We start from the raw sequence: 277,476 nt of genomic DNA on the forward strand, positions 1-277,476 counted from the left end.
CTTGGCCAGACCTGGCCCTTCTGAGGAAAGGAGTTTTCCCACAGCCACCCTCGACAAACCTGGAGGCCTGATCCTGCTCGCAGGAATGTCAGTGCAAATCCAGAGTGGCTCTGCTGACTGCTGGGGGGGGGTTATAGCAGCCGAATGGGGCTTTCCTTGGGGAAAGGCTCCTGGTTTCCCGCCTGGAGAAGGAGCAGAGCTCGCAGCAGAGCAGCCTGGGAGCACACTCGGGATTCAAAGGCAATGAACAGCGGAAGGATCCAGCTCCCAGTTTGCTGAGCCATGCTCTGGAAGCACGAGCCCTGTTTTGCTGTGAGCTCTGTGGAATGAAGCAGCTGCATCCCTTGGCTGGGTGGCTCTTCCAGGGGTGCCAGATGTTCTGCTTAGGACACGTCACAAGTGTCTTGCTTGAGGTTCAGACTTTCTCTCCTCTGGAGCTGCCCACTGGAGCTTTAGGGGGATTTTTATATCCACCCTCCACCAGCTATTCCCAGGGAAGCTATAGGGATTGGGAGCAAACTGGGAAAGGTCTGGGTTTATCCCAGCCCCTGCTTGTATAAATAATCTGCAAGGAGAAAGCTGGATTGATGAGCAAAACACTTGTGCTGCCTTCTCACTGGCATAAAGGGTCTGGTGTGTAAACGTGCCCCAGTGAAGAGGGCACCCCAATGGATTTGGGTTCAGAGCCCACAAATGACACAGCCCCAGCTCCCACATGGGAGTTTTAGCTTCCAAACCAGCCATGGGTATTGGGAAAACCTTCCTCTGGCTGTGCTGAACGACACACCAGTGAGCAGCAAAGTGCGGAGCCAGATCCCAGCCACCAAACCTGGGTGCACGAGGCCACGCAGCTCACTGGGGGGCTGGAAAGATGCTCAACACCCAGGACAGCATCTCTGGGCCGCAAGGGGCAGGCAAGGTGATCTGGGAGCATCTCTGGAGTGCAGCTGAGATGTGAGGCAAAGCAGGGCAGGGGCACTCAGGTGCCTTATGGCCAGGTCAAAGGCTTTACTGCAGGGCCATGTGTCACTGAAAGAGGGGGTTTGGGGAGAAGGAAGGAGGAGGGGGAAAGCTGAGAGGGGGGGAAGAGAAGGAAGAATTTAGTGAAGGAAGAGGGGCACCTCTCCTGGCTCTGGAGCGCCTGCGAAGTGCCCGGTGGTGGGGCAGAAGGACCCTGCCCTGCAAACAACCTGCTTTTGTTGTGTCCCGAACGGGCCTGAACTCAGTTGCACAGGAGGAGGGCAGGTTCACACACAGTGGGGCCAAACCTGGGCTCGGCTGTGGCCTGGCAGACCCGGAGAGCTCCAGTCTCACCCGGGAGAGGCGCGAACCTGCACGAGGCAGGAGGTGCTGCAGGCCACGAGCAGCCCTGTGGATCCCGATGCCTTCCCAAAGCAGCTTCCTCCCAGGAGCACCCAGCTCAATCCATTTCCAAAGCCTAAAGGCCGCCAGAGCGCTGCTTCACCCGCTGGGACCAGCAGAACCTCCCACTCCATTCCCGGGCATCTCCCCATCCATGCTGCCTGCCCGGGCACGCTGTGCCAGCATGGAAAACAAGCCAGCTTCTAAACAGTTAACGCTGCCAAACCCAGCCCGCTGGAGTTCCCACCTTCCCCAACCGCTCCTGGCTTAATTCACCCCCCCAAAATGAAATGAAATTATCCGCCTCCTCTGCCCTCACCAGCATCCTCCCTCCTTCCCTCCTTCCCATCCTTCCTCTTCCTCCTTCCACCCTTCCCGTGCCGCCACGGTGCGCTGGCACGGCCGGAGCACACGTGTGCCGGGCTGCTCCGTGCTCCCAGCACGTTAGCGGCGGCTGCCATGTTGAATTGCAAATCCGACATGATTCGACACATTTTCTGCCCCCCTCGGCCGGTGGAGAACGAAAGCAGCACCCACACGGCACGCACCCAGCCCCGGCTGGCTCCTGGGGGCATCCCGGGTGGCGGCGCGAGGGCAGGGACGGAAACCACCCTGCGGTCCTGCTCCGAACACTGCCCGTAGGGACCTGCCTATCTGCTGTACATCCCTCTCTATAGGAGACCGACTGTAAAGTCGGCCGGTTTAGCACCACGGGCCTCGATGGGAAGGGGGTTTTTTGGGGGGAGGAGGCAGGTTACAGCAACAACAAAGCCACTGAGCAACTGGAGGAGCGAGAAAACGCTATTTCAAATCAAAGGCAAAAAAAGTAAAATACATAAAAAACCCAACCGCATGGACAAAAAAAACCCTAAAAAGGCAAAATTAAAAGTGAGGTTCGAGTTCGTACCAAAGAGACGCACCGTGGAAGAGAGCGGGTTTGTTGTGGAGTGGTGGCTGGATTTAGCTCCGCTTTCTCCGGACAATCACCGGGGAAGGATCCTTTTCCGAGAAAGGCCAGTTTGAGTGAGACAGCTTTTTTTTTCCCTTCTCTCGCTCTGCTCTCTCCCCTTTTCCTTCTCCTCGCAGCTCAACGCCAAGAAATGGGCGGTGCCTGGATGCCAGGCTCCATCCGAACGAGACACCCAAGGCCAACGGAGGCTGGCACAAAGGCGAGCTGGCAGGAATTCCTGCACTGGGAGCCGCGCGCCCTCGGGATGAGCCCCGACACCTCCCAGAAAACCAACCTCCGACACTGCCTGTTCCGGAAGGTTGCCCCGTTCGGCTCGATAACGCCCTGCCAGGGTCCAACACAGAGGGGAAAGCAAGGATAAGGGAGGGAACACCCCCCAGACCTTCCTTTGCATCGACGCAGGTTAAACAAAAGGCCTGGGGAGGTGAATTATTTTCTCCCACCCCCCCGGCCTCCTTTTCCCGCCCGTCCGTCCCTCTCCTCCCTCCTCGCGCCTCCATCGCCGCTCCCAACATCCAGGCAGAAACGAGCCCTGGGCTCCCTCCTTCCTGGTTTTAGCACGACAGGAGGCGGCGGGTGCTTGAATAGGAGCACGCACACCCAGCGCGAGAGGGATCCGATGGCGGGGAGGAAATCCAAAAGGGACAAAAAAGCCCCGCACGCAAACAACAACCCACCCGCCATGGAGGGCGGTTGGAGCAGCCACCACCCAGGGTGGGTGTTGGGGGTGCTTTGGGTGCCAGGGGGGTGGCTTTGGCCTTATTCCTTCTCTGCCCTGGCACCTGGGTCGTGGCCATTGTACGAGGGGAGCCGCAGCGGGCTGGGGCAGGCACGAGGAGGGGGGCAGCTGCGGTTGGCAGCGCTGCTGGGGAGATGCCAGAAGCCCCAAACAAAACACGTCTTCATCTTGCCTGCACCAGCCTGGGCGCGGGCGAGCGCGGGAGGAGAGGGAGGGAGAGGGAAGCGCGCGCCGGGAGCGAGCCACCGCGCTCCGGCATGGGCCTGCGGCCACGTCCCTCTGCTTCCCGCTCCCTCGGCCCCCTTCTCCCTGCCCACCCGGCTGCTGCTGCCAAGTCCGAGTTGGCACCGCTCCCCCGGCTGCACCGAACAAAGCCGTCACCCAGCCCCGAGCCAGCGCTGACAGTAAGCAAAGTGACAGGCGCATCTTCCGCATGTTAATCCAACCAGCGAGGAGGCGATCGAGCAGCAGAGGCCCCCCCTTTTTATACCATGCACCCCCCCCCCCTCCGCTGCCACCGCCGCCCCATGCATCCATCCCACCCTTGGCACCCGCCGGCCTCGTGCGGCCATGGCGAAGGCCCCCACCGGCGGCAGCACCGAAGCCTCCGCGTCGGCGAGGTTTAAACGGAGCCAAAGCCGCGCTCAGCGGGCAAACGAGGCCACTCGGCATCTGCTGTACCTGTTCCCGCTGCCTTCATCTCGCCTTGGACGCGTGACAAGAGCGCACTCGCCTCTGGTGGGCTCTCCGAGCCGCGGGTCTGTAACCCTTTGCAGGAAGTTGGCACCGATCCCAGGTAGGACTTTACTCCCCGGCTCCCGCTTTCCCCCCCCACCTCCGCCTCCTGCTCCCTCCCCTCCGCTCCCCCACCCATCCTGTCCCTTGGGCCCCCAAAAACACCACCCAGGCCCCTGCTCCCCCTTCATCGGCCAAGGGGCAACACGGAGGGCGGCTGCTGACGGCTGCTGGGCGCCCACCGAGCCCCTTCGCCCGCCGCCGTGCCACACGTACCCTTTCAGGATGACCTGGGCAAGACACACAACAACAACTTCCTGCTCCGGCTCCCTAAAACGCCTGTTTCCACGCAGGGGTTAGGCGGCGCGGCGAGACGGGGGGAGCTGGGAGGAGGTTTGGGGGTTTGTCGTCATTGAACCATGCTTGCCTTTTTTTTTCATATGCCTTTTTTTCCCCTTTTTTTTAACATAGATATTATTTTTTTCTGCCCAGCAGCCCCAACCCAACACGAAGGAGAAAAGGGGGGGAAAAAGCGAAATCAAATGGGAAGAGAATGGCTCCAAGTCGCCAGGACAATGCATGGGGAACGGGGAGATTAGCGTAGCTCTGGAAATGCATCGCGCCCGCCCCGTTTCTGCCCCGTTCACCCCCGCGCCTCGTCTCTTTTAATTCTCCCAGCTCCTGAATTATTCCAGTCCACGAGCAGGAGGGGAAACGCGCAGTCCGGAGTCCCTCGGAGCTGCCAAGAGCATTGCAACAGGAAAGAAAGGAAAGCGCGAGAGGGTGAGAGCCCGGCAGAGCCCTCACAATCAAGCAGCGAGAAGAGCAAGGAGAAATTAACATCCAATTAGTGCCGTGTTTAACGAGGGAGACAGAGGCGGCTGTTGTTTTATTGCCCTGTTCTTTTCAGGCGCAGCTGACAGGCAGCGTTAAGGCACCCCAGCTCCAAGTGACGTCATCAGATTTGGTTTCTTTAATCATTTCTCTTCCCCCCCCCTTTTTTACCTTCCCCCCCCCTTTTCCTCCTCCAAGTTTCACAGCGACAGTCCCAGCAACTCGGCCAAGGAAATTTGGTACTTTCTCGGTTCCCCCCCCCTTCCACCTCTGGCCTCTTTCCTCCCCCCTTCCCCATCCACCGACACCAACCCCGGAAAAACAACCGCGCCAAACCCACCCCAAAGGCTTTGTTCTTCCAAAAAAACACCACCAAAAAAACAAGGAAAAGAGAAGGAAAATCAGCATCAGCATCATCAGAGCCGCTGGGATCCGAGCCGGAGGGAGCCCGGAGGAGGTCTCTCCGCGTGCGCGTCCGGGTGCGTGCGTGCGGCTGTCCCCTCTCCCGTCCCTCTCCCCTTGTAAAACTTGGCGGCCTGTGACGCTGCTCCGGCCTCCGCTGGCAGCCTGACAAGAGCCGCCCGGCGCAGGCGGCTCTTAAGGGAGAAAACTCCATTCCTAAAGATCAGAGAATAAACACGTTTGCAGCAGGGGAAACCTCGGGCACCGGCGGCCGCAGCCGCGGTGCGGATCTCACTGTGTCAGCAGGGAGCATGGGGAGAGGAGATGGAGCAAAACTGGATCAGAACCAGGGAGGCTTTTCCCCCCTTTCACAAATCCCTGGGCCTCCAACTTCTCCCCCGGGATGGGGGCCCAGTGCTGTGCAAGTGCCAAGGGAGGCATGCAGGGACCGTGGTGGCTGCAGGGAAAAGGCATCTCGGCTGACCCTGGCCGGCCTCTGCTGCCTCCTCTTTCCCCAAGCCTGGGATTGCCTCAGGGAGGGATAAAACGCTGCTTGCTTCCCCCCCCAACAGCACTGCAAGGGCAGGAAGTGATGGGACAGCTCAGCCTGGGGAGGACTGGAGGGAGTTACCCCCCATAAAAGGCCCACAACAGCCAAGGGTGAGCATGGACAGCAGTGTCCCCATGCTCTTTCCCTCCTCGTCCAAGCTGCCGGTGACGCCAGCGTGGCAGGGCAGGGCACCGTGCTGAGCTCTCCCGCCAGGCCCTTTGTGCCCTTGCTTTCAGCCGGGATTTCCCCTGGGGAGAAAATCCAGGGGGAGGAATCCAGCAGGACCCTGCTCCTCCGCAACCTCCCGCTCCCGGTGAACAGGACCATCCTGCTCCCACAGGGGATGGGGACAGGGCCACCTTCCTGCTGGCGCCTGGGTCTGGTACAAGCACCCACCCTGAGCAATTCCCAGTCCCACCTTCCCGGCAGCAGGATCTCCTCCCCGAGGGTTAGTATTCTATAGATATTTGTAAGGAATTCTCTGCTAAGAGCTCAGTGCTGTGGGAGAGCAGCACAAGCAAACAGCCTGCTCGGGGGCAGCCGCAGGGGCACTTCCTCATGCGCAGCCGCAAGCCGGGGCCCCTCCATTGCCGCTGGGGCTGGTGAGGGCTTGGCAAGGGGAGCTGGCAGCTCCTGGCCTTTGTGCTGACCAGACACCAGGGTGATGGGCACCGTGCAGTCACTACGAGAGCTTTGCTGGGCTGCTTTTCCACCTGGCTCTGCAGCAGGAAGGGCAGCGCGGCCGGGTGGGGGTTTGGGTTTAACTGAAGGCTCTTTAGCAGGACGATGCAATCGCTCCGAACTCAGCTGCGCTTTTCCTGGGCACAAAGGCTTCGCCAGCACCTAAATCCCATCAGATCCAAGTGTCCAGGCCTGGCACAGGGACAGGGAAGCCTTGACCTGAGTTTCCCTCTCCCGGCTGCCTCCCTTCTCCGCCAGCGGCTGGGAGCAGATGAGGCCAAAGCCCCGGCAATCTCTGTTTTGCACTGCAGGCTGACAAAACCCCAGGGGCCCCGGCCGGCAGCGACCTCCACCCAGCCCGCCTCTGTGCAGCAGAAAGTCAGTATCTGAACCCAGCTCTGCTTCCTGGGCTCATCAGGGAGCACTGGGGCTATCGCTGGGAGAAATCCCTGGCTCCATCCCAGGCGCCGGCCCCAAACCTCCTCCCACAGCCCTTGGTTTGCTCTCCTGGCCACAAGTTTCAGCCTAGATCTCATCTCCCACGGGAGCAGAGCCCCATCAGCTACATGAGAACCAGCACCCAGGGCCAGGCAGCAATTTAACGGAGGAGGGTGCCCAGCCAGGGTTTGGGTTGTCCCAGACTTGCCCGGCTCCTGGTGTGGACACTGTCCCCATGGTGGAACACTTCAAAGGAAGCATGGGATGAGAACGAGGGATAGAAATGGGAGGAGGTAAGGGAATATTTAATCTTCCTCTAAATGGCAGCCCTTACTTCAAGGTAAGACAGTGCCCTGAAAGCTTTGAAACGTGGCCTTCATTTAAAGTGACCAAAACCTCTATTCAAGTGATGTGTTTCCAGCAAAGTTTGTGGATCCCAGTGCACTGGGCAGAAATTGCTGGCAGGGTGCTTGCTCTGGTGCAGATTTAGTTAAATCCCTGAAGTGAATTCCTCAAAGGAAAAGAAATTGCCCTTTTCATCACAGTGGCAGCAGCCAGGCTGTGCATGGCGTGTAGGAGGTTTTACAGGCGTGTGACCAGCAGAAGGTGGCCTTAACTTTGAGGATAAAGGCTCATGTATGTTCCAGAGGAGGTGTTGGGTGATCTGGGAGATGCAATGCCCAGTGTTGGGGTGGACAAGACAAAAGGTCCCGGGGTGAGGATGCAGGGAGGTGTGCAGGGGAGGACAGAGCAGCTGAGCCCATCCAAGGGGGTCTCCATCAGCCCTCGCATAAGAGCTCACAGCTTCCCTGTGGGGGTGCTGAGGCGCTGACCCAGGGTGCCCAGAGAAGCTGTGGCTGCCCCATCCCTGGCAGTGTTCAAGGCCAGGTTGGACACAGGGGCTTGGAGCAAGCTGCTCCAGTGGAAGGGGTCCCTGCCTGTGGCAGAGGATGGAGCTGGAGGAGCTTTAAGGTCCCTTCCAACACAAACCAGGCTGGGGTTCTATGATTCTAAACTCCAAATACCTACTTTCATGTGTGCGTGCACCCAGTGCCATTTGCTCAGCCTAAACCCACCAACTTCCATGGAGCTGTGGAAGCTCAGAGGGAACCTGAGTTTGCAACAGTCTGGATCAGCCCCTGCTAGGGGAAGAAACTGAAGGAAGTGCCCGTCTCAAACTGAAACCTTCCCTGAGGGAGGGCGCCTGCCGTGCAGAAAAAAATACCACTTTTAATAAAAAGAAACACCCAAGTTAGTTGTTTTATAGCTGTATTTTGGAGCATAGTTAAATCCTCTTTGAAATCATCTCTGGTGTTAGGGAACAGGACCATGCATTATTTAACTTCTGTTACTGTAACACAAATCGTTTGGGAGGAAGGGAAGAAAGTCAGGACCCACTTCACAACACCGAACGGAGCTGGGTTGGGGCTGCTGGTCCCAGCACGTACCAGCACTGTCCCGAAAGCCCTGGCTGGGAGGTGTGGATCGAACCCTCTGATGCAGGAAAAGCCCTGTGCCATGGCAGGTTGGGGTCCCAGAGGACCAGGAGATGTGACCCCACACAAGAACCTGCTCAAGGACCCCAAAGCCTCCTGACAGGGAATGCAGCAACACCTCTGTGCAAAAGACTGCTTTGTGGGGGAACCAAACGGGGGAATTGGCCTGGCTGCTGTGGCAGCACAGACCGGTGCAAATAAACCTCCTGTCTGGAGAGCTGAGGGTAAATCCCTCCCTGCTGTCACCAGTGAGCTGCTATGCAAGAGCCAAACGTGCACAAGGAGCTCTGGATCCCAGTGCCTTGCAAGCCTCTGGACAGCTCAAGGTTTGTTCCTCCATTCCAGCCCTGGACCAAGCGCTGCTCCTCTGATGCTGGGGCTCAGGAGGAGCCCCGTGGGGCTCCTGGTGCTGCTGACAGGGAGATGCTCCAGTGGTGCCACTGTGCCAGTGCAATCAGGCCCCACGTCCCCTGGGAAACAGACACCCAGGATACACCCAGCAGCTCTGTGGGATGTATCCTACCTACTTCAGCCCATCCCGCTACAAAAAGCTTTCCCAAAGCAGTTGCCATCACAGCACCCAGCCCTTCCTGAGCGCTCTCTCCATGTCCAAGACCCAACACCACTCCTGAGCTGAGCTGTGCCTCTCCCTTTGGGACTGTGCTGTTTTTCATAGTGGGATGTGTTTCCCTTTTCTGTTTTGGGTATTCCAGTTTCCCTCTCACACCTTGGGAGGTGCTGAGCTTCCAACTGCTCAGGTACCCTCAAAACCTCAAATACAGGTCGCAGGGTTGATCTCGCTCGGGATGAGCCATGCCAACGTTTGCCCTCTCCAGAGGAGAAAGGCAGGAAGCTGGTCAGCTGCTGTAGCCTTCCCAGCAAGGAGACCCTGGATCTCCTGCTGCTCCCCAGCTCAGGCAGAATGAAGCAGTCTTTTGTCCCTCATTTAGTATCTGGGCATTTTCTGGTTTCCCAGACTTCCAGAGCCATAAACTGGACCAAAGAGGCAAGTCAACGCTCTTCTGCTCTCTGCTGCATATCCTGGTTGAAACAGCCATGAGGATGGAGCTTTGGTCCAGCTGGAGCCTGAAGCAAGATGTCCAGAAGCCAACTTGGTGCTGGTCTTACTGGAGAGGAGGTGTCTTATTCTGGCACCACGGAATTTGGATCAAAAACTAAAACTCTACAAATATCAAATCAAGCTCAGGGTTTCTTGAGGACTTCATTCAAGTTCATCACCTCTCCCTGCCCAGGAGTCAGTCAATGGGGAAGCGGGCGGCTGGGATGGGAGCTCTGCGGAAGAGCAGGCTGGAGCCACGGAACAGCTGCCCCTGGGGAGGAGGAGGAAGAGAAGAAGAAGAGAAAGTGCAGGGTCAGGGCAGCCACACTGGGACCCAGCCAGAGAACTGCAGCTGGTTTAGCAGGGGCTGACACATGCCCACTGCAAGGCCTGAGCACCCCGCGGTGCTACAGAGAAAGTGGGGTTTCAGCTCCACGCGTGCTGGAGTTGGGCCTTTCCCCCATTGATAAGGAATAGAGAAGGGCAGAGCCACCTTCCTTTGCTGCATGCAATGCATTGGCTAAAAGTCTGCAGGCTGCCAGCTCAGGGCACTTAACAGGCAGAGCAGTGCTGCCATGCTGGGTACCAGTGCCACAGCTGGAGGGTGAAAACAGGTTACAGCACATGAAGGACGTGGCTCAGGAACCTCAGGAAGGAGCACTGGGAGCCCCAAGCCTTGCGTGTGCCCCTCACCTGGGCACTGAGATGCCTCCAGCAGTGGATCCAGGATGTGAATGCAGGAGCGTAGGGAGGGAGGCCAGCGCACAACCTGCACGGCAACAAGGAATAGCTGAGGCGGTCTGTGGAGGTGTCACATTATCCCACAGGTAACACAAGAGCAGCCGCCAGTGTAAGTGAGGACACAGAACAGTGTCTGCACTGGGCTGAAGGCCAAATGACCAGCTCATTATTTACAATGCAACAGATCATGTGATTTAATTACCCCTGGAGTGCTACCTGGATGCATTAATCCAGGACTATGCACTGTATCTACACCTTCAACAGCCAGCAGATACTTGGAAACCACCACACCAGCACCTTGGATCCAGTCCCCTTCCCACAAGCATGAATGCAGAAGATGTCTTGCAGCAAGGGATTGAGAAAGCCAGCTTGGTCCTGCCCCTGTCTGCACCCACTGCTGTGTGCAGCTTTGCTTTCCCTTGTGCTGCTCCCCAACACAATCCCTTTGATCCCTCCTGACTCCAGTCTACTTCAGACCGGGCCACACCACCACGACTCCCCCTGTTTCTCTTCACTTGAGCTTTTGTGCTGCTCTTGTCTGTGTCCTCTGATCTAAAATTATAAGCAACCTGGGACAGGAAAGGAGATGGCTCTGCGAGGTGCCATCGAGTTTATGGCTCTGTATGAAAGCTTTATGATCGTTAGCAGTGGATTCAGCCAACAAGGGGCTAGAAGAAAGGAAGAGAAAGCCTTAGATCTCAGTGTGATGGACATACCCACAGTTATTCACTGCCATGAGATCTCCCACGAGAAGGAATGGGTATGTCAGCATGCTCACAGCGATCTGAAAGCACAGAAAACCAGGAGCCTCACTAACGTTCACTGTGTCAGAAAACCTATTTCCAGCTTCGGCATGTCAGCAAAGTTATCTTCATTTGGATATAAAGGACAGACCAGCCTTCGCCCCAGATCATGAGCTCTCACCCCACAGATGGCAGGAAGAGGAGAAATGACACAGCCATTTCCTACGTACCCCTATCACGAACTTGGTGTAGCTCCGGATCACCGATGCCTGGCTGAACTGCAAAGAGAAACCAAAGGGATTGTGGAGGAGCTGGGTGACACCAGGCTGTCACTGCCACTAGGTGACATCCCTCTGGGCCTCAAACACAGGGCATGCAGCAGGGGAACAAGGTGGAAAGCCACAGTAATCACACTACACCCCAGCTGGGAATCAGGGAAGACATTTGCTATCAAAGCTGATTCCCCCCCAAAGTGCAGCTGAAACAGCCCTGAGCAGACGCAGCATCTCAGCACTTTCACAGGGCTGTATTCAAAGCCCAGCATCTGTATTCAATGACCCCCCACTTCCTGTTAACTCCTTCCAAGTGCAGGTGCTTGGGACAGGCCCCCCAACCCCTCCACTGGGCACTTGCACTCACGTTATCATCCACAGCGTAGGTGTTGATGAAGTGAGCCAGGAGGTTGCAGCACCAGAGGAAGATGACGTCCCCCAGGATGTGGGGAACTAAACCCCTGCAAGGTGAAAAGAGGGGGGTCAGGTGCAGAAGGGTCCCAAGTGCTGCCTTCTGAGGTGCTCAGCCCTCCCTCCACCAGCACAGAGGAACCCCACTCCCCCAGAATGCATCTTTACTTTGGGAGGAAGTGAAAGGGAGAAGGGAAGAGCCCTCCCAGCCTTCAAACGTGGTTCTACACGTGCTGCAGCTGCTCCAGCCAGGGGATGCTCTGGAGTACGAAGGTTGGGATCTGTCATTCAGACACAACTCAGCCAAGTCACCTTTTTCTACCCCAAATCTCTCCTTGGCCAGCTCCTGCTCTGAAACCCAAGTGAGACACAGATGAAGTGGATCTATCAAGCTCGTTTTACAGATGCTCTTCTGGATGCAGAATGAGAAGTTCATCTCTGGCCTCTTCCTCCTTTTAGAAATTAAAATGAGGGGGGTTGTTCCTGCAAAACCCACTACCGCAATGTGGGATTCACAGGGGGCAGCACTCCAGTCCCTCTGATTTCCCCCCCGTTCCCTGCTGCCCTCTGGAAGCATGGCTAAAACATTAACAGAGCAGTTCAAAGGGTTTCTCCAGGTCAGCCCTTCTCCAGCATCTGCTGCACCACTGCAGGCATCGAGCACAGAGCCTCCTGCTTTGGCTGCGCGGTTGTTGCATTGCAAAAGGATCCTGGTGTGCATTAAAGCTGTGTTTCACCAGCAGATGTGTGCAGTTCTGAAAATGAGCCTGTTGAGTCACCTGAGTGTTTGCTGGGCTGCAAAGAGCACACAAATCCAAGTCATTCCTTTCTTCCCAAACCTGATGCTGCCCATTTGGAGCAGGAGACCAGTTTTGTTTCCTGCTGCAGCAGCAGCAGCACAGTCAGAACCACACGCTCTGCTCCAGGCTGCTGCTTGCTTAGGATTGAGATTTATGCTTTTTGGAGATGCTGCCCAGGTCTCGGGGGCTGGACGCAGCAGAAGTCTTTAATAGAAGAGATGTGATAGATGAGAGCAGCAGCCAGGACAAGGAAATCAAAGCTCTCTGGTCCCAAGGAGAAGGTCTGCTTTGTGTTTAGCTTTCAGCCTTTGAGGAAAAAAAATCCTTTCTCTCACTCAGCCTGAAGACTGAAGCACACTCCTGAGCTGCTGCAGATACAACAGGGGCTTAATAAAGTCCAGAAACAGAGGCTGGGCCGTGGCAGCCACATAAGGAAAACCCTACCCATCTGTTGATAGAGAATCACATCATTTGTTCCATGTGCAGTAAGGATCCATCCCTCTTTCTCCTCCATCATCAAAGTAACAATGGATGCTGGGCCCAAGCTTATGGGGTGACTGGAGACCAGGGCTCTGAGAGCTGCAGAAAGGGGCTTAAAAACCCAAATTCATTTGTGCTACATCTCAAGCCTGGTGAGATGCCCAAGGAAATCCGGACTAGGAATATTTGTAAAAGAGAAGTCATTAAAAGCCAGAACAGGAGCAGGCAGATGAGGAAGGCTGTGATGTACAGTGCTGTGACCCAGCAGAAGAAACCCCAGTGCCAGGGACTGGGAGCAGCCATCTTCAAGCTGGCCATGCACAGCAGTTTTGGAGCCCAGGGAACATCCTTCTGGCCTGCTGGCAGGCAGGAGACTGCTGCAGATATGAGGGGAAGGAGATATGTCCATCCCCTGAAAGTGCTTCTCTCCAGCCATGCACACATCCAGAGCGTGCCACCGTTGGTGCTGCACAGAGGTTGTAAGGCCACCAGAAACAAGCGATTTTAATGGTTTTAATGGAGCAATGATTTTTAAGGGAGAGGATGTGTTTGGATTGCTGGGAGCAGGGAAGCAGCAGTTTGGTCCTAGAGATGCAGCTTGTGCCCCCCTCCCCAGCAGTGTGATTTCCTAGCGGGGCTATAGAGCACGTATAACTTCAGAGCCCTCCTGAGACATTTTGGGTTGTGTTAAAGCTTTTCCTGTGAACTATTAAGTTTAATTAGGCTGCCAACAGTGTTTATTTTATGGGGATAGAAGGAAATGCGGCAGCTCCTGTCACGTTTATTCCTCGGGAGGTGAAGGGGAAGGAGGATTGCAGCCTGCTCTGGCCGTGCCCCACACACAGGGGCCATCCCAGAGGAACCTGTATTTAATGGAGATCTGGGGCTGCACAGCCCAGCAGAGAAGCTGTGGGCTGCAAAAGGAAGATGTAGGGACACTGAAATTGATGGGAGCTCTGCAGACCTCAGGCCCTTTTCCCTTCAGGAGAAGCGGATCATAGGTGATACCCCCTCCGACTGCTTGCCTCTCCCTGATGCGTTCAGGTTTTATCTGGAGGCCCAGATTTTGTGATTGCAGAGCCAACGGCATCAGGCCTGAAATCCCCTCCAGAAATGTCAGAGCTGCCTTTACTATTGTTGACACACTAAAGTGAGTTATCTCCCCACTGGGAGCAGAGGCAGCACGTGGTTCTGCTTTTATGTAAATTGGGGGAAAAAAAGGCAAAAAGCATTAAATAAGGGCTCAAGCAAAAAGGTGTCCAATAGAATTCCACTTCAGTGATGCCACCAATTCACCACCACGCCTCATAAGCAGCTGGAAGCACCTTTCAGCTCCTTTTGGGCCAGTCAGCAATGCCACTGAGCATTGAGCACTGGGCAGCATCGTGTTCCTGCCATACAGGCAAACAGGGTCACTGCAAGCACCCACGGTGCTCCTCAAGGAATGTGCTTCTTACCCAGCCCCTGGCTTTTATTTCAACAAGGGGTCTCATTGTTGCACTTGATCTTGGTGCCTGTTGCACAAACAAGTGCTTTAAATGGCCCTTCACTGAAACACAAGGAAGCATCAAGGGAAAAAGAGAAAGGTATGAAAAAACTACTGGGTTTGTCTGGGCTCTGAAGGTTTGAGTGAAGATAAGATCTGAGCCAAACTTAATGGCCAAGCTGGAATGCTGTCAAAGCCACAGATTTAATCTGTGCTCATGGGAATGATGTGAGAGTCCCAGGGTCAGGCAAGGTTCTGGAGCTCAGCACCACTCTAACTGAGGTTGGCAGAGCAACCAGGAGAGCCACCAGTTCCCTTGGACTACAGGAGAAGGTACTGAAACAACTCACGTACACAAAGAATCCCAGGATCCCTTCTTCCTTAAGTATCCTGCCAATGGCACTGAACACACCACTGCCAAGGAAGGAAAAGAGCTGTAAGCATCAGGGGTTGCTCCATCTCTGCCCTGTGCAGCTTCACACGCGTTCTGCAGCCACCAGGCACAGCAGTGTCACCCCAGCCATTGCGCCTGCACTGCAGTGTGGCTCTGCAGCTCTGTTCTTGCTGCTTCTCCTCAACTCATGAAAGAGGGTCAGGTCTGCCCAGGAGAACACTCAACTTGCTGACAACCATTCAAATGCTGAAGCTAGAAGAACTCTGCTTGGCTTTGCGTGAGTGGATACACGTGCTGCAACCACAGCACATCACGAGCTCTGATTCAGCTAATTCTCAGCCCAAGAACCCTGTGCTGTCCCTGGGAGCTCGTGCTGGCTGTCATGGGTTAGCATGCTTTCATGTGGCTGCACGGGTAGTGCAGAGGGACAGGCTTGGAAAAATCTTGCAGGGCTGCAGCAATGTTTTGTGTTTCCTGCTCTGCCTCCCTGCTGGCTTCTCTTTCTATTAACACCTGAAGTAAAACGGCAGGAGACGCACTGTGTGATGACAGGTGTGTTACAGCCACCGAAACCCCCATGGGCACAAGGCAGAACCAAGGCACCCTGGGTACAGAGCCCAGCCTTCCCCTGTACCTTCACCCTGCAGTCACCCACCCTCTAAGCACAGCTCAGATTCACTTTCTGGCCACTCAAACCTCCTGGGTTGCCAAATCCCCCACTGCCCCTGGCACTGCTGACTCCCAGACTCATGCTTCTGTGTGCCCAAACCCTTCAGAGCTGCAGCCACTCACCTGTACTTGACTTCCCGGCCTATGAACTGGACCATGCAGCGCATAGAGATCACTAGGAGGAGAGAAACACAGGGCTGGCAAAGAAACAAATCCTGTTTGGGTTGCAATGGATGTGAAGGAAAACACAGCCTGACCCTTCTGCCCGTCCTTCCCTCAAGTTGTGTCACCTCCAGCTCCTCTCAGTGGTCCTCATTAGAAACTGGTGACCTCCTTGATACTGTAAGTGATGGGAGGGATTTCTGGCCCTAACCCAAATGGGATCTATAGGACGAGCTCTTGGATGAATGAATGGAGCACCTTACTGCTTTGCTGGGTTGGTTCTTGAAGGCCCTTGAAGTGTCAGCCTCCCTAAGAGGCTCAGACCTGCATCTGCTCTGATTTCATATAAAGTCATTTATGATAGGGAAGCACATGAAGTAATCAGGGTTTTGGGGTGACCCCCAGTCCAGAGAGAGCTGCCAGGCAGCAGGACAGGACTCACCGTGCAGCGGATGTGAGACAACGCGGGACATGCACTGCATCATCATCTCATGGGAGGTCTGGGAAGAAACAAACCCACACCAGTGTGAAAAGCTGCTCTGCTCCACCTGCACAGCTCAGGCCTTTCCCTCAGCACAGGGAAACCTATTTCAAGTCCCCTTTTGAAACCTGTTGCTCATGGCAGACCTCTATTCCTACGAAATATTCCACAGGTGGACACAGAGTGGCTACTAAATCCCACAGCCTTCTCACCCAGAGGCTCTCTCCAAGTAATTCCACCCACAGCCCACAGTTTAAGCTTCCTCTGCTCTCCGGGCACATCACTGCGATCTCCTTGATCACCCATGAAGATGCAACATCCCCTTCTCACCTCTTTCACCACTTTCCTAAGGGAGGTCTTTACATCATCCTTGTTAGAAACGTGCTCCATGTCTTCCAGCGGAAAGGCCTGAGTGGAGAGAGAAGAAACATGGTCAAAACTGAAGGAGACACTGACCCAAAACCCTCAATGTCTGAGGACAGGAGGGAACCAAGAGCAATTGTGCTCTTGACAGGAAGAGAAAAACAGGCAAGAGGGAAACAGGAGAAGGAAGTAAGGGAAATAAAACAAGGGAAAAGAGGGGTTGTTTGAATTAAAAGAAAAACAGGTTTAAAAAGAAGTTTGGGGGATATGGGCACTGTTCTCCTCCTGTCCTGGAGGAGTACTCTGAACCCTTAGGAAAGATTTGGGCTCTTTAGTCCTCCACGTGCAGTCGTGGTTGGGGGCAGGCACATGCAGGCTCTCTGCAGTAGCACCAGCCACCCCTGCAAGCTGATTAATGGAGACAGAAGCTGACCTTTACCTTCTTCACACTCCCCCTGGTGATGGTTGACAAAGTGCTTGAGATGAGGCGAGGAGTAAGACCACGGAAGAGGCCTCTCTTCCCATCCACTTCCACAATGTGTCTGGCTGGGTAAGAAAACACCAGGCTGCTGTCAGCTGGGAGCCAGAGCACTCCAAAGACCTCCAGCCAAAACCACACTGTAGTGATTTAGTGTAACAGCCCTGAACTTCATATAGGATGCACAGAATCCTTAAGTATTCCCTGTCATCTATCTAACCTGGAAGGACAGCTCCAGTATTTTGGGCTACTCCTCATCTTTTGACTCTTTTGCTCATCTGGAAGGGCTACAAGGCAGGTTGACTGGAGCGGGACAGGGAGAGATCATCTCGTGCTGTGTGGTGTCACCTCCTCCCTCCTCCATCCTGGGGATTAACATGGATTTCACAAACCCACCTTCAGTTCCTGCCCCACCACCTTCTCCCAGGCAAACTTCCTTAGGTCTCCAGCCAAAACAATGGATCCCAATTTCCCTTTGACATAACAAGGCGGAACACAACTCGCTACATGCCTGTGAGTACTGCTCTTGCCCCCCATCCTTTGCTGTCCCAAGCTAAGATCTGTACATCTCCATCACCCACCCGTTTGGAAAATGCATATTCCAAATGGCAGCATCAGAGGGTTTCCAGCTCTGGGTGGCTCAGGATGGGTTTGGGATCAGCCCAACCTGGCTTTCAGGACCGTGTGCTCCCCTTCCCCACAGCAAACCCACTGGGAAAGCAACCCCCAAGGTCACAGAGCATCCACCCGCCTCTCCCCTGCTGCTCCAGCAGCAACGAGAGAAAAAAGTCACTTTTTTTCCTTCTAAACATATTACCTTCCCCTTTTCTTGGGATTTCTGTCCGTTTAGGGCTCCATCTACAACACAAACGAGGAGGGCAGGGGGGCGAGTTATTGCAGGGCTGTTTGGTAGCAAAGGCAGGCGCTTTGCTGTCTCTAACACACATCAAACCCTCCACCAACAAACCTGCCCCACCTAAACCCCCACCAACCCCTCTGCTATGGTGTAAGCTCAGAGCAACATGCCACGGGAAGGAGATGAAGCACCAACACCGGGGCCACCACCTCCCTGTCCCCACCAACAGGTAGGTACGTCTTTGCCTTACAACCAGCTGTTGGGTTTTATGTCTCTCTGCAGCCTCAGGATGATCCCAGTGGGGATGCGGGAGGGCTGCTGGGGGTCAGCAGCTCCCAGCCCTGGTTTTAGGCAGGACCTTGATTGAGCTGGCAGCAAGGGATGTTCGCTCACCATAGGTGAAGAAGCCAGGCAGGTAAAGGACTTTTCTTCCCAGCACGTTTCTTCCAATGGTTGGAGGTAGTGGCTCGTGCCCGACCTGCAAGAGAAACCCTATGAGCAGGCTCCTGTCTGGCATTCCCAAAGCTCCTGAAGCCATGCAGCCTCTATCCTGGTATCCGTGAGCTGCCAAAGGGCCCTGTTCTCCCTGTTACCCTCAGATAAATGGGGATCCCATGGTACTGGCAGTCCCTTTCCCACTGCAGGGCACACGGGGTCCTCAAACCTCCCATTCTGGGGGGGTCCCTATTACAGAACGTCTCAGGACACCGTTTACAGAGGCATTTCCCACCCCTCCTTACACAGGAGCCCCCAGTGCAGAAGGGATCCCCATTCCCCGCCCCCCCTTTTTTATAGGCGTCCCCACTGGACACGGTGTCCCAATCCCATCATATGGGGGGTCCCAACCCCCTGCTGTAAGGGTGTCCCCTCCACACAGGGCTCCCTATTCCCTGTTACAGACGGGGCTGCCGTTGTCGCAGGTCTCTCTATCACCCAGGCTCCCCCGTTTCACAGCTGCCCTCATCCCCTGGTTACACAGAGGCCCCCGTCCCACACGGGAACCCCATCCGCGGACCCCCCATGTACAGGTGCCCCATTTCACAGGGGTCACCTGTTACGAAGGGGGGGCCGTTCACACAGCGCTCTCTACAGGGGCACCACAGAGGAGCCCACACCCCCCACGCTGGGGTCCCGGTCCCCCCCCGGTGCCCCCGTCCCCCGCGGCAGCCCCGGACCTGCACGAGCAGCTTCACGTAGAGCAGCGGGTGGCTGGCGGCGGCGAGCCCCGCGCCCAGCGCCACCAGCAGCGCCTCGCTGCCCTCGGGGGGCCCCGCGGGACCGCCAGGGGGCGCCGGCGCCGCCGCGGGCAGCGGAGATGCCACCGCCGCCATGGCCCCGCCGCCACTGCGCCTGCGCTGCCCGCTCCACCGGTGCGTCCTGCGTCACCGCGCCGGGCGCAGGGATGGGACCATGGCGCACAAGGAGGGGGGGAAGCGCGGGGGGAACCATTGCGGGGGGGGGGGAAGATGGAGGCGCAGTTGAAGGGAAGGGACAAGGAATCATGGAATGGTTGGAAAAGCCCTTTCAGCTCATCCAGTCCAGCCCTTACCCCAGCACTGCCAAGGCCACCCCTAACCCATGGCACTGAGGCCTCGTCTCCACGGGCTGTGAACACTTGCAGGGACGGTGACTGCAGCCCTGCCCTGGGCAGCCTGTTCCAATGCCTGAGCACCCTCTGGGGCAGGAATTGTTCCTCAGCTCCATCTAAACCTGCCCTGGTGCAGCTTGAGGCCGGTTCCTCTTGTCCCATCCCTTGTTCCTTGGGAGCAGAGCCCAGCCCCTCCTGGCTCCATCCTCCTCTCAGGCACTTGTAGGGAGCCATCAGGTCCCCCCTGAGCCTTCTCTTCTCCAGACTGAACCCCCCAGGTCCCTCAGCCCTTCCCCATCACACTGTGCTCCAGGCCCTGCACCAGCTCCAGTGCCCTTCTCTGGCCCCGCTCCAGCCCCTCAATGTCTCTCTTGGAGTGAGGGGCCCAGAGCTGAACACAGGATTCGAGGTGCGGCCTCACCAGTGCCCAGTGCAGGGGCACAATCCCTGCCCTGGCCCTGCTGCCGCACTGGTGCTGATCCAGGCCAGGATGCTGGGGGCTTCCTGACTGCCTGGGCACAAGCTGCTCATGCTCAGCTCCATCAATCAGGACCCCCAGCTCCTTTTCCAGCCGCTCTTCCCCAAGCCTGGAGCGCTGCAGGGGGTTGTGGCTCAAGTGCAGGACCTGGCACTTGCCCTTGTTGAGCCTCATCCCATTGGCCACAGCCCATGGATCCAGCCTGGCCAGATCCCTCTGCAGAGCCTCCTGCCCTCCAGCAGCTCAACACTGCCACCCAAGGGGTGTGGGGCAGCCGCTCCTAGTGAGGGGTACCCCAGTGTGGGGCACAGCCCACCCCATTGCTGGGGGCTCCCTGCAGGCAGCCATCAGGCCTCCTGCGCTTGCCCCAGCCCCACTGCTGCTCTGGGCATGGTTCTGCCCAGCTTGGGGCACACCCGGTGAGGTTCTCCCAAACTGAACAAATTCCCGGTGTTTTCTCAACGTTTCTCCTACTTGTGCTGTGCTTCCTCTTTCCTTTCCCTTTTGAGGCCAGCGCAGAGACAAGCTCTCCCCCCACAGAAAGAAGGGCAGCAGATGGTCTTTGCCTTGTGCAAATCCTCATCCCAAAACAACATCCTAGGTCCCAGAAACACCTCGAGAAGAAGGGATCATCTGCACCCACCCTGCAGCCCCTTGACACCCGCTCCCAGCCGGCGCAGGCAGTGCCATGGAGGAAGAGGCTGATAACCAACAGAGGGTGCTGAACCTGGTGGCTGTGTTTGAAGAGCGCTGGTAAGGAGCCAGGGTCCTGGGTGCTGTGGGTGCATTTGGGCTCTGTGTAGCGTGGATTTTGGAAAGAAGGAACCCAGCACGGAGGTGGTTTGGAGGCTGTGGAGGAGCTGACGAGGTGATTTGCTGCTCTTTAGCACTCAGATCTGCCCCAGTGTCTTCCTCCTGTGCACAGAAGGCTGAAAACCTCAGTGGGATGTGGCTGTGCTGGAGATGTCAGTGCCTGGCTCAGGGTTAGGTTGTGCCACGTTGCCTCTGTGCTCAGCACCCTTGCATCAGCCTGGCCGGTGAATGCTTTTTCTCCTGCTTCTTGGGAAAAAGGGTTTTGATTTGCAAATGTATGGGCAAGGGCTTTCACTGGGAATTAACTGCTTGAAAGCCTGGGAGGATCCAACCTCAGGCATCAGTCTCAGACTATCCAGCTGTTTGCAGCGATGGGACTCCTTGGAAAGGGAAGAGAAAGCATCGAGTTAAAGGGAAGAGCAAGTTCCTTTTGGGCAGCACAGGAGACCCATGAAACAGCACCTTCACTGGGAGTGAAGCGAGTTGGGACCCTCAGACAGCGTGACCCAGGGTTGGAGCGAGGGGATCTGCCTTGCCCCTGGTGTGGAAGTGATTCTGAGGCTTGGGGTGAGTCATTGTTGTGGTCTGTGCCTCAGATTCCCCATCTGTTGAACCAGGAGACCAAATCCTGCCTTCCCTTGTGTCCTCTCAGAGAGCCTCGGTGAGGCCGTGTGGTTGGGCCAATGGGTTCTGCAGTAGAGGTGGTCAGGCAGAAGATTTCCTTCTGCTCCGGGAATGTCACCTCCATCTCTGCTGCCTTGTCCCCAGCTTTCTGCTCTGGATGGCTCCAAAGCAGTGGTTCTCCCCGTGGTCCCACAGCTGAAGTTTGCCCTTGTGATGTTGTGGTGTTGGAAGCATTTGTGGCATTTGATGTGCCTCCGTTTCACTGCTGCAGAGTGTTTGTTGTTCATCATGAAGCGTGAGTTGGATTTAGGGGAAATAGAAGTAACTTTGACTTTCAGGGGAAGCTGAGGAGCCTGGAAACAAGTTTTCTGGAACAGAAAATGGCTTAGGCCAGGTCAGCACAAATAGAAAGAGAGAAGTTCCCAGTTGGATCCTGGGGGTGGGGTTAGGCTGGCACAGTCTGGGAGGCACCAGGAGATGAAGCCTCCCTGTCACATGAAGGGTTATGCCATCCCCATAGACAGGAGGGGATGTGAGCATGGCTGTGGATGCACTACCGAGCTCACAGACGTGCTGATCAGTGTGAGAACAGACCCATCATCTGTTTCACAGGAATGTCTGCCCCTCAAGTCATCTGCTATCCTCAGATTTGCAGTTCTGTGTCCAGTTTCATCCCAGTTGTCCCCTCCTCCTTATCCCACTCCTGTATGCAGGCCACCAGCAAATGTCTTTCTAGTTTCTGTCCAGGGCAGTTCACCACAGGGGCCAGCTCTCAGGTGACAGACATGAACACTGTCATGTTCACAGCCTCTGCCCTGTGTGGCTTCTCCCCCTTGCCTGCTCTGGACCTGTTTTCCTTGTCTTTGCTGGAAACGGGAAGAGAGAAAACCACCAAAGAGCTACCCCTCTGCACAACCACCTACACAAGCCTCCTCTTGGCTGACACCTCTTGGCTCTTTGGCTTTTAAAGCCTCGTGCCTGAGGCTGCTACTCCCCACTTTGGCTCTGTGGTGGCAGCAGGCAGAGGGCCAGAGCTGTGCCAACACCGCAGTGGTCAGGGTTATCCTTTGGGAAAGAAATGGCTGTGGGTGGGATAAACAGCAGTTGTGTTCTTCTAGAGCAGGACAGGGCCTGATCGCATCAGCAGGAGGCACTGGAAAAGAGAGGCTGGATCCTTGGAGGATGTATGGGCTCTCAGACCCTGGTTTGGAGAGCAAAGCAGCATCAGCTGCTTTGTGTCTTATGACCTTTACTTGAGGATGGTGGCTTTAACCTGGGAGCTGGTTGGGCCACATCATGGGGGAATGGGTGAGCTGATCACACCAATTCTATCATGGCAGGGCCTGGAGGGACAAGCAGGCTCCACACATCCAGCCCACTCCTGCAAGCAGCCAGTCCCAGCAGCTTCCAGCACCTCCAGCCAGCCAGAGCCTCTCCCAGATGGATGCCCAGCACCAAGCAGAGCAAGGGAACAATGAGCAGCAGCAGCAGGGGCACCGCGGGCTCAGCTTCAAATGCCTCAGTTCCTTCCGGCACAAGATCAGAGAGGACAACTGGAGGAGGCAGCAGGATCCCGGGCTCAAACTGGGCAGCAAGGTGAGCTCCGGGGTTGGGTTGGATTGGATTGGAGCTGAGGCCTCTGCAGGCCCTCAGCAGGCCCCTGCCCTGCAAGGGCTGTGGTGTGGGGTGACAGAAGTGGCCCCTTTCCTGGTGCTTCAGGCACCAAGTCCCCATAGTCAGGTCCAAGCAGACCTTGTCTCTTCCAGCTCTGATATAACTGCACCAAGGGGGTCAGATCATAAAATCCCAGACTGGTTTGGGTTGGAAGGGACCTTAAAGCACATCCGGCTCCAACCTCCTGCCATGGGCAGGGACACCTTCCACTAGAGCAGCTTGCTCCAAGCCCTGTCCAACCTGGCCTTGAGCACTGCCAGGGATGTGCAGGGATGTGCAGGTGAGCCCAGCCAGGTCCATCTCAGGGCATCGCCAGGGCTGTGCTGCCCTTTGCTGACTGCAAGCATGTTTCTGCAGGACTTCATTCAATTCCTAGGTGCATCTGTAGGTTGATCCACCCCACGCTGCCCCACTCCTCAGGATCACTAACCCTGTATTGCTCTGGGGGAAATAGGCACAGAGAAGGGGGTGACCCAGGAGGACATGAGCCAGGCTTCTGAACAGCCACCAGGCAGCTTTGTTTTCACCCTTGTTTTCACTGCATGCTTTGTAGAGCTCCTTCCCTTGATGGGAAGGTCCAGTTTGATGCTGGACTGTGGTCTCTAAACACTGGGAAATGGAGCTGAATCCTCCAGACTGGTGGGGGTCATGTCTCTGCCCATGAGATTGATCCTTTCTCCCCATGCAGGAACCAGAGGAGAAGAAGATCGCTCTGGAGCTGCTGGAGACAGAGCAGGCGTATGTCAACCGCCTTTACCTTCTTGATCAGGTGAGCTGGGAGCAGAGGGACCCACACAGGGAAGCAAAAGCCATGCTCCCATCTGCCCCACTAGCACAGCTCGGCTGCCCCATGCTGATAAACCCCGCAGGGCCAGGGCACAGCTCCACACTCCCCAGGTTTCATGTACCCCCTCAGCAGGGCTTGGGCCCTATGGCAGTGCCCAGGCTCAGTTCAGGGTGTGCACAGACCAGGGACTGCTTAATGGAGATTTTGGGGAGAATGAAGCTATACAGATGTGAGCCACGCTGAGCTCTTGGTCTTCGTGACCAGAGAATGGGTCTGGCCCTTCGTGGCGCACCTTTGTCCCAGCAAAGCTTTCCATTCCCCACACTTCTCTCTTGGGGCTTGGGATTTCCCTCCTGCACAGTCATGCCCTTTCACTGGGTAATGTGCCACTCTCAGAGAGGAATTCTCAAGCATCTTCCTGACCCATTTGATTTACCCCTTCTTTCTTCCAGATATTCTATACAGAGCTGATGAAAGAAGCCAAAAATGGGAAGACAGTCCCAGAGGAAGTGGTGAAAATGGTCTTCTCCAACATCTCCTCCATCTACCAGTTCCACTCCAAGTTCTTCCTGCCAGAGCTGCAGAAGCGCATGGAGGAGTGGTGAGCTGCACTCAGGATACCTGGCTTGCTTTGCCAGAATGGGGGAGCAGGGACGAATTTGGGTTTCCATCAGGACCAGAGCTCAGCCTGGTTTACTCCAAATATCTTTGTGCTCTAAAGCTCTTCCTTAAAACACCAGCCCACATCAGGGTATATCTGAAAAGCGGGGGGGGGGGGGGCATGACATCTCAAGTGGTTTAAGCTGGCTGCAAGCTGGGGACCATCCCATTCTGGAAAGCATGAAGTTGTTTGGGGACACAGCAGGTCACAGCGGTTAAAACCTCTGTTCTCCACCATGCACAAGCCACTGCTTTGATTTACTCTTCACTGTCTGTCCCATTGCACTGTGGTCTCTGGTTCCTTCCTGCAGGAGCCGCAACCCACGGATCGGGGATGTGATCCAGAAGCTTGCACCATTCCTTAAGATGTATGGTGAATATGTCAAGAACTTTGACAAGGCCGTGGAGCTCGTCACTGTCTGGTCAGAGAAATCACTGCCCTTCCAGGAGCTCATTGCTGATATCCAGGTACTGGGAGACGGCAGCAGCACTCCCCAAAATCTCCTTGCAAGGGGCAGCAGCAGAGGGTAGGAGCTGCCTTGGTCTCTGTTCCTGATCACTGTTTCTGTCTCCATGCCTGGTGTCTCTCCCCAGAAGAGGAAGGTCTGTGCTAACCTAACACTGCAACACCACATGTTGGAGCCTGTGCAGAGGATCCCACGCTACGAACTCCTCCTGAAGGATTATGTCCAAAAACTACCTCCTGAGTCCCCAGACTGGGATGATGCAGAGAGTAAGGGCTCCCTCTGGCTCTTCCCACTGTGGGGAGCAGCAGGGTGGGTTTGTAGGAGAATAACACCCCCTGATGTTGTTTGTGCATGGGCATCAGGATACCTGGATTCTCTTGGATAAACCTCTTGCCCTTGGATAAACCTCTCAGTCTGACCCTTTCCTAGCAGGGAGAGAAATAAATCTGCCCTTGCAGAGTCTGTGGAGTCAGCAGGGACGGTGGGTGGTGGTTCAGGATAAGGATAGTCCCTCCAGAGCATCCCCCAGGGAGACCTGCAGTGGCCAGGGGAGTTTTCTATCCCTGCGGATACCAGCAGTTCCCACTCCTGCTGGGATGGAAGAAAGAAGCCGCTGGCTGTCCCCAGGGCCGTGCAGGCTGTGCCCAGAGGAGGGCAGCAGCCACCACACACGCGGTGGGAGGGAGAGACCCTGGACTTTTCTTTAACCTCCATCCTTTCTCTCCTGGTTACAGAGGCCCTGCAGATGATTTTTATGGTGGCCAAGCACTCAAACGCAGCTATCGCTGAGATGGTGAGTGCCTGTCCCAGCTGGAAGTGCTTTGCTGCTCATGGCACAGTGACTTGCCAGCTTCCTTCATGACCTCGTTGCTGTGCCATGCCCTGAATAGGGCAGGAGCACTGTGGGTTCAGCAGAGGAGGTTAGACCCTGCTCTTGATGCCTGACCCCATCACCCTGAGCCTGAAGAAGTCATATCTGCAACATAAGCTGTGATGTTCAAGGCTGGGAGATGCGTCTGGGGTCAAAGAGCTGTGCCATCCCTCACAGAGCTCGTCTGCTGGCCTGGGGATGGAGAGGACCAGGAGCGACAAGGTTGTGGCTGCTCAGCTCCACACAATGTCCTCTGCCTCCCTCAGGAGCGGCTGCAGAACCTCTGGGTGGTCTATCGGCGGCTGGGCCTTGAAGATGACATTGTGGATCCCTCCAATGAGCTGATCAAGGAGGGGCCAATCCAGAAGATCTCCACCCGCAACAACAGCACATCGGAGAAGTACCTGTTCCTGGTGGGAGCCGGGATGCCCAGGGGAAGGGCAGGGAGCAGATAAGTTGGGAATGGGGAGACGGGCGGCACCACCTCACTGGGGTGTTGCTGGGTCATCTCTACACAGAGGGGGTGAATTCATAGCTGGGGGGCCTTGACCTGTACAAGGCACCCTGCACAGGAGATGGTTGGGAACCTGTGGAGCCCTGAATGCTCCCAGACCAATTCACCTTTGCAGGGTGGGAGAGGGCTGGGACAGGAACAGTCACTTTTTGGGCTGGATGCTTCCCAAGGACCAGCTCAAGCCTCAGGGTGTAAACGGCTCTAGATCCCAGGGAAGCCCTCAGCTCTGAGCAGGCTGGTGCTGGGCTCCAACCAAGCCCATTCCCCCTTCCTGCCCAGTTCAACAACATGCTGCTGTACTGCGTGCCCAGAGTTATCCAGATGGGAGCTGAGTTCCAGGTCCACCTCCGCATCAACGTGGACAGCATGAAGGTCAGACAGCACCTTGTCTTTGGGCTTCTTCCCAACCCTGGGCTCCACTTTGGGGTGTAATGTGGCTTTTGCTCCATGCTTCCTTAGGAAGGAGGGAGGAGCTGGAGCCAGGGGTGGCTGTGTGGGTGAGGAGAGCTGGTTGATATGCCCAGATCCTCTGAAACAGCAGTGAAATCTGGTCCATGTAGGACCTGAGGGGCTGAAGGGCTTGTCCCAGAGGAGAGAAGTCCCTGTCCCTCACATCATGGGGGAAGGTCTCTGTGCTGGAGGTGGGTTCAGCTGCTCCACATCCTTCCTCTGGTCTCTCTCAGGTGCGGGAGCTGAACGATGCGCAGTTCCCAAACACATTCCTGGTCTCAGGAAAGCAGCGGACGCTGGAACTGCAGGCCAGGTAAGGGGAAGGGTGATGGTCCCGCAGACCCTCAGGGAGGAGGGACAGTGGCTTATGCAGCTCCCTTTTTGTACCCAGGTCTGAGGAGGAGAAGAATGCCTGGATCAAGGTACTGCTGAGTGCTGGAGGAGGTGGCACATCCCACTCATGCTGGATGCCCTGTGTGGTGGGAATCCTCTCTGACCACCCCTCCATGCCCTCCCTCCCCTCTAGGCCTTCCAAGATGCCATCGACAGGAAGGAGAAGAGGAGTGAGACCTTTAAGACAGCAGTGCATGGGCTGGAGATGGGCACCCCTGCACTGAAGGTAATCCTCCTGCTCTACCCATGCCTTACCTGCCTCCAGCACTCCCCTGCACCACACCCACTGTGCTGTGCCTCAGTTTCCCTCGATAACCGAGCTGTGGGGAGGCTGCAGATGGGGAGAAGGGCTGAGGAGGGGAAGAGGTGAGATCAGAGGGGCTGGGAGCACCAGATCATGGCTCACCAGCCCCATTGATGCAGTCTCCCACCCCAGACAGAGGAGCTGGGCCGCCGTGCTCCACGGTGGGTGCGGGACAACCTGGTGACCATGTGCATGCGCTGCAGGGAGCCCTTCAATGCCATCGTGCGCCGCAGGCACCACTGTCGAGCTTGTGGATATGTGAGTCTCCCTGTGCTCCTGTCCTCCCTCCCAGCCTGTGCACGTGGCTGCTAGGGCTGGAGCACACCACTCCTACAACTTACACTCTTTTCCCTGGGATCAGTGCTGCTCCTGCCCTTCAGGTGCTCATGGAGCTGTCCCTGGGATTCCCCTGCACTGCCCCAGTCTCACCAGTGTCCCGCTCTGGTGGCTGCAGGTGGTGTGTGCTCGCTGCTCTGACTACAGGGCCGAGCTACAGTACGATGGGAACCGCCTGAACCGTGTGTGCCAGGAGTGTTACGTGTTCCTCATGGGCCACGTGGTGCTCGAGGACTGGGAGGGGAAGCATAAAGGCATCTTGGAGGTGAGCTCTGCCCCTCTGCCCCACTTCCTCTGAGCTCTGCCACACACCCTGGTCCCTCAGTGCCGCAGCCTGGCAGCCAGGACCAGCCCTTGCCTGCCCCTGGGCTGGAGGGAGCTGTGGAGCGGGCAGGGAATTCCCTAGGAAATGGCCATCGCTCAGTGCCCTTTCTGCCTCCTGCACTGGTGTTCAGGGATGTGGTTGGGTTGTTTTTCGGCAGAAGGAAGCTGCAGAGGTTTCAGGCCAGAGTTTGCTCTGCAGTTCCCTGCAGATGCTGGACAAGAATGGCAAAGGAGGCACCCGGGGCTGGTTTGTGATCCCACGGGATGATCCCCTCGTGCTGTACATCTACGCAGCCCCCCAGGTAAGACCAGGCTCAGCTCCACCTCCAAGGGCCTTCCCGCTATGCCCATCCCCTGCCTCCCACCATGCTTCTGCTCTTGGCAGGATGTCCGAGCCCACACTTCCATCCCGCTGCTGGGATACAGGGTGAGGGACCTGCCGCAGGAGAATTCCCGGCACCTTTTCCAGCTGGTGCAGTCTGGGCAGGTCCACACCTTCCTGGCTGACACTGAGGAGCTGAAGCAGCGCTGGATGAGGGTCATGGCGCGCTGCGCCACGGGGATCACACACCCTGAGGACGAAGAGGAGGATGCAGAGTCCTGCAATGAAGCAGAATAAGGCCCAGCTCCAGGTGGGTCAAACCTCCCCATTCCCATCCTGCTCATCCTGCTATCAGGCAGATCCCAACCTCTCTGCGTTTTGGTTTTCCAGCACAAAAAGGACAAGGTGGAGGCACGTTTGTCACCGCACGGACGAGCTGCATCCTCCTTCCCCTCTCTCCGCGCTGGACAGGGACGATGGAGATACCCGAGCCCGGCTTGGCGGAGCCTCAGCCCGCTCTGCCGCCGGCTGCCGCCCGAGGGCAGCAGCGCCTCAGCCTTCCTCCCCGGCTGAGGATGGTGCAGGGGGATGCCCGGTTGTGTGAAAGCGTCTGTGGAATTGAGCCCGCTGTGATAAACCCGACCTGCAACCCCCGGTGCAGCCCAACGAGCCTTTTTGGGAGTGGATTTTCCAGAGTGTCCGGTGGGATTGTCACCGCAGCCGCACCGCCTGATCTGTGACCAGCCCTGGTCTGTCACCCTGCAGAGACCCAGCTTGTTCCTCACCCCTGCCTGGCCCAGGGGTGCTGGATTTAGGATATCCTGCTCCTGTCCTGGGATTGCAGCAGTCCCACAGCCTGATCAGCACTCCCTGATCCAGCCTGTGCTCCTGCCCATCCCAGCCTTCCCCTGTGTGCCATCCTGCCTGCCAGCACCTTCCACTCTTGTGCCTCTCTCAGTCACTCATTTCCTGGGGGGGGAATACTCTGGGCCAAGGCCAGGTCCATGCAGCTGCTGGTGCAGGGCAGTGATGCTGGGGCTCATGGGGATATCCTCCCTCCATCACCAGTCAGCAAAAGGAGCACCGCTGGTCATTCACGAAGTGCTGCAGGCTCCAGCCCCATGTATTTCCTCTCCACATCCTTTTTAGCTTCCCCAGAGATGTTGCCCAGGCAGAAGTCACCACTTGTGAGCCTGCCAGGGGCTAAATTGGGGTGTGGGAACCCCATGCAGGGAGCTGGGGTGCCCACTGACCATGTCAGCAGCAATAGCTGCCTGTGCCTGGATCCCACAGCAACCTCTGGCAGAGCTCAGGGGTGTCATGGGCTAAATGAATCCATGGGGAGCAGGAACTGAAGTGAATTGGGGCTGGATACTACAAATAGGGATAATACTTGGGGAAAGGATGAGGAGCAAAGATGAACCCCAGCCATTGCCACTCTGGGGGTGGGCACTAGGGAGCCAGGTAGAAGCTGTGAGCATCATCCTCCTTCCTCGGGCTGCTCAGCTCACCCCAGCAAAGGGCAAGCCAACCTTGGTGGCTTTATCTCCTCCAGCTTAAGAGATATCATCAAGGAAGGGGAAAAGGAGCTTGTTGGGGGGGGGAAGAGCTCTGCCAAAGCAACTGCCCCCCGGGGTGCCACCCAGCACGGGGGTTTCCAGAGACACCCCAAAACCACCCTCACCTCCCAGCACCACCTCGTGTGATGGGAAACCCCATGGGGTGCGGGGTGCTGCGGGGGGAAGGTCCCAGCAAGGGGACGCCCATGGGGCTGGAAGGTTCTGCCTCGGTGTCTCCTCTGGGGCAGGCAGGAACGAAGCAAACCCTGAGCAAGAGCAGGAGCTGCCTCAGCTCATGAATGGGCCTAAGAATAGATTTCCTGTTTACCCAGCAAGAAGTGGCTCCTGGGGCAGAGGGCACCTGGGTGCTATTTTTACCAGCTCCTGCCTGATGCATTCCCAGCCCCCAGCAGCCCTCAGGGACCAACAGAGCATCCATAGAATCGAGGAATCCCAGCCTGGTTTGTGTTGAAGGGACCTTAAAGCTCCTCCAGCTCCAACCCCTGCCACGGGCAGGGACCCCTTCCACTGGAGCAGCTTGCTCCAAGCCCCTGTGTCCAACCTGGCTTGAACACAGCCAGGGATGAGGTATCCATGTGTGCCGTAGGAAAGGGGCTGCCAGGTAAGAGGGATGGCCAAGGGATGAAGAGGATGAGGGGATACAGGTTGCTCCCACAGCCTTGGCATCACCCTATTCCCGAAGAGGGCTGGCTGAGGGGCAGCATCACTTGGGTGTCATGAGCATCCCTAGCACAGGCTCATGGGGAAGGGGAGCGATTCTTGTCGCCAGGACACGCAGCAGACACACTGATGGATCGCCTCAGTCACAGCCATGGTCAAGATCTGGCCTCTCTCCTCCGCACGCAGAAAGCGAAACCCTGTGGAGAAGTCGCTCGGTTTCCTATTCTCAAGAATGAGGAAGGCTCCGAGGCCGGTTACGGGAACCCCCTCACCGCAGCCCCCCCCTGCCACTTCTTGTAAGCACAGACCAAAATACATTGTGAAACCCACACGGCAGAGCTCAGCTGGGGCCGGGCCACCCCTCATTGAGGAAACCCAGCCTGCAGCGAGGGGAACGGCCGCCGGCGCGGAGCCTCCGCTGCCCCGTGCTCATCCCAAACCCGGCCGGGTCCCCTGCTCCCCAGGAAGGTGCTCAGCAGGTCCCAGGGCTGGTTCCCTCTTGTGCCCCCCGGCTGTGGGATCGGGACCGTGCGGAGGGTTGAAGCTGAGCAGTTTTAAGGTCCCTTCCAACCCAAACCACTCTGGGATTCTATGATATTCTCTTATTGCCAGTTGCGGGTCCCTAGAGGTGCTGTGCTCTGCTATGTGAGGTGGGGTTTCCCGCCCTACAGAGGCTGTTCTGTAGGGGATGGCACCGCTGAGCAGTATCCTGCTGTGTAATGCCTGGAGTTGGGTTGTGTGGAGCTGCGCTCAGTAGGGGCCAGGCCATTGCAGCAAGGGCTCCTCTCCCACACCCTGCCCTACAGGTGCTGTGCCATGTCCTATAGGTGCTGTACTGTGCCCTGGCTGCAGCATGTCCCGTAGGGGCTGTGCCATGTCCTATAGGTGCTGTACTGTGCCCTGGAGAGGCTGCAGCATGTCCCGTAGGGGCTGTGCCATGTCCTATAGGTGCTGTACTGTGCCCTGGAGAGGCTGTGCCCCATCGCGGCTCCGCTGGACGCTGCAGCCCCCGGTCCCTTCCTCACATGGCCCTCGCCACAGCGGCGCTGGGGCTGCCTGGCCGGAGCTGCAGCAGCACCACGGGCTCCCCCCGCAGACTGTGCAGCGCCGAGCGCTTGGAATAACCGGTAATGCCGAGGCCGAAGGCAGTGGAGCCTGTCCCGGAGCATCACGGCTCCGTGCCGGGACTGCGGGACACGGGGACCCCAAACCTCCCCTGAGCCTGGGGGCACCCCCTGGGCAGGGGGAGGTAAGGGCAGGAGATGATGCTCAATGATGCAAAATATCTGTGATGCCCCCCCCCAGAGAAAAGAGCCTTGAACAGCCTCAGGACTGGGGCACCCTCACCCTGCTCTGCACCCCAACCCCCCCCCGGAGCAATGGAAGCAGGAGGGGGACCCCGCATCCACCCAGCTGCACCCCCCTTTGCATGGCACTGCAGGATCTCGCTGTGAGGTGTCCCCAGGCTCGGGGCAGCTTTGAGGGGGGCTGCAGCCTCCACCGCCTTCGCCCGCAGGCTGCTGCAAAGGGCGCTTGGCGCTATTGAGACCCGGGTCGTGCATCTCCCGTCTGGCGAGGCGGGAGGTGATTCCCGGTGGCGCAGGAATCTGCTGTTTGCGCCTGTGTCGGAGGCGGCCGGGGGAGGGAAGGGGGGGCCTGGCAGTTGTTATCATTTGATTTTCTTTTCCTGCCTCCATCCAGGAATCTCTGCAATGTGCCGGCTGCTCCCCGCGCTGCCGTGAGTCACTGCTGCCGCTGGAACGTGACTCAGTCCTGCTGCTCCCCCGGCAGGACATGACCAGACTGCCAAAGCCTCGGAGAAGCCCCAGCGCCGTCTCCTGCCCACGCCACCGCGTGAGGATGCACCAATTCCCTCCGGAGAGCTCGGCCCCTCGATTCCCACAGGGATATCACCCCCTGCCGTGGGGCAGAGCTCAGAATGGGCTCCTTTAGTTATCCTCATTTTATTTATCCTCTCCTTTTGGTTTTTTCCCAGCCAGGGAAACCCTCCCCATGTGCTCTGGCTCACCCAGCCGTGGGTCGCTGTGGGGCTGTGGGTGCGTCCCCAGGGTTTTGCTGCTTCTCCTTTCAGACCAGGCTCTCTGTGAGCAGGGAAAGCTCCTGGCGCTGCTCCTGCCCCAGTTCCCGTGCCTCAGTTTCCTCATCCCGTGGGGATGCGGCAGCAGGACCGGGGTTACTTCAGGTTGTGTTTTGAGGTCGGTGAAGAGCAGCTGCGGGGGGGGTATTATTAATATTAATAACCAGGCTGGGTCAGGGCTCAGGTGCTGGGGAGGGACGGGAGGAGGACGTGAAGCAGCCCTGAGTCACAGGGCAGGAGCAGCCCTGCGCTGAGCCCTGACACACTCACTGCACCCCAGGCTGCCCTGCTCATCCCACCCGGGGCTGGAACCTTCCTCATCCTCATGGGTGGGGAAACAGGCTCCAGGGTTTGGGAGAGCAGCAGCCGTGGGGCAGAGCTGAGCACTGGGCTGCTCATCACACCCCAGGCCCTGCGTGGCCACAGCTGCCTCTGTGAGCAGTGATTGAGAGCCCAGCCCGGCTCCCTGCGAGCTTCTTAATTAAGAACTACATTTAATTAGCAGCGCCCCAGCTGTGACTCAGCCGATGGTCGTGATCCAAGCAAAAGCCCGGCTCCAGCTCAAGCCTCCCCCAAGCTGTGACCCCCCCGGCTCCGCAGTGGGACCTCATCACCCCCCAGGCACCACCCGGTGCCCCCTGCGGGTTTTGGGGTGAGTTTTCCCCTATGCTGGTGGCAGGTTGGGGCCGGGACCATCCTCACACACACACACACACAGGGTGTCATCCTCACCCGGGGCAATTACCCATTGCCCCACTGTGAATAATCATATTAATAACCTATTTACTGGGCTATAAATAGCCTCGATAATAACAGCCTGGGCTTTCCAGGAATAGAGCACCAAAAATGCAGGGAAAGCCATTCCCCTCTGCCTGGGATGCAGTGGGGAAACTGAGGCACGGCTGGTTCGGGGCACGACCCAGCCGTCTGCCAGGCAGCTGTGGAATTTGCTCCCGACTAAACCGTCATGTAAATGAGCCCTTATGTATATTTATAGGTGCCATCCTGCCAGCTGGAATCTCAGAGGGGAGAAAATAAACTGGGAAAGCGCCTGGAACAGGAGGGAGGTGCTTCACACCTCAGCCCCCAGTGCTGGGTGTCTGTCCCTGGTCCTGGGTGCCCAGACCTGCACCCCGGGGTGCTCAGCTCTGGTCCTGGGCGCCACATCCCTGAATGCCCCCATCCTGGGTGCGCTGAGGCTGCTGCAGGCTGCAATGGGCTTTCGGGTTGGGATAATTTGGGGATGCTGCCAGCACTGGGTATAGTGGGGTCACAGTGAGCAATGCTGCAGCACCTTTGGTATCCCTGTGCAGAATGGACTGGCACAAGGGGTCCCCCCGCAGTTATCAGGGTGGCACCTCCCTCCCCAGAGCTGATGAGTGCCCCTTGCTTGCTGTGCACACATGTGTGCATGCATACATGTACATACATGTGTGTGGCTGTGCGTGCATGTGGCTGTGCTGATTGCAGAGCACCCACCCTGCGGGCAGCCGGGGCAGGGAGCAAGGCAGCAGCACCCATAGCGGGGGAGCAGAGCACCCAGGGGTGCCGTCACCCGGCTTTCCCTCAGCCTCCATCCGCAGCGGCGCTGGGCAGGGAGCGTGCAGCGGGAGCGAGGATCATTAGGGATGCAGACAGCGCTGTGTGCTAATGTTTCCTGTCTCGAGAAGGCAGCAGCAGCCTGCGGCCTGCCCACCACCTCAGCACCGGCCTCCCCTCCACACCCTGCGCCTACCCCATGCCAGGGTGCAGCCCCACTGCCTGCTTTCCAGAGCAGCGGTTGCCGTGGTCCCAGCAGGGCGTTGGGGGATGCGATGATGCCAAGGCCCAGTGTGATCCTGCGCCATCCCAGGGCGCGGCTCCTCCCTGGAAAGGGAGGCAGCAAGGGTTTGGGAGCAGGGATGCTGATGGGGCTTTGTGCTGCAGCATCTTCCTCCCCAGCCCCCCGCTGCTCCCGAGCACTCGCCACCGTGATTCCCTGCAGTGGGCTAAAAATATCCCCAGGAGCTGCCGCCGGGCGCCGGCACTGGGAGGGGATGTAAATAACTGGGAGGGGAAAGCTCACACTCGTCCCACGTTGCTCCCTCCGGCCCTTCCCGGCTGCGGGAGGAGGTCAGAGCCCCCGTCCTGCTGGAGGGGCAGTTGGACAGATGGGGATGTGCAGGGAAACGGGGATGGAGCAGCCTCTGCCCCTCGGCTGTGTGGGGAAACTGAGACACAAGTGGTGTCCTTCTGGGGTGAGGGGAGGTGATGGGTCCGTTTCAGAGCTGCCAGGGCAGAGGGGACCAGTCCCGTGCTGATGGCAGGGCTGGGGGTGACACAAACTGTCTGTGTCAGATGCATCCCTCTGCATCAAACCTGTCCCTTTGCAGCAGCTCCAGCCCCCTGCAGCAGAACCAGGCTCCTGCAGCTGATCCATTCATCTGTGATGGATCTGTCCCTTTGCACCAGCTCCATTCTTCTGCGTTGGCTCCTTCCCTTTCCACTGGATCCACCCTGCTGCCTCAGATCCATCCTGCTACCATGGATCCATCTCACTGCCTCAGATCCATCCTGCTTCATCAGAGCATCCCCAGACCAGAATTGCCTTTCTTTTCCCACAACACTCTCCTCGGGGTGGGGGCTGAGCCCTGGGGACCCGCTCAGGAAATCTGCCCCCTTCCCTCCCACCACTCCATCCCAAGGGACCACACTCCCACCTCTGATCCATGCATCAAGCTGGGGCAGTTCTCATGCCCATGCACTTCAGGCCAGCTGCCTCCAAGGCCACAGGGAATGAGCTGCAAGGATGGGGGGGGGTCCTGATTCGGTCCCACCATCCCACTGGGGCTGAGCATCCATGAGGACATCCCCCCTTCCCACCATCCCTCCCTCCTCTCTCCCGTTCTCGCCGCATCCCCGCCTGCCCCAGCAGAGCTGCCAAAGCACAGGGCAAACGGGGACAACCCGGCAGAGAGAGGGATTTTTGGAGGCGTTTATTTCCCTCCATCAAAATCCACCAGGCGGAGAAAGCAGAGGGGGAGAGGATGGGGAAACCCATCACAGGGAACGCCGCCCACCCCCACGCTGGTGCTGTATTTATCCCCCCCCCGTACCACATTTCATGTCGGCCCGGTAATGAAGCCGGGTGATAAACAGCAGCGTGCCGGTAAGCGCTGAATCCCCGCCCGCTCCCGGAGCTCACACGCTGCCTCCGCGGCGCACCGTGGCTGTGTCCCCAGCCCTGTCCCCGCCCCGGCCTTACACCGCAGCCAGGCCGCCACCACCGGGCAGTTTCGGCCACGCACAGACACGTTTGGCCGCATTCCCCTGGCTCCAACCCCAGCCAGTGCTGGGAATCGGCTCCAAAAGCCGTGTTTTGTGGGAGAGCACCCGCTGGGCAGTGACATTTCACCAGCTGATGGAGGCTGCGGGAGAGCGCGGGGATGCTCCTGCCTCCCTGCTCTGGATGCTCGGGTGGCCACACAGTGGGTCACCACTGCCTTGTCCCCAGGGTGCCTAACTGGTTCCAGTGGGTTCATCCGACCCAGGAGCAGATGCCCCGTTTTCCAGCCCCCAAACCCCATCGCGACACCCCTAACCCCCTCCCTGCATCCTGCCGCCTCCCTGCACTCATCCTGCACCCTCTGGCCTCAGGTCCCTGGGGGGGTGCAGGAGGACCCAAACTCGGCTGTGGTTTCCCTCCCCAGCAGGTCAGTGTGTCCTCAGAGAGCCAAAGTGACACATTTGTAAGTGCAGCCGCTGGTGGGATGCTCTGGGCTCCTTCCCAGCACCAAACCCCCTCCAAAGCAGCTCCCGAAACCCACTCCAGGCCCTCAGCCCAGCCTGGAACCCACAGATGCTGATACATCTGGAAGGCACATCTGGGGCCGTGCACTTCCGAGGCTCGGTGTCACCCTCGGTGGGGAGGGACAAGGCCCATCCCAAGTGCCACGGAAGTCCCCATGGTCTCCAGGAGCTGGAGTTCAAAGTCCCCCCCCTCCGTGCTGCTGATCCCCTCCACAAGTTACAGAAGGTGCTTGGACCTGGCGAGCAGCTGGTGTGAAGCTGTAATTACCGTAATTAGCTCAGGGATCGCGTTCCCTCCCCAGGCTAATTTCGTTTCTACAGTAACCAGCCCGAGAGGTGTGTGTGTGCTCGGAGCCAGCCGGAGACAGGAGCCCTGGCAGCCAAACCAGCACCCCGAAACCAGCCCGAAACTCGGGGCCACCCCCAAATCCACGCACCCTAGGGCTCAGCAGAGCTTCAAGTGTTTCCCATCATCCCAACGGGGTCATTTGCTGCCAGCAGCATCCATCCGGCTCCTGGAAGAGACCGGCTGACAGTGCCCAAATGCAATGGTGGGTTTAGAAGCAGGCAGAGCCTAGGCTTGTTCTTGCTGCTGGTATTTTCTGTAACCCAATATCCCCCTGATGGAAGAGCCATTTGGGAGGAAACCATAAAAGCTTCAGGAAATGGGTATTAATTCACCCCGTGGCAATAAAAGGGAAGGAGGGCTCTAGGCAGCGCGTCCGCCTCGGGGCTGGGGAGCACAACCTCTGCCCATCTTGGGGCAGATCCCCCCATCACAGGGAATTAACCCCCCCCCCCCGAGTGTTTCTGGATGGAAAAGGGATGCTGCAGCGCAGGAGCTCTGAGGTCTCACCCAAATGAAGCATCACCAGCCCCTCGAGTTGAGTGTCTGGAGATGGAGTGTGGTTGGGGCGACTTTCTCACCCTGGGATTTTGGAGCAGATCCAGCTCCAAACGCCAAACCCTTCTCTGACCACATCCCTCCCTGATGCCAACCAGCCTTGGCATGGAGACGGCAATCCTGCAGCACGGGCAGAGGCTGGGGCTGCACCTGATCCATAGACTGAGCAGGGAGGAAGAAGAATGAGGGAACACCGTGCTCTCACCCTGCACAAGGACAAGGGCTGGGCAATACCACTGCAGTGCTGCTCCAGTCCCTGTACCATGGCAATCACTGCAGTAGCATCATCCTGCCAGGGAAAAGGGCCCTGGGCTGAGCAGGATCCATCCCGCTGCTTGTAGATGGAGCAGGGTGATGCTCTGGGGAGCCCCAGGGGATGCAAGTGCAGTGCCCTGGGCTCACCGCTCACATGGGGCTATGAATAGTGCTGGAAAGCAGGTTGTGATGCTCCCATCACTCCGTGGAGGATTCAGCAGCCCGAAAAGCCAGCAGGGTGCAGGGAGGGGACTGGGGGGGGTGCGGAGCAGGGACCACCACACTCCTGTCCTCTGCTCCAGGCACCGCCGAGCAGCGTTTCCCGGGCAGCAGCAGCAGGACCGGGACGGAGGTGAATTTTGCTGAGTGGTTGCTTTTAAAAATAACTCTGCCTTTGTCAGCAGGTCAGGGCTGCTCCACATGGAATAATCGCAGCCGCCCAGCCCTGCCCTGCTCCCGGCGCTCGCTGCCAGCCCCAGCCGGGATGCAGCGGGAGGGTGATGGACCACAGCGCCTCCGTTGGCATTGTGGTCCCCAGGGGGTCAACATCTCATGGGGGATGCGATGCTCTGCAGCCCCCACCCTGCTTCCCCCAGAACCCAGCCCAAAAGGAGCTGGGTGATGCCCTGAGGTTGCATCTCTTGGGATGGGGGGAATAAGGGAAGATGTGAGAGGCGTCAGGGCGCGTGGGGATGGAGCTGTCGGGCGTTTGCTGGAACGGCTGATTCATACAGTAATTACACCTTAAATGAGAGCACGTTTGTGCAGGGATGAAAGATGCTCACATGAGCCAAGGCAGGAGCTCGTCTGCTCTTCCTCTGCCAAAGGCTTTGCCCTGGCTGCCACTGCGGCCGGGAAGGAGCAGATCCAACTGCCTTTCACCAGGAGCAGGGAAAATCATAGAATCCCAGCCTGGTTTAGGTTGGAAGGGAGCTTAAAGCTCCTCCAGCTCCAACCCCTGCCACAGCCAGGGACCCCTTCCACTGGAGCAGCTTGCTCCAAGCCCCTGTGTCCAACCTGGCCTTGAACACTGCCAGGGATGGGGCAGCCACAGCTTCTCTGGGCACCCTGGGCCAGCGCCTCAGCACCCTCACAGGGAAGAGCTTCTGCCTAAGAGCTCAGCTCAGTCTCCCCTCTGGCAGGTTAAAGCCATTCCCCTTGGCCTGTCCCTACAGGCCCTTGTCCCAAGCCCCTCTCCAGTTTTCCTGCAGCCCCTTTAGGCACTGGAGCTGCTCTCAGGTCTCCCCTTCAGGAGCCTTCTCTTCTCCAGGCTGCCCCAGCCCAGCTCTCTCAGCCTGGCTCCAGAGCAGAGCTGCTCCAGCCCTCGCAGCATCTCCATGGCCTCCTCTGCCCTCGCTCCAGCAGCTCCACGTCCCTCTTGTGCTGCTGCCCCAGAGCTGGATCAGGGCAGCAGGGGGGGCTCCCCAGAGCATAGCAGAGGGGCAGGATCCCCTCCCTGCCCTGTTGGTGCTCTGGGGTGCAGCCCAGCACAGGCGGGCTCTGGGCTCTGAGTGCAAGCTGACAGCTTTTGGGCAGGAATTGAAGGGTGGAAAGGAGGGAACACGGAGGTGATGGGGACAACCTGGGGCAGAATGGACAAGTGGAGGGGAAGGAAGGTGAAACCCTGTGACGCAAATGATGTCTCCATCCCAGTCTCTTTTTGGGGCATCCTGGGAGCAAACACTGGTGTTGCACAGATAAGTTTCAGTCTGTGAAGGGAGTAGATACAGTGCAGGAACCACAGGCACCTTATTGCTCCTTACAAAGACCCGTGGGGCTACAGTGTGTGGGGAGAAACCCGCTTGGTAGGACTCCATCACCAGGACACAGGAGGGTGGAAACCAGAGGATACACTGAAAAGGGACTCAGGCTGCTGGGAGCTGCCATTCAGGCTCCCCTGGGCAATGTTCCCCCACAGTGGAGCAGTGGCTGGCTCCTCAGCATCCTGATGCAGACGTTCTCATGTGCCCTTTGCCAGGCACTGGGGACATCATGACACTGCCACCAGAGTGAATGCCAGCAGCAAGACCAGATCTCACAGAGAAATCCTCAGCCTTGTTCAGGTCTGATTTACACCCTGGAGATGCTCCCATGCTCAGTAAAGCCACTGCTGACTGATAGCAATGTGACAGCATCCCACTCTGAGCCACCTGCACCCTCCCAGCACCCGGGGTCAGCCCTGGCCACCCACCCTCCCGCAGCCCCATCTGCCCACGATGGCATCACCCCACGGAGCCATCCCTGCTGCCAGGATGCAGGGATGATGCTCCCCAGCACCCTGCAGCACCCCTGGCTGCTTCTATCCCTATCAGGCTGCAGTGGGACAGTGCATCCCTATGCAGTCCTGTGGGGAAACATCACCAGGGTCCACCAGCACCCCCCACTCTGGTGTCTGGTGGGTACCAGCTCAGCTGGAGGCTGATCCAGCTATGGAGCACTGGGGACCTTTCCACATCCCCATCACACATCTGAAGTCACCCCCTCCCTTGTTACAAAATGCCTCCCAGAGACCTTCCCGTTAAAATCCAACCCATTGGCACATGTGGGTTTGTGGTCAGCAGAGGGGATGGGATGGATTTGGCCTCCCATCCCTCCTCCTCACCCCCCATGCTGTTTCAGATGGGAGAAAGGGCATTGCAGCCTTGGGTTTCCTCCTTGTTTTTCAAATACTAAAGGCAGGGAGCAGGTTGGGATTGTGCTGCTCATGGAGGGGCTGGGAGGGGAAAACAGGGAGGGTGGATACAAAAGGTTTCCTGTGGTGAGCTGGGCACTCAGGGAACAGGCTGAAAGGGGGTGAGTGCTTTGTGTTTCATGCTTGAAGGCACCGAGGCTTTTACCAGCCTTCCCATGGTGATTTAAGGCCAGTGCAGCAGCTCAGGATTCGGGAGGGGACTTGGAGCCATGGCAGGGAAAGCTCCAGGACCCTCCATGTCTGCCCAGGGTGAAGCCTGGTCCTGGCTTGGGAATGCCCTAAATGGGCAGGTACCAAATGTGAATGCTCATGAGGCAGCTACAGAGTAAACAAACGTCTCTGCGCAAGAGCCTGGTATAGATACCTGCCCTTGGATGTCACTTTAAAGACTGGCTATGGGCCCCAGTCCCTGCTGTCCCCTTGTCTCCCTCCTGCTCATCCCATGGACTGCATCCCTTCTCAGAGGGGTATTTACTGTCACAGGGAGTGTGTTAATCATAGATTCATGGAATGGTTTAGGTTGGAAGGGACCTTAAAGCTCCTCCAGCTCCAGCCCCTGCCACGGGCAGGGACCCCTTCCACTGGAGCAGCTTGCTCCAAGCCCCTGTGTCCAACCTGGCCTTGAACACTGCCAGGGATGGGGCAGCCACAGCTTCTCTGGGCACCCTGGGCCAGCGCCTCAGCACCCTCACAGGGAAGAGCTTCTGCCTAAGAGCTCATCTCAGTCTCCCCTCTGGCAGGTTCAAGCCATTCCCCTTGGCCTGTCCCTACAGGCCCTTGTCCCAAGCCCCTCTCCAGGTTTCCTGCAGCCCCTTTAGGCACTGGAAGCTGCTCTAAGGTTATCAGCTCACCCGGGCCTGTGCAAATGAGCATGTTTGCAGATGGCTGCTCCCCAGCACAGGGATCTGGGGACCAACTGCAACCCTCAGACCCATTTGCTCTTGCTCACAGAGTGCAGCCCACGTTTTGGGGAGCGCATAGGGCTCAACCTCATGCTTCAGCCGGTTTGGCAGCAACACATTTTGGAACTGAGGTTTTGCTGCTCTCACTGGCACAGCCCAGCAGACCTCAGCTGTGCCAAGTTTCGGACCCCCCAAGTGCATCCCAGGACAAGAACATCTCCTTCAGGTGCCCTATTCTCCACCCTCTGTCCCAGCCACCTCCAACCCAGCTGCAGGTCTCACAACCATCCCCATCCCATCTCCCAGGCTGAGCTGGATCCATCCCATTACCCCTCACCCTACCTGCCCCAGGGCTACTTAAGCCCTGAGCAGCCTCAGTTGAGTTTTCCCTCTCTGGGCTTTGCTCTTTTTGCTAATTCTGCCTTAAACCAGGCCAGTGGCTGCTTGCCTCCTGTGCCAAGGCTCTTCTGCTTCATCCTGGGCAAGATGTGGATGAGAAAAGGGCTGGAAGGAGCAGGGATGGTGCAGGGTAAGGCCACATCATGGCAAGTAACTGGTGTGAATGGCAGCAGGGGCTCACTGGAGGACCCATGCGCTGTAAGGGGGTGATAGCAGAAAAGCTCCTGAAGAAGCTACAGGTATTTTGCAGCTCAGGGAGGGAACTGGAAAGGAGAAGTGAGGGTGTGAGAAACAGTCATGCAGGACCTGAGGTTTGCTGGGGAAAGGCATAGGGAAAGTGTGAGCTCCAAATGAGGTGAGAGTGGCCAAGGATGGGGCTGCAGCAGGGGTGCAGGTAGGAGGGTTAGTCTGGGTGCATGGCGGGAGCATCTCAGCTTGGGATGCACCAGGATGGTGAATGGAAACAGCTCAGCATCATTGGGAAAACAGCCCTTGGGCCACCCCCAGCACTGCTGGCTCCTAACACCAGCCTGGAAAGGGGCACAGGGGCTGCAGCTGTGTCTGAAGGAGCTCAATTTACTGCAGCCATGCCTGGGGCGTTACTGTAAAGACCCCAAGGGAATGAAATGCCAGGTTCCTGCTGACCCCCCGCCGAGTGGCTCTGCAGGATGCAGGGACCCCTCTCCAGGGGGAAAGGGCTTTACAGAGGGAAGGCAGAGCCGATAACCCCCGGCTGCCCTTCCAGAGCGCAGGAAGCCGCAGATAAAAGCACCGCAGGCCAAGCTGGGCACAGCTCCAGGCCTGGCTTAGGCTGATACCAGCCCTGAGGGGCGACCTCTCCCTTGGGCTCAGCCACCTCCCCCACTTCACCCTAAATTCCCCCCTGATAAGCAGCTTGCACCACTCTGATTGACCCGGCTGATACCCAGCCATGCCCTTACCCTGCTCGTATTCAGCTCTGACCACAATTTGGGGAGGAAAATCTTGTTTATTGCCAAAGAGACCTGCAGCAATGCCCACATCAACTCCCAAAGCCCTGTGAAAGCCTCTGGCATCACAGGTTGAGGCTGGGAGGAGCAGGAGGAGGGGAAGCAGCTGCTTTGAGGGTTATTAATGAGCAGCGAGTGATGGGAAAGCTGAGGATCAATTGAAACAAAGGAGTTCAATGGTAAAAAGAAACGTTTGGGGAGTAATGGGAGTCCATTTCTCCAGCCCACTGTCGGAAGCGCATCCTGTTCAACATCCATCAATTATCCCAGCTTGCAAATGCATTAGAGTAATGAGGAATTATCCATCAAATACACTTAAAGCCAGTGCCCCCCTCTGCCAGCGGCCCTGCAAAGAGCCACTTCAGGAAGGCAAAATAGCCTGAAGGTGGATGCGGGGAGTGGGGCAGCGAGGAGGCCCCGGGGCTGTACCCCCTGGAGCCTGGTCCAGCCTGGAGTATGCATTCCCAGCTCCTGGGCTTGGCTCCCCCCTCTGGTACCCACATTTCCTTCAGAACCCTGCGGTGACACCAGCTGGTGTCTCCCATGGGCAGCCCAGGTACCCACTCTCTGTGCCTCAGTTTCCCCCGTTCCTCCTGTAATGCTGCCTGGGGCCACCCATGGGTGCTGCTCATGTTTGTGCCATGTCCCCCATCACCTCTCTTCCCAGGAACAGAAGTAGTGGTGAGTGTGGTGTGTGGCATGGAAGCTGAGTTCCTGGAAACCCATCTTCTTCCAGTGCCTTCTGCCCCCACGCTGGCAGAAGAGGGATGTGGGGTGCAAAAGGGCCTTGCAGCCCCTTTGGGTGCCAGTCCCTGCACTGAGTGCACCCAGCAGAAGATAGCAGCACCTTTCATGTAGGATCCTGCTCTGGCATCAGCGGGAAAAAGGCCTGGAGAAGCTGCAGGTCTGGACTTTGTGTGTGATGGGATGACCCCATCCCCATGGATGGGTTTGGAAAGTGGCTGTGGGACCTGGGCAAAGGGGAAGTTAAGGGATATGAGGTCGGCTGGTGATCCCGGGTAATTAAAAGGGTTTGACCCCTTCGGTGCTGGATTTGGGGCCAAGCCTGGAGTTTTCCAACCTGGGTGATGCAAACCTCGGCCAGCAGCTCTGGTGCTGTGATGTGAGGGACACCTCCTCCTCCCCAGGGACAGGGCTGGGTTTATTGCTGTGTTCCTCCAGCAACAGGATTTGGGAAGCTGGGGCTGCTCTATGGTGCTTTGCTGTGGATTCTCTGATGTCTGATGCTGTGGTTGTGGGCAGGCTCCTGCCTCTGCCTTCATGTAGGGGGAGAACTGAAGAGCAGAAGTCAGTGTTTGTATACCTGCCTGGGTCTCCTCAGCTCTGCAAGCACCCGTTTGGGGTTGGAGGTAGCCAGCAGGTTCAAGAGTCCATGGGAGGAGGTGAGTGGATAACCAGCACATTCACAGCCTGTTTCCATGAGGAACAGAGAGAAAAAACAGCTCCTGGGCTCCTTTTTCCCTCATCTCTCCATCTCCCAAACCCATCTGGCAGCCCCATGGGGCTCAGCAGCACTGCACTGGCCTGGGTACCAGCCCATTCCTTGATGGGTGGCTCGGTGGTGAGCTGAGGTTTCCTGGAGGAGCCCTGGGTCTGATAACAGTAACTGCCATTAGGTGTCACAAGAGCATCAGGTCTTTGCTCTTCCTGGGGAGATGGGCAGTGGCATGGGACAGAAGGGATGGGTGATGAGGTGCCCTTTGGGGTGGCACCTCAGGCAGCAGAGACGAGCTCCGGCTGCTGGGAGGAGACCCTGTGATGCCACTGTCAACCCTGGAGGCCACCACCCTTCAGTGCCCCACTGCTGCCCAGCTGTCCCTGTCACCTCCTGGCTGTCCTGCCCTGGCGCTGGGGACAGGCAGGAGGTGGCACCAGGTTGCTGCTGTCCCGCACTTGGCCCTTCAATAACCCCCTGCCTTTTATTGCACGAAAGCAAAAGCAGCGGCTGCTCTTGAGGAGCTGACCAGCGCTGGTGCAGCTCCTCCCTGCAGCCAGTGTCCTCCCAGTGCCCGGGGGAAGCTCCGAGCTGAGACATCTCCAAACCCATAAGCCATTCCTTCTCATTTCCAGCCACGGAGGTTGCAAGGGCACAGCCATGCGGGCTCTGGGTGCTCCTCTATGGATGGATGCTCCATGGATTGATCCCTCCTGGGATTCCCGCTCCATTCTTGCTCCTCAGGCCACCTTTCGCTGTCCCATGCCAGGGCACGCTCAGACAATCCTGCAGGAATTTTCAGTTCTTCCCCAAAACACCATTTTCCTCTTTACTTTTGCAACACAACCTGAAACAAAGCAGCATCTGGGGCTCAGCGCCTCCATAAGGTGCCACTGGGAAAAGCTTTTCCCTCCTCTCCAGTGCTCGGTACAAAGCTGTGGTGAGCTGATAAAGCTGAAAACACCGGCTTCCTTGGGGGAAGGAGTGGGATTGGAGCTGCCTCAGGAAGCATCTCTCCCCCTTCCCTCCTGCCAGCCTCCAGAGGGGATGGAGGTGGCCGAGTGGGAGAGCCCAGAGTGCTGGGCTGGAATAGCTTCCCGGCCCATCACGTCATCTCTCCCCGCTCGGAGAAGCTGAGTTCATGTCTGGCCTCCCCAGGGCTGGGGACTGCTCTGGCCTGCCTGCCCTATCCTGTGTCCAGATGCCAGGGTGATGGCCACCTCCAGCATCTCGACTGGGTTCATACCCCAGCTGGGCACTGCATCTGCTCTGGGTATCTCTGTGGCGTGTAATAGGGGTGTCTCGGGGCACTGAGCACCCCTGGCTCACCCCAAAACCAGGGTGCAACACTCACAGCCTCAAGTCCCTATCCTGGCCGGCTGGGCTGAGGGGCTGGTGGCATGGGGATGCTTTCCCCATGACTCACGGCATTCCTTGCAGGCTGGAGGACACCGACATTCCTCACTGCTTCTGCCCTCTGCCTGAACTCCGCTGGCAAAGTCAACTTCCCCCTGTTCAGGATGCTGGAGGTCCTTGGCCCCATCACTGTGCCAGGCAGGCGGAGGCAGCGGGGTGCCCCTGGGCTCCCATGTGTATGGGTATGTGTGCTGGCAAACTGGCCTCTGCAGAACCTGCGGGTTTCCTCTTGCTCTGCAGAGCCCCAGAGGAGAATGGGCTCCCCTCAAACACCCCAGTGCAGCCCTGGCCCCCTCAAGCCCTGCCTGGCTCTGTGCCTCAGTTTCCCTATGCTGGGTCAAAGGGAAGCAGCTCCGATGCCATGCACAGACGCAAGAGCCTCGGTGCATGGCATTGCTTCTCCCCTCCAGCTCTTCTTAGGAACACCCCAGTTGCTGCTTAGATTTCCCCCTCCAAATAAAGCATTTCACTTTCTCTTTTCAACTTGAGTCCTTTGAATTCATCCCAGGGGACCCTCGGGGTGCTTCCTTCAGCACAACCCTGTGTTTTGCTGCATCCCACCACCCCAGGCATCCTGTCTTGTTGCTATCCAGGTTGCATGTCATGAGTGGGTCTGTTCTCTTCACTGCCATAGGCACCCCTTCCCTACCAGGATCTGGGCAGGATGAGTGCAGAGGAGCTGATCCAGCAGCCCCGCAGCACATGCAGCACCCATCGTGGCTGTGTCCCGCCGGCTGCCCAGTGCTCAGCACACAGGAATGCTGTGAGTTTGCAAAGTGGTTTCAGCGAGACGTTATCTAATGGAGGAGGAGGAGGGTGGCTTAAGCCAAACCCACAGCACCGGCTTTCAATTAACCCCGGCGAGTTTACAGCTTCTCCTGACACAATAAACACACACCCCGAGAGCCTGGCAGGATCCTGACCTGGCGTTTCCCTCCGTACCCTGGCAGGGGAAGTGAGCAGCATCCCATGGGCTGTCCTCTGACAGCGAGAAACCCCGTGGGCTTTGCTGTATTTATCACGAAGGGCAGGGAAATACAGAGCCTGTAACAGTCTTCCAGTGCCTAAAGGGGCTGCAGGAAACCTGGAGAGGGGCTTGGGACAAGGGCCTGTAGGGACAGGCCAAGGGGAATGGCTTGAACCTGCCAGAGGGGAGACTGAGATGAGCCCTTAGGCAGAAGCTGTTCCCTGTGAGGGTGCTGAGGCGCTGGCCCAGGGTGCCCAGAGAAGCTGTGGCTGCCCCATCCCTGGCAGTGTTCAAGGCCAGGTTGGACACAGGGGCTTGGAGCAAGCTGCTCCAGTGGAAGGGGTCCCTGCCCGTGGCAGAGGATGGAGCTGGAGGAGCTTTAAGGTCCCTTCCAACCTAAACCAGGCTGGGATTCTGGGATTCTATGAAATGCTGGCAATGCTGCCCTGGGTACTGCACCCTGGAGCCATTCCACTGCAGGCACCCTGGCTGTAGGGACAGGGAAGGGATCAGGAGAAAGATGGAGACCTGGGAGAAGACACACCCCACCAGCATCCATAGGGTTGGGAGATGAAGATGGCATCAGGGCTTCAGGTACTGCAGCAGCACCCTTGAATGGAGGGTGCTGTGGTGCAATGGGTGGGTGATGCTCGATTCAGGTAGCCCTAGTACCAGGCTCAGCCCTCCCTGGCTGCCTAATGGCCTCCTCCCAGCAGCTCCCCTGCATGGCCCTGCATCAGTCCTGCACACCCAGAGCCACAGTTTCCTCTGGAGCAGGGAAGGGTGCAGGCTTTCCAGGTGTGGTGGGAGAAGGGTGAGCCGGATGAGCCAAGAGCGGACCTCACAACCAGGGCCGAGAGCATCCTGCCGGGGCTGGGTGAGAGGTGCACCCTCACTGTGCCAAGACACGCCTGACATTCACTGCCAGTAGCCTGGGTGCCACCTTTGCCTGAGGTGGGGACACAGCAGCACCCCCTTTCCCCATAGAAAGGGGTCCAGTGGGACCAGATCAGAGCATCCTGCCACCCTGACCCCAGCACTCCCAGGCACCTAAAGCTCCCCGAGCCCTTTTGGCCACTGTGGAGGAGGCCTGGGCATTATGCTGGTCCCTGACTACAGGAGATGAGGCTGTGGTACCTCCCAGCCCTGCCGTGCCACAGCAGCGCCCACACCCCGGATGCAGGCACCTGGCCAGAAGGGTGACGAAGGAGCCCGGTGAGGGTGCTGGGGTGACGTCCCAGCCCCGCCACTGACGTTTGATGGAGGGAAAAGCCCTCCCTAGAGCAAATAAGCATCAGGGCTGTGCAAACCCGGCTCAGCGGGTGTCTCTGGGCAGGTATCTGGGTCCCATCTGGCTGCTGTTTACCTGCCCACTGGAATCCACCCTGCAAACTTCCTCCTTGCATAAGACAAAGGAGCCATGCTCGGCCCTGCACCGGCTTCGTAAGGATGATCCCAGCACTCCGGTGCTGCTGCTGACCCTGAGCTGGGTGTCTCAGGGGTATGGCAATCCTATGGCGATGCCTTGGTCCCTGCACAGGGCAGTGCTGCAGGCAACAGAGTGGATCCAAATGGAGTTTCAGGGAATCTGAACACCCAGCCCCGGCCAGGTTCACAGACCCAGGGCTGAACCCTGATAAAACCAGCCTGGCTCTGAGCAGTCCCAGGAGCTGCAAACCAGAATGCAGGGAGCTGGGATGCTGGTGCCTGTCCAGGAGGGTTAGGGTAGGACATTGAGGCTGTTCAGCCTGGAGAAGAGAAGCTGAGTGGAGACCTCAGAGCAGCTTCCAGTATCTGAAGGGGACCTACACGAATGCTGGAGAGGGACTCTTCATCAGGGACTGGAGAGATAGGACAAGGGGTGATGGGTTCAGACTGAAACAGGGGAAGTTCAGGTTAGATCTAAGGCAGAAGCTCTTCCCTGTGAGGGTGCTGAGGCGCTGGCCCAGGGTGCCCAGAGAAGCTGTGGCTGCCCCATCCCTGGCAGTGTTCAAGGCCAGGTTGGACACAGGGGCTTGGAGCAAGCTGCTCCAGTGGAAGGGGTCCCTGCCTGTGGCAGAGGTTGGAGCTGGAGGAGCTTTAAGCTCCCTTCAACCCAACTCATCCTATGACTGTAGGACACAGCATCCCTGCCACTGCCTCAGCGTCCCCCTCAGCTGGGCTTGCCTGCCCTGTCTGTCCCTCCCTGACCCACGGCGGTGCCTTCTGCGGCATGCAGCGATCTGCCAACATGCAGGGATGGGATTGTGCTGGGTACGCACCCGGCCTTCACTGCCTGACCCAGGCAGGAGCCTGCCTGTATTGCCCTGCCAGCAGCTTCGGAGGCAGCCAGGATTGCTCAGCCACCGGCACAGGGCGACTTGAGAATTCCGCTACCCGCTCCTATCCTGCACCTTGCACTAAGGTCCCACAACCATACTATAGGACAGAGGGGACCAGCGGGTGCTGCTCTAGTGGAAGGTGTCCCTGCCTATGGCAGGGGGTTGGAACTGGATGATCTTTACATCCTTTCCAACTCAAACCATTCCATGATTTCACCTCATAGTGCAACATATCCACTCTCTTGCTCTTCTTGCAAGCAGCCGTGGCTTGCAGGGATATATTTCCACCTCTACAAAGGTGGGGAAACTGAGGCAGGAGAAGCAGGTGCCCATGGGCAGGAAGGACAGTGACAGAGTGGGGAGTGAACCCGAACGCGGCCCCACACTGTGAAAGCAGCCGGTTATCAGCGCGAGCGCGATGCTCGCAGAGAGCAGCTTCCAGGAAAGGAAGGAAGTGTGGGGTCACCCCGCGCCGCTGCCGCCCTTTTCCAGCAAGCAGCCCAGCCCTGCTGATAATGGGGCCGTGCCGCCGGGCGCCCGGGGCCTCCAGCCACACGTGCACCCGAAACATGAGATTCCCCTCGTTTCCTCGCCCATAAAAGCTGGTTGTGAAGCTGGGGCTGATGCCACCCGGCTCTTGCATGGGATGCAGAGCAGCATCACATATCCCCAGTGCCCCATTTGCACCCCAGTGCTTCTCACTGGTGGGAACTGGGAGTCACTGAGGTTGCTCTTGGGCTGTGAAGGGGCACGTGAAGGTGCTCATGGATGTGGTGCTGCCCTGGCACAAGGCAGGAACCCCAGTGCAGGGTTGAACTGGGATGTGGCAGGGCAAGGGGGTGATGGGGATCTGCTGCTCCTGCACACCTGGGCCCTCTCCCATCACTTCTCACTGGACACAGTTTTGGAGGCACCAGGCAGTCCCATCATCCTAGTGGGCCCTGCAGCAGCACCAGGGCAGGATCTGTGCCCCTGCCGCCATCCTGCCACATGAAGTGGCCCAGGAGAGAGCAGTGACTGGAGCCTGGAGCCTGCTCCACCCCGATACTGAGAATAATTACATGATTATGCGATTTGGAAGCAAAGTGCAGATTAATCTCTGATCTCGTTAGTCCGTGTTTTACCATCTGCTTTGTACAGGCTGGAGAAGCCCTCAGCCCACTGTAAGAGCTGATGGAAGCCCCCAGGGAGAGCTGAAGTCCTACAGGGAAGCATGACCCAGGTGCATTAGGACATGGGTGCTTTAGGAAATGGGTGCGTGGGGACCCGAGCACGTCAGGACAAGCAGATGCTACCCAAGGCACCAGCTGTCACCCACAGTCCCGATTCCTGGAAGCGAGGCTGGATCCGGCTCAGCTGCTGCAATGAGACTCCTCCTTTGACCAACAAGGGTGATGACAGCCACAGCAACGCACTTCCCAGGGCTGCTGGAAGGGAGATGCCAGGGCTCAAGTCATGGGGAGAGGTTTGTTATAGTCCAGGTGGGATAAAGAGATGGAGTGATGGCACTGAGGGCACGCAGGGGGTCTGGCAGCGGAGGGGATAGCCCCACATCCCCTGGGCTCCTCAGGGGCTCCCCCCATCTCTTCCACTCAGGATTTTTTTGCCATGCAGGCAGGGAGGGTGAGATCTGCCTTTTATTATGCTCTTGCCAAGGGACCTGTGCCTGCACCGGGTGCAGCGTCAGGCCCAGCCGCAGCACCAGGGCTGCTCCAGAGCTCTGCACCCGGCACAAGGAGAGCCTGGCCTACAGCCTGCCCTCATGGGAATGGCACTGGGCTCCCACCAGGATTTTTTCAGGCTGGGGGCAGCACCATGGCCAGGCTCCCCTGGGCACCCAGAGCTCCCTGGAGTGATGCTGGGGTAGGAACTGGTACCCCAGAACCTCCATGTCCCCAGTGGGTCTGAGCCACCAGCACAGAGAGCTGATGTCTGTGTGTTGTGGGCATTGCAGGATGCAGGGGATGGTGTTTGGGGGTTCCAGTGTTCCTATAAGATGTGCAAAGGGACAAAGGCCAAACCTAATTGCCCATCACCTATCCCAAGGGTGATCACTGTGACCCATCCATCCCATCTCCCCACCATCCACCCCATGTGGCAATTCAGCCTCCTCCAGTTTGGAACCAGCATCTGGCCACCCAGGAGCCTCCCCTTTTCCAGGCGCAGACAAAACCCTCTCCCGCTCGCTCCATGCGCTCCAGGGCCACGTGCTGGCTAAAGCCCGGGAAAAGATGAAAGGGATTTCCCGGCTGACCTCCTCACCCCGCACTATTTGCACCTCCTTTCCCGCACGCAGACAGACATTTTTCCCATGCTCAGGGGGTCAGCGCCCTCCCTGCACTCCCAGCCGGAGCAATGCCAGGAATGTACCTGGGAATAGGCAGGGGTCTGCAGGGCGGAGGGGAAGAGGAGAGCCGGGCACCCTCAGCTCCTCCATCAGCCACCAAAATCATTTTTGTAACCTTTAAAAGGTGCTTTTCTCATGCAAACACTGCAGAAGGAAAACCTGTTACAGCAGGGCAGCCTGAGCCTCAGGTGTAGATACAGCTTGTGTCCCGCAAGTGCTGCCAGTCCGTGGTCATGGGGCCAGATCCTGAGCCCCCAGGCACAGTCAGGGGTCTCCCTTGGGTGCAGGGTCCTCCCTGGTATAGCCATAGGCAGCACTTGGGTTGATCCCATCCACATCTTCCTTGGCTTTTGAATCATTTTCTGCCCTTTCATCCCCTTTTTGGGGTGGAATAAGCCCATCTCCAGCCCCCCTCCTCCTGCCTCAGTTTTCCTGGGCTAAATCAGGAAGAACAGCCTGTCCCTAGCATACAATCCGTGGAAGAGGAGCCCGGTTGCTGCAGCATGTGCTGGCATGGTCTGATCCTGCAGCATCCTTTGGACCAGTCTGGGTGCTTCACTTCCACCCTGTGACAGTCCCTTCCCAGCTGTCAGATCAGAGATGGAGGATAACAGGGAATAACACAGGAAAACAGTTTTTCCCTCCCCTCCTCCCCACCTTGACCTTGCATCACCCAAAAGAGCAATGAAGGGGAAATGATAATGAACTGTTTTGGGACAAAACCTGGGCTTGGCTCAGGAGACGGTTGGGATGATGCCAGAGGATGATGCCAGGTCTGGAAGCTGCTCCCATCACCCAGCAAGGTACAAACCCTGAGCCCAGGCTTAGTACTGAGCCCTTGCCCCCTCCCAGAACCCTGTGTTTCTGGCTGCCCCTTTCCCTGCCCTCTTGGGGAAGCGGATTTTCCCGCCCGTGCACAGAGATGATCCGGGCAGCTGCAACTCAGGGGAATGGGAAGGATGGGAAACCTCTTGGGGCCGCAGGAGGACAGAGCGGGGAAGCCAGGGACACCCCGGGACACCTCATGCATGCAGGAGACACCCCAGGACACACTGGCTGCTGGGACCTCGCTGCAGAGGAGACATGGGGGGAAAGCTCATGGGAGCAGGCGGCAATCACCTCTCTGTGCTCATGGGGAAGGATGTGGGTGACACATGGTGGGGTCCCCACCTTCATCCCCATGCATCCCTCTTTCCCCTTTTGCTCTGCAAAGGTTTGCTTGTAAACAGCAGCCCCTGGGTAACACTTTAATCCCTCGCCTCTTGGCTATTATTCATCCCTGGCTAACCTAAAAGCCTCCCCCTTTTTCTCTGAGGCACCCCCAGAGCAGAGGAAATTCCTCAGCCCTGACGTGATGTGAAACACGAGCGGCTCGGCCCCAGCCACCCCCTTCCCTGCCCCAACCTACCCGGGCCATTTCCCAACCCAGGTTTCCCTGTAGCATCCCAATCCCCCCCCTTCCCTCTCCTTTTTTTTCCTCAACCACCCTTTTCTGCTTTAGACATTGTAACCCGAGAGGCTGGAAATGCAGCTCCTTTCATCTTCCATTTCCCACATCCTGAGAGTCTGGGGAGAAGGAGCCCACCCAGATGAAGGAATCCCAAATATGTGGCTCCCTCCACCTCCCCATCCCCTCGGCCGCCCCCCGTGCGGCTCCATTCACAAAGCACATTAGCCATGCTGCCGCCTTCCCCGCACACCTCGCCCCAAAAGCCCGCGCTAAAAAGCCAACATACAAAAAGAAATTGAAATTAAGAAGAAGAAATCCCCAGGTCTGCTCACCCCAGGGAGCAGGATGGGCCCCTGCACCTCCTGCCCTGCTCACAGGTCCCATCACCTTCCTAAACCAGCAGGGACTGGCACTCAAAGGCCAGGAGTGGGTGATGGTTTAGGGGCTCCAGCACATCAGTGAGGACCTTCCTCCTCCCTGTCCTTAGGTGACTCCAGCCCCAGGGTCGGATATGGGTTCCCAAGCTGCCACTGCTGCTCTGGGCGCTCAGATGGGTTGAGGGTGACCACAAGGACCCAGATGATGGGGAGGGGAAGCAGCACCCTGCAGCTGCGCTGACTCCCAGCATCCATGATCCCAATCCATGGCTGGGGGCAGAGCCAGCACCTCCAAGCACCCCAAGATCGGCTGCATGCTGCAGGTTGATGCCCACCACCTGCACCATGCTGATGCTGAGGGATGAACACCCATCTCATTGCACTTCCAAAGCCACCAGTGGGACACGAGGGCACCTTGTCACTGCCATTCAAGTGGGTGACGGCACATTGGGGCGTCTCAACCGCAGCACCCAGGGCCTGGCCGAGGGCAGCGCCCGCTTCCTCGCCGGTGTGGCCGGGGATTGCTCACCACACGTAGGTGGGAGCATCTTCGCTGAGGAAGTTTCACGCTTTCCCTGAGCACCGGCAGGTTCGTGCGGCCGCTTCATGCCCCACGCCCTGGCCCAGCCGGTTCTGCGGGCGCCCAAGCCCAGCGGGCCACGAGCAGACCCAGCCAAGGTCATGCAGTGACTCAAAGCTCATGCTTGGAAAACCACAGCCTTTCTGTGTCACGGCTTTAATAGCCCCACGGTCCTCCCCTCCCTCCTCCAGGGATGCTGTCCCATCTGGAGAGGGGTGCTCATGTGGCTGATGTGGGGTTGTGCTCTTGGCTTGCCATTGACCTTGCTGTTTTGTTTGCAGGACATGGGTGCAAAGCTCAGTTTTAACTCTCCACGACTGCAACTTTGCCACCCCTTCATTCCAGGGACTCCTGGGCAGCAAATCTCCCTTCTCCACCCCCTGGGTGTGATACCCTGGCCCTCTCCATTTTCACCTCTTTGCTAATTGTGGCGGTGGGGAAGGTGAGGGGGAGGAAATACAGAAAGTAAACTGGGAAAGCAACACAGCAGCTCCAAGGGCCCAGCACAGCAATCAAGTGATAAAGCAGTAATTAAGCCTGATTATCATGCAAGGCAGCCCCGGTTAGACTGGAATGCCACTGAAGAGCCCCAAAGCTGCCAGGATTGTTTGCAGGGCTGAGAACTGATCTTTTGATGTCTGCTGGAAGCTCCTTTCCTGCAGACCTGCCACCAGCACCATGTGCCACCCCAGGGTCCTGCTTCTTCCCAGGCATGGTCCTGCACTTGGGTTTTAACTCCCTGCAAGACTTATGCCATCCCCTCTGAGCTGCAAACTGCTCCCTGGGGGTCAAGCCTTGGGTTTGACCCAAGGGTGGGAAGAGACAGCCTGGATCACTGATGCTGAAAGACCTGTCGCTCTGCTTGGACATCCATATGTCCATGCAAGTGCTAAAAGACACAGGCTGCTCTCCTGCACCCATCTTTGGTGGCTTTCATCCTGAAGGAAGAGGGTTGGGAGAAGAAGTGATCCCTATGGACAAGGGCAAAGTGGGTAGCCAGCAGGATGGGGTTTGTTTCATGTTAGTTTGAATGTCTGACACATCCCAATGGCCTCACCTGGGCTGGGAGGGGAAAGATGAGTCTGTGGGATGGGCTTGGGGGGAAAAGATGGCTTCTAGCCCTGGATTGGGGTCATCTGGGGAACAGGGATGGGTTATTCTGAAAAGAGATGGGTTTGGGTGGGAAATGGAGCCTCTTCCCATCTCTGCATGGCCAGGGCACGGAGAAATGTCTCCCCATCACCTCCAAGATGGGGGTTTTCCCTAACCTAGGAGGGATGCAACCCCTAGGCACGGGCAGGAAGAGTCCTGCTGACTCAGCCCCCCGGGGCAATGAGCAGATTTACGCACAAGGATGATCTGGCCCCAGCTCATCCAGTTTAGGAGACTCGCTGCTCCCATCCACGCTAATGAGCAGGTTGGGGCAGAGTGAGGACAAGGCTACACCTCCCAAGGAGGTCAGGGGAAGGCAGCCCCCAGGAAGGCCCAGCAGCTCCGGGTGAGCTTTGTTTGTCAATAAAGAGCTGGGTTTCCAGGGCAGCCCCATCCGTACCTTTCATCATCCTGGCAAAGAATTTGATAATGGGTTTGGGGCCAGATGCTAAGTCACCCTGTCCCATGGGTGAGCACTGACTGGCAGAACCAGTTGTCCCAAATATGCTTGGGTGTTGGGTGGGAATAAGGCAGGAGAAAGGGCCTGCCTGCCCCTCTCCTCCACCCTCAACTTGCATCATCCCAAATAACAACAATAACATACGTAAAAATAAACAGGGAAAAAAAAAAAAAGGATGAAGGCTGCAGGGTCAGATTTTCCAAAGTTTTCCCCAAAATCAATGTCACCTTCTGAGCAAAACCCAATTGTAGGTTTTTCAGGTTTTAAGTTTTTAGTTGTCTCAGTTCCTGAAAGAGGATGTGCTGCATTCCTGGTAAATCTAAAGGAGGCAACAGCGGTGGTAAGCGCTTCCTGGCTGGTGTGAGGGCTGAGCCGCAGCTCCAGGCATCGCTTTCAGGGTTGCTTTTTGGTTGTGTTTTATTCTTTATGTATTTTTCTTTCAAGAAATACTAAAGGAGACAGGAGCTCACCAGCATTTCCAGTAAATCCCATTCGATTTCAAGCAATTCATCCCACAAGTATGTGTGGGATGCTGGGAACTCCTCGGTTTCATTCGGGTGCGGGAGTCCAGATGGGCTTCGTCTGGAATAATTCAGCTCCCGGTGGCTGGAGCTCTTTGCTCTAAATGCTAATAGAGTGAGTAATCAGAGACCTCCATCCAGTAAATTATTTATCTTATCTCCGGAACTCGGGAAAGCATCTCAGCCAGTGACTTCTGCGGGAGAAAACAGGGAAAACTGAGTTGATAGACAAGAATCCCAGCTGGCATCGCCACTTTTACTAGAAAAGGGAAAAGTTTAGACACTCGTTTGCCCGCGATGAAGTAACGGCGGCGCGGGGGGAGCGGGCGGGATGGGAGCTGAGAGACGCCGGGCACCGCCGGGGAGCGGCGAGGCTTCAGGGAAAAGGGATAATGTGAGGAGTAAGCTCCACAAGGAGGGCTCGGACAGGAAGCGCCGCGGCTCGGCCGTGGGGGTGATGCCGTTGAGAGCGGGAACGAGACCCGCAGCCGGTTTCTCCCCGGAGTCCGGAGCCGCTGCTCCGCCGTGCCCCGCGCTGGAGCCCCCCTGCGCCCCCAGGCCCGGGTCTCCTCCCGCCACCCCGCGGGACTCCCGCGCTGCCCGGTTCTCCCGCTCCCGGCTGTGGCGGCGCTGGGCGGGCCCCGCCGCTGGCTGTGGCGCGGCAGCACCGCCCCCTGGCGCTCCCCGGCCCGCCCCCAGCCCCCGCTACGCCCGGGGCCGGCCGGGGGCCGCCGCCACACACGGGGCCCGGCGCCGTGCGGAGCAGCCGGGCCACGGCCGCTCCCTCCCCGCCCCGCAGCCGCCTCCGCCCCGGGGCTGCCCCGCCCGGCCCCGGCCGCTCGGCACCGCGACTGCCGGCTCCGAGCCACCGGAGCCCGGTGCGGCTGCGGAGGTGCCGGGACCGGCCCCGGTCGGGCGAGGGGAGCGGGATGCTGCTCTCGAAAATTAGCTCGTTGGCCCATCTGCGCTCCGGGACCGGCGGGGAGCTGCACGCCGCGAAGCTGCAAGCGGGTAAGGGCGGTAACGGCCCGGCTCCGCTCGGCCCGGGGCGGCGGGTAGGGGCCGGTTGGAGCCCCGGCTGCAGCGGTAACGGCCGCGTCTGGCGCGCAGGGAAGGAGAAGGAGCCCCTGGAGCAGCTTTACCGCGTGGGACCGCTGCTGGGGAGCGGCGGCTTCGGGTCCGTGTACTCGGGGGTCCGCCTGTCCGACAGCGCCCCGGTAAGTGGCGGGGCTGGCGCTGGGGCGGGGAGGCGGCGCGGCGGGGGCCAGCTCAGCCCAACGCTGCCCTTGGCTTGCAGGTGGCGATCAAACACGTGGCTCGGGACCGCATCTCCTCGTGGGGCGAGCTGGTGAGTGCGGGACCACCGGGACAGCGGGAGGGGAAAGCGGGAGTCACCGGAGAACGCGGTGCCACCGGGCGGGGAATGCCTGGTACCGATGGGTCCGAGCAGGGCGGCACCGGAGCATCCTCGGGGCAGGGCAGCACGGTACTGTTGTGGCCAGGCAGGAGGGCCCTGGAGCATCCCATGGACTGGGAGATGCCCAAGCACCGTTGGGGCTGTGCTGGTGGACAGCCGAGCTTTCCCTGGTTGGGGGATGCCTGGTACTGGTGGGGGTGGGCAGGAGAATACTGGAGTATCCCTTGGACCGGGAAATGCCCAAGCACAGTAGGGGCTGGGCAGGGAGACACTGGAGCTTTCCCCAGGCTGGGGGATGCCCGGTACCAGTGGGTAGCAGCAACCCCGGGGCAGGGGGCACCAGACCCCTGGTGCAGCATCAGCCCAGCTGATAGCATCATGGTCCCCCGCAGCCCAACGGCACTCGAGTACCAATGGAGATAGCCATGCTGAAGAAGGTGGGCTCTGGCTGCAGCGCCATCATCCACCTCCTGGACTGGTTTGAGCTGCCTGACAGCTTCGTGCTGGTGCTGGAGCGTCCGGAGCCGTCGCAGGATCTGTTTGACTTCATCACAGAGCGGAGGTTCCTGCCTGAGGACCTGGCACGGGGGCTGTTCCTCCAGGTGCTGGAGGCTGTGCGACACTGCCACAGCTGCGGCGTCGTGCACCGAGACATCAAGGATGAGAACATCATCATCAACCTGTCCACTGGAGAGCTGAAGCTCATCGACTTTGGCTCCAGCACCTTCCTCAAGGACACGGCCTACACCGAATTTGACGGTGAGCCCAGAGCTGGGGGGATGCTCCCGGTCCCGGGCAGTGCAGGGCCCAGCCTGGCTGGGCACCGGCAGTTCCCTGCGTTGCTGGAGGGGGAGTTCATTCTCCAGCAGCTGCCAAGTTGCTTTTTGGCGCGGGGCGGATGTTGTGAAACGGGAGCCGACAGCCTCTGCCATCCGCCCTGCCCCTGGCTGGGGGTTGCCAAACCTGTGCTAGGGCCGGTTGGGTTTGCAGGCATGGAAGCGCTGGGGCTGCTCTGCTCACTTCATCCGCCGTGGCTTGTTATGATGATTTCTCAGTGGCTGAGGTGGGGGTGGGTGGGTTTTCCCCACCCCTGGCGGGTTTTTCGCCAGTAACGGTCGGTGCTCCCCCGGTTCCGTGCTGCCATCTTCCGGCACCGGCGGCTTTTCCTTACAACCCAAAGTTTGTCAACAAGAGTCACGTGCTGATGACGGGGAGCGGGTGACACAGTGTGTGTGTCCCCGTGGGGCCACTGGTGCAGCCTCTGCAATCCCAGGGATGCATCCGCCTGCTGAGCTGTGCCTGTATCCCATAGGAACACGCGTGTACAGCCCGCCGGAGTGGGTCCGCTACCACCGCTACCATGGCCGTCCAGCGGCCATCTGGTCACTGGGAGTGCTGCTTTATGACATGGTCTGTGGAGATGTCCCCTTTGAGCGTGACGAGGACATCATCGGCGGGGAGCTCTTCTTCCGGCGCCGGGTCTCTGTCGGTGGGTACCCGGCCTCGCGGCACAGGGGAGAACGGGGTTTGGGAGATGGCTCCGGCTACATGAGCATCCTGTGACGGCAGGTCCCTGTTCTCTCCCCAGAGTGCCAGCACCTCATCCGGTGGTGTTTATCCCTGCACGCTTCCGACAGACCATCCCTGGAGGACATTTTCAACCACACGTGGCTGCAAGCCCTTCAGCTGCCCCAGGAGACAGCCGACATCCACCTGCACAGCCTCATCCAGGAGCCTGGCAAGTGACAGCTCCAGGCGGCTCCTGGCCAGAAGCAGCAAAGAATCCCAGACTTGTCCTGGTGAGCACAGAACTGAGCAAGGATCATCAGATGGCACCTCGCACAGCTTGTCCTGGACCTCGTCTTCCAAGCACCAGTGGCCGCCATGCGGCCTGGCTGCCCTGGACTTTGTGTTGTTCTGTTTAGTTTGCTTTGTTTTGGTTTGTTCTGTTTTGTGTTCAGGGGGAGCTCAGGGTTTGGCTTTGTCCGGTTTGGGTTTCGGGGGGACTGGGGTAGAGTTTTGGGGTTGGCTGGTGTTTTAGGGAGGTTTGGGATCTTGGGCGATTTGGGCTTTTTTGGGGGTGGGTTTTATCAGGGAGCTGGGTTTGGGGGTTGGCTGTAGGTTTTGTGTTTCATTTTTGTTGTCGTTGTTTTGTTTTCTCTGTTTTGTTTTGTTTCTGTTTTGTGTCTGGGTTTGGAGGCTCCCAAGGGTCTCCTGACCTGCTGAATTCAGGAACACAAGAGGCACAGGGACCTTCTTGTGAGAAAAGCTTCAACAGGGAAGAATTGATCGCAGGGGGCAGGTCCAGGGTGGTGCCTCTTCTCCTCTGTCCCCCTGCTCGAGTGCCTTCAGTTGCCATCTGGGCTGTGCTGGAGGAAATACTTGAATTTTCCTACTCTGGTGCTTTTCCGAGACTCGCCTTGGCCATACAGCTCCTTCCCAAGAAGGTCAGAGGACACGCAGGTGCCCAGCCGGGCGATGCCTCCTGTGCCTCCATCTCACGTGGATTTGTCTGGGGTTCCTTGCTTCTCTGTGCCCTCATGAATGCACAAACAATGCAAACCAACAGAGCTGTAAATATGGACAAAGTTAGAGAGGAGCAGAGTTTGTTGTACAGTTGTTAATAGCGATAAGATTTGGCCTTTTTTCTTGCTCCCGTTTTGGTTTTTAACTTATTTTCATGAATTTGTTGTTTTGTTTTGTTTTTAAAGAGTTCTAGCCGGTGGGCAAAGTTATTTATTTATTTATAATTCCCATGGGTTTCCAACCCGCGCCTTGCTCCTGCAGCTGCTGATCCCCTGGTTTTCCATTTGGGTCTTTCCTCCGTGTGTGTCCTGTGTCTGCCCCCAGGTCCGTGGTGTTCCTGTCAGCAGCCAGACGGAGGTGTGGAGCAGCTGCCTGCCCCCAGCTCCCTGTGCCCATAGTTGTGGTTGCTGCTGTTTCCCTGCCACGGGGAGGTTCTCAGTCTGCAGATGAGGTTTGGTTGTCTCCAGGGGTGTCTTGTTTGGGGCTGGGCCGGGGGAGCTGGCCCAGGCTGTCTGTGTAAGTCTTGATGTGTAGCCGACTGCAGAGCCGGCGGGATTTGTGTTAATAGTTCATATTGTACAGGGGAACTCAGAAATCTTATTTTTTTTATGCGGTTTTAAATAAAAATGAACCACTTGATGTGATGGAGCCATCCCTTTATCGCAGGGTGGGATAAAGGATGCTGTGAGCGTGCAGGGTACTGGGCACCACATTGTGGCTACTGCAGGGACCACTAGTGTGTCCCCCATCGGGACTGACTCAACGGCTGCTGGGCCGCGTTAACCAGGACCCGCAGCTGAAAGCACCAGCGGGAAGGCTGCATCCATCCCTTCGCAGGGTGTTTCCAGCATTCACTGCTCCTGACAGATCTCTTGGGAGAGATCAAGGTGCTGGAGCCCTTTTTGTTTCCATCCATCCGCAGGCTGGTGTGGAGCATGTGCTGGGTTTGGCAAGTAAACAAACATCAAAGCACCCCGCTGAGACGCCGGATGTTGTCGGCCAAAGTCAGTTTTGGTAAGGCAGATCCTGTTGCTCCGGCTCTGCTGGCACAGAGCGGGTGCTGCATGCTGGGTGCTGGTGGGTGAAGGAAGCCGCCACGGGCTGTCCCCACCTCCAGCTCGGCTGCGGTGAGCGTGGAGCCAGAGGAAGTTGATCTTGGGATTACGAGAAGTCAGCAGTGGTTAACGCTTTGCTCGAGCTTTTACTCTCCGAACTGTCAAACCCCACTTCCAGCTCTGCGGCGCTTTGGTGTCAGGGCTGCTGGGTTTGGGTCCTTTGTTTATTTGTTGCTCTTTCTTGGAATTTTATCATTTTATTAATTTTTGTGCTGAATTTGAAGCACTGCTCCTGCTTCACCTCAGGGTCCCCTGCGGCTGTGTGCACAGTGCTGTGTGTCTGCTCAGAGAAGGGGCACGTTTCCCTTTCTGCAGGTTGCTTTCCAACCTACAGTCTCCATACAGCTCGAGCACAACAGGACCCTCCTTCCCTCGGCTTGCCCCAGGACTCTCTTGCTTAAAACCCAGGGAGCAATCCCTTTCCCAGCTCACCCTGGGCTGCCCGGCACCACTCCCCGAGCCATGGGGCTGCTATCGGGAGGAACAGGGAGCCCTGGAGGCAAGTGCCAGCCTGGTGTGGTGACTGGTGTGTGGGTCACTGGTGAGCCTCTGCCTTCCGCAGAAATCTTCACTCTGGGTTTCTTCTTTCTCTTTTTTAGCTCAGCTGCATCTTTCATCTCCTCTTTGGGGCTGCGAGGAGCAGGAAGCGCAGCTCCAAACACCCTCAGAGTTTAGGCCTATTTTGAGATGTGGCTTGTATTGAACCTCCTCTCTCACTTCTGCCCCAGGCCCTCCAGGAAGCTGCTCTCAGGCAGCAGCAACCCTCCTCTCCAGGCTGCTGTGGCTGTGAGGGGCCCGGGCCCCTCGGGTGGCCGCCATCTCCCCTAGCACCCCCAAAGCACTATCGCAGGCAGCGTGGCTGCAGGCTGCGCTCGACCCAACCCTTCCCGTCAGCGCTCACCAACGGCTGGGGTGTTTCTTAGAAACCTCACCGCAGAACAGCCGAGCAGGTCCAGCGCGGGGCTGGGTGCTCATTTTGTCCCCACTGGGCTTGTACTGCAGGAAGGGCAGAGGGGCATCGTGTTCCCTGACATGACCCTGCTGCTGAGCACCATCTTGTCCTGCGCGGGCACTATCCTGTCCTTCCAGATACAATCTTGCCCTGCCGGGGTACCATCTTCTGGCATCAGAGGACAATCTTGTTCCTACAAGGTACCATTTTGTCCTTCTAAGGTACTATCTTGGCCTACCCAGGTGCCATCTTGTCCTGTCAGGCGCCATCTTGTCCTGCTCAGGTGCCATTTTGTCCTGTCTGGTGACCAAGTGAAGCCAAGTTTTGGGTGCTGGAAAAGGATCATATTTGATCCCCTGTCCCCTGCTTTTCCTGGGCAGTGAGACCTTCACAAGGCCAAGAGCCAGCAAATCTTTTCTGCATCCTTTCCCAAGCCGTTGGTGCCCTTCCTCCAGGGTAATGGTTTTATGTCCTCAGTCAACCTTTTTCTTATGGTTAGGAAGGGGTTAAGCAACCCCAAAACTGAAACAACAGCTCCTGTTTCACACTGAAGCAGCCACTTCAGCCAACCTGGAGTGACACACAGCACATGTGCATCTGAGTGACGAGCAGAGGAGCAGAGCTGTCAGCCGGCCGCCAAAGCTGTGAGGCAAACAGGTCCGACAGACCATCCCTGGGAGACACTGACACCAGCTCGAGTCTGCCTCTTGATGGGGATTTTGTGCTCACTGAGCTTGTGCTGCAGGAAGGGAAGAGCGGCATCGTGTCCCCTGACGAGATCCCGCTGCTGAGCACCACTGAGTCCTGCCCGGGCACCATATTGTCCTGCCCAGGAGCCATCTTGTCCTGCCTGGGCGCCATCTTGTTTTTCCAAGTTACACTTTCATCCTGCCTTCTTCTGGAGCCAGGGCACAATCTTGTCCTTCTAAAGTACTGTTTTGTCCTGCTGAGGTGCTATTTTGTCTTTCTAAGGTGCACCCTCTTGTTTTATCCTTCTAAGGTACAACCCTGTCCTTCTAAGGTACACCCTCTTGTCATGCCCAGGCTCCATCTTGTCCTGCCTGGGCACCATCTTATTCTCCCTCATTTAATATCTTTTCCTGAGGTGGGGCTGGAAAAGTCCGGCGTGGGCACAATCTTTCCCTGCCTGGTTACCATCTTTCCCTGCCCAGTTGACATCTTGTCCTTCTAAAGTATGATTTTGTCCTGCCAAGGTACCATCTCCTGGGGTCAGAGCACAGTATTGTTCTGCTAAGGTCCCATCTTGTCCTGCCTGTGTGACCAAGCGCAGCCAAGTTCTGGGTGCTGGAAAAGGATCTTGTTTGATCCCCTGTGCTCTGCTTTTCCTGAGCAGTGAGACCTTCACAAGGCCGAGAGCCACCAGATTCATGTCCCAGACCTCTGCCATGGGGAAGGAGCCATGGCAGATGAGATGGGAAACCTGAAGGTGTGCAGCTGCAGCATGGCTGCCCATGGCTCCCCTCCATGCTGCCCATCACCAGCACATTGTGGCACAGGGACTGCGCACACGGGCTGGAGGAAAGGAAAAGGGGTTTTCACCCCTTGTTACTCCATGATGGGGAGTTCACTGCCCTTTGGTAGGAGAGGATAAAGACATCACTTAGACCAAGTGAGAGTTCCTGGGGCTTTATAGGAGGAAAACCTCTACTTATTCACTGTAAAAAAACCAACTGCAGCCCTTTCCCTGTGTACAGTTGAGTCAAACGTAGCAGCTTCAGCTAAAGAAAAGTATTTTTAAAGGGGCTTATCCGAGTGTTTCTTTCATCCTTTCCCAAGCTTTGGTGCCCTTCCTCCAGGGTCATGTTTTTGTGAACTCAGACACCGTGTTTCTTAGTTAGGAGGGGGTTACGCAAGCCCCAAACAGAAACAACTCCCGTTTCACACTGAAGCAGCCACCTCAGCCGACCTGAGCTGGCGCACAGGCACGCGTGTGCCCTTGGGGGGCAACCCCGGCAACCGGCGGGGCTTAAGGAAAAAGGGATAAAGTGAGGAATAAGCTCCCCGCGGCCGTGGAGAGCGGGGGGCGAACGAGCCCGGTCAGAGGCTGGGCAGGGCCCCACACCCGCCGGCCGTTGATCGCGGCCGTTAAGGCCGGTGGCGGCGGGCGCCCTGGGCACGCGGGGATGATGCCGTTGAGAGCGCGGACGCGACCCGCAGCCCGGGGCTCCTCCCGCCGCCCCACTGGGTCCCGCGCTGCTCCGCTCTCCCGTTCCCGGCTGTGGTGGCGCTGGGCGGGCCCCGCCGCTGGCTGTGGAGAGGCAGCGCCGCCTCCTGGCGTTCCCCCGCCCGCCCTCAGGGCCCGCTACGCCCGGGGCTGGCTATGGGCCGCCGCCACACGCGCGCTGCGGTTGTGAAGGTGCCGGGACCGGCCCCGGTCGGGCGAGGGGAGCGGGATGCTGCTCTCGAAAATTAGCTCGTTGGCCCATCTGCGCTCCGGGACCGGCGGGGAGCTGCACGCCGCGAAGCTGCAAGCGGGTAAGGGCGGTAACGGCCCGGCTCCGCTCGGCCCGGGGCGGCGGGTAGGGGCCGGTTGGAGCCCCGGCTGCAGCGGTAACGGCCGCGTCTGGCGCGCAGGGAAGGAGAAGGAGCCCCTGGAGCAGCTTTACCGCGTGGGACCGCTGCTGGGGAGCGGCGGCTTCGGGTCCGTGTACTCGGGGGTCCGCCTGTCCGACAGCGCCCCGGTAAGTGGCGGGGCTGGCGCTGGGGCGGGGAGGCGGCGCGGCGGGGGCCAGCTCAGCCCAACGCTGCCCTTGGCTTGCAGGTGGCGATCAAACACGTGGCTCGGGACCGCATCTCCTCGTGGGGCGAGCTGGTGAGTGCGGGACCACCGGGACAGCGGGAGGGGAAAGCGGGAGTCACCGGAGAACGCGGTGCCACCGGGCGGGGAATGCCTGGTACCGATGGGTCCGAGCAGGGCGGCACCGGAGCATCCTCGGGGCAGGGCAGCACGGTACTGTTGTGGCCAGGCAGGAGGGCCCTGGAGCATCCCATGGACTGGGGGATGCCCAAGCACCGTTGGGGCTGTGCTGGTGGACAGCCGAGCTTTCCCTGGTTGGGGGATGCCTGGTACTGGTGGGGGTGGGTAGGGGAGAACAGCAGCAAACCCAGGGCAGAGGGCACAGGATCCCCGGCGCAGCATCAGCCTCGCCAGTAACGGTCGGTGCTCCCCCGGTTCCGTGCTGCCATCTTCCGGCACCGGCGGCTTTTCCTTACAACCCAAAGTTTGTCAACAAGAGTCACGTGCTGATGACGGGGAGCGGGTGACACAGTGTGTGTGTCCCCGTGGGGCCACTGGTGCAGCCTCTGCGATCCCAGGGATGCATCCGCCTGCTGAGCTGTGCCTGTATCCCATAGGAACACGCGTGTACAGCCCGCCGGAGTGGGTCCCTTGCCATGGCCGTCCAGCGGCCATCTGGTCACTGGGAGTGCTGCTTTATGACATGGTCTGTGGAGATGTCCCCTTTGAGCGTGACGAGGACATCATCGGCGGGGAGCTCTTCTTCCGGCGCCGGGTCTCTGTCGGTGGGTACCCGGCCTCGCGGCACAGGGGAGAACGGGGTTTGGGAGATGGCTCCGGCTACATGAGCATCCTGTGACGGCAGGTCCCGGTTCTCTCCCCAGAGTGCCAGCACCTCATCCGGTGGTGTTTATCCCTGCACGCTTCCGACAGACCATCCCTGGAGGACATTTTCAACCACACGTGGCTGCAAGCCCTTCAGCTGCCCCAGGAGACAGCCGACATCCACCTGCACAGCCTCATCCAGGAGCCTGGCAAGTGACAGCTCCAGGCGGCTCCTGGCCAGAAGCAGCAAAGAATCCCAGACTTGTCCTGGTGAGCACAGAACTGAGCAAGGATCATCAGATGGCACCTCGCACAGCTTGTCCTGGACTTTTCTTTCATTTTGATTTGGGTTTTGAGTTGTGGGTTTTTTTGGGGGACACACACACACGTGGGAAGAGGGGCATGGGCTGGGGGTGCAGTTTCATTTTGTTCATTTTGGGTTTTAGGGGGTTTTGTGTTTTGGGTCAGGTCCTTTTTTGGTGGGGTCAGACACTTGGGAGCCAAACCACACACCATGCATCTTTCCTGCCCAGAGAGACTGTCAGGACAGATGGAGCCCCAGGTCATGGATGGGGTGGACTCAACAAACTTTTCTAGGGATGGTCCATAGGCTAAGGGAATGATGTCTCTGTGTATGTATATATGTATATCATTTGTTGTACAATTGTTAATAGTGATGATATTTGACCTTTTTTCTTGTTGCTCCATTTTTTTAAACTTATTTTGGGTTTTAACTTATTTCCATGAATTTGTTTTGGTTTTTTTTTAAGAGTTCTAACTGGTGGGCACAGTTATTTATTTGTAATTCCCATGGGATTCCAACTCCTGAAGCTGCTGATCCCCTGGTTTTCCATTTGGGTCTTCCTTCCGTGTGTGTCCTGTGTATAGGATTTGTGTTAATAGTTCCTGTTGTACAGGGAAATACAGAAATCTTAGTTTTTTGTGTGCATTTACATAAAACCAAACTACTTGATGTGATGGAGCCACCCTTTTATCACAGGGTGGGATGAAGGATGCTTCGAGCGTGTGGGGCACCAAGCACCACACCATTAACTACTGGGGAGACCACCAGTGTGTCTCTCACTGAGATCGCTCTGCACATTCCACCAAAGCAATACAGGGAAGGCTGGATCCATCCCTCTGCAGGGACACTGGTGAGATCTGGCAATGCCTGTGGAATCACGGAATTCTGCTGTTCCCAGGGGCTCCAGCTGTGGGCTGGAGAACCCTGGGAGCAGTATCAGGGAACCTCACCTCGTGAAGTGAGGATGGGGTTGGGGCAGGTTTCCAAAGGCTGCCATGAGGGATGGGCTGGGATGGCCCCAAGTGCAGCTTGTGAGTATGAAGATGGGGCTGGCCCTGCTGTACCAAGGGGCTTTAGCTGGGGAAGGGGCTAGGGAGGGAATTTGGGGGTCCCAGAGGCAGCTGCCTCCAGCAAGGAGCAGCCAGTCAGTGCTGCAAGCAAGGATCTCCCAGGGCCATCCTTAACAGCACCACCAGCACATGGTACTGGGAGCTTGATGCCTCCATCAGCTGCATGTGTGAGCCACTGGAAAGCCTTATGGTTGAGGAGTGCGGAGGTGCCTCTTCCCCCCATTCCCAATCCCCTCGGCTGCTCCAAGACCTCAGGAATTCCTTTGTGTAATGAGCTGGACAGTGAAAAGACTGTATCAGGCTCACAGGGGACTAGTGTACATATAGTTGGGTAATGAGCAAATCTGTCCTGGCTGAGTACTGGAACTCTGTTGCAGTGTATTTCCACTCATGCCTTTATTGGTTCTATGAACCATGAAAAGAAATTAAACCTATTAACTTTCTTCCAGGCTCATGCTTTTCCAATCCCCCTTTCCCTGCCCTTCACCTTCCTTTCCTACTGTTTTTCTTGACAGCTCCATAAAACTGGCTCTGGGAAGAGCTGAGTGAGGACTGCCCCAGCACCACCTTTGGAAGCATCAGCTCTCAGTGTGGTTCCCCTGCTTACACTACTGACCGCCACATGCCTGAAGCAAGGGGAAGCCTCCTGAACACATCAGGGTTGGTTGGCACTGATCATCATGTTGCGCTCCCCCTGCTTCAAATCAAACCCCAACTGGCACTTCCCAGCAAGACTAAGAACACAGTAATAAGTTTAATGTACAAACCCAGACACTGCTGTATGTGGACAGCACTACATCTGTGCCAGCAGAAAGTAGGATCCTGGGGGGTAAAAATACACTGAAGGCCTTGAACGGTCCTGCCCCTGCTTTGCTGAAGCAGAGTTGCTCAAGGCTCCAGGTCAGGGATGTGGCTCCAATCCCATGCCAGACTGTAGCAGCGATGGCCTGAAGCCTCCCTGCAGTCCCTCAAGGCTCTCCACAACGCTCCTGCAGGAGCTCCAGTCCCGTAGCTCTGCTGTGACTCTCGTGAGGTTCACAACAGGAAGCTTGTTTCCATTTCTGTCTTCTCTTGCTGCTGTTAGGACACTTCAGTGGAAGATGATCTTTTTATACTTGGAATTGGGGATCTGTCCTCGTGCCTTCAGCCTCCTGACCGCTTCCCGCATGTGTTTGGGCTGCAGAGGTGGCAGCTCCCCCCACTTCTCACACACGTCCAGTGCTACACATCAAAAACCAAGAAGAGTTCCCATAAGCAAGACAGTTAAGCTTAGCCCATCTCCTACTGTTTGAACTTTAAAGGCAACAGTTAACATTATTGTTTGGGGTTTACAGCTCACAGTTAGTTTGTTAACACACAAGAATGAAACTGCTTTTTGGGCTTCTCTTTGAGTGAAAAGTCAGTCCAAAGGGCATCGATACCAGACCAGAGCAAACCACTTAGCTACTAAGGCATATGCTGGTTGGAGCCACACAAGCACTTACTATTTAAACTTTCTGCTCTAAAGCCACCCCTGGGCTGGATGGTGTGTTTTGGGGTGTTGTGTACGGCAGTGACAGAAGTGGACTTACAGACCAGTTTCTTTTCTATCATTTCAAGTATCATTCACACCTCCTGCCGAGGACATAAAGCAGTTAACCATAGGAAACAACCAAGGACAGCACTGAAGCTGCTTAACGAAACCACCTCAGGCAACCCAGCACCTCAGAGACAGCAGCAGGCCCTGGTAAGGGTGACCCCAGCACACACAGGCTACATTCTGCCTGACAAGTCTATACAAACTGCAAAGCAGGGACACAGCTGGTCAGCCTCCCAGCTCATGTCCCAGAAAGATCCTGGCTCTTCCTATGAATGGAAAATATTTACAGGTTTAAGAGACTTAAATATCTAATTTCCCTCTGGGCTGAATTTATCCACAGCAGTACCAAGAGAACATCCTTACTGCCCCGTTGCAGCCTGCTCACAGGCTGACTTGCAAGAGCTAAGTTCTCCTCAGAAGAGATAAACCAGGAGCTCAGTGGTCACCAGTCTCTGCTGATGGGTGAGCAGTGACACCAACAGGCTTAGAGGGGACTAATGGCAACACCACACACCACCCTTCTTAGCTTGGCTCTTAACCACAGCATTTGGAAGGTCAGAGGGCCCCATAGAGCAGCAACCAAAATCATCCAGCTTTACTCCATTGTCCTGCTCTGCTGCATGCAATGCATTCACCCCATCTTTTTCTCTTTCTCCTCAACATCTGCCACTTACCTTCCTCCACCACCTCCCCAACAAAGACCTTGGAAATGCCAGACATGGCGATAACCACATTCTGAGAGACAGAGGTGCCGGTGATGGACTGGATCAGCTGGATGAGAGGAGGATAGTCAGCTGAGTGAGGTACACATGGCAATGGTGAAGCATTTTAACTCATATTTAGCAGTTTGAGCCTGGCAAGTATCAACTGACAGCTCATGAAAGGCCCAGAACAGCAGTGACCGATCTTTAGAATTAGATCTACAGGTCTGGGCAGATGCCGGCTGTCAAGGTTTTAGCTTTGCTCATTCACCTGCTGACTCTGAACCAGCCACTGCTTCTTCCCATTGCCTCACACCCCCCAAACCAGCATCACTTTAACATAAATTCTGATTTAACTGCATAAGCCATGCAAGGGCACTGAGCTGGGACATAATGAGATCAGCCGAGCCGAGGACAACGGTCTGAGCCACAGGGGCTGAGATGCAACTGGAGGAGAGCACACCAAGGCCCAGATAAGACCCCAGCCAGGCTTAGTAAGGCTCAGCTTGCTTGCACTGCTCAGACTCAGTCTGTGGTGAAGCATTACTGATGTCATACCCGTTTAATGGCAGCTTTGGGGAAAGCAGAGCGCCGGTACATCTCATAACGGTTCAGCTGTTCTTCAGAAAAGGAAGAGACCAGTATTCTGCATGGAGAGCATTGATTATTTACAGCAAAAATTACAATAGAAGCCTGAAGCTCTTCAGGCTGCTGCAACAGTCCTGCAAAGCCCTTTGACCCTCCCGAGCCTCCTGCAACAGAGCCAGGAAGGGGAAGGCAGTGCTCAGGTTTGTAACACAAACGGGCTGGGCCCGTTCAGGAGGGATCCAGGATGCAGCTACAGCCATTGCTCACCACGGGCTCGCACACGGATTCAGTCACAGAATTACAAAATCCCAGACTGGTTTGTGTTGAAGGAACCTTAAAGTTTGTCCAGTTCCAAACCCCTGTCACGGGCAGGGACACCTTCCAGGGAAAAACTTATCCCTTTTATCCAACCTGAACTTCCCCTGTTTCAGTTTGATCCCATTGCCGCTTGTCCTATCGCTACAGTCCCTGATGAAGAGTTCCCCTCTGTATTCAGTGATTACCGCCCATCCAGCAGCAAACCCCGAGCACCGACGTCCCCCGGCCCCGCTGAGCTCCTGCACTCACTGCATTTTCTGGATTTCGTCCTCGTCCACCTTGTGCTTCTTCTCCTTCCTCTCCTTCAGCTCCAGCTTCACCTTCTTGGCCGCGGACGGCTGCAGGCTGGGGTCCTCGCCGTCCACCACCTCCCTCTCTGCGCTCCTCACCTGGGCGAGAGCGCAGCGCTCGGCTCGGCGGCCCTACAGTCCGCCCGGATCCCGCTCCCCGCGTACCCGGCCCGGCCTCACCTCTCCGTCCGGCACGTCCCCCTTCGGCTCGCCGCCCCCACCGGCCTCTCCCGTTTCGCCCTCGCCTGTCACCTCCGCGACCGCCGGCTCCTCCGCAGCCATGGCCGAGCCATCGTCCGAGGGGGAAGGGGCCGCGGGCGGCGGCTCCTGTGCGGCGGCGCCGGCCCCAAGCTCCTCCCGGCCCGCGCCGCCAGGGTCCGCCATCGCGCTCCGAGCGGCGTCGCCGCCTGATGACGTAGTCCTACCGCTGCTGCGGGGGGACGCGGCGGGGCGGGGCCTGTCGCCAGGGCAACGAGTCAGCGGCTGCGGGTGAGGCGGGGGTAGGAAAGGGGGGACTGAGGTGGCCAGGGGCAAGCAGCGGGTGCGGGAGGGCGCTGTGGGAGCCGGGCTGCGGCTGCAGCGGGGCTGGGGCCAGGACTGGGGGATCCCCTCCAGCCGTGCAAGTCCTTTGCATTGAACTGTACTTGAAGATGTGACAAGGAGCCACGTTACAGCAGGTGCCCACCCACAGCCCCAGTCTGGTCCCGGAGGGGAGTGAGCAGTGACATGGACCTCCTCGAGGTATGGCTGTGGGTTTCCGGCTAGTTTTGTGTCTTGGAAGCTGTTGGAGGTTGGGGCAAGCTGGCACAGTCCATCTCTTCCCACCTTCCCTTCGCACATGGTCCACTCTGGCAGCATGGAGTGCGGGTCGGGCTGGGGGAGCCCCTCCTTGGCATAGTGATTCTCACCCCACTGCTTTGTGTCTTTGTTGTGCTGGAAAGTGGGTTAATGTTAATATAGGGCTGCAGGATTCATCCCAGCACGCAAAGACCTGGAATTACTTTGGCAAAAGGTGCTAAATAAGTGAAATTTCCATCCTGTGTGCATCCTCCTCCTTGAGGTTTGGTGGTCCTGAGCCCCCGGCATGAAGATAACACTGCATGTGGAGGCCCAAATGAACACTCAGTGGGTGTGTTGGACGCCAAGACCGTGATCCCTGTGTGCAGCACAACACGGGATCAGGACGAGCTCCCTTGACCTTAAGTGCAAACCAAACTGCAAAGGGCTTCCCCCAAAAACTGCTGGCATCAACCCATGCTCATCCCCTTCAAGGAGGCGAGCAGCCATCTGTGAGAGCTCATACTGTTAATACTGTGTTCAAACAAACCATCTGACCATATCTGAATGATTTTTTATGCTGGCTTGTAGCATTACGCAGTGGATAACAGCTTCTAACTGCTTTGCTTCCTTGGCATGCAGTGCAGAATGCCGTGCACCCCCGAGACTTCCCTGTGGGAAAACAGCTGCAAAACTGCTCGTGATTATTCATCCTCCCAATAAACACATGGAGGGAAAACTCTGGCAAAGATATTCCTCCTTTATGTGACCCTCGTTTACATATGTTCCTCCTTTACATGCGTACCTTCTGTATATACCCCCTGAGCTGGAGCCTGCACATGGTTTACACCTGGCTTCTCCAGTCTATCAGAGATTTGGGAGATGGAAAATCCTAGAATCTCAGACTGGTTTGGGTTGAAGGGGCCTTAGAGCTCATCCAGCTCCAACCCCTGCCACGGGCAGGGACCCCTTCCACTGGAGCAGCTTGCTCCAAGCCCCTGTGTCCAACCTGGCCTTGAACACTGCCAGGGATGGGGCAGCCACAGCTTCTCTGGGCACCCTGGGCCAGCGCCTCAGCACCCTCACAGGGAAGAGCTTCTGCCTAAGAGCTCAGCTCAGTCTCCCCTCTGGCAGGTTCAAGCCATTCCCCTTGGCCTGTCCCTACAGGCCCTTGTCCCAAGCCCCTCTCCAGGTTTCCTGCAGCCCCTTTAGGCACTGGAGCTGCTCTCAGGTCTCCCCTTCAGGAGCCTTCTCTTCTCCAGGCTGACCCAGCCCAGCTCTCTCAGCCTGGCTCCAGAGCAGAGCTGCTCCAGCCCTCGCAGCATCTCCATGGCCTCCTCTGGCCTCACTCCAGCAGCTCCACGTCCCTCTTGTGCTGCTGCCCCAGAGCTGGATCAGGACTGCAGGGGGGGCTCCCCAGAGCACAGCAGAGGGGCAGGATCCCCTCCCTGAGCTGCTTCTCACGCTCTGGGGGTGCAGCCCGGCACATGGGGGGTGGTCTGGGCAGTGAGCACACACTGCTTTGACCAAAGCCGGCTCCTTGTACACTGCAGCGCGTGCCGGAACCCCACTTTCGTGTTATTCACTCTCCGAAGGAATAAAATGAACTAAAACGAGCCAAAAAATGATGCGCAGAAACGTGCCCCTGGAGAGACCCGCCGAGGGGGCGGGGGCCGGATCGTGACCACGCCCACACAGCATTATAAGCTCCGCCCATCCGCTGGCTCCGCCCCGGAAGGCCGCGCACGAGGGGGCGTGGCTCGGCGGGAGGCGGTGGCGGGCGGCGGCGGCCGGGCCGGGCCATGGGGAAGGAGCAGGAGCTGCTGGAGGCCGCTCGTACCGGGAACCTGCCCGCCGTAGAGAAGCTGTTATCGGGGAAACGCCTCAGCTCCGGCTTCGGTGGCTCCGCGGGGGGAGGCGGAGGAGGAGGTGGTGGCGGCTCTGGGGGGGGAGGCGGCGGTGGAGGCAGCGGGAGCGGCGGTGTGGGGCACCCGCTGTCCAGTCTGCTCAGGTGAGGCGCGGCCTGAGGGAATGGGGGGGCTGTGGGAGTGGCGCTGAGGGCTGGGGAGGAGGAGGAGGAGGGGGTTATGAGGAGGGAGTTGCGGGCTTGTGAGTAAAGGGGACGCTGTTTGAGCTGGGGGGATATATGGGGCCATACAGGGCTTGGGGGGCTGTGGGTGAGGCAGGAGGATGTGGGCTTTTGGGGTGTTGTAGGACTGTGGAGCAGGTTGGGAGTGTGGAGCTATGGGGTGGTGTTGATAGGGGCTGGAGGAGGCAAGAGGTTGGGGGTCTGTAGGGGTTTAGGGTTAGATGTGAGTTGGGGGATGTGGGACAAGGGGTTGTAGGGCTGAGGGGATTGGGGCAGGGGTTGTAGGGCAGGGAAGCAGCTGTAGGGGTTTGGGTGTTCTCTTGGTGTGGAGGCCAGAGGTGAGAGGCTGTGGGGCAAGGGAGTGTTGGAGGTCTCTGGGGCTCAGCGGTGAGGGCTGAAGCCCCAGGGGACAGATGTGGGCTGCAGCACTGCAGGGATAGAGGGACTGAGGAGACCAGTCCGCGGGGCGCGTGGGCCAGCGTGGGTCAGAGAAGGGGTGAGTTGCGTGGGAATTGAAGGCTAAGGGGATGGGATGAGGTATTGCAGTGGGCTGTGATGGATCTGGAGCACACAGGGGGTGTGAGGACAGGCTGGGGGAGCCCTGAGGGTGTGGTGCTGCCTGTGGGACCAGGGGTGTGAGGAGGTTAAGCTGGAGGGGGCTGGTGGTGGAACCTGTCAGGCTCGCGTGCCCTGAGGTGGGGAGTAGCAGTGACTGGTGGGCTGGGAGAGGACAGGAGGCTCTTTGGAGTGGGCCCTTCCAAGGCTGGGTTCTGCTCAGGTGTGGCATGTCCCTTGGCGATCAAAGTGCTGCAGGGCTGTGGATGCTGCTGGTTACCATCTGTAGCTGCAAACTGGTGTGACTGGGAAATGTGGTGTGTGTGGAGAAGGACTCTGGGTTAGGCTGCTGACTGAAGCCAGAGCATGTGTATGTTCCCATGGTGAGGAGAGCTGCTGGATGGATTTAATGGAGCAGATGTGCAGTTGGGTGCTGGACAAGGCATCCTCTCTGCTCTTGTCCTTCCTCAGTGTAATGTTCATGGCTTGCAGAGCTCCTCCACTGTGGTTCTCAGTGGTGGCTGGTAGGGTTTGGGGCTCAGCACCCTGCACTGGGCGCTGTACTGGGGCTGCGCTAGCAGATGGAGGATACAGTCATTTGCTTTAGCATTTAAAGTACTGTGCTGTGTAATTTGCTCTGTTTTGAAGCTCTGAGACCTTTGTTAGTTTTTTCTCCTCCCCCTTTTTTCCAGCATCTCCCAGTGATAGTACTTGCTGGTGCATTTCTTGACTTGCAGCTTTTTGCCATTTCAGCTGCTCTGCTGGAAATGCTGCTGTTCCTGTTCCCTGAGCAACTGGTTTATACTGGGGAGGAGATTTGAGTCCAGTGCTGAGTGCCACTGTCACTGTAGGACCTGACTGTTAGAGGGATATGACATGCCCGTTTGTGGCCAGATTTGATCCGTTTTGTCTCTCACATAACCTTACCAGTTCTCTGCTGTTGCTGACTCTGAGAGCTTGTTCTTCCCCAGTGCACACTTTGCTCCTCCAATATGTAATCTCAGGTTGAGCTTTATTCTCTTTTAATACCTTAAATGCCCTGGGCCCTTGTTTTGAGTGAGAGATTGCCCTGACCACTTCAGGCTCGTCTGCATTAGAAGGTGGATGTACTTGCAGGGTGTTCAGATTAAAGTGGAGAGGGTCAGTGGAGTTAAATACACACCAGAAGCGTTGTCAGCCTCTTGTCCTAACAGCTCCGCCGCACTATCCGGCGATGCGTGGTGGTGACACAGCGACCCCTTTTCCCTGGTAAGAGAAGTGCTTGTGATTCCAGCTGGTCTGGGGAGTGGGGCAGGCTTTGATCTGAGCAGTTAACACGGTTTTCCACGTGTAAATGTGGTTTTGTGTCTGAAGGATGGTGAATCCCACTGCTGTCATTCATTCACTGTGGTCATTAACTGTCTAAAATGTCTGTCAGTGAGACCCTTCTCCGACCAAATGTCCCAAAACTTCCCAATCCCTGAACTGCTTTTTATTCCCTGCTGCTGAGTAATGTCAGGCTTTTTGCATGCTCATGATGGTGGGTTTTGTTTTGGAGGCGTTTTGCTGTTCCTAGCATGTTGGGAGTCATTGCAGCGCATCCGTAACTTGCTGTGTGAAATCTGCTGCAGCATCCCTGGATTTACAAGAGTTTACATGAGCATGGATGCTCATCCCAAGTGTGATTGCAATCCCATGTGGGTCGTGACCTCTCTACCCTGTTCGTAGAGCAGTGGCTGCAGTATTCTTCAGTCTCAGGGTTCCAGATGCCAGGCAGTGACCCTGAGGATAGTCTGTGGTCACCTCTGGCAAACTGGCAGTGGTGGGAGAGCTCAGGGGGCTGTGGTTGCAGCACTGGGAAATAGGAGGTTGCTGGGGATTGTTCCAGCGCTTGGGTGCTGTGATGAATGCTGCATGTGAGATATCCAGAGTGGACTTTCGGTGATTCAGAGGCATTATGATTGCTTCCAGTGTTCTGTCGGCTTCTTGGGCTTTTACTTTACCTTAGCTGACTCCACCTGGGAAGCTTTCTGCTTGTTTTATAGTGATGAGGCTGTTGTCAGAAGCAGCTGCTAAATAGAGCTGCGAGGTGATTGTTTGGAGAGCAGCTTGGACATGCTGGGCAGGTTCAAAACTGTTTTCTGTAGTGTGGGCTCATCTAAGTGACTGCTCAGTGTCCTGTGTGGCTGTGAGGTGGCTCCGAGCTTATAGCAGCAAACACACTCCTTTGTGTCACAGAATGCCAGAGTGGTTTGTGTTGGAAGGGACCTTAAAGCTCCTCCAGTCCCAACCCCTGCCACGGGCAGGGACCCCTTCCACTGGAGCAGCTTGCTCCAAGCCCCTGTGTCCAACCTGGCCTTGAACACTGCCAGGGATGGGGCAGCCACAGCTTCTCTGGGCACCCTGGGCCAGCGCCTCAGCACCCTCACAGGGAAGAGCTTCTGCCTTAGCTCTAACCTGAACTTCCCCTGTTTAAGTTTGAACCCATCACCCCTTGTCCTGTCACTCCAGTCCCTGATGAAGAGTCCCTCTCCAGCATCCTTGTAGTCCCCTTAGTAAAGCAGCAAAACATCGGATTTTGAGGATTGAGCTGCCAAAAAAGCCAGACTGAGTTTCAAAGTGGCTTAAGTGTATCTGAGAATAAATTTGGGCCTGTCTCCTGTGTGTGTGTCACCCTGTCTCTGTTGTGCTGGTTTTTCCCTTTGCAAAGTGTGAGATGAACTCCAGCCCCTGATGCCAAGCCTGGTCACTGGCTGCTTTGCTCATCTCTGAAGGTGCACAATTCCTCTGGAGCACCTTTGCCTGTGGTTTCCCTGTGTCCTGGGGGCAGGGAGGATGTGGCAGTAAGTTCTCCACAGCAGGATGATATTTAATTATAGCTAACTGCCTTTCTGTCCCCCTTTACAAATGACTTCAAGAGTTTGGAAACAGAGAATGTGGCATTTGCTGCCTGATGCTTCATGGAAAGTTAAAGATTGGCAAATTAAAGGCACCTGGTGTTTGGGAGGAGGGTGGATGTGGTAAGAAAGACTCTGCTTGGTGTCCACCCCTCCTTCCTGTTAGTATGGCATCCAAAGGTGTGCAACAGGTCCAGAAAACCTTTCAAGTTGAAGGGTTTTCTCTTAGGTATCTTATTCTTGCATACTGGTTATTCTCCTGATGATGATTAGATGCATTTTCTAAATTAAAACTAGTAAATATGGCCTGGACCTGTGCCCAGAGAAAGCAACAGTGCAATGAAGTGGAAGCTTTAATGGAAGGAGTTGATGGGGAGGGCCAAGGTGCTTCACTTGGTGGCTGCTTGTCCAGGCTCTGCAATGCAGGAAAGCTGCTTGAACAATAGATGTCATCAGTGCTGGTGGGTTAAGAAATCACAAAATAGATATCTGGAGCAGGGATTTAGTTCTTTGTGTGTCTGATAAAGCTGCGTCTGTGAGAATTCATGTCACAAAGCTTTTTCACTGAGACTTCCAAGTACTTAGGAAAGGGGTAAGGCTGCTTTTCTCCTAGCTCAGAAGTGAGTCCTGCTGCAGGTTTCTGGCCAGAATGGCCTTGTGTCCATTGGAACAGCTGATCACTGTTTCTTAGTTGTGCTCCTGTGAAGAGCATCTCTGAATCCCATGTAATTGCTTTGCAAACCCACACTTGGCCTGCACGACAAGAGGATGGCCACAGTTGATGGAAAAAAGGCAGGTTACTTTAATTTTGGAGATGGGAAACTTTACCAATGCCAGAACAAGGGAACTTTTCTACTTCACGGTTTCTTACCCCTTGGTTGTGATGGAGAAACCTGTCCTCAGCTTTGTATGCTTTGTGTTTTCCCTTCCTCAAACAGCCTCTGTCAGCCTTCCTGTTTCTGCATGGTCATTTTCATTCCTGGTCCTGTATCTAATAGTATCCCCTCATAAGGTTGCTGCTAAGTTGACCCCCCCCAAAGCTCATTCCAAAAACAGGGACATGAATGCTTGGCTGGGCCAGCAGAACTCCATTGTTCCTTTCTCCATCTGATTTTGGGTCTCTGGTGTTGGCATGATATTTAGGTCCTTTTTAAAGTCTCACTGTTGGATTACGTGTTTTCACAAGAGCGTCTCTCCTTCTGAGAGGCAAATCACAGCCTTTTCTCTGCAGGTCTGCAGCATTTCAGAAGTCTCAAAAATACAGTTTTGGATTAGATACAAAGGCATTTCCTGGAAGAAACACGTGTGTTTGTGGGCATGGTGTGGGGACTGTGTACCCACTGTTAGCATAGAATCATGGAATGGGTTGGGATGGAAAGGACCTTAAAGCTCTTCCAGTTCCACCCGCCTGCCACGGGCAGGGACCCCTTCCACTGGAGCAGCTTGCTCCAAGCCCCTGTGTCCAACCTGGCCTTGAACACTGCCAGGGATGGGGCAGCCACAGCTTCTCTGGGCACCCTGGGCCAGCGCCTCAGCACCCTCACAGGGAAGAGCTTCTGCCTTAGATCCAACCTGAACTTCCCCTGTTTCAGTCTGAACCCATCACCCCTTGTCCTGTCACTCCAGTCCCTGATGAAGAGTCCCTCTCCAGCATCCTTGGAGCCCCCTTCGGACACTGGAAGCTGCTCTTCTCCAGGCTGAACAGCCCCAATGTTCTCAGCCTGCCTCCATGTGAGAGGTGCTCCAGCCCCTGGTCATCCTCATGGCCTCCTCTGGGGACTTGCTCCAACAGCTCCATGTCCTTCTTACACCTGGTAAGTGTTTGTGCTGACCGAGGGACTGCTCTGAGCTGGCACATGAAACATTTTGTACCTTTTTTCTTTTCCAAAGAGAGCAAATGCCAGTCCACAAAGTCATAGAAGATGCCCCCAGCAATAAAGTCTGTGGAATGTTTTGTTTTATCACATAAACTTAACTGTCCCCCATGTTTAGTATAATTTCAATGTGAACTTTGGCAAGGTCTGAGGCTTTCATACTTCCTGCTTAGATCGCTGAGCTGAGCCCTCTGGGTGTGAGACGTGCACAAACTCCACATGAAATCCCCAGGTTCTGCAGGTAAGCAGGAAGCAAGTTGTGATAAGCCAAACGAAAAGGAAATGCAAGGACATTTAAAGATAAAGGCTCTCCCTAGGGGGTGAATGTGCCACTGTGTGACGCTACAAATATTAGGCAGGAAAATAAAGCTCATGTGAATCAGGGAACACTAACAGCAGGTTGAGGTATCGGGAAGGACATGGGGAGGACAAGAAGCAGTAGAGGAGAGGGAGATCAATTTCTGGTTTTGCCAAAGCAGATGGTGAGGCTTACAAAGAGGTGGTGGATTGCCAGGCTTGGGGGAGGTTTGGCTTTGTGCTGCCATCCAGAATCTGATTCATTCAGGGCCTGGAAATCTGTGGAAAGCCAGATCCAGGAGCCTGATGCAGATCTCTGCTCCTTGAGCATACCCTGACCTGCCCCATTTGCAGAACATCTCTCATAGAGCATGGGCAAAAGTGGCTTTTGGATATCAGTGAGCATCTGGAGATAAAAGCAACTTACTGTAACCACAGCTTAATGCTTGATAGAAGTGCTTTGTGAATCCATGAGGTTTAGTGGGGTTTTGGGGGTACTTCTGCACAGAGGATGCAGAATTAGGATTTCTTTTTATTTATTCTTTTTTACTGCTTTGCTGAAGTTAAAGACAGGAAGCAGCAAACCAATCTGTGGCCTGAAATATCAAGCTGCATTCAGTAGGTCTTGCCAGGAGCAGTAAGGGATGAATTGTGTTAAAGCCAAATCTGCAGCAAAAGCTTTTTATGTTCATTTCTTGATGTGAGAAGACTGGATCTTTGTTGGCGAGAGGGGAAACTGAGGCTGCCGCTGAGCCCCAGCTTGTATACACAATCTTCTGTAAGTCAGCAAGGAGAAACTTCTGCTGTGAGTTCAGACTTTTTTGTATACATCTGTTGTGGGAAAGGGTTTGGTTGCTGCTTCACAGAAGCCACAGCAAGCGTTCTACTCAATCTGCAGCAGTTATTGCTGGCGACTATTTTGTTTGGTTTAGGAAACGTGGTGTAATTGCTGAACACTTCAAGGAGCTTCAAACACTCTAAATACGCTTAGGAGACAGGAAAATTATTTCTATTTTCAAAAGAAGTGGGGTTCCACACTTGTTCTTGTGTGACCGGATGATTTAAAGGAATGATGTGTTAGTGCTACATGTTCTCCTGGTGATCTGAGGTCTGGCTGCAACCTTTCTGCTGCCTGTGTTCCCATTTGGAAGGGAGGTCGCACTCCGATGGTGCAGCCAGCTGGGGAGGAGAGGAATTGCTCTTTACATAGTAAGGAAAAGGCTGTTTGTGTGTCTGTTCACTCTCAGGTGTGTTATTACATTGTGTGATTAAGAGCAAGCCCTGCAGCGTGTGGCTGAGATAGGGAACAGCAGCTCCAAGGTCTGAACTTAAAGATAGTGTAAAGGTACAAGCAGAATATTTCCCTATTTTCCCCCAATAGAAAGGAGGTGCTTCTGGTTTCACATAAACCAGGGCCGTGTTGAAAATCACGACTGGGCCTTTCACTGCTCTTGGGGCTGTGATTAATCATCTCACCCACTTTTAAACTGTCTTCCATTCCACACCCTGCTTGCAAACAGCAGAGCAGGACAGAGCTCTCTTTAATTAGGTACTGAACTCTGGGATTGGTGAGAGTATGAGTGCCACGGGCGTTAGGTGTGCACCAGCTCTGTTCTGTGAATTGTTTTCTAAGCACTTTTTAAATCATTCAGGAAGGCTGCAATTATTGGCAGAGACTCTGAAGTGTTCTGGATCTTTGGGATCTTCTAATTCAGCTTTGGAACGTTTTATTTGCTTGCTTTGATTGGCACAATTCTGTGACTGGGGATGTGGCTGGGGTGGACTGGGGTTTTCTTGCCATAAGCTTGCCGTGGGACCTCAGAAAAGTCACATTATCCGTGCCCTGCTTTGCTCACCTATTTTCCTCTTTAGAATGGCCTTGGTTTTTAGGTAGTACCCAGGGCTTGCTTGGAGTGCACAGGAAAATTGTTGTGTAGGTGGTTTTCCTTTCTGGGAAACTCCCTTGGGAGAGTTTTGTCCTGCTTCCTTCCAGACAGACTGTGCAGGCTGAGGTTTCCATGCTGTGCATGCTGGTTTGCTTGGCAGTGGACAGGAGGGGCAGTGGTGCTATGGGGGGTGTGAGGAGCTGAATTCAATGGGTGAGGAGTTGGAAGCAGATGTGAATCAGTTGAGGTGTCGCAGCCCTCAAGCAAAATGCTTTGAGCACAGCACACTGGATAGAAATCTCTGCTAATGCTGAGTAAAAGTGTCTTAACTGTGTGGGCAGTGACTGATTAATCTGACATTGGCACTATAATATAGGTGGCTGCCCAGGCTGGGGTGGATTCTGCTGGCTGTTGACTTCCCATCAGTCTTTACCCACATGCCAAGTCCTCCAGTGTCCTGGGACTTGATTTGGTGGGAGCACCCATGTGTTTGTGTCAGATGGAGGGTGAGAACACGTTAGTTTAATTCTTGCTTTGCTTTGAGAACTTCCCAGCAGAGTGTTTTAAAGTGCCAAACAGGTTTGGGATATATCCATATGCTTATACTTGAAACACTCCAAGAGGGAGTTACTGTGGTCAAAGATGGGATGTTAGGAGTGGTGGGTGGGTCAGGATGCTAGATAGCTCAGATTATGTTGAGGATGTAAGAACCAAGCCAGGCACTGCCTGGTGATGGATTCAACATTTAAATAGCTGCAGTATCCCCATGTGTTCGGCGACAGGAGCAGGGTGAGGAGGCAGCGCTCCTGGGCTGCTTTTCCAATTGCTAGGTTACACTCCTTCCCAGGAGCATCATTTTGCAGCTCTTAGCATTCACAAGACACACAAGATTTGTGCTCTGCCCCATCATGGGAGGAACAGTGAATTGTATCTGTGACATGCAGTTTATTTACTTTCCATGCCTTGAACAAGACTGGCTTCAGAGCTGGCTGGAGGATCCCAAACAGCTCCAGGAAGCCTGAGGACTGGGGAGGTGGTTTGTGTTCAGGGTTCCTGCAGGGGCAGCTTGAATTCTGTACTGATGCTTTGGTTAAAATGCTGGGTGCAGGCTTGAAATCTGCATCTTGAAGACTTTAGGGCTGGCTTTGTTGGTGCTGGAATTAGCAGCTGCCTTCAGCACTTGGTGCAGGGGGTGTCTCTGTGTTTACCTTGATGGCAGAGTGGATGCTTGTGGCACTGGAGTGGACTGAGTGGATGTTTGTGAGAATCTCTGATGGCTTTTCAATCTATATACCCCAAGTTATTGTCCTACCATTGAGCTCTGTGTAGGAATTTCAGGACTCAAACCACAGCTATGCATGTAAACAAATATGGGATGTTTGAGCAATGAGATACTGACATTTCCACAGCTTCATTCTCCTCTACTCTTGTCTGCAGTCCCAAAACTGAAGAACTGTCACTGCAGATTTGAGTACATCCAGAGTACTCTGTTTCGAAGGCAGGAGCTGTGCAGTGTTCAGTTGGGCACTGAATGCTCAACAGACAGGTTTCCATAGAATCCCAGACTGGGTTGGGTTGGAAAGGACCTTAAGATCCTTCAGTCCCAACCCCTGCCACGGGCAGGGACCCCTTCCACTGGAGCAGCTTGCTCCAAGCCCCTGTGTCCAACCTGGCCTTGAACACTGCCAGGGATGGGGCAGCCACAGCTTCTCTGGGCACCCTGGGCCAGCGCCTCAGCACCCTCACAGGGAAGAGCTTCTGCCTTAGATCCAACCTGAACTTCCCCTGTTTCAGTTTGAACCTGTCACCCCTTGTCCTATCACTACAGTCTCTGATGAAGGTCCCCTATTTTCTCTTCCGAACAGTCATTTGTGTTGTGGGGCTGTTCCAGGATGAATCACTCCGGCTGAGCTAACAGACAACTCTTGTTTCATGAAGCTGCACAGTTCCTAGATCCAATAGGAGGGAAATGGCACAAACTTGCAGGTGACAGCACAGAGGAGCAGGATCTCCCCTTCCCTTCTCCTTTGCTTGGGGAGCAGTTATCCTGCTGCAGCTGTCTATGTACTAATTCAGATCTGCATATAGACTGTCTAAACAGCATGTGTTGGTGGAAGTTGAGCTGCTCTACTTCGTGACAGAGGTTCTACTCTGGCTGATTAAGGCTGTTTGGCAGATAGCTGACATTTCTAAAGATGAATGTGTGAAACAGTGTTTGGTCTTTTAGGAGCAGCTGAGCCAAAAACCAGTGTTCATCCAGTAGGACTTTTATGATGTAATGCATTGTTTTAATGAGATTGAAGGAAAAAGCAGGATGTAAAAGATGTAAATGAAAGATGTGATACAGAATATGGGTAACAAGTGCAGTTCGTCTCATACCGAAAGGGAAAGCCTTCTCCCAGCTGCACTTGGACAAGGATAAGGCAAATTCCTGGAGGCTTGCAGCAGATAACCTGTGCTAATGCCTTGACTCTGTGTGAGCCCTTCGCCTTCCAGGAGGAGCTTCCACTGAGCCACATTCAGCCTGTGAGTGCAGCAGGTTGTGGGGACTTGATGAAGATGATCCTTCTGCCTGCACAGAGGGTGCTCGACATCTGGTGGGTGCTCAGATGAGTTTTCCCAGCATATCCATGGTCTTCCAGGCTGTGCCAGCCACTCCTCTGCTCTTTTCCACTTCACAGATACAGCCGCAACTCAGTAACACTCTGACTGCACAAGTCATTTCAAGGTGAAGTGTGCTCTTGAAATGAAGAAGGTGCTTTTGAATAAGAGCGGTGGCCATTTCTTTGTATGGCTGACACCAGGTATGAGGTCCTGTCATGCTGAGATGTCACTGTCCCAGAGAGCTCGCTCTGGAGTACAGCTTAGTCATGGAAATGAAATAAATCCTATTTCACAGAAACTGGTAAAAATAAGTGTTGAGGATTGGTTTGTTTCTATAGCAACAGCCTGGAGAAGCTCATCCAGCTGCTCCTGCAGAAGGGAGGAAAACAGGAATTGAAATGTTGGTCCACCTGGGACTGTAGCCGTCAGCAAGAGAAAGGTCTTTGATGGACTGATGAAGGGGTGAAAAGCTCAAAGGCAGAGGGCAGGAAGACAGGAGCTGTGTTTGGAGAGGAATTGCTGCTGGAGTGTGTGAATATGCCCTCTTCCTCTATGCCAGACCTGGAGAGCCTGTATTAGGTCCTTAGGGCTATTTATAGCCTGTTTCCCAAAGGATTGCTCTCTGAACTTGCTCGCCACCTCACATTGGTGGGGAAGTGCCCTGCTTAAAGCGAAGCAGAGCTTTGATGCTGTTCAGCACCTGAGTGTTTGTCATTTTTAAACCTGGATTTAAACCCTTTCTGTCCTGCAATGACTTTCCAGGGCTTGCTTGAGAAAGTTTAAGGTTGATCAGGAAATCTCTCTGTGGCATGGACTGGGAGGTGACCTTTGAGAAGTCTGGATGACCATCTGAGCTAAATTTTCTTGATTTCCCCTTTAACTCAAGCTGAATCATAGAATCCCAGACTGGTTTGGGTTGAAGGGACCTTTAAAGCTCCTCCAGCTCCAACCCCTGCCACGGGCAGGGACACCTTCCACTGGAGCAGCTTGCTCCAAGCCCCTGTGTCCAACCTGGCCTTGAACACTGCCAGGGATGGGGCAGCCACAGCTTCTCTGGGCACCCTGGGCCAGCGCCTCAGCACCCTCACAGGGAAGAGCTTCTGCCTTAGATCCAACCTGAACTTCCCCTGTTTCAGTTTGAACCCATCACCCCTTGTCCTGTCACTGCAGTCCCTGATGAAGAGTCCCTCTACAGCACCCTTGTAGCCCCCTTCAGACACTGGAAGCTGCTCTGAGGTCTCCACGCAGCTTCTCTTCTCCAGGCTGAACAGCCCCAATGTTCTCAGCCTGGCTCCATACAGGAGGTGCTCCAGCCCCTGATCATCCTCGTGGCCTCCTCTGGACTTGCTCCAACAGCTCCGTGTCCTTCTTATGTTGGGACACCAGAACTGCACACAGTGCTGCAAGTGGGGTCTCCCCAGAGCAGAGGGCAGAATCCCCTCCTTCAACCTGCTCATGCTCCTTTTGATTCAGCCCAGTTTTGATGCAGCCGGATGGTCCATAACTGTGTGTGCCAGGGCAGAGTTTGCTGTGGATGTTTGTATCCTGGAGAAAAAACCCAGTAAAGCATCCAGACTGCTGGATAATGTGTTTGGGTTTCAAACTGGTTTTATCTCTACAGTGTGAACACTTGTGTGGTGTTTTATTTTTTTCTAAACCAAGCCTTTTAGCAGACTTCAGCACATGCAAGTGTTAAGGTGGCTGTTTTCCCACAGTTAGTAAAGGTGAACTCCTGTCTGGGAGGCCCTGAGATGCCAAGTGCTGAGGCCATGTACATTGTTGATGATGAATCCTACCTTGCCTGACTGTACCAGTAAATGCATCTGAAACTAGCGGGATGTTGATGAAGTTACAGAAGTTGCTTTTGAAACAGGAGTGTGTGTGCACAAGGCTTGCACCAGGCTTTCACCAGGCTCTCGGAGAGAATCTGCTGTTTAGCTTAAGGAAAGTCAGAGCTCGAGTTCATCTTGTTTAGGTTTGGTAAACCCAGGTTATGTTAGTGCTCTTCCCTTGTTATTTATAGACACGGTTTCTTTTAAAGCGAAATTAAAGTTGAAAATAAACCTTTTTCCAGCTAAAAGGAAGTGTCTGTAGTGCCACATGCTAAGGACACAAGAACACAGCCCTGTCTAAAAGTGAGTGCCATAAATTTTATGTAAATGCATGATCTCATTAGATTTATATCTAATCCTATTGCCTGCTGTTTTCCAGACTCTTAGGGCAAGCCAGGCTGAAGATGTGATAGATGGTCTTTAAATCTAACCTTGAAGTGGGCTGGAAATCAGGTGATATGACTTCTGCCTCATCCTAATTAAGACACTATGAAAAATCCTTTCAAGTTTGGCATCACAAAGTAAATTGCCTGGATTTAAAACATAATCTGGTTAAAGATGCCTGATAAGGTTTGAAGTCTGTCCATGCAGGGATGCAGATGGGCTCCCAGACCCTTCCTTACTGCTCTTAATTTCAGAATCAGAGCAAGCTTTTTAGGAAGCAGGAACAGGATTATGTTGAAACCTTGAATTCTGGAGACTTTAAAGCTTTGCATTCTGGTCTTGGTTCTGTTGAAGGATTGGGAAGTCCATCAGATGACCTAAATAAGGGACCATATACTGTGCTTAGCTCTGGCCCCTCACTACAAGAGAGACATTGAGGGGCTGGAGCGGGGCCAGAGAAGGGCACTGGAGCTGGTGCAGGGCCTGGAGCACAGTGTGATGGGGAAGGGCTGAGGGACCTGGGGGGTTCAGTGTGGAGAAGGCTCAGGGGGAACCTGATGGCTCCCTACAAGTGCCTGAGAGGAGGATGGAGCCAGGAGGGGCTGGGCTCTGCTCCCAAGGAGCAAGGGATGGGACAAGAGGAACCGGCCTCAAGCTGCCCCAGGGCAGGTTTAGATGGAGCTGAGGAACAATTCCTGCCCCAGAGGGTGCTCAGGCATTGGAACAGGCTGCCCAGGGCAGGGCTGCAGTCACCGTCCCTGCAAGTGTTCACACCCCGTGGAGATGAGGCCTCAGTGCCATGGGTTAGGGGTGGCCTTGGCAGTGCTGGGGTAAGGGCTGGACTGGATGAGCTGAAAGGGCTTTTCCAACCTGGATGCCTCTATATGTCCAGTGGACTTTTTTCTTTTTGCTAGTACTTCTTCCCAGTGGTTTTTCAAGCCATGATTTCTCGCTGCACCATGTTGGATGTCACATAAGAGTTGTTTAAATTACCTCAGTTCATCCTGAGACCCTCCCATGGGTGACTTTTGGTTGTCTTAGAGTGTTTTGGTACCTACCTTTGCATGATCTAAAATGACTTGCATTCCTCTTGTGACATTGGGCTCTCTTTACAGCCTTGTGGAGTCTGAAGCCATATGTCTGAACTCCTGTGGCTCATCTCCATTGAGTCAGAAACAGCTGAAAACACAGAGAACTTTGCCATGCATAATTAGTGCTGGATTTGGCATTTGGAGACTATTTCCTTTAACCTCAACAGGAATTACTTCACAGAAGGAGTGAAACAGGATGTCTTCTTGACATTCCTTTCTGCTGAGAATAAAGCCCTAAAAAGAAGAGAATTGGTTATAAAAAGCAAACTGCAGTCTTTGTGCTTGTTCAGCATGGAGGATGTCATCCAAGCATGGTGTTGGGTGTCTGTGCTGAGGTTAGTGCTGAAACCACTCAGTGGTTGAGCTGCTGTGAAGAGTCCAGCCCTGCTTTCCTGCCAGGCCTAGAGAAGAGAGCCCAGAGATGCCGTAGGTTCTAAGTACAGCTTCAGAATGAAGATTCTGGGTTTCTCTATAACTCACTCATGCTTCACTTAAGCTTTTTCCTTTAAATTCCTTAGGAAAGTTGGGTACAATTTAATGGTCTTCAGTGCAGCTCCAAGGCAACGGTGGAGAGCTGCAAAAAGGACTTTGTGCTTTCCATCTCAAAAGCTGTCACTGTCGGTAGGTAAGCACTTGAAGCCATCTGAAATGCTTTAGGATCTTGGTAGTTCTATGGGTCTAAATTGTCACAGCTGAGATACAATTCTTTGCCTGGGATAGAGTTGCAATGACCCTGAAATTGTTTGAAGTAATGGAGAGTTCTATCTCTGCATAAGTTTATAATTTAGAAGCCTGACTTGCATATAGCCGTTCCTCCTGTGTGTTAAAAATGGGAGGCTGGGAAAGGCTCTGCCACTAAAAGCAGCTCCTGGCTGGGAGAACTGTGTATCAGAGGAAAGGAAAGCTCAGAACCGTTTCTAAATGCTTTCAAATAAGCGGGCAGAAGTATTTTAAGGGGTTTGGAACACATTATTTCATGTTGTGTATGTTCCCCAAAGAAAATACGTTTTTTCCTGGTGAAGAAAGAAGCTATTTGAGGCTGGTTTTTCATCTTGGGTAAAATCAAATGCGGCAGGTGGATAAAAGCTGGAAGCTTAAAGGTGCACAGTGAAATGTGTGGGAAAGAGCTCTCTTTGCTGCCTGATCCAGGATTTATTCTGTTTACTGATGTTGGAGATTTCCACAGATGCCTGTCAGCTCTCTGAGGAGTGTTCCCTGCCCTTCTGGCCTTCCCCACAGCTCTTCAGAGGCAGTTAGCAGGGAAAGGACCTTAGTTAGCATTTAACACGTATCATTTTGCTGGCTCACTTATCCACTCCTGGTTTTCAGCTCAGGCCTTATCTCTGTTCTGCATAGTGTAGACAAGTAATGACAACTTTATAGGAGCTATCTCAGGATTTGGGAATAACTTCCTGCTTCAGCCATTCACTCTTGTGCCTGCTTTTTAACAGGCTGGGTTTCACAGATGCTTCTGGAGGAAAAGGACATCCTTTTTCATGTCCATCCAACTTTTCTTTAAGCTTTCTTAAGAACTCTTGTCTTGTCTTAAGTTGATGCTTTCTCTGTTTGATGCATACCAAGAGGGAGCAGGAGCTTATCACAGTGCTCTTTGAACAGGATGGGTGAGGTGTGTCCTTACAATGTTCCCATCCAAGCCACTGCAGGGTCACTTTTCTGTTTCCCTTCTTACCCTTACTGTCTTTGCTCTCTTGTTTCCTTGTTACTTGCTCTTTGGGCATCCAATTAAAAAGCTCATCTAGAAAGAATTTCATCTGGAGTCAGAGCAGTGGCATGTTTGTGTCCCGCATTGTTGCCAGTTAATCTCTTGCTTGGCGTTGTCTTTCTTTAGCCTTCAGGGACCTTCTGATTATGCCGGAGCACCAGGATTTGATGCATGCTTAAATTGAGCTTGTGTGGGTGAAACAGCTCTGCTGCTGCTGTGGGTTGTGTTGAGGGGCAAAGTCTGCTCCAAATGCTTAAGTGGAAGCTTTGTCGTGGCTCTTAATTCTCCAGTCCTGTGTTTTGTTCCTTGAGGGCCTCTTCTCCCATCCCATTGCATTTGGTCTTCAATATCTGAGCAACTAATTTCCTTTTTACTGAAGCTGAATGTTGTCTTGATGTACAGGGATTGGCACCCTGTGGGTCCCTGCTGAAGGCATGTGGGGCCTCTCCCTGCATGCGCACTCCCCATCTGTCTCAACAATTAAGCACTTCAATGCCAGTGTAAATTCAAAGCCTTCATGTCTCTGATCTTCGCAGTGTCACAAGGGAAATGGCATATTCTCATTTCTTTCAGTCTCCCTAAGGCAAAAATGCACTCCAGCTGCAGTTATTGATACAAAATAATTGCATTTGCTTTTTAATTGGTGGAGGGAAGAGCTGACTCAGTCTCTGGGTCTTTGTTTCTCTGGCTCTGTTTTACTTGGCCTATTTCCCTGTTTCTCATCTACTCCAGGTCAGGCACAAGCATTGCTGCTCAGTGTTTTGGGCATCAGTTCTAGGCAGCAACCTTGCTGAAAAGGAAGAGCTGGCTTGCTGTGGGAGCGAGTGGGTTGGTGTAGTTCCATGATGACTTGGGGTGGAGATGGCTTTGCCTGGGCTGGAGGGCATGGTGGCCAAATGGAGCATCTGAGCTTGGCTCTTGTGGGCCAGAGTGGGGAGAGGACGGGTCCGTTTGGCACTGAGAGATGGTGGAAAACATGGAGGTGTATTTAGTTTCTCTGTATAGAATGTATTTAAGACTTAACCCCCTTTCCATATGCTTCCAGGTGCAAGGTTCCCAAATTCCCGCTGAGATCGTGTTGGATCAGATCACTCTGGGTGCTAGGAAAAAAAATAGTAACTTTGACTTGTTCTAGTCCTGTTGATTTCGTTTGACGCTGAACGTGTAGCTATCCTGCAGAGGAGACAGCTAGCAGAGAGCGACATGTTATCTGCCATCCCAAAACACGTAATTGGTGCATCGGTTCCCCCCATACGGGAATAATGACAGGCCATGGGAATGAAGTGCACACTGCCACAATGGTTTTCTGCACAACTTCCTTTTGGCAACACTTTTACTCCAAACTCAGACCTTTTGTGTGTCTGTCAAAAGGGAACAGCACAGATGGACATGTACAGTTCAAGCCACATTGCTCTGTTTCTGTTGGTTGGTTGTCATGTCTCTTGGGATGCTGTAGCTTGTTAAATCATCTCACAAAGGAGAAAAGGGGGAGGGAAGATCCACTGTTGCTAGCTGCAGCTTGGTGGGGTTTTGATTAGGAAGTTGTGGTTGCCCAGGCAGCTTGCTGGAAGCTCTGGATGGAGGGAAGGCGACGGGAAGGTCTTGTACCTTTCTGAGGAACTGTGCTTCAGCACAGCCCAGCTAGATGTGTCCTGCTGATTGTCTCTGCATCTAATTATTTATTTACCTGTTAATACTGCATTTTCTTCCACTTAATTGCATCTTCTCCATTACTGTGGCAACAGCAGAGCTCAGCTTCAAATGAAGAGTGAGGAACGCTTACGGTAGCAGGGCTGCTGGTTCCAGTTTGCAATTCCAAGAAATTGTCAGTTCTAGGCTCTTGTATCTGACCTTCATAATGCTGCTCAGTTTGAGTTTCTGCAGGAATGTTCTGCTTGCTTTTTGCTCCTGTTCCTCAAAATCCCATCGAGTCAGATGCAAAGGAAGAACGCACCACAAGCCTGGTATTTAGTAAACCCACTTAAGAGCTCTGTGGGCATTTTGCGAGCAAATCTCTATACTTTCTTAGAGCTCAGTTTCCTGACCAAGGCAGCTTTTTCGACTTCAGGGCTTCATATAAAACCCCCACATCTGTATGTTGCATGCTCAGGGTTTGCTCCCTGCTACACACAGGCACTTTGGTTTGAGAATACTGTTATTAAGGTAGCAGTAGAGACTGTGTCCTCCTTTCAGTTATGTGTGTTAGAAGCTAAATTCAAACTCTCTTTTTAGATGACTCCAGTAGGCATTTTCCTTCTCTTTCCTTCTGAAATCTCATCTCTTCTGAGTTTTGCCTTCAGTTGAGCTAAGTGCCAAAGTCATCAGGCAGGGTAACATTTGTGACCTGAAAACGTGAAGAACCTGTGGCTGATGCCTTTTTGATGTTACCTTCCTGTTATCCCTTCTCTTCCCCGGGGAACAGGCTGCCCTTGGACATGCATGGAGAAATGGGGTGCTCCTGACACTGTACACATCAGAAACCAGAGCTCCTGGCTGCTCTCCCATGGAGGACACTGACTGGCTTTCCCTGCCTTGATGACTGAAGCTTTTTGCACTTCTTTTAGAACAGCTTTGTTCAGATCTGGCCCCTGTAGTCAATGCCAGCATGTAGAGCCTGTGTTGTATGTGAACTCTGCTCCGTTGCATGTAATCAGCTGGAAATGCTCCCGTAATGGGAGCAGATTGCAGAGTTGAGTGTCTGTAATGCTTTTAAGAATAAAGGGCGGCATATGCACTCAAGCCAGACCTGTTTTTTTCCTCTCCTGCAGCTATTTATTATGCCTCCTGCTTGGAGGGATTCTTTGATGTAACATAACACACACGCCTGACCCTTCCTTTCTGCCTCTCGTTTCATAATGCAGGTGACGGAGCCCACTGTCACCCCCCACCAGACATTAAAGAAATGCATTTGCACTGCCAGGAGCTATCTGTGAGGCTAGGGCTGCCCTCTTCCTAGTGGGGAATTTTAGCTTGGATGGGTGCTTTTCTATTAGCAGTGCCAACTGCGTCTTGTTCCTTTATAGCGTGAGCCTGCAAGCCCAGAGGTTAAATGTGTGGTTGTCATAGTTCTTGTGCCAACCTGAAACAACCTCCTGAAATGAGGAGTGGGAGCTGGTAGGCTGGTTCTGAGAGAGAGAAATGAGCTTATCTTTTGCCTGTTATGGGTCCTGATCTGGTCCTTCATGGGGTTGCTATCACTTTGAAAACTCATGCAGGTTTCCTGCTGCCTGCTCTTCACTACTCACTGTATCTGAAGAGCCAGTGGTCCTTCTCTGTTCATAAAGAGAAGGAACAGTTTGGCCATTAGAGGATCAGTTGCTGCTTGGTGTTGCTCCACTGGTTGAAATGCTGGCTTTTTCACAGGATGCTGCTAACCTTACACTGGCTGAAGTGTGCGTGTTGGGCAATGAGGCTGGAGCTGTCAGCAATCTTTGTTCACAACTGTTGCTTCACACTGAAAATGAGCTGGCAAAGTGGAAGCATTTGAGGGCTGGGAACTTGGTCTTGTACTGTGCAGAGGGCCAGGCACAGTCTGACTGCTGCTGTGTGACAGAAAGCGGACTGAAGCTGAGCATTTTCACCCAAATCCCTTGTCAGTAGCTCTGCCTTCACTCCTGGGTATCTTGAGAGCAAGTCTCTGATAGCCTGAGCTCCAGCAGCTCTGGAACTGGGTTGTGGTGCTGTGCAATGTCAGCTGGGTTGTTTCACATGTCCTGCCCTTATTAAGGCCCCTGTTTCTTCCCATCCATCCCCATCATGTACTTGAACTCGTGATCCTGTGACTTTGAGGCAGTTTTACCTTGTTAGCCTGTCTTTGGCTCTAGTTTATCTGGTGGGGCGTAGGGAGGGGGTTTGGCTTTGTCCTCTCAATGTTCAGCTCAGACTCTTGTGCTGCACATGTGCAAAGTTGGTGTTGCCAAATAATTGCCAAGTGCTAAAGAATAAGCCCTGAGGCTTTCAAGACAGAATGGCCTGAAACTTCTCATTCTGGTCCTGATGTTGTGGAAGGAAGGGAAGGTGAAATGGCCAAAGGTTTGTCTTGCTGCTCAGACTTTACATGGCATCAGTGTCCCCAGTAGCTGCTTTTTCAGTTGTGCTCACCGTCAGCTTTGTCTTGCAGGTATTAACACATCCCTTCCATATGTATTTCATTTAGTGTAATAGGATTAAGTCTTTTAATGTCTGTCCTATATATTTGGTCTCACAGTTTAGCATGTTAGTAGTAGCATGGGAAGTACTACAGGAAATGTGAGCCTTAAGTGTGATGTTAGCCCTATCTGTAAATCAATAGCCCTGTAATTCCCATAGGTGGAAGCATGTGCCTTTGCCCTTCTGCATTGGAAATAGCATCTTCTGCAGCAAGTTAGATGTGACCTGGGATTTCAGTGTGGTGGTGGGCATTGAAGAGTCACTTGTTTTACTTGGAGGAAAAGAAACCCTGGAGAATTTTGGGGGGAGGGGAGAAAATGCTTTTAAGGCTCCCCTCCAAGAGGCTGGATGCTGTTAGCAAGTTGACGTGTAGGATGTGTATAGTGGTTTGGGGTGCAGATGTCAAATAGCAGCACTAACACCTTCTTGCTTGTGCCATCACTGAAGTGATCTCTGGAGAGTAAAGGGAAAAGAACCAAGTGGGGCAGTGGCCAAAATCCTGTAACAACCTCAGTGTAGATGGATGCTCCATTTGTGTTTGGAGTGGAATGTCCATGCTCCTTGAGGACTCAATGATCACCCTGACGCTGTCGTTCCTGATGGGTGCATGTGGAGGTGGTTGTTTCTGCTGTTGTGTTTGTCAAAGACATATTCTCACCATCACCCCTTCCGAACACATGGATTCTCCTCTCTTGGGAAACTTCAGCACTGCATCTCACTGTTGGGAGCTGGGTGGAGGAAGTGATGTGCTTTCTCATGTACCAAACCTACTTCTTTTGGCCAACCTTTTGAAAGGAAAGGAACCCAGGGGCTTGTCGGAGTTCAAGAAGTCACTATTAGAAGCTCACCTCAATTTTACTTTGACTGTAACATTACGGAGCTGTGCTGTGGCTTCTCCTTCCAGCCATGCTTTCCTACCAGAGAACCAGCTGAGGTGGGAGATTTGCTCTCCTGCTCTCCTTGGCTTCTGTAACTAACCGTGAATTCTCATGTCTGATGTGATGAGGGAATTTTGGTCTCACTCTTACTTAACTGTCTCTCTTCAAAACTGGGGTGCCAGGAAAGTTTCGGTGCTGGTTTTCGTTAGAAGTTGCAGATGTGTAGTTAAGATGCTTGAAGCTGTCAAATACTTCTTCACTAAGATCCTGATCTAAACTTGACCTAAAATCATTGGAACAAAGTCCACTGGGAAGTGCAAGATGATACTGCAGCTACTAGATAAGATGTATGTGCCCCCTGCCATGCAGAAGTGTTGTATGCAAACAGACCTAGACATGAGAATTAAAGGGAGTTTTGTGGATACAGCTGTTGAAAACACTTACTACTCCCATAAAACTTCCTTGATACACAAATGCAGCTACAAAATAAATTCTCCCTGTGAACATATCCATGAATCCGAAGTTGCTCTCAGGTGAGGACACTACCTGTTGAAGGAGAACGTTTAATGCTGCAGCATAATGCTGTCAGCAGGCTTCCACTGAGTTTAGCTGTCAGGAATTGTTAGGTATCTATGCAAAGGAATACATGCACTGGGAAACTCTTATTTTTCATGTGCGTGAAAGGAATTTTCTGGAAAGAGCTGCCTGCAATTAGAGTGGGAAAAGCACCTCCAGCAGGCACTGAATTAGCTTTGCAGTGTGTATTCTGCATGTCTTGACCTGTTTGCTCTACTTGGAAATGTGGTTGTCATTCCTTGATAGATTGAGTGCCTGACTCAGCTCTGGCTGGTGCAAGCTGTGAGGAAAGAAGGTATGTTTTGGCAGTGTGGAAGAACAGAGACAGTGAGATCTCATATCACTGCCTTGTGAATCCCTGAAAACAGCTGTGTGTAGTGCTGACACAACTGTCACCATAGCTGTGAGATGGAGACTTCAGCCGATAACTTGAGTTATCCCACATGGACAGTGTCTTCCTTGCAGAGCTGTGTCCGTGTTGCTCCTGTTGTGGTATGTTCTGTCAGGTCAGGAGTGATGCTCACCAGTCATCTGTGTCTCAGTTCAGCAGTTCAAGTGGCTGCACGTTTAATGCATGTGCCCCTTACCTTTGACTTTAACCTATGCCCTGTGTCTCAAGTATCCAGATTTCCTGGAATGATGTGTCCAAATCCTGGGAGGATCAATCTGTCTGCTCTGGCGGTTTTGTTCTTTTCATGTTTGCACAGATGTTTGTGATCCCAGTGCTCTTTCCTTATAGGTGTTGCTTTCCTGCTCTTGTGTGCTCATTGCCAGGGAAATTGCTGCTTTGCAGCCCAGAACTAACAGCATCTCAGTGGTGATTTTTCACATACCACAGGCTCTTTCCGGAAGGAGAAGTGTAAAGCAGCGTGTAACTCCATGCTCGTGCTGTAGCAGCAGGGCTGTGCTGTACTCTCCAGTGTGTTAACTCTTGTATGTGGGGTCAGTGGTCTCCTGTTTCCTCTAATTTCAGACTTAAAGCACAACAGTGAGGACATGGCTAATTCCAGCAGCAGGAAATGCGGGCAGAAACACCTCATAGCCAGCTTACAATGACGTTACTCAGCATTGCACCTTTTGCCCTGTAAATCCAGATGTGCTTTCAGTTACCGCATATCATTCAAGCTCTGTATTCATTTTGCTATCAAGATCTATCAAGGTAACTTACTGTTTGCGTGAAGGATCTCTCCAGTCTTCACCCGATAGCTTTGGCAATACATTGCTCTAACTTCCAGGCTCCTTTCAGCGCGAAAAGCTGGTTGAGAGCTTCAGCTCTTCTGAGGCCTTGTGGGCTGTATGATCTAGGGATACATCCTTGCTGACAGTTGTTCTTGCACGTGTTTTTGCCGAGTCTGGAGGCACTTGAGAAGCATATGCATTAGCTCAGATCATTCAGCTTCTTCCCTTTTATTTAAGCCTCTGAAGTTGCATTTTAGCCTTGTCAGTCAAGAAGAAAACTTTGCTCTGAATTATTGCAAAAAGAGAGAGAAAAATCAAACCCAACAACCGAACTCCAACAACAAATCAAACCAAACCAATCTGTACCTCTCGCCTTTGGCTCTTAACAGTGCTCTTCTGCATCAGGTAGAACGTAATGTCTGTGTTTGGTTGTAAAATGCTTGGCAACATCATTGTGTTTGAAGTGCTAAATATGAATGACTGTATTTTTCCAATAGCAAAATGGAGGCATCAATGTTAGAGAATTTTATATACAGTAAATCCTTCCTGCCTAGGACTGGAATGTGAAGTGAGACTTCTGCATGCATTTAAAATGCCTGCATTCCCTGCAGAGCATTGTATCATTAGCCTCCGTATTAAATGGCCACCCACATTTTCTGTAGTATGTCTGTGTTTGGTTTTGTGACTGATAATGACAGTGCCAAACTCTTCAATGTTGTGCTTTTAGAGCTGCAGGTAGAGGAAAACACTAACAAAGGCAGACAGGACTTTTGTGTGGTCAGTTCTACAATGAGCTGGAAGTGGCGGTCACAATGAAGCTCCTGTTGAGCTTACGTGCTCTATGAACTGTTCAGGCCTGAGCACAACAGACCAGGCAGATGCACAGATTGTATGTGCCATGGTTTGTTGTGTGGGAAACACTTGGGTTTGAAAGGAATGTGCTGAACAGAGAGGAAAGGAGGATATGAAAGGCATCAGAGGATGATGGTGAGGACAAGGATATAGGAAGAGGGCAGCCAAGGGGTTTGGGTGGGAGCATTCATCCCAACTGACTGCTTTTTTTTTTATATGTATAGCAAAGAAAAGTCTGGACAGAAGTTGAGTGTAGAAGCCATGTATCATCTATCACCACTTCGGCTTCCTTTGCAGCCTCTCCGCTAGCTGGAATCTAACTGGATTGCTCTCCATGCTCTTTCCTGCAGCCTGCCAAAAGGGGCTGAGAAAGTACTGCTTGGGATGTAGCCACGTTCTCCCCTGCCCCAGGAATCCTCTGCTTTAATCTGCTCCAGCCTTGCATCAGCAGTTTATTTTTGGAAAGGCTGTTGTATTATCTTGTGGTTGAGGCACACAAGGAGAGGGGTCACAGCTCCATTGTGAGCCCTACTCCATACACCAAACCCCTTCCCATCAGTGAGATGGGTGTAGTGCTCCTTTTCTCCCTCTGCAGAAGAATTTAAGCACACTTTCTAAACCTAAAGCCTTGCACAAAGCATGTGAGTTGTTTGCATTACTAGTCTATAAGCAGGAAATACCAAAAGGGGGTTGTGTTCCTTGCAGGGCTCTAACAGTTGTATGGGTATTAATAGCCGAGATGTGTGTATTGACTTGTGATGTCCTCCAGGCAGTGGACTCCAGCCTCCACTGCCCTTGTGACACTTTGTCTCTAAGGCATTGAACTAAGTCTACAAACATCTGGGACAAGTTCTCAGCTACTTTAAACTTCCTTTGTGACCCTGGGCCAAGCCACTCACGTACACTGGATTCTGGTATCTGAACCAGGGATGGCACTAGTTTTGTGCTTTGTGTCTTTAGGGTTGGGTACGTAAATACAGGGGGTAGCAACAGCCTCTGCTGTCTGCTCTGCACAGGTAAGAGTACTGGTCCCTGACGTCTTGGCGTGCTTCTGTAATCCATGCAAGTGAAACTATAAATCAGCTTTAAAGACTCATCATTTGACTTGAAAGCACTGAGTTGTTCTTTCAGTGGCTTGGCCTTTGCTCTAACCCACGGCTTCAGATGATTCTGTGAGTAAAGTTACTACAGTCAGGAAGAAATAAATGGAAAAGCAAGAGGACAAATATGGTCTTGTTTAAAGGAAATGCTGGGGTTTATCGTGACCTAAAGCAATGTGCTTTATTCAGCAGTTTTTACAAACAGGAAGCTTTATTTAAAAAGCTCCAGCACTTGCTGAATCATGGAGCAAGAGAAAGCTGAGAGGAGAATTAGCTTAAACGGAGCAGATTTTGTAATTTTGAGAGCTTTTCTTACATCGTTAATGTTCTGTCTCAGTTGCCTCAAACAGATACATCATGGACATGGTTAGAATACTGCTGTGGTGGAGCAAAAGGGAGATGAAATCCAGGTAATCATTTGAGGAGTTTGCTATCATAACAGAGACTGCTAAGGTAAAAACAACCCCCCCTTGATGGGAAAGGGTGGTAGTGGAATTGGCTCCAGCCCTTCCCTGAGCTTTATTGGAGGCTTGTATTTACAGCATTCTTCCAGGATCTGTTGTTCTGTTTAATCACAAACAGCCCCAAGATCACACTGTACATAGATAGTACTTGGCTTTGTACTCTGCTTCTTTCAGTGCTGTATTTCCATTTTATAGATGAGAAAACTGAGGTCTGGAAGTAAGGCTTTCCCCAGGGCTGCCTAGCACAGTGGGGAGTAAAGCTCTTGTGATTCCAGAGTCATCATCTATGCCCTGGCTTGCCAGGCTCGACGAGTATCACACAGTGATCTGGTGTTAGGATTTCCTGGCATTTTGTTCTGTCTTGTCTATTTTTGCTGAAGGCAAAGTTCGTAGTGCCCTGTTCTGAATTACTTCCCCTCTGCCTTGTAAAATCGGGGCAGCAGGTCTGTAAGTAGGTATTGTTAACATGAACTGATTCAGGCTTTGCCACTGCATGATCTCACAGCACCATAAATAAGTGCTCATCTCTTTCTCATTTAATTTCTCATCTGCAGACCATTGGAGATAATATATTCTAGGTGGAGATGCAGCCCCTGGCCTTGATGTGAGCATCTGTGCCTTAGCAGGAGGTTAGTGGCTTGAAGGGGAAACCCCTCTAAAGGGGATGGAGCCTGCCCAGCTGCTGCAGATGCCTCATTTCCCTGCAGGATTTCTGTGTCTCCATAAAAGCAGCTTGCTTGATTCTTAATGTAGCATTTTTATTGTTCTCTGTGTTGTGAAATGTGCTCACGCTGGGACTCTTCATCAGGGGCTGTAGTGATAGGACAGGAGGAGATGGGTTTAAACTTAAGGGAGACTCAGGTTGAATATTAGGCACAAGTTCTTCCCCGTGGGGGTGCTGAGGCGCTGGCCCAGGGTGCCCAGAGAAGCTGTGGCTGCCCCATCCCTGGCAGTGTTCAAGGCCAGGTTGGACACAGGGGCTTGGAGCAAGCTGCTCCAGTGGAAGGGGTCCCTGCCCGTGGCAGGGGTTGGAGCTGGAGGAGCTTTTTAAGGTCCTTTCCAGCCCAACCCAGTCTGGTTTGTGTTGCACACTTTTCCTACAAGAGCTCCCAAAGTGGGGCTGGATGAACAGGGCTTCACGTACCCATGAGCCTGACGTCTCAAGGTCTTGCTGCGTTGTTCCTGTTGACTTAAACCCCTCTAAATTTCCTTGTCTAGCCTGAAAAGACCTGGCAAACTCCTCACTTCCTAAAACGTCATTTTAATCCCAGAGTTCTCACCTCCTCCCTAGAGTGATCTGAGGGGGTTTTCCTCATCTTAGATTAGAGCCTAGGCTTTCTTTCCAGTAGTTCTGCCACGGTTCCTACAGAGATGTCATTCAAATCAAACGCACCAGGCACTGCAGACAGTGCTCTGAGGGAGCTGCGGTGTCTTTCAGTAGGGACATTCCAGTGTTTTTCCAACTCCTAGTTTCTGCAGACCATAGCAGAGTTATTTTCTGGTGTTTAGATCTACGTTGGGATCTTCCTAGTCTGTCACTTTAATGCTGTGCATTGCAGAAATAAAACTGGGATGGAAGCTTTGGTTTCTGTTAACTCGGGAGGCTGTGGCCTTCCTGGCAGAGCTGGGGAGGAAGAGGAGGGAAGAGACTGACATACTTCAGTGCAGCCCTCATCTAAATATAAATAGTTCTCTCTTTGGATCCCTTCAGTCTGAACTTCTGGGTCATTTGACCTTTCTTTGATAAAAGCTTGCTTTATTTGCAAGACTAAAAGGGCAGAGGGGAGAGAAGGACACAGCAGATTGTTGTGTTTTAGTTAATATCTGAAAATCCTGCCCGTTGGTTTCCGCAGTGCCCGGTGCTTGCTGTGGGACCGGCTCCATCCTGGCCTCCAACTTCTCTCCTTCTCCGAGTGCCTTGAGTGAACTTTGCTTTTACTGTAAAGCATTAACCTGAAAAATTCTCAGGAAGTTTATGGAAGCGTGTTCTTTATGGAATTGTGTTTTCCCACAGAGAGCCTCTGATGGGGACGGATACCCTGTGCTCCAGTCCCCAGCCCTGCTGCCGGAGCAAATGGCTTGGTTTATGCCCATTGCAGCACTAACTTGGGTTTTCCTTCATAACTTCAGCTGAAAGAAATACTTGTATTAAATGCTGCTGGTTTTTCATACGTGCACCCTGAAGCTTTTTGAGCTCAGCATCAAAACACAGCTCTGTTTAGGATGTCAAACCACTGAACTCTGGCTTTGGTCTCAGGTTAGCAGCCTGTGCAAGGGGATGTGCAGGTGCAGCATTTAGAACTGCTCCAGACTACACACAAGTCTTTCTGGCATGAGTTTTAACCATTAATCACCACTTTAAATCCAGCAATAAATTATTTGGGCAACCACACTGCATGAACCCACTGCCAAGAATAAACCAGAGCCTGAGAATTACTCAGATCCCCTTTATATCTCAGGACTGTTGCTGCTGGATGGGGAAGGGCTCCTCCTGGACTCAGTCTGATTGGGTTTTTGGTGCAAATCTTCTGGATGTAGTTGAAGCCATCATCCTGCAAATGATGTTAGTAGCAGTTGAAATGCACTGCATGCATGTGTTGGTTTGCTGTTTGCTTCTGAAGTGAGTGGTGGTGTATGGGAATGCTGCTGGATAAGCAGCCTGATCTGTTGGAAATTGGATTTTGTGGCTCACTTGCCTGTCTTCTTGGATAAAGTTTCCTCTCAGCTGCCTCTCCTCTAGTGGAGCTTGTGTCTGTCTCAGGACTGCAAAGCCTTTTATAATGCTCTTCTGGATCAGGAGTCACTCAGGAGGGGTTGAGACTTTCCATTTCAGAGTGTGCTCCTGAATCCCACCTGAAGCATGCTTAGTTTACTCCTGAATTTCCACTTCGTCTGCATGAGATTCTCGTTGGTTTGGTGCTTTTCCTGCTGCTTCTGCACGCTGTGGTCTAGTGTTTTTTCTGGCTGGGAGTCCTCTAGTTAATGACTGTTAGGAAACCTGGTTACTGCTGGGGCTGCCTTTGTATCCTACAATGAGTCGTAGCAGTTACATGCTGGGAAGGAAATGAAATGATCAGGAAAGGCCTAATTCATAAAGAGCAACAGTTGACTTTATTTTAAACCAATTAAATGGGGAATTAGAGAATGCTGGTGAGTTCTACCCTTAATTAAAGAAAACAGCACAGGCAAATGTACCGTATTAGCACAAGCATGATTGTCCAGGCTTATAATAAATCCTGTATAATTCCTGACAGTATTAACACGGGCCAGCATACAGGGAAGGTGGGTTGACAAAGAGGTGAATGGTTTCAATTCGCTTATAAGAACATCTTGATGTGTGTTCATGTGCCCTTTCTGCGAGAGGGTGGTAGCACTGTGAGGAGTGGCAGCAGAAGCCCAACTCCTTTAACAGCAAGCTCAAGAGCAGTGCCAGCTCCTTATACATGTGTTTCTCCACTGGTTTAAATAGAACATCTTGCAGGGGTTAGAGGGAAGATTAATCCTCTACAGGGTTAATCCTTAAATCCTCGGTGTTCAACTTCCGAACAAGGGAGGGAAGTGAACAATATCCTTGGACCTCAGAGACCACCTACTGTTTCATATCGACTGCAGCAGCTGTCAGATGGAAGTGATTTTTGGACAGTAAGAAGCCCGCATGGAATCACACTGGTGACCCAGAGCAGGCTCTGTACCCCAGAGTCTTAGACTTCCACTCCTAGTGATTCCTGCCATGGAGGGAAGAGGGTTTCCCAGACCCATCAGAGTTCTTCAGAAGGGTATGAATTAGCAGTGGGTTGATGGTTTACTGTCTCTTGTGGTTAAATTTAATAGACACATGTTCCTCTGAAGATGCTTCTTGGCAGGCACATGTATGGCTGAAAGACGGTCTAGTAGCAGAACATCCCTGATTTAAAACCAGGATGGTCTGATGAAGCACAGCGTAGTGAATTCCTGTACCAGTTGTGTGCTTTGTGCCGCTAACCCCTCTGCTTGGCTCAGTGCTCTCTGCGGTATGTACTCTGCTCTTAACCACAGCTGTCCAGCCCGTCATTTGCTTCCAGATAGCCAACTTGGTGTGAAAACTCTGCTCAAACTTGTCCTTGCCAGCTCTCCATCCGTTTGGTGTATGGCTAAGTGTTCCCTGTACGTTTTCTGTCTTGCAGCATCTGGAGAGGGCCAAATGTGAACTGCGTTGACAGTACTGGATACACTCCACTGCACCATGCTGCTTTGAATGGTCATAAGTGAGTCATCTTATAATGCCTTTGATTTAGGGGATACTATGTGCTTTACAAGCTATGGTTTCTGTGTAATTCATTCACCTAATGAATGTAATTCATTCTAATGCTGTTCCCACTAAAAATGTGGCAGTGGTGCAGCACTACACCATCTTGAGGACAAGAAGTGAAGAACATCAGTGCAGTGAAGCTGTAGAGGCATTGCCTGCTGCACAGTATGATCATACATCTCTTTCAATTGGGCAAACCACTGAAGTTTTCAACCACTCTTTTATTTATAGAAAATGTGGATAAGATATAACAACATATTAAAGGTGGCTTCTCCAGTAACAGTCCTGTGCAGTCTGTCTGGTGTCCAGTGTGGTGCTGTGCTTGCAACACTTAAAGTTTGCTTTCAAGTATATGACATTTTTAAGTAACTCCAGTCTTCAGCGTGGTAATTCTCGTGGTGTTCATTGCTGCTTAAGCTATTGGGAAGTTGAATAGCATTAAAGCCTTTGTCTTCATTGTTCTGGTGCAATCCACTTTTCACCAGTGTGGCTTGCGGATGACTGCAGTCCCTGTTCAGCTCCATTAGTATGAAGGTGACACAGATCTTCCCTGAGCTCATCTCAGCAGTCTTTCATTTTCCTTGGGCAGCATTTAATAGGAATGCTTTAAAAACACATTTCAAGAGCATCTCTGAACTACTTCTGTTCAGATTAACCTTTTGTGCAACACTTGCTGCAGAAGCTATGGAACAAGGACTGAGTATCTTACGGGCTGAAGTTTCCTTCTCTTGCAGGGACGTTGTGGAAGTTCTGCTGCGGAATGACGCGCTAACCAACGTAGCAGACTGCAAAGGCTGTTACCCTCTTCACCTGGCTGCTTGGAAAGGAGATGCCGACATAGTGAAGCTCCTCATCCACCAAGGACCTTCACATACCAAAGTGAATGAGCAGGTCTGTGTGGTTTACTCTAATATACTATCGAATTGCTTTCCTTGGATGGAGACAGACTACTTCACCTGACTCCTGGCCCTTCCCAAAGGAGTAGCAATGGTTATAAAGTCCTACTTGCTAATGGGATAAGAAAGGCACTGCCTAAAGCAATACCTCCAGTTCCGAGTTAGTGGTTGAATGAATAAGGAATATATGTTTATAAAGAGATAGAGAAGTATGAGAACCACTCAGCACCTAGGAAGTGGTCTGCTTTCGTACTGGGCTTCTGAAACTAACTTGCATTTCCTTTCAGTTGCTGGATAGCAGAGAAGGTTTCAGTTCTGTCAAAAGATACATTGGCTCCCTTCTTTGGGAACTAATCAAAGCAGCTTTGTTTAGGCTTTGTTTGGCCATGCTCTCTTAGCTACTCTTCTGGCTTGTCTCTAGCACTTGCTCCACTGAACTAATTTGTAAGTTGCAAGATAACTGTAACCCTACTTGCCCCTAGATTAGTCCCTAGCTTAATCTTAAGAAATTGTTTCGCAATCAGGCAAGCCAAACAATCTGGTGGATTGCTTCCTGTTGTCAAGGTGATGGTTTTTAGTCTGGGATGCAGAGGGATTGATTGGTATAAGACAGCTATTCTGTACAGTGGCTGCTGTGTCTGTGTTGAGGGGGCTGGCTCCATGTAACTTCCCTGTGGAAGTCAGCAGATATCTTTCAGTAGGGAACTTCTGGAAAGCTACTGCTGGAAGACCCAAATATTGCCCTTGTTGAAGAGTTTGAGATAGGGCACTGGTTTACTGAGTGAGGCCAACTGAGCAGTGTTACTGAGCCACTTATGGCTGAGGGAGCTTGGGCAGACATGCAGTAACACATCCAAATCAGATGCTTAAAGCTAACATAGCCCTTGGTTGTCCTGTCCCTGAGGCAGGAATGCCTAATGTCCCTGTGAATCAACTCCTAAACCCCTCAGGTTTTCATCCAGGAGGAGAGGAGTAAAACAGAATAAGTTTGTCTGCCTTAGTAGTACAAGGCTAAACATGTTCATAAGTTAATTCCCAAGTAGGTCAGATACTCAGGGCTCAAATTTAGCAAAATCAGTCAAAGTCCTGATGAGCAGCTGGTAACTGTGGGTTTTGCTGTTTAATTTTGATGTAAGGTATCCCTTTTCAGACACTGAGGAGCAAAGACTCCCTTTGGAGTTGAGTTTAGGAGTCCTAATACTGCTTCCAGCCACACTTCGTGGCAACCAGAGAGCCGTGCTTAAGTTTTCTTAAGTTCTGTTCCTTGGTATAAGGTGGCTAACTTGATGCATTGGGCTGCTTCAAGGCTGAACAGTTGCTTCTGAAGCATCACAAAATGAGTGATACAGTGGTAATGCTATTCACTACCATTCCTCTATTGGAATAAAAATGTCTGTGGATAGGTTTCCACTCTGGGGCTGTGGTTAATAATGTCTTCAGGCACAGCTGCAGGCATTCAGTCTGTTCAAATAGATTTGAGATGTGTAGTTAGCTGTTTGCAATCTATCTGATAAGAACTGGCTGAGGGCCCTGACTGTAAACTCTTCTGCTCTGAGTAGAACAGGTATCAGGCAAACCTTTGCAAAAGATTAAAAGCTTAGTAGTGTAATCCTTCCAGGTAATGTGTCACTAATGTCTGTTTAGTAGGAACCTTTCTAAATGAGAAAAGTCAGCTGAGTAGCCCGTGCTGCCTGTGTTTGAAGGCTTGTCAATGAAATGCAGTGGTTCAAGTTACAGGAATCAGCAGCTGGAATGGCTTCTGCTGGTAATAGCTTTGACTGGAACAAGATGCTCTGTTCTGTCATCTCCACCCCTTGGGAGTCACCCATTGCTTTGTTGCTTTATCTCACCCATTTCATTATCACATTTTTTGTTTTCTTTTTCCTCTTCCTTTTTGTAGAATGCTCTTGAGATCAAAGAACTCAAAAAGTACGGCCCTTTTGACCCATATATCAATGCCAAGGTGTGTACTTTGCTGTCAGCATTTCACTACATCATTACTCCAAGCTGCAGTCGTGTGCTTCCAGGTGCAATGTCATCCAGTTGCAGTTAATACCTGTTCACTTTGCAGCAGCTTGGGAAAAATATGACAATTTATTTACTGTGGGTTTCTTTCTTCAAAGCAGTTATAGAAACATAATTTAAGGGAAGCTTTTCCTTACTTTTCCTGGGGGCTCCTTCAGTGCTTAGCCTTGTAGGACTCACGGTGATGGTCAGTTTGCTTGATTGGGCTGGATGACTTCCAAAAGGTAATGTTATTTCCATTAAAAATGCTTTAGGTTTTGTTTCGTGTGCTAATGTTGCTGATAAATGCAAAGAGATGGATTTTTTCCTGCTTAAACATGGATGTGTTTTCTCTGTGGGCTGTTTAGAGTGGATTTTCCTGCCTTTCCTCCTACAAAATGCTGTATTTGTTGTTTGAATGGACAGTTAACTCTGGTGGTGGGGAGAAGGGAAGGCAGTAACGTTCATGCCTCCCTTCCCAAGTCCTTCATGTCCTGCTTATTGCATCAGTCTCTCTTTTTTGAATGTTAAGTCTGTTGTGTCATCTGACCCTTCAGCCCTGGTCTTCTGTTCCTGTTTTCTTGCCTATTTTGCTCCTCTTGCTTTTAGTTGTTTGTGAGCTACACGAAGGCCATGACATCAGCACTTCAACGCACTGAGGCTGAGCAGTTGAGGAAGCAGATAAGAGAGTTCCTGGTGGTGTCTTCTCAGACACCATTTTTCATTGTTCTTTATAGTGAAGCTGCGGGCCAGTGGTGGCAGAAGAGTCGCTGATTTATCATGAGGTACTTCTGCTGTAAGCCACCACCTCACGGTTGTTTCCAGGTGGTTATTTGGGATCCAGCCATCCACGGCAGATTAAACTCCCAGAGTTTAGTTAGCACTTTCACTCTGCTCTATCTGCAGTGCCTTAAAAACACATATCAAAGTTCCTTGAGCTTGCTCACCACTGGGAATTGGGTTTGGGTTTGCAGACCTGTGTTTCAGGATACTCCAGTGCATACCTCTTAAGCACAAATATATCTGCGTACACATCAGTGATTTCTACAAAAATCCAGATGGGAATTTTTTCAACAATGGATGTCTTCTGTGGAAGCATCACAGCTGAGCAGTTCAGTTGCCTCAGAGGAACTTTCTGAATCACTGTCAGTAACAGAGTAAAATCTTCCGCACTCCAGCATTAAAACGTGGACTGAATGAAGTGCACAGTGCGCTCACTTTCTGGTGGAGTTCTTACTGTGTATTCTAATTGGGGCTTTCTATTTTTGAAAAGTGCCTTATTTTAAACTTCCAGTTCACTTTCAGAGGTGGCTGTGGTGCTTTTGAGAGGAAGGCAACATGGTTTTGAGATCTGTGCCTTGGTTTTAAGGATAGAGATGATTTATACACAATCTGTTAGGTTCATCACAAGTTCTGACCAGCTTTCCACCAGATTCTCCCCAGGGTTGATGAACAGCATGTGGAATCTTATCTGTCCTGCAAACGTTGATGTTTTCTTGATAGCCTGGCTGCAGGTGGGAGAACCACAAAAAGTCCAGGTGTAAAGTGTAAAATTCCTTAGTTGGTGCTTTCAGCTTCTCTGCTCTGCTGCAGAATGGGATATCATGCAGGAACAATTGAGAGATGTTTCATCTTTCCAAACATTTTGGGCTATTTAGGAGAGGGAGGAAGCACTTATATAAGGCTGGACTACAATCTAATACCCTGTTGAGGAAGAGATAAGAAAGCCAGAAGCTTCTTGCTTTTGTAAGTGCTAAAGCAATAGTTAAGCTTCTTTTTATGTCCCTTTTCAACATCTTAGTTCAGTAGGAGGCCCCTGCAATATGTCTGTTACAGGACTTCTGAAAAGCAAATGACAGAAGCAAAGGAGGTAGAGCAGCAGCTTTGCTTCAGTACCTCCTGCTATCTTGCATTTAGTTCTTTAATTTGTATGAAGGAACCAACCATTTGAGCACAGCCAGCATAGAAAAGGCTGTCACACAGCTCAGCTTTGTGCACTGCACAAACTACCTTTGTCTTTTGTAATTGGAAGCAGACGAATCCTGCAGATCGGGTTTAAGGTGCTGTAGAGGAGGGAGGCCTGTTCATCCTTCCTCTGCTCCTGGCAGTGCTGTGTGGGATACCCACAGAGACCACATGCTGCAAAAGGAGGGAAGGAGCTAGTACAACTCTTGTGGCCAGCTTTGTGCCTGAGGTGGTGATGTCCTTTAGGTGTTACCTCCTGGTGAAGTTTGGATTTTGCTTAACGTGTTCTCTCTTTTATGCCAGTGAGACATGGCTGTTCTGTGCTTTAGGATCAGATGTGTCACTGGGGCAACAAAGTAGGTTTTTAATAGGGCAAGGCTCTGTTAGATGTGTATACACTGACAAAAGACCCCCACAGGGATCTTAGAAATAGCTTGGATGGGACTGAAGAGTCCTATGGCCTCTTTCCCCAACCCTGAGGCCAGATCAGATCTATGTAAACCACTGCTGACCAGTGTTTGTGTAGCAGCTTCTCAAAAGCCTTGGAGAGGGACAGCTCTATAGTCTCCCTTGGCAGTTTATTGAACCATTCAAATCTCTGTAGGTTAGAAAGGTAGAAACCTTTCCCTTATTGAAACCCAGTCACCCCTGCGTCAGTTTAACCTCTCTTAGGGTGTGTTAGGAACAGCAGTGCAGACTGATACACTTTAAGCGGTTATAGATTCTCCATATTAGCATCTGATGAGGAGTATAAGGCCTATGGTATGTAGTATTCAGTTACCAGGGCTTGAAAAATTTGACGGAGCCCATGTGAAAGCAGAGGCATTCCTTTTTGTATTCCCATTTTGTGGTCTGTAGGAAGGCATCTTATGAGCCTGGCTTCTTGCTCCCAGCTGTGAACTAGGGGTGAGATGTGAGGGTTCCCACATGAATGCAGCCCCTGGGCCCTCTTGAGTGCTCTGTTTTTCTAAGAAGGTTTGAAATTTGAAGCCATTTGCCTGGTGGCTGCTGGAAAGGAATTTTCCTTTTCCATCTCCAATAAATATGTATGTCTGAGAGCTCACGCGTATTGTTCAGGCTCCACTCTGGTTTGTGCTTGCGGAGGTGATGTGAAGGGAGGCAGACTCCCCTGCCTGAGCATCTCTAGTATTTGTGGCTGCTCAAAACTCTCCCAGAGTGGAGGCAATAAGGACTTAGGCAGTAGCAGGGGTTTCCAGTCACAGTCTGTGGTGGTAGGGAGGGACCTGCTGGAATGATTCAGGGGATTTTACCAGCTGGGGATCTCTGCTGCAGGAGGAAGGTCTGGGGATCTCACCCTGAGCATCATAGCCCTGGTCTGCTTAGGGAAAATCAGACTAAATTGCAATGAAGATGGGGGAAGCCTCCAACCCTTATGTTATTAAAGGATGATGTGTTCCATTCCTGAGCCACCAGGCAGGTGTGTGGAGTTGCTGTGTGCTTTAAAGCACCCCTGAGGGATACGGTCTCTGTGCCACGGAGGGATGAGAGGGGAAATCCCTGGTGGCCAGGGCTATGTGGCATAGGCAGTGCATGTCCCCCACGACTCTCTGCAGACATCCACTGCTCCAGAGGGACCGGGGTTATCTCCTCCTCCTGGAGGAATTGGCATTGAGCCTCCTTTATGCTATGGGGCAGGCTGAGTTCCTTGGTCTTGTGCTGTGGGTTCACTGATACCCAGGTTCCCTTCCCTGTCAGTTAATACGTGATTTACCAACCTTAAATGCCTTGAGAGCAACAGCTTAAACTGATTGATAGGTGTGATCTCTGTAGTTGTCTATTCTCTCCCCTTCTCACTCCATATGTATATTTTATGTGCAGACTTCTTTATTCTACAGTAACTTCTGTCCACTTATGTGTGCCTTCCTTCATCATGGCTGCCTCTGCCACTCCAAGTATAGAGTCTGTTGTTTGACTTTGACCTTCTGTGCTAACAGTGATGCTGTGCTCTTTCCTTGCCTTCCTAAATATCTCACTCCTGCATGTGGCTGATGCTGCTTCCTGCCTCCTTAGGCTTTGCTTTTACACAAGCTGCAGCTGCACAGAGCCTCTCCAGAGCTCCTCACTTCCCTTCTGCTTCTCATGTGGCTGAAAAATGATGCACATACCAGATCCAAACAAGTGGGGGTTTGCATGCATGACTCCTGTAATCTTTAGAATGACTTACCACAGTAATAAGATTAAAGTACCTGTACAACAGAGTAAGTTCTGCAGTGTGTGGTTGTGAAGTGGTGCAAAATACTGACTGTTCCTACAAGCTCGTATCCAAGACAGTGCATGTGAAAGCCAAAAGGAAGGTACTTGTGATCAGATTTGGTCTCTAAAGTAGTACCTATAACTCTTTCAAGACAGGTCTGTTCTCTGGTTTTGTTTTTGAGTTTCAATAGGAATTATTCTTCCTATATAGGAACTAAAATGACAAATTCAGCTGTGATTCTTTCAGCTAAAGTTGAAGTGGGCAACAGTTTGTACTATTGGGTTTTGGGGGTCAAATTGTTAGACAAATATTTGTTTCTAGAGCCCTAAACCAAAATCCCTTTGTGTATAATGATTCTGTAACACACAGCAATAAAACTAGAAGCTTGAGGTGAACTCAAGAAAAGGCTTTCTTCAACCTAGCAACGTTCTGATTTTGCACCTGCAGGTGCAGTGTGTTGGGTTGCTTGTCTTTCAATGCTTTGCATTGCTGATTTTTACCCTGCCGAATGCTGCATGCATTGGTTGGATCTGGCTTTCACTGTGGAGGTGTCCTCCTGTTGCTTGGACATCTCTTCCCTCAGCTGAACTGAGACCTTGGCTTCTTGGTGGAATGATCTGATTGCACTGCTTTGATTCACAAACTGCATGTAACTTAATGCACCCTTTCTTGTGAGCTTTGGAATTGCAAAGGTGGAATGACTGTTATAATCAGGATAAGTAGGATTTGAAACAATTGAAGTTTAAATCTAAAATGATGACAGTTAAGCTACAGCAGATAGATCTCATGCTGCAGTTTGCCTACCATACATTGCAGCCTTCTATTTTTGTGGCACCTCCAGGTGTGGGATGCTGCCAACAAATAACAGACTGCCTTTCCCAAGTGCTAGCAGGATTAATGGGAATCCAGATCCAGCTCAACAATCCCTTCCTTTAGCCTTAGCATGGTCCCTTGATTTTGACCTCAGTGCTTTGAAAGCAGGCTATTACACATATAGCACCTATTTCCCATAGAGCTGATTTATGATATCTGGGTAAAGCTTACTGTTCTGGATGGTTTTGAAGCTTTCACTGGGTGGTTGGTTGATGAGTTCATGAGGGGATGTCTGTGCCTGGTAAATGGCTACTGAGATGGTGAAAAGCTCCCTCCAGGCTGTTTTCAGACTGGGCTCCCTGCTTCCTGACTGCCTTTTTGGTCCTGTTTTTGCATTTAAACTTCAATGGTTTGAGTGAGGCATGAGGCAGCTCCGTAATGCCCTGTTCTGATGCACTGGCATTTGTGACCCCCCCCCCAGAACAACGACAACGAGACGGCACTGCACTGTGCTGCACAGTATGGCCACACAGAGGTGGTGAAGGTCCTTCTGGAGGAGCTGACGGACCCCACCATGCGCAATAACAAGTTTGAGACTCCTCTGGACCTGGCTGCACTCTACGGGAGGCTGGAAGTTGTGAAGATGCTCTTGAACGCTCACCCCAATCTCTTAAGCTGCAACACTAAGAAACACACTCCTCTGCACCTGGCAGCTAGGAATGGTCACAAAACTGTAGTCCATGTCCTCCTGGATGCTGGCATGGATAGCAACTATCAGGTATCTGGTGTGGCTGTGTGTGGAGGGCTGCTCTGAAAGCTAGGGGATGGAGAATCCCTGTGGTTACCATACAGAGAGCTCCACCCAACCCTCTTCCCAGAGGGACCCTTTATGAAAGATAAGCAGTAGCTTTGTTTGTTTGCCTCTGGGCTGTTTGTTCAGCTCTTAGTTGCTCTGAGAAGCTGCTCAGAGGGGTTCTGGTGCTGTGCATGCTTCTTGCCTGCTTGGTAGTTGGATAAAGAGCCCCAGACACACGGCAAGAGAGAAGAAAAGCTGAAGCTGTTCTGTCCTGCAGTACCGTGAGCTCTTGATAGTGATGGAGGCAAACTGTGTCTCTTCCTATCAAGCCATTTGTGAATATGCTGGTTTTGCAGTTCTAGCTTGTATGGGGTGGTCTTGTCTTTCTTTTCCAGGACATGACCTCTCCCTAAGCTGTACAAAGTCCTTTCTTGGTCTCTATCTTGGGCCTGCATGTCTCTGAAGAGACCATCCCCATTTTCCATTCCGAATTCTCAGCACTGTAATAAGGTTGATAGCCTTTCCTCAGGTGTAGATGTTGTTGCCCATGCTTTGTATATGATGGCATATATTTATCGCTTCTGTAACCTTCTAAAACATGCCTCCATCCCCATTCCCAGTCTGGCTTCATGCTATTTTTCCATTTAATTTGCAGACTGAAAAAGGCAGTGCTTTGCACGAAGCTGCTTTGTTTGGCAAGACAGATGTGGTACAAATATTGCTGGCTGCAGGTGAGAGACTGATCCCCTTTTGAAGCAATAACGTGGTGATGCCTTCACCCAGAACTTGAGGAAACCCCATTATAGTGGCAGCATGTTTCTCCAACCAGCTACCAGAGTTCCTTGGAGAGGGCTATAGAAGTTCTCTCTCAGTGTTTGGCTTCAGGTCTGCCTCTCTAGAGCATTTTTTAGCTCACCCAGTGATGATCACAAATGTAAGATCTGACTTAACAGGAAGACATGATTTTGCGCATAGTTAGAAGATATTCTTGCTTTTGCCTTCTCTACACCTCTTGCCATAGGTATTGATGTGAACATAAAGGATAACAGAGGCCTGACAGCTCTGGATATTGTGAGGGAGCTTCCCTCTCAGAAAAGCCAACACATAGCAGCTCTTATTGAAGGTAAGTGATGTAGCTCTGTGCGTGGGGAGCAGTTTGGGGTGCTGACTGTGCTAGTGCACATACAGGATTTTGTTCTGTAGTCCTGGAAGATGCTGGAAGCAAAGCAGCTTCAGGTCGGGTCACTCAATGAGAATCTTACAGGTGTAGGAACAAATGATGCTTCAATGCTCAGGTGAATTGTCTCCAGACCAAACACTTGCAGGGGGATGTTTGGGTGGGCTTTAGGGGGATTGGCTCCTTTGCTGAAGGAGTGTGACATAACTTTTACAGTTCCAATGGCTTAATTGAGGTTTGTTTAACTCACTTTAGAAGTCAATAAAAATTAAAGAGAGCCTAAATCTGCTTGCAGAAAGTGCAGTAAATAGCTTTAGAAATGGTTTTAGATTAGCTGTCCCTTCATGTGGCAAATAGTTGTCCGCAGATCTTAAATTGTACTCCTCACTTCATTCTGAAGCTTGGGCATGGATTTTTCACAGATGAGATTTACAGAAAAGGGCTTGATTACTTGGGGCTTATTAAGGAGCTTGGCCCATTGTGTCTGTCCAAGTTAAGGAACAGAATGTGGCACTTTAGCTAAATTCATACCTTGTAATTATGCTGTCTCAATTTCCTCTCAGCTGTGGGAAGAGAGATCAGAAGTGTATGCAACTGGTGTGCATTATTCATGCTTTGCATTTGAGAGCTTTACAGGTTCAAAGCACTTTGCAGACTTTTAATTAAGCTTTGCCTGTGAGGCTGGTGGGTATTATCTCTGTCCTGAAATAGTGGACAAAAAATGGGCTTTATAAGTGAAGTTCTTGAAGGTAAATGCTGTTTGTTTGCTCCTGTGAGCTGGCTGTGTGAGGTGTTGCTGGCTGACTGTGCATGTAAGTTTAATGTTTCTGCCTTTGCCTGTGATTTGGATCACAGCTAGAGTTGGTTTCTCTCTCATGACTCCAGAAAACCGTACTACATCTCTCTTTAGTTCTGTAGCTTGTGTCTAGGACATGAAGTAATCTGCTCCTGATGTTGTGTCTATGCAGGAGCTTTGCAGCTTTCTGATTAAAGACTCCTGCAAAAGTTCAAAGACCCATTCTTAATCTTGTGTGTGTGATTAAAGAGGTCTCCTGCTTCTGTTTTGGGATCTGAGCTGCAAGTTTTAATAATGGGTTATTTTTTTGAGAGTTCTTAAGCTGACAATTGGCCTTCTATCCACAAGGGAGGAAGTAGCATATGCTGAAATGGATGTAAAACTAGACTGACACAAACTGACCCTGTCATCCCACCTCACTGCAGATTACACCATCGGGAAGAAAAGTGCCAAAGCTGCAGAGAAGACTGCTCAAGCACCACTTGTTCCGCCCACTGATCCTGTGGGCCGGGTATCTCAGGGTAGGCTTCATACCATGACAGTCACTAGCACCCTTCTTCTTCAAGTGCTGCCTTTCCAGGGGCGGAAGCCCTGAGTGATGTCTTTGTGTCTCTCCTCCTCTCCCAGGTGATGTGGAGAAAGCAGTTACAGAACTGATCATAGACTTTGATGTGAACCCAGAAGAGGAGAGCCCATATGAAGCTTTGTACAATGCAACGTCCTGCCACTCCCTGGACAGCCTTGCCAGTGGGAGATCCTCAGATCGAGAGTCTCTGAATAAGGAACCTGAATCAACTGGTCTCAAAGCAGCAGGAGTCAGGCCTGTATGTAACTGTCCTGGGTTCAGCAGTAGCAGTCATTTTTTTCTCCTTCTTAGTAGCTGGTGCAGTGCTGTGGTTTTGACTTTCGGCCTGGGAACAGCGCTGATAACACCGATGTTTTTAGTTACTGCTCAACCGTTTACTCTGACCAAGGACTTTGTGAGTCTCGTGCTCTGCCAGGGAGGAGAGGAAGCAGGGACAGGACCCCTGACCCAAACTAACCAAAGAGGTATTCCATACCACAGCATGTCATGCCCGGGATGTAACTGGGAGTTACCTGGAAGGGCTGGCTCTCTGCTCAGTCAGGCTGTTTTTCAACGGGTGGTATTGTATTCTCTCCCCTTGTTATTTCCCTTATCATTATCATTACTGGTGGTAGCAGCAGTGGTTTGTGTTATACCTTAGTTACTGGACTGCTCTTATCTCAACCCATGGGAGTTACATTCTTTCCATTCTCCTCCCCCTCCCCCGGGGAGCAGAGGAGGGGGGAAGAAAGGGCAGGGGGGGAGTGGACTGCATGGCTAACTTGATGACAGGGTTTAAACTACAACAGTAGCTATGTGTGCTCCTCCCTGCTTGCCTTAAGGTAGGCAATGTGCCTTCAATTTCATGATTTTGCAAAGGCTCTCAATCCCCCAGCTGGAGAAAGTCTTTAAACCCATCCCTGACATTGACTGCAGCAGGCAGGTACCTCCCCTTTTCACTGGCCTCTTCACATAACCCCTCTTGTATTGCCCACAGATAGCCACTTCTTTGTGCTGATTTTCACCTCATGTTGCATCCATCTGTTTTCTGGCTGTTGAATTTGGGTGCCAGTGGATTTGGGTTTGTCAGGACACTACACTCAGCTGAAGGGCTAACTTGTGTAGAAGAATGATTTGGAAACTTGCGTGCAGCATTTTTCTCATCTCTCTTGCTCTCTGCTTTGCCCAAGAGAAGGCTCTCAAGAAATTAAGAATGTCTCATTGGAATCTAGTTGGCAGTGGAACCTTTTATTTTGGGGTGTGTGTATTACTTGCAAAGATCTGTAGAGGGTACTCAAGGCTTTACAAAGCAATGCAAAGTTCCTGGAACTGTCTACAGTGAAGTCTTCTTACCTTCTGTTACTTGCATTTGCTGCCCCCTTAGCAACCAATGCCTATGGGGCAGATGCTGGCCTTGCAGTGTGCTGTGTCAGCTTCAGGGGTGCTTTTCTGCTTAGTTTTGCAAAGCCTGCTCTGTGGATGTAGTTCTGGACAAAAGGCAAAGAACAATTAAACTGCTGCTGGTACAGAAACCATGATTCCTGTCTCTCTGCAGGGGGGCATCATTTTTCCTGTGCTATTAGCAAATATAGTAGAAATGAAACAAAAGCTCCAGAAGCCTGGCATTTCAGGTAGATCTCTCTAGGATGTGCAGTACACTGTCCTGTTACTAACTCAATCTTGGTGGCTTACATCTGTCTATGCACTGTCCTGTGTTGATGGTGTTTGGTGTGAAATAAGCTCAGCTCTGTCACAAGTAAGATGAGAAGCTGAACTGCAACGAAAAGGGAGAAGGAAGGATGTGTTCCAGGAGCTTGCTGGAGTTTATCCCTAAACTTGCTTGGTTTTGGAGTGAGCAGTCCACCTCTCCGTCCTTCCCTTTGCCATTAGATGGAGCTGTTGCAGGGCAGGAGGTGACCTGGAGTTGTGTTCAGCCCTGCATGGAAGCAAAGCCGCCGAGCTCTCGCTGCCCACAGGCAATGCTGGGATGTTTGAGGAATGCAGCGCTGCATTGTCTCTTGATCTGTAGGGTTTTGCACTATAAAAGGTTCCCCTGGAATCACTTACTGTTTTATTAAGACACAAGTGATGTCTTCCCTTTCTACCCATTTGCATGATTTCATTACTGACCTCGGCTGTGTGTTGCCCTGCCACTGAGATTACCAGTGTGGGTCTGAATGACCTGGCTGAGGTAATGAAGCACTAAGCCTGTGTAAACAGCACCTTCCAGCCCAGCAGTTTCATTCTCCTGACAGCACAGTTGGTGCTCACGTGGGCCAGAGCTGGCCTTGTGCAGTGTCACCACTGCAGAGCACAAGTGGGTGCTCTGTTATCAGTAGCAGCCTCAGGCTCTGTGCTGGTAGGACTGAACTTCTCCACTGACATGAATTCGAGGAGGTCCTTACCATGCTGCATCCACAGCAGCATGGACACGGTGGCGGGAGCAGAAGGGGATGTGCTTTAACACAACACAGTTGACTGTGATCTTCTAAATCACAGAGGGAACGTCCACCGCCACCTGCCAAGCCACCACCTGATGAAGAGGAGGAGCAGCATGTGGAGAAGATAGGCCATGGTGCTTCCTGTGAGGTATGTGAGGCTTGATCTGGGGTGTTTTACAGGAGTGTGGTGTAAAGATCAGTTTAATTAATTTGGGAGGAGCCAACTATGATATTAACCTTGCAAGCTGGGTTGTGAGTGGGAAGTTTTCCTTCATTCCAGCATTGCTGCTGTCACTTGCCATGGGAACTTCCTTTGTGCAGTTCTTCCAGGGCACCTCTGTGTTGCCCTTTAGCCTTACTTTCCTATTCTTGGCTGGGAATTCCCTTAGGAAGAGGTTTTTTTCTGACTCACATTGTGATGTGGACTGTTGCCCATTTGTAATGATCCCACCAAATGCATCTTCACTTGAGACTGAAACCCAGAGGGCCATTAGTTCCTGTTTCCACTGAGCTTCCAGATGTGGAGGAGCAACGTGGGCTTGTGGATCCCACTGACATGAACAGGGATCAGGGGTTTGAATTCAGCCGAGAATCTGGCCCAGCATATGTTAAAGCTGTCTCTGCAGAGGTCAATGCATGTGAGCTGCTTTTTGATGAAGCTAAAGCCTTCCTATTCTGCATCTTTGCTCCTGGGCTTCCAATTGCTCATTTTTACTCCATTTTACATCACTTGGATGTGAGGGCTTTGCAGGAGACCCATCTATGGGGGGTGTGAAACCACAAATGTGCCTTGGCGACTTCTGACACCCAGGAAAATCTTCAAAGCAAACCCAGATCTTGAGGATTTCCTTGCTTTTCCGAGTGCAGTGGGTTGTATGTAAAACAAGTGGAGTGTGTTGTAACAGCCTCCCATTCACCAGATGCTTTGCTTTGAATGTGTTGATCTGCTGAAGTTCCTACAAGGCAGGAATGTGATCTGTTTTCTGAAGTATGTCGCATCTACATGAGACATGAGTAAACATTATTTGCTTTAACAGAACTGGCTTTTTCTAGAGAGTAAAGCTCCAAACACTGCATAATTTCACCTGAAACGTGAAACTGTGGGCTGATCTCTCCACTGCTGTTGAAATGGCTTTGCAGGATGATAACCAGTCCATGGCTGGCTGGCTGGCAGCAGAAGAGAGCTGCAGAGCCGGTCACAGCATAATTGGCAGCAGAACGTGTTCATGATGACAAACACTAGGGAGGGAAGCATGCACTGACTGCCCCTGCTGAGTTATCTTGCCATATTTAACTATCAAGCACCTGCTGGGTTGTCCTGGTTTTAATGGCTTTGGAAATATGATCCATTAAAGGAAGTCTTGCTGGCAAATAGACTTGTACAGAGTGACTCGCTGGGGAGATCTGGATTTATCACCAAGTTCGTTGATAGAACTTACGGGCAGTGTGTGTGTCGCTGCCTTCTCGGTCTACTGATAAGGCTGGTTTGGCTGTGATTCCGTGCTGCTTCTGGGATGCTTTGCTTTTCTGACTCCTGCCCCTTATTTATCATCTCAGTACATGTTCCCCCTGGGTTGGGCAGGCGTGAACAGGAATAAGCTTAGGGAATGCTGTAAATGTCTCATTGCAGCATCCTGGTCTGATCCTCTAGACCTGCCCTCACATTAGAGCCAGGACAGTCAGTCATTGAGTATTCTGGGGCTGGGCCAAGCTGTAGTTTGGAAAGTAGTCTTTTTATTCAGTTGCCAAGATGGGGCTATCAGTCAAAGCAGATGTGCATAAACAAGAAAGTTTTCACTTTCATCATGGAAAAACATGAGTACAAACAGGCAGAAGAGCTGATTGTTTGAGGTGCTCGAGTGCCGCCTTCCACTATCTGCAGAAACCTTCTGGGGTTGGAGCTGAGTAAGAGTCTGCATTGGCAAATGAGGCTGCAGTTTCACTTGTTTACTCCTCATCTCCAAAAGGGAAGTGCAGATGAAAGACAAGGCACCATGATTGTTCCAGCAGCTTGGTGTCCAGCTCTGCTGAGGGAGGAGAGAGAAAAGAGATGAGTTACCCTTTCAAAGCCTTCCAGAGTTCATTGCTGTGGATTAAATACGCTTTGAAGAGCATGCTCATTATTAACATCATCTTATTTTTGGGCTTTGCTCATAGTGAATATTTCTACATGCTCACCAACGTATAAATAAATGAAAGATGAACTGGAAGAAAAGTTGGTTTGATTTTGTTACTCCTGGCTGCAGAGCCTACAGAGCAAGCACAGTTCTCCAGTGAACAATGGTCTTCATTTCAGGTGAATTTAAACCTGAAACTCTATTAAAAAAATCTATATAGAGCTTGGAAGGATGAGAGATGGAGAAAAGAAAGTGTAACCAGGTCTATAAATAAATACACAAATGTTTACAAAGCGAAAGCTGGGAATTGCGTATTGCTGGGGAGGTATTGCCTTTGAATGTGTTCAATGCATTTGAAAGAGGACAGCACAATGATCATCATCTGTAGAGTCTGAGGAGTATCCTAGTGCCTGCCAGAGGTCCAGGCTGCAACTGCTCTGAGGGCTGCTGCTGTGCAGCATTTTTCCAAGCTCTCTGGCAAGAGCTTGTCACCCACTGTTAAAGTCTGATGGGTTTGTGCCACCATCTGGTCAGAGGTTTTGTTCCTTAATTTGCTCATGATGAGCATCTTCACCTCAAAAGGAACAGCTCTGCCTGACAGCTCCCGTTCCAAGCAGGTAAAACAAAGACTTTCTTTGCCGGACACGGCCCATTTCCTCCCATTGAGAAAGTTGATTTAAAAGCCAGGCACGGATGTTGGAATCCTGTCTGTGCTGCTGGCTCCTGGTGCCTCTCCAAGCCTGCCTAAGCTTCCAGAGGTCCTGGCTAGACTGCTGGCAGGTAGGTACCTATTTGCCCTTGAAGCAGCCTGGATGCTTTCACTTTGGGGAAGAAACTGGAGGTGGTGCTTAGTCTACTGTCTAGACAGTGGCTGTTCCAGAGCAGTACAAGAGCCCTCTTTGGGGGGATGTCTTGTTCAGACCTGTTCTTCCTTGTCTTGCAGGAGGTCAGGATCACTTGTTTTCTGGCTTGGGTTTGGCTCCACCACCCTGGGCTGTAGGCACACACGGCTCCTGAGACAGGATTGCATCAACCTGCCAGAGTCTGGCCAGGAGATGGTGCTGGAAGGCAGCTGACCATGCAGGCAGGGTGCCCTGCAGCCCAGTTTAGCCCAGTTAGCACTGGGATGGCACATGTGGCTCTATAAGGATGTCAAACCATTGGCACTGAGGTAGACCAAAGTGTGAGTCTGTGGCAAGACTCATTTGGATCTTGCTTCAAGACCATGCACATGGATGATGCCTTTCCAGAGCAGCTTGCTGGAGGGTCTCCTAGTATTACAAGCAACTGCTAATCAGAGACTTTTGAGGATTAAAATGAGCACAATCACTGCTGCACGTCCTGAGGTTACACTGGGTTTATACAGTGTTGCCTGAGGCTCTTTAGTCCTAAATCGACTGTGCATCCTGAGGTTAGGAATGCTAGAGCTGAGACTTCTGAGAAGGAGGAAGGGATTTGAGCTTTTTATTTTCTTTAGCCATGTCCCAATAGAGCAGGAACTAAATAATGAATGACGATGCAGATTCCAATAGCGACAGTAAATCTGATGAACAGGAATAATGGCCTCAGCTCTTTTTTCCCCTCCAGGCTGTCTGCAGACCTGGCACAGTGAATCTGTCAGTGACAGACAGCTGTTGGCACTCTTAAATACTATAAAATAAAGGGGGTTTGGGTGGTTTTTTGGGGGGTAAAAAAAAAGGGGGTATTACATTTTGGATCCCACTGCACAGCGAAGGTGTTGCATCTGCCAATTCCTTGCTTAAACCATGGCATAAAGAGGCCTTGTGCTTTATTGCTGGGATAAATAGCACTGCTTTGTGGAGCTCTGCATTATGCTGTTTTTCATTAGGCCTCTGGTGCACGAGGAAAGAGCAGGGGAAGTGGAGCTGAAGAAGAGGAACACCCTTACGAGCTGCTGCTTACAGCAGAAACTAAGAAGCCTGTTGCAGTGGATAGGAAAACGAAAGGTAAGTGGCCATCCAGAGAGCAGAGCTGTTTGCTTAGGTGCATTTAAAGGAAAGTATAGAGGGCAGAGAGTAACTGGAACAGTTAAACTCTTTGTTGGGTGGGGTGGCTGGGTCAGCATTGCAATTGTTTCGTTTCCTGGTAATCTTTGCTTTTAGAAAGGAGAGATCTAAATGTTCCGGTACAAAATGTACACAGAGGAAGGGCAGCTCTATTCTGACAACTGAGAGATTGCAAAGAGCTCTTCTGTTAACTTGGGAAATAAGCAAATCCTGGGCAAAGTCAAGTGAATGCAGAGGGGTGGAAGAGATGATCTGATACAAGCATTCATATGAGCTGTATTCTCCATCCAGCTGAACTTGAAGCCCTGCTGGCTTTGCATGTTTATACCAGCAGATGATTTGCCCTGCTAGCCTGGTCTTAAAATCAACATCCCCCCGTGTAGTAAAGCTAATTTGAGATGTAAACTAACAAGGGAGGAAAACAATCATGTGTTGAGCAAGCCCCTTTCTAGAACGGACTGAAAATCCACCACGTAGCCAGGTTAAGTCTCAAACTAGTCTCCCTTCTCCCAGAGGGACTTCTGTGCTTTACAAAGGATCTGGGAACACCTTGTCTCTTGTGTTTGGCTGGTGCTGGGCTGTTTGGCTTTCCTTCAACAACAACAAAAGATTAAAGGAAAAAACATCTTTTGCTTTATTCAGAAGTCCTGAGCAGGAATTTTGAAGGATTTAATTTGAACTGTAAACCTGGAAACCATCTCACTGAGGATGAACAGAGGATAACGAGGACTTGATGTGATGCCTCACTGACTGCTCTGCAAGACCTGCAGGTTTTTTTCCTCCCTTCCTGCAGCATGATAGCTTCTATTCCCTGAGTCCTGCTGTACTCCAGGCTTGGATAGGGTGGCACAAGAGGTCATTGTTTTCCCACCAGCATTTGCCAAAGCCACTTGCTGCCGGAGGCAAAGTTAGGATGCTTTTCAGGTTGGTGTTTTGTGGTCTCAGCCAGGAATAGTCCTTGGGTGACAGCCATTGAGCCAAAAGCTTTCAGGCTGTCTTTTCAGTGTGCAGCTATTGCTGGTTATTCAAGTGTAATCTATTCCTGACTGCTTTGTTCCTTTCTCTGGCTACTGTGTCCAGGCTTCATGAATATGAGTGTCATAATTGTGTGTCAGATTAAAATAAAACCTCAAAGTAATGCATCTGCTTGTCCTTGATGCAAATCTCTTTCCCTGAACACATGAAGACATTAGTACTGCAGGCATCTAAGCCTCATTTCATGGAGAGCTTACAGGAAGCATCTTTAGCCTGTTAAGGATCCAGAGCAAAGTCAGATAATGAACAGCTAGGATTTGGTCTATGGACAGTGTTACTGTGTTTGTAACAGACCTAGAGCCCTTCTCACTGTTGTAGTGGGAGAAATCCAAGGACGCAGTTGAGTTTTCTCATCTTCCAGGACTTGTCTGCTCTCTTAAATGCAATTAGCACCGACTGATGTGGTGGAGGTGAAGAGCTGCTGCTTGGGAGAAGGGGCCCAGCCAGCAGATTTCTCATCTCTTGCATTTCAGCTTGTCTGAGCCATCTCCCATTGCTCTTCATGGTGGACCTGGAGAAAGAGACTTGATTGTTTGTCCCCCTTCTCCAGAGGGTACCAGCTGTTTTCCATGACATCCCAGAGTGATCCCTGTGGCACAAGCATATATGTGACTGTGTCCTCAGCTGGCAGCTTTCCTTGTACTGCAGGAGCTGCTGAGCTTTGACAGGGCCCCATGTCATCTTCCACCTCTGCTTTGGACTTCAGGCTTCTCAACCCTAATATGAAAAGAGACACTGACTACTTTTCTGGTGTGTGTTGTTCATCCCTTCTTTCTGTCCCGGCCTTACAGGTTGCTTCTTTCTGCACAGGCGTTTCCTAACTGCTCTGGGAGGGTGGATCAGCTTTGAAATCTGCTTTACTATGCTGGGAACAAAAGCAAATGTTTCCTGCTTTTGCAGTACTTGGGGTCAGATGCCAGGAGGACATGTAGAAGAAGATGTAGCAAGTATGACGTGAGGTATATACTGATAGGATTGGGGGAGAAGATGCATTTAGGGAGTAGCAGAATCATTTTGGTAAGACGTTAAACAAGGGCTGAAGGAGGTACTAAGGCCTTACTTGGGGTGTTAGAGAATTTTCCCACCTCTGGATCAGAAGGGTCCTGGAGCATCAAAGGCAGCAGCTCAGTCCCAAGACAAGGAGCAGGCTGAACATGGCCTTAAATTGTTTCTTGGCTCTCGATCTGAGAGACTGGGCTTCTAGATGTTACTTGATGTGTTCTGGAGGAGCCTTTGGTCAGAAGAGGAGGACTCTGATTCTTCTGGCGGATTGAGAAGGGCTTTTGAGGGCAGCTGAAAGGCTGAATTTCGGGCATGCTGGGTTTAATGGTGCCTTTCATATGTGATAGCTGTCTTTGTTTCTCTGGCTGTGAGTTGTCATGTATGCAGCGAGGAGATGAATGTGGTATTATCCGCCTGGCTTTGGTTGCCTTTTGTGTCCCTTGCAGCAGTTTGCTGTCACATGCTGGAGCACTGGGACAAGTTGGCCTCATGTTTTAGGCAGAGTATCAGAAGTGGTTGAAGCCAAATGCTTTCCCATCCCCTTTGGTAAGGAAACTATATGCAATCACATGCATGAAGTCAGGGTGTTCAGGACTTGTAACTAGGCCAAGGGCGGTGAACTGTGTGTGGACTGACCAGGAGGAGACTGTTCAGCTCCTGCATTCAGAGACCTGATGGAAGATGGCTGCAGAAAACACTGCTGAGTTTTGATGTCTGTCTTGCTTCTCAGGAGAGTCACCCACAAGGGCTGTCAGCAGTAACCAGCTGCAGGTAGGACTCGGTTCCTTCTGATAGTTTTAAAACCTGGTATTTGTTGAGGTTCTGTTGTGCTGCTTCCATAGGAAGCCCAGTAGGAAGTGTCTACTTTGCCCTTCCTCTTGCTAGGGTTTTTCTTTGTGGTTATACTGGTTCAACCAGATGTATGACTGAGCTCCAAACCAGGGTCTGAAATGAGCCAGTGATAAAACCAAAGCATGCTGCAGAGAGATTTAAAGGAAATATCTCTGCACAGAGCCAGATTATGACCACAGGAACAGCAGGATGCATTATCACTGTAGGGAGTCCTGGGGGACACATGGGTATCACAAACAAAGGTTGGAAGGGATAGAAACCCCCTGGTTTACCACGAGGTGAATGATAGTGTAGAACCAGAGCCTACATGCCTTCCCTTGGTTTCATTATGGCTGGAGGACAGATCCCTTTCCATGTCTCAGATCCAAGCCCTCATTTCTGTTGTCATGATGTATTTAGAAGCTTCTCTCCAGAATCATATTAAGCAACTAGGGCAGTGTTTTATTGCTCTTCCTTGAAAGGGGGATAGAGGAAGGAGTACAGAAGAGCACAAGTTCAGGTAGCTTTTGGAGAATAAACTACCCAGCATGACTGAGCTTGGCGAGACTAATCCAGGAGCCACTGTACAGGTCTGGATTTCACATGCAGTACCTCACTGTAAATGAGCCATTGGTTCAGTTTTATTGCAGCTGAAGGTTATTTTTGCACTTCTGAAATGCACCCTAAAGGCCACTTTCCTCCTTGCTGGCTTTCTGTGCCACAGGAGATAGGTTTGCATGCTCCTCACTTGACAAATTCTGACATGATGTAGCACAGAGAGCCTTTTCTATATCAAAGTTAGAAGCTAGGGTATGCCCTTGCTAGTTCTAAGATTGGGGAGCTTAAGCAAAAAGCAGCTGCAATAACAGCTTCGTTCTCCTAATCCAGGGACATGAAACAAATCCTGCTGATGATATACAGGGAAGGAAACTCAATTGAGGCAGGGCAATTGCAGCTCAGTGTTAGGAGTTTAGGGAAGTGCTTCGTATCTGGGATCATCAGGCTGCTGGCAGAGGAGCTCGTAACTGAATCCTGCCTGGGAAGCTGACAGGCTGTACCCAGAAAGGGGCTCCTGTTCCCTTTAGGTGTTGGAAGCAGCCTCTCCTGTTGGTGAAACCTGCAGCAGGCATTGGCTGAGGAAGTCAGGACCAGTCAGATGTCTATGTTTGGGTGTAAGATCAGCTAAGGGAGCTGGACAGAAGTCCCTGTGTTAAGGACGTTTCCCTTTCTCAGTTTAAAAGTGTCACTGTACGAGGGTGCTTTCACATCCCTGAGTGTAGCAGATGGATGGAACTGGGGGCTCTCTGCTTTTCTATCACCTGAATATTATTTTTCCCTTCTCCAAATTCACTACACCCCTAAAAAATGACTGCTGTTTTCATCTTTGTGCCATGAGGAAAGTATTCAGCACATCAGCTGGATCATGTCAGTAACCTGTCCTGAAAAGGTCTATCTTCCTGATGTGGCCAGTGGTGGTTCTGGCTGATCCTGAGGCCCCTTTAGTTGAAACCCTCAGGGTTCCTGCCACGTGCACCTCAGTGATAAGAAGAAACAAGATGACTGTTCCTACATGAGTTCTGTCTGCATCTTTCAGAGCAGGCTCTGAACATCTCCTTCATGATGTTCCTCACATCTTCCGAGCAAGTGCTGTTGCTCTTGCTTCATCCCTTCCTTCCCTGGCAGCTTCCTTGTGTTTCAGGTCCTTCACGGGCTCGAGGATGAATGGCGGCTGTGATTTCTGTTCAACAGGAGTCCTTTTGTGAGGCTCGGGAGCTGGATTTGGAGCATTTTGTTCTGGCTGGACTCAAGTGTTCCAGCACGTGGCACAAACTTTCACCAGCCGCCCCCCTCCCTTCAGCAGAAATGTCAGTAAAGGTTAAGCTGGGGCATGGAAGAAATGATTCCCAGGGAAGGAAAGAGTCTGAGAAGAAAGGCTCTGGATTTTGCAGGAGTTTTTCCCTCCTCATTAGGTTACTGTGACTGTCCCTTCAATGCTGTGTTCGTCTTCCCAGGTCGGTAGCTTTACCTTATTCAGACCAGTCTGTCCTGTGAACGCAGCATGTCTCATCTCCTCTTAGGTTTCTCTCCAGCATTACAGCTTCATAACTTTATGCAAAGTAACTGAACATAGTCTGGTCTTTTGATCTCCTGACGGGGTGCTGCTGTTGGCACTCCCCAGTGTTGGGAATGGTGCTGGTGACGCCGCCTGCCTGCAGGGAATGTGCCTCCCCCTTGGCAACTTCAGCCACACAACTTGTGGTTTATGTGCCCGTGCAGGATCATCAACAACTACTTCATTGTCCTGGAATCTTTAACTCATAGGATCCAGACTGCAATAAGGCCTCGCATCACTTGATTCCAGTGGGAAGCGTGGTCTGCGGCGCGCTGCCCAGGCAGTCAACCTCCGCTCGGGCCTCTGCTGCTCCTGACTCAGCTGCCAACCGAGCAAAGTGCTTTGAGCATCTTGTGGAGTAAACACATACCTGCGAGAGGGACCCGCTCCGCTCAGCACACAGGGGGCACAGTACAGCCCATCTGAGGTGGCCTGCAGAGACCAATGACTGATTGTTCCTGCCTCATTCCTGGCGTTAGGGCATAAAACCAGATGGGTGTTAGTGTGTGAAAATGCCCTGGTCAAGCTTAGTGCTGGGAGGGGTGCTTCTGGGGAAGGAGTTGATCCCTCTCTTGTTGCTAATAGGCTGCTTTTAGTTAAAGATAAGTAAAATTCATTAGTGTATTTTGCCTTACTGAAATGAGGATTCCTTTGCCTTGGCTTCTGAGAGCTGCTGTCTTGCAAAGCAAGCAATTTCCTCTTCACATCTAAACATCCTCCCTGTGTTTGAGCCACGTTATTGGGGTCTGAACATCCTCCCTGCATTTCAGAGCCATGCCATGGGGCTGCTTTTCTTTATTGTTCTTTTTTCAGTCTTCAGAGTGAAGGGTGTTTCTTCAGCACTAAATGAAAGTGGTTAAAACTTGCAAATACTTACGGGTGCATATAGGAATCCTTGCTGAACTAAAGTTATGCTCTTAGCTCTACAGTCTTGCTTTTACAGTTCACATGCACGTTCAGCTGTGACCAGGGTGAGTGCATGGATGTCTGTGCACACACTTGGCAGTTGGGATCAATTATTCATGATCGATGCAGGGCTGTGGTACCTGATATTAAAGATGTTGGTGTAGCAGTGTTGTGTTTCTGGGACAGCCGGTGCTCCGCTGCCTTAGCAGATGAGACCGCTCTGTGTTCAGGGCTTCCCTTGCAAGAGAGAGGCTTCTTGAACTAGTCTTTTTATTGCCTCAACTGTTTATTTCTCTCCCCTGAGTAGGGAGGAGAGGTTAAACTCAGAAACCACTAGGGAGGAAAGCAGGGGTTGTTTTTGGGGGATGGATTTTGGAACTGGCAGGTTGATTACAGTCCAGAAGCTTCCCCACCCTGCAGCTCGTGCCAAGAGCAGGGAGCGCTGCTCTAAATAACACTTTGGCCTTTATGGAAATCTATCAGATGTTCCAGGAGCCTCCGACTCCGCTTCTCCTACCTCACTTGCTCTCTCTGCAGGATATAGTTAGCACTTCTCTTAGCCTTATATAGCAAGGCCTGATAGTTAGTGTTAACAGGAATAAAACAACAAGGAGAGCTGCCAGATTGCATAAATCAGGCCAGTGTTTGGAATTTCATAAATGCCATGACTTTGGGTACAAGTTGAGCACGCGGAACAATACGGAACTGTTCTCTCTTTATCTCTGCCTCCCTTGCTGAGGGAAGGCAGGGGGGAGAGATGGAATTTTGCTGCTTCTTCCCTGTTTCTAATTTCCTCCCCCCTGCCCTGTTTTCATCTCCTTGAAGACCACAGGAGGAGCAGTGGCAGCCGCAGCCAGGACTCTGCTGACGGTCAGGACATCCAGGTTCCGGAGCAGTTTTCAGGGTTGCTTCACGGTTCTTCCCCAATCTGTGAGATAAGTGAGGACCCTTTCAGGCTCGTTTCCTCCGTGGAGAAAGGAGGCACGGAAGCTACAAGCCAGGCACGTGCTATGCAGCTGGAGGATGCTGCCTTACCTGCCTGTGGCTCGGTACGGACCAGCTCTCCAGACCAAACCCAGAAAGTGGTCTACGCGACCGTGCAGCACACGCACGTCAACCGGGCGGATCCTGGAGCTGTAGTCACGCCCCACGTGCCCCAGCACCCCGGCGGTGCTGAGGAAGAGGGGGACAGAGCTGTGGGCAGAGCCCACCCAGGCAGCAAACCCAAAGCTGAGCTCAAACTCAGCCGCAGCTTGTCGAAATCAGACTCTGATCTTCTGACCTGCTCTCCGACAGAGGACGATGCCATGGGGAGCCGGAGCGAATCGCTCTCCAACTGCAGCACGGGGAAGAAGAGGCTGGAAAAGTCCCCGTCCTTTGCTTCCGAGTGGGATGAGGTAAGGCTGACCTTGCTTAAGAGCTTCTGTGCCAGGGAATGTGTACAGCACGAGCTCCTCTCTATCACACAGGTGGGGGTTCTGGGTGGTTCTCATTACTTGTGCTAACTCTCACATTGTATTAACAGGCAGTTAAGTGCAGTGGGGGAGAAGCGGAGTTGAAGAAGTGAGGGGCTTTACAAAGTAGCTCAAATTCAGGGTGTGATTTCTTTTTGGCAAGCCAGATGTGGTTTTACATCCCCAGAATGAAGGAGAGTTGATAACGGTGCTCCTCCCAAATCTGTGTTGACCTCCTCTTTCCAATTCTTCCCCTATGCACTCTCCCAACATCCAGAGGGGAGATGTTCTGGCTCTGGGTCCCTGCTGCTGGAGGGGTGAGCAGTGTCCTGGGTTCAGGGGATGGAAGGAAGAGAGTAATTAGACTTTGTTTTATGTATTTACCATCTCCCACTTTCCTCTTCACATATTTACTTTAGAGGCTTGTTAGCAGTCACTTTATTATAGCACAGGAAGCCTATGGATAGTTAAATATTTCATGCTCAGAAAGTTGGCCGTAGTGAAGCAGTTGGGCGAGATTAAGTGTCCCTCTGAAATTCAGCACCGCAGCATTACTGAAGCATTCTTTGGAGATGATTCTCTGCTGGTGGAACAGCAGCACTGCACAGGAGATAAGCTCACATGAACCACTCTTTGTACACTGAGAGGAAATAAAACCCCTGGCGTGGTGCTGGGGGTGTGGAGCTGTGTGTGCTGGGCATGGGCTGGTTGTGCCCCTGCTCACCTGTCCTCTCTGTGCTGAGTGATGCTCAGCTGCCTCTCTGATAGAGAGAAAATCATCTTTGGTGGAAGAGGGAGGTTTTCAAAGGTGCTACCAGCAAAGTGGGAATCCCTCCTTGGTATGAGGCTAGCCTTCAGTTCATACTCTCACTCACTACAGCGTTTCAGGGCCCAAATAGCTCTATTTTCCTCTGTAGCTGTTTCGGTTGTAGACGCTTTGCTGTTAATCACCTGGGTCAGTAGGAGCATGATGTTAGCGAAGGAACCTGTAGCAGAAGCCAGAGTTGAAAGGATGGGGTAGTTCTCACTGTGCTTTTCATGCTGAACTGAACTGTTTACAGCGGATATTGAAAGGGAAGAAGCCTTTGGCTTTGCAGTGCTGCATGACTCCAGTAGTAGCAGAGGTCAAGTGTTAGTGTGCCTGTGCTTCCTCTGCTCAGAGGAACAACCCCCAGGTCTGCTTCCCTGCTTGTAAACAAAGAGCATCATTTCCACCCAGTGTCAGCCTAACAAGGCACAGGAGGAAAACCTGCTTTTCCTTCCCATTCTGTTGAGGTGAGGAAAGCAGAGAAAGAATGTGAAAAATTCTCATCTGGCTGCAGCGGGGCAGGTCTGACTTAGATTTGTACTGTCAAAACCTGATGGTTTTCTTTGGCTTCCTCCTTTCTGGTGCAATTTAAACAATTTGTGGAATTGCTTTAATCTGGGAGCAGCATCCTTTGGCTAAAGCACTGTCATGGCCTGTCAGGGACCAGCCAAAATGAGTCTGGACAAAGGTTCCTCCTCCCTGCCTCAGTTTCCCCATCTGTGAGATGACAATAGCCTCTTCTTGCAGGATGGTTTTGTTCCCACTGAAAAACAGTATGGAAAGTGAAATATTGTCATAAGAAAGGGGAGAAGCCATCAGCTGGTGATTCTCTGCCTTTACCTTGATTTGCTCTTTGATTTCTAAAGACTATAGAGGCATTTTGGGTCTCCTGACTCCTGGTTGCACTCTGATGCTGTCAGCCGGAAGGGCATGGTTCACAGATCGATCTTGTATAGAAGCAGCATAAAATGGAGCTGCCGATAAAGAGTTTGTATGGTAAATAGTTTTGTAAAATAAACCTTTTATGATGGTTAAGAAACAGTAAAGATGCTCCTTTGGGGAGTGTTTGGGGTTTCTTTGCAGTGATTTGTATGTGCTGGTCATAATGGCAGCAGTGAGATTTAAGCATCAGTTAGTGCTGTGCTTGGAGGTTTTGTTAATTCCCTGAATGGGATAATGCAGCTGCTCTGAATTAGGATCGCAGCCTCTGAAGTTACCAGGCTGATATAAAACCTTGTTGAGCCAAATCGTTGCTAACAGGGGTGGCTCTTCCTGGGTGTTGAGGGGAAGCAATGGCAGATTTATGGGCATTATTCTGTTAATTTTCGTAGTCTTTATGCAGGCAACTGGAGAGGAAAGCGATCCATGTGTGGCTCCATGCGAGGCACAGCTGCAGCAGACAAGCTGTGGGTGTTGCTCACTGGCTTTGCCAGCAGTAGGTGTGTCGGTGGGGCCCTGGGGACGTGGGGAGGGACCTGTTTATGTCTGGGCAGCTGGGATCCATGGGATGCAGCCAGCATCTCTCTGGGCCGTGGGTGAGCAGGGACAGCAGGAATATCTGCTGCTTGGAGGCAAAGGGTCGTGTCCCTTCCCCAGCCGAGCGCTGCCAATGCCCTTTGTTGGAAGTGGAAGGTGGTGCTGGCTTTGCCAAAAGGGTGGGATGGGGAAGAAATGATTCACTTGGCAAAGCTCATCCCTGTTCCCAGTTGCAACTCCCCTGCTCCGCGGACCCAGCCTAAATAACAGATGCTGACAGCACCGCTTTGTGCTCTGTGCTGCAGAGGAGTCTGTTGAGCTTGTCCCCTCTGCCTCCTGACCCACCAGCTTCTTCATGGGAGCAGGGATGTGCGTGGTGCCTCCTCAGCTGCTGTCCCATGGAAAGTCTTTGTAAGCCAGAGAAACTAGGAAAGCAAAAAGCAATGTATTGCCCAGGGAGAGGGGTGAGGGCTGAAAATGCTCAGTTCTCTGAGTGGGAAGCAAGGTGGGGCAGGGGAAGTGTGTGAGGGGGAGAGCTCCTATTCAGCATAAATACTTGAATCCTTCCAAACTGGGCAGAGGGTTAAAAAGATAGATTGGGTTTTCATCATAAACACTTAGCAGATGGGAGATGAGTGCGGCGCGGTGGCAGCTCACTGTGGGGTTTGTATAGGAGGAGGAACTGTTTGTGCTCCTGAAGGAGGAGGGGGGTTTGGTGCCTGGCTTGGCTGCCAACCCCCTTCCTGGGGTGGATTAACTCCCCTCTGCCTTCCTCCTTCATAGAGCAGCTCCAGCCCTGCACATGTGCCCAGGTTCATGGGCAAGCTCTGCTATAGGCAGGCAAACCTCGTGTCCTCCACAGTGGTACTGGAGTCCCTTGGTGTTTGCTCCGCAAACCCTCCCACCAGGGTGTGATCCAGGAGGAGTTGACCTGATTTCTCTCTTGATAGGCTGTTCTGGGTCTCTCTGGATGCAAGGCAACATACACATCTGATATGAATGGTAAGCTGTTAAACAAGGACTAAGGGATGTGTAAGAGCTTTGCTTTGTTCTGCACCTATGCTCTCTGACCATCCCCAGCCAGGTGTAGGTGTTGAATGGCTCCTTCTCCTCCTGCCCCAGCTTCTGTTGTGCTGGGTTTTTTCCAGGTCCTTTTATCCATTTGATAGATCCATCTGTGCCAAAGGAGAGAGACAGGCCAAGGTGAAGTAGAACTTTATCACAGTCACTCACTGAGCTACCACAGCTCTGCTGGGGAAGCAACTTCCTGACAGTGAGAGTAATCAGTGAAGATGTCATCTCCTGGGAGAAGCGGCAGAGGAGCAGTGCCTTTACTTGAGGAGGTTGTCAGATAGTCCTCTAAGAACTGTGACGAAGCTGTGGCAAACATTTCCTGTCCCTTAAATGCTGCCAGGTTGATAAAAGCCATGTGCAGGCACTGAGGAGCAGTGTCCCATGCAGCATTGCTGCTGGGCACTGGTGAGGCCGCACCTCGAATCCTGTGTTCAGCTCTGGGCCCCTCACTGCAAGAGAGACATTGAGGGGCTGGAGCGAGGCCAGAGAAGGGCATGGAGCTGGTGCAGGGCCTGGAGCACAGTGTGATGGGGAAGGGCTGAGGGACCTGGGGAGTTCAGTCTGGAGAAGAGAAGGCTCAGGGGGGACCTGATGGCTCCCTACAAGTGCCTGAGAGGAGGATGGAGCCAGGAGGGGCTGGGCTCTGCTCCCAAGGAACAAGGGATGGGACAAGAGGAACCGGCCTCAAGCTGCACCAGGGCAGGTTTAGATGGAGCTGAGGAACAATTCCTGCCCCAGAGGGTGCTCAGGCATTGGAACAGGCTGCCCAGGGCAGGGCTGCAGTCACCGTCCCTGCAAGTGTTCACAGCCGTGGAGACGAGGCCTCAGTGCCATGGGTTAGGGGTGGCCTTGGCAGTGCTGGGGTAAGGGTTGGACTGGATGAGCTGAAAGGGCTTTTCCAACCCAGTTGATTTTATGATTTGATGATTCTCACAGCACAAAGTGGGGTGGTGAAATGAAAGCCCCTAAGTGCAAATAGCACATAAATGGGCTCTGTAGAGCAGGAAGAAAAGGGGAGACAGTTGGCTTTGGCAAAATGCAGAGGTGTTGGGTAGTATCTTGGCTTCAGGAACTCAGGTTTAATGGTTTATAATAGAGGTTTCTGATGTGCTGCAGCTCCTGTGATTTATCTCTGTTGTTCCTTTCTGCTCCTGCCTGTGCAGCCACGACACCCTGCGCCAGGCAGGCTGCTTTGCTTTGGGGTATTTTGAGGATTGCAGTGAGGTTGTTGTTGATAAAGACCTAATCCAGGAGATGCATCTGTGCAGCCTGATGTCACCAGCCCCTATCGGTATCCATGCTCAGAGCAGAGGTCTGCAGGTGAGGCACGATGCTGTTCGAGTTTCCTGCTCTTCTGGGTCATAGGTGTTGGTAAGAAAAATGATCTATGCAGTGTTTAGGGGCAAGGAATGAGGCAGGCTACTGAGAATTAGCCTCAGACCTGGCTCCTGACACCCCTTAATCCTCTGCTTCCGACCCTCTGCTCTCAAGTAAGTGGGCTCTGGTGATCAATTTGTAAGGAATGGAGGTTCCAGCATCACTGTCACAAAATGAGGTAGTTGCTTTGTGTTTTGTCTTTAGCACTTCTAGGAAGAGATTAAACCTGCCTCAAAGAAACAGGGAACTGCATAAAACGTGCATCTTGCTTTGCATAAGATGAGAAGCACAGTCTGGCACTGATGCATTCCCTCCCCAAGTGAATTAGTTAAAGAATTAATGAATATTCTGCAGCTCATTATGGCACTGGGCAGCCATCATCTATGAATGACTGCAGTGGTGCTCCATGTTTCACTATGTCCAGAAGGAATTCTTTCCCATTGGTGATAACAGTGGATGTTTTACCTGGTGGTGACCCATTTGGGGGCTCTTAATGTCACATAAAGATGGATGCCAGGAGTAAATGGCACATGTGTCATACCTTCCATTTTGGGTTGTGAAGAGCTGGGGAGCAAGTTGTTAGAGACTGTGGCTGCTGTGGGATGCCTTAAAGTACTTGAGCTCATTAACCTTGGGCTGCTTGGGTGCTGAAGTACCTAGTGGAGTTAGTGCCTTAATTACAGGCTTACAGCTGAGAATTAAGAACATTTGCATTGAAATGTGAAACTTTCAGGAAAAGCTCTTGATGTAAAATCTGCGGCTGCCTAAAAAGGACCCCAAAAGTTGAAATTCAGAGCTGCCAGCTTGCCTTGAAAGAAAATGCAAATATCCTCCTTGTTATTCCGGGGGAGAGCTGCTGGTTTTGTGCCTGGGGAAGCTCAGTGGGTTTTGTTGTGAGGAGCTCCTGCAGCTTACCTGGTGATGGCTCCCATATGGCCCAAGCTGTGGGTTAAAATACTGGTGTTTAGGTGAAAAACACAGGAGAGATAACATGTTCATCCTCTCTGTATCCATCCCACCTGCAATGTGCAGGCTGGACATCTCATTTCTGGCTTGACCTGGTGTGCTTACACTTGCATGGACCAAAGACCCTTGCCAACAGCCTCTACCTCCTAAAAGGAGGAACCAGAACCTGGTTCAGGTGTTTAACACCTCGCTTGCCCTGGGTTTAGCTGGTGGGACCAGGCAGAGCCTGTTTTCAGTGTGGGGTGGGCTTGGTGTGCTTCTCCATCAACATCCCTTGCCTAGAGCTGCCCCTCATTTCTAAGCTCTCATTCCAGTTGTCCCTTTGCCTGTTTGAAATGGTTTCTAATTGTGTTTTGTTTAGGGGAAGGGCAGTGATGTGGTCAGTATTTTTGTTCTGTTTCTGCTCTTCTAAACAAGTGTGTCCATCAGGATCTGAATCAACTTAATTATTAGGCTGATTATTCTATTATCTCCATATCCCAATGTTTCCTCTTGTTTTTCCTGTGCTAAGGTCAGGAATTCTTACATCATCCTTTATGTCTCTTTTCCCTTTGTCTGCAGTGGCGAGATTTTCTCCATCCTGCTTCACTTTTTGAAGTGAAAGCTTTTGTGTTTCTCCTGCAAATGGCTTGTTAAAATCATAACCCAATAGTGAACTGAGCCAAGCCAAATGAAGAGAATTGACTGGTTTTATAGGTAAAATTGGTTGGTGTTCTGGTCTGGATAAAGACTTTATTCCTTTATTTAGCAGCAAGCTTTAGACATTACAAGAATGATATTTGCCAGCCCTCTGAATCATATCAGTCCATCTGGAACAAGGCAGGTATCCGGGGTGGCTCTCCCTAAGGCAGGTTTGCAAAATACAATGAGCCACTGCAGCTTATCAGTTCCCCTGCATGTGGCAGATGCCTCCATCCACCCATTCAGAAGGATCTGTGAAAATGCCCTCAATACACAGAGATTTCTCCCTCCTGATATTTATAGGTCACTAATTGGAAACTGAACGTGGATCTAACTTAATCTGTGTGCTTCCAGTGTGCTAGATTAATGTAACTGCAGTGCACATCGCTGTTTCTGTAACTTTTCAAGTGTATTAGCTCAGTGTTTCTAAATCAGAAGCTTCTGATTCTTCTATGTAAATTATTGATGCTCCGATGGGTACTTTGGTTATGTAAAGATCTTGTGATTGTTGGTTTTTGGGGCGCTTCTTCAGGAGCAGAAGTGTCCAGCCTCAGCATCCTTACTAAATCCAGTCTTTCTTTACGTTCTCTTCCACTTTACATCACATCCTCCAGCACTTCAGAAGCTTTTAGTTTTAAAACAGGGTTTCTGTAGCTCTGTCTCAAGTCTCCAAGTGGGCTTCCCCATGCCCTGTTGCATCCTGCAAGCTGGAGGCAACCTCTGTACCAAGACCCTGGCATTTTGGCTTTGTGAGTTAGGATGTGAGAGCATGAAAACGTAGCTGTGAAGACAGTGAATTGATTCAATATTCTTAAGGGGGGGGGGGTTGCCTGTTTTTAGTGTGAGTTCAGAATAACCAGCATCCAGCCATCTCACTGCTGTGAGCAGATGCAGTGTGCAGTTGGCCACTTTTATTCTCATGTTAACAGCAAATTTTACTGGGTGTTTGTCAAAAGAACCCTGCTATTTGGAGGGCTCTGAGACTGCAGAGCCACCACACACTGCTTGGGAAATGCAGATTTATACCCAAAGTTCCTTTCCTTTTGGTTTGTGTTCAGATCTGTACAAAAACATAGACTGGAGAGTGCTATGAAGCAACAGTCCCTGATCCTGCTCCAAATGAGTTTCTCAGAGACCATATTAAGCCAGAAAATGTGTGTGCCCTGATCAGCAATGAGCAGTTGCAAAACATCTAGAAATAACTACCAGTGTTAGTGAGTCCTTATGCTGTATGTGGAAAGCACATGCTGCTGGAGGAGGATGCAGCATGGGAGCTCGAGTGTTGAAATGAGCCTCGGACAACTGGCTTGCTTTTGTAGTTTAAATTGGAATTAATAAATTGAGCATTATTTTCTCCAGGCCTTTGGTATTTGTTACTCTGAGCTCATAACACAGGCTGGTATCTTTTGTGTACACAGAATATATTGAGTGATGAAATATGAGGCTTCTGCTCTCTGGGATGGTGATGTTGAGAACACAAGCTGAAGCATCATAATCTAAACTACAAGTGGTTTATGTGCTGTCACCAATCTAGAAATGAGGTTCATGGCCCAGACCCAAATTTCCCAGGACTACACTTGCACTAAGGAGCCAGCAGGTATTGTCCCTGTGCCTGCCTGCTCTTATTTGCAGCTCCATCTTTCAGACGTCCTAGGGGATGCTGCGATCCAGCCATCCCCTGTGCTCCCAGGGCACATCCCAGCTGCGTGTGAGGAGCTTTCCTTCCACTTTCAGGGATGCAATGTCACAGAATCCCAGCCTGGTTTAGGTTGAAGGGACCTTAAAGCTCCTCCAGTTCCAACCCCTGCCACGGGCAGGGACCCCTTCCACTGGAGCAGCTTGCTCCAAGCCCCTGTGTCCAACCTGGCCTTGAACACTGCCAGGGATGGGGCAGCCACAGCTTCTCTGGGCACCCTGGGCCAGCGCCTCAGCACCCTCACAGGGAAGAGCTTCTGCCTAAGAGCTCATCTCAGTCTCCCCTCGGGCAGGTTCAAGCCATTCCCCTTGGCCTGGCCCTACAGGCCCTTGTCGTGAAATCTCTCCAGCTTTCCTGTAGCCCCTTTAGGTATTGGAAGACTGTTAAAGGTCTCTCCTGAGCCAGTTAGTGACACCAGGTATTGTTAACCAGAGACTTTGCTGGGGATAGTTCCTTAGCTCACTCATGCTTTGCATCGGCAGGGTAAACAGGGAAGCAGGCAGGACCTTATTGCTGGTTGAAGCAGCACCTGCTCTACTGTCTCCAGATGAAGGTCTGCACACAGCATCTTCTTGGCTTGCCCTCTTCCTCTTAGCATCCTAATCATGGTGTTTTGAGCCTGTGTCATGGTGGCTTTTAGAAAAGCTGCCCTAGTTCTGTTGGCTTGCCCCTCTGTTACCTGTGCTGTTGTCATGTCAAACCCCAATTATTGTGGATCTGCAAGGTTCTTGGAAGCTGCAGCAAGTTCAATGTGCATCCCTGTGGGCTGGGAGAGCAGCAAGGGTTTAGAGGTACAGCTAAGAAATATGGAGCATCATGTTCAGTGTTGTGGACTTCATTTTGGGAAGGCTGCCTGAGGTGTCTTTTCAAGCGTGTTTCTTAAAAGTGAAATGAGAAGCAGGAGGAGTTGGGCCAGTGTGATTCGCACTGCACTGAGAAGCCTGGAAAATCATAGCATCATAGAATAGTTATGGTTGGAAAGGACCTTAAGATCATTCAGTTCCAACCCCCATGGAAAGTATCAGCTAAAGGGCATTATTGTCATTGATGGGTCTTGTGGTATTAGTTTTGAGATGCACAAAAAGCCTAACTAAAGCTGGTTTTCCATTCAGTCCATTGCTGTTCCAGGTTGGACAGGCCTTGGGCATCATGGTTTAGAGGAAAGTGTTCCTGTCCTTGGCTGGAGGGCTGGAACTGGGTGATCTTAAGGTCCTTTGCAGTCCAGACCATTCTGTGATTCTATTTCACAGGGTGTTGGGTGTTCTGCACCATTGTGCAATTCCCACTTGAGTCATGGGCTCGTGCTGACCTCTTCCATCCCCTCCGGACCGCATCCCGCGTCTCTTGAGATGATTTCACAAGTCAGCAATTAAAAAAGCAGATCCTCAATCTTGATTAAATAGCTCTGCTTTCTTCTTTGTTTTTCCAAGCAACCCCAGAATAACTTGCTCCTGTTTACTAGAAAACCCACAAACCAGTTGGAAATGGCTTGGAGCACCTTGTAACTGTCCAACACAGTTTCAGCCACACTGCTGATGGTTCAGAAAAAGGCTTTGTGTGCAGGAGGGATCATCTTGTTCAGGCAACAGGACCGCTCATGCTTGATCTTACCTTGGCTGTGTTTGGGGTTTGTGGCTGTGGTATTGGTATGGAATGGAGGCGTTCTGTGCTTCCCCAGCATCACCCACTGACCTGTTGCACCCTTCTGTTTGTCCTCTGCTATTTAAAGCTAACTCATTAGGCTGTAATAAGGCTGGTGGCTTTGTCATTGGGGTGTTTGTAGTACTTAGGGGGGTTTTTAAACTGTAGAAGCAGCTTGTCTGGGGTTTTATATATATCTGTATAATTTAAATCCAAATCTGCCCCATCCCTCCACTGCAGAAGCTTAGAAATAATGAAGTCTTAACCCTTGCCACTTGCTTGGAATTGCAGAAATTTCAAGTGCTGATAACCTTTAAACCCAACTTTGTAAGTAGCTTTCAAGACTAAAATATGCTGCTGAAGCTGTTATCTTGTCTGCTGAGCTCTACCCCTGGGCAAGTTTGTGCAATAGGTTATGAACCCCTTAATAATAACAATTTATAATGGGAATCCTGATTCTTAATGATGCCTGTCTGCAGGGTGTCATTATAGTGCACTAATTCCATACATATGGTAGATACCGTGCCACTTGTCTCTAATGAAATAAATCCAGAGAAACACTTACCTGAATAACTTTATTGCTCAGTGTTTCTGGTTTTGATGGGTGTGCAGGTGTGTTGCAGCTTACCTTCCTTGGGATCAGGCTTCTGGACTGGTGGGGTTTAAGCTGCTAATTTGGGAAGAGGGCACAGAGGAAGCAGAAGGCATTGACACAAACACACACCCCACACCCCCCAGGTTTTACCTTGTGATGTGCAGAACTCAGGTTGATGGGCAATGGTGTGTGGTAGCAGAAATTGTATCCTAAGGGAAAGTAAGGCGGGGAAGCACCAGGCAGGGAGGTTTTGAGGAGAAGCCCTGTTCTGCTGCCAGCTAATGCTTTTTGTGATGGCACAAGCTGATAGAGGTGGGAATGCTGCTCTTGCCTTCAACATTTGAGGCCAGGTTGACAGGGCTTGGAGCAAGCTGCTGTAGTGGAAGGTGTCCCTGCCCATGGCACAGCCTTGGAACTGGATGAGCTTTAAGGTCCCTTCCAACACAAACCTATCTGGGATGCTATAACCCTAAATCATTCCCAGATGCTAACACAGTTCCCTGTTCAGGCTGCCCGGGTGTAGGGGCCTGTGAGGAGCCTCTGAACTGCAGTAGAATAAAGGGATTTGTCACATCTCGTTCTGTTCATACCAGATTTAACAAGTCCGAAGTTGTTACAGGGATTTAAGAGGAAAACACTTCATTCGAGTTTTTCTTCAGTGCCCCTCAGTTAACTCCAAAAGCTGTTTTTCCAGACTAAGAGCATCAAAGGGGGGCTCTCCTTGGATATCAAGGCATATCTGGATTTTAAGGTCACATTTGGCTTCTCAGAAATAAGCTCCCTGTAAAGGAATGTGTGTGTGTGGGAGGGAGGTGTTGGAAGGAGGGAGTGCTGCATGGAGAGGTGTCAGACTTCCAGCCTCCTCGTGAGCACGCACAAACTTTCCAGGTTGGCCTCCTTCATATGGAAGCAAGGAAGCACGTCCTCGAAACAGGGCTGCTGTGTGGGGCTGAGAGCCCGCGGCTTGGTTGGGATGCAGGGTTACACCTGCAGAGCTGCAAGACAGCGATGCGGATCACTGGATGCTCTGACCACCTATTGCTCTCAGAGGAGATGGAGAGACAAGGGAAACCCTGCTTACAAACCAGCTGGGGTAGGCTAGTTGTAGCTCTCACCAATATCTGATCATCCCAATGCTGGCATGAACATAGAATCGCATCATAGAGTGCTTTGGGCTGGAAAGGACCTAAAGCTCCTCCAGCTCCAGCCCCTGCCACGGGCAGGGACCCCTTCCACTGGAGCAGCTTGCTCCAAGCCCCTGTGTCCAACCTGGCCTTGAGCACTGCCAGGGATGGGGCAGCCACAGCTTCTCTGGGCACCCTGGGCCAGCGCCTCAGCACCCTCACAGGGAAGAGCTTCTGCCTAAGAGCTCATCTCAGTCTCCCCTCGGGCAGGTTCAAGCCATTCCCCTTGGCCTGTCCCTACAGGCCCTTGTCGTGAAATCTCTCCAGGTTTCTTGTAGGCTCCCTGTAGGTGTACGTGTGTGTTTTTGTTCTCTCAGGACAGCCTTGCTGTGTCCTTGGGAATCACTGGTGCTGCATACAGAGACAGAACAAAACTTCTGCATTTGGTCTGATGGTCAGTGTAAGGACTTCTCAGCTCTAGGTGAGGTTTTGCTAAGCCCCTTCCAGAAAGCTGCAGTAGCATAAAGATGCCCCCAAACCGGGGTGAGTGTCACACTGATGGAGTGCTGCTCAGTTTTGTGCTTTCTGAATGAAGCTTCCTTTCTCTGCATGCAAATAAGTTGCCGCAGGCAGCTTGTGATGCAGAAAGCTGTCTTTTATATTGGTGATAAAAGCCTCCGGATCTTGTTTAATCTTCCTCGGTCTCTCTCAATGGGCTCACTGGCTCCAAATTTCAGTGCTGGCTCTGAGGAGAAAAAACTGGATTAATATGGGCACCATGGCTTCATGTCCATCAGGGCAGGGGGTGGAAGTGAAGTGCATCAGGCCTGGCTGCAGAGTGGTGCCTCTGCAGAACTGTGCCTGGCCTTAGAGGAGAAGGGGCTCTGGTGCCTTTGGTGCCCTGTACCTGGCACCAGTGTCGTCAGAGAAGATGTGGGACCCGTCCATCCCTGTGTCCTGCTGGTCCTGAGGAGTGGTGTCAGAGGAAAGATTTTTGCATCCTGCTCGTGTAGAAAACCATTAGATCATAGAACGATAGGGATGTTTTACAAGGGCCTGTCAGGACAGGACAAGGGGGAATGGCTTTAAGCTGAAAGAGGGGAGATTTAAATGGGATAATAGTTCCTCTCCAGGTTTCCTGCAGCCCCTTCAGGCACTGGAGCTGCTCTCAGGTCTCCCCTTCAGGAGCCTTCTCTTGTCCAGGCTGCCCCAGCCCAGCTCTCTCAGCCTGGCTCCAGAGCAGAGCTGCTCCAGCCCTCGCAGCATCTCCACGGCCTCCTCTGCCCTCGCTCCAGCAGCTCCACGTCCCTCTTGTGCTGCTGCCCCAGAGCTGGATCAGGACTGCAGGGGGGCTCCCCTTCACACAGCAGAGGGGCAGGATCCCCACCCTGAGCCGCTTATGCTCTGGGGGTGCAGCCCAACACATGGGGGCCATCTGGGCTGTGAGTGCACGCTTCTGGGTCATGCTTCTGCTGTGAGCTTGGGAGTTACTCTGCAGGACTGTGGTGTCAGTGACCTCTCTCTTGCCAGCAGAACAAACCTCAGCATCCAGTGCGTCCTCCAAGCTGGCTTGGCTTTTACTGGCCTTCTACAAACAAATACCTTTTGCTCCATTAGTCAGAACTTGGTTTGTTTTAAGATAAAGTTCTGTTTTGGAGTAAATTCCCAGTTGCTATGTGTTGGTGGCTGCCTGCCTGCATGGAAGAACTTACCAGTTCCCAGCCGCGGGATGATGCTCAGCCGCACCCAGCTCCTGGTTTTGGGGTGGTTTTAGTTTTCATCAGGACATAGGCAAATGTGAAAATAAATCCATTTGCTTCACTCCTGGTAACTGCTCTGCGGCTCCTTCCCATCACATCCCTTGGTTTGGGGTTTAATGAAGGACACTCCCATCCTTGCAGCTTTTCCTTCTTCCAAAGTATCTCAGCTCTGCAGTACTTTGTCCCCTTTCCTGGTGGGGTTTCAGGGTTCATTGGCCAAGATACCTTTATAGTATGGAGCCAGGTACCTCTCTAGATTAAGAGTAACAGATAGGATTGCGTTAATTGAGGAGGTTTAGGTTTATTTCTGTGGGTAAAGTAAACCACCCTATAACCTGTTCAGAGATGGATGCTTGGTGCTTCAGTGGAAAAAACCAGGTTAAGCCAAAACAAATCAGAACTGAGTGTTCAGGCTCCAGCTAAGTCTGAAGTGCAGTGCTATATTTAAACGTGGTATTTTTGTATTTTAATAATTAACCACTGGGAAAGAACAGGCTAAGAAACTGGCATAGGCTATGTTCAAGGTATCTTCTCTTCCAGCCCCCTCTTAGTGCTGTAGAGTGTGGTTGAGGACCAGTTGTGGAGGGCAGGGATGCTTTAAAGTGTTCATTCCCTCTTTAGGATTGTGTCCTTCCCCTGTATTCTTATCTTTGCAACCTCTTAACAGTTAAATCCAGATGATGAGCACTAAACTGGTGTTTGAGTTGGTGTGTAACCTGAGTGTGCTTGTTTTTGTGGAGAGCCTCGAGCATGAAGCAGGATTTCCCGTTGCATTCATTGTAGCACAGCTCTGACTGTGCATAGCCGTGACCGCCTCCAGATCAAACCCGTGTTTAGCAAAGGATGGGTTGTGAAAGGTAATCCTTTGCCATGTAATTATTTCATTACCATCCAGCTTTACATAGCACTAGGCAATTTGCTGCTTTTGAGGAAAAGTTTGTGGGTGTTTCAGTGCTGAAGAAGCACCTGCAAGTCTTCACTGCTGTGTTCTGAGTGCAGACCTGTCAGTGCTGGGGTCTGAACCTGAAAAGCATCAAGTCCCTCTCGTACTAAGGGAGGGCAGTGTGATGGAAACAAGTGAACTTGGCCTGCTGCTCAGAGTTGATTTGCAGTTGGATTCCAGCTATGGAAGAAGGATACAGGGAAGGAAGCAAATTTTTCATGGTGTCAAATCATGGCAACGTGCCCTGGTCACGGAACTCCTCTGGTACGCTGGGAACAGAGACCTGCACTCACGTTGTCCTCTCATCTGCAGCTTTGGAGCATCTTTTACCTCCATGCATGGGGAGAAGTTGCTGTTTGAAAACTCTTACTACATTTAGAAGAAGGGAAAAGAGGAGGAGGGTCCTTTTATCCTGCACCATCCTCTCCAGATTACAGTACTGCAGCAGGCATTGCTGCTTCCCACACAGCAGAGGAGCTGAGCTTTCTTAAAATCAAGTTAAAACTTTCTCTTGTCCATCATCCTGCATCATGTAAGAGCAAAGCTGCAGGTGGGTAAGGATGAATCACGGAATCATAGAATAGTTTAGATTGGAAAGGACCTCAAGATCATCCAGCTCCAACCCCTGCCATGGGCAGGGACACCTTCCACTGGAGCAGCTTGCTCCAAGCCCCTGTGTCCAACCTGGCCTTGAACACTGCCAGGGATGGGGCAGCCACAGCTTCTCTGGGCACCCTGGGCCAGCGCCTCAGCACCCTCACAGGGAAGAGCTTCTGCCTTAGATCCAACCTGCACTTCCCCTGTTTCAGTTTAAACAGCTCTGAAGAGGGCATCCAAGCATGGAATATGGTGGGGGAGGGCAAAATGCTGCCTCTACTACTGCAAAAATGCTGGGAAGTAAATGGGATTCTTTTATAAAGAGCATCTGATGGGAGGGAGCTTACCTGGCTCTTGTCGAATAGCATTAAGAGTTGTATCCCTGACCAAACAGGGGCTGCAGATGCGGGGTTTGAATCAGTTTGGCAACATGCTCTTGTACTCTGCCCTCCCCAGCAGCACCGGCAGCAGTCCCTGCATGTCCTCAGAGCCGTGGCCCTGCACAGCGTAAGAGATCTGTCCACAAGCGCTTTGCCTCTGTTGCTGGGAGACGCTGGAGGGAGCTGGGGCTGCTTGAACAAACAGGCTTTTCTCCTGCCTCCTCTCTGCCCTCCCTCCCCACCTAGTTCATTTTTGCTCTTGGTGGCTGGTGGTAGGAGGAGCTGGGCTGGAACCGAGGGATTCTTACTCCAAATGTGATGGTGCCTCCTCCTTGCAGGCTTCCAGATCCCCTGAAGTAAGCAGCGCTCACATAAAGGCCCCAGGCAGGTAGAAGAGCAGCTTTGGCTTAGAAATATGTTTTGTGATGAAGCTAATGGACATAAATCTTCAAATCTTAATGCCCTTAAACTTCCAGAGCTTGAACTGAATTGACCTCAAGACTCAAACTCCACAGTCAGCCCTCAGGATTGTGGCAGTGTCCCAGAAATCCTGCCACAGCTTGGGATCAGGGCCTGCCTGTGGAAGTGAATTAAACAGTACCAAAGCCCTTGGTCTTATTAGGAAATGAGGCTTGGTTTGCACCATGAAATTCCAAGGAAGCATTTGCTGGTTTGGAGGAACAAAAGCAGGTAAAGCAGATGGTTCTTGCGGAAGTGGTGCCTGGGTTCCTACCAGTGACCTCTGCTGAGAAATCTGAGGCAGTTCATGCTTTTCCCTTATTCCACATGTCTGCAGGCTTGAGCAGCAGCTGCTGCATTGCTTGCGCATCCTTCAGGTTCCATCACAGCTAATGAGAAATGGGAAAGTTCTTTAAACTGGAGCCCGTGGAGGGAAGGTGGCTCCCACAAGCACCCCTAACAGAGGGAAACAGTTAAAAGGCAGAATTGGGGTACAGTTAAAGCTCAGCATCACAAGGCAGACTTTGAATTCCTCTGAACTGATTCCACCTCAGCTGATCCCCTACTTCTGCTGCTGATAGTGCAGAGTTGCTGATTTACACAGAGCCTTAGGTTAGATGGCAAAAAAACCCCTGACTTTCTGTTGCTGCTCTCAAAGCTGTATTTCTGGGGCTTCCTTTTCAGCCAAATTGAGCCTTAACCAGCACGATTGGCCGATGTGATGACTCGTGTGTCATTTTGAGCTGAAGCAACGGCTTGGACTGCGAGCAGCTGCAGAATGAACCACCCTGTGTGTGATTTCTGTCATTGAAGGGCTGCCTCTGCCCACTTGAAATCAGGATATTTTTACCTTTTACTTGGCTTCACCCTTTTTTAGTCTTTTTAGTCTTAAACTTGAGCTTAAGCTGCAAAATCCCATGTCTTGGACAGCTGGCTTGCAGGTTTGGATTGAAGTTCTGAGTGACTTCTGTAAGTGAAAGCTTTCACGTTCCAGGCCTATCCTATCAGTTCCCCTTTGGCATTTTTACCCTCCTGTGAAACAAGGGATCTGACTGCTCCTCCTGCCCCCCTGTTAGTGACTCCGGTAACCCTTGTGTCAGGGTTTGATGGTGTTTGGCCTTTGTCTGAGACCTGCACGGCTCCAGCAGCCTGCTGAAAGCCCAGCATTGCTCCAGCACTGGGGTATCTCCCAGCTCTCATGTTCAAGTTGTCCTTGTGTCCAGGGGCAGAAGAGCAATGGGTGCTTTTTCCTTAGGTGCTGCAGGGCAGCATGTTGATGGTAGGCCCTGTGCACCCAGTGACTTAAAACTCATCCTTTAACTGAGATTTCTTTTCAGAATGTACTTCCAGACATGTCGGAATGCTGAATTCTGGTGCTTTTTTCCAGGCTGCCCTTCAAAGCTCCCAGTAAAGCAGCATTAACTGTATTTCGAGCCAGTAGAAGTGCTCTTCCTCATGGTTTTCTAGGGGCAGAGGATGCACATCCTTTAATGACTCTTCTATAGATTGCATGAATGCCTTCTCCCTGGTGAGATTTCACGCTACCAGTGCCCTGCCTGTGTGCTCCCCGCGAACAGGAAGGACTTTGTTGGAGATCTGACTTGGCAGGAGCCTTTGAACACTGTCTGGTTTTTCTGTTGTTATTGTTTCACCAAAATAAACCCCTGTCTGCTGGAGCTCAGCTTCAAGCTGCCGTTGATTCTAAATGGAAGTCAAAGCCCTGGCCCCTTGCAGTGTTTCCAGGAGCTCTGCTTGCTGGCCAGGCAGTTTTGGGAGCTCATGCAGCTGCACCGAGCAAAGCATCCCACTGGGATGCAGACAGTGCAGAGGCGGCTGCGGGATGAGGTCAGGAAACCTTGGATGTCTTCCCAAAACCTATCCTTAAAAGACCAGGAGGAAAAAAAGTTGCTGGAGTTGATTTCCCCCCACTCTCGGTTGCCACTCAGTGCCTTGCATTCAGCAGCAGTGCACTCAAGTGCCTCACGGGAAGGTTTTCTTGGGAGATTCCTCTCAGGATTCTCTCACTGGGGCTCTTTAATTTTCCGCTTGGTTATAGGTTGAAGGCAGGGGTAAGCAGCCAGACCCGAGCCTCAGAAGTGTCTCATTGCTCTTTGGAGAACAGTGGACTTTAGTGCTTTGGATCATTTTAATTCTGAAGTGGCTGAGGTGCCATTTATCAGGTCTTTCATCTCAACAGAATTAACCCAGCACCTGTCACTGCCGGTTTGCCCTCTGCAGCACTGCATTGAAAAGCCTCAGTTTACAAATGGTGCTCAGCAGTTGGTTTGGAAACGTTTCTCTTCTCATGTAAGAGAGGATCCCGATGGTTGTAGGAAAATTGCAACTTGCTTTTTATTTTTTGGGTGGCCCATTTATGTGTCAGCTCTTACGTACACTTGAAAAAGCACCGTCTCAGGCAGGAGTTTTTACCCTTTTCCTTATTGCATGAGGTTTGCCTTGAGCTCTTCACTGTGAATCGCTGAAATCGAGGGATGGAATTGTCTTTAGCTCCCTCTCCTGGGTAATTGCGGCATTTGCCCCCATGATGTTGCTGCTTGATGTACTTTCAAGCTCGTTCTGAGCATCTCTGCTCTCAGTGGGAGCAGTGAGGAGCGCAGCGCCCAAGCACAGGGTTGGGAAATGTGATTTAAAACCCACCAAACCCCACCAAACCAGAAATACCCAACAGAGCCGGGGGAGGTGAAGCCAAGTTCACTTCCAGTGTGCTGTGACAGAGCTGGGGAACTGCGTTTCTTGGGCTTTGCTGCTGGTGGAGGGGGCTGCAATAGTTTGTGCAGGGTGAGCGGAGGAGCCTGGGGCTCCTTTCCTCCTCCCTAATTTTGTGCTCCAGAGGGATGGCTTTGTCGGAGCCATTTATTTTGTGGCACTGGTAGGTTTTGGAAGGGAAGGCTCTGTGGAGTCCCGGTCTCTAAGGATCCCTCCTAACCCAGCCTTTTCCAGTCAAGGTGTTGAGGGCACCTTTTCTGGGTCAGAGGTACCTTACCATCCTTTCCTGGGTTTCTTTGGCAGCCACATGGCAGGAGAAATCCCAGGGCTGCCTTTTGCTTTTTCTGAGGCTTTATGAATAATGCAGCGTGTGCTTCTTTCCCTTTTCAGATTGAGAAAATCATGAGTTCCATCGGCGAAGGCATTGACTTTTCGCAGGAGCAGCAGAGGATCTCAGGTAGTGTACCCAGCTCGTGCGTGTCTGAACAAAGCCGAGGTGTTGCCTCCTGTGAGCACATCTTTTAACCTGCTTTGGCTCCCAGAAGGGAGGGGAAGGCTCTGGCACAGAAGGAGCAGACCTTGGCTTCCCAGCTTGGTGCTCACTGCTGCTACCAGCAATCTTAACTCACTACTTGGTGAATTCATTTAACTCAAGGTCAACCCCTCGGCTTTTTAACATAAAGCAGCTGCCCTTCCCTCACAGTAGGCTTTTGGGGTGAAGAGCATTGCAGCTGGTACCCCCATCCTGCTGGTACAGAGCTCCGCAGTGGTGATGTATGCTCACCCAGTGACAGCAGTGTGCGTGTACAGGGTCTTGCTGCGTCTTGAAACTGCCTGTTCATCAGTCTTAGGACTTGGTGTTTCTGTTTAGGATATGGGAAATGTTGAGGTGAATAGCTTTAAACAAAGGCTTATTGCTGATAATTGCTGAGTTATCAGTGGTGGCTTCTGATACTTGAAGTGACTCCTTAGAGTCCTTCCCTTTAGGTGGAGGTGAGAGTTGCTTGCTGGTGTGCATGGTCTGGGATGCTTCTTGTGCTCTTCTGCAAGTTCATGCAGTAAAATCAGCTCTGGAGTGGCTGTGTCATTGCCCCTGCTCACCCAGCCCAATAACCACCGTGTTCTGATACTTGAAACTTCCCAACTAGTCTTTGCTCAATGCATAGGAGGAAGATCAGGTTTTCTGCACACACAAATGAAATCTAATTTGCAGCTGAAAGACTGTGTGAGGGCTGTGGCCAGTGTCCTAGAGGTAGAAAGTCCTTGATCCTGGCTCCTCCAATTACTGCTCTCACCATAGCCTCTGGGAAAGCTGAACTGAAGATCAGAATGTGTTTGTCTCAAGTTTCTGTTCTTCTCTGGTGGGCAACAAGATTTTCTTGAAGTAGCCAATGTGAAGCAGAGCTGCTGTGTATCTGACTTCTGGCTGGTCTCACAATCCCCACAACACTCTTGCTTTTGTTTCAAATCCATAATGCAGTAGGGAGATGCTCTTTGGCTTTTTTCATTATGTAAGAGTGGGTCTGTCCCTTTGGAAATGGGCAGAACCTCTCTAGACCCCACCATGTTCTAGTGTTTTGTTCTTTAAGGCTCACAAAATACTTTCAGCCCTGGGAGGATAGGTTGGGAATTTTGTACTTTGGCTTGTACATCACAGAATCCCAGTCTGGTTTGGGTTGGAAAGTACCTTAAAGCCCATCTGGTTCCAACCCCTGCCACAGGCAGGGACACCTTCCACTGGAGCAGCTTGCTCCAAGCCCCTGTGTCCAACCTGGCCTTGAACACTGCCAGGGATGGGGTATAAAGAGCTGTTTCTGCCCCGCAGCCTCTAAACCAAACGTGGAGTAGCTGCAGTGTTGTGGCAATTTCCTAGCAAAGCTACTGCTTTTTCTGCAGCCCATGTTTTAACGTTTCTTCTCCAGTTTTCACCTATAAATCTCTAAATGCCCTGTCATTGCTTATGATCAGAGAACACTCATTACAATTTCTCTTTTCTATGTATTTCACATACTTCTGTGAGCTTGAAGAATGTAGTTTTATTAATTTTATTGTAAAGCTTTATAAATAGTGTGAGAGATTATTCAGTGGTGCAGTTTGTCTTTGCTTTTCCTCATTTCCATAAAACAAGGTGAAGGAGGAATGGTAGTGTCATTTGGTGCATTGATTTTCCTTGAACAGAGTAACCTCCTCCTCCAGCCACACTTGCAACTATTATAACTCTTATCTCTGCAGTGCAGCATCAGAGCGATGGGAGACTATCCTGGGTTAAAACACTCTCATTTCCATAAATATCGGAAGTAAAGGCAGCTGGAGCATGGGGAATAGTGAACCTTGTGCTGAGTTTGTGTTCAGGATCCAGACTCGAGCAGCAGAGAGAACCAAGTCTTGGTTTAAAATCTTCCTCCATTGCTCCTGCAGCGACCTCATCGCGTGCCTTGGCTCTGCACATCAAACAGGATCATTTTGCCAGGTTCTTCCTATGCATTTTGTACCTTCTTTTGAGGAAAGCAGATGAGGTGCTAATAGAGGAAGGATGCTTTGGTATTGGTGCAGATGTCCCTGGACATGTCTCCATATGGTTTGCAGAGCGGGGAAGTCACCTTGCCCCTTCCCCAGGTGACTGTCTCAGTGCTTCTACAGTTCCAAGCTGCTCAGGAGGTGAGACACAGCTACAGAGCTTGATGAAGTGGATGCTGATGAACTCTGCTGCCTGGGGACTGAAGGTGCCTCAGTGTCATGTACTGCTCAAGGGGTTTAGAAAATCTCCACCTTGAAAACGCTGTCCTAGGAAATGCTTTCTGATGGTGAGATCAGCTCAGCTGCGGCAGCACTGCCCTCTGGGGTACTTCGTGGCTGATCTAGTGCCGCCATCCCAATAGCTGGGAGCAGCCCTGTCTGTTCAGGGGCACCACCTTCTCCCAGTGCCTCTTGGAGTTCTTGTGGGGGAAACATAGAATCAGCCGGGCTGGAAAAGACCTTTAAGCTGATCAAGTCCAACCATTACCCCAGGACTGCTAAGTCCACCACTAACCCATGTCACTAAGGGCCTCCCTGTTTCTGGTAGGACAGTCGCTGTGCTGACAGCAGCACTGGGTGATGCCAGTTGCAGAACAGCACGGATGTCGTGGTGGCTGTGCCCTTGGACTGTGGCTGATGTGCCACGTGCCTCAACTTAGACTGTGCCTGGCTTTTCTGAGCACGCCTGAAGGCACCGCTCTCTGCTAAACCAGACTGATTGCAGGACACGTGCTTCCCCTGTGCTTTAAGCATGAATTCCCTTCTCTGCCTTTAAATCAGGAGCAAAACCAAAAGCAGAACTTAAGAGCTTGCTACAGAATTGCCATCACGAGGGATTCTGTCCTTTTAAATCCTTCACCTCCAGCCTGCTGCATCGGAACTGCTCTGGGTGGGCAGAGTCTTTTCTTGATGAGATGCTAATATGGATCCGCACACACAGCTCACGCTTGCCATAGCGGAGCTTATCTCACATCCATTTATCACCTGGGTTTTTGCTTTGGTGACAAGGAATCCCCAGTGGGAGTTTAACCTGTGCCTGCCCTAGATACTGTGTACTGAAGAGGGCTTATATTTTCTGGGGTCAGAAGGGGGGTTTTTTGGCCTAATGCAGCATCAACTGTTCAGCACCCTGCTTTGTGACAAGCCCTCCCCAAGCCGGTCTGTAGCTGTAGCAGCATGTGTGATGGATCGATAGCATCAGTGGAGAGGTCTAACATGGAGGAGAGAGGAGGAGCCAGCACTTCAGCCTTGTGCAGGGGCATTCCAGCAAAATGGACACCCACCTCTGGCGTCAGGCAGCCCCAGGAGCTGCCTTGTCCTTAAGCCAGGGCTTTTCCTGTGGGTTGCCCTGTGTTACACTGGGTTTGGGTCTGTCGTGTGCAGATGAGCTGCTGTTACATATTCCCTATTAATCCTTCCTTTCCCTGTGAACACAGCGAGCCAGAGAGTGGGCATAGGCAAGGGCAGAGGGTGGCCTGTGGTGCCTGCACCTGGACGTTGGTGTTTTCTGCTCCTCATGGCTTTGTTGGGGCTGGTTTAACACTTCAGGTCGTACCACAGATGTGCAGGGAGCTGCAGGGAGCTTTCCAAATGCTCTCTCATCCTCAAAAACTGGTGGGCTTGGAAGATGCTGGGGCTCTTAACTAGTTTGGTGTCTGGAATCATTAATTTGCCTGGAAAGGTATAAAGCTTTGCTTACTGTGAAGAGTCTGTTCATACAGGCAGGTATTGCATACAACTGACTTGTGTGTAGGGAGAGCAGGAGCCCTTGGAGTCATGTTGGAACAAGCCCAGGCCCTGAAGCACTTGGTTTCAGATCCCAGCCGTGCCCCAGACTTCCCATACAAATGGACAAATAACTGGTTTCTGTACCATAAAGCTTTCCTCCCTAAAACCGTAACAAAGCTTCCCTGCCCTGCCATGGTGTTATGGCAGTGCCTCTGGATGGTAAGAGCATTAGGTGCATTCTGGCATCTTTACACAATTTGGAGCTAGAAGCTGTTTCTTGGCCAACAGGTTCAACCCTCTCATCCTGATAGAGCTTGTGAGGAAATCTTCCAAGTGTGTATTCCAAGGGTGGGGTGGTGTAGGCAGGAGGAAAGGACAAGTCACTGATCTGTGTTGGTGCTTTTCCAAGGTTAGGGAATCAAGGGACACCATCTCGTAAAGGATACCGGATTCCATCTAACCTTTGCTTTAAAGGATTGTTTTGCCGGGGAAGAGATGTTTGAGTCCAGTCTGTGTCTCCCTGCACGTGAGTTTCGTGGTCACTCATTTATTTAGTTCCATCAGCCCACTTCTGATCATCTCTTCCTTGCAGTGAGTCAGAGGAGTAGGGGAGTACAGGTCTCGCAGCAGAAACTCAACCCCACTGCGCTACAGTGCTCCACCTCACTGCTGGCTCTTAACAAGAAGCCGGTGTGCTGCTCACTGGGTTATGGTGACTTGCCAAGCAGCATTTTCCTCCTTCAAAATAGAGGAGATGGAATCATAGGATTATTTAGGTTGGGAAAGACCTTTAAGATCGCTGAGTTCAACTATTAACCCAGCACTGACAAGTCCATCACTAAATCGTGTCCCCAAGTGCCACATCTCATGTCTTTTAAACCCCTCCAGGGATGGTGACTGCAGCCCTGCCCTGGGCAGCCTGTTCCAATGCCTGAGCACCCTCTGGGGCAGGAATTGTTCCTCAGCTCCATCTAAACCTGCCCTGGTGCAGCTTGAGGCCGGTTCCTCTTGTCCCATCCCTTGTTCCTTGGGAGCAGAGCCCAGCCCCTCCTGGCTCCATCCTCCTCTCAGGCACTTGTAGGGAGCCATCAGGTCCCCCCTGAGCCTTCTCTTCTCCAGACTGAACCCCCCAGGTCCCTCAGCCCTTCCCCATCACACTGTGCTCCAGGCCCTGCACCAGCTCCAGTGCCCTTCTCTGGCCCCGCTCCAGCCCCTCAATGTCTCTCTTGCAGTGAGGGGCCCAGAGCTGAACACAGGATTCGAGGTGCGGCCTCACCAGTGCCCAGTGCAGGGGCACAATCCCTGCCCTGGCCCTGCTGCCGCACTGGTGCTGATCCAGGCCAGGATGCTGGGGGCTTCCTGGCTGCCTGGGCACAAGCTGCTCATGTTCAGCTCCATCAATCGGCACCCCCAGGTTCTTTCCCATGAGCAGTTTCCAGCCGCTCTTCCCCAAGCCTGGAGCATTGCAGGGGATTGGTGTGGCCCAAGTGCAGGACCTAGCATTGAGCCTTGGTGAACCTCATCCCATTGGCCTTGTCCCATCCTGGCCAGATCCCTCTGCAGAGCCTCCAGCAGATCAACACTCCTACCCAACTGGTTGTCCTGTGCGCTCAGGATGATCTGCTCCATAACCTTCCCTGGCACCACGTCAGGCTGGCAGATCTGTAGTTCCCTGGATCCTCCTTCCAGCCCTTCCTGTAGATGGGATCACTTTTGTGAACCTCCAACCAACCAGGACCTCCCAGTGAGCCAGGGCTGGTGAGAACTGATGGGAAGTGGCTCGGTGAGCGCTTCATCAGCTCCCTCAGCACCCTTGGGTGGATCTCATCTGGCCCCATGGACCTGTGTGTGTCTCAGTGGTGTCACTGACCATTTCCTCTTGGATTGTGGAGGCTTCATTCTGCTCCCTGTCTCTGTCTTACAGCTCAGGGGGGCTGGGTACCCAGAGAACAACTGGCCTTACTATTAAAGACCGGGGCAAAGGCAGCATTAAGTACCTCAGCTTTTTCCTCGTCCTTTGTCACTGTTTCCCCCCACATCCAACAAAGGATGGAGATTCTCTTTTGCCCTCCTTTTGTTGCTGACGTATTTATAGAAACACTTTTTATTGTCTTTTACAGCAGTAGCGACATTAAGTTCTAGGTGAGTGGTCTCTGCATCAGTTTGATGCAGGCAGAAGGGACAGGGACTGCATTTGGGGCTCAGTGAGTTACCTGTGACTTGAGACATGAGGAATGTGCTTAGTGTTTTACTGGACAAAAGAGAGGGAAATCTGTTAGCAATGTGCATTTGGCTAATTGAGCTTAGTTCAGTAAAGCTGGATGCTGGCTGTTTCCTTGCAGCTGATGGCATTAGTGACTACATTCACCTTGCCCATCCATCTTGCCTAATGCACTGCCTGAAATTATAGCCCTCCTCAATGGGCTATATGGGGTCCTCAGTGGATTTAAGGACGTCCAGCTGATGCTCATTCCCAGTTGTGGCAATATCTGCCCAGCTGGGTTCTCCTGCGCGCTTGCTTTGTGATGGTTTAATCAGCACTGACTTGGACTTTCAGTTTTACCTTCTGGGTGAAGCTTGGTTGAGTGTCTTCAGGCCACACCAGGTCATGTTAAACTGCTCTCGCGTAAACAGGGTGATGCTTTTTGTCTGACATGGCCCACACCTTATTTCATCCTCCAAACAGACTCACACTTTACACTAAAGGTCATTATTGGAACTGTAACTTCCAAAAGGGCCCTTCTGAGCCCTGGTAGCCCTCTCCCTTTCCTGTTTTCTTTGAAGCACGCTGTGTAACATGAAAAATGTCCTGCAGGAGGAACTGAATTGCTTGGCTTGCTTGCTTTGCAACTTTGAAATACTCTCATTATTTCTAACTACACTCTATTGACTGCTTCCTCCTCTGCATCTGCAGACCCTTTGAAGGTAGGACTCATGAAACGTGGAGCATAAGGAGGATGGAGCTGAGCATCAGGAGTTTGTTTCAGTCAGAAGTTGCGATCAGGCTCTTGCTGGGGGTGGGGGGGCACAGTGACTGGGATTCATTTGTTCGTGTGCCATCCTTGTAGCATGCAAATAGTAAATGTATTTTAGTCTTTATTTTCACCTAGGATGCTTTGGGCATCTGTTCTCCTTTTCTTTTTGAAGTAAACCCCTCCACTCCCCTTCCTCCAAATACCCAGCCCCTGCTTCGTTTTGTCTTGATTTGAGGTGATTTTAAAACCCTGCACTTGGTGTCACCGCAGGTTTCCACTGTAAAAGCCCAAATACATTTATGAGTGTGTTGAAAGGCTGAGAAGAGTAAATGATCTTTTCAAAACCTGAATTCAGGAGCTCAGAGCTGTGGTTTCATTCCCCTGCCAATCCCCCGGCTGCTTCCAGAAATGCTGTAGTAGGCAGCAAGCAGTCTCCTCACCTCTCACTTGATGAATTAATTCTGAGCCAGCCACAAATCACTTGGAACTGTCAAAGCAGAGCTTTAACCTCGTCTGTGGAAAACCCAAGGCGTGTAGTCCATCCTCCAGTAAATAGTGAGAAGCCAGTTGTTGCCACCAGAGAGTTCGAAAGCTGCTTCTCCCTCCCCTCTCCTGCAGCTTCTGCTCGCTGCTCGTACAGAGGATGGAAAAGCTGGGAGGGGTAAGAGGATGAAGAGAAGGGAGGGACAGGCGATGCGAAAGCCGGAGACAAGGCTGCGAGTGGAACGGCAAGCGTGGAGCTCGCTGCCTTCAGACAAAGCACTGCAGCGCTCCGCAAGGACACGCGCTGCTCCGGGAGGGGACACGGCTGCTGGGACCCACAGACGGGCAGGATGGAGACCCCGGCCGAGCAGGAGCTTGTTGCATGAATTCCAGGTTTAGCTGCTGCCCTTCTAGAGGCTGTGTCAGGGGAGGGAGGCAGAAACCTTTTGTGATCTCTGCGTTGCTCGTGCTGCAGTGTGCACTAGAAAGACTGGCCAGCTCTGTCGGAGTCGCCTGGCAGAGGAGCTCTCCTGTGGACCAGAGGAGCTGTCCTATGGACTGAAGCAGCAGGATCCCTTATCCCAAGAATCTCCAGATGGCACCGTGAGCTCTGCCTTGTGCAGCCATTGCAGCAGGTGGGGGGGGAAGGATGCTTTGAAAGGTACCAGCCAGCTTCAGCTGACCTGAAGGTTCAAGGAAGCAAACTTTGGTTTTCCTGAGCATCTTTTTGTTTGCATATACCCTTGAAACAGATGTGCTAAGAAGTCTGACAAATTCTGCCTGTCTTGCATAGCAAATTCCCCGATTAAAGGAGATGTCTGAACTTTTTTTTGAGTCATATTTAAGGTCTCAAGCTTTTCTAGAGGACAGTAACAAGTCATTGGGCTCCCTTCCCAGGGGTGAGGGAAGGGAGAGCTTGTCTGCGCAGTTTCCTTAGGGTGTTGGGAAGAATCCCATTTATCCTAAGGGGAGGTGCCAGGGCATGTCTCGGACTTGAGCTGCTGCAGGAAGACGGGAGAGTGTGCTTGCCTTCGGTTGCTTTTTGTTTTGCCATGGTTTGGAAGCAAGGAACTGAAATGCCTCCTCCTCCAGAGCTGCTCCCTGTTTGAGTGAGAGGCTCGGTTGCGACAGCTGAGCTTGGCTGAAGAAAATGAAGGAAGGGCAGATACAAGCATGTACCAGATACCTGACAGGACTGAATGCATTAGGTGAAAACCAGACTGATTCCTCTGTCTCTTGCTGTCACCCAGTGCAGGGGTGTAGTTAGACTCATCAGTGCAGCCGGTACTGGAATGCCATGTGTCGGGATGCGTGGTAAAATGACAGTGCTAGGACTCTCAGCCTCATGCTTGGGCTCACTCTTACCTCTGCTTCTGTTAGCACAATAACAGCAAGAAAAAGCCCTTGCCATGGTTTGCCTCTTTGAGGACTGCTGGAGGAAAAAAAGTATAAGCCCTTCTTTCCTTCTGCTGCAGTTTGTGTGCTCTCTTTGTCTTGCATGTCTCCTGTAGACAGTCTGGCTTCTGCTGCTTCTCTCAGAGTCCGTCGTGTCTGTTCTGTTGTCTCAGCTGCATGAAGATGTCTTTCCTCTCTAGCTGCTTTGTGCCTCCGCTGCTCCTGGCCCGCTGACTGGGGCAGTGCATCCCAAGTTGCATGGATGAGAGGACCTGCGTGGCTCTGCTTCATTCCCTCGCATCGCCAACTGGCTGGGAATGCCTTGGGTGAAAGTTTGCTGCCCTCCTCCCGCCCCCTTCAGATGAGCCAAGGAGTGGATCTGCATCCCATGGGGTTGGGCTTCATGTGTTTGCTTGGCAAGAAACTCGCCCTGAAAGCAGTGCATGAGGTGTCCTGGTCCCAGCAGTGCTTCTAAACACTCTGCCCGGACAAGGTGGTTCTGGTTTGGAGTGTTAACCGGGATTCAGATTAAACCCAGAGCCCACAGACGCACTGGAAGCTCGTTGTCCATGCTCTGTGCACATAAGAGGAATTGTCTGCCAGCTGATTTGTTGTTCTCTGAACATAATTTGTTGAGTTTCTTTATGGTAATGACTATGATGTGGCAATGCCATCTGTCTTCCTCAGAGTGCCGCTGCTACCGCCTTAATGGTTTCTCCCTTTTCAAGCGTCTGCCGATTCCTCTCTCGTCAGGTTCACGGATGCTGGAGCAGAGTGTTGGGGAGTGGCTGGAGTCCATTGGCCTGCAGCAGTATGAGAGTAAGCTGCTTTTGAACGGCTTTGATGATGTCCGCTTCCTGGTAAGTTCCTGCTGGGACCCCACGGGCTCTACCAGATGTGTTGGTCAAACCTTGACCTCTTATGGACACCCCATGTCAGCTGCAGAGCAGATCTGGGTTCTGCAGCGCAGCAGAATGGTCTTGGGGGGTGTGGAAGGTCAGACAAAAGGAAGAAGTAAGGGTTGTGTTGGGTCTGAGTCATTCATCTTCACATTTAATTTGGGTGATGTAGTTATTCCACTGTAATTTTGATACACAGGTTTATTTATTCTGCCTCTGAAATCTTTACCACCCAATTTACTTCAGAAATAGGAACTGAAAGTCCTATTTCTGAATGGGAATTTCAAACACTGAAGTAGCATCTTGAAGAAATCACTGAGCAGTTTGTGTTGTGGACTGTGAAGGAGGTGGTGGACCTCTTGTTGGAGGTATACTTACTGTAAGCATGCAGACAGGATGTCAGTGAGCTGTACCCAATTGCACTGACACTGTTGGCTCTGAATCCTAATGATGACAACGCAGTAATGCTTAATGTTGAGGGGTTTTATTTGATAACCAGTGTTATTTGATAACCAGTGTTATTAAATAACCAGTTAGAAAGCTGGAGAATTCATGTGGAATGATGACCTGCAAAGGCAGAAAACGTTAGTGCTCAGGAGGGTTCTCCCTTCATGGCTTAAAGAAATGGTGTTTGAGTGTGGACTCCAAGTTTTGCAAATAAAGGATTGCTGGAAATGGATGTAAACCTTTGGAAAAGTTATTTGGGCTAATGTAGTATCCTGCCTTGGCATTTGGTACAGTGGACAGTGTGTGGAGGTGATATTCAGGAGGATGTGTGCTTGCCAGCTCTGTTGTGAGCTGGGTGACAGGATTTGGAACACACGGCAGCCGTCTGACATTGGTGAGGGTGTGTGTGCGGGGCAGCTGGAGAAGGAACAGGTATCAGCAGGGGTAAGTACTGTTGGTCAACAGTACTTGTCAATGGCTTGGGATCTCCAAGCATCCCTAGAAGTTGAGTACTGTGGCAGCATCCAGCCATTCCTTCTGGCCTGCATGGCAAGCACCTTACCCCTTTGTCCTACCTTAGCCTGGCAGGGCCAACGCTCCCCTAGAGAGCTGGATTTGACTGTGGTTTGTGCATCTTCAGTACAGGAAGTGCTGGCGACCGGCAATGGTCTTGCCATGCAGCCTTGTGCCTCTACCTCTACCCTGTTCCTACAGCCATGTGCAGCACCGTCCCTCTTCCCTGGGGCGGATTTGGGGCAAGCTGCCCCCATGGAAGCCCTGGTTGCCCTCATTGGGTTCTGACACTGCCACAGCCAAGCCAGGGACAGCTCCAGGGGGCTCTGATCCCTCCGTGTCCCACCCAGCTGGTCCCAACCCTCAGATGAAGCCTTGACCACTGTGCTTTGGGCTTGTGCATTCAGCTCTGGGTGAGGAATCAGCATTCCTGTGTGCTGGGGTGGTCTGACTGCCTTTGTGGATGCTCTGGATATGCTACTAGGAATTGAAATGAAATAATGCCCCACAGATCCCCTCTGCTGATGGATCTTTGACTTTTGTGGTGTCAGCAGGCAGCAGATAAAACCACCTTTACTGGGACTGACCCTGCCTGAAGAGTGTGGTGATGGACCTCTCCCAGCACAGAAGTTTAATAGTAAAGGAAATTCTCTTTCCAGATAGGAGCTGGAGGCTCGGAAGCAGGGATTTTTGTTGACTGCTTATTTGCAGTAAATAGCAGCGCTTCGTTGCAGGCTGATGCCAAATTTTGTGATTTATAAGATGAAAGCAAAGGTCCCTTGTATATGACTCACTGTGGGATTTTATGGTGTACGTGGTAGGAGCTGCTTTTTAATAGTGTTCATGCCTGGCTGGTTTTCTTTCCTGTCCAATGCCAGAGAGCTGTTCCCAGTGTAGGAAATCAGCTTCTGGTGGTCTCAGGGAATGGGATGCTCTCCTTGTTCATCCCTCCCAAATTTAAAAGGTCAAGTAATTTAACAAAGATTTCCTGCAAACCCTGGCTGATTTCCCTTTGGTTGCTTATCTCTTTCACTAGGAAGCTGACTCTGGCGGCCATGGCAAGACTGGCTTTAAATCCTTTAAGTCCTGGCAACTCCAAGCTAATCTGGGCAGCCCAGGATGAAAGTTTAATTATTAGGAACCTTTTCCTCTGTGGTGTTACTTGCCTTCAGCTTCTGATGTTGTGGAAGTAAAGCGTTCAGATGCAGCACGGATGAGGATGAAATGGATAATTTGGTTGTAGCAGTGATTTTGATGTTCTCAGATGAATTATTAAAGTTGTAAACACTGAAGCTGGCTGGTGCAGCGAGCGCTGAAAGACCTGGATGCTTTTGCTCCTGGCATTCCAGGCTGTCCGTTCCTTTTGTTTTTACATAACAGTTTCTTTCCGAAGTGCCACTTCCAGTTGCTAACGGAGAATGTGTCAAACTGAGTGTCGTTTTCCTGGAGTTAAAATGGGGTTTGTGAAGGCTTCGTCTCTGTTAGGGCCTCATTATGTGAAGTATTTCAAGGTCCAAAGAATGCCTGGTAATAGTTTGCAAATTGCCAGATGGGCTGTGAGGCTAATTAGTGTTAGCTGCAAAAATGGAGTGGGAGTCTTTTGATACAGAAACACTCTTGTTTTCTGTGTCAGGTCTCACACTGCAAAGAGGGCCATGGGGTTTTCAGGCTCCTGTGGCTTCCAGAGTCCCCAAGGTGCCCATTTGTGAGCAAACAAGAAGTTTGTCCAGTGGGTAGACAAGAAAAGCATTGCAAGAGGAAACTGATGTGTAGTGATAGTACAGCTGTAAAGCAGGGACAGCGTCCTGGAAGAAGAGCTCTTTATTACACTTCGGAAGAATACTCAGCCTGCAGCAGGTAGCAACTAAAAGTAGGATTAAGAAGAGAGTCTAACAAAGAGCATATCCTGTAACCACAGTGGTAACTGAGTGACATCTGGTGTTTGCTGGCACAGGGGTGTAGAGGGCTGTTGTAGATGTTTAAACTGTACTGGCTACCCAGCAGGTAGTACAGAGTTGTGGAGAGAGAAAAACTCGGGGTACAGAGCTTGGCTGGTGCTTTTGGTGCTCTTACAGCCTGTACTTAGCCAGGTCTGCTTTCAGGAATTCCAGATTCCCTGCATGTTTTCAGTTGGCTCTTGTGTTAATTTGTGCCCTGTATTACAAAAGCCTTTTCCCCCAAGACTCATTTTCTTTAGGAAATGAGTCATGAATATGCAGTATGGTAAAGTGAGGTTGGAAAGTGTTATAAGAGGGAAGTGGAGCTGTTGGAGCAAGGCCAGAGGAGGCCATGGGGATGCTGCAAGGGCTGGAGCAGCTCTGCTCTGGAGCCAGGCTGAGAGAGCTGGGCTGGGTCAGCCTGGAGAAGAGAAGGCTCCTGAAGGGGAGACCTGAGAGCAGCTCCAGTGCCTAAAGGGGCTGCAGGAAACCTGGAGAGGGGCTTGGGACAAGGGCCTGTAGGGACAGGCCAAGGGGAATGGCTTTAACCTGCCCGAGGGGAGACTGAGATGAGCTCTTAGGCAGAAGCTCTTCCCTGTGAGGGTGCTGAGGCGCTGGCCCAGGGTGCCCAGAGAAGCTGTGGCTGCCCCATCCCTGGCAGTGTTCAAGGCCAGGTTGGACACAGGGGCTTGGAGCAAGCTGCTCCAGTGGAAGGTGTCCCTGTCCGTGGCAGGGGTTGGAGCTGGAGGAGCTTTAAAGTCCCTTCTACCCCAAACCATTGTATGATTCAGTGAAATACATTGGGCTTCTTTAGTTAGATGTTAATCTAGGAAGGCAGAAACATGCATCCAATAATAATAATTCCCTCATTTTCAGCAATGCAGGGATCAGCTGTGCTCCCCAGACATGTGTCTGGCTGGTGCAGGCTGCACCTCCAGCTGCACGGAGGAGAAGCGCTGAGCAGAGCTGGGGCAATAATCCTACCCCCTTCTCAGGCTCTGCTCCTGCTCTTTGACAGGCAGCACTGAAAGTGCCTTTAGAGACCTGCAGTTTCCATAGGTCTACATGAAGAGAGAGGCTTGGAGATGTAAGCCACCATGTGAGCCATGAGCATTCTACAGGTTTTCCTGTAAAAGGAGAAGAGAGAAGTATATTTTAGCAGATGGCTGGGGTGGGCTGTGAATGTCAGGCTGAGGCTTCTCTGCTTTTGGGAATTCCAGCTCCGTATAGGGATGTAGCTGGAGGCCTCGTGCTCCAGCAGGACGCTTTGCCCACAAGTTTGTGAGACAGCACTTCAGTTGTCAGCAAACCATTGCAGTTCAGGTCTGCTTTGGTACGAGAGCGATGACTGCAGCACAGTGACATGTGTGCTTCTGCCAGAGCTGTTTCTCTTTTGGGTGAGTTCAGGACAAATAAGAGTATTACTTGTCCTACCCGTTTGTTCTGAGCAGTGTTGGGGCTTGTTGGGAATATTCTCACTTTTGGAACTTGCAGGGATTTTTGAGGGCTTGTGAACTGGTTATTGGGGAAGAACAAGTTGATACAATCATGGTAAGGAGAAGGGACTCACAGGTGGAAATGTGTAAATGCAATGACTGTTGTCCTGCCTTGACACAACTATTGGGTGTTTTAGGAACCAGAGCTGGGGTGGGATGCTGTGGACAGACTGGTTCAGCACTGGCCTCACTGATGTATTGCTTTCTTCCAGCACGGAAAGCAGAATTCTCTGTGTTTCCATGATGTAAAATTCCTGTTAAACATGCAGGACAAACCCAAGTGCTGCAGTGCTGGACATGGCACGGGAGAGCATCTCGGTGGTACCGACCAGTTTCACAGTCCAATACAAAACCAAGATCATTTATGACTAGTGCAGAGTAAATGATCTTGATCAAGTATTGACTTCACTCAGGGGTGGATACTGCTAACACAAGATAGCAGGATTATTTAAACATCCATTTGATGTGACCTTAAAGCCCATTTGCCAATGGATATGTTTCTGAGAAGGGACTAATGGCCATTTATTCCAGCTTGTGCAATCTTTTGGCTTGGTTGAGGGAAGAAATGGTTTATTCAAGACTTGAGTCTCTCTCCAGGCACAGAAATGTGGCCCAATATGCAGGTGTTAGTCTTTGGAATAATTCCTACGTTCTCTTTATGTTGATTACAGCAGTTTTGTTGTGTTTCTGGGCAATGCTAGGAAGGAAAGGGGCTTTTTGTGGTTTCCTTCCTGTTGCTCCCCAGCACTCACCCCGTGGTCCAAGGGAGCAGCTTCCTTGGCTCATCCTCCCTTGCCACGGAGTGACCTTCAGTGCCAGCATTGCTGGCTCGGGGCAATCAGACTGTGACACTCAGCTTCTGCTTCTAATATGAGGCTTTAATTCAAAAAGCAGTCTGTTCAGCCAGCTGGGGATTAAAAAAGACTAAAGTGGAGATGGTGCTTCAAATTCTCCTTCTCTGCTTCGCAGCCTACTGGAATTCTTTCATTACAGGGGAAAGGTTTATTTGTGCAATGGGTAAACAGGAGTGAATTGAAGCTGGTAGCTGAATATTACTGGCATTGGCTGTGCTGCCCTTGACTTAGCACTAGTACAGCTTTGCAAGTAGAACTAAATCCTCAGCAGAATTGCTTGCCAAGTGGTAACAAGACTAATGAACCAAGAATACTCCACCACCCAGGAGGAGCCAGCACTGCTGCCTCCCACATGGAGAGTGCAGCCGGGGGTTTCTGGAGACCCATTGCCTTTTCTTGCACCAAAGGAGGAAGGAAAAGGTCAGATCACACAAACATAGCAGTGAGCGAGCAGTGCCATTCAGAAAAATGCTCTGTCCATGGAGTTGAGCCTGACTGGAAGCGAGCTGGGGTAGCTCCAAAGTGTCACAGGAATGTGGAGCAAGAGGGCTTCTGCTGCTCCTAGACTTGGTCCTGTCGTGTCTCCTGTGATCACCAGTGCATCTGCAGCAGATGTTCCCTTTGGGAAGACCATGGGAAGCTGGTTTTGCACTGTGAGAAGCACCCTGGTGCCCTGCAGCAAACATGGGAGTGATCCATGGGAGAGGCCAAGCTGGGCTCTGCTATGCTGGGGGAAGAAGGGGCATTGTTGCCGTAATAAGAAGGAATTGCAGTAATTCATGGTGGAATTAAGAAATGGGGAAGGAAATACCATTACCTGCACCCTCACTACAGTATTTTTGTGATCCCACAGATCCCATAAACGTGTCTGAGATGCTAGCAAAAGCCTTTCCTTTCCCTGGGAGGGCTGAATGGTTGCTGCTACCCCAGACAACTGCTCAGGCTGGCATCTGGGAAGGGCAAACCTCACATGCTCTGGCAGTTGTGCCATTATTCTGTAGCTGAATTTTTTATTCAGTCCAGAGATACTTTGGTTCACAAATGAGCAGGTAAAAGAGAACCTCAGCCTCTTTTAATGGTGCCTTTTAATTTTCTTGTTGAAGCCTGGATTCCCGTGGAGTGTGTGGAAAGCAGCTAACGCTGATTCAATGAGACAGCATCAGAAGGGGAAATCTGTTCTCCCCATGTAGTGCCGTGGGCTCCTCTGGCTTACTTTTTTTCTGTTGTTTATAATAATTGGGCAGAAGTGGTAAAGATGTGATGGCATTGGAATAACAGGGTGTGCACAAGTAGTTTAGAGTCCTGGCTTTAGTTTGATCGAATGTAATTCAGCACTGCATTAGGTTAACCTGCAGTGTTTTGTTATGAAAGAGCCTTTTTCCTCTCTTCTGTGTGTGTGGTCAAGCACATGGATGATGAAAACATGGAGCTGAGGGGCTGGTTTGGTGTTTGAGCAGAGCTGGAGGGCAGCTCAGCGAGCTCTGCCCGGCTGGGGCCCAGGGCAGCCCTCAAGTCAAAGGACAGGATGTGGATGGAGCTGTCACCTTCACGCATGGTTTGGGTGCTGGCTGACATCTGTGCAAGCTTCATTCTCATCCCATACCTGTCATGCTGGAGCACAGGGCATCTCCTGGTGGCATCAGTGAGTTGTAGCTCTGCTTTGCACGATTCACTTCAGAACTACCCAGCTTGGCTCGCAGATGCGGGGGCTCCTGGGCAGCAAGCAGGCTTTCAGCATGCTCTGAGCATGCCTGTGCCCCTGAGCTTTGTTCTGTCTTCATATAAAACTTGTCATTTTATAACGGTCATCTGGGGAAATCTTAACTGATGTATTCCAGGAGTGTTTTGCACTCAGTAATGATCTATGAAGAACAGTGACCTCTCTCAGATCCCACAGACAAGGAGCTGCATCCCCATGTGTGAGCAGCAGGTTGAAGGAGGTGATCCTGCCCCTCTGCTCTGCTCTCATGAGACCCCACTTGCAGCACTGTGTGAAGTTCTGGTGTCCTCAACATAAGAAGGACACGGAGCTGTTGGAGCAAGGCCAGAGGAGGCCACAAGGATGCTCAGGGGCTGGAGCACCTCCTGTATGGAGCCAGGCTGAGAACATTGGGGCTGTTCAGCCTGAAGAAGAGAAGCTGTGTGGAGACCTCAGAGCAGCTTCCAGTGTCTGAAGGGGGCTCCAAGGATGCTGGAGAGGGACTCTTCATCAGGGACTGTAGGGATAGCACAAGGGGTGATGGGTTCAGACTGAAGCAGAGCAAGTTCAGGTTGGAGATAAAGCAAGAAGTTGCCTGCTGTGAGGGTGCTGAGGCGCTGGCCCAGGGTGCCCAGAGAAGCTGTGGCTGCCCCATCCCTGGCAGTGTTCAAGGCCAGGTTGGACACAGGGGCTTGGAGCAAGCTGCTCCAGTGGAAGGGGTCCCTGCCCGTGGCAGGGGTTGGAGCTGGAGGAGCTTTAAGGTCCCTTCCAGCCCAAACCAGGCTGGGATTCTATGAAATTAAGAGAAAACTTGGTGTGATTGCAGCTGTTGGAGAATATTTTAGTACAGACCCAGGTGAGCCCCTGTGTGGATTGTGCCCTGGATGGACACCCCATAAGGCTGGAATTGGCCCCTTGTGTGAGGGCTTCTGCTTAGCTTCTGAGTGGGAACTGATTCATGCAATGAGGTGAATTGTTTTGATAGTTCTCCAGTGGGTTTCAGATGCTGCTTGGGTGGTTCATGAGGACTGTGCTTTGTCCACTGTGGTTATGGGGATTGGGATTTCCCTGAAAGGGAACAGGGAGAGCAGAGACACGCAATGATCCGGGGTTTGAGGGAGCATTCCGGCTGCTCTGCTCGAGGATGGCAGCAGAGCTGCACTGGAGCTCCCCAGATGATGGAAATGGACTTCACGGAGAGCAGCCAGTTTGGAGTGGATTTGGAGGAGCAAAGTGAGGGGACCAGATCTGGATACTCACATTTGATCCCTTAGTAGCTGCGGGCCCAATAAACATTCAAAAAGCCATTAAAGCAGCCGTTAATTTCTTCCTCTCAATAAAATTGCGTGCACTTGACAAGCATGACCGATACCCTCCACTGCCATTGTCTCGCTGCCAGGCTGCATGGGGGAGAAAATGAACCAGAAATGAAGAGGCTGTGTGCTAATCTGGGATTTATTGTGGGGTTTTGTCTATGAACCTTTTCCACAACCAGTGGGACTTCGTTGTCATGCCCTTAGCTAAACAAATCCTGCTTTTCCCCTTGTTCCCACTGAACTATGGATGGCATTAAGGGACAGCACAAAACCCCATGGGTCATGAGGCCAATTGCAAATATGTATTTGTGTGACCTCTGGGGTGGGCAGGACCCAGCTTTGGGGTCATGAGCCTGCTCTGAGATAATGAAGCCACTGGGGCAGGTTTGTTGGAGGGGGTGAGCAGCCAGGGATGGCTCATGGAGCTGTGGGTACTCAGCACTGTGTACTCAAGGCTCTGGTTTGGGAGGTTTTAGCTTTTAGTGGGCTCTAGGAGCTCTGAGCTATCAGTGAGGGTCTCAAGTGAAAAGCCCACAAGTCCGAATCACACAGATAGAGCACAGACTTGTTTCTAGGTTAAGCTTGTAAGTTAGTCCATTAACTAAGGCATTAGCTGCTCTTGTCCTGTGGAGCAGAACGCATTAGCAGGGCTTTACTCCAAGCACAGCTCCATACAGCCCCTTGTGCAGTCAGCAGGTTGAGGCTGGCGGGTGCCTCCCTGTACCCTGCTCAGATGGGTTTGGACATACTAAGGGCTGGATGAGGCCAAATGTGCAACCTCCAAACCCTGCAGGGAAGGAGATTCTTTGTCATTAACTCCTGATAGATCTGGGGACAGGGAGCTCATTGCTGGCTGCAGCTGCTTGTTCCACTCCCAGGAATACCTTTGCTGTAGCTCATCTGTCTGAATTTGCCTTCCCTTACCCTTGGGATGCTGCCTGGGGCTGCAGGGCTGGGAAGTGCAGCGTTTTTTCACAAGTCTGGCAGCAGGAGCAGGCAGAGCCATGCAGGACTCACCAAATCCCCTTGCTGGGCTCACCATTGAGCTGCTGTCTTCTGGATGGCAACCCCTGAGCTGCCTGCTTGCATTGAGGTCCTGAAGGCTGCAGCTGGCTGCTCCCGAGATGACCAGCATGGGGCTTCTTGATCCTTTTCTATTCTGCCCGAAAAGGGGAAATTGAAGTGGTGTTGAGGCTAAGGAAGGTGCAGTCTCTGTTTGCAGGCTTGGTGTGTATTGTCTCTGTAGGCTGGGTCTGTGGTAAGCTGGATGCATCTCCCACATCCAGGCATTTGGTTGCCAAAAGTAAAGTAATAGCAGTGGCAGCAAAATCCTTGACAAGATGCAAATTGTCTTGAATGTACTGAAGGGAAAAAGAGCTTTGTATGCATTAATGTAAGAAAAGCTGGATGCTTTGGCTCATGCAGCTGAAGGCGCTCTGCTATAGATGTTTTCAGAAGCCTTTGTAGTCTGGAAAAGCTGTGTTTGGGTTTTGCATCTGTTGTTTTTAATAGCAAACACATTCTGGTCCCCGACTTCCCTGCGGTCCATTGCCTGTCTTTAATACAGGGTTTAGTAACAGAGGCAGCGCTTGTGTTAGCCTGAGCTTAGTGCAGCAGTCGGGCTTCATCCGGCTGCATTGCTGGCTGGACAAGACCATGCGTCCTGTATGACACTTTCTTTGCCTGTGGCCCTTCCTTGGCTGGAAGGAGAGGATGGCCTGGAGCCAGGCGCTGTGCGAGAACCAGCACCTGAAAATTGGGTAGCTAAGTGCCTGCGGAGCGTCCTGCTGGTGGAGGGATGCTGGCAGGTTGCAGCAGCTCTGCTTTTGGCACGCTTGCCTTTGGGGTCACCTAACTAGCAGGGGGGGACGCTGCCTTCCCACAGTGTACCCTCTGACTGTGCTGTTTGTGCCTTTAATGAGAAACCTGGAGCCTTCCAGGCTGTTTAATTACAGAGCAAGATGTGAAGCGTGGCTAAAGCAGCCCTGTCTCTAAAAGCCTGTGTTTCTGCAGGCGGGTCGGCTGCGCCAGCATCCTCTGGGGCAGCCCAGCCATGGACAAGGGTCACTGGCAGAGCGCTGCCCTGCATCAGGGCAATGCAGAGGGCACAGATGGGATTCAGAGGTGCCCCTCGTGATCGTGTGTATTTGGGCCTTTCCACAGAGGGAGCTCTGTTCAGCTCTGAGGAGGAATGGGGAATAAAGCCCCTCCAGGGTGTCTGGCAGCCAGTCTCTGCTGGCTTGGAGAGCGGGAAGGGGGGATTCACCTTCCCCAGTTTCAGATGTCTGCAGCTGGGCTGATGGTTCCGGCTCTTTGGATTGCCAGTGAGAGTGGAAGAGGGCTCATTTGGGTGTGCATTTACCCCTGTGTAGATGAAGCTGCACCAGAGGAGGTTTAGGTTGGATATTGGGAACAATTCCTGCCCCAGAGGGTGCTCAGGCATTGGAACAGGCTGCCCAGGGCAGGGCTGCAGTCACCGTCCCTGCAAGTGTTCACAGCCGTGGAGACGAGGCCTCAGTGCCATGGGTTAGGGGTGGCCTTGGCAGTGCTGGGGTAAGGGTTGCACTGGATGAGCTGAAAGGGCTTTTCTGAGCTGGTTGAGTCCATGATTCTGGGATGGGGAGGTGCTGGGGGGAACGGGGGGTTCAGATGTTCCCCACTCTGCCGGCATGGAAGGAATTGAGAGCTTTGGCCTGGTGCAGCCCTGAGCTGCGCTCGCCCTGCTCAGCCCCATAGCAGAGAGGGGCACACAGTAAAACGCAGTTGTCACAGTGAATAAAGTCTGGGATGCGTCTTTGGGAAGTCTCTGTGATCCTGACTGGCATTTCTGAGCTGCTGCAGGAGCACGGGGCCCTGGGCTCACAGCAGAGCTTGTCCCTGACAGCTTTCCTCTCCCTCGCCTCCGGCCTTTGCTGATGCTGTCCTCAGAGGACCTGGAGGGGGGCCAGGACCGCTCGACCCCTCCCACAGGTGCTTGGAGCTGGCAGCTTTGACCTGGGTTGGTGGCCGACCTCTGCCAGTGCCAAAGGGGACCGGTTTTGCTGAAGTTTTGCAGCGCTGTGTCAAGGCCACCTCCCTCTGAGCAGCCCTTTGTAACCGGGGGCTTTGTTTCACCTGGGTGATGATCGCCTCGTGCCCTTTTCCTCCGTGAGCTGCTGGACGTGTCTATGGTTCTCCCATCCGTGGCACAGCGGAGAAATGACTCTTGCTTGGATCAGGGGCAGACCTAAGGCCCTTCAGGAGCCCAGTGCCCAGTGCGAGTTGGTGATGCAGAGGTCAGGAAGGATGGGGCTGAACAAAGTGAGATCCCAGAGTCCTTAGGGCTGGAAGGGCCCTCTGGAGATCATCCGGTGCAACCCCCGCCAAGGCAAGGCCACCCAGAGCAGGGCACACAGGAACGTGTCCATGGAGGGTTTGAACGTGTCCAGGGAGAAGGACTCCACAGCCCCCCTGTAGCCTGTCCCAGTGCTCTGCACCCTCAGTGGGGAGCAGTTCTTCCTCATGGTGAGGTGAAACCTCTGGTGCTTTAGTTCATGGGTAGGAGAGGCAGGGAAGGACCCCCGCTGGGTCACCGTGGCTGAGGACCCCCCCTTACTTGGGGGGCTTTTTGTGCCAAGCCGTTGCTGGTTGAGCAGAGGTGGTTCTGCAGGAGCAGAGAGCAGGGCACTGTCTAAACCCGAGGCCATCGCTGTGCCAGAAGAGGCAGCGGTGGCCCAGGCAGAGCATCTCTGCCCCTTGGCTTTTGTCTGTGAAATGCAAACAGGTTTAAAGTCTGGTTTAAGCAGCTCATCTGTTGGGTTGGCAAAGGTTAAAAGACCTCCAGTGTGTTTGTGTTTATCTGGTTTAGTGGCAGATTATTTTCTTTTTCATAGGAGATAAACCTGGATGGGTTTAAAGGGCGTTTCTCTAAGCGGAGGCTCATGCTCTGTAGGCTGTGATGATTTATTCGGAACTCTGCTCTGTCTATTCTTGTTAAGTACCCTGAGAATATGACTGGCACTGAGGGAATTTAATGTGACACATAAAAGTAAGGAGTGTTGAAGAAAGCTGAAGGCTTTACAGTATTTAACTAGCTTGGATCCTCGCTCCATAGCAAGCCATTTTCCTTGAATTTGAGATGCCAAAAGTGGGAGAACACCTATTGCCTTGGGCCTGGCACTGTGTCAGCGTAAACCAGGCTTCCTGGAGAGTGCCAGCTTGGAACGTGGCTGTGCTAAAGTGGATTAGCACCAGAAAGGCTCAACATTGGAAAATGAGCGTGATTAAAACTCAATAGGATCAGCAAGCTTGTTTAATTTTTATACAGGACAATGACACATCACCACTGTCACAGCTCATTTGGCTGCCACCCGTCCTTGCTGTACGGGCTGGGGCATGAAGGGTTTGCTGTGAGCTGTGCCCTTGCTCACATCCTCCTCGAGCTCCTGCGCCTGCTGCCACCATCTCCTAACAGAGGCATTAAGCACCAGAGCACCCAGATGGGGCAGGCTGGGGGAGCAGGGTGGGCTGAAGTGTTGGGAACAGCCTGTTTCAGGTACCCAAGGTGTGACATTAACCTGCTGCAGGGACTTCAGTAGCTCAGCCCCTTCCTGTGCTTCCCTTTGCCAGGACGGGCAGTAATGCTTTGCTCACCAGGCTTACAGGAGAAATCACATCCCTTGCTCTAGCCCCCTCCTGACCATTTAAAAAAGCCCTTTTGAAAGCTCTCTCCCTTTAGGAGATGAATTCCTTGCACATATTCTGCCTCCCAAGGACCTTCATGCAGAAACACTTGTGCAAGGTAAGGTGCGTGCAGGGAGTTAAGCTGCCTTTAATCCTTTCCCTCTTCCCCTGAGCTGGGCACACAATCCCCTGCTGTTACAGGAATCCACATTTAAATGTCGCTCTTTAGCTTAAAATCTGTGAGCAAGAAGGGGAGGGATGTTTTAATTTGTTGTGGTGGGATGCTGCTGCCAGCAAGCTGGAGCGATCACTGCTTCTGACAGCAGCAGCCTCTCCACGTTACATTGCTCTCAATGCAATGGAGCCTGGTGCAGCCCTTGCACCAAATGGGCACCCTTGGAGCCGAAACCAACCAAATGCCCTTTAAGATTAGGTTTTATTTGTAATTTCCCAGGTGCATAGAACAGCCTACGTGACATGGTCACATCCTTGCAGAGGGCTCTGTGGGCTGAGACCCAGGGGGTTCGCATGGCCTTGCCTGCAGCATATGGGGTGCAAGATGGGCAGTGTGGCCCCGTGACCCTGCGGGGGGTTGCACCGGATGATCTCCAGAGGTCCCTTCCAACCTCAATGATTCTGGGATTCCATGAGCCAGGCACCACGTGGCTGCAGGCCTGGCTCTGTGAAATGCACCCGTGACTCTCTTAGAGCCATCACCAAAGGACTGCCATGGCTGCTTGTCCGGGGGCATTTGAGAGGGAAGGGGCAGAGGGAAGGGCTGTTCCTCCTCCTCTGCCACTTTCTGGTGGGTCCCACTGCTTTTGGGTTTGGCTGGGGTATTTAAAGCAGGTACCGTGGGGTATGTACTGTGTGTATTCAAAGCAGGTAGTGTGGGGTATGTAGTGTGTGTATTCAAAGCAGGTAGTGTGGGGTATGTAGTGTGTGTATTCAAAGCAGGTACCGTGTGGGGTATGTAGTGTGTGTATTCAAAGCAGGTAGTGTGTGGTATGTAGTGTGTGTATTTAAAGCAGGTACTGTGTGGGGTATGTAGTGTGTGTATTTAAAGCAGGTAGTGTGGGGTATGTAGTGTGTGTATTTAAAGCAGGTAGTGTGGGGTATGTAGTGTGTGTATTTAAAGCAGGTACTGTGTGGGGTATGTAGTGTGTGTATTTAAAGCAGGTAGTGTGGGGTATGTAGTGTGTGTATTTAAAGCAGGTAGTGTGGGGTATGTAGTGTGTGTATTTAAAGCAGGTAATGTGTGGGGTATGTAGTGTGTGTATTTAAAGCAGGTAGTGTGGGGTATGTAGTGTGTGTATTTAAAGCAGGTAATGTGTGGGGTATGTAGTGTGTGTATTTAAAGCAGGTAATGTGTGGTATGTAGTGTGTGTATTCAAAGCAGGTAGTGTGTGGAGTATGTAGTGTGTGTATTTAAAGCAGGTACCGTGGGGTATGTACTGTGTGTATTTAAAGCAGGTAACGTGTGGTATGTAGTGTGTGTATTTAAAGCAGGTAGTGTGGAGTATGTAGTGTGTGTATTCAAAGCAGGTAGTGTGGGGTATGTACTGTGTGTATTTAAAGCAGGTACCGTGTGGTGTGTAGTGTGTGTATTTAAAGCAGGTAATGTGTGGGGTATGTAGTGTGTGTATTTAAAGCAGGTAGTACATAGCTGAAATACTACAGAAAATACGGAAAGGGTGGAATATAGAACATTTGCTGCCCTTTACAGAGGACTCTTGGCAATCTTCCCCTCTCCGTTCCCTCCTGAAGCCGCAGCCGGTCTGTTCCGCAGCCTGCATCCCCCTGCAGCAGCAGATTGCCCCATGGCCAGTTTTAATTAGGTTTCTCTTATAAAACCAGAAAGTGGAACAGCGAAGCTCTGTCAGCTCAGACCTTCATCTGGGGCTCTCCTGAGAGCAGAGGGAGGCAGGGCTGGGGAGAGGGGTCTGGGCTCAAGCTGAAGCCTCTGTCACACAGCTCTTCCAGCCACGGGGAGACATGCGCGGGCTTCCCACTGAGCTCTCCCCAGGTACGAGGGGCTGGGAAGCAGGTTGTGATGGAAGATCTTAAGGGGGGTAAATCAGCGTGCTCTGCATGCATCTGCCGCTGCTCTGCAGGAGACAGGGGGATAAAAGTGGGCTTAAACAGAGCAGTGTGCGGTGACTCGCTGCCAGAGTGGGGTGAGCTGCTCCCCTGCCCAGGGAATGGAGGATAAATCCAACCTTTGCCAGGTTGCCGGATCTCATGGAAGGAAATCAGGTTTCTCTGTGGCTGTGCAGGGAGCCTGGCAGAGCCAAAGTGCCCTTCTCAGGCATCAGGAGTGGAGGGGAGCTGGGGTTTACTTGGGGCTTGCTATGCAGCGATTAAAGCATCAAACAGGGAGGTGGCTGTGAGCAATGGCTGAAATCTGATGGCTGGAGGAGGAGGAGGATGCGCAGAGCAGGCTGCAGGAGGGAGGGAGGGAGGGGATGGCAGTGCTGTGCCCCACGGATGCTGGCTGTGCTGCTCCCCTCTCATGTCAGCCCTCAGTTCACGGGGCAGAGCTGCCATCCTTGGGGACCCTCCTCCTCCTGCTCTGGGGCCATACTGGTAGGTGAGGTCAGGAGGCTGCTGTAACGCACGATCTCTGCTTCCACACCTGACTGATGTGGCTCCTGTTGCCCTCCACTCCCATGTCACTCCTTTCTGTCCTTGCAGGGCTGCAATGTCATGGAAGACCAGGACCTTCGGGACATTGGGATCAGTGACCCCCAGCACCGTCGGAAGCTGCTCCAGGCCGCTCGCTCCCTCCCGAAGGTCAGTGCTGACAGCACCACGTGAAGCAGGGAGGGGGCATTGCCCAGCAGGGTGGAAGCAGAGGAAACAAAAGCCAGTCCCTATAACTCCAAGGATCCCAGGGGTTGTGGGAAGGGTTTTGGGAATAACAAGGAGGAGGAAGAGTATATTCATTTGCCAAGCTATGTGGATGGCATGACTGCTGGGGAGAGGGTGGCTGTCCCTTCTGCCAGTCTTGATCCCAAGTGAATTCCCTATTCATAAGGTGACATTTTTACTTTAAAGCTTCTATTGGAGGTGATGATGGCCTTTAAACTGATTTTAATTGGTGCTGTATGCCTTGGAATCCCTGGGGCTTTTAACCCCTATCTTGTGCTTTTACAGTTGAAACCCCTGGGCTGTGATGGGAACAGCCAGCCTTCAGTTCCTGCATGGCTCGACTCCTTGGGGCTGCAGGATTACATCCAGTCCTTCCTCTCGAGTGGCTACAGCTCAATTGACACTGTGAAAAACCTCTGGGAGCTTGAAATAGTAAACGTGAGTGTTACCCTCCTGCCATGCAGTGAGGTCCTACCCATCCTATCCATCTGGAGCTCTGATTTGCAGTGAGTTACAGAATCCACAATCATTAAGGTTGGAAGGGACCTCTGGAGATCATCTGGTCCAACCCCCTGCTCATCCTCAGACTAACCAGGCCCAGCTCCCACGATTGCTCATAAAAGAGGTGCTCCAAACCCCTGATCATCCTGGTGCCCTCCAGTGGACCCTCTCCAGTAGCTGCTTGTCTGTCTTGTACTGAGGAGCCCAGAACTGGACTCAGTGCTCCAGGTGTGGCCTCACCAGGGTCAAGCAGAGGATGCCCTTCCTCAACCTGCTGCCACACTCCTGATGCACCTCAGGATACTTTTGTCCCTCCTGGCTCAAGGGTACACTGCAGCTCATGGCCAACTTCTCATCCACCAACACACCCAGGTCCTTCTCAGCTGAACTGCTCTTTAGTGGGTCAGCCCCAGCCTGTGCTGGTACTTGGAGTCCTTCCTACACTGGCCCTGGTTGAACCTCATTAGGTTTCTCTTCACCCAATTCTCCAGCCTATTGAGGTCCCTCTGAATGGCAGCACAGCCTTCAGGCACGTTAAACAGGAACAGCACAACTCCAAGAGGGGAAGCTTTGCTTTGTGCCCAGGGCAGGAAAACCTCCAGTGACCGTGGGCTGTCCCTGCAGGTGCTGAAGGTGAACCTGCTGGGCCATCGGAAGCGGATCATCGCCTCCCTGGCAGACAGACCGTACGAGGAGCCACCAGCAAAGCCACCGCGCTTCTCGCAGCTGAGAGTGAGTCAGTGTTTGTGTCCGTGCCCGGGTCTGTGCACAACGTGCTCAGCACTGGCTGGGTGCTTCCCTCTGCCCTTCATTTCCATCCCTTTCTTTCACAGAGCTAAACCTGAGTCTGTCAGGAATAATTGTTCCCTCTCTAATCAGCAGCTCTCGCCCCTGGGGGACTCAGTGATGTGTAGAGGGTGTTTACTGAGAGCTCAGGTCCTGGCTGGGTACTGAGGCTCAGAGCTCAGCCGTGTTCAGCTTTCCTCTGCTGCTTTCATGCACAGGAAGTTCTGCTTAGCAAAATCAATAAAAAAGGGGGGGAAACCCCCCTACAATGTCAATATTGAAGTTAAAACTCCTTTGAAGGTAAGGATTGAGAGTAGTAAGCATAGAGAGTGATCTTTGAAAACTGCATTGCTTTGGAAAACAAGGAAAGGATAAAACCTAAAGGGCTTGTTTCTCATTAAAAGTAACCAGCTTGGGTTACTCCTGGTTCTCAGTTCTGGGTGGTTTGGAAAGAAGCATTGAGGCAACTGCACATCTGGCTGTGCAGAGGAGGGAGTGTTTGCTCTTAACAGTTCCCATGGATGCACCTTGGCTGCCGCTGGAGATAGTGCAGAGCTCAGAACTCCCACTCCACGGGCAAGCAGAACTTGGGGAAGAACAGCCCGGCTGGCTCTGGCTTGGCCAGAGCACCTGGAGCACTTGGGCAGAGTTAAAACAGATAACGGCTTTGATTTTGTCCTGTCCAGTTCCTGCCCCACAACAGCAAATGCCACTGTTTGTTTGTTCAGTTGTGCTCTCGCGGAAGTGGTGGAGGAGTTTACCCACACTTGGCTTTATTCTTTGTGGGTCAAACTCCATCTTCCCTGTGTAAAACAAAGCTCAAGTGTGAACACTGCAGTGTTGTGATGTGGCCAGTTGTATCTGTTCAGCTTTTCACCCTTATCAACTCCAGCGACCCAGGCAGCAAATCCTCGCACAGGCATGACCCTGCTGTTGAAATCATAGAATCAAAGTGGTTTGGGTTGGAAGGGACCTTAAGCTCATCCAGATCCAACCCCCTGCCATGGGCAGGGACACCTTCCACTACAGCATGTCACCCAGGGCCCTGTCCACCCTGGCTTTCAGAAATGAGAGGTGGGAGATGATATTCAGCCCTTGCAGGTCAGGTTCTGGCTGCCTCCCTGTGGGAAACATGAGGCAGCTCCTTCGCGTCAGGTGCCTCTGTGCAAGGTGGGTGCCTGCACTGAACAGAGAGCTGAACAGAGCTGACTTTCTTCCCCTTGTTTCCTGGCCAGATGTAAGGCAGCCTTCCCACAGGCAGGAATGTGGCATGGCTCAGCTGGGATGGGATGCAGCTAGGACCTGTTCTGATTGTGCTGGTTGGGAGTCTGAGATCTCTCTCCCTGGGCTGGTTGGGCTTCTCTTGAGCTCTTGTTGCACTCGATGTGATTTGTGGATGATGGTGTTTTGCTGTGGGAGTGGCAGCCTTTGGATGTCAGGCCCTTGGTTATGGGGGTTGGCTGCCTCATTCACTGTTCTTCCTGAAAACTGGCATTTGAGAGAGGAGTTTGGCAAACCCCATTGAGTTTGCAGTTCACCTACGGCCTCAGGAGCAGGGCACTGTGCCACAGAGTGGGATCTCGGCATCCTGCTTCCTCCCAGTGCTTGCAACTTAGCTTCCTGGAGCAGGTCCCCATCCCAAACATCTGGTCCTTGCCCTGCTGCACAGCTCTTCCCTCTTGCTTCGGATTCCCAAAGCTTTTCAATGGGCTGAAGTGTGTTGAGCTGCTGTGCCCTGCTTGTTTACACGGGATTTTATAGGAACTGAGGTTCTGGTGTGAGAAAGAGGGGACTTACCCTGATACTGCACTGGGAACAGGCACTCAGGAGCCACGTGCGAGCCCTGCACCTTCACCCCGCTGCCCTGTTCCAACTACAAAACCCTGCTGGGCAGCAGGCAGCTGAGGATCCGCTCCTGCAGGCACAGGGGGGTTGTCTGGGGGCGGAGAGGAATCCTTTGGTGCAGCCTCCACTGATTGCTATGCTCTACAAGGAGGCTGTGGGAGAGAATGGGCCATTTACAGCATTTCCTGGTGCTCCAGCTGGTGGGATCCGGAGCCTAGCTCTGGCATAGGCAGCGGAAGGACGTCAATGGCAAATTAAGCCAGTCTGTTGAATAGGATTAATGTGTGTTGCAGCTGTGAGCTTCCCACTTTGTCTGCTGGGCTGGTTGGCACGTCCAGGCGGTGGATCTTGCCTGCAGAAAGAGCCAGGCTGTCGGGCATCTGGGTCGGGCTCTTCCTGGGCTCCCAGGGCTTTTCTCCTGGGGTGGCTCAGCAGCAGCAGCTTCAAGTGCCTGCCTTAGTGCTTTAGTGGAGCCTGTTCCTCTATAAACACCCTGTTCAAGGCTCAGTGTCTCTCCTGGGATGTGCTCTTCAGAAAGGGCTGCACAGCCATCCTGGAGAAGATCCAGGGGTATCATATGGCAAATAAATGGTGGGATGGGACGACAGGGAGGCAGGAGCCTGCAGAGCAGGAGCTGACCCCCTTAACTCTGCTCACTGCGCCCTGGCACTTTTGAGGGGGTGAGGAGTGTTTCAGCTACGCACAGACTGACTGGGGTTCGTGGTGTCTGCTTGTTTCAGTGCCAGGACCTGATGTCCCAGACATCGTCCCCCCTGAGCCAGAACGACTCCTGCACGGGCAGATCTGCTGATCTGCTGCTGCCCTCCGGGGACACCGGCAAGAGGCAGCACGACCGAGGCACCGAGGCTGCTCCCTACTCCAGAGCTGAGCGCTACAAAGCACAGGTCAGCGGGTGCTTCTGTGTGTCCTCGGGGCCCCTCTGTGCAGTTCAGTGCAGGATCCCCCCTCTCTGGAGCCAGTGAGAAGTCAGGATGATGCACAGGGGCCAGGGAGGGCGTCAGGCACAGAGTCCATCAGGCATCAGAACCAGCACCGTCACTGGCACCATCCTGCCTCCTCCCAGCCCCTTGGGAGTGGGACTTGGCCATGGCCATTTTGAACCTCAGTTGCATCCAGCCCAAGAACGCTCCCAAAATCTGTGTTTCAACCCAAGCTGGACCTGTTGTGGCTTCACATCACGTTTCTTGCCCTGCAGGAGGACCGTCGGGAGTCAAAGCTGACCCTGCGCCCCCCCAGTCTGGCTGCCCCCTACGCCCCAGTCCAGAACTGGCAGCACCAGCCAGAGAAGCTCATCTTCGAGTCCTGCGGGTATGAGGCCAATGTAAGTGTCTTTTGACTCGTGGGGTGTTGAGGATGAGGAGGCTTCAGGGTCCTCCCTGAGTGCTTCCCGCCCTCCCTGAGTGCTTCCTGCCCTCCCTGAGTGCTTCCTGCCCTCCCTGAGTGACCTGTTCCTCCCCATCCATCATCTCATGAGACCCCACTTGCAGCACTGTGTGCAGTTCTGGTGTCCCCAGCATAAGAAGGACACGGAGCTGCTGGAGCAAGTCCAGAGGAGGCCACGAGGATGCTCAGAGACTGGAGCGCCTCCTGTATGGAGCCAGGCTGAGAACACTGGGGCTGTTCAGCCTGGAGAAGAGAAGCTGCGTGGAGACCTCAGAGCAGCTTCCAGTGTCTGAAGGGGGCTACAAGGATGCTGGAGAGGGGCTCTTCATCAGGGACTGTAGTGACAGGACAAGGGGTGATGGGTTCACACTGAAACAGGGGAAGTTCAGGTTGGATCTAAGGCAGAAGCTCTTCCCTGTGAGGGTGCTGAGGCGCTGGCCCAGGGTGCCCAGAGAAGCTGTGGCTGCCCCATCCCTGGCAGTGTTCAAGGCCAGGTTGGACACAGGGGCTTGGAGCAAGCTGCTCCAGTGGAAGGGGTCCCTGCCCGTGGCAGGGGTTGGAACTGGGGGAACTTCAACCCAAACCAGTCTGGGATTCTACGATCCATGGCTGCTGGCCGCTCGTGGGCCATGACATTCCCTTGGCTGTTGCAGGGTTTCCTGCCTGAAGCCTTTAACATCTCTCCCTCTTCCAAACAGTACCTGGGCTCCATGCTGATCAAAGACCTCCGGGGGACAGAGTCTACGCAGGACGCCTGTGCCAAGATGAGGGTATGGAAGCCGTGGATACAGGGGTCTTCACTCACAGCCTGTGGTGGAGATCTCAGAGAGTTGTGGCTCCCCAAATGGGGAGGTCTCAGTGAAGTTGTGGCTCCCCAAACCCTGCCCATGGGCAGACAAGGGGCCCAGGGCACCTATAACAGGCTATGCTATGGTTGCTGCTGAACTGCCCCCCAGCACTTCCCCATAGCTGGAAGGTCTGTGCAGTGGGAGAACTGGTGTTTTCCCTCGGGAAAGGGGTGCTGGGTGCGCTTCACGCTTTCCTCCTCCTGGTCCAGGACCCCCAGAACCTGCCTTTGTGCGGCCTGGGAGTTTCTGGGATGGGCTGGGGCCCTGACAAAGGAGGGAGCATTTATTCCCAACTGGTCACTTGAATGTTCTTGTTTCTGAAGAAGTCCACAGAGCATATGAAGAAGATCCCGACCATTATACTGTCCATCACGTACAAAGGGGTGAAATTCATCGATGCCTCAAACAAGGTGAGCTTCAGGTGCCTTGAAGTTGGTGTCTGAAAGGACAAGATCTGCAGCCCCAGGGGATGCAGGTCACATTTCTTGGCTCAAGGAGCTGCCTGGGCTATGGGAGAGCACCAAGGTGGTGGTGTTACCTGAATGCCAAAGGCTTGGCAGACTGGCTGTGGACCGTGTTTCCATTGATTCCTGCCATGGGAGGGAGCTAGAACTGATCTGGCTGGGAGACTCCCCCTCTGCCAGTACCTTCTTTGCTCCCTGCCCCCAGTACACACGTGCCACAACCACCGGGTGGTTTGCTGGGTATATTTGCCATCCCCAGAAGGGTGAGAAGTGCTTGTGGTTGACCCTGACAGAATGTCATTGCTGAGCACGAGATCCGGAACATCTCCTGCGCTGCTCAGGACCCTGAGGATCTCTGCACCTTCGCCTACATCACCAAGGACCTGCAGACCAGCCACCACTACTGCCACGTCTTCAGCACCGTGGATGTGGTGAGTGGGTTGCTGCATCTCCCAGCGTGCTGCAGTCCTTTGCAGCCCCCTTGTTTCAGCACTCAGCTTTGTTGGCGAGTCACAGACCAGGATCTGGGGTTATTTCACCTAAAATAAGCCTTTCAAAGTCCTGGCTCAAAATGCTTTCACTTTTGAGCTCTGTCGACAAACAGAACATTTGTGTGGCTTCATTACTGCAGTCTCCAGTATAAAGCAGAGCAGTTTTCCCCTCCTGGGGAATATACAAAGCCCTAATACACTCTCAGCTATGTTGGGTGTAACAGGCTGATTTAACAGCCTTTTCATTCACTGAATGAGGGGAAGCAGAACTTGCTTTTATTCTTGGGCAGAATCAGCTGTACCGGATGATTTGGCTTTTTTCTCTTTGCAATGCAAACCGCTGCTAAACTGCTCTGTGTTTTGTGTGTTCTCTCCAAAGAACCTGACGTACGAGATCATCCTCACATTGGGGCAGGCGTTCGAGGTGGCCTATCAGCTGGCCCTCCAAGCCCAGAGAGCAAAGCCCCTGGGTGCTGGGGCAGGAGAAGCCATTGAAACAAAATCTTCCAAACCGGTGCCTAAACCACGAGCCGGCATGAGGAAATCTGCAGTGAGTGCCCGTGGGCAGGGGGGATCTGCATGCACTCAGCTGGGATTTCCCTTGGGCTTAAACACACGCTTAAACCTTTCCCTTGGTGGTGAGGGGAGCCCAGGCACAGACAAGGTGCTTGTAGCTGCAGACAGAGTGCCTTTAGGTGCAGATAGGACACCCATAGCTGTAGACACCACTGATGTTGCAGTGTCTACGGCTCTGGTAGCAGTCCTGCTGCAGTGCTAGGGCTTCCCCTGGTAGGATGAGGGCAAGCCAAGGTGGGAATAGCCTGGGTGGGATGGGGTCTAACTACCCTGCTGGGTCCAGCACAGCTTCCATTGTGCACAGCCAGCAGGCCCACAATACGTAGTAGGTACCTTGCAGTTTGCAGTGTGGGAGTGCTCCTGCGGCCAAAACCATCCAAGACTGGAGTTGCTGAGGAGCAGGGACTGCTGCGTAAACCTTTGCCTTCCTTTAATGTCTCCTGTTGTCTGTGTTGTGCTTGCTCCCCCCGCTCAGGTGCCGCTCCCTCCCGACACCCGCTGTTGTTACTGTCACACGTGTACAACACACCGCCCCTCCTACCTGCCGCTGCAGTCTGTTAGTCCCGGAGCCAAGGTCTTTACCCTTCTTCCTGCCACCTTCCATTGTGATCCGACCTGGGCCACCCCAGCTGCCACCAGCCCACCCGCCTCCCTGCTTCCCGTGCCTCTTGCTGTGCTCCCGTGTCCTGCCTCGCTGCTGTCTTCCCTCCCTGCTCGTTCCAGGGCCGTGCCATGGGCTCAGATGAACCCCAGGGATAAAGCACTCATATCCTCATATCCTCCCCTGCTGATGTAGAGTGGCAGCTCTCAACTAACTGCGTTGCTCTCTCTGGTGGTGTTAACCTTCCTGTAGGATCCTGATTTAGGAGGACAAGATGAAAGAGCCATGCTTGATCAGGACAGTAAATCACGTGGGAGTTCACCTGCCAGAGCTGTCTCCCCTCTCTCTCTGCCTCTTTTATTTTACTTCTTATAGTGCCATCTTTGTAGCACTCTCTATTTTTCATGCTTGTTTGTAAAAGGAAGTGAAGCTGCCACTAATGGTCACAGGGGCTTGCAGGCCTAACGCAGGAGATCCGCTCAAGATGCTGGGTTGAGACTGATGTGGCTAGACACGTTTTAGCTCACATTTAGGACTCTGTGTGTGGGGAGCTGCTTCCCTGCACACGTGCGTGGTTTTGGGATAGGTGTTGGCAGAGCAGCAGCCTCTCCATGCTTTGAATCCCAGATTCACAAGTGACTGACCTAACATGTCCTTTCTCTCCTTATTTTCTAGCTGGAGCCCCCTGAAGTGGACCAAGACTCCCAGTCTCATGCCAGTGTCTCCTGGGTCGTGGACCCCAAACAGGACTCCAAGCGGACCCTCAGCACTAAGTATGAGACCACTATCTTCTAAAGCAAACACACCCTGTGTCCACCCAGTCTAACCGTGCCTTTGCGATCTGATCTGTCCGCTCTAAACCCCCTCTCCCTCCAGCTGCTCGCACTGAGCCCCGCGTAGGCACTACGTCAATGGCAGCAGCACTTAGGAGACTGTAGACTTAAAACCGGCTTTTGTACCTGATCACTGCTGAACACTGTGAATTCTCCTTACTCGGAAACAAGGGTAACACGCTTGATAGGTATCCGTGAGGCGGGAGGTACAGGGGTGCAGGCTGGGGGAACCGGAGCTCTGGAGCCAGGAAGCCGCCGGCCGTTGTCACGTCTTTCCCCTCGCTCTGGCACTGTGAATCCCTGGGGCAATGTGACACCCCCCAGGCCTTTTCTTTTCTATTTCACCTTCTTCTCCTTGGACTGATGGAGACCTCTTGTCTCTGCGGTGCACTCCCTCCTCCTACACCCTCTCCTTCCCGACTGAGCCACGGCTGCGTACTGTTCAGTGAACTCACCCCTCTTCTTACCTGCTGTTCAGATCGACACTAACCACTGTGATGCTGTCTGCAAATAACACACGTTCACTAGATTGCCTCCCGGGGACCCTTGCCCACAGTCTCTCCCCGTGAAGCCTGAAGCAGAAAACCTGCTCTGATGGGAGCATCGGTTCGGGCCGGGTGTGATCGTTCCCACTGTGAGCTCTGTCCCCCTCAGAAGTGAGCTGGGGTTTTGGTTTCATGCATTTCATCCCTTGTAGGATTTTTTCCCTCCATAGTCCTGTTTAAACTCACCAAACTTCAGAGCTATGGGCATAGTTCTCACTTTGCAGATTATAAAGAGGTTAAGCTTTTAAAGGCACATGTTGTTAGCCCGTGCTGGGAAGGAAAGGTGTTGGAGGGGCTGGACACTGCGCTGTTGGAGGGCTGCTCAAGCAGATGGAGCTCTGCTGTGTTGAGCAGACTTACTTTTTTGCCAAAGGGAGAAATGGAATTGAAATCAGTCTGCTGCTGATCCCAAAGCTTGTTTTCAGCCTACAAACCATTGCACAGTGAGGGCTATAGGGATCTTGAAACACCTGTCACCTTCCATCCTTGAGAGCAAGGATTTCACTCGGAAGTGGCCCTTGCATCAGTGGCCACCTCTGCTTTTTCTGGCTGCTTCTCAAGTGCATATGTTTTTCCTCTGGGAAAATGTCCCTATTTCTGTGTAGAAATGCTACTTTCTCGGTAGAAGCAGCCTTTAATTCCAGAATATGACTGGGAATTGTTTGCACAGGATGGCAGAGCAACTGTCACAGGCCAGAGCAGAGTCTGGGAATGCTGTACAGTGGTGAAAGCCCCTATGAGCCATCCGTGGCCTGCCCTTGGTTCCTTCACTTGTGTTTGCAAAGCTCACTGAGCTCAAACTGAGGAGGAGGAGGATGATTTGATGACCCTGCAGCACCGGGAGGCAGAATTCCTGACCCCTTGCTGCTGCTCTCGGAGTTGCTGTGTCCAAGCAATGTCACCTGTCCTTACCTCAGTTTCCCCATGTAGGAGATCGGGATGTACTTCCCTCTAAGGGTGGAAGGCGCCTTCTGTTTGCAGAGCAGTTTGAAGACCCTTTAGTGAAAGGCTCTGTGACTTCCACAACAGGGCAGTAAACCTGCAGCGCTCTCCTCAGAGGTGAAGTCCTGAACTCCAGACTCAAAGCAAAGCTGGTTCCTGGACCCCAACCAGCTCCTCACAGGAGAGGGCTGAGCAGATGGGGCTGTGGCTGTGTGGTAGTTGGGCTGCGCAGAACGCGCTGATGTGCACCTTGGGGTGAGTGTCTGAACTCACTGTGGCTTTCACACCTTGGCAAAACCCCCTCACAGCCCAGTTTTGGAGAGGTGCTGGTGGGTTTGTACTGGAGAGCTGTGAAGAAAGGTGGGCAGCAGCTCCCTGCTCACCTCTGTGTGACGTGTCTGGTGCACACCTTAGACAGAAATGGGGAGGAGGGCACCCTCGGATCCCCAGTAGAGCTCCATGTCCAAATAACAGAATTTACCCCACATCTTCCTTGGTCGTCACCAGTTGGCATCAGTGGGGAGGTCACAACAGCAGCCCTGGGTTATTGCACCTGGTATTTAGGGGCTAGAAGCAGCTTGTCTGGGTTAGAGCTGTTCCTCAAAGCTTCTCTTTCCCCAGACTTGGGAAATCTGATGTTTCAAAATCTTGATTCAGCTCTTTCTCAGGAGTGACTTTGATCTCCCAGGTCATTTGTGGCTTAATGGCACTGAGCAGCAAACTGACTTCAGAGTGAGGGCTAGGCAGGTAAGAACCCAAGGGAGAGGAATAAAAAGATTGTCTTAAAGTCAGAGAAAAAGGAAGGCTCAGCCTGGTGCATGTATTTCACATGCCGAGGAGCCTCTTCCCACAGAGCAAGTGCTCCTCTGCTTAAAGACCCCTGAAGCAGAGGTTGAACTGCCATTGCCTGAAGTGCTGCAGGACCATCCTGCCAGCCACAGTGTGGTGGACAGCAGAATATTGCTGCATCTGAGGTGCTGTGAGAGGCTGGGGTTGGGTTTGATCAGCATCTTTCCAAGCTGTATGGGAGCCCTGAGGGTTTCTGCATCCTTCAAAGAGAAACCATTGGTGTGGTAGTGCAGTTTCTATGTGTAAGCATTTACCATGCCACAGCCCACCCATAAGCCTCACTCTAGAGGGTCTGAGCTCTTGCATCTCCCCTGCTCTCAGCAGGTTCCTCAGCACCTCCCACACTGGGTCACCACAGCATGTGCCTTTCTAAGGGTGACCATCCAAACCCAGCTGGGATCACAGGATCCTGAACTAGAAGCCCCCGCTGCGTGTCCATAACCCTCACAGTTGCGTCACATCCTGGCCATGAGCCTCATCTTTCCCAGCACTTGTGTTTGTGTGACTCAGAAATCATTCATTCCATTATCTTCCTTTCTGTTTGCCTCTGCAAAGCTGAGCTCCGGGCAGCTGTCTCCTACCACGGACATGTAGTAACGGGGCAGAGACCTAAGAAGCAGTGGCCTGCTGACACGAAGATCATCTCCATCTGGTGTCTGCCTTGGAGTTGGGTGCATGGCTGCTCAGTGAGGGCTCCCAAAGCAGAGGGGGGAAAAGGGATCCAAGGCACCAGCTGAGGAAAGCAGCTCTCTCCATGTCTAGCAAAAGGAAGCTGAGACTTCTGAGAGCGATGTCACCTTTTCTAGCTTGGCACAAATGTTTTTCAACCTGTTTCTTTTTTTAATGTGCAAAAATGATGCAGAGCAAATCCAGTTCACAGTTTAAATGTAGCACTGCAGGTTTCTTTGGTGAGGAAAAAAACAATAGATACCCTTATTTACTGAGAATCCACGCAGCCCTGAGTACAACAGGGAGTCTTAATGGTGGGAGTGGTGTGCACATCTCTAACGGTACTTACATTTGCTTCAGTTGTGGGTGAACAGTAGAGAATGCCAAATTCCTGGAAATCACTTCCTCCAGTGTGAGAAGCCTGGCAGGGGAAGTGCGAATGGAAACAACTTCAGGAGTCTGCAAAGGATCTTTCACCCCAGAGTGCTTGTGGCCAAGTCTGACGATGGTACAGAGCTTGCTTCCCCTACAGAGAACTCCTGCATTGCAATACTTGATGTTTCTATGGCAAGGACCCAATTTCTTCCCATTTTTCCGCACTGAACCCCTGGAGATGAGTCCCTTCTCCAGTCTCGTGTGCACCTGAGTTGGTTTTAGATGCAGTTATGCCCTGAAGGGTTGAGGGTTTGGGGTTTTTTAAAGTCTATTCAATTGTGATTTAGCACTTTTTTGATACTAGCTTGTTATTTAATTAGTGCAACCGATTCAGAAGGTGAACAAATAAGGAGTTAAATTTTGGGCATTACATTGAAACAGTCCATACCCCAGGAGAAACCAGACCAACCTGAGGATGGCTCAGCCCCCATCTCAGTCCAGGATCCCCAAAACCACCATCTCAAAGGTGCCATTACTTTTCTTCCAAATTAGCAGAGTATCTAACAGCAGTTTGGGCTGTGACTGATGTGTCTTCACACAGTACTGAGTGTTCCCCTCAAGGGAGAGGGGTTAAAATGGGATTTTCATCCTTCAGACACACAAATGTAGCACAGCACGTGTGTAACCTCGACAGGCATTGTGATGGTTGGGGATGTGGTACCTGCTGCTTTACTATGAGGGTATGCCCAGATAATTTCTGTTTAACTCCAGTTGCTGCTGTATGTCAGGATTTCATTTAGTCTCTCTAGCCAGTGAGGCAGAGAGAGATGATCCGTAATCCCAAGGGCATAGACCTGTAAATGATAAGGAGGGGGAAGTGGAGATGATTATTTTTTAAGTTGATGAATTTAGGAAACCTAACATTCCTTGTTCTGCATATGTTGCATTCATACTGGTGTTAAAGTGTAAATATTTGGTGTGTTGGCAACAAGTCTTTTTGGAGAGATTGCAAATTGAACCTCTGCTTGGGAGGAGGGACGCCTTTCTTTTTACTTGCATGAGCTTTTTGAAGGTTGGCTTGGAGGTGATGTGGTGATGAAGACTCCAATCTTCAGGGGACTGTGCTTAGTGACCCTGGTGGTCCTTTGCAGTCCTGTGTGTGATCCTGTGGTTGTCTTTAGTGATCCAACAGTTCTTTAGCCAGATACTCTCTTTCTCACTACGTAGACAAAGCAGTTGTTTTGGCAGTGCATATTCCCCTTCTATTTCAATGGGTTTTCCCTAGGTACTTGCATGCTGGAGACAGATCCTGGACCATGCCAGTCCCTGACTCCCAGTCATGTTATCCCACCCATTGCACAGGATTCTGCCTCTTCCTCCCTCCAGGGTTTTATGGTGTCAGGGAGGAAAGTGCCCTAAATTTCTGGTGCTGAATATGACTTTGGACTCAAAATGCATCTGCTGTATTCTCTGCCTGGAAGAGGTGGTGCTGCCCTGGGCCTCAGTCCCCTTTTTTAAGGACAGATTGTGGTTTACAGAGTGTGGATTGTGCATGGCATGAGTCCAGGCTGAGAACTCAAGTAACTGAGATGCAGAGCTGTCCATTTTTGTATAGGAGGGGATGAACTTTTTTGGTTTGTTTGGTTTTGGTTTTTTTCCCCTAAATCGAAGCTGCTTTATCCTTTTTAATTTTGTATTTACAAGGAAAAACAACAAGTTGTTCAGCTGCCATTGAACTTGCTTTGGGATTGTTCTTTTATGAAGAAATTATGCAACTTTGGTGGGGTATGTGCCTGTCCCCTCACAGGGAGAAGATGCAGCACCTTCCAGGCTGTACCTCTAGTGGCAAGTCTGCACCTTCACAAGGCTGCTGAGACACAGACCAGATGCCAAATAGTCCCTCTGAACCTGCCCCTTCTATGGGCAGCTGAAGTGGAGGCAATTGCTCTAATGCTCCTTCCACTGCACTTCAGCAGTTTCTAGCGGCACAGTTTCCCCTAGCTTCCTTCTGCTGACGTTTCCATGCAATCAGACCTTATTTTAGAGGTGTTTGCAACACTCTTGTTGCTAAAGGTCTCCCTTTTATGTCTCCTATTGGCATTACTTCCTGTATTTTTTTATTTTCCCAGAAGAAAGTACCTGTGCTGCTCTTGCAAAGTCAATCTAGCTCAAACATTTTTCTTACCCATGGAAGAATAACCTGAGATTCCCTAAGAGGGCAGAGAACACTCACGTTCAGTTTGCAATGTAGTCATTTTTGCTAATTGTGATGTATGGCGGTGGGACTGATTTGTACTACAAATGTTATTTAATCTGTCTGTATTTTGATACTTGAATTTCCTTTTATTTCCTGTATATACAATTGTTAATCTGTTCAAATTTGTCTGAATTTTAAAGCATCTTGTGGTACCAAACATAACCGATCTGTGCAACAACGTAGACTGACCTCACTACAACAAGGCGAGAGTGTAAATATTTCTGGGCTTCCAGCAGTCGTTTTGTTGTTTTCAGAATTGTACAACTTAGAACAGACTGAATTAATAAACCAACTTAGACACGTGTTGCCCTCTTGTCACTGTGACCTACCCCAGGGTGACACCAAAGGCTCCTGTTCTTCTGTGTTACAGCAACGCTGTTCCGGTCCTCAGCCAACAGACCCGACCTGTGAAGGTAAGAGAAGAGGGGTGTGAGGGATGGGAGGTTTGTGGTGTTTGATGAGGTGAGTCCAGCACCTGTGCTTCTCCACTTTGTAAATCAAGGAAAGAGGAAGCATTGGAGCACTGCACAGAGGTGACATCTGGTGACCCCAGCATAAGAAGGACATGGAGCTGCTGGAACAATTCCAGAGGAGGCCATGAGGACGATCAGGGGCTGGAGCAGCTCCTGTATGGAGCCAGGCTGAGAACATTGGAGCTGTTCAGCCTGGAGAAGAGAAGCTGCGTGGAGACCTCAGAGCAGCTTCCAGTGTCTGAAGGGGGCTACAAGGATGCTGGAGAGGGACTCTTCATCAGGGACTGCAGTGACAGGACAAGGGGTGATGGGTTCAAACTGAAACAGGGGAAGTTCAGGTTGGATCTAAGGAAGAAGCTCTTCCCTGTGAGGGTGCTGAGGCGCTGGCCCAGGGTGCCCAGAGAAGCTGTGGCTGCCCCATCCCTGGCAGTGTTCAAGGCCAGGTTGGACACAGGGGCTTGGAGCAAGCTGCTCCAGTGGAAGGTGTCCCTGCCTATGGCAGGGGTTGGAGCTGGAGGAGCTTTAAGGTCCCTTCCAACATAAACCAGTCTGGGATTCTGTGATGCACTGTGGTTGTGGAAGCAGAGCAAAGGGCACTGAAGCTGGGAGCAGTCGTGCTGTAGTTGAGTGGTGTGGGATGGGGAGTGGTGGCTGCTGTGCAGTCGTTTTGTTTGGTTGAAGCTGCTCTGTCTGCACTTGGTCATAATGACCCCAAATATTGAGTGTTATTATTTTGAGACAAATGCATTATTTATGTGTAAGAACACATCCACGGGTTCTGTTCAAGATCTCCATCCTCTTTGGGTATGGTGAGAAATGCTCATTTTTACCCCATTACTGTGCATCTGGAAGGATTGTTCCATTGGGACTGAGAGGACCCTCATTTACTAATGATGGACAGTAAAATAACAGCAGTCAGTGGTTCATGTGACAGCAGCCATTGGGTTTAGTATTTACCCAGCAGAGATCTTGAGCTTGCCAACAAATAGGACATTTTCATGATGTAAAATTAGAGCAAGAAATCCAGACAGGTTAAAGTTCCCATTTTCATGTCAAGTGAAATCTGGCTGATGTGAAATACTAAATACACCAGGGATTGCTAAATTTATACCATATGTTCCATTTCTAATAATTCAGTCAGGTTTTCAAGCTAACATTGAACCATATTGAGCAGATTTAATGATTTTAAATACCATGTGGCCTTATCAAATGCAAACAGCATCCCTGGCCTGTGACTAAAGCTTCAGCAAAGTAGGTTACAGGCCCATGGCAGAATTAACACCTTGAATTAAAACACCCTGAGCTCTTCCACAGCTTTATCAGCTCCACATCCTGTTGCCTTCCCCACCAAATAGTGGCAGGTTTGGGGGAAAAAGAAGCACTGTGTTTTGTAGTTGAGAGGTTTATTCAGATACAGACATGCGGAGTCACTGCATAGTAGTAATGCTGGTCCCTGTGGATTTGTCCAGTTGATTTTTACAATCTGAGGCATGATTTGAGATACTGTGGGAGAAGGTGTTCCACCTCTGCCAGACGGTGAAGATGGTCAGAAAGAATCCACTTCTGAGTCTGGTTCTGCATCTGGGAGAAGCACCTTCGTGAGAATTCCTGAGTGGTGAGGTCCAAACTCCTGCCTGTTGTGGTGGATCACACTTCCAGACCTGCTCCCAGCTTCCCACAGCTCTTCCTGAACAGAACCAAGGCTCTTCAGGAAATCTTTCTGCACTCTGTCCATCAGGGGAAATGGAAAGGCAGAGGAAGGAATGACTCTGCTGCTCTGTAGGGAGAGGAAGTAAGCAAACAAAACTAAATCTACAATCAGCACAGGAAGCTTCCTCCTGCAGTCAAGAGTAGATCTGAAGGCAGCCACATTGTGGTAGGATGCTGTGGACAAGTAACACAGTGGGTGGATTCAGGGACACAGTGGATTAATGTATTCCTCTTCCATTTGGAAGCAGCTGGAAGAGCCTCCAGCACAGGAACCAAGGTGGAACATGTGACACACGGAGAGTACTCAAGTACCAGGGGCACGTGCCTTGAGTTCACTTTGTAGCTGCACTAAGGAAGGCTGTCACTGGGGACTGTGCTGAAGGACTTCACAATGGCCAAAGCCATCAAACCTCACGTTAAAGTGGAGCAGGTCAACAGTAAAGATTCTTCACCCACCCCGAGAGCTTTTGTACTGCACCGAATTGTCAAGGGTCTTCAAAGGGAAATGGAATACAGAACTCTGGGATTTATCTTGCCTGCCACAGCAGCATTTTGAAATGGAAGGCATGCAACAACCTTGCTGAGGAGCACAGAGCCGATACTCAACTATCAGCTACTTCAGATGTTCCTGCACTTGAAGTGAGTATGTGGAAAATGATGATGGAGGCCAAAGTACAGGCAAGACGGGTTTGATTTTCAGACACAAATAGGGGACAGGCTGTCTACTTCATGCCACCCCATGGGTGAGCGAGTGCCACCACCCGCTGCCCAGCCTGTAGTTGATCAAGGTTTGGTTTAGGTTACTAATCCAGCTTTCTGAACTACATCAAAACAAAACCACCTGCTCTGACATGGAAAGAAGAAACCAAATAAACACTGTGGTAGAGTCCACATGGGCTGGGAAGGATATTTAACTAGATGAAGCAGTGGGCAGGAAGAGCCTCACCTTATTTTCATAGCTGATAAAAGCTGGTCTTCCATGTGGAAATAATCTTTCTGTAGCGTACAGGCTGCCTGTGGCACTGCATTCTCAGTTAGCATTCTGAGTATTAATAGAAGGTCAAAGTAAGCAGCTCTTATCCAAAGCATTTGAATAAATATTTTGATGGAGTAGCATTTCAGGGCAGCTGAATACCAGCACTGCTCTCTCTAGGGATAAATAGTATTTAAAGATCTTAGCATGGTGCTTTACTACAGCCAGTGATTAAGCACTCACTCTACATCCTGGCCTGAAGATTGCAACACTGCCTAGGAACAGACCTTGCACTTGGGCCTGTTTAGCTTTTAGCAGGGAAGGGAGGATTTAAGAGATTTTCCAAAGCAATTACTGTTTGGAAGCATTTCAGGGTGGAACAGGAAAATCAAGGCAGTTTCTAAACCAAGTTTCCCCAAACCACCTCTCCTGTTCAGACTATGTGGAGGGGCCAGACACCAAACTTAGTCTAGACCTGTCCTCTATGCTCCAGGGTCATTAGTCTAAACCTAAATTGTGGCCTACGAGTGCAAAGTGGCTTCAAGTTCGACGTAAGTTCAGAGACTCACTAATGATGTGCTGGGCTGTGTTGTCGTTGTCTGCAATGCTTTTTACCTGACCTTTCAGGGAAGTGTATGTCAGGGTAAAAGCAGAGTAACCCACCTGAGGGAGTCCTGCTGACCTCCTGGAGCACGTGGTCACCATGTCTTCTAAAGCTTCTTTATACCTAAATCATACCAAGGTACATGTGCTCTGGCCACAACTCACATTGGTTGGGGAAGGGGGCTTCTCCACGTGCCTGTGGAGTGTCACCACAGCCAGCTAGCTGTGGTGACCAGCATTTAGCCAGAGCTCTGTGAGCTAAGCTTCCTTTCCTGGCTCTTTGGCAAGCATTATGCTGCCCTGGGCTGACCCATGAAATGGTGATCAGCACTACTCATTGTTCCCCTCTGATCAAAAGGGGATCATTGCTCTAGAGTTAACTCCCGACTAAAAACACTGGCTGGCCTCCTCTACTCCTTGCAGTAGACCTGGCTGTTACATGGATCTCAGATTCTCTTCCATGCCCAGAGGAGATTCTTGCCACTTCTCCCACAAGCAACCAGTGCCTGCATACTCACTCTTCTCCTTCTGGAAAACTCAAAGTAACCCACCTGGTAGTCTTGTACCTTTCAGGAGGACCTTTGTTACCCTTTTTAGCCTAGATACAAACCCAGGTAAGCTACATAAGGTGCTTCACAGATGCCTCTGGTCACTAGCAGGACTGCAGCTATGATGGTAAGCTCATTCACCTGCACTTGTATGTCCTGCCTGATCCATAAGCAGTGTCTGTGAACAGAAACCAAATGAGCCTGTGGGTGTGGAAACAGCAGCTGCGATAACTTGGCAGATCTCAAGCCATGGAGCAGAGCTGCAACACCCCCATGAAGCTTGAATGGAAAGCAGCTGCCTGGCAGCAGGGAGGTTTAGTTTTGTGAACCATCCAATTGTTTCAGAGAGGGAAAACCCATGTGTAATGCTTCATGGTGTAGAGGAGACAGAGATTCTGGCAGTTCGTCCTACAGAAGACGCAGAAGCTGTAAAGGAATTCAAGCACTTTTCCTACCTCAGGGTATTCCTTTTGCCCAGGCTCCCAGCAGAGCAGATTCATGTATCCTCGATTTAGCATGGACGCAAGACTAGGCAAAGTTGTGCTACTGCTGGCTGTGGTGTGGTGGCTGCAAAGAGGACATGGACACTTCTGCTGTTGCTCTGCGCAGCCACACTCTCGTGTAATCCAGGTTATCTGCAGTGGGGTAACAGAAGTGGCTGTTTGCAAGGACAGACTGGTCAGGCTAAGTCACTAAGAAGCAGGTATGCCGTACTGCAGGCTGAAGGGGGTGTGTGTGGAGGGAATGGCTTACACCACCACTGACATACAGTATTCATGTCCTGTTGCCAGGGCATGGGGTTAGGCTACTGTGGAGAACATTATATTGGATAGAGGCCTTCAGTCTCCAAAAAGCACCTTTAATGGGGTCTGATGAATGAGAGAGGCAGCCAGAGAGAAATCCTCTACAGCCTAGCAAAAAAGATGCCTAGATCAAATGTAGGATTTCCTTTTTAAATCTGCCTCCTAACATCATTTTGCTCACTCCTCTGAGGATCTCAAAACACTTTAAACTCTGAGAACTTACAGTTCCTCCTCAGAAAGCTATTAGCTCTGACTTATGCATGCAGAAACTGAAGCACTCTAAGTAACTTCTTTTCTGCGAGGTGTTAGTAAAGAGCCTTGAGGAAGGGACCCAGGAGTCTTCCAGCTCTTAGAAGCATTTCTCTCATCTGTTACTGAGCACATGATGAAAGCATCAGCTTTGGAATACTCAGGTTCCCTTCTAATGCTTTAATAACTCCTGTAGAAGGAGCAGTTCTCCTCTCCCTTCCCCAGTGACTTACTAGGCAGCTTATCCAAGAGTTTCTAGAATTTCTTCTGTTCATACTGAACAATGTGGTCTTGCAAATGAGAGCAGATGCTCTGGATGGTAAATTCAGCATATCCATTTTCATCAGGCCCAGCCCCCGGAAAATCTCCCTGGGATGAGACAACAGTGAATTGAAGGTTTAATACTGGAGTAAATGCTGTAACTGGGGACATTTTAGAATGCCGAGAAAGGAGAATTTAGATCCTCTGACTTGATTCCCTTTCCCTACAAAAGGTTGTTCAGTCTAATTGGAGTGGTTCCCAAAAATTACTCTTCAGTCTGGCTTCACGGTTGGTTGTGCCGTGGCCCAGTGACAGCAGGAGCTGCCCAAAGAACCAGCAGTCTCCTGTTGTTCCAGAACTCCAGAGTTCTCCAGAGTTGCTCAACAGGAATCGGGGTTGGCCTTGTCTGGAGACTAAGGTAACTACTGGGAACACAACTTCTGGGCCACACTGTTGCTTAAGGCTTGGCTCTAATGACTCACTTCAGGATGTCTGGCTGCAGTTTCAAATCTTGCAAAACCTCCTTTACCTGCATGAAAGAGGAGTTCTCTCTCTGGCGGTTAATGGAAAAGCACAGACTGAAAAAGCAAACTGTATGCCTCTTCACGCCCCGTTAGGACATGTGTCTTTTAGTGCTGAACTGTGTTCTTACTCACTACACTGTACACTTATTTAAGTAGATACTTATTTAAGTAGATACAGCCCCTCTTATACTTAAAAAGATGTCTTTGTAGAGAGAATTGCAGTTTTTCTGTGGCAGACACTGTACCAGGAAGGGCCTACAGCTGCTACTGTAACCAACAGCTCAAACAATAGCTTTCCATTCTTTTGGTAGATTATGTGTTTTAAAGACCTGGGACCAGAGAGTTTCCTTCTCAGAGAATGCGTTTCCTTCTCAGGCAGGTTTCAGAAGGTGCAGTTGTGTCTCCCTAGAAATTACATGGAGCCTACTTTCTCCTCCCTCTTACCCATGTTCACATAGGAACATCGGATGTAAGGGGGGATGTGGTGATTCAGAGAATACATTCTAAGGTAACCATCTTCTCTGGGCCAGGAGCAACCCAACTCATCTCCTGCAGCAGCTGGATTGGCCAGGTGTGGTCTGGGGCCCAGCAGGGAGCTGTTCCTGCACACTGTTCCAAAAGACTTTGTGCAAGGTCTCCTTCACTGGGTTTTCCAGGCTAAGAGATGGGGATGGCGCTTCTGTTAGCATCAGACTCAGGCACTCAGTTTGATGGAACCGTTCCTCTTGGGTTTTATTGCAGTTCATGTCTTTGAGTGCTCCCTTCTCTTAGTCCTTACTCCTAACAGGCAGCAATACACCTCACCTATCTCTAACGCACGGAAATCTTCCTCAACTTCAGTTTTTCTTTTCCCTTCAACCCTGTCCACAGCACCCAGCACCCAACGTGTCTTAACAGAGGGCTGAGAACAGCACGGCATTTCTCCAGGAAGCTGCCCAAGCCCTCAGAGATCAGCAGTGTTTCTCTGGCTACTGCTTGTGTTTGCCGTGCGCATCAGTCCCTTAAGCAGACCTTCAGCGAAATGCAGACCCCTCAGGGGAGATTGCCACCAAAAAGTCTGCTTTGGTCACGGCACAGTCACAGCTTACGCAGCTGAAGCCTCTGAATCTTTCAGTATCAGTCTTGACATCATATTTATGAACTTCTTAGTAAATCACAAAGCAAGGAATAAATTAAGCTCCAACATATCCCTTTTTTTAATATATTTCAGGAGCTACCTTATTTTCTTGTCATTCTCCTGTTACTTCCACAGTCAGATCCAAACCCACCTCCTTTCCACGTTCCCCCACGGAACCATAACGTGACACAGCAAAGCCAAGCCTGAACATTCACACATACACCCCAACATGCCTGGGAGCCCCTGCCTGCGGTTTGGAGTCGCCATCCACTGGGATTCCACGGACAGTGGTCAGCTTGGAAACGTCATCGGTTATTGTATAGAGAGAACTTGTGAAGGGCCGGCTGCAGAAACGCACAGCCCCAGCGAGCAAGAGAAGGAACGCTAACGCGGGAGAGGAGTTTAACAACATCACTGAGCAACTTCTGAGGGACAAAGCGCAGCTTGCCCGGACAACACGCTTTGTGCACGGGTAGAGGGAGCCTGCGCGTCCGCCTCCCGCGGAGCGCGGCTGACACCTAGTGACGGCGGGGAGCGGCGGCCGCTGTTCCGCCACCGAGCTCCGCGTCAACACGGAGCTACAGCCGCAAATGTTACTCCTGCCGCCGCACGTAACCCTGCTCAAGTACCGCTGGCAGCGCTGAGGGAAACCCCCAGGCCCCGCTTCCACCCCCTTCCCCGTACCGGGCAAAGGGCCGGCAGCTCCTCGCCGCGGGGGCCGGGTCTCGGTCATGCCGGACCCGACCCATGTCTCTCCCCTCACGGAGCCGCCATCAGCCCCGCGGCGAGTGCCGGCCCCGGCCCGCCACAGCTTCAAACGGGACCGAGCCACGGCGCCACGGGCGGGGGGAACGGGCGAGCCTGCTGCCGCGGCCCTGGGGGATGGCCCGCACCCAGCCGCAGGGTCACCGCCCCTCGCTAGCGCCCAGATGCGCTGCGCTGCTCCGCCCAAGGCGCTGCGGCCTCGCTGATGGAGCTCGTCGGGTCGAGCACTGCTCCGCGCCGGGGGCCGTCCCGCAACGGGGAAAGGCCGCAAGCCGCGGGCTCCTGTTCTCCGCTCCCTCGCGAATGGGACGCGCCGGGACTGTCCCGTTGGAGGCGAGGGGGGACGAGGCCGTGAGGGGAAGGGCGGGCCCGGCCTTCCCTACCTGCCCCCGCCATTGCGGTGCGCTCTATGGGCAGGAGCTGCGGCCGAACCGGGCGGCCTCGGTCTGCCCAGCGGGGTGGAGCCGCAGAGCAGCGGTGGCTGTAAGCGGCTGCCCTCGCTCCTCAGCAAGGGCAGCAGATCCCCCATGGCCCGCGGGCCGGGGCTGAGCGGCCTCCTACCTGAAGGCTGTGAGGGGCTGTGGCTCGGTGCCTGACAGGGTGTTGAAATCAGACATGTCTGAGGGAATAAGGTGGAAAGGGTGACTCCACAGAGCTGGAGGGGCTCCAGAGAGCACTGCGGGGTTCACAGCAATGAAACATCCTTCCTTCTTGCTTTATTCCTCTGGGTTTGTTCGGTTTTCATCCCGGTGGACCCAAGAAGCAGTGGCTGACTGCACTGCTATAACCATGCCTTGACTGTGCTGGGATTGGGTTTTGTCCTGGTTCAGCAGCAGCAGTCATTTTTCTCCTTCTTAGTAGCTGGTGCAGTGCTGTGGTTTTGACTTTCGGCCTGGGAACAGCGCTGATAACACCGATGGTTTTAGTTGCTGCTCAAATGTTTACTCTGACCAAGGACTCATGCTCTGCCAGGGAGGAGGGGAAGCCAGGAGGAAGCAGGGACAGGACCCCTGACCCAAACTAACCAAAGAGGTATTCCATACCACAGCACATCATGCCCAGTATATAAACTGGGGGCAGTTACCCGGAAGGGCTGGCTCTCTGCTCGGTCGGGCTGTTTTTCAACGGGTGGTATTGTATTCTCTCCCCTTGTTATTTCCCTTATCATTATCATTACTGGCGGTAGCAGCAGTGGTTTGTGTTATACCTTAGTTACTGGACTGCTCTTATCTCAACCCATGGGAGTTACATTCTTTCAATTCTCCTTCCTGTCCCTCCAGGAGCGGGGGGAAGAAAGGCCGGGGGGGGACTGCGTGGTTCTAATTTACGGCCTGGGCTTAAACCACGACCGGTTTAGAATCAGAATCAGAATTACCAGGTTGGAAGGGACCTTCAAGATCATCGAGTCCAACCCATGCCCTACACCTCGACTAAACCATGTCACCAAGTGCCACATCCAATCTCTTTTTAAACACATCCAGGGATGGTGACTCCACCACCACCCTGGGCAGACTGTTCCAATATTTTATTATTCTTTCTGTGAAAAATTTCTTCCTAATATCCAACCTGTGCCTTCCTTGGCGCAGTTTGAGACTGTGTCCTCTCGTTCTGTCAGTTGCTGCCTGGTGAAAGAGACCAACCCCCACCTGTCTACAACCTCCTTTCAGGAAGTTGTAGAGAGTGATAAGGTCACCTCTGAGTCTCCTTTTCTCCAGGCTAAACAACTCCAACTCTCTCAATCGCTCCTCGTAGGGCTTGTGGTCCAAGCCCCTCACCAGCCTCGTTGCCCTCCTTTGGACGCGCTCAATCATTTCCACGTCCTTCTTAAACTGAGGAGCCCAGAACTGGACACAGTACTCAAGGTGCGGCCTCACCAGTGCTGAGTTTAAACCTTCCAGAGGGCAAAACACCCAGTCTGGGATGAGGCTGCTTGTGCACTAATAAACAAGTTGCCTTTTCTCTCCTTCCTAGCGTTTATTTTCCTTTTAATGTATTTCCTAAGCATCCAGTAACACCAACTTGTGCAGCCGGGTGGAGCTGGGAAGTTCTGGGGCACCATGGGGCAGAGTCTCGCCATGCCGCCGGCTCCACACACATGGTGACCTGAGCTCAGCCCCATGTGTGCAAGGGACAGGCATGAGAACCAGCACGCTCGGGAGCTGGGGCCTTGATCCACCCCTTGTAAACCAGCCCTGGCACAGCTCTGGCCTCCAAAGCCTGTGAAAGGCTTCAGATGTCTGGGTGTTGTGGCTGGGGCACTGCCGAGGATGAAAGGCACAGGACTGGCGCTCCATGTGAGGAGGGACAAGGCCGTTACCACCCCTAATGAGTTACAGCTTCACAGCCAGGCTGTGTGCACACCACCGTGGCTCCCAGCCTGCTGCCACGCACAGCAAAGGGTCCCAGGTAGGTTTAAAGGTTTTAAGGAGCTGCCAGCATTGCACAGGGTTTGCAGCAAGATACGGGTGCAATTAATGCAGTTCAGCTGGTGAGCTGTAACCCTTTTAGCTGTCATAAATGACTGAATGTTGGGAGTAGCCATAGCCTGAAACCATGTCTGCCTTGCTGTATCCCTGCTGTATCCCTGCAGCACAAGGCTGTGCTGGAGCCATCTTAAACCATGGTTCTCTCTGAGGGTGCTGAGGCGCTGGCCCAGGGTGCCCAGAGAAGCTGTGGCTGCCCCATCCCTGGCAGTGTTCAAGGCCAGGTTGGACACAGGGGCTTGGAGCAAGCTGCTCCAGTGGAAGGGGTCCCTGCCTGTGGCAGGGGTTGGAACTGGAAAAGCTTTAAGTTCCCTTCCACTTAACCCAGTCTGGGATTCTATGATTTCCTCAAGCCCTCAGGGAGCTCTCAAAGTCATCCCATCAAAGAGCAATGAGGGAAAACTGCTTGTCTTGGGCAGCGCTGCAGCTACATCAGATAATGACTGGTCCTTGGCTGGGAGGAGGATGCTATTGAGAAACGATCTCGGGAAACCACCCATCCCAGCTCTTTCCTCTCACTTGAAGCACTCCAGGGCCTGTCCAGTGTGTTCGGTTTGCCCTGTCCCCAGGCGGAATTCACCTCTTCCCAAATAGAGAGCTATGTGGTGGAGTGGCACAGGCCTCAGCACAGCTTTCTGTGAGTTCTGCAGGTAGGTGGGCGCAGGGTTTGGTTGTGGGTTTGATTTAGTTTAACTGTTTTCCCAAGAGAGCACGTGTCTTGGTGCAGCCCTGGCTGCTCACTGTGCACAAGCTGGCAATTGTTGTGTCAGACTTTCCAGAGATACCATGTGTGTGATGCCTTAGAGAGGCAACTGCAGCAGCTTTTGGTGGCTCCTGCGTGAAAAACTTAACATCAGGAGAAGGCGGTGGTGCTCTGTGCATGTGAAGCATCCATGCGTGGGTTCCTCCCAAAGAGCTCCTACACCCACAAACAGGGGCACAAGGAGGCTTTCAAGGGTGATTGCTCTGCTCAAAGCCACAGGACGGGGCAGGAAAGCAACTGGTCATGAGAAATAAACCCAGCAAAGCTCAGTGTGGGACCAGGCTGGCCCAAATCCTACCCAGGAACTCCTCCCAGTGCTCCCTGTTCAGCTTTGTGCAATGCCAGAGCCGGCTTCTGCTCCTTTCTGCTGCTCAGCCTCATGGGAGGAAGGTGAGGGTGGGGAAATAGCATTTACAGAGAATAAAACAGCACAGCTTTTGAGGTGACTTCGATTTGCTCACATCTACCTGTGTCAGTGCAGGGCCCGCCACTCCCAGCCTGTAACTCCTGATCCCAGAGGATGCAATTGTATATATTTAAATATACATGCATTTGCCCTGCATGTATTTCTCTTCCCAAGTGACTGGTGACATGAAAAATTGTAGTAGCAGACTGTATTTGTAATGCATTTCCTACAGATTTCTGCAGGGGAATCTGGTTCCTAAGTGGTTTTAACTTGCCCCAAAGGCTCAAGACCTCAGGAGCACTGGTAATAGGCAGGGTGGGTTCTTTTCAATCTACTGTTTTAATGAGCTCCATCCATCTTTCTGATTAGATTAATCTCATTTATTTCAGCCAAGCCATCCAGCTGAAATCCCAACAGAGGAAATGGGGATTTTGAGTCTTTCAGGGTGAGCGTTTGAGTATCAGGCAGCCAACTCCACAGAGACATTTGCAGTTTGCCCTTTTATCACCTCACAAGTTTGTAACCCTGATGATCACATTGGAAGGGGACCATCCAAGCTCTGAACCTCTCTGCATCACCCACAGCATCAATTATGCGCTGTGGAGAGCCCATGTGTCTCTCCTCTGCTCTTTTTGAGCAGCTTCCCTAAGAAAACAAAACCAGCCTAGCAGGGAGGGCTCAGCTTTCCAAAACAGCTCCCGTTTTCCCTACAGGAGCAGAGATAGCTCCATGGCTGGAGCATCTTCTCCAGCAGAATGGCCACGCTTCTGTAGACCCACCACCATGACCCCACCAGGCACAGTGAACAGAGGGTGGGAAGGTTCCACTTGTTCAAATAAGCTGCAGCCATGGAAAGGGAAATGGCGTTTCGGTTTAAAAGCTGCTGTTGATTTTTCAAGCCTGACAAATGTGCAAGTCTCCATTTAGAGGAGTCAAACCAGCAGTGAAATGGGTCCCTATCTGCACACCTACACAGTGATGGAGGCAGCTGAAAGCAAACTTCCTGCTGAGTCCTGATCCAGATCACCTGCAAGCGCAGTGCACCAAGCTGTGAGCAGCCACCGGGCCGTGGAAGGTTCTCTGCAAGCACACAAACCCTGTCTCAGCATGAGAGGTAAAGCCCAGGCGGTGTTACAGCCCCTCACTTCCAAAAAGTGGAGCTTGGAGCCTACGAGCTACAGCTTTGGCTCTGTTATGAGGAAGGCAATCAAGGGGGAGGGCAGAAAACATTATCTGATGTTTTGGGAGGGTGTGGAGGGCAGAGCCAGGAGTTTTCCTCTGCCCCATCAGCCAGGAAAGTCAGTTTTGCAGGACCTCCTGGGGTTGTTTTTGTGCTGGGTGCTGGTGGATCTGGGAGCAGATAGGTGGATCCTGAGGAGCTCACAGCTTCCCTGCAGGTGAATGAAGTGGTGTTGTCCACCTTGTCCAGGTGAGAAGGTGTTGTGGTGGTGGGTCTGCTGTAGCCTGATTTTGGTTTGAATCCTTCAGAGAGGTATCTGCTGCAGTGATGGCTGTGGGGTGGGTGTGCAAGGTGTCTACGTGCTGTAACACACCACATGCTTCACCAATGACTACAGCATCTATTAATTCCCTTCTCCAAAGCTGGTGTGTGACCTTTTCCATGAGACATCCCATACACATGAGCTGGCTGTTGCCACCTCAGTCACGACACCCATGTCCAAGCCATGGGGACTGGCCACTTTGAGCAAACTATCACCCATCCTGCCCAGCCTCTGCGGCCAGCTCCTGATCTTGGGGCATTTCACAGTGATCTCATCATCCATGTACTTAGGGGATGGGTTGGTGCTGGGTAAACTGAGGCTTGGAGAGGTTTGGCTTGTGGTCACATAGGCAGTCTGACTGGAGCCCAGGCGTTGTGGCTGGATGATGTGCATGGATCCAGGGAGATGCTCCTTGTGCTTTCACCCATTTGGACATCCCAGGACCCAGAATCAGTTTTGGGCTTCATGTGCTGGCTCTCGGTAATCACATTTGCTGACTTCACTTAATTATCTGAGTACTCAGTGGAGAGCTCAGCTTTGGTGACGCTGTGGTATGGGGAGGCCCAAACCACACACAGTGCTCAGGGAGGGATTTTGATCCCTAAGAAAATAACAAGTTCAAAGGTGGGTTTTGGCTTAATGCGGTTTATCTAAATTGCTTGATGTTCATTAATCTGGATTAACACAAATGCTCTTGGAATGGCTGCTTGGGGAAGGGTTTGCTCTGCTGTTGGGAAGAGGACAGGCTTTTCTAGAAGTGAAAGGTTTGACCAGAAAAGGAAACAAGAGGCTGGTCCTGGCTGGTGCTGAGTGTGCACGAGCCCTGTGAACAGGGCATGGCTGTTTCTATCCCTGTTGTCCAAGGGGTCCCTCAGCACCCCCATACACTAATGACCGATCAACTTCCCCCGCTGCCAGCAGAGGATTAATCCCCCTCTTCTCTCTGGGATGATGTGACCCCCTCTTTTGGCTGTTGTGCCAAAGCAGTTGGCACAATTAGTGAACGTGAAGGTAAACTGGAGGTCAAGCCCAGATTTGAAGGTGGTGGTTGGCATGAGCATGACCTAGAAGCCATGTGATGTGGGTGACGTCCTGGAGAAGCAGGTGATCTCCCCGTCCTCCCCTTTCCAAAGGCTGGGATTAGGAGAGATTTTACAGCTGACTGCCCAGCCTCATGTTAAGTTTAGGTTTGCAATGGCTCAGCCCCCCTGGCCCCTTGTCAGGAAGGGCTTGTGGGTCTTTTATGGCCATTTTGCATGTCAGCAGGGCAGTTCATGCCTGCTGGGGACCTGACTATGGGAGGGATCACCCCTCTGCCATCTGTAGGGACCTCTTCCCACCTTGAGAACAGGCAATGAAACACCCAGTGTGGAAACTGGGACTCGTGGAAGGAGATTTCAAAGCCCAGCACTCTGGAGAGGGTTGTCTCATGCTTGTGCATTCGCCTGGCATCTGGGTGCTATTTTGTGTCCCACAGAAGGTCTCTTGTGCAGCCTCAGGCTGGTCCTTGCACCTTGGAGCTTGGTTTTTCCCATGTAATGGGGTGAGCAACCTTTTCCATCAGCTGTCTGTGATCAAGGATGCTCAGGTGCCATGAGGAGACAGCAGACATCCATTGAGTCAGCTCCATGAAGGATCCAGCTCTCGGCAGCCACAAGCAGCAGCAGGAAAGCAAAGTGCTTCTGCTGAGCTGAAATGGAAGTTGTAAGTGGGACCTGATCGCTGCCCAAAACCCAAAGGACTCCCTCCTCCTCCTCCTCCCCTGCCCCAGTGCAAACAGCAGATTAACAATTTATTTGACATGTTGTGGCTGGTTGGTTTCTTCACCCACTCCCCTGATCAGAGGGAATAAACGTTGCAGTGTGCAAGAATGTTCGTTTCAGGTGAGGGTAAATATAGAAAGGAAAACCTGCTGAGAGCAAGCCATTTATTTCTGCGTTTGGAAGCCTCTGCTCATAAACAGGCAGTCATAGCCCTTTGGAAAATCCCAGCGTGGTTTCCTTGGCCATCCCAGAAGAACATTCACTTTCCTGCAGGTTAAGAAGTTCGTTTTAAATTAAAAAAAAAATAATAATAAAATAATAATGGCATCTCCCAGCTGCCCCCGGGGGTTCAGGGCTTGTTGACACACTGAGGCTGCTCTGTTCTCACGTGAGACTGCTCCAGTGCAGGATCACAGAGATCCTGTAGGGCTTTCCCAGCTGGCAGTGCTGTGGGCAAACCTTGTTTTTTGGGTTCCCCTTGTTTCCCCAGCTTATCATAGAATGGTTTGGGTTGGAAAGGACCTTAAGATCATCCAGTACCAACCCCTGCCACGGGCAGGGACCCCTTCCACTAGAGCAGCTTGCTCCAAGCCCCTGTGTCCAACCTGGCCTTGAACACTGCCAGGGATGGGGCAGCCACAGCTTCTCTGGGCACCCTGGGCCAGCGCCTCAGCACCCTCACAGGGAAGAGCTTCTGCCTTAGATCCAACCTGAACTTCCCCTGTTTCAGTCTGAACCCATCACCCCTTGTCCTGTGACTCCAGTCCCTGATGAAGAGTCCCTCTCCAGCATCCTTGCAGCCCCCTTCAGATGTTGGAAAGCTGCTTGTGTTGGGCTTGGGATTTTGTCAGACCTTTTACCCCTGTGCAAGGTTAGAACACCCAGGTTTTGGGGGTGCTGGTGATGAGGGTGCAGTGTGGTACTTGTAGGGATTTCAAGAGCCCTGTGCTCGGGAGGCTGGGGTGAAGGGATGATCCTGTCACACTGAGCTCGTGCTGGACCAGAAAACATCTGATGGTTTTGGGAGAGTGTGCCAAAGACAAGAGGAGAGTGTGGACTGCAGGAGCATCCATCAAACAAGCCAACAGCCAGGGTAAGCCTGTGCCACGCTGCTGGAGCATGGGAGAGACACTCCAAAATGGCATCACAGGAGGGGGCTGAGGAAGGTCTTGCTCAGGCCCTGCATCCCTCCTCTATCCTGAAAGCAGTGCTAAGGAAAACCATGTGGGGAGAGCAGCCAGCTTGTATTGGACGGCTGCCCCATGGCTGCTCTCTCTCCGTGACTGGCACCGGCCGAGCAGGAGCCAGCTCCCAGCTCTGAAGTTTCCTGCAGTCAATAAGGGTCTCTCCGTGTTTTCCACAGGCTCTGGATTTGGTTCGGGTTTGCCTTGGTTTCCGAAGGCAAGAGGCAGTTAAGTCTCTTGGAAGAATGAATTAATTAGCAAATGCCTTTGGTCAGGTCAGTGCCCTCGAGTAAAAGCGTGTTTCATGCTTTAAAGCAGAGCCTCTGCATCCAGGTAAGCTTTAAAAAGCTTGTATTACCCTCAGTATTTTAAGAGTTTCACATACATCATCCTGGAGGAACCCTTTCTAAAAAAAAAGGAGGAAAAAAGCCTCCCCCAAACGTGGTATTGACTCTAATGGTAGCATTTGTATAAGCAACATAATATTGACGCAGTTGGCTGAGGTCTGGCTGGGGCTGTTGGAAATAAACTGCTGCCTTGTTAAATTGTCACTGGAAATGCAAGTGGGAAAAGGACTCACATCTTACACATAAAATGCTGCTTTACTACAGCAGGAAAAAACTCAGGAATTAATAGGTCTCCTTCTGCTCGAGGGTGTTGGATTTAACCCCGAGTAAGATTCATAAACTATTTTAAGGAGAGAAGTGCTACTTTTAAACACTTGCGTCTGGGTCCTGGAGTTAAAGTGGTGTCACTGGTGCTGAGTTAACCCTGAAGTCCTTGTGCTGGCCCTGGGATCATGCAGGTGCAGATAGTGCTCTTGTGGAATATACAGACACATCAGCACCTGATAAGTGTGTGTGTTTGGTTTTGATGAGTGTTAAGTACAATGTGTGCCAACAGCTGGTGTCAGAAATGTTTCAGGCCTCAAATTCTTCAGCTTTGAAGAAGCTCTTCCCTGTGAGGGTGCTGAGGCGCTGGCCCAGGGTGCCCAGAGAAGCTGTGGCTGCCCCATCCCTGGCAGTGTTCAAGGCCAGGTTGGACACAGGGGCTTGGAGTAACCTGGTCTCATGTGAGTTGTTCCTTCCCATGGCAGGGAGGTGGAAATGGATGATTAATGTCCTTTCCAATACAAACTATTCTATGATTCAGCCTGAACCCTGAGCTTGATTTTGTGTGTAGGACATGAAATGCATTTAAAACAAAACACTTGCTCCAAAGCTGCGCCTGCGCTGAACGTGAAGCAAACGCAGAGTGTTGCTGAATCCATCTGGAGGGTGATCCAGTGCACCCCAAAAGACTCCTTTTGATTTCAGTAGCTCTAAGAGCTATTATCAGGCTATCTTCAATAGGAAATGTGATTAACAGAGCTTTAAAGAGTGATCTATCACTTTCCTTTCTACCCAAAGCCCCTTCCTTCTCCACCCACATTCTGATGATGTGCCAGTTGACATACATGTGCTCATGGAAAAGGAGGATGAGATAAAAGCCATATGGAGCATGGAGCAAGTCAGTGGCACGGGGTCCAACTTACCAGTGTAATTATACATGCCCCAGTATGATTTCCCAGTAATTATTCTGGAATAAACCCCTGCCTATTTCTGTAAGAGCTTATGTCACTTGGAAAGCTGTTATAAATTCAGCTGGAAAAAGGGACCCTTATTCTGGGATAAGTGTGGTTAGTGGTTAGCTGGGAACAGGACTATTCCTGGTGCTGCCATCGACCTTCCTGGTGACGCCGGTTAGGTCACCTCACCTCAATGTGTGTCACCTTCTGCTGCAGACTGGGAATTACAAACAAGGGCACTTTGGGAAGCTCCGTGACACTGGAAAAAAGGTGTCAGAGGGTGGCAGGCAGTCATTTAGCAGGACTTGGGGCTTTTTATCCACATTGGAGGCATCTTGATAAAATTGGGCTTTGGGGGAAATGAAGGATGAAGCTGGGAGCTGGTGATGGGGACTGGTGGAGTCAGTCAAGTCCAGGCTGTTGGTGTGTTACAGAGAATACTGTTTTCCTCTCTGTTTTTAAAATAGTCTATTTTGTTCTGAGTTCTAAACCACAGCCTCACTAGGGCATCAAAATGTCTCTGCTGCTGCCTTCTTGTGCCAGCTCCTTCTAGTGTGCAGTGTCAGGATACGGTACCAGCACCCACCACCCCAACTGCTGAGTGCTCGGGGTGCTGCAAAGAGGTCAGGTCCTGCCTGGGACTGGCAGTGTTGTGCCTCTGTGAACCAGAGAGGAAGGGAAATCTCCTGATTTGCAGCATTGTGGCCTCTTTTCCTTCCAGTATCCTGCCTGATTCACTTGCTGCTTCTGCAAGCCCTCAGGTCTTTTATGGGAGTTTTGCTTTTGCCTGTTACTTCTCAGCAGCTTCTTGTGCTTAGAAACCTCTTTTGGCTCCAGCATCATGCAGATATACGGTCAGAGATGAAGGTGCAGCTCACTCATAGCATAGGGCATTAAATTCATGCTAGAGATGGGGAGGTCTAGTTCCAAAGTTTCCTTTAGTTTGCACAGATAGCACAGGGGGACTCACAAGCCACAGCTTGTCAGCTTTACCAAAGCAGGAGCTGCCTGTGGAGCAGATGGACCAAGGTGCTGATGGCGAGAGGTGAAGGAAGAGTCTGTCCTGGTGCATTCCCACGCGCTCCGTCCCAGCGTCAGCACTGGAGTGGGACTCAATGCTGCTCCTCTTGGGCTTGAGCCAAGGAGGCAGAGGGGAAAAAGCTCTTTACAGCCCATTAGACCTCCCCAGAGCCGCTCAGCCCCTCTCCTAATAAAAGCGGGGGCGGAAGCCACAGAAACATTACGGCCGGTCTGCAGAAGATGCTGGTCTGCAGAAGATGCCAACCCACCGCTCCATGTACCTCCCCAGTGGCTTTGCCAGAGCTGCTGACCCTCCCAGCAGCCCCAGCTGCTGGAATTCCCTCTGGGAACACAGTAACACAGGGCCAGTCCCCTGTCTGTCCTGAGCTCCCCCAGCAAAACATACATGGGAGAGTTCCAAGTGCAAATGTGTGTGTGCTAATGGGAAATGAACTGCCTCTTGCCCCGAAGCTTTGCAGCTTGAGGAAAACAACGCCGGGTCTAGGAATGACCTCATATCGCCTCCCAGGGAATGTTTGGCCAGATGAAGGGGGGAGAAGCAGCATCAGGACTGCACAATGTATGTATCTCTCTCCCTGTGTAAACATCTCTGTAGCTGCAGAAACCTCTTAAACCCCTGAATGAGAGGAGAAGGGCTGCTTTGATCTGTGGATGTGGTGGTTGTTTTCCAAGTGCAGAATCCGTTCTTTTTTTAATTTTCCTTCAAATTAAAAAAATGCCTGTTGTGATCTTTTGCTTTTATTCCTTGGCGAAGGGACGGGAGCAGGGTGCAGTAAATTCTCATTACTCCCCATGTAACCATTTCGGCATGGTTGACAATTCCTCGCTGGCTCTGCAGTGCCGCAGCACAATGGACCGAAACTTCTGGCCCTACATGAAGCCAAAGCAAATGGATTTTGCCCAGAAGTGCACGACGGGGAGTGGAGGCAGTGGGAAGGAGAGTCCTGTCGCCTCCTTCCCTGCCCGAAACACACATAGAGACACACACGTGTGTGCGCACAAGGCTTGGGATGGAGGGGTTGTCCCAGTGCTTTTGAAGGGCTCCAGAGAGGGCTCCTGGGAATGGATCCATGCAACCCTGCGGCAGCAGGAGCTGGTGAGGAGCCACTGGGGCTGAAGCACTGGGTTGTCTTGCAGGAGGTTTAAGTGTGATTCATGGCTCTCCCTCCAGACTCCCTGTGTGATCTCAGGAATCTCCATCTGCACTCTGGGTGTCCCTGTGCTTGGAGGGGAACTGTGGCAGTCCTGGGACCTCCATCAGCCCTTCTGCTCAACCAGTCCTCATGCTTTTCGAAGAAAACAAGATTATATATTTATTTAGGGAGTTTCCAAACATCAGCAGCTTGCCCCAACCCTGCTGCTGTGCCATGGTGCTTCACAACCCTGCTGGAGGAGTGAGACATGGGGTTTGCAACCCCTTTGCTCCCCATGGCAAGAGCGATGTTGCCTTCAGCTGAGGACCTACCTTCAACAGCAAAACCCAGCCCTCAGTGCAAGGCACTGGTTGAACTGGGAGCCTTTGGCTGGAGATCTATCCCCATTGAGGCAGGCTGGGTGTGAGCAAGGAGTTTGCTGTCCCCCTGTGCTGTCATGTGGCTGCCCGGTGTCTTGGCGTTGTGATTACATACGATGCTGTGTATTTAAACTGGTTTATGGATGTTTATACTAATGTGTAAACCTGTAATTTAGAAGCTCGGTTATAAATCAACATCGCTGAAGGTCTTGTCCCTTGTGCCTCAAGATCAGTTTCCAGATTTAGAAGATAGGTTAGAGGAAAGGAAAAAAAGGAGGACTGTTTAGTTTTGCTCTGGTTATGATGATAAAGGATCACGGGATGGGATGTGTCCCCCGCTCTGAGGTGTGGTGGTTGGGCACAGGGATGCCAAGCAGAGAGTTCCCATTTGACTCATTTTAATGGCCTCAAGCTGCACCAGAGGAGGTTTAGGTTGGATATTGGGAACAATTCCTGCCCCAGAGGGTGCTCAGGCATTGGAACAGGCTGCCCAGGGCAGGGCTGCAGTCACCGTCCCTGCAAGTGTTCACACCCCGTGGAGACGAGGCCTCAGTGCCATGGGTTAGGGGTGGCCTTGGCAGTGCTGGGCAATGGTTGCACCAGATGAGCTGAAAGGAGCCAGGAGCCTCCTCCAGTGGGGTGCTGAGTGGGATAGCACATGATCCTTTCCTGATGCATCCTAACAATGACACCTCCATATTAGTATTTCATATATATAAAAATCTGTTACAGCTTTAATAATCATTTCTGCACCTTAGTCCCTTCCCAAGCTGCCCTGGAGCCTGGCTGTGCCAGGAATGGTTGTGCGCTACTGTTTTGATTCTCTATAGCGTAGCAAGATGTGCTGTGAGTTACTGAGCTGGTCGTGTCGGTGCAAGTGCTTTTCCTCTGGATTTCTTACCCAACTGGGACAGGGCAGAGCCAGTTGTCTCTGTTGAGAAATCCCTTTTAGCTAGGATGGGCTGGAAGCTGCCTTGCCCTGAGCTGCCAGCCCAGTCAGACAAGAGCCCTGCAGACTCCCCTGCCTCCAGGTTTACCTGCAGCCATCATGCAGATGTGAGTTTGAATGTTGGAGACTTATGTTGGGTGTAATGGGCACATCTGTGCTTCTGTCCTTCGGCTGATGCTGTTCTGCTCCCCTGGAAGGGGTTGGTTCCTGCATGGGTTTAGGGCCCCAATGCTTTGTGTGTGGGACCCGCTGGCAGCCAGCAGAGCTTTGTGGGTGCAGGATAGCTCTGCAGGGCTGGGAGGGTCTTACGCTTGGCCTCTGCCTTTGGAAAGACCCAGTGTGTGGATGAGCTCCTGGTTTCCACAGGGGATGCTCTCCTGGGCCATCCATGCTGCATCTGCCCCGTCTGAAGCACACCTGCTCTTGCAAACCCACTCCCTCAGGGAAGATCCCATGAAGGCAGCCCAAGGGTTAGGCATTTCTGTAGGGAAAGCATAACCAGACCCAGGGACTCCTCAGCATCCTCCTGTCCAGCTGAGGTCCCTCCCCTTCTCTCCACAGCAAGATGGCAGCCAGTGCCTTGGCTTAGCTGGACACCTTCCATCACCTCCAGCCCCCTTTATTGTGTCTTTAGGGGTTATTAGGACAAAAGGGGGTATGAAAGGCTACAGGGGCAGCAGGGTGGGCTGGGAGGACCCCATGGACAGGATGACCACTGGGTCCATGGGACCCCATGTTCCTGAGCAGGTGGAATCACCATAAGCCTTAATCCCGACCATGTTCCCAGCTCCCAGCCCTATCTCCCACTGCAATTTCCCAGCTGGCGATGCCTCTCCTGCCTCAGGGAGCAGGAACACCCTGGAAGAGAGATGGTGCCAGCAGCTCCCATTGCAGGGACAGCCATGGGGTATGGCAGAGGGTCCCCCTGCACCCCTGGGCTGCTGGCTGCAGGGGGGCAGCCCGGGAAAGGCTCCTCCAAGCAAGCAAACCCCCCCCTGGAATACTCAGAAAGGTCATTTTTCTTCCCCCTTCCACCCTTATTTCCAGCCCCTCCTTCCCCACCTCTCTCTTACAAATGGCAGAGCTGCTTTCTGATCCCAAATTCCACCATCGCAGCACCCCAAGATGCTCCCACAGCTGCTGAGCCCAGCCAGGTTGTGCCATCTGCAAACCCTGTTTTATGTTTCTTTCTTGTATGTGTATGTATATATGTGTGTGTGTGTGTATTTTTCCTTCCCCTTTTCCACCCATTGCCTTTTCCCATGCCATACACCTCCCCTTGCATGTCCCCCCCCCGCCTTGCCACCACCCCAAGCCCTCGGTGGCCGAGGGGCTGCGAGGTGGGTCTGGGGGTTGCGGGGGGCTTTGCATTGATGCATTGATCGCCCCTGGTCTCCGCCTGACCTCCCTGCTCCCAGGGAAGCAGTCTCCATGGCTACTGGCCCTTCTCCTCCAGAGTAGACTGTAAATTCCTGCAGGCAAAGCCCAGCCTTGGGGGTACGAGGGAGGGGGGAGCCGGGAAGGAGTAAACCAAAGCCAAATAGAAAGAAAGAAAGAAAGAAAGGCTGGGAGAGAGAGGAAAAAAAAAGGGCGTTGCTTGGATGGGGCTCTCCTTTCCACTCCCCTTTCTCAGGTCCCCAGCACCAGGGCAAGGCGCCTGCTTCCCCCCTCCAGCGCTGCTGCTGCTGCTCTCTTGCAAAACTGGAATTGGCTGGGATTATTTAAAGGGGGGAGAAAAAAAAGGAGAGAAGAAGGGATCAGAGCGGCCGCCAGAGAGAGGGCGATAGAGTCCACTTTCCTCCAACTGCCCTGGGTCTCCTTCCCTCACTCTCTCCTCTTCAGCAGCACCAAGAGCCCCAAACTGAACCCAGAGCACCTTTTTCCATCAGTTCAGTTCCCTTCCCTCTGTCTCACACACGGCAAGAAGAGAGCCCCTTCCTCCTCTTGATTTCCCTTCGCATGCTCAGCCTCTTGTTTCCTTTAAAGCACTGGAAATCCCCCCCGTCTTGCCCCTTACTCCTCCATGCAGGCTGGGATTGCAATGGGAGCTTTGCAGCTTGCTGGATTTTCCATCCTTTTCTTTCTCCTGCACTCTGGAAACACGCTGGCAAATAAAGGCAGTCAAGGTAAGAGAAAATCTCCCCAGCTCGAAGGGTTGCTGTCTGATGTGTGCATTAGGACCTCTTTAGATCTGGGTTTTTAGATGCAGGCTGGAGGAATTAGCAGCAATGACAACAAATAGTGGAGGGGATGTTAAACGGTGCTTGTAGATATTCTTGCTGCTGCCTTTGATTTGGGATTGTTTGTCTGTAAACTCTTTAAGGAGTTGTGTTTTCTGCACTTCAGGGTTTGGTTCAGACTCTTTCTCTCAAGGCAGGGGGTGCAGAGGCAGAAAACTTGGATGGGCAAAGAAGCCTGCACCCATCGCAGGGAAAACGTGGCTGTTTGGAGGGGCCTGGGGGGCTTTTCTGGGGTAGGGTGTCCGTGGGGTGGGATCGCACCCACAGGGCTCCTTTGGGGTGGGTTGGAGGGAAGAGACCGTGCTGTCTGTAACGCCGGGAGGTTGCGCCTGTGGTTGTGTGTGTTGTACCCAGGCGGGGGTTGAATGTCCAGTGCTGTGCTATAGGGGGGTGGGCTGCAGAAAACTCTGGGGAGCTGAACACAGCAAAGCCTGAAAAATGCAGGAGCTCTTTCCCGATCTCTGGCAAAAAGAGAGAGGTAATGTCCCAGCGTTATCAACTTCAGGCTTTCTGCTTCACCACTCATGTAATTGAGCCTTAATTTCTCCTTCCCAGACACACACATGTAGCTTTATGTATGGTCTGAGCTATACCTTAGGTTTTCTATAGCACCTCTATATTTAGCTCGGGGTTTTTTCCCTTACACACGCGCAGGAGTGCGCGCACACACCCAAACACACACAGCCCTATGTGCACGATCCCCTGGGCTCTCTCAAAGAGGGTTTTTCCTCTTAACTCCCCACTATGTAGCTGTTGGGTTTTCTTTTCTTTCTTGGTGTTTTTCCCATAGCACTTCACAGTGAATAAGATTCATCAAACCCAGCTTTGGCTCTTGCTGTTGTAGTAGCTGCGTGTTTATGCGTACGGCGAGATTAAATAGAGTGTGAATGAAATATAGGAGCACAGGATATGATTCAAGAGCTCTTGTAAGAGTGTTGCAGCCCCGTGCATGGTCGCCCTGAGCCCTGTCACCGACAAAGTTAGAAGGAATTTCAAGGCTATCGTCTTATCTGGCTTAAAGTGTTTCTTAAACAATAGGAGACTTTCAGGAGGGCAGTCTGGGCAAGCACGGGGGACGTGTTCCAGGGCAAAGGTTTGGTAAGAAGGCATCCAGCTTCATGTAAAGCTTTATGATTTAGGCATAGAAAGGAATGCTTAGGTTTCCATCCTCCCCCCCCCCCCCCCCCCAATTATCTTGAGTGTATGCATTGCTTTCATTTCTTATCATAATATTTATTTATTAAGGCCTTTTGGTTTCCAGTTCCATTTAAGCCTGAGCCAGAATTGCATTAAAATAGCAAAGTAAAATTCCATCGTGCAGAGACTTGACAGATCCCTTCGGGGAAGGAGAGGGGTGGAGTGGGGGTGGAGAGAGGTGAGCTCAATCCTGCACCGGGGGAAGTCACCCGCTGTATGCCCGGGACGGTGCTGGCTCATCCCAGCCCCTGGAGAAGTCATGGAGCGGAGCTGGGGGGTCCGGACCCTCTGCAGTGGGGGTTTGTGGTGGAGAATTAATCCCTGGAGCTGCTGCTGTGGGGTTCTGAGGGCTGCAGAGAGAAGGGTGAAGGCTGGTGCCTGTGTGTGTGTGCGGGCTCAGGGCGGGGGTGGATCTGGACCTTTTGGGATGAGGCTGAAGTTGTGGCCCCGGCATCACCCCACACTTTTCCTATAACCCAGTATTCCCTGGTTTTCTGTGTGTGCAAGCGTTGTGAAGCTCTTCGAAGCCACCCTGTGTGCCTGGGCATGTTTTAGTAGGGTATTTCTGAAAGCATCAGGCATCCCCTCTGTGTCTGTGGGGTGATACCCAAGGATGGGTACACAGCACCCTCCCACCTCACTGGGTGACTGTCAGGGGCCGGGCACGGCTCCTCTCCCATCAGATGGGTTTGTTTTGCTGTGCTAACCTCACGCTGTGGGTAGGGCTCGCTGGCTCATTGCTCGCTCTGAATTACCCTGGAAAGTTTAGTCTGTAGGGAAGGAAGGATTTAGCAGAGCCATTCGCTGGGCCTGCAGGGTGTCTGCCAGAGGACCTGCCTGTCTGCAGGGTTTATTGGGTCAGTTTAATGCTAGGAAAGCTTTCAAGAGGAGAACTGACAGTATAAATCCAAGGAACCCCAGGGAAGTTCTCAACGTGCAGTCAGCCGGGATGAAGTCTCCCTGTGGTCCCCATGCCAAGGTGTCCAAACAGCCCCAAGCTGTACCCACAGCTCCCTGGTCTTTGGACAGATAATGCCACCCCCAGTCCCATCCTGTTCTCCATCAGTATATCCCACAGCCTGCCAGGCAGAGGAGCCTGTCACCTGAGCAGTGCCCTTGCCCATCATCTGCCAACATCAGTCCCTCCTTGTGTGCTGAAGGCGATGGAGCCTGAGGGCTGGCAGGTTTACACCCTCCTCTTGTACCACGGAGTGCCCGAATCCGGCCCTGCCACACTCTTGGGCAGCACCCCCATAACTGGAGACACGGTGCAGGATTCACCACTTTTTTCCTGAAACCACGTTGCAGGAATGAGGCCGGGAGAACAGAGCTGGGAGGGAGATACAGCATCTCCCGGGGCACACCGGTTTGCAGCCTCTGGTGCTCCCACAGCCCAGCCACCCACCCCGTGCAGTGTCCTAAGTGGGACCACGACCCTAGCTCAGTGTGATGGTCACCCATGATTAGAACCGGACCTTTTGGCCAGTGCTCTGGGATGAAGCCCCCATCCAGCACGGGGACTGGCTTTGGTTGGGATGCACCTGCAGAGCCTACACCACCAGATTCCTCTTTTATATATATATATATATATATTTTAGGAGTCTAAGTTTTTCCAGTTGCAGCAGAGATGCTGTTTGATTCCCCTCCCACCTCCACCGAGCTTCCTCCCCTCGGCCTGCGCTCCCCTCCCGCTCATGCATTCACAGTGTGCGACTGTTGTGCCTGTCCCCTCCACCCCTCTGAAATATGAAATGTAAAACTGTAAACATTTCACCATAGAGCAGTTCAAAGGAGAGCTTTGACTGAGGGCGTCCAACATGCCTGTACTGAGATTAAAAAGGGGAAAAGGGGGAGTAGGAAGGAGGGAAGAAGAGGGGTTTTTGTAACTGCCAACGGGAGTATAAATATTCAGACACCTTGAGTCTTCCAGTGGGGATGTATTGCTGCCTCCAAACTGCTCAGGAGGGTTTTCTCTTTTAGTTTTATAGAGACTTTTCCTTTGCCAGATGGTCGCACCGAAGTAATCCATTTAGGAAAAAACTGTGCATGAATAACCTTAACCTTCACTTCCAAAGTTATGAGTCCCCTGAGAGGCTTTAGGAGAAGCTTGGGATGGCAAATAAAGTTTGCTCTGTGTTTCGGTGAGGATGGGCTGGAGATGTGACTGTTGCTCCCAAACCCAAAACCAAACACACACATTTTTAAAGGCAAGCTTTGGGCAGCTTGATAAGCCAAATGAACAACAGCAGCAACAGCAGTTCCTTTGGGAGATGAGCACACTGTTGGTGTGGAGCATCAGACCCTCCTTGGAGGAATCATGGCTGAATTGAGTGACCACGGCTGGCTCAAGGAGGTGGGATGGGGATGGAAGGAGCCTTTCCCACCCCAGGGGATGCTGGTGATGGTGGTGGATCTCAGATCCATCAGGTTGACCCAGGCTGGTGCAGGTGATGGGGACCTCAACCCGGCTCTGCCCTCACAGCAGTGGGATGCATCAGTGAGGGGAAAAAAGCCACTTTTGGGGCACTGGGAGCTTTGGGGAAGCAAAACCTGGGGCAAGGGGTGCAGAGCAGGATCTGGGCATGGGCCAGTGTGGTCACCAGGCTGTGAACGCCCTCAGGTCCTCACTGTGACTTGTGGTTCCCCATCCTTCATGTGTGCTCCATCCACAGGGCCAAGTACTGTGGCTGCATCCACCAGGTCCCACCTGCTTTTAGGCATGGAGCACTGGGCTCCAGCAGTGGGGCTGATGAGATGCAGACATCCCTCTACCAGGGACCACAGGCACCACATCCCTGCACCAACCATCACTGAACACCCGAGTTAGATGTTGAGTTCAGATGATGCATATTTGGCCAATTTACACAAAGCCATCCCACAGAGAATCTTCCTGTCCTCTGTCCAGCCCCCGGCTCCCATTCCTTTCGCAGTGGGATACCGCTGCCCATGGCCATGCTCTGTGCCCATCCCACTGCAGCGCAGCACGAGTCACCCTCATGAGCTCCCCAGGCAAACAAATGCTTAATAAACTGCACCACAGTGTCTGAGGTGGTTATTAATACCCTGGTAAAAAGAGCTACTGAAGTTATAAAGCTTTAATTTGGCATTAAGGCCCAGTGGAAACTCCACGTGCCTGCCAACAGCTACACACACATCGCTATACAGGCAGGCTGTTAATATATATGCTGATATAAAAATAAAGAATAAAATTAAGTTGAAAGAAAGAGCTGAAGTGCTCGCAGAAGAGGGGAAAAAGGACAGTGGATTGGTTTGTGTAGGGGGTTTCTGGTGAGTTTTTGCTGCCCTGTCTTGGCCTCCTCCTCAGATTTATTTGGACTTTCAGCCTATGGATTAAACCTCATCTTTTATTATTATTTTTCTAGTTTTAAACAAAATAAGGAAGTGAGGAAAGAGCCTCAATCCAGGCTCTAAAAATATATGAGCTGTTGCTTTATGGCGCACATCGCCGGCAGCGCGACACCACAGGGATGGGCACAAATGTGGGACCTGGATGCCCATGGGCTCCAGCACCACCAGCCTCAGTCAAAGCCCTTCTCCTTCCCCGTGGGTGCACCCCGGTCCCGGGGGGCTGGCGGTCCCCCCACTTCTGGCACGCTCGAAATGGCAGTGGCGTTGAAACCGTCTGCCTCCAGTGCCTTTGAAATGGAGAATAAAGCTGCAGCTGGAGCGGAACGGGGCCCAACAGCCAGTGCTGGAAAATCCCACCCACAACGGAAGAAAAAACATTGCCCGAGGCACAGGGTGAGCATGGAGCCTCCTGCCCTGCACCACGAACTCCCCAGCACAGTGGGGCAAGGATGCTCCTGTTCTCTGAGGAGTCCGAATTCACCGCAGAGCATGAGAGCAGGGACCACTGGACACGGGTCAGACCTTGGGTCTCCACCAGGACGTGACGTCTTCATCAGCGTTCAATATCCCACCCAGAGCAAAGTCCCCCAGTTCTGGGGATTTCATAGAATCCAACTGGTTTGGATTGGAAGGGACCTTAAAGCTCATCCAGTTCCAAACCCCTGCCACGGGCAGGGACCCCTTCCACCAGAGCAGCTTGCTCCAAGCCCCTGTGTCCAACCTGGCCTTGAACACTGCCAGGGATGGGGCATCTGTTTGAGGCATGAAGTATCCATCTGTGTTGTCGGGTCTGGGCTTGTTTCAGGCAACTTTGGGTGATAAAAGGGTTTCTGGTTGTTCATCCAAGCAGGGCAAGTGGGGGATGCAGGTCTGCAACCTGGCTCGTTTCCCCCAGAAAGCCCACATGGGTTTGGAACCTGGACTTCAGAAGGTCTCCCCAAGCAGTGGGATGAGCAGGGTGCACCCCAGTGAGGAGTTTGCAAGAGCAAATAGAGATGGGAACATCAGTAAGGATGTGGTGGGGCACTGGAACAGGCTGCCCAAAGAAGTGATAAATGTTTCATCCCTGGCAGAGTTTAAGGCCAGGTTGGACAGAGCCTTGGGCAGCGTGGTCTAAGGTGAGGCATCCCTGCCCGTAGCAGGGGGTTGGAACTGCATGATCTTAAGGTCCTTTCCAACCCAAACCATTCTGTGATTCTAGGATTATATGTTTTATTTTGTTAAATCTTCTCTTTGCTTGGCTTGAATATGAAATCCCTGGAGCACCTGCAGCAGCACAGCCAGTGGCTTTTTTCTGGGTGGATTATATTCTCCTGTGGGAAAAGCAGGTTGTCCCAACAGCCAAGCTGCCCTTTTGTGGGAAAACACCAGTTACCTTGACAAAAAAGAAGCAAAAATGTAGTTTTTCAGAGGGTTGGGTTTTTTTTCTCTAATTCACTCCATCGTTTTGTAAGGATACTTCTGAGGAGCCAAAACTTCGGCCTTCTGACATTAGGATCTTTGCCAGTCTTAGGATGGCCCCTGGGGTCCCAAGGAGGGTATTTACTCACTCTTCCCACACACTCACACACACTTTTTCCCCCCTTTTTCTTCCTTTTTTTATGATCCCGTAACCTTTCAGAATGTCTCCAGCTTTGGAAAAATTACAGAGTGGCAAACGTATAATGTTTTCTTTTGTACTTCTGTGTAATCTTTCCAAAGTTAGAGACGTTTTGAAGTTACAGAATGGAAAAGAAAAAGATAGAAAAGACCAACAATGCACATGTGTGAGGGGGAAAGACGTGACGTTGTGTTCAGCGCTGCACAGACCTCGTCCATTGTCTTGAGTTTGGGGGAGCAGGAGGAAAAAGAAATAGAAAATAAACTCCCCCCAAAAGTGAGGTTTCTGGCTGAAGGGTGGGAAAACATCAATGATGTGATGGTTGATGGATGCTTCGTGGGGTTGGGTGTTTTTAGCAGAAGGAGATGGGGTTGATGGTTGGTCTGTACTGTTTGGATGCTGGATCCCACCTGGATGTCAGGGTGAGTGCCTGGGGTGCTGGGACCCCGCAACTCTCCCCTTGGGACCATCAATTGGAAGCATCGAGGTGTGATTTATAACCTGGTGGGGAAGAGCTGAGGGAGTGCTCTGAATCCTTAGGGTCAGGACCAGGATCTGCAAATGCAGTAGATCTTTGGCTCACTGTTGCCCATGGTGCTGTGGAGTCCCTGTGCTCATTGCTGCTTGTGGAGCAGTGAGCACTCAACATCCCACTCGCATCCCCCTGCTCCGGTGCCGCATCCTCCCGTCACCCACCCAGGAGCCCCGCTGAGGGATGCGGGAGCCGGAGGTGAAGTCACTGGAGGCAGTGATGCCAAACAGCGCTAACGGGTGGTGGAAGTGCTTCTTCTTGAGGCAAAAAACCCTTTTGAGCCTGAAAACATGGTTGGGAAGAAGCAAGCTCTGCTCCCTGTGGCTATTGCAGGGTTTTATCCACCAGTGATTATTTGCACATGCCTTTTGGTCTGGAGGAGGGGGCCTTTGCAGGTGGGTCAGGAGTGTGGTGGGGCAGCCGTGCCATGGGGTTTGCAGCCAAATGTGAAGTTTGGCTGGGGAGGAACCAGACCTGCACCATGCTCAGCACCCCAGAGGGAGAACAGCCCCTCCCAAGACCCACAGGACCCCTGTGCAGGGCTGTGAGCCTCTCCCTAGGGATGCTGTTTGGTGCTGGGGTGGTCACAGCACAGCAGGTGCTGGGAGCAGGGTGCTGGTCCCCTGTGCAAGCCCTCCATCGTTCCCACTGCAGTGGGTCAAGCTCCAGGCAGTGATGAATGGCCCCAGGGAGGCCATGGTGGCCGCGGGCCATGGCTAATGTCAAATAACAAATATGAATGTGGGCTGTAAATATTTATACAATGCGCAGGCACGTGCCGCCTCCCCGGTGCAGAGGCAAAGCTCTCCTGCCGCCGCCGCCTGACTCACAGCTCCCGGCAAAAAGCCGCCAGGATGGCTGGGATAAGGCTCCGGACGATGCTCCCGTGGCCGTGGCCCCCATCCTGGCAGGGCTGCCTGCCCACCCGCCGCTTGCAGGGATGTTTCATGTCTCTGGCGAGCTCCTGGAGCACTTCTGTTCTTGGAGCAGCTTTCTAAAGGCAGCTGAGAGCTTCTCAGCCTTGGGTTTCTCTTTCTGGGACACAGGGAAGCTGGAGGGCCCCTCGGATCCCCCTTCCCTGGTGAGATCCTGCCCATCCCAGTGGGAGGTGGTGGAGGTGAATATCCCCAGGAGCAGAACTGACGCTCCCATGTGCTGGTGGAGTCAGAGCATGGAGCTCTGGGTGCTCAGCGAGCCCTGCCCGTGCCTGAAGGGCTGTGGGTGATGCTCAGCACGCACCTCCCCTGCCAGGGGCACTCAGCTGCCTTACACCCTGGCAGGCATTGGCAGCCAGAGAGGGGATGTGCCCGCTCCGGAGCACCACACCTCCCTCACTGAGGGAGGGCAGAGAGCAGCCAGGTGAGCAGCCTCTGGATCATAAACCTCTGCTCCACGTGCTCAAGGCTCCTCTGTTTCCCAAATACCATTAAAACCTCCACTCCCACAGCCTCCCGCCATGGCAAACCCTTGGGCATCACCACTTGAGGCCATCACTGGTGCACAGTGCTCCAGATGTCATGCTCTGGGTACCAGGGTGCTGCATCCCGGATAAGTGGGTTGAGGGGCAAAAGGGGGATGGGGAAGATGCAGATTTTGGCTGTGTCCCCAAGGAAGCTTTGATGTTTTTCACAGTTCTCCCTCCTGCTTCCCACTCCCAGCTCCCAGGTTTATTTAGCGTGGTTCCTGCTAATTCCTGCACGTTTTTCTGCGCCTAAGAATAGAAAGCGATGATGATTATTTGCGTGCCTGGTCAGCTAATTGGAGACAGAGACTTTCACCTCTCCCTGGGCTGGCTCCAGCCTGGACTCTGGGCTCCTGAGCAGTGTTTCCTACCATCAGACATGTGAGAGGGTCGGGGAGTTTCAAGGTGGTTTGTGTGCGAGTGGGGACACAGGCTCATGAGTGGACCTAGTGATGCACCATGTCCCACAGTGAGCCCATCACCTGTTGTGTCAGGGCTGGGTGTACTGCACTGCTCCTCAAGCCTTTCTGGATCGTGGGCTGGTTGAGGAACTGGAGGGCTGCTTGGTTTCATCGCCTCAAGCAATGGCTCCAGTGGGGCAATGGGGTAGAGCCCCCCAGCTCTCCCCATCTCCCTGCCTCTCCCCTTGCAGATATCGATGAGTGCGTGGAGGGCACTGACAACTGCCACATCGATGCCATCTGCCAGAACACCCCGAAGTCCTACAAGTGCATCTGCAAATCTGGCTACACCGGCGACGGGAAGCATTGCAAAGGTAGGGGCACATCACCACCAACAGTGCCACTTGTCCAACAAGTGACAGCCCCGGCAGGTCAGAGCTGGCAGTGGCTCTTCAGCAGTGTCCCTGCCCTTGCAGACAGCTGGTTCACCCCAGCACACTGCAGATGTTTTAGTCCCCTTTTCTGCTTTAAACTCCTGGCCTATTGACACCACAATTGACACCTATTGACAGTGCCTGGGGATGGAGAGGAGTATGACTGTCCTTGCTGGTGGCAGTGGCAGCGGCAGCCGCTAAGCACCTTCTGTGCTATCGCAGCATTTACAAGACTGGGGCTGCCCAGTCCCTGGGAGATCACCTGAGGCTTGTTTTGTACAAAGCTGTGTGCTTTTTGCTGCAGGGTTTCCAACCCAGAGGCTGCAGAACTGGCCTAGCTGCTAAATTAATATAATAATATAATATAAATCATAATATAATATAAAATAATATATGGAGATATAGATGATACAGATATGGACATAGATGTAGATATATGCAGCCAAGTTGGACACAGAATGAAAACGGGCTCTGTGGAGGAGCAGCAGCAGAAAAGCAGGAATGGCACAGGGGAAGAATTCCCAGCTCCGCTTAGGGTGGGTCCAGGGTCAGGATGAGCTGAGTACAAATAGCAGGGGGATTAAAGCGCGCTCCAGGGACAGCAGGGCTTCGCCATGGAGACGTGGTGCTCTGCCCACCAGTGTGGGAAATCCCATGGGATTCCCAGTGCACTGTGCTGTGCCAAGGCTTTAAGGTTAGCTGGGAGTCCAGGGTGCAGACAGGGATGGTTTTGCAGAGTGTGGAGGGATGCTGTAGGTGATAATGGAGCTGGGGACCTGCTGGAATAAGCAGAGACCTCAGGATGCGACATCAGCTGGGTGCAAACACAGTGGAAATGGGGCTCAGCACCCATGCAGAGGGTTGGCCATCCCCTTGGGCAGCCCTGCAGCTCTCCTGCCTCTTCTCTCCCCAGATGTTGATGAGTGTGAGCGGGAGGATAATGCAGGCTGTGTCCACGAGTGCGTGAACATCCCTGGGAACTACCGCTGTACCTGCTATGACGGCTTCCGCCTGGCACACGACGGCCACAACTGCTTAGGTGAGGCCCCAGCATGCTGGTGGGATGCTGGCATGTCACAACCACTCGGCAGCTCTGGTACCTTGGGACCAGCCTGCTGGCTTGCTTTGCTGTGCACCTTCTCAGCCCTAAGCCCCCGAGATCAGTTTCAGCGCCAGGGGACCATAGTGGCACTTGCAGGGTGCCAGCAGCAGACATGTCCCATGCCATGATGGCTCGCTGGGGACAGGATTGCTCCCCATTGCACAGGGGTGATGCTGAGGGATGATGCTCCACGCTGGGAGAAAAACTTGCTCCATGAGTTCATCCATCGACTGGGGGAGTTTGGGGTAAGGCAAGACTGGGAAGGTTGGGTTTGGGGATGCTGTGTGTGAGCCACAGCCTCCCCCCAGCTGCATCCTGCTGTGGTGAGTGGCCGTGCCAGCCGTTCTGCTGTGCTGCCCAGGGCAGGACCAGCCTGTGGGGCTCACCCAGGCCCTGCCACTCGTGCTTGAGGTCAGCCCTGCACCTGCCAAAATAGATGAGTTAATAGCAAAGCCGGTGGGGATGAGAACCAGCGAAGAGACTGGGTAAATAATCCCCGGGCCAAGACAAACCCGGCATCTGCTTAGGGAGCAGCCGCGCATCCTCCCCACCACTTCCCACTGCCCCAAACTCCATCCGGCCACGGCAGAGCCAAAGCTCCCGGCAGAGCCCTAGGGCTGGCCAGGCTTCCCACAGCCCGGCACCCACTTCCTCCCCCAGCACCCACGGGTGGAATTGCTGGGGCACGGATCCACCCACCCGCCCTCCACCTGGAGTTCATGCTAGTTCCTAATGAGTGTCTGCAGAGGGGTCATTAATGAGCTCATCACTGGGAGGAGGAGGAGGGGGAGGGATTATGGACACATACGCTTTGCATTAACCACCATCACCAGGATCTTTGCAGCCTCCTCGGGGAGGGGGGAGATTTACACAGCTGGGAGGAGGCGGCTCTGCCTTCCTCTCCCTGGGGAGGATGAGCCCGAGGAGAAGAAAGGAAAGCCGGGCTCGGCGAGCCGCACACGTCATGTGTTTACAGAGTTGGGTGGGAGGGGATGGAGGTGGCTGGGGAGCAGCTGGGGCAAGGGAGGACCTGAAGGGCAGCCCCAGCTCCCCCCGTTGAGCCTTTCCTCGGCTCATCCCAGCATCTCGGATGTGTTGCTTTCCTGTAGGGATGGGCGGGTTTATACCAGCATTTCTGTGTTGCTCTGCCATAGGGATGGGGCTGGTTTATCCCCTGGAGCCGACTTTACAGGTGAGGATGTTGACACCCTCCATGCTCCAGCTTGGTTTGCTCAACAGCCACTCTTGAGGGGCATCAGGGGTGAACCCCAGTGGGTTTCTCCATCCTCCTGCAGCATCTCTACTTAGCCAAAAAGAAGAGAAGCAGAGCACAGCAGAGGGTCGTGCCCAGGCTTTGCTGGTGCTGAGAGCAGTGGCTGAGCTGCAGGTGGGTCAGAGAGGGTCAGGGCATGCCCGTAGGCTCCCCCATCACCCACCCCAGGCAACCTTTTGAACCAGAGCAGGAATTGGAGCCCCCGTCCTGACACAGGCCCTGCTGGCTTCTGCCCATCTCTGTTGCATTTAATAAAACAGGTATTAGAGCGGCGGAGTCTTGTTCCAGCCGTCGGGTTTGAGCGGCTGCATCCTCATTTTTGTGCAGAGCTTGAAGGAGAAGTTGCAAGACCTTAAGCCCTTGTTATAAGTGGGGGGATTTGAGGAGAGTTATTGGCATCTGCAGCACATAGCTTGGCTGGATTGAGCCTCAGAGGAAGCTGCAGGCCTCCTGCCATCACAGAGGACATCCTTTTTGTGTCTGGCTGCAGCCTGGCTGTCAGCCCTAGCCTGCCCTGCGGGCACCTGGGTGTGAGATAATGTTTTCAACACCTCCTTTCCAAGGCAGTGGCTTTGTGGGGTGCTCCTGAGCTTTGCTCCCATGGCAGTTTCCAGCTGTAGCCCTGCTTGGATTTCTGACCATCCCCTAGGGTTGCAGCATCTCCCTGGGCTTGTCTGGGGCAAGGGACATAGTGCAAGGCACTCACACTGCTTGGACAACCATCCATCCATCCCCCCATCCCCCCACCCACCCATCCATCCATTCATCCATCCCCCCATCCATCCATCCATCCATCCACCCACCCACCCATCCATCCATCCATCCATCCATCCATCCCCCCATCCCCCCATCCATCCATCATCCATCCATCCATCCACCCATCCCTCCCTCCCTCCTTCCATCCATCCCTCCATCCCTCCATCCATCCCTCCATTCCCCCATCCCCCCATCCATCCATCCATCCATCCATCCCTCCCTCCCTCCATCCATCCCTCCATTCCCCCATCCCCCCACCCATCCATCCACCCATCCATCCCTCCCTCCCTCCCTCCCTCCCTTCCTCCATCCATCCCTCTATCCCTCCATTCCCCCATCCCCCCACCCATCCATCCATCCCTCCATTCCCCCATCCCCCCATCCATCCATCCATCCATCTCTTTGCCCAAAGCAAGGGGTTTTAGTGCCTGCTGTGCCACTCAGAGAGGAGGGCAGTGCAGGTGGCCCGGGGGGATGCCCCTCAGCACAGTCCATCACTGAGTGTTTCCAGCCGCCGGTGCTGGCAGGACTCAGCTTTCCCTGGCTCTGCAACACTAAAGTTCATGGGAGGTTTTCTTTGGCACGGGACCCCCACTCCCCATCCTGACACCATCACCCAGCTCTGGGACTGCGGGTGGAAGGGGCAGGGGTCTGATTCTCTGGCCAAGTCCTGGTTGCCCTGGCATCTTGGGGCTCTGGTGAGTTCAGCTTGGACTGCTGTCCCTGGAAACCATTTGGAGATAGTAAAGGCAATTGCTCTTCATTTGGGGTTGGAATTAGATGATCTTAAGGTCCTTCTCAACCCTAACCATTCTATGAAACAAGGGATTTGCAGGGATGGAGCAGGAGCAACCTAGGGCAAGGGCATTGCCACTGCCACGGGTGCACAACTCAAGCCCCTTTCAGCCTTGGCTCATTAAACTGAAACAGGCATGAGGGCAGCAGAGCTGCTGGGGGTTTGAGTCTTACAAATAATTATCCCGGCTCTGGGCTAAGGTTTCTCAGCACTCCTTAATGAAGTGCAGGCATCCCCAGCCAGCAACGGGCTCGGAAGGGCTAGGAGCGGGGGGTGGCTGCCATCACTATCCCATCCGAGCATCCTGGGTGCTCTGGCGGCCATGGGAAAAAAAAAATCCCTTTCTCTGTGGTTTTGGGTTCCCTTTTGTCAGACAAGGCTGGACCTTTTTTGCCTGTTAGCTGAGGAAGCTGCATGGCCTCTGCAGCCCATCCCATGGGGTGCTTTGCCTTCATCCCCTGAAGTCCTAAAGCATCTCCCTTTCTTCTAGCTGGGGGATCATGGATGTAAAGCAGAAATAATGTGCAGATCCGTCCCACCCAGTTCCCCATCCCCTCTGTGCGCCATGGATCCATGCTCACCTCCTGCCATGTCCCCTTTGCAGACCTGGATGAGTGCTCAGAGGGCAACGGCGGCTGCCAGCAGACCTGTGTCAACATGATGGGCAGCTACGAGTGCTTCTGCCGGGAGGGCTTCTTCCTCAGTGACAACCAGCACACCTGCATCCAGCGCCCCGAAGGTTAGTGCGTGGCCTTTCCCTCCAGCCTCTGCATTAATGGACAGATCTGTCACCTCTGGCCACCCCTGCGCTGCCTGGGTATGGGTTTGGGTTTCGGTTTGGATGCTGGTTCATGACCCCTCCTGGTGTTGCAAATTTGAAAGCAAATTTATTATGAGCACGTTGCTCTGGGACTCATAAACATCTCTGTAAGAAAACCCTCTCAGGCCCCTTAGCCAAGGTCAGTAATACCAGACAGAGGAAGCTGATCCTATATCTAGAGTGTTTCGTTAAATAAAAGATGCCTGGAGATCCTCACACCCCCCTGTGAGACTCCTCTTCTCCTGCCAGGTCTTGTGCAGCACCAAGCCCTTCGTCTTGATATCAGTTCTAAATTGGAGCATCTGGAGCCAAAATAGGAGGAAATAAGAGATTTCTGCATCTCCAGATTTTTATCTCTGCTGTTTGGCAAAGCCAGCTGAGTTTTGCTTCCCTCCCCCCCTCCTTCCCAGCTGTGTCAGTCGCTCCAGCTCCCCTGGGAATCTTGCCCAGCCTGGGACAGCTCAACCATGGTGGCATCTCCTGCATCCCTATCCCCTGTGTGTCCAGGAGGGACGAGCTGGCTGCTCCTTCTTCTCCATGACACAGTGGGTGGCCCTTGCTGGGGACAGGGATGCAGGTGCTGGTGTTTGAGCTGAGTTTTTGAGCTGCACAGTGATGTTGTCTTGGGGAGGTCTGTGTTGCTTCTGCACCCTGAGGTTGATCTTGTAGCTGCTTCGTGGTCCCCGAGCTTGGGCTCAGGAGGATGAGGGGTGAGAGGGCTGCAGCTGGTCCCTGGGATGTGAGCCTGGAAAAAGCAGAAAGCTGAGGACAATCTGGGGTCTGATATTAAAGCCTGTTCTGACTTTACTCTTGGCTTTTGGGCACTGCCAAGGCAGAAGCATTCATTATTAGAGAGCTAAACCTCAATGTTATGGCTGCTTCCTTCCTTCTGGGGTCCTTGCCAGCTCCTTGTTTCTCTTCTCTACCCTGGCAGGAGGCTTTCTCCTTTCCCTCTGCTCTTTCTCCTTTTCTGATTCTCCCCTTGCTTTCCTCTCTCCCCCCTGATGCACAGGGGATGAAACGCTGCTGGGTAAGAGATCTGGGTGATAGATCCCAGAACCCCACTCCTGCAGCACCACCACCCTCTCCTTAGCACCAGCTGGTTCCTCCCAGTAAGGAGAGGCCAAGGGTTGGGGGCTCACTGGGTATTGGTGCCTCTAAACCCTGTTGTGCTCAGCCCAACAATGGCAGTGGAGTCACGAAAGCAAAAGGGGCAAGCACCTTGTGCTGGTGCAAGAGCAGATGATGGTGTTGCAGGGAAAGGAATGATTAAAGGGGTGCATCCCTTCCCCAACAGTGGCTTTAGGCACTGAGGAATCGCTGTGTCCTGGCGGCCTGCGGTGCAGGAGGATGCTGGGCGCGGGTGGGATCTCCTAAGGAGTTGTAGGAAACCAGCGTGCGGCCACCCCGGCCTGGAGGGGAGCCAGGGCACACAGACTCCAGAGCCTGTGTCTCTGCCGGGACGTGCTGAGGGAGCTCTGCAGACCGCTATTGGGATGTGGCTTCTCTGGAAGCTCCAGGGGACAAATGGTGCGGCAGGGCAGGGTCAGCCTCGGAGGCCCTCGTGTCCGCTGTACGGGGACGTGATGGAGATGCTGCCACATAGTGAAGAGCAACATTAAAAAAGAATGAGAGGAAAAAGCTGCTTGGAGGAGGGGCTGAGAGCACTTGGCTGTCTCTGGCATCCCTGGGGCATCGCATGGGTCCCTGGGGCAAGGCTGGGTGGAGACAAGGGAGTCAAAGCAGCATCCTAGCCCCAGGGTACCCTGAAGGATGCCACGGGGATGGACTGGGGCTCCTCACAGGGTGGGGGTTCCCAGCCCCAGCATGGAGGCCGGGGAAGGGAGGGCTGGTGTGCCTGGAGGCAGGAGGCTATAATGACAGAGGGCTCCCTGCCACTGCACTTAGAGACGATTGTGCTGTCCTGGAGCTAGGTGGGATCTGTGGGGCAGGTGATGGGGAGCAATCTGGGACATCCACAGGCTCCAGCCTCTGCTTTTTAACCATTCCAGTGCATGCTTGGTGCATCTCAGCATCCTCCTTCAAGGAGATGTGGGAACAGGGTCTTGCCTGAGGTGGTGGGAGGGAACCAAAGGTTGAAAGCTCCAGGGTGGCTTTGTCCACCTTCCCAAGCAGCTCCGTGCCAGGAGATGCTGCCCTTTGAGACACCTTCTTCGAGGCAAGAACCCAGTAAGGTTCTTATTGCAAGGTTTTCCTCTATTTCCCCCTCCCCATCCCACCCCAGCCATCCCTCTGACGCCGCAGACCAGTACCAGCAAGCTTCTGGAGCTTTTCTTTGCTTCCTTCTCTCTTTTAGAAGGAATGAACTGCATGAACAAGAACCACGGCTGCGCCCACATCTGCCGGGAGACCCCCAAAGGGGGCATCGCCTGCGAGTGCCGCCCCGGCTTCGAGCTCACCAAGAACCAGCGTGACTGCAAATGTAAGGAGCACTCCAGGGATGGGGATACAGTTTCCTGGGAGCCCCTAACCTTGTCTCCATGATACAGACACCTCCTGGCCTTGCTGCAAAGCCCTGACCCCCCTGGTAGCAATTGGTTCATTGAGTCTGAAGCTCTCTGAGCTTCATTTTCCTCCAGCATGCCCAGCTCTGCCTCTGTTCCTTTTACAGAGGATGCTCTTGGATTCCTCCTCTGCCATGAGACATTGTGCTCTTACGCTGACCAGGCTCAAATGGCACTTAAAGGGGTCCCAGAGGTGTGGCATGCTCTGCCCCTGCCCCAGTGTCTCACTTTCCAAAGAGGAGATGAACAGTGAGAATGCGATTGACACAGGATGAGCACAGGAATTCTTTCCCTGGGGGTCATGGTGTTCTGAACCCGTCTCATCTCCTGCCAGCATCTCACTGGCATTGCCAGGGTTATTAAATAGAGATGAATGTGTTTATGCAGTTATTTTTGTTTCTCCCTTTGTTGTATGTAGCAAATGTGTAAAATGAGATGGAGTTTTAATCCTATGAGCCTGTTTTCCCTCCATGGTAAATGCCTTGCCTCTTGGGAAGGGCTGAGAGGGATTCCCAGGAGCACCTGAGTCATTCCAGAGCTCAGGAAAGTCCCACCCTTCCCTTGTGAAGTCGGATTCCAGGGTCAGGAGCAGCCAGCCCACAGGTCTCCTTTGCTCAGGCTCCACCAGTGGCATTTAGAAAATAAGCAAAGAGAAGACACGAGAAATTTAGATCTAAGGCAGAAGTTCTTCCCTGTGAGGGTGCTGAGGTGCTGGCACAGGGTGCCCAGAGAAGCTGTGGCTGCCCCATCCCTGGCAGTGTTCAAGGCCAGGTTGGACACAGGGGCTTGGAGCAAGCTGCTCCAGTGGAAGGTGTCCCTGCCCGTGGCAGGGGGGTGGAACTGAATGATCTTAATGTCCTTTCCAACCGTAACCATTCTATGACTCTATAAACCACATCACAGTTTGCATCTACCAAGATCCCGCAGGGAAACTCAAAGGGCTTTAGAAATTATCCAGGAGGATATGGATGAGGTTTCTCCAAGCTGGCTTTATGCTACTCCTTGAGGATGCTGGATGGGGAAGAAAGGGGCTGGGGACCCTGCTGACAGCTGATTCTCTGCCTCCTGCAGTGACCTGCAACTACGGGAATGGGGGCTGCCAGCACACATGCGATGACACTGACCAGGGGCCCAAGTGTGGCTGCCACGTCAAGTTTTTGCTGCACTCTGACGGGGTGACGTGCATAGGTAGGTGCGAGCCATGGCCTGGGATGGGGGTTGGGGTGTGGGGTGGCTCCTCTTCCTCCCTGGGAAATTTGCTCTTGGCCTGATGAAGGGGCTTTGGGGATGCGGCGTTTCCTGTTGCTGAGATTGGAGGACCTCGGTGATGTGAGGGATGGGGCTGGTACCCATGGGAATGCGCTGCTGCTCAGCCACAAAGGGCAAAAGTGGCTGCGGGGATGCTTGAGGGGGTGGTTGGGGTTTGGTTTGTTGTGCTGGGGTGCGAGCAGGGTCCCTGCCTGTCTCCATGCTGCTGAGGGAGAGGGCTGAGAATGTCCCCGTGCTAGAAACTGTTACTGTTGCTGTCACTGGCAGCATTTGAGCAGGGACAGAGGGAATGGATTTAGTCCCTGTGATCTGTTCTTAGTTGGCACCATGGAGCCTGGGCTCAGGAACAGTTGTCTAACCCAAACCCCTGACAACCTGACAAGTGAACCACCCTCAGAATTGTCCTTTTCCTCCGTGTGTTTCCAAATTGTAGAACATCAAACAGAGATCGAAGTTTTACTGGTTTCATATGCTCGTGCTGCCGAGCAGCTGATTCAATTTAAAAGAACGTTGCATTTGGAGAGTGATTAAGTCCACAAATTGCTCCAGACATTTGAGTTCTCATTGCAAAATAAAAATGAAAGAGGAATTGAAAGCGAGAGAGAGGTTTTGGCTCCCTGTGGCCCTGCTGTGCCTGAGCAGCTTCCCAAGGACAGCTCCATCCTCGGGGTGAGCAGCCGAGGAGCCCCCCGAGCCCCTGGCTGCTCCCCACCAGCTCAGTGGATGCATCAAAGCCCTCTTGCCTGTCAGCTCAGCTGCCTGTGACCTTAACGTCACCGCTGTCACCCAGCCCACTGCCAGGATTAATCCCAGTCCCTCCTGGCAGCTGGCAGGATCAGCCCCTTGTCTCCGCCATCCTTGTGTTCGCTTCCGTGGCCGCCACGTCCTGTCCCAGCCGCTGAGGACACAATAACCAGCGGGGTTATTGTGGTGCCTGGGGAGGGGAGCGCTCCTCCAAAGGGGACTTTGGGGTGCATCAGCTGGCGTGCTCCTCCTGGGTGGAGGTCCCTGTGTGTGTGGTGTCTGTGTTGGTGTGAGGGCTTGGGGAGGAATGGCACCAAAAGGGTGCTCCTGACCTGGTGGGTGCAGTGGGTAGGAGAGCAGCTCCTCAAAGCAGCTCATGGTTCGGGAGATGCTCAAGAGGGGTGGTTTTGCCAGAGAGTCTCAGCACTTGGATCCCAAGTACCATGGGCATGATGGTGGGATTTGGGGGCTTCCAAAATCATTCATCCTCATGGCCTTGACCAAAATCTCCCTCTTTGTTCCCAAACCATGCGCCATACCTGCTGGAGAGGCATCTCCCACCAGAGCTGGTACATCCCCGTGAGCTCTCCCCTCACCCGTGTTCCTATGGGAACTCAAACACCACAATGAAGGATTTTAGGAGAGGCACCAGCCCCAAACCCAGCACCAGCAGGAAGGAGCCTGCCTGGCTCCCGCATTCCCGGGGGAATCCCAGCCCCCAGCCCCAGCACGGGAACACTGCAGGATTGTGCTGCGGCCGCTGGGAGCCGGTGGCTGCCCCGCGGGGGCAGATTTACAGCCGAGGTACCTGCTCGGATATTTATAACCACCCTTTCTTGTTTTATGGCCGGGGCTCAGCAAGCAGCCCTCCCCCCAGTGCTCCCTCCGCTGCCCCTTCCCCATTTCCTCTGAAATATTTCATCATTTCAAGGGGAATAAAGTTTCCAGCGAGGGGAAACACAAACTCGCTCCCCAGGCCATGGGCTTTGAAATTGTACGCGGTGCGTTTGATGGGCTGCCGGGACAGGCCCCTGGTCCAGGTTCCCTTCAGATCACACCACGCGGCAGGAAGCACGCTCAGCCCCTTTGAGTGACAGTTTCATTAGGCCACGGCCGGTGTTTTTCATTTTTCCGCTTTTTAGTGCTGCTTTTAAAAATGCAGATAATGAAGAACATGCCTCTGAGCAGAGCGGGGCCAGCCCTAATGGCTCCCAACATGTCTCGAGGGGGAGGGGGAGCTGGGAGGGGAGGCCAATGACCTGAAATATTGATATTTACGCTCAAAAAAGCAGCTCTTTTTCACAAAGGACATAAAAAGCAAGGACACAGAATCGCCCTTCAGCAGCCCAGGGTGCAGCGCCCGCGGGTAGATGCAAACCAGGCTGCTGCGGTCGATGCAGATTTTGGCTTTCCGGGAAGATTTGCAAGCCAGGGCATCACTGTAGCTCGCTCCCAGTGATATTTGGGGTTTAATGGGACTGATGCTGTCCCCTGCTTGCAGCAAGCACTGGAGGAGCAGGAGGAGGTGGATGGGGAGGAAACATGAGTAGATGGAGAAGGAAACTAAACCCAGCTCAAGTTTTATGGTTGATTTCCTGACCCGTGCCTGGGCAGTTTGCAGCAGCTCCGCCGATGCTCTGGGTTTGTGCAGCCGAACCCTGCTGCAGGTCAATGCCTGGGACATGGGAGGGAAGGGGCTGAGGCATAGGAAGGCTCTGGGAAGGGGAAAGCAGGGCTCAGGGACACGAGATGGTTTGCCATGGGCATTCCATGCACGCTCTGCACACATCAAACTCCCCATGGAGACGCGGTCCCTGTGTCCCGGCTGCTGAGTCCCTGCCCTTAGCCTGAGCCCCCTGCACAGCACAGGCACATGGGGGCTGCGTTTCCCCTTTTCCCCTTCCGCTGTCCTCTCCTTGCACAGACCCGGCGTTGTTTCTCCTGAAGCAGGGATGCGCTCGCCTCTGCTCGGGTGATGGGCTCTGGGTGCCCTGAGCACCCCATGCCCAGCCAGGGGCTCTCCGGCTTCAGTACAGCAGTGCCACGGGGTTCTGTCCCCTCCCCGGAATGTCTGGGATGAAGGAAGGACATCTCCCAGCCATGGGAGTCTCCCCCAGAAGCGGAGGGGTTTGGACAGGCTGTGGAATGTGGGATGCTTCAGACAGGGTGATGGAGGAGTTGATACCACCAGACCCAAGCATCAGGTTTTGACTCTATAGGAGATGGGTGATGCCAGGCAGTTTCCTTTGCAGGGCAAAGCTCATGCCAAGGTTTTGGGGCAAGCCCCGAAAGTGATCTCTGGGTGTTCTTAGCACCAAAATTTAGCACCAATTTTGGGGTCTATGGCTTTGCCCAGGCTGCTCTCAGCCCCATGTTGGCCATTTTCACTCCCCACAAGGCTCCGCTATGACCCTTTGGGTACTCAGCACCCTGGGGCTGTGCCGTGCCCCCCCGGGGCCCCCTGCAGGTGGGTGCATGGGTGATGCTGAGCAGCCCAAGCACACCCAAAATCTGGGCTCAGCGCTGGCTTAGCTGCTAGATCCAAGTGGTGCAAGTGCCACTGGTGGGACACAGTCACCTTGAGAAAGCCCAAGGCTGCAGTGTCCATAGAGCTCCAGCCAGGGGTTGCATTCAGCCCCAGCACGTGGTGGTGTTACTCCGGTGAGGACCCGGCTCCCCAGACTAACGGGCTGCACTAACGCTCCTTGCAACGCGCTTCCTCCTTCTCGCACAGAGAGCACAAAACCAAAAGGGGTTTGGAGAGGCTGTGGGACATGGGATGATGCTTCCGACAGGGTGATGGAGGAGTCGATAGTGCCAGACCTAGACCTCTGGTTTGGGCTCTTTTGGGAGGTGGGGGGAGCAAAAACTCAAAGGGAGGATTTCCACCAGGCTGGAAAGGCAGTGGAGTGGAGCCCATTGATGTGACACCAACCGAGCTCCTTGCTGGACACTGTTTCTAAATCACTTTTTTATGAACAGGGGAGAGACACTTCCAGCAACACGTTATCCTTGAGACGTTTTCTAATGGTAAATATTTTTGTTCTCTATCTCTCTGGAGGGGTCTAACAGTAGATGGTCTCCCAACTGGAGATCATAACCGGGCTCGGGGGGCTGAGCTGTCACGCTAACCGCATGCCTCACTAACCCGCTGCTGCTTTGTAACCCCACAGAGCAAGCCTGGCCTCGGGCTGCAGGAGGACTTGGCTTTTGGGGACACAGACAGAAACCCTCCCCTGGCTGCACTTGCATGAGGCGGGGGCTCTCGCGTTGCTTTGGGCAATCCAGCCTGGTGCAGGGGGTGATAATCCACTTTCCAGTGGCTGTGGCAATGGTTATCCCTTCCCAATCGCCAGGCAGTTCCCAGAGGAGCTATTGGTGGGCTGCTGGTGGCAGTGGGATTGGGAGGGCGATACTCGTGCCCATCTCTGCACTGTGTCCCCCCAAAGTTACCCCTTCCTGGAGCCCACCTGCTCATAGACGGACACCCTCAGGGTGCCCCGGGCTTTGGCCCAGCAGAGCTGCAGTGACCCTTTATGGCGCTGGGCACCTCGGCTGCTTCCCAGATATTTCTGTGTGACCCCTCTTGGGTCTCTAGCTCTTCATGAAGGTAAGGTGATGCCTCCTCTCCACCAGCAAGGAAACTGAGGCAGTCTGATGGTGCAGGGACTCGTCTGCGGTGGGGAATCTTGCTCATGGACGTGATGGGTGCATGGAAACTCCTGGCATGTCCAGGAGGAGCTGTGGGTGCCTGGCTCACCAGTGGTAGCTTTCTGGGGGGCTCTGCAGAGCCTTCCCCACCGGGATGGGAGAAGGGGGAACCCCAGCTCTGCGCCATCACCCCACTCCAGCCAGCCTGGCTATGATTCCTCTGATTACAGCACAATTATCTCCTTAGACTGCTGGGATCTGAATCCCGCTGAGATTGCAGCTTCCTGGCAGGTGCAGGGAAGCCAGAGCGAAGGATGCACCTTCATCAGCAGATGGTGCTGAGTGGGGCGAGGATTTCCGTGGCGTGGTGTTTGGGATGAGAGCAGAGCTGGGATGGAGGAGGGTGGGAAACAGTGTGTGTCTGTGTGTGAGCTGCTTTGTCTTCTCCCTCCCCGAGCGGTGGAGGCCCTCGCCAAAGCCCTGTGTGGTTGGGTGAGTCACGCCAGGCTGGAGCAGCCCCCGGCACTGCCGAACAATGCGGCTCTCCCGGGGCCCCGAGTGCCTGACCCCATCTCCCTGTGACCTCCCCTACTCACAGGTACCCCAGAAGCCCCCTCCAAGCTCTTTGTAAGCCCAGGACAAGGTCTCCCCTTTGCAGAGGGGTTTGCAGTGGTGCTCCAGCTGTACTGGCTCAGCTCCCACCCCATGCGTACCCGGGCAGCGGCTGCATCCTGCATGGGATGGTGGGTTGGGTTTGCTTTACAGCTCAACTGGAATTCCCAAAGGTGCAAAGGGGCCGGGAGGGGAGATGGGTGCTGCAGCACTGGAGGAGGCTGTGAGCATGGTGAAGCAGGCACCGTGCTCCATGGAGAGCCCCATCCTCCGTGGTGCAGCCACTTCTCTGGCTTCTTGGTCTCACCAAAAGCAGCGCCAGTGCTGAGTCCGTCCCCTCACCTCAGCAGCGACCCTGTTAAGTCAACCCTCCCTGGGCTGCTCCTGCATCAGCTGCTGGAACAAAGGCTGGTATTGAACAATTCATCAGGCTTCCAGAAAGTTTCCCTTCCCTTCGGCTTGGTGTTGCCCGCACTGTGCTCTTTGCCCCGGTGCCACAGGGGAACCAACGTTCCCGACAGGGCCCAGCTGCTTGCAGGGAGAGGACCTGGCTGGAGGAATATCTGCAGAAATCCCTTCCTTGCCGTTAGGTTTTGTAATTGTGCTGGCTATTAACTTAATAAAATGGTCCCTTTTGTTCTCTTATTATGGGACATCATAAAAATAGCAGCGGCAAGACGAGCACAGAGTGATCCCAGCTCCCTTGCCCTGCGGCAAATGGTTGGATGGTTCAGTCATTCCCACCCCATGCGGCGCTTGCAAAAAGCAGGAGAACCTGGGATTTGCTCTTTCCAAGGAATTTCTTCAAGGCATTTCATCTTGGGTTCCTTGAAGCCCAAATGCCTCATTTATCCAAGCAACCAGCCTTCTGAAAGGAATATTTTATTATCCTTTGTGAACAACTTCATGCACTTCAAACCATTGTTCTGGTGGTTAGGACCAAAATTGAGGATTGATCTCACAGGGAAGCTGTCAAGCTGAAAATGCTTCATTTAAATTAGTGTCCCTTCTAGTCCTACCAGCCACAGCTGACTTTGATAATACTGGAATAATTAGTGCTCTTTCTTTTTCCTTCTAAATTGGATTTTTTTCCACTGATGCTGCCTCTGTGTGTGTGTGTGTTCTAATTAGACGAAGCGTCTCCCAAATTAGCCTGGGACACTGGACAGGCTGGCGTGCCCGAGCGGCGGGTGACAGTCCAGGCTCACCCATGGCTTTGTGGCTCAGTGGCGGTGGTGGCAGCAGGGGGGGCTGGAACCCGCTTTTCCCTCCTCCATCCCACTGGGACTGGGGCTGTGCATCCTCATCCCCAGGGAGCCGCAGTCTGGGCACCCCGGTGAGACCCGGCTCCAGCTGTGTTTAGCACAGCCACTGCTGGGACTTTGTCACTTGGACATGCAAGTCGTCCTCGTTGGAAATGCCAAAGCCAGACTCCACCAGACACTGTTTGGTGGAACACGCAGCCCAGATTCCAGCATGGAGGCTGAGCGTGGTGGGATTAATCCCATGGAGATGCTTTCCCTCCATCAACTGGAAAGCCGATGCATTTCAGGAGTGAAAAGCTTCTGTTTAACCACCCCTGCTTTTCCCAGTGTCCTGTTTGCTGTTCCACATCAAGATCTGCCAACCCCATTCTCCCTGGGTGGCCAGGAGCCACTCTGCTCCCGGCCTGCATTCATAAAGCATCCTCTAAGGAGGGGACAGGCCTGTCCCCACTCCTTTCTCTGCTTAAATGCAGATACCCAGTATATAAGAGCAGGTTGTTGGAAGGCAGAAGGGTTGCAAAGGAGTTTGGACGGGGAACCAGGAAATCTGGGTGCTTTTTCCTGCCTTAGCACTTGGGGGAATCAGAGGCACCCTTATTTCACCCCCAAACTCACCAGGGAGCAGCACCCAGCAGTGGGAAGGCAACAAGCTCTGGGTTGTCTGCAGAGGCAGAAGATGCTCCAGGGTTGCCAGTGCCTCAGTCCCCTTTCCCTTGCTCTCTGTGCCAGGGTGTTCATTAGTGCGGGGGCTCCATGACCTTGTTACTGCTGTGAAAAGCCAAGAGCAGTTTTGGTGTCTCTGCAGGGAGGATTTGCCCTCACTGCTTCCTTGGCCAGTGGAGCCATTTGGGTGGCACGGGGACATCTGGGTGGTGTGACCCCCCCACCCCAGCCTTCTCAACGGCAGTCCTTCAGCTCGGCTGCTCTCTCCTGTGTCCCTGCAGAGACGTGTGCTGTGAACAACGGGGGCTGTGACAGCAAGTGTCACGACGCAGCGACGGGTGTGCACTGCAGCTGCCCCATGGGCTTCATGCTCCAGCCTGACAGGAAGACGTGCAAAGGTAGGGGGGTGCGAGCGGGGCCGGGGTGTTCACTGCTCGCCTTTGGGTGCCTCAGAGCCCTCTTTGTGTCCTGTTTGGCTCAGGTTTAGCTCAGCTCAAGGTTGCTCACAGCATTTGCTTGCTTGGTGTCTGCATCCATGGCGTGCAGATGGGGATCACCTCCAAGGTTGGGGACTCATTTGGTTGGCCCCACTCTCCTGGGAAGCCTATGGAGAAAGGGAAAGGAGAAGCTGGGTCAAGCCAAAGGCAATGGCATGGCACATGTGGGGCTGGAGGGTCCTGTCCCACCTTGCTCCAACCTGCTGCCTCAGTTTCCCCATGGGTAGGGGCTGGGTGTGCAGGAAATCCACATCTTTTCTGGGAATTTGAGATGCACGAGTCCCTCTTTGTACACTGGCCAGGCAGGTCCAAGCACCGTGTCCCATTTCATAGAATCACAGACAGAATAGTTTTAGTTGGAAGGGACCTCAGAGCTCCTCCAGTTCCACCCCCTGCCACAGGCAGGGACCCCTTCCACTGGAGCAGCTTGCTCCAAGCCCCTGTGTCCAACCTGGCCTTGAACACTGCCAGGGATGGGGCAGCCACAGCTTCTCTGGGCACCCTGGGCCAGCGCCTCAGCACCCTCACAGGGAAGAGCTTCTGCCTTAGATCCAACCTGAACTTCCCCTGTTTCAGTTTGAACCCATCACCCCTTGTTCTGTCACTCCAGTCCCTGATGAAGAGCCCCTCTCCAGCATCCTTGGAGCCCCCTTCAGACACTGGAAGATACTTTCAGATACTGGGTTTGAGGAGGATACGCACTTCTGTGTGCTCCCACCGCCATCCCCATCCACCTGCCTCTGCAAGGGGGAGCAGTCCAGGCTGGTGACCCCACACCCCAACCCTGCCCCCCTCCTTGGGCAAGGGGCACCATGACCCCGGGCTGGCTGGCGCCTGCGTTGTGTCTTTTGGCAGCTCTGGGAACTTGACCCCGGTTGAAAGCAAAGCCCATCCCGCTGCTGTCTACCTGCTGACTGCTTCCAGAACCCCCCTGCGCCTGGTATTTTATCAGAGCATCCCCCCCCCCCCAATTCTGCAGTTTCCAGGAACATGCAATAACCCAGAGCCACGTCCCCTGTGTCTGGGGGTTTTATTGCAGTGGTTTACTGCCTGCTCCCTCGCAGTCGTAAAGAGAAAACCCCGGAGAGCCCCAGAGAGGCAGAGCTGCCCTGGCGCTGGGGGTGGTGGGATGCTGCTTCTTCCAGGTCTCCTTCCATTTTACAGGTCATTTCCTAGCAGTAAATTTTGTTATTAGTGGAAAAAGGGGAAAAAATCAACCAAAAAATGAGTCCCAGCCTCCTTCCAGGTTTCTGGGGCTCTTTGCGGTAATTGTGCATGATCATTTTTAGCTTTGTTTATGGCAGGAAGGAGAAGACAAGCAAAGGTGAGGATTGAAAACCACGGATTTTGTCTAGTTTCTGCTGTTCTTGGTCCCCAAAAGTGGCTGCCAGCCCAAACCTGTGACTCTGCAGACTCTGGTGTGATGCTTTCCCCCATTGCCAGGCTCTTTCTGAGTCCCTGGCTCCTGCTTCTGCTCCGGAGGATGCTGAGACCTGCAGAAATTAAATGTTTTGTCCAACTTCCAAGCTCAGCAGAGCCCAGGAGTCCCCAGTGTCCTGCATCAGCTCCCAAAGTGCACCCAGATAAAACCAGCAGCCACGTTCCCCCAGTGCCCGTCAGAGCCCAAAGGCTTTCTCCCATCTGTCAGCTCCCAGTGGGGACAGAGTCCAGAGGGGATGACCCGGCTCTGCCGGCCGAGCGTCCCAGCTGAAGTGTGCCGTGTCCCCTGTCCCCACAGACATTGACGAGTGCCGGCTCAACAACGGTGGCTGCGACCACATCTGCAGGAACACGGTTGGCAGCTTCGAGTGCAGCTGCAAGAAGGGCTACAAACTGCTCATCAACGAGAGGAACTGCCAAGGTAAGGGGTGGCAGCACCCCAGCACCCTGCCCTGCCCAGGGACATCACCTCTCCTGCTCTCCAGTGTTCCCAGCCCTCCCATGGCTGCTGCTGGAGGAGTGCTGGCCCGGTTCCTCTGGACCATGTACATCCTTCAGGGGATTAGTGCTGGATCGGGGCTCTGGTCTGGGGCTTAGCCCTTTGATCTGTACTGGGTGACAGTCATGACATTCTCTGCAGCCCCATGGGCTGGGATGTGGCTCTGCCTGCCTCTCCCCCTTGACCGGCCACCCCACACTATGGGCTGGATCATTCCCTGCTCAGGGATGTGTTGGTTTTTGCAAGCTGTCAAGGTGGAGCAAGGATTTTAGTGGCTTTTGTAAAGGGAATGCCCCTTCCCTATCTGTGGAAGACAGGAGCTGGGGGGAAGAGGCATCCTGCTCACTTTGGGGGGAGCTGGCTGCTCCATGCTGCTTCTTCCACCTTTTTCTCCCTGTTTCCTGCACATCCCACCTAAACGCAGCTTTAAACAACCCGGCAGCTCACTGGGCTGCCTCGAGGGATCACAGGGCTCTGCACCCCCAGCCCACGGCTGAGGCGAGCCCAGTGGGAGTGCCTAAGCCCAAGTGTTGCCTCCCAGAAGCACATGGCCAGGGAAGGAAGGGGCCGGCGTTCTGGGGCCATGACCACTTTCATCTCTGTCCAGGCTCAGCACTCGGGATTTTGATGTGAGCACAGCAATTAACTTAATGAAGGCAATGAAACAGTGCTCAAACCCACTGGGTTGGGTTCACCCACCAAGCCAGGGCCTCCCTGCCGTGGCCAAGTGCCCCATGGGGCCGAGCAGACTTCCCTGGCACTGTCCCGGGGCAGGACCATCCCACACAGCATTCCTGCTTGGCACAGGGCAGAGCTCAGACATCCCGTGCCAAGGACACAGCGCTGGTCCTGTCTGAGAGGCAAAGGGGCTGCAGGAGCTTGGGGCAGGGCAAATGCTGGGGCAGTAGGAAAGCTTGGATGCAGGCAGAGTGGGAGCACAGTGTCCCAGAGCATCCTGGTGTTGGATCCCCAGAGCAATCCAGTGCTGGATCCCTGGCGCATCCCAGTGCAGGATCCCACAGCATCCCAGTGCAGCCCCCAGCTTACTGGAGCAATTGGAGCAGGAAGGGGACAACCCTTGTCCCTGGGGCTGCCCCTTCTCTGCACCAGCCCTCACCTCCCTCCTTGCCTCCCCTCCAGACATCGACGAGTGCTCCTTTGACCGGACTTGCGATCACCTCTGCATCAACACCCCGGGCAGCTTCCAGTGCCTCTGCAACAAGGGTTACACACTCTACGGACTCACCCACTGTGGAGGTAGGGCTGGCAGGGTGCTGGCAAGGAGAGACCCAAACCCAACAGGGAGGCACACGGGGCAGCCAGGGATGGGGCAGCCCCATGGCATGGTTGCTGTGCAACCACTGGAGACACCAAGGGCCCATGGGGAAGGTGGGCTCCCTACATACCCTGAGCTGAAGCCAGGCTGGGAGGGGGCTTGCAGCCAGACACTGGTGTCTGCAACTTCAAACACAGCGACAGGAACAATTTGCGACGTGTCTGCAGCGGCAGAGAGGGAGAAATCCCCAGCGTTTTTGGCAGGGAGCTGGGAAGAGGAACATCAAAAGGGGTTGATTTAAGTTTCACAAGGCAGATAGCTCCCAAAGGCAGGGGTGTGCAGTGCCCCAGGATGCAGGGATGCAGTGAAACACGCTCTGGAGGGGGCTGCTGGAGCTTGTCACAGCAGCGGTGCCGTTGGCCTGGGAAGATGACAGCATGAGCAGGAGCGCTCTGGTGCTGCCCAGCCAACCTGCCTTGTGCTGCTGAAATATGGAGCCAGAGGGAGCCAGCACAGTCACCGGGATGCTCTTGGTGTGAACCCCATGGTGCTGGCTCCCACTGACGCTCCCACGAAGAGGCAGTTAGGTAGGAAGGGGTGTCTGGGGAACAAACCCTGTCCTCTCTCCACCTCTGCCTCTGCTTCGTGCCAGACCTGGATGATTGACCCCTCATTTTGGGCAGGGACAGAGAGTCTCTGCCATGGGGAGAGGGGCCAGGGCTGCCAAGTAGCTGCCTTTTGAATTTGGCTGCTAAGTGCTTCCATGTCAGCTCTGTCTGGTGCCCCACAGCTCCCCAGCCCACCATTGGACCGGGATGGGCTCTGCCTGCATGGGCTGTACCCCTCAGCACCTTGAGTGCATGTCCCCCATGGGCATGGGTCCTTCCGTCTCTGAAATCACAGCCCTGGGGCAATGCAGTGATTGGGGTCAGAGCTGGGGGTCCCGCTGCCCCTCGCCCATCACTTGTCCCTTCCTCCCTGCAGATGTTGATGAATGCAGCATCAACCGGGGGGGCTGCAAATTTGGGTGCATCAACACGGCTGGCAGCTACCAGTGTACCTGTCCTGCTGGCTGCAAGCTGCACTGGAACAAGAAGGACTGTATTGGTATGTCAGGGCAGGACACACTGCGACTGGGGATGCCCAGCCATCATATGGGGCTGTTGGGATTAGGTTTTAGGGTGAGGGGGAGCACGGGGGTTTTGGGATGTTCTGGCAGAGGGATGCTCCAGGGTGGACTGCTTTTGGCTGGGTCTCACATGGGTCTGGATGGGAAGCCGTTGGCCATGCTCCCTCTGTCCTTGGTCATCTCATTGCTCTTATGATCATGCTTGGGGCTGGCCATGAGCTTTTGCACCAGCAAATGTTCCACAAGGAGCTGTTTCCATGGCCCTGACCATGCCCTGGTACGGGTGTCCCCATCCTTGGGGACAGGCTGCCCCCACCCCCCGGCTGAAATCCCACAGTCACATCTCACATTTCCAAGGAGGGTCTGGGGGGTTTGGGATGCTTCTCTGGGGTCCCCATCTGCACCCTGGCATCCTTTCCTCCCTGGTGAGTCCCCCCATGGCTTGGGAGGGTGCAGGAGCGCCTTGCCTGTTCCTGGGCTATGCCAGCCACGGGTATCCCCGCTTGTCATCACCAGCTGGCGCGTGTCCCTCAGAGCTGGTGAAATGCCTGCCAGGTTCGGTGCCACCACGAGCCACTCTGACCTGCAACAAGACGGGCAAGAAGGACAGTTGTGCCCTCACCTGCACCTCCAAGGCCCGCTTCCTGCCAGGTACCGGCACTGGTGTCACTGCCAGCATGGGCAGGGGGGTTCCCAGTTCTCTGCCTGGCCCAAGCTTTGGGGGGAGAAGTGTCTGCATGGCCAGAGTGCAAAGACCCAAGCAGGAGCCAAGGAAATAGAGGAGGGTGGTTGCTTTTGGGGGACTCATTGCTGAGCAGAGAGCTACGGGATGGGTCCCTGGTGCAGGATCCCTGTGGAGGGGTGCTGGGCATCATCCCCCCATGGCACAGTCATGGTTCCCTGCATCACCCCAGCAGAGCATTGCAGAGACTATGCAGCCACTCCAGCATCCCCTGATTCCTGTTCCTCCTCCCCACAGAGTCCGACAGCAGCTACACAGTGAGCTGTGGGACCCCCGTCCTGCGGCAGGGTGGACAGCAGAGACCCACCAACAGCAGCCAGCAGTGCCTCGGTGAGGGGGCTCCCAGGGTGCCCATGGCCCCAACCCGCTGGGCTGCCCCACACCGGGGTGGTTGAGCACCCACCTTTTCTTTTAGAGACTGTCGCTGCGCCAATCAAGCAGAAGGCTTCCTTCAAGATCAAGGATGCCAAGTGCCACCTGCATCCACGGGCCAAGGGCAAGCAGGATGAGGCCGGGAAGGCTGGGGCACAAGGTGAGGTGTGGTGGCAGGGGGATGGTGGGCATGTTGGAGGGACACGGTGCTGACCTGTCCCCCCACATGCAGCTGGGTCGGCACCTTGCTCCGACTGCCAGGTTGCCTTTGTCAACCTCAAGTGTGACTCATCCAAGAAGGCGAAGGGCCGCCGGGCTCGCAACTCCTCCAGCAAGGAGGTGACACGCATCACGTTGGAGTTCGAGGCCGAGATCAAGCCGGAGGAGATCACAGGTGAGTGATGGTGGTGGCACCAAGGTGATGATGGTGGGACGAGGGTGACGGTGGTAGGACCAGGGGGATGGTGGTGGGAGCAGGGTGTGATGGTGGTGGCACCAGGGGGATGGTTGTGGGACCAGGGGGACAGTACCATCCCCACACAGCAAGAAGAGGCGAATCGTTCCTCATCCAGGTTGGGATGTGTTGGGCAGCACTTGCAGATGAGTATTTAGAAGATGGTTTTGATCCTGGTGGTTTTCCTTCTCCATCCCTCCCTTCTTACTGCACCCTTGTTTCCCCCTATGCCCCCATTCCCCCCCTGCCCCCCAGCCAGCTGCAACCTGCACTGCCTGCGACAGAGGGTGGAGAAAAAGCTGAAATCAGCCATCAAAGCCCTGAAGAAATCCATCAACCAGGAGCGGTTCCTGCTCCGCTTCGCAGGGATGGAGTACGAGGTGGCGCGGAAGCTGAGCGTGGCCCCGGAGCGGCAGGAGAGCTGCGGGCCAGGCCAGCAGCGCCTGGCTGGCAAGTGTGGTAAGGAGCATCAGGGGGTGCCTGAGCTGTGTCCCCCCCCGCGCTGGTGGCATCCTCCCTGCCACATCACTGACGTCCCCCCCGGCTCTCAGTTAGCTGCTCGCAGGGAACGTATTACCATGGCCAGACGGAGCAGTGTGTCCCCTGTCCCCCCGGCACCTACCAGGAGAAGGAAGGGCAGCTCTCCTGCGACTTGTGTCCCCGTGGGGATGCTTTTGGACCAGTGGGAGCCACCAACATCACCGGCTGCACGGGTAAGGGGGCATGGAGAGGGGCTGGGAGGCACACTGGGGGCTGCAACCTCAACCATCAGCCCCCATCCAGAAGGAGGGAAAGCTCTGAGCATCCCCAGGACCCACAGGAGTTGTTTTAGGCATTTATCATTAAGAGGAGACCTCAGGAAGGGCAGCACTTGCTCTGGATATATTGATGCTGCCAAGGCTGGGTGGGGAGAGGAGCAAGGGCATGGGGCAAGGGGGCCCTGGGCATGTGGCATGGCAGGATTGAGGGGTTCTTGTGCCCACAGGTCAGTGTCCCCCGGGCCAGCACTCGGCCGATGGCTTCAAGCCCTGCCAGCTGTGTCCCCGGGGGTCCTACCAGCCTGAGGTGGGGCGGGCGCTCTGCTTCCCCTGCGGTGGGGGCCTGACCACACGCCACGAGGGAGCCCTCTCCTTCCAGGACTGCGACACCAAGGGTAGGTGCGAGCCAGTCCCCAGGGATGGGGGGCACCCAGTGGGGCTGTGCCAGTGACTGATGCAGCCCCTTTGCTCTCTGCCCCCCTCCCAGTCCAGTGCTCCCCTGGGCACTACTACAACACGAGCGTCCACCGCTGCATCCGCTGCGCCGTGGGCACCTACCAGCCTGACTTCCGGCAGAACTACTGCATCTCCTGTCCTGGCAACACCACCACTGACTTCGACGGCTCCACCTCCGTGTCCCAGTGCAAAAGTAGGCAAGCTGGGGTGCCACGGCTCGGTGGGAATTGGGGCCTTTCCTCCAAAGTACTTAAAAATCCCTTAAAATAGAGTTTGGGGTCAATTCTGTATGTGTGCAGACAGGCATGGGAGGGATGCGTGGCACACTGCTAATAGAGCACTGGAGAAACCCGGCCCCATTCCAGTGTCCATGCCACTGGTTCCCAGTTGAAGCAGCTCTCCATACCTTGCAGACCGGCAGTGTGGGGGGGAGCTGGGAGAATACACGGGCTACATCGAGTCCCCCAACTACCCGGGGAATTACCCTGCCAACATCGAGTGCACCTGGAACATCAACCCCCCCCCCAAGCGCAAGATCCTCATCGTGGTGCCCGAGATCTTCCTCCCCTCCGAGGACGAGTGCGGCGACGTCTTGGTCATGCGGAAAAACTGTAGGTAACCGAGCGCGCCGCGGTGCTCACGGAGGAGCCGGGGAGGAAAGGCTGGGATTTGGCAGAGCTGCCTTGGGCAAAGGGGAAAGCCACGTCCCTGGGCAGCAGGATCGGGGGTTTGGGAATTGGGTGAGCAGGGGACTCAGCATTGAATCATAGAACCATGGAATGGTTTGGGTTGGAAGGGACCTCAGAGCTCATCCAGTTCCAACCCCTGCCACAGGCAGGGACCCCTTCCACTGGAGCAGCTTGCTCCAAGCCCCTGTGTCCAACCTGGCCTTGAACACTGCCAGGGATGGGGCAGCCACAGCTTCTCTGGGCACCCTGGGCCAGCGCCTCAGCACCCTCACAGGGAAGAGCTTCTGCCTTAGATCCAACCTGAACTTCCCCTGTTTCAGTCTGAACCCATCACCCCTTGTCCTATCCCTACAGTCCCTGATGAAGAGTCCCTCTCCAGCATCCTTGGAGCCCCCTTCAGACACTGGAAGCTGCTCTGAGGTCTCCACGCAGCTTCTCTTCTCCAGGCATCACCATGCTTCCCCGTTTTAAAATAGGATCACAGAATACATTCATAGAATGATTTGGGTTGGAAAGGACCTTAAGATTCCAACCAGTTCCAGATCCAGTTCCAACCCCCTACCATAGGCAGGGATGCCTCCCACTAGACCATGTTGCCAAGACAGTCTTTCTGGATCAGGAAGATGTGCATGGGCTAAGTGTGGGCTGGGTTGCACACCCAGGTCTCAGCACTCCTTTTTTGGGGTAAAAACACCCATTTGGAGTTTTCCAGAGCAAAGAAGGAATAACAGCATCCCTGGTATGTAACGTGAGGGTTAGGGGGTGCTCAGTCTCACCGAATATGGACAATTCCCACATCTGTTGCTCCCCTTTGCCTTGAGCATTTAAGCACAGTGAGGCTGGGGGTAGTTCTGCTGATGGTATCCAGCATCATGCGTCCCCTCGTCATTCCCTGCAGCCTCCCCGTCCTCCATCACCACCTATGAGACGTGCCAGACTTACGAGAGGCCCATCGCCTTCACCGCCCGCTCTCGGAAACTCTGGATCAACTTCAAAACCAGTGAAGCCAACAGTGCCCGGGGCTTCCAGATCCCCTACGTCACCTACGATGGTGAGCACAGGGGACACCATCCTGGTGTGCTGGTGCCCCCTTGCCAGGTTTGGTACTCGGGTCACCCCCAGTTCACATGTATCTGGGGGGCAGCAGGCTCAGGGATGGTGACCAGAGGTTTGGGAACAAGTGACAGCTCATGCCCTGATGGTGTATTTTGGCTGGTGTTGCAGAGGACTACGAGCAGCTGGTGGAGGACATCGTGCGGGATGGTAGGCTCTACGCCTCCGAAAACCACCAGGAGATCCTCAAGGTGAGTGTATCCCCACCAGGTCCTCTCTGCCTGGGGCTCTGGAGGATGCTCCATGCAGGATCATCCTTCTCCTGCGCTCCTGGGTTTGTTTTGGAGCTGCCATGGGGGAGCACAGGGTTGGAACACAGGGTGACCTTCCCTTTGTCTTGGCTTCCCCACAGGACAAGAAGCTCATCAAAGCTTTCTTTGACGTGCTGGCACATCCCCAGAACTACTTCAAGTACACGGAGAAACACAAGGAGATGCTGCCCCGCTCCTTCATCAAGCTCCTCCGCTCCAAAGTCTCCAGCTTCCTCCGGCCTTACAAATAGCCCCCTGCACCCCTGCAGCCCCCAGGCTGCCCTGCAGCCAAGGAAACACTCTTCTCCCTTCCTTCTCCTTTCTGATTTTCTCCTTCCTCCGCTCGGCTCCAGCAGGACCAACACCTCTCACCCTGCAGACACCCCACGAGTTCTCCACCACTCCCCACAGAGCCGTGTCCCCAAGCAGGGAAGGATGCTCCTGTCTCATCCAGCCACCAGTGGAGCCACTTCTCTCTTTGGAAGCAGCTTCTTTGTTGTAGGAAACCGAAGCACCACTCCTGTCGTCATCCTCTGTCCTCCCTTTGGTTTCCTTTATGCCAGGTCTGTCCTTGTTCCCTGGTGCCACCAGCAGCCTGGGACATCAGAGGGGTCATCATGCTTCCAATCCCACAGGGCTGGCGCCGGCTGCAGCTCCACCAAGCCCTTTAGTAGAGGAGTGCAAGAAGGTAGCAGTGTGTTTATGGCAGCACCCGGGACAGGGGGATCAGCATCACTGCAGAGATCCGGGGAGATGGATTTATAGAAGCATTACTTGAGTAACAAGAAGATGTAAATGGGAGCTCAGCAATGGCAGCCGTGGTGCTGCAGGGGCCGTCCCGCCGGAGAGCCGCGCTGGCGCTGGGAGGGAAGCGCAGCCAAGCCACGTTCCCGGAGAACAATGTCTGGCTGCACGGGAGAAAACAGGGAGCAAAGGAGAAGGACTTTCAGCCGGGTTAGGTTTTTGTTTTCCCCCACCCGAGACACTTGTGCCAAAAACCAGACTTTCTTACAAGCTCTGCCAAAGAGTAACTCGGAAAAAGCAAGCTTTGTGAAGAGCAGGAGTACGTTTGTGCACTAGGATCTCCTCCTTTCTACCTTTTTCATATGTATTAAGTGCAATCATTTGAGTCTTCTTTATATTATTTAGAGGGAAGTTGTGTTTTTTTCTACTAGAAACGATGATATTTATACCTGAGGAATGAGAATGTGCGTTTGTAACAAAACCCAAACATCCACCCAAAGCAAACCCAGCCCTAGGCTGCTGCTCACTGGTGGGATGGTGGTTTTGGGCCTTGAAACTTTTTCTGCCGTGTTTGTCCCCGATAAAACCCCCAGGTCAGGGGGAAGATGGTGCCACACTGCTCGGCATGAGATGGGGTGAGTTTTGCAGGGGTTTGAGGTATCTGGATCCACTGATGGAGGAGGTGGCGTTGCTTTTGGGCTGAGCCTCTGTGGTTTGTGGGGTTTTTTCAAGCCCTCTTGTAAGGAGCATGCAAAACTTGGCCCCAAAACCTGGAGCCAGGGGGAGCAGGGGCAGGTCCTGAGGCCAGGGTTGGGGTCACAGTGGACGAGAGGGGAGCTGCCCCTCTGCTCAGCCCCAAAATCTCTGCCAGGTGTGGTGATCCCTGCGGGAAGAACCATCCCGCCTGGCTCTGGGAAAGCTTTGTGCTTCCAAGTCCCTTCAGGTGCTTGTGGCTCCATCCATCCACACATGCTCATTGCACTGGGATGCTGCAGGAGCCCATCTCCAGGGCACGTGGTGCAGATCCCATAGGAAACCCATCCTGCCACCCTGCTTTCATTGCCACTTGCATTCCCCTTCGGCTGGGGACCATGGCCAGATGGATGTCACTTTTGGGTTTATCCCCCTGGCATCTCACACGGCCACACAGGACCCAGGGGACCAGTGAATGCTGCCACCAATCATCCATCCTCTTCCTCCCCAAACCTTCCTCCCTTCCCAGCCTTGGCTGTCACCTCCCTTCACCTTCATCCCCATCTTCATCCTCTCAAAGTCCTGGAGCTAAATGTGGTCAACTTGCCTACAGCTTTCCTGTTGGCAGGTCCCATCCTTGTCCCTGCTTGTGTCTCACTGTCACTGACCACAGCTGGGATGAGCCCCGCTCTTAATGAACCAGCTACTGCTCCCCACGTCCCACCGGGTCTGTCCTTGCCGAAATCCGGAGGCAGCTGCTCTCCCGTGTTTCCCTTCCTCAATCCCTGCTGCTCCAAGAGCTTCTCCCAGGCTCTATGAGGGGCTGCAGCCTGGCAAAGGGGGCTGAGGTTTGTCCCTACGATGCTGCGGCTGGAATGGTCTATCCTGATCAATCCCAGCTGCGGATCTCCCCCTCCTGCCGCCCAGCTCCCAGCACGTTTGGAAGCTCGACATCTGCGGGCTGAGCTGTTTGTCACTTGGTTGGTGTCTGGAAGCAGCTGCTTTGATGCACAAAAGCTGTTGTAGGGATTTGGAGGGGGGGTTATTGCTCTGGGGCAGGGGCAGTGGAGCGGTGACTGTTGGAAGGGTCCTTCCTATTTGGAACAGCAAAACTAAAACCAGCTCGGGGATGATGAACCCGCTGTGATGGCCCCAGTGTGATGTAGCCACGCACTGGAGCTTAGGAATTCATTATGACTGATCAGCAGGGTCACTGTCACCCTGACCCAGCGGGGACTGGGCCTCCCAGAGCCTCGGGGTACCCAGGTTGTCACTGTTGTCACTGCACCAACCACCTCTAACTCAGTTTCGGAAGGGGGAGATGGGCAGCATCTGTAATGGCCAAAGGCACCTGGTGACATCTCCTCCTCCTTTCCCAAATATCCCAAGTGAACCCCCCCAGAAAGAGTCCACGGGGCCACCAGAAGCACCCTCTGCAGCACGGCCGCTCTCCTCCCCCATAACCAGGGCTCAGAAAGGGTTTGAAAGGCTGAAAACTGCGTCAGCAGCCACCTCTGGGCTGTGTTGAATGTTTCGATGTGGTGAGCACACGGGAGGGTTGTTGGGTTCTTAGTTTTCATGTTGGAATATTTATATCTGCCTTTTGCAGCGGGCCATGACTTGCCATCTCCAGCAGACATGATTAAAGTGATGAGACAGATGTAGTTCATGAAGTTATTTGCACTTGATTGAAAGAAAAGAAAATGTATCTGAACTTTGTAAAAAGAAATGTTTGCATTTTGTATTGTCTTTTTTTAATTATTAAATGGAATTTCTTGGTGTTGTGTTGATCTTTCAAAAAAAACTGGCTCCAACGCTTATTTTAAAGGTTTCTAACAGCAGGATCCAAAGCTGTTTTCATTGTTTTGCTCCCTCAGATGCTAAGACAAGCTCTTTTCAAGGGCATAAGGGGTTTTTTTTCCCTAGAAGCTTAAATCCGGCACACTTCCATAAGCTCAACAGTCATTACACAATGTAATTATTTATATACATTAACTCGCTGCAGTACAACTCATTTTTAGCCCAGAACATGGGAGTTGGACAGGGACCAGCTCAGAGGGAAGCAAAGGGGATGAAAGACCCTCCTGACCTGGGCCCCAGCACCCTCTGCTCCTCCCGGTCCCATGGGGCAGCTGAAAACACCCATCAAGTCCGCCAGAGCTGCTGCTGGGTGAGATCCCACGGCCCCAGGCAGTGCTGGTGGTGGGACAGGAGAAGCCTCTAAATGCAAACAGAGCCCAGCCCTGGCCTGCAGCAGGGACCAGCAGGGACAATCCCGGCTGTCCTTAGGGTGTGGAAGAAACCTCCTGCCTCAGCTGGTGCGTGAGCACCCAGGGGAGATGCCCGGTTAGAGGTGTGTTCACAGAGAAGGGCTGGTGGGTGATGGGATGGCTGGAGGGCAAAGTGGTCATGAAATGATTGAATCTTCAGTCCTTGGAGAAGCCAGGAGGTCAGCAAAGCCTTCACCTTCTGCGGGGCTGACTTTGGCCTGTTTAGGATGCTGCTTGGCAGAATTCCTTGAGGAACATTACTGAAGAACAAAGCAGTCCAGGAAGGCCGGATGCTCTTCAAGGTGCAGGAGCAGGTGGTCCCCATGTGGTGAAAACTGAACTGGTGGGGAAAACCAGCCTGGTTGAACAGGGAGAAGCCTGGAGAAGAGAAGCTGCATGGAGACCTCAGAGCAGCTTCCAGTGTCTGAAGGGGGCTACAAGGATGCTGGGGATGGACTCTTCATCAGGGACTGGAGTGACAGGACAAGGGGTGATGGGTTCAAACCGAAACAGGGGAAGTTCAGGTTGGATCTGAGGCAGAAGCTCTTCCCTGTGAGGGTGCTGAGGCGCTGGCACAGGGTGCCCAGAGAAGCTGTGGCTGCCCCATCCCTGGCAGTGTTCAAGGCCAGGTTGGACACAGGGGCTTGGAGCAAGCTGCTCCAGTGGAAGGTGTTCCTGCCCGTGGCAGAGGTTGGAAGTGGATGAGCTTTAAGGTACTTTCTGACCCAAACCATTCCATGATTCTATGAGATTGCTTGAACTCAGGAATCGAAGGAGAGTTTATCACCTGTAGAAAAGGGATTGTTGCCCCATGAAGAGTACAAAGGATGTTGTTATGTAGGGAGAAAGTTAGAAAGGTGAAGGCACAGATGGATCCAAGTCTGACCACTGCCATAGAAGAGAATAAATACTCTTAAAAATATATTAGCTATAACAGGAAGGCCAGGGAGAACCTCCATCCTCTGCTGGGTACCAGGGGAAACCTAGGGACTGAGGATGAGGAAAAGGCTGACGTAGTTAATGCCGCCTTTGCCTCAGACTTTAGCAGTCACACCAGCCATCCTCAGGGTCCTCAGTTCCCTGAGCTGGATGGCAAAGACAGGAGCTGACTGAAGTCCCCATAATTCAGGAAGAAATGGTTAGAGACCTCCTGCTTCACTTAGATGTACACAAGTCTATGGGGCTGGATGGGTTTCACCCAAGAGTGCAGAAGAAGCTGGCAGAGGAGCTTGCCAAGCCACTCTCCAGCATCTATCAGCACCCCTGGTCCAGTGCGCAGGTCCCACAGGATTGGAAGTTGGCCAAAAGGGCAAATCTACAAAAAGGGTAGGAAGGAACCCTGGAAACCACAGCTTCAGTGGGGGAAGGTCATGGAGCAGATCATCCTGAGATCATAAAGCACATGTGAGAAACCGGGGGGATCAGGTTCAGGCAGCACAGGTTCGTGAAGGGCAGATCCTGCCTGACCAACCCCATCTCCTACATGGTGACCACCTGGTTGGTGAGGGAAAGGCTGCGGGCATCGTCTGTTTGGACTTCAGTAAAGCCTTTGACTGTCTCCCACCGAGTTCTGGGGACATTGGTTGCTCACAGCCTGGATAGGAGGATTCTTCGCTTGGTTGGAAACTGGCTGGGCGGCTGAGTCCAAAGAGTGGTGGTAAATGGTGTCCCTCAAGGCTTGGTGTTAGGGTCGGTGTTGTCTAATATCCTCACTGATGAGGGGCCTGAGGGCACCCTCCATCAGTTTGCAGATGACACGAAGTTGGATGGGAGCGTTGATCTGCTGGAGGGAAGGAGGCTCCACAGAGGGATCTGGCCAGGCTGGATCCATGGGCCGTGGCCAATGGGATGAGGCTCAACAAGGGCAAGTGCCAGGTCCTGCACTTGAGCCACAACCCCCTGCAACGCTCCAGGCTTGGGGAAGAGCGGCTGGAAAAGGAGCTGGGGGTCCTGATTGATGGAGCTGAACATGAGCAGCTTGTGCCCAGGCAGTCAGGAAGCCCCCAGCATCCTGGCCTGGATCAGCACCAGTGCGGCAGCAGGGCCAGGGCAGGGATTGTGCCCCTGCACTGGGCACTGGTGAGGCCGCACCTTGAATCCTGGGTTCAGCTCTGGGCCCCTCACTCCAAGAGAGACATTGAGGGGCTGGAGCGGGGCCAGAGGGCAATGGAGCGGGTACAGGGCCTGGAGCACAGTGTGATGGGGAAGGGCTGAGGGACCTGGGGGGTTCAGTGTGGAGAAGGCTCAGGGGGGACCTGATGGCTCCCTACAAGTGCCTGACAGGAGGATGGAGCCAGGAGGGGCTGGGCTCTGCTCCCAAGGAACAAGGGATGGGACAAGAGGAACCAGCCTCAAGCTGCACCAGGGCAGGTTTAGATGGAGCTGAGGAACAATTCCTGCCCCAGAGGGTGCTCAGGCATTGGAACAGGCTGCCCAGGGCAGGGCTGCAGTCACCGTCCCTGCAAGTGTTCACAGCCCGTGGAGACGAGACCTCAGTGCCATGGGTTAGGGGTGGCCTTGGCAGTGCTGGGGTGGAGGTTGCACTGGATGAGCTGAAAGGGCTTTTCCAGCCTGGCTGATTCTGTGATTCTGTGATTCTGTGTAGTCTGCCTTGAGGCCTGTGAGTAAGGGAGGAAGCACTTGGGCAGTGCTGCTGAGATCTCATTAGCTCATGATCTTTAAGAAACAAGTGTTCACACACTGTGGAGATGAGGCCTCAGTGCCATGGGTTAGTAGTGGCCATAGCAGTTCTGAGGCACAGGATTCCTATGACTTCAGGTAACTCCAGCACAAGAGAACGCTCCCCTGCACTGGCAAGCTGGGTCTCACAGGGTTACAGTGACTGTTGAGCACCACACACCTTCAGCTGTGGGTAACTACCTCAGTTTTGCTTGCTCAGGATGCAAGTGGAGCTGTTCCCCCTCCCTGCCCTGCTGTGAATACATGACAATGAGGTTACTTCCCTCAAAAGCTCTGATAGCCTCATATTCCGCTCCAATTCATACCCCTGTCAGCTCAACAGCACTGGAGAACTCTCGTGCTACAAGGAAGCAAACAGCTCTTTGGCAAACCCTTTCCAACCAGTTTTGGAGGAACACAACCAAACAGCTGTAGGTATCCTAAAAGTTTATTGCTGCCCCATTAGTAAAGGCGCTGGGGCTTCCCCATGGTGCTCTTGATGTACAGAGCACGCACATTCTGCCAGTTCTTCTTCAGCAAGGACACCAGGAAGTTGATGGCCAGGTGGATGTTGTAGACGAGTTCATCCTCTGTCATCTTCACATGGCCAACGGCCACAGCCAGACAGAGCACCTGAGGGACAAGGACATCATGGTCACTGATGCAGGTAAGACGTTTTGTGGGGAAAAATGAAGATTACAGCAAAGTGATTGACAAAATAGCTGAACTAAGTGGAGTATCAAATTGCCTTGTGTTTTGTCCACTGGACATGACTTCTCCACCTTATCTACGGGTGTTTCCACAGAGCAAATTGTGTTTGGCATGTGAACATGTCTGGTAGCATCTGGATGCCACCTCTGAACAGCACCTAGCTTCCTCAGAGAGCAAAGGGGACTTAGAAAAGGAAAGGAGCACCAGTGCCTCCCAAAGACGGGAAAACTGGTAATGACACATAACATATGGTGCCAAAGAGGCACTAGAGTGGGAGCAGACCTCTGCTTTAACCACGCTCCCACCAACCTGCTCATGGAGCAGTGTGGAATGTGCCCTGCAAACCTCCAGCCGCACACAGAACAGACGGTTAGCTCCAACCTTCACTGTCAAGCACGGCCCCAGCTTCACTTTTTGTCTTGGGCACCAGCCACCAGCCCTTTCTTTCCACACACAAGATGCTGAGAAGCCTCTGCCTGCCAGGCTGGATGAGGAGCTTGTAAGTCAGCGTTCCCCACAGGCGCAAGACAAAGGGATTTATGAGTGAGCTGACAGGCAAAGTGTCACGACATCATTAGCTCAGTTACTTAAAATGCTCCAACATTTGGAAACTATCACATTTGCTGTGCCCTCCCAGTTGTTGTGCCCCCAGGCACACAACAGCTGGAGTCCAAGGGTGCACCTCAGTGAGCAGAGCTGTTAATTCTGAGTAACACCCACAAGTCACACTTAAACCACTAAGACAAGATGCCTGGACAGAGTTATTTTGGTTCTGGGGAGTCAACTTGCTTTGACACCTCCTGACAGCAAGAGTAGACGTTGACAGAGCTGCTCCAAGAACCACTTGCAGAGTCAAGTTCCAAACCTGCTTCTGGCAAAGCACTGCTGAGTGCACAGACCCACAGGGACTGCACCCTGCAAATGTCACCCACTTGCTGTAGGAAGTGTTAATTATGACTGTACTCTGCACTGAAACATCATTTCATCATCATCTGCTCTCAGATCTTTCAGCCACAGATGAATTATGTCTCCTTTCTAGCCAGCAGCTGATGATGAGGGAGTCTCATGGTCACTAGGCACTGTCTTAAGGCGGCACTGGAGGGACACCTACAGCCCAGCCCAGATATCACAGCCATGTCTGAGTGATCACCCCAGTCACAGGCCTGGAGAGGAAGCTCTGCTTTACCTTCTTCATCTGAAACTTGATGGTAGATTTGACCTCATCAACCTTGGCCACCAGGTTCTCATTGTGAGTGAGAAGGGAAGGGAATTTGCCAGCTTTGTTCAGCCCTGGTCCCAGGATTCGAGGAATCTGCTTGATCAGGGACTCAGAAGCCAGGAAGGCGTCATACTTCTTGGCTGTGAGGAAAGAACCAACATGGGTAAGGATGGGATCTCAGCTCTGACACCGAACTTGAGACTGTGCTGCTCCACCTCCCTCAACATGCACCTTTTGACATTGAGTCCTGCCTACTTGAACCCAACCTGGTTTTACTATTACTGTATCAGAACTTACTCCTGTCACAACAGCCAAACCCACCAGCAGCCAGCTTCGCACCCTGACAGCACACTAAACTGTGCATAGCTCATTTCCCTGAAGAAAGTGGCATTTATGGAGCCACAGGTGACCAACGCTTAACTTTGAGCTCCAAGAGCCTCCCACCACAGCCTGGGCACATCTGGATGGGCAGATGTATACGCACCTTGGAGAGGCTGAGCTAGCAGCCATGGTATCCCATCTCATTTCCCTATTACGTACAATTTCATGGCTAATTATAGATTAAGCAGAAAGGTTTTCTTGCCTGCCTAAGGTATGCATCATTTTGACTTTGCCTTTACAGAGAGAGAAGGATTTTATCTCTTAGTAAGTGAAAATATGCGAATTTCATTCCCTTCATGCAAATACTGCAGGACTAAATCCAACTTCTGCCTCCAGCTTCCCAACCTGGAAAGTGAAGAACACCAAAGGGTGACACCAAAGACAGGAACATTTTCCTGTATTCCTCCCTTCCAGAGGGCCTCCTCCATCCAGGAAGGCTGACCTGTCACACCTCCTGCACTGGTAACTGTTGGCTTTTCAGCTTGGTTTCTAGCCCGATTGCTGTCTTTCAGGCTGACTCTGGTCAGCTTCCTATTCCCTGCAGTTAACCACAACACGAAAATCTGGGTACACGGAAAGCCACCTTGCTTAGCCAGCCCTCCCATGTCAGCCAGGGCACTCTGAGCCCGACCCACACCACTACTCACCCAGCTTCTTCACCAGCTTCTTGTTTTTGTTGAGCTTTTTCAAAGCTTCTATGTCCATGTGAGGGATGTCAACTGCTTTGGCCTCATCACAGTGCTGCTGGTCCCCCAGCAGGCAGACAGAGAACTTGGGCCGTGGAGTTGACTTCAGCCTGGAGACAGAAGGTCTGAATTACTATAAACCTCCAGCACAACACACTCTTCCACGGGAGCCAACACAAGAGGTACCTTACCACAGTGCCTGGACCTCTTCCTTCACAGCTGCTAACCTGCCTTCCCCAGCAGGTCGGTGGGAACAGCACCCACCTTCCCTCATGTTTTAAGACCCAGGGTTGGGGTCCGTCCAGCCACACCCGTTTAACTGGGGTGGTCTGAACTACCCGAGCGGTTCAGCGCCGCGTCCCCAAGCTGCAGCAGCCGCCCTGCCCCATGGCAGGGCCCGGCAGCGCAGGCGGGGCGCGGGCTGAAGGCTGGGTGGGAGCAAGAGGAGGCCGAACCTGACGGTGCCGGAGAAGCGCTTGTCTTTCTGCGGGTCGTAGTTCTTGAGGCTGATCTGCAGCTCCACCGTTTCCACAAACCTGAGGGACGGGAGAGCAGCTGAGGGCACAGCCGGGCAGGGCCCCGCGATGCCCCGGTCCCGCCATAGCACAGAGCTCTTACTTGCGCTTCTTGACCTTGCTGCCCTGCAGCACCTCCTTCACCGCCTCGTACAGGGTGTCGCGGGAGACCTTGCTGCTGCGGGGGACAGAAACAACGCAGGCTCAGGGCGGATCCGGCCTGGACCTCCTGCGGGCTGCGGGGACGTGGGCGCTGAGCCCGCCATGGCCCGCCTGCGCTTCCCCCCGGGCTGCCCCACCATCGGCCCCCACCTCCCGCTCCCCACAGCCGCTCAGCGAGCGCGGATGGCGGTGGATGGCGGCGGATGGAGCAGCGAGCCCCCACCTACCTCATGATGGCGGTGGCCTGACAGGACCGAAAGAGGGTGGAGCCCCCCAGCGCGAGATAAATAGAGGGAGGATCTCGCGAGACTTGGGGGGCGCCATGCTGGGGGCGGTGAGCGCGGCACGGCGAGGCCGCCATGTTGAGAGCGGCCGAACCGGGTTCGGCTCCCTGCTGCCCCCGGCGGGCAGCCCGGCCCCATCGCCGCCGCTGCTCAGCGCCACCCGCGGGCTCTGCCGCCCGGGCTGTGCTCGGCTGCGGGGGGCTGCCGCAGGGCACGGCTCCTGAGGGCAACCTGTGGCTTCAATATCAGCACTGCGCATGTGCTGCGTCGCGCTTCACGAAGCGGGCCCTGCCGGCCCAGTTCCGGGGGGGCGGGGTTGCGGTCCCCCGGAACCTGTATAACAAGCCAGAGATGGCCGAAGAGTGGGGGGGTGTTGCTGTTATGCGTGTTGCGGGGTGGGACGAGCAGGTGGTCGGGCCGCGGTGCATGATGGTCAGGCGGCGGACTCGGTGCCGTCGCGTTTCTTCAGGTTGGTGGCGGAGGCTGGGGGAGGGCGGACGGCACGGGGCGAGATGGTGGCTGAGGGACAGCGGTGTCCCGGCGAGCTGCTGCCGCCGGACCCCTGGATAACAGCGTGGGGGGAGCCCCGCCGTGTCTCCCCGCCACCACCCGAGCACTTGGGCCTGTCCCGCCTCTCCCCTCAGGGCTCTCCGTGGCACAAGGCCCGGCCTGCCGCGGAGGCACGTCCCCTGTCACCCCCGGGCTGGCTTCGCGCTGCAGCCTACGCTTGGTTTTCCTCAGGCAGCGCCTGCCCCATCCTTCCAGGGGGTCGCGGCCCTTCCAGCCGTTTGCATGGCAGCCACAGCGGCGCAGAGGGTCCTCTGTTCCCCAGCAACCCGGCTGGGACGGGGCGTTTGCTGGGGAATGAGCTGTAATGTTTCTCGGGAGGTGTCAGCACTAAAAGCTAAGCAGAATCTGCTGCAGTGAGTGAGGAGGTGTCTGCTGAGTGTAGGGAGCACTTGGGTTAAAGGGCATTGAGTGTGGCACAAAGCCTGGCTGTGCCCACATCTGTTGCAATGTCAGGCAGAGTGGTCAGACTTGTTCCTGGAAAGCAAAAGGGTAAAATATTAGTTTATCTGAGAGATTACTCGTGAAGAATTGAGTGCAGCTGCTTTTAAAGATAATTTAGTAGCAAAGTGCCTCCAGCGAAATGCTCTTGTCGAGGTGTGGTGTTTTAACATCATCTGCTTATAGCCTGAAATTCTGTTCTGCAGAAGCCCAGGAATTGGACAGGAAAGGGAGGAGAGAAAGCTTCTATGTACAAAGTTCATTGTCCTGCTCATCTTGCAGTACAGGACACCCTCAGCCTGTAGGTTCACACTTTAAAGTACTCGGAAACCTTTCCTGCAGGTCATGTGGAGGATGAGAAGGGCTTGAATGGGGCTTTTACACTATCTCTAAGAAGAGTCTGTCGATTCAGTCACTTGATAAGCTTTATCTTATACTTACCTGTGGAATAGATTTAATCCTGCTTGCCATTGGTATACATCTTTTGACCAGTTTAATCCTTTATAATCTGAAAAATCATTTGCCATTTAAACCTTTCTTAATGTGCAAAAGTGGCTATACATATGTTGGGTGAAAACAAAATTTGAATTGTTCTTTTTATTCAAGGCTTACAACAAGAACACAGCTCCCTGGTCCACAAACCTCTTGCTCTGGGTCCTGGTGCTCTCTACGAGCACACTGAGTAAAGTGAAATTCATGTCTGAGGACCAGTCATCGGGGCAGGATGGAGAGCTTGGGCCTGCAAACAGTGACCCTTAGTGACGGGATGACAGCCTACATTCAGCAGGCTGTCAAAGGTAATGGTTCCTTTGGGCTATGAAATGTAGAATCATAGAATAGTTAGGTTTAGAAAAGACCTTAAGATCATACAGTTTAAGTCTCAAAGTGTCTTGATTGAGTCTGAAATTCAAGTCAGAACTTATCAAAAGTGCCCTTATGGTGTGCAGACTATGTGTGGTTGCTTTGGGCAGGAAGCTGACAGCTCTTTGCTAGATTCGCAGAGTGATGCACTAGAAATCAAACATGCCTCTGGTTTGGAAATAAAGCTCTGGAGATGGGAGAGGTGTTGCTGTGGAAAATAAAGGTTCTGTTCAGACTAGAGTGAGCCCTGGGATAACTGGGAAAATGGAGTTCACACTATGACCTGCAGGACTCTATTCAACCCTGAAGCCAAGCAGGATGGTTTATTTCATTGAGATGCAGAGAATTTGATTCCCAGTAGCCTCACTCAAACTGGGGCTGAGCTTGGTGTTGACTAACTGAAGCAGTGCCAAATTCAATACCTGCTCTGATTTTGGTGGTTGTGAGACGCTGCTTCCTTTACCACCCACTGTTCCTGAGAAAAGGAACATGTTTTTTCTCAGCCTCTAGAGTGGGAAGGCTGAGTTGCAAGGCTTTATGTCCTGGGGATTCCTGTCTTGCTTTCCTTTCTGTTTTCTGTGCAAACTTGATAAGTTTGTTACATGTGGAGTTGGACTATCTTGAAACCATCAGGTTTTGTGATAACATGCCCCCCTGACATTGTGCACCAGGTGAAAGCGGCTTGGGCTCCTCATGTTGCAGTGGGATAGAGCAACGTCCTCTCTGCATCAAATGATTTGGGAACTAAAACGTAGTATAATTCAGAGTTACGCCATTTGAAGAGTCCAGTATTCACAGCCCATCAAGGGTGACATCACTTTATGCCCCTTTATGCACTATAACTTTTCCCCAAAAGTTTATCTTCCATCAAAGCAGAAGCAAATAAATCTCCAGGCCCTTGCTGATGCCAGTGAAAGCTCCCAGATGATTTTTTTCCCAAGCACAAGTGTAATTGCTTTCAACTTTAGATCCAAAATACTTGGCACACATCATTCTTTCTGCTTCTTGGCTCACAGAGCTGTGAAGAGCAGCTTGTAAACAAGCAATAACAGGTTCTTTGTCTTGTATCCTCTTGTCTAGGTAAAGGAAGCTCCAGCATTTCTAGGAAGTGCCTCTATGGCTATTCAGGGAAAAGCTTCATAAATAACAACCTATAAGTAGCACTTTCACTGTCTTCTGGGTACTGGTTTCCTTGTGAACATGTAGCAAAGGGAACAGCTCATGGGACCAGGAAGACTGGGCTCTGCAGGCAGTGCTGATGGCATTTTTTTGACTGTTTCAGATGGAAAGCTGGTTGAAGGACAAGTCATTGAACTTGAAGATGGGACCACAGCTTATATCCAACAGGTGACAGTTGAAAAAGGTGAGGACCATAAATTTACCTCTTGCTTTTTAGAAGGATGTTGTAAATGTAACTGCAATTGTCTGTATTCCAACAGTGGGGCTCCTCTATTAGCTTGAGCTTTAAGAAGTCCATACGGGTGTAGGGTTTTTGTCCCTTGCCCATGGTTTTGAGGTTGAATGGGCAAGGACACAGAACATGTGATTTCCTGCAATCTGACAAGGCCAATTTGCTGGTGGTGCAAGCAGCAGTGTAAGTGTTGTTTCACCTGTGGGCTCTCCCACAGTTGCCAGTCTGACAGATCACAAGTCTGCAGGCAAGGCCAGGAGCTGTGTGCTGTGTTTGTGCCAACTACAGAGCCCAAACAAAGTGTGTTTCCTGTGGGAGCAGCTGGACAGGAATTTCCTCTGAACCAGGAGATAATATATTAATTCTGCAATAGGTGTTTGGGTGTGTGGGGTTGTTGGAAGCAATGTCGCATTAGCCAATGTCATCTCTGAAATGAGGTGACATTAAATAATATGAGAGGTGTTGGGAATTCAATTCATGTGGCGGGCACCAGAGTGGCACAGAGGAATCCCCTCTGACCATGGTAAGATGTAAAAGGGCAAGTAGAAAGAGCTCTGTTGCTCTGGGCAGTTCTTCCTTCACCCTCCAAAGCTTCTTGTGACCCACATCCCTTTTCTGTTCCGAAATGGTTGCTTGAAACCCACTTTGTGTTCTTGGCTGTGCCCCTTTCCTCCCTTCATCCTCTTCCCTTCCTCCAAACACATAGTGAGAGGGGTTTTCCTTCTCACCTGTTTGCCCTGCTATAGGATGTTTGTGTTCTCCTTTACACACACCTGTGCAAAAGCCATCACAGAATAGTTAGGGTTGGAAAGGAGCTTAAGATCATCCAGTTCCAACCCACCTGCCATGAGCAGGGACACCTCACACTAAACCATGGCACCCAAGGCTCTGTCCAGCCTGGCCTTGAACAATGCCAGGGATGGTGCATTCACAACTTCCTTGGGTAGCCCATTCCAGTGCCTCACCACCCTTACAGTAAAGAACTTCTTCCTTATATCCAATCTAAACTTCTTCTGTTTAAGTTTGAACCTGTTACCCTTGTCCTGTCACTACAGTTCCTACACTTCCTAATGAAGAGTCCCTCCCCAGCATCCTTATAGGCCCCTTGCAGATACTGGAAGGCTGCTATCCTTCACGTGTGGGACATAAGTTGGCATTTTTAATGGGTGATACTCTGCATTTAGCCCAATGAGCTAAAGAAGTGTGGCAAAGCTATGCATGAAGCCTTAAAAAGCTTATAATTTGTGTTGGAAGGGCTCAAATGGCATCTTAAAACCTATAGGTGTGGTTGACTTTCAGTGTAAGCATTCAGCCCTGCTGTGTCCTCTGTGGGCTTAAATGGTTCAGGAACTTCCCCTCTGTTTTGTCTGAGTGTTCCAGTAAGGGGTGTGTATCTTTTTCTTCTCTTTTAGAGTCTATGGCTTTTGAAGATGGTCAGCCAGTGGTGTTGGAAGATGGCAGTATGGCCTACATACACAACACAGCTAAAGGTAAAGAGCATTCCCTGTTCTTCCCTTGGCAGCTGGAGTAGAAGCTGCTACAGAGTTCCAAGGCTGTAGATAGCCCAGGAGATGAAGAGTGCCTCTTCCTCAGCAGCCTTTTCACGCTGGATTTGTTGGTTTTCTCTTTCAGAGTGTTATGACCCCAACACCTTCGAGGCTGTCCAGCTGGAGGATGGCTCCACTGCCTACATACACCGTCCTGTCATCGTGCCACCAGGCAGCACCATCTTGGAAGTGCAGGCAGAAACTGGGCTGGAGGAGCTGGCTGGAGAGGAGGAAGATGATGCCTTTGTGGAGACCATTAATGCACTAAAGCAGTACACCAGTAAGGTGAGGACCCAGTGCTTCTTTCCTGGTCTGGGTGTAGTAGTCCACATGTGGCCTGAGGTTGAAGTGTCTTCCCTTCATTAGTGCTTCTGTGTATTTGTTTTTCAGCACTGCCACCTTTGAGAAGAGAAACTGGACAGGGCTCCAGTGAGGGCACCACTCACAATAGGTGACACTTGAGGACCTAGAGCAGGACAGTTTTCTGCTGGACCCTCTAGCTAGTTCCTGCAGAGTGCTGAGCCTACCACCCTTAACCTGCTGCAGGCACACATTTGGGAAGAGCAGAGCTGCTGTGTACAGCTTAGATTGGTTTCTTCTTTGCTTTAAATGTACCTCCTTGTAGGTGTTTTCTTTCTGTTTGCCTGGCTTCTCTGGGTATGATGTTCTCTTCCACAGATTATCCAGGCAGCAGATCAAGACTATCATTTTACGTGTCAGAGGTGCCTAGGTTATGACCACTGTCCGTCAGGTTGACAAAGGCCTTAAAACCCAGAATAGCTTCACATCTAACGTGTTGCCACTGCAGTGCTCCATCTGAATGTCTTGAGTGCTGCCATTTTCTCCCATCTTCATGGTGTTGCATGAGAAGGGGCTACCTGGAGCATGCTGATACAGTGCTCAGTTGGGCAGCAGTCAGATTTGCCCATGGAGACCTTTCTGCTGTGGTATGACCTCACTCTCTGGAGAAGAGTGTGGTGTCACTGTAGATATAAGTGCTTCCTGCTTGGGGTGCTTGCCTGCTCCACTCCTTACAAGGAGGCATGAACAGTGCTGTGCTTCTTGACTTGCAGGTATCTGACAAGGAAGAGGAGGGAGTGACAGACCCCTGCCACAAGAAGAGTGAGGACTCCAGCAATGTCTCTTCCCAGGTCTGAATTTCTTAGTGATGCATTCCTGAAGCTAGGCCAAAAACTCCTCTTCATGCAGAGCACTTTGCCAGGTAGTAGTTAGCAAAGCTTTGTGGCTTCTCTGCAAAGTTAGCAAATACATTAGCTGCAAGTTTTACAAATGAGCCAAGGGAAGCACAAAGAGGTAAGTTATGTGTGGGAGAATACCTAGCATGAGCTCGGAGGTGGGAATGGGAAATGCTGGTTCCTAGACCTGTGTTCTGTCATGTGGGTTGCACCATATGTGTACAAGCTGTGTTTGTAAGGACATGTGAGGGTGGTGAGGTGCTGGCACAGGGTGCCCAGAGAAGCTGTGGCTGCCCCATCCCTGGCAGCGTTCAAGGCCAGGTTGGACACAGGGGCTTGGAGCAAGCTGCTCCAGTGGAAGGGGTCCCTGCCCGTGGCAGAGGGTTGGGACTAGGTGATCTTAAGGTCCTTTCCAACCCAGACCATTCCATGATTCTGTGTTTTTGTGAGGATAACTGAAGGAGTGCATATGTGTAGCAGAGAGGGGAATTATTTGTGTGAGATTCACAAAACCTGCTGTAGTGGCTCGTTGAATTAACTCCCATACATCTTTTGGCAGGATTTGCAGGAGGAGGAAGTGCAGAGCAGTGAGAAGAGGCCGCAGCTTGGCAGCAAAGCTTTCCGCTGTGGGTACAAAGGCTGTGGCCGCCTCTATACTACCGCCCATCATTTAAAGGTAAAGCAGATAATATCCAGTCATGCAGACCAGACACATTCCTGTGTTACGGTGCCAGGTTGGAACGCTGCTATGGAAAAGCCTGAGTTGTATGCTTGGCTCGCCAAGAGACCAGATGTGTAACTACCCAAGGTGAAGTCCAACAGAGAACTTCAGATTCTCCCCACCAGCTAGATTTCTCCACGCTCTATCCTTTCCTCCTTGTCTTGGACTTAATTTAGTTCTTTCTTTTTGCAGGTCCACGAACGTGTTCACACAGGTGACAAGCCCTATACGTGTGACTTCCCAAGCTGTGGGAAAGCATTTGCTACAGGTAGCAGTTTCTCTTCTGAGTAAATTTTGTTTTCTGTCCAGTCCAAACCACTCTTGAGCATCAGCTCTGGCTCTTTTTCCAGCCGAGCACAATGAGCATAGCTTTTAAAGCCTTCTGAGAAGAAATTGTAGCATAGGAGACTGTCTGAGACTTGATTGATGATAGGCAGATTTGAGCTATGAGAAGCAGCTGAGTTGTCAGTTGTGTTGTGAGGCTGTTTGGATATTTTTTCTCCTTCAGCTGTGTAGGCACAGGACAGACATCCAAAAATGCATGAGCTGAGAGGTGATGACACAGCTTGTCATGTTATTTCCTTCTTGTTATAAGATTAATCATGCTTTCTTTCCTGGACAGGATATGGGCTGAAGAGCCACATGAGAACACATACTGGTGAGAAACCATACAAGTGTCCAGAAGATGTGTGTAGCAAAGCCTTCAAAACCTCTGGGGATCTTCAGAAACACATTCGGACACACACAGGTGAGCAGCACAGGAGGAGAACTGAGCTGCTTCTTGGAAGGGTCCTCTAAGATACTCCAAGTACTTCTTCAGCCTTTGTCCAGGATGTGCCTTTATGAATCTTGGGTGAAACAAGGCAGACCTGAAGGTGTCTTCAGACAAAAGTAGATGGGTTGTAGAAGTAGTACCAGCGATTCTTGACTCTGTTACAAACAGCACAGCAAAAGGGGTAGTGGTGCCAGTGCTGCTAGAGAAATATGCCAGCATTTGGATCTGATTGAGGTCTTGTTGTTGTAATACTGTGGAGGAGGGAAGTTCAGGTCAGGTTGGATATAAGGAAGAAGTTCTTCCCTGTGAGGGTGCTGAGGCGCTGGCCCAGGGTGCCCAGAGAAGCTGTGGCTGCCCCATCCCTGGCAGTGTTCAAGGCCAGGTTGGACACAGGGGCTTGGAGCAAGCTGCTCTAGTGGAAGGGGTCCCTGCCCGTGGCAGGGATTGCGACTGGATGAGCTTTAAGGTACCTTCCAACCCAAACCATTCCATGATACAAGTCTCCAGGGCATTCCAGGTAGCTGAACTGTAGCAGGACTCTCATCCATGTTACTCTTCGTGCAGGTGAACGGCCCTTCAAGTGCCCCTTTGTGGGTTGTGGCCGCTCTTTCACCACATCCAACATCCGGAAGGTTCACATCCGAACACACACAGGCGAGCGGCCATACATGTGTCCCGAACCCAACTGTGGGAGAGGTTTCACGAGTGCCACCAATTACAAGAACCACATGAGAATCCACACAGGTAAGAGGAGAAGGGGAAGCACAGACAGCTCCTCCCTAGTCAGCCAGCTGCACTGACAGCCTGTGGCAGCCGGGAAATCTGTGGGACTGAAATGGCATTTCCAGGCATTGCAGGGGTAGATCTGGGAGTAGCCAGAGAGTTACAGGAAACAGGAATCACTTTATTGGGCTGATTATTGTTTCACTGGTCTGTCTCCAGCTCTTCATGGGCATGAGGAGGACAAGAGGAAACTGCCTCAGGCTGCGCTAGGGGAGGTTTAAACTGGACATTAGGAACAATTCTTTCCCCAAAGGGTGCTCAGGCATTGGCACAGGCTGCCCAGGGCAGGGCTGCAGTCACCGTCCCTGCAAGTGTTCACACACTGTGTAGCTGAGGCCCTCAGTGCCATGGGTTAGGGGTGGCCTTTGCAATGCTGGGGAACAGTTGGACTTGATCTTAAAGATCTTTTCCAACCTGGTTGATTGTATGAGGAGGGTGAGTGGGTCAAGCTCTGCTCTGTGGCCTCTGCCCTAGGAGAGAAGCCGTACATGTGCACTGTGCCAGGCTGTGGAAAGCGCTTCACTGAGTATTCCAGCCTCTACAAACACCATGTGGTGCACACCCACTGCAAACCCTACACCTGCAGTTGCTGTGGCAAGACCTACCGCCAGGCCTCCACGCTGGCCATGCACAAGCGCAGCAGCCACGAGGTGGAGGCCACGGAGGAGAGTGAACAGGCCCTCTACGAACAGCAGCAGCTGGAGGGTGAGCAACCAACCACTGTCTTGTCACCTACAACAGGCTTTTGGGTCATTCCTGCATCAGGAATGTGGCAAAGGGGAAAGAAGTGACAGCAAGAGCTTGCAGCTGCTCCCCTCTCAGAGCCGGGTCTGTGCTGTGGCCTCCTGCCTCCCTTATAAAACCCAAATCTGTGTCACAGAGAAGAGAAAAGCATTGGTACTTATTCTATGTCACGGGTTGGGAATGGGCTCCTGCCTATTTAGTACAGGCAGAGGTAAAGACTCTCCTTCCTAGGCCAACACTGGGCTGTTGTCATGATCCTCTGTGCCAACACTGGGCTGTTGTCATGATCCTCTGTGCCAGCACTAGGCAGGTGCCAGGATCAGGCGTGTGCCTTCACACTGATGAGCACATCTCACCCCTTTTGCTCTTTGTTTTTCCTGACTCAGCTGCTGCTGCTGCTGAGAGGGGTTCCCCTCTAAAGAGCCAGCATACTGCTTTTCTGTCAGAGATGGAAGAAAATGAAGAGGAGGAGGAAGATGAAGATGAAATAGCTGCACAGGTCTCAATCATCTCTCAGGATGAGACAGAGCAGGTATGGACACTGACAGCCTCCAGCATGTGGGTAACAGCAGTTACCTGGGTGACATCTGCCTCTACCCAGACTTGGTGTTCTCTTCATGGCTTTTTATCAGCATAAACCAGACCCTTCATGGCTTCATGGGCTCTGTCTGTCCTGAGGGCTCCCTCCTTACAGCTTTACTCCACTGCTCCAGCCTGGATATGAAGGGTAAAGAAAGGTCCTCTGCTCCCTGACTCGGGGTCTTGTGGGTGTTTGCCCAGGCTTGGCGCATTGCCTGGCAGCCCTCACCTTCCCAACAGCAGTCAGGAGGCAGCTTCCGGTCCCTGCTGACACAGGCTGGATTTGGAGATTGTTTTTTCATTGGATACAGCAGTGCTTTTCTTGTACTTCCCTCCATCAGCTGCCTGTGTGCTGACTGGGAAAAACTCCCTTCTGTGGCATGGGGCAAAGGAAACAGGCACCATGAGTAACGCTTGTTTCTGCTCAGTCTGAGGTGCTCCCTGCTGCAGCAATGCACGAGCTGCCCTCAGAGCATGGAGAGAAGACACTCGGTGGGAAGGGAAGGTGCAGTAGAAGGGGAAGGGGGTGGAGCCCTGAAGTCTTCTGAGTTCTCCATTGGTCCTGTCCATGACCCTGGGCAAAGTCTTTGGAGTTCTTTGTGCCATGGAGAGAATATTTTATCCTTAGTGAGACCTTTGTGTTGCTACACTTGGGAGTTGTGTAAGGCTTCCTGAGAAGCCATCCTGGCTGAGAGCATCCACTCTTCTTCCACCCAGGTCAGTTTGTCACAGGAAGACCTGCAGGCCCTGGGCAGTGCCGTCAGCATGGTGACACAGAGCAGTGCCCTTCCCGGGCCTGAGGAGGAGCTGGTGGGTGATGACACACACATGGTGACTGTGGCCAACAGCAATGGCATCGAGACGCTGCCGGTACAGACAAAGCTGGGAATGTCCCTTTTATCCTGCAGAGAAACAGCCTGCTGGAAGGGAACTGCATTGGTGTTTTTAAACATGATGTGTTTTTAATCTTAACTTTTCCAGGTTACCATAGTCACTTCTGGTGCAGTCGTGTCCGAGGAATCAGCCATCACACCCCTCCGTCAGCAGGTGGCTTTGCTGGCTACTGCCAACGGCACCCACATCGCAGTGCAGGTACCACGCAGCTCCTGCCATGTTCCCCTTCATTCCCCCATCCACCCAGTAGCTTCAGCACCTTCCCTTGTGCTCTTGCTGCATCGCCTCTTACCTAGGGCTTCTTCACTCCCAGATACCCTGTGTATAGAGGAGAGTGGGGGTACACTCCTTGGATTGCAGAATGCTCCTTTGTAACCAGCCTTGCTGAATGCTACCTGTGTCTCTTTCTGCTTTGCCCCTCTACTTCATACCTGCGTCACCCACTGCCGACCCCTCACACCTCTGTTCTGCTGGGGGCAGCCCCCACCTCTTGAGCCCACCTTTTGGGAGCACAGTGTTCTCTTTCTCTTTCCTCTTAGCTAGAAGAGCAGCAGAGCCTGGAGGAAGCCATCAGCATGGCTGCAGCAGCAATGCAGTATGAACCTGTGACACTTGATGCAGCTGTGTCTGAGAATGGGTGCTGAGACACTGCAGAGCCTCCTGGGCAGGCAGAGAAGGCAGCCCCAGTCTGTTCTCCACAGGGATGGTGGGAGCTGCTGGAACCAGGATGGCCAGCATGGAGAAGAGGTGCAGTACATGAGCAATGGAAGGTGTCAGAGCAGCAGCCGGTAGCTGCACCACGCAGCTGGTGAGAGCTGATGCGTTGGGCTACAGGAGTCACCCTGTTCAATGGGCTCTTCCCTTCAAGGATGGGTGTCAAAGGCTGCTGCCTTCTCTTCGAGGCCCCACTGTTTTCCTGGGCTCTGAGCAGCAACTTTGCTGCTCCTTGCCTTGGGCACTGACTGCCTCTGTCTGGAGGAGATGGCAGATGGTGTCTTCTAGTATTTATTTCTTCATGGCTAAGATCTCCAAGACTTGCCAGCCTTCTGCAGTTAGAAGTGAAGCCACAGAGATCTCAGCAGTTTCAGTGTGCAAAATAGTTTCGGAGAGGCATATTTCCTGCCCTCTCCCTCTAGGAACAGCTCCTCTTTCCTGCCCACCCCTCAGGTAAGGGGCATGTGGGCAGCATATGTACAGAAACATTGAAGCCCCATCAAATCAAGCCCGGGCTGTCCAGGGCTGTGTGTCTGGAGCAGTGACCTGGTGCGGAGTAAGCATCTGGGCTGGCTTCAACAGGAATTCTTCCATCTCTGTCACACTCTTGAGCAAACTTTCTTGGCAGACTCAGTGCTGTGGAGCAGAGCAAAGCATTCCCTCCACGGAAGCCAACCAGCTAAGCCAGGCTTGGATGTAAATACTGAGTTGAAATAAAAACAAACTAAAACTTTTCTTTCTGAAAAGAAGCACCTTCTCTCTTTCAGTTCCCAGGGCCAGAGGCTGGCAGAGGGTGGGATGAATGTTACCAGGTCAGGATTAAGGAAGTTCTGGAGATTTGTAGGAGGGGACCTTCAAGATCATCTGGGTTTGAATTTACCAACAGTGTCCTGCCAAAGCTACTGCAGAGGGCAATCAGCATGACCTGTTGCAGCCTCAGCTCCAGAGTGTGTCTTAGAGGGGCTGAGAGCTGTCTCTTGAATCTTCTCTCAGATCAGGCGTTGGCTCTTCCCAGGACTCCTGCAAACCTAGATTGAGGGAATTGTGTCAATACAAGAAAGTGTCTGTGAAGGAATCCTGCAGCCCTCAGAGCTCAGGGGAGAGATACGGGCTGGCTCCTCATCCCAGCAGGAGGATCCTCAGCCTCCACTGGGTAGGTACCTCTGCTTGGGACAGCCTGTGGACAAAGCGCCAGAAAATCATTTAGGTTGAAAGAGACCTTTAAGATCAAGTCCAACCATAATCCCCATCCCAGTGTGGACTCCCAGCAGTCAAATGCTTTATTCTTATGGATGTACCCAAGGTCTTTGCAGAGGGTGAGGTTCTGGAGGTGAGGAACAGGCATAACCTGGGAAGGCTGCTGTGGGCTCAGTCTCCGCTCCCCTTCCTTGGTGCAGCTGATCCCAAAACAAGCAGAGCCGAAACCTTTCCAAAAGGCTCCGTGCTACTGGTGTGAGGGGAAACTCTTCATTTAAATCCCAGAAGAGGAAGCTGCTCTTAGAGCCAGGGAGGGAATTTCTCTTCGCAGAACACGAATGCTGAGAAACCTTTTGATCTCCAGGCTGAGCTAGCGAATGGTTCCGAATCCCTGTGATGGTTGTGTTCCCTGAGCACCGGATTGTACTTCTGTGTGCATGGGGGTTCTGGGGCAAAGACCTGCAGGCCAGGGGACTGTGGGGCTGCGATGGGGGGGACCGTAGGGCGGCGATGGGGCCCGTGGGCTCCTCCGGGGTGCACCCAAGCAGATGGCGCTGCTGCTGCGCGCGTCCCCCAGCGCCCGGGGCTGTCGGGGCAGGCGGTTTCCTGGAACCGGATCCTCGGCCTCGGCAGAGCCGCCTCTGCCACCGCCGCCCGTAGCCATGGACCTGCGAGCGGAGCTCCTCAAGTCCATCTGGTACGCGTTCACCGCCCTGGACGTGGAGAAGAGCGGCAAGGTCTCCAAATCCCAGCTCAAGGTGAGCTCCTGGTGAGACTCGGAGGGCCCCGGCGGCTGGGCTGCGAGGAGCAGAGCTGGTCCAGGGATGCTGTGCATCGGCCCTGGGGTTCCATGGAGGGATTGTTAAACATTAGGATTGATAAGACCTTGCTGTTAGCTCCACGCTGGGTTTGATGGCGTTTGCTGGCTCTGCCTTGTCTCCCTTAACGAAAAAAAGGGGGGGGGGGGGGGGGGGGAGGAGAGAGTTAGTGCTCAAATGTATTTTCCAGGTGAAAATGAGGAGAAGTCTAATTTTTAGTTGTTTTCAGCTGTCTTCAGTTTCTTATGCTTTTTATGCCAACAAACAGCCCAAATTAGGTTTATATTTTCTTGCTTGCTGGAGCACCCGTGTTTCTGCTTCCTGTGCAGCCAGCGGGTTGGGAGGTAGAGGCAGCCTGATTTTAAACTAAACCTCCTCAGTGGTCTGGCCAGAAATAACACAGAGCGTTGAAGAAATCTCTGCTTTCCCCTGTCCCCCACCCCCTCAGAGGGCTCCTGCATTCAGCCCTTCTTAAAACTGTCGTGGCTTTAACAACCTTTTTCTCTGCCTCCAGGACAGGCTCTGGGTGACTGTCAGGCTGCACCTTGGCTGCAGTGATGGTTACTGATTTTTAGGTTCTTTTTCCCTTCACAAATGATGGGACTCCTCTTTTCCTTTTCTTTTTTTTGTTCCTGAGTAGATGTCCCCGTGTGGTTCTTAGGCTGGTGCTGGCCTGGGAAATGCTGGTTGGGGCTGCGATGCAGAGGAAAAACCTGAGCTAGAAACATGCAAAACACGGGGAGCTGTTGCGTCAGGACTTGGCAGCCGCTGCCTGTCTGTGAGAGGAGTTATGAAACGTTCAAAGAAACCTCTTTTCCTCTGTTCCCCATACTTTATAGGGCTTCCCCCAGGGCAGACTGTAGGGAAGGTGCTGGGCTTGGTGGGCAGGCCATGTTTTGCCCCAAAATGAGCAGTTTTGTTTGCAGGGATCTGGAGGAGAAGCAGCGGGAGCTGAGAGCCCCCTGCTTTGCAGCTGAGAGCCTTCGGCTGCTCCCCAGAACCATGTGCCCCTGCGAGCCGCAGTCACCTACTTAAAGCTGGAGAAATAGCTGAAGGACTTAGGGAAAATCCCAAAGCAGGCCAGAGCCTATTTCCCCTTGCTAATCCCAGAGAGGGGCTGTTGTGCTCCTCTCACAGCAATCCCCTGCACCCAGGCTTTGGGTTCTAAGCCCATCCCAGGCACGCTGCTGGCCCCGAACACGTGCAGCACTTGTCTGTGAGATCTTTATCACCAGCGACAGCGCTGAGGCCACAGAGACCCGAATTTGAGCAGCAGTTTGTCAGGGAGCTTGGGCAGAGGGGTGGGAGCTGCAGACCCTCATGTAGGGGATCTGGGGGGCTGGGGATGGTGTCTCCACCGTGGCTTTGCCCAGGGGGATGGTTTAGAGGGGAAAGAAGATTCACCCCTCACTGGTTTTCCATCCACCTTCAGCAACAGCACAGGATGGTGGCAGGGCAGGTTTAGATGGAGCTGAGGAACAATTCCTGCCCCAGAGGGTGCTCAGGCATTGGAACAGGCTGCCCAGGGCAGGGCTGCAGGCACCGTCCCTGCAAGGGTTCACACCCCGTGGAGACGAGGCCTCAGTGCCATGGGTTAGGGGTGGCCTTGGCAGTGCTGGGGTAAGGGTTGCACTGGATGAGCTAAAAGGGCTTTTCCAACCCAATTGATTCTATGGTTCTATGACTCCATGGTTCTATGATTCTATGACAAATGTCTACTCTGGATAACTTTCCACTCCCTTTTGAGTTCGGGGAGAGCTCCTTTGCATCCCCTGTTACTGCCAAATGCTGGCTTGGGTTTGCTCCAGCCTACACAAGCCTGCACTGGGGTTTCTGTTCATTCCATGCAGAAGAAATCCAGGGCCTCAAAGGTTTGTTAAAGCCACAGTGGCCATGTCCCCTCCAGACTCCTCCCAGGCTGTGCTCTGCTCCCTCGCCCAGGTGTGTTGCTGCAGGAAGAGTCTTGAAGAAGGGTGGCAGAAGTGCTGGTGTTCACAGCATTTGCACCTCCAGAGGCAAACCCAGACCCAGGAGCAGGGGTGGGATTTGGTGGTGGAGGAGCAGCAAATGGAGCCCAGCACTGAACAACTCCAACCTCTCTCCAGCGCAAGTCAATTTATCAGCATTTCAAAGCCATAGGTTGAGCAGTTGAGTTCTTTGCATGGACACTCCCATGCAAGAAAGCGTGTGCAGATGTGTAGGTGTGTGTCTGCACAGGAAGGAAAGACAGTTGTGGTTAAGTGCTACACAGCAAGCGGTGTTGGGCAGCTCTGTTCCCAGTGCGGGCACGCACCAACCCTGGTCTTAGATAGGAGTTTATCCTCTCTCTCTGCCTTCACATCCTCTGTGGCCAAGCTGGTGGAGCTACACCCGGTCTCCAGGGATGCTAGCTGGGATGTGGATTGCAGGATGCTGCTGTCAATGAGTCCTTCAAGGCAGCCTGAGCACTGTCCTGGTGCTTCTCAGCACCTCTGTTCTGCTCCTGTCCCTGTTGTGGAGGATTAGGAGGGGTTTGCTCCATCCAGGAGCTTGGTCTTCTGAGGCAAAGCCCTTGACAGAGGAGAGGAAGAGGCAGGGGGACAGGTGAGTGGTTTAAAGGAAGAGCTGCCTGGCGGGGAGCACAAATGGCTCTTTGCACAGGCCAGTGGGTCCCAGTTTGGCCAGCGACAGGTCTGAGAGCAGCTCATCGATTCAGGCAAGGGGAAAAGCCTTTCCCAAGGTCTGGAGCTGATGGGGTGGTGAGGAGGCAGCCCCACTTCTGTCCTCCTCACTGCAGCTCAAGGGCCCCTCGCTGCTGACAAAGGCTCCTGGTGCTGGGGTTCCCCTGGGACAGGGCTCCCTGCACCCCCAGCTCCGGGGAAGCTTTGGTTTTCTCTGCAGGGCTGGTCTGGCAGGTTTGCACTTGGGGAAACCGAGGCAGCAGCCACAGTCCCTGTGTGGTGCAGGAGCTCAAATCTCCCCTGCTCCTGCCTGCCAGGGGGTTGTGTTTAGCACAGGGAGCCAGGTTCCAGCCTGAAATGTCACTCCCAGCCCTGGCATCACCCCCAGCACCTTCCATGGGAGTGAAGAATGGCACTGCCATTCTCTGTCTGTGTAAACATTTCACCCCCAGCTCTGGCTGGCTGCAGAGGGATGGGAATGGGGCGTGATGGGGAGCATGAGAGCAGAGGAGAGGGTGGAGAACAGTATTGGGGCTGGTGGTCAGAGGGATCTGGGATGCTCACGGTGTCAGGCAGACCTCTGCCCACCCCCTGCATGGAAAGGCTGTGCCAGCAAATTGCTCTCAGAGCATCCCTTCCCTTCTCCCCGCTGTTATTTTCCCCTCCTAGCACCCATTTCAGAACCCGGCGGGGGGGCTGGGGTGGTTTCCTACCTCTCCTCCCTGTGCAGGGTTTGGGCAGCCCTGACTCCCCACCATCACCATCAGCCTGGCTGGGGCTTCCTCCCTGCCCCAGGGGGGCGCATTCTGTAGGAATCGGAAAGGGATTCTGTAGGTGACGGAGCAGAGGGGGTGAGGTTCGCAGCGTGCCGGGATAGATGGAGGGGCTTGGGGTGCTGGCTGTGACCCAGGGGCACATGCGACAGCTCTCAGGGCTTTTTGGGGTTCTGTGAGAGGAAGTGTGAGCGATGGGGATGAGGCCCAGCATTGAAAATGCAGAACAGGATGCAATTCCCAAAGTTTCAATCCATCCTGATGGATTTGTTCACTGTCCTGCAGGATGCCCAGTGCTTTCCACCCCTGCATGGACCCCGGGGCTGCACTGAAGTCCAAAAGGCTCAGCCATAGCAGCAGCAGCGCTCAGGGCTACAGCCCGCTCAGTGTTTGAGATGAGGGTGGAGCTCTGCTGATAGCATCAGTCCAGGGGGGTGAAGAAGAGAAAGAAAATCTGGTTGAGCAAGAACCGTTTCCAGCTGCAGCAGCGCGTGGCCTCCGGCGCCTCCTCTTCTGCAGCGAGGAAGCTTCCAGCTCAGGAGGAGCAGGGATGCTGCACACCAGCTCCCAGCCCCTCTCTTAGAACCATGGAATCAATGGGTTAGAAAAGAGCTTTAAGCTCATCCAGTCCAACCATTCCCCAGCACTGCCAAGGCCACCACTAACCCATGGCACTGGTCTTGAACCCTTGGCAGGCTGCACCTGCAGATCCTACAAGCCATCCCTGCCAACCCTCATTGGGATGCTCATTTGCCATCTCCTGCTTGCTGGGAGGTAAAGACAAGGAGACAACCGCGTGCCTGGTATCACAAGCTGGATATGCTGGTGGTGTTCATGGGCAGCCTGGCTCCAGCGTGGGCCTTCCAGCACATGGGAAATCTGGGAGTTTCAAAACATGCTTTGTCTTGGGAGAGAAGCTGTGGCTGCCCCATCCCTGGCAGTGTTCAAGGCCAGGTTGGACACAGGGGCTTGGAGCAAGCTGCTCCAGTGGAAGGGGTCCCTGCCCGTGGCAGGGGTTGGAGCTGGAGGAGCTTTAAGGTCCCTTCAACCTAAACCAGGCTGGGATTCTGGGATTCATCTTTGAGTCTTTCTGTGCCCCACTGGCACATAACAGCTGGGGCCAAGCTGGCTGCTGTCATTAGTTATGTTGTTGAGAAATCAGAAAGGGCAGCTGCCGAACAGCTTGGCTCCGAGTGGCTTATCATCCCTTCTAGATCAAAGCATGTCCTGTTTGCCCTGTGACATTTGTAACAGCCTTTAAAAAAAAACCAACACAAACTTCCCCATGTGATAAGAAATGAACATGGAAAAATCCTCAATTTTGCCTGTTTCTAACTCATTCTGTAAGGTTTACACTTGGGAATGTAAAGCTGTCTCCCTGCCAAACCCAAACCAGGGTCTCCGGGTGGTTTGGTGGCACCATGGGGATGTGCCGGGGTTGTTCACCTTCTCCCCATCCCTACTGCTCGGGCAGGTGCTGTCTCACAACCTGTACACGGTGCTGTGCATCCCCCATGACCCCGTGGCGCTGGAAGAGCATTTCCGTGACGATGACGATGGGCCGGTGTCCAGCCAGGGTTACATGCCCTACCTCAACAAGTACATCCTGGATAAGGTGAGCCCCTTGGCCAACCCTGCCATTACCTGCTGGGTGCCGCCAGGTCTGCTCCCATGGCTCCTGTCCCCTCTGCTCCTGGAGATCCCATGTCTTGATGTCTGGAAAAGGGATACAGGAAGTTGGGAGCACTCAGGTGAATGCCAAACCAAGTGAGCAATGTTTCATACTCAACGTCTCCTTGGCAAGGATGAAGTCAGCCGTTTCCATCAAGGCTCTGGATGGAGGTGCATCTCTGCCCACACTTCCTATAGAGCTCAGAGAGAGAAATCAACCCCTTTTTCCTCTCCACCCCTGTTCAAATCTGAGGTGTGACCTCATTTGGCAAAGGGGAGGAGAAGGAGGAGGATGAGGTGCTGGGGCAGGAGCAGAGGTTGGGGTGGGCAGGGGCTTTTTCCCTTCTTTCCACATGGCTCAAAGGCACCTTTGTTTGGTGAAGGAGAGGCTTTGTGCCTGCGTGGAGAAGGAAAAATGGCTGACAACTTTCTTCCACGGTGTGCTAGAAAGAAGAGGGGGCTGGAGCTGGGTGCAGTAACCCTTCCCTCCCTGCTGCTTGCCCAGGCTGGTCCCTGGGCTGCTCTTTGTCTTGCCCTGAACTGCTCAGGAGCTGCCCAGCCTGGTTCAGGGACACTGATCTCAGCTGCAGGGATCTGATCCGCAGTGGGTGAGGGCAAAGCCTTCCCCAGCGCTCTCTGCCCAGGGAAAAGAGCTGCATAAAGTCAGCCCAGCCCCATCTCCCTGCCACAGAGCAGTTAAAATCCTTCCAGTTTCCCATGTAGTTCTCTGGGAGATGAGATTTAAAGCCTCTTCTTTTGGTTTTGCCGTGGCTAATAAAATCCGAGGCAGCATGAGAAGGGGAAGTGGGTTTTCCTTGTAAGAGGGGCTTTCAGCTTGCTGCCACCCAAAGGTATTTCTCCAGCCCTGCTACAGGCTGTGGTTTGCCCTCATGTTGGCAGCACACTGGAATGGAGCAGCCAGATGCAGCCAGGCTCCCTTGGTCCCCATCACAGTTCACCCATGCCACACCAAAGTTGCTGTGTGATGCCAGACGAGTGGTTTCAGTCGCTCGTGGACAGGCAGTGGGGATGAGGTTGATGGAGGTGTCATTCCTGCCTCCACTGCTGCCTGCCCATGGACCGTCATTTCCCTTTGCTGAATCCCAGTTCCGTCTTTACAGTCAAATGGGATAATGAGAATGATCCAAAGCCATGGAGGCACTGGGGAGGTGGGCTCGGGACAGCACTATGCAGTGCTCTATGTGCTTCACCACGGGGCTCCTGCTGGTGCTCCAAAGCTGGGCCGTGCTGCAGCAGTCCTGTAGCATCTTTCCTATCAGCCAGGGCACCTCGCTTACCTGTGTAGGGGGCCTGTGCTAGGGATGTGTAGTCTGGCATCATGGGGCAGTGCCCTCTTACACTCTAGTTGTGGGTCTAGAGAAGATTTCAGGTGTGAGGGTTTCTTCCCTCCACCGTTTCCTCCCCAGAACCCCCTTCCACAGCCCTGCAGCACCAGCTCACCCCTGACTCCTGCCTGCAGGTGGTGGAAGGTGCTTTTGTCAAAGAGAACTTTGATGAGCTCTGCTGGACCTTGACAGCAAAGAAGAATTACAAGCCTGACCGGAATGGGAATAGCGTCGTGTCCCACCAAGACGCCTTCAAGCTCTGGTGTCTCTTCAACTTTCTGTCTGAAGACAAATACCCTCTCGTCATGGTGCCAGACGAGGTAGGACCTTCCTCTGCCGCCTCCTCATCCCCAGCCTCCCCAGGCTGTGCGTGCTGGCAGAGCCCTGGTTGGGTTTGACACATCCCGCTATCACTTCCTGGCATGTCCCACCACATCCTGCAAGATGTGGTGCTCCCGGGTGACAGCGACCAGGGGAGCGGTGGGAGGAGGGGGGTGTCTGCCCTGTGCACCCCCAGCTATGCCCATGGACATCCCTATTTGCCCAGGATTCCCTTGGGAGCAGCTGGGATGACCCCTCCAAAATGCTGAAGCCTCTCACATACAGATGTCTTGGACGATGAGGTGGTCCATCTTGTTCTGCCATCGTCCAAGCCTACAACAAGCTCTTTTGCCTGCTGTGAAGTGAATGTGCCAGGTTTCAGAGCCCCAGCCCAAGGCGCATCCACAGCTCAGCTCCTCCTCGGGCTGGTCCCATGCTTAAAGCCCTTACATCCCACCCAAGGGCTGAGCTGAGCATGGTGCTGCAAGAGGACTCCCGATTTTCATGAGGAGAAAGAGAAGATGATGAGAAAACCTTCAAATCTGGCACAGTGGTGCTTGCTCCATGACGCTGCTGTCAGGCTGGATGGGGTTTTACAGCCTGTGCCACCACGAAGGCAGGGGCAGAGCAGACCTGGTTGTCCCTCTCCCTGCCACCAGGCACTCAAACCCTGTCCAGCGTCCAGAGGGTTAAGAGTGAGGTACCCCGGAGCAGCAAAGCATCTGGCAGTTACCTCCGAATGCCACCCAAATCCCCAAATCCCACCCAAATCTCCAAATCCCACCTGGCATTTGGAGGAGGAAGGAGGTCAGCTGAAACCCCCATGAGAAGGGGGACAAGCTCAGAAGCCTCACCAGGAGGAGCTGAGCTGGGCAAGCAGCTGCCATCAGCTTCTACCCCATGAACCAACTGAGCTCAGCAGAAAAGCCAGAGAAAAGGGAAAAAGGAGACAAGAGCAGCAGCGCTGCGCAGCTGAGGGAGGGTGACCGCACTTCCTGCCCCCGGGAGAGGCGCTTCCTGTTCCCCAGCCCATGACACACTGAATCATCTTTCTGCTCACGGGGCTGAGCTTGAAATAAAAAGAGGAAAACCAGAAATTATATTAAATTCTTGCCCTTCTCCTACTTGGGTGATGGAAAAAATGCAGCTGGGGATGGGACTCTGCTGTGCTCCACCATTCTGCTTGGCTCTCTGCAGCCACCACCCTCCTTGGGCCTTAGGTGGTGGGTAGAGAAGAGCTAGCAGCAAAACATATCGCAGAATCACAGAACCATGGAATGCTTTGTGTTGGAAGGGACCTTAAAGCTCCTCCAGCTCCAACCCCTGCCACGGGCAGGGACCCCTTCCACTGGAGCAGCTTGCTCCAAGCCCCTGTGTCCAACCTGGCCTTGAACACTGCCAGGGATGGGGCAGCCACAGCTTCTCTGGGCACCCTGGGCCAGCGCCTCAGCACCCTCACAGGGAAGAGCTTCTGCCTAAGAGCTCAGCTCAGTCTCCCCTCTGGCAGGTTCAAGCCATTCCCCTTGGCCTGTCTCTACAGGCCCTGACAGAGTCTCTCTCCAGCATCCTTGAACTCAAACAGAACTAAGTCTTCCCAATATTGTGTCAACCACTTTAGCTCTTCTTTAAAGCAGTATATTTACAGTTTCAAAGCAATGCTCATCTCCTCCATAGAGTCCTTCCCTTCCCTCAGTGTTCTTATGACCTCAGCTGGAAAACAGAGCAGTGCTGAGGTCAGGACCATGGTCTGGGACACGAGCCTTGCAGGCTGGGTTGCAGGGACAGCAGTGTTGGTCTCTTCTCCCTCAGGCACTTGACTTCTGCAAGCAAACAAGCTAAAACCATTTCAGTCTTGTGGTTAAAAGGAAAAACCTCCTGGCAGTGGTTAAGCTTTAACCCAATCACAGATTGGTTTGGGTTGGAAAGGACCTTAAGATCATCCAGTTCCAACTCCCTGCCATGGGCAGGGACACCTCACACTAAACCATGGCACCCAAGGCTCTGTCCAGCCTGGCCTTGAAAAAGGTCAGCCTGCCTGGAACGCCTTGGCAATGACCATCAACCATCACAAGGGGTGATGGCTCTGGCATAAGGGTGCTTCATCTCCAGGCAGGAGACAGACGTGGTCTTGGGCTCTCCGGAGTGATTCGGTGGGGTAGCACAGCTCTCACGTCTCCCTGTCACTGCCTTCCCCATCCCCACAGGTGGAGTACCTACTGAAGAAGATCTGCACAGCCATGAACGTGGAGCTGAGCTCCTGCGAGCTGGATGATTACCTGTGCCAGGAGCCGCAGGGGCAGGGCGGGCTCACGGTCTGGCAGTTCCTGGACATGGTGAACTCGGGGCGGTTCCTGCGCGGCATCGAGCAGGAGGCCGTGAGCATGGCCATAGAGGAGGTGTACCAGGAGGTCATCGAGGATGTGCTCAAACAGGCAAGGAACCCACGCGTACTGGGGTACAAACCCTGTCTTGCTCCCACACTGGTTTTGATGCCCATGTCTCTTGGGAGCAGGGCTACCTCTGGAAGAAGGGCCAGCTGAGGAGGAACTGGTCAGAGCGGTGGTTCACTCTGAAGCCCAGTGTCCTGTCCTACTACATGAGTGAGGAACGGAAGGAGAAGAAGGGGAGCATCACACTGGACAAGCACTGCTGTGTGGAGGTACAGCAGGACAGGAAGGGGAACTCCAGAATACACAATCTCACATCCATGAGCATGGGAGAGCCAGTCCTGTGGCTGAAGAAAGTGGGGATAAGGTGGGGTAGGGGGGAGTAACACCATCCTGTGTCCTGTCCCTGCAGGTGCTGCCTGACCGGGATGGGAAGAGGTGCATGTTCTGTGTGAAGACCCCGTCCCGCACCTATGAGATGAGCGCCTCCGACACCCGGCAGCGCCAGGAGTGGACCCTAGGTCCATGTTCCCCCTGTGCCCCCTCCCCAGCTTCCCCGTGCCCTGCTCCATGTCCCCACTGACCATCCCCTTCCCTCCCCAGCCATCCAGACGGCCATCCGGCTGCAGGCTGAGGGCAAGAAGTCCCTGCACAAAGACCTGAAGCAGAAGCGCCGGGAGCAGCGGGAGCAGAGGGAGCAGCGCAAAGCAGCCAAGGAGGAGGAGACGCAGCGGCTCAAGCAGCTCCAGGAGGAGAAGGAGAGGAAGCTGCAGGAGCTGGAGCTGCTCAAGGAGGCCCAGCGGCAGGCAGAGATGCTCCTGCAGGAGGAGGAGCAGCGGCGGAGGCAGCAGCACGAGGAGATGCAGAGGGCCCTGGAGATCCAGCTGCGGGAGGCTGAGCAGGCGAGTGCATCCCCATGGGGTGTCCTGCCACAGGGCTGCGGTGCTCATGGGGTGGGCTTCCATCCCCTTCCCTTCCCATGGCAGCAGGGGGTTTGGAGGAGCTTCTAGGAGCATGCCCAGGTCTTGTAACAGTGCTGCTGCCACCCATCACCTCTAGGACCCCAGGGGCTGATATGACCTGGGATGAGGGACAGAGGGGTCAGTGCCTCCATGCATGAGATACCTGAGGAGCAGGAGATAAGGACAACCTGCCCCAGGGTGTATGAAGTTGGGGGCAGGTGAGAGGTGAGCACTAGTGCTGGGGTGGCCAAGGAGCCCATCACTGGCTCCAAATCATAGACTCAGAATCAACTAGGTTGGAAAAGACCTTGGAGATCATCAAGTCCAACCATGATGCAGTGTGTCTCCTCAGCAGGGAGACAGCTTTGCTTCAGAGCTCTCTCTATGGGCTTTTCTGGTGCAGGAGATGTCTGTCCTCATCCACCCAGGGATGTCAGGATAAAGGAGTCTTGGGGACGGTGGTGATGGCTCTGGAGCTGCCGGTGCTGATGGCTCTTGTTCCTGCCACAGGCTCGCGCCTCCATGCAGGCAGAGATGGTGCTGAAGGAGGCAGAGGCAGAGCGTCAGCGCAAGCGCATCCTGGAGCTGGAGGACATGCAGGAGCGTCTGCAGGAGGCCCTGCAGCAGGAGGTGAAAGCACGGCAGGATGAGGAGTCTGTGAGATACGCGCAGGCCAGGTAAGACCAGGGCATCTCTGCTCCTCCTCAACCAGCTCCGCTTCAAGGGCTGAGCATGGGGACATGCTCCCCTGGGCAATGAGATGCTCTCTGGGGTACTGGGGTGTGCTGGTGACTTCCCAGTATGCAAGAGTGGGGGAAGCTGGTGGAAGAAGTGGTACAGGGACGTCCTCACCTCTTTGTTGACAGGCTGCTGGCTGAGGAGGAGGAGAAGCTGAAGCAGCTGATGAAGCTGAAGGAGGAGCAAGAGGAATATATCATCAAAACTCAGCGGGAGAAGCAAGTCCTCAAGCAGGAGATGGAGAACAAGAACAAGTGTCTGGAAGAGGCGCAGAAGCAGCTGGAAGAAGTGAGACTGAACAGGCAGCGGGTGGACCAAGACTTCATGGTGAGCATCACATTGGTGCCACATCCCTTCATGCTGTGAGCCCTGGGGGACTTCCCAGCCCTTCCCAAGTCACCTCCACACTGAGGGGGTCTCAGCAGCTCTGGGGACCAAGCTGCCATTGCCCCGGGGCTGTCTGAGCTGTGCCTTGTGCAGGCACGGGGTGATTCAGTGGCTGAGATAGGACAAAGTGTTTCCCAACCCAGGGAGACAATGCGGGTGCCCAGGGCAATGCTGACAGTGGGAGTGTGTGGAGGGGGGAGGACTCGAGGGGCAGCAGAAGACCTAGAGGAGGGTGAGCTGGGTCTCTGTCCCAGAGGGAGCCTCCAATCCCGGCTTAGTCAGGGAAACTCCTGCCCATGGTCCTGGGTCAGGGTCTGTCAGGGCTGGCTCATCCCTCTCCTCCGTCTCCTCGCAGGCGGCCCAGCGGAAGCTGCGACAGG

At 52.9% G+C, this 277,476-nt stretch overlaps 10 protein-coding genes across 15 annotated transcripts in view; 7 read left to right on the plus strand and 3 right to left on the minus strand.

The window, feature by feature from the left end:
* Positions 1 to 9,463: 9,463 nt before the first annotated feature.
* MTCH1 (mitochondrial carrier 1) lies at positions 9,464 to 18,934 on the minus strand (the record flags this gene model as incomplete). Its single annotated transcript, XM_080633082.1, has 12 exons — positions 9,464 to 9,538; positions 9,961 to 10,036; positions 10,725 to 10,792; positions 10,982 to 11,029; positions 11,391 to 11,484; positions 14,555 to 14,614; positions 15,387 to 15,438; positions 15,868 to 15,925; positions 16,237 to 16,314; positions 16,709 to 16,815; positions 17,997 to 18,081; positions 18,779 to 18,934. The coding sequence occupies 12 exons, from the start codon at positions 18,932 to 18,934 to the stop codon at positions 9,464 to 9,466; spliced, it is 957 nt and encodes a 318-aa protein (XP_080489208.1).
* Positions 18,935 to 22,531: 3,597 nt separating this feature from the next.
* FGD2 (FYVE, RhoGEF and PH domain containing 2) lies at positions 22,532 to 28,505 on the plus strand (the record flags this gene model as incomplete). Its single annotated transcript, XM_080633187.1, has 15 exons — positions 22,532 to 22,702; positions 23,469 to 23,549; positions 24,020 to 24,168; positions 24,539 to 24,695; positions 24,822 to 24,960; positions 25,429 to 25,487; positions 25,832 to 25,978; positions 26,359 to 26,451; positions 26,763 to 26,842; positions 26,921 to 26,951; positions 27,056 to 27,148; positions 27,359 to 27,484; positions 27,681 to 27,827; positions 28,045 to 28,188; positions 28,272 to 28,505. The coding sequence occupies exons 1-15, from the start codon at positions 22,547 to 22,549 to the stop codon at positions 28,503 to 28,505; spliced, it is 1,836 nt and encodes a 611-aa protein (XP_080489313.1). The 5' UTR covers positions 22,532 to 22,546.
* Positions 28,506 to 55,433: 26,928 nt separating this feature from the next.
* Positions 55,434 to 60,105, plus strand: PIM1 (Pim-1 proto-oncogene, serine/threonine kinase). Of its 3 annotated transcripts, none has more exons than XR_013958350.1 (6): positions 55,434 to 56,740; positions 56,821 to 56,871; positions 57,333 to 57,699; positions 58,253 to 58,429; positions 58,529 to 58,739; positions 59,140 to 60,105. XR_013958350.1 is itself a non-coding variant. In XM_080632885.1 (6 exons), exons 1-6 carry the CDS (start codon positions 56,453 to 56,455, stop codon positions 58,684 to 58,686), a joined length of 942 nt encoding a protein of 313 aa, XP_080489011.1. In that variant the 5' UTR covers positions 56,096 to 56,452; the 3' UTR covers positions 58,687 to 60,105. The 3 variants fall into 3 exon arrangements, 2 of the variants coding, with proteins under 2 accessions (XP_080489010.1, XP_080489011.1); XM_080632885.1 differs by having other exon boundaries at positions 56,096 to 56,534; positions 56,634 to 56,740; positions 58,529 to 60,105; XM_080632884.1 differs by having other exon boundaries at positions 55,438 to 56,740; positions 58,529 to 60,105.
* A 3,746-nt stretch (positions 60,106 to 63,851) lies between these two features.
* LOC308229222 (serine/threonine-protein kinase pim-1-like) lies at positions 63,852 to 66,805 on the plus strand. The gene is made up of 5 exons (XM_080633119.1): positions 63,852 to 64,029; positions 64,129 to 64,235; positions 64,316 to 64,670; positions 64,909 to 65,076; positions 65,176 to 66,805. Exons 1-5 carry the CDS (start codon positions 63,948 to 63,950, stop codon positions 65,331 to 65,333), a joined length of 870 nt encoding a protein of 289 aa, XP_080489245.1. The 5' UTR covers positions 63,852 to 63,947; the 3' UTR covers positions 65,334 to 66,805.
* Positions 66,806 to 67,225: 420 nt separating this feature from the next.
* TAF11 (TATA-box binding protein associated factor 11) lies at positions 67,226 to 70,363 on the minus strand. Its single transcript, XM_080632974.1, has 5 exons — positions 70,147 to 70,363; positions 69,926 to 70,065; positions 69,329 to 69,416; positions 68,744 to 68,840; positions 67,226 to 67,711 (listed from the first exon to the last, which is right to left on the minus strand). The coding sequence occupies exons 1-5, from the start codon at positions 70,348 to 70,350 to the stop codon at positions 67,581 to 67,583; spliced, it is 660 nt and encodes a 219-aa protein (XP_080489100.1). The 5' UTR covers positions 70,351 to 70,363; the 3' UTR covers positions 67,226 to 67,580.
* A 2,182-nt stretch (positions 70,364 to 72,545) lies between these two features.
* Positions 72,546 to 185,345, plus strand: ANKS1A (ankyrin repeat and sterile alpha motif domain containing 1A; the record flags this gene model as incomplete). Of its 3 annotated transcripts, XM_080633193.1 has the most annotated exons (26): positions 72,546 to 72,754; positions 101,316 to 101,396; positions 102,175 to 102,331; positions 104,237 to 104,299; positions 109,815 to 110,111; positions 110,785 to 110,860; positions 111,151 to 111,252; positions 112,528 to 112,623; positions 112,730 to 112,926; positions 115,167 to 115,256; positions 119,075 to 119,192; positions 125,965 to 126,536; positions 145,288 to 145,354; positions 154,749 to 154,855; positions 170,513 to 170,611; positions 170,975 to 171,127; positions 171,815 to 171,922; positions 174,562 to 174,726; positions 175,038 to 175,163; positions 175,924 to 175,995; positions 176,397 to 176,483; positions 176,831 to 176,968; positions 177,408 to 177,578; positions 178,881 to 178,978; positions 185,046 to 185,088; positions 185,178 to 185,345. In XM_080633193.1, the coding sequence occupies 26 exons, from the start codon at positions 72,546 to 72,548 to the stop codon at positions 185,220 to 185,222; spliced, it is 3,537 nt and encodes a 1,178-aa protein (XP_080489319.1). In that variant the 3' UTR covers positions 185,223 to 185,345. The 3 variants fall into 3 exon arrangements, with proteins under 3 accessions (XP_080489319.1, XP_080489320.1, XP_080489321.1); XM_080633194.1 differs by lacking the exon at positions 104,237 to 104,299; XM_080633195.1 differs by lacking the exons at positions 185,046 to 185,088; positions 185,178 to 185,345 and adding an exon at positions 181,930 to 184,962.
* A 22,568-nt stretch (positions 185,346 to 207,913) lies between these two features.
* On the plus strand, positions 207,914 to 242,510 carry SCUBE3 (signal peptide, CUB domain and EGF like domain containing 3; the record flags this gene model as incomplete). Its single annotated transcript, XM_080633060.1, has 23 exons — positions 207,914 to 207,998; positions 216,925 to 217,047; positions 218,021 to 218,146; positions 221,639 to 221,773; positions 224,172 to 224,297; positions 225,451 to 225,567; positions 229,375 to 229,422; positions 232,865 to 232,981; positions 234,819 to 234,941; positions 236,160 to 236,276; positions 237,280 to 237,402; positions 237,959 to 238,075; positions 238,404 to 238,496; positions 238,582 to 238,698; positions 238,771 to 238,932; positions 239,248 to 239,451; positions 239,544 to 239,705; positions 239,978 to 240,145; positions 240,238 to 240,399; positions 240,620 to 240,817; positions 241,794 to 241,946; positions 242,120 to 242,199; positions 242,361 to 242,510. 23 exons carry the CDS (start codon positions 207,914 to 207,916, stop codon positions 242,508 to 242,510), a joined length of 3,006 nt encoding a protein of 1,001 aa, XP_080489186.1.
* Positions 242,511 to 249,075: 6,565 nt separating this feature from the next.
* RPL10A (ribosomal protein L10a) lies at positions 249,076 to 252,828 on the minus strand. The gene is made up of 6 exons (XM_080632986.1): positions 252,547 to 252,828; positions 252,261 to 252,335; positions 252,098 to 252,178; positions 251,604 to 251,752; positions 250,543 to 250,715; positions 249,076 to 249,278 (listed from the first exon to the last, which is right to left on the minus strand). The coding sequence occupies exons 1-6, from the start codon at positions 252,678 to 252,680 to the stop codon at positions 249,108 to 249,110; spliced, it is 783 nt and encodes a 260-aa protein (XP_080489112.1). The 5' UTR covers positions 252,681 to 252,828; the 3' UTR covers positions 249,076 to 249,107.
* A 121-nt stretch (positions 252,829 to 252,949) lies between these two features.
* Positions 252,950 to 265,224, plus strand: ZNF76 (zinc finger protein 76). Of its 2 annotated transcripts, XM_080632984.1 has the most exons (15): positions 252,953 to 253,072; positions 254,218 to 254,408; positions 255,755 to 255,835; positions 257,296 to 257,373; positions 257,516 to 257,715; positions 258,504 to 258,581; positions 259,186 to 259,302; positions 259,540 to 259,615; positions 259,970 to 260,095; positions 260,687 to 260,866; positions 261,380 to 261,610; positions 262,036 to 262,181; positions 262,946 to 263,098; positions 263,210 to 263,320; positions 263,662 to 265,220. In XM_080632984.1, the coding sequence occupies exons 2-15, from the start codon at positions 254,336 to 254,338 to the stop codon at positions 263,764 to 263,766; spliced, it is 1,755 nt and encodes a 584-aa protein (XP_080489110.1). In that variant the 5' UTR covers positions 252,953 to 253,072; positions 254,218 to 254,335; the 3' UTR covers positions 263,767 to 265,220. The 2 variants fall into 2 exon arrangements, with proteins under 2 accessions (XP_080489111.1, XP_080489110.1); XM_080632985.1 differs by lacking the exon at positions 262,946 to 263,098 and having other exon boundaries at positions 252,950 to 253,072; positions 263,662 to 265,224.
* A 261-nt stretch (positions 265,225 to 265,485) lies between these two features.
* Positions 265,486 to 277,476, plus strand: part of DEF6 (DEF6 guanine nucleotide exchange factor) — a 13,613-nt gene continuing 1,622 nt past the window's right edge. Inside the window, exons 1-10 of the mRNA XM_080632983.1 lie at positions 265,486 to 265,791; positions 270,759 to 270,899; positions 272,436 to 272,621; positions 274,827 to 275,054; positions 275,135 to 275,281; positions 275,422 to 275,530; positions 275,613 to 275,911; positions 276,482 to 276,648; positions 276,838 to 277,036; positions 277,452 to 277,476. The exon at positions 277,452 to 277,476 is cut by the window's right edge and continues 66 nt beyond it. Coding sequence (XP_080489109.1) covers positions 265,582 to 265,791; positions 270,759 to 270,899; positions 272,436 to 272,621; positions 274,827 to 275,054; positions 275,135 to 275,281; positions 275,422 to 275,530; positions 275,613 to 275,911; positions 276,482 to 276,648; positions 276,838 to 277,036; positions 277,452 to 277,476 — 1,711 coding nt within the window. The 5' untranslated portion in view covers positions 265,486 to 265,581. The remainder of the gene's footprint in view (positions 265,792 to 270,758; positions 270,900 to 272,435; positions 272,622 to 274,826; positions 275,055 to 275,134; positions 275,282 to 275,421; positions 275,531 to 275,612; positions 275,912 to 276,481; positions 276,649 to 276,837; positions 277,037 to 277,451) is intronic.

This window comes from Psittacula echo, assembly GCF_963264785.1.
Source record: "Psittacula echo genome assembly, chromosome: 22".
Taxonomy (NCBI): Eukaryota; Metazoa; Chordata; class Aves; order Psittaciformes; family Psittacidae; genus Psittacula; species Psittacula echo.

Excerpts from the sequence above, each read along its gene's own strand:
- ZNF76 (XM_080632984.1), top strand. The coding sequence starts at position 254,336 with ATGGAGAGCTTGGGCCTGCAAACAGTGACCCTTAGTGACGGGATGACA. Across the intron at positions 259,303-259,539 it reads CTACCGCCCATCATTTAAAG|GTCCACGAACGTGTTCACAC; the intron begins GTAAAGCAGATA and ends TTCTTTTTGCAG. Across the intron at positions 261,611-262,035 it reads CGAACAGCAGCAGCTGGAGG|CTGCTGCTGCTGCTGAGAGG; the intron begins GTGAGCAACCAA and ends TTCCTGACTCAG.
- RPL10A (XM_080632986.1), bottom strand. The coding sequence starts at position 252,680 with ATGGCGGCCTCGCCGTGCCGCGCTCACCGCCCCCAGCATGGCGCCCCC. Across the intron at positions 252,336-252,546 it reads CAGGCCACCGCCATCATGAG|CAGCAAGGTCTCCCGCGACA; the intron begins GTAGGTGGGGGC and ends TGTCCCCCGCAG. Across the intron at positions 249,279-250,542 it reads TCAAGTTTCAGATGAAGAAG|GTGCTCTGTCTGGCTGTGGC; the intron begins GTAAAGCAGAGC and ends CTTGTCCCTCAG.
- TAF11 (XM_080632974.1), bottom strand. The coding sequence starts at position 70,350 with ATGGCGGACCCTGGCGGCGCGGGCCGGGAGGAGCTTGGGGCCGGCGCC. Across the intron at positions 69,417-69,925 it reads GACGAAATCCAGAAAATGCA|AATACTGGTCTCTTCCTTTT; the intron begins GTGAGTGCAGGA and ends CTCTCCATGCAG. Across the intron at positions 68,841-69,328 it reads CCAAAGCTGCCATTAAACGG|CTGATCCAGTCCATCACCGG; the intron begins GTATGACATCAG and ends CCTCTCATCCAG.
- PIM1 (XM_080632884.1), top strand. The coding sequence starts at position 56,453 with ATGCTGCTCTCGAAAATTAGCTCGTTGGCCCATCTGCGCTCCGGGACC. Across the intron at positions 56,741-56,820 it reads GCCTGTCCGACAGCGCCCCG|GTGGCGATCAAACACGTGGC; the intron begins GTAAGTGGCGGG and ends CTTGGCTTGCAG. Across the intron at positions 56,872-57,332 it reads TCTCCTCGTGGGGCGAGCTG|CCCAACGGCACTCGAGTACC; the intron begins GTGAGTGCGGGA and ends GGTCCCCCGCAG.
- LOC308229222 (XM_080633119.1), top strand. The coding sequence starts at position 63,948 with ATGCTGCTCTCGAAAATTAGCTCGTTGGCCCATCTGCGCTCCGGGACC. Across the intron at positions 64,030-64,128 it reads CGCCGCGAAGCTGCAAGCGG|GGAAGGAGAAGGAGCCCCTG; the intron begins GTAAGGGCGGTA and ends TCTGGCGCGCAG. Across the intron at positions 64,236-64,315 it reads GCCTGTCCGACAGCGCCCCG|GTGGCGATCAAACACGTGGC; the intron begins GTAAGTGGCGGG and ends CTTGGCTTGCAG.